This window comes from Hyperolius riggenbachi, chromosome 7 (genome assembly GCF_040937935.1).
Source record: "Hyperolius riggenbachi isolate aHypRig1 chromosome 7, aHypRig1.pri, whole genome shotgun sequence".
Classification (NCBI taxonomy): Eukaryota; Metazoa; Chordata; class Amphibia; order Anura; family Hyperoliidae; genus Hyperolius; species Hyperolius riggenbachi.
Genome location: NC_090652.1, coordinates 80,617,758 through 80,906,115, shown reverse-complemented (window position 1 = coordinate 80,906,115; position 288,358 = coordinate 80,617,758). Strand labels below are relative to the sequence as shown.

The following is a 288,358-nucleotide window of genomic DNA, read 5'->3' as shown; positions in this document are numbered from 1 at the left end:
AAAACTCATGTAAGTATACGTATGGCTAGCTGCATCCATATGCATCAATTTGCATTCAAATTATAGATTAGGACTAGTACATGATTTGCATCTGATTTGCATTCAATGCATGTATTTAGCCCTTTGGGGCTTTGCATGCCTCTGTTGGTCTACAATTCAGTTGCAGCCAATGAGCGCTGTCATTTGTTTGATGTCTGTTTGAGAGAAATGTGTATACCATTTTATGACTAGCAGCACTAGGAATAAATCATGTTTTTATCGTTAGACTAGCGGTAGGTCTTCCCCGAGAGAACCCGTCACCACCGTGGGGAAGTCTAGTAGGGAATAATTTGTGCACATATTATTTATACTGAACCTAACGTTCTCCTTTGCTGTACCTGTTTTGAATGCATGTTGTGTATTTTAGTCCACAATTGTGGAGCTCTGCACATCTATTGCAGGTAGTCAATTCGCGTCCAGCCTCTGTTTGGAAGCGCTGCCAATGTCTTCTGCTGTACAAATCGCCTATAATGGCCTGGTGATAGAGGCGGCCCTACCTGTGCAGCAGTCACCTTGCTCTCTGTGCACGTTTGCATTGTGGCGGGCGGCTATGGACTTGAGCAGCATTGGAGATAGAGGGGAAGAGGAAGCTTCGGCACTAGAGATGAGCTGAGAATTGAGTGATACTGATGGCTGCTGCGGTGGGAAGGCAAGCTGGCTACCTATACTGAAAGGGAGGAAGTGGGAAAAGGAAGAATTAAGGTAGTCATCTGGCTACCTATACTGAATGGGGGCTGCTGGTGACAGCGGCCTAGGGTGGTAAAAAGTGTACAAATCCGGCCCTGAGGATGGCACATCAATATCTGTCACCACCAAAGGGGGAATTATCTTTTTTGTAAAGGTTTTTTTTTCGTTATTTGCGGCACAGTTCCGCCCAGCAGCGCATGATTCGGCAGCCATTTGTGAGGGCGGGAAGGGTTAGGTCAGGAAGGGTGTTTGTGCATGTAGGCTTAGAATCCAAAATGAGTCAGCACTGTCTTCTGTAAAAATAGCTATTTTATTTCTTAAAGGGAAGGTTCAGGGAGGGTGGGTAAAAAATAAAAATCAATTTCCACTTACCTGGGGCTTCCTCCAGCCCGTGGCAGGCAGGAGGTGCCCTCGCCGCCGCTCCGCAGGCTCCCGGCAGAACTACTGCGCCTGCGCAGTACAGCCCGGAGGACGTCCGATGACGTCAGCGCGCCGGCGTGGAACGCAGAAGTTCCGGGCCTTGGAGCGCAGAAGAGCCCGACCTGGCAGCCGGCCTGGCCAGGTCGGGTCGGCCACCGGAGACCACCGGGAGCCTGCGGAGCGGCGGCGAGGACACCTCCTGCCTGCCACGGGCTAGAGGAAGCCCCAGGTAAGTGGAAATTAATTTTTATTTTTTACCCACCCTCCCTGAACCTTCCCTTTAAAGGGAACCAGAGACGCCGGACATAGAAAAAGAAAAAAAGATTTCATACATACCTGGGGCTTCTTCCAGCCCCATAAGCCTGGATCGCTCTCACACCGCCATCCTCCGGTTCCTGGATCCGGTGGACGCGGCCAATTGTCTGCATCACAGGGGCTCCCAGCATACCCTTACGCATGCGGCTGCGCAGTATGCAGCCGCACGCGTAAGGGTATGCTTGGAGCCCCTGTGATGCGGACAATTGGCCGCATGCTGACGCCGACTGGCCGACTGGCCGAAACTACGGGACCCGGAACCGGCTGATACAGGAAGCGTAGGACGGCGGCGTGGGAGCGATCCGTGCGCATGGGGCTGGAGGAAGCCCCAGGTATGTATAAAATCTTTTTTCTGGCGTCTCTGGTTCCCTTTAATGGTTAGAAAGCATGATGTTACAAGCCATGCAGCGACAGCTCCGCTGTTTTGAGCGTCAAGCTCTTGGTCAAGTCAAAAGGCATAACCATCACACTAACCTCAGCTCATATCGCCGTTTAAATAGTGTATCCACACAAGAGCAGCCAATCAGATGACTCCCATTCAGCCAAACAGTACCATGCAACAGCCAGCGGACCTGATGGGACACTAATCCCTCTATATACAAAATTAGCTGTCAACTCCACACCCCCTGGGAATTACCATATGAGCGCCCACCTACCATGCGCATCAACACTTAACGCTAATGAACCGATATGGCGGCGAGTAACCGGGATCTCCCCATTACTCAGCCCCTCCTCACACTGATAATGACAACATTGGCAGTGGGATAAAAAAGTGGGACATACAGAGCCCAATCAACAATTACTAGAAGTAATACACAAACAATTTGATATATATATTTCAAAAAGTGTATCAAAATTTATTAGAAAAAATCACCATCATATAAAAATCACTGTTAAAAAGCACATGGGATGGCCACCCCGTCACAACTCATCCATCCCAACACACACACACAACAGTCCGCAAACATCCGCCGGCATCTACAATTGGCCTGTGATCACAAAGTCCCTGATGGTAGTATGAAAAAATCACCACATTGGCAATATGGAGCATTAGTCCACTCTTATGGATTGGAAGTTTGTACAGGATACAGTTCCATAGCATATAGCTCAAAAAGTAACAACCTGATGCAAAATGGTCAAAGCACAAAGCAATGAGGAAACGTGCATAGGTGGAGTGAGTATGCAGAAAGAGTCGAGCTGGACAAACAAGCGTAGCATCAGCAAAAAAGCCGCATTCATACGTATGGCAGCGCCTCAGCTTCACAGCAAATGGCACAGATTGCATAAACAGCTTGTCTCACCATATCCATAGGGCTCAAGTGCATGTTCAGTACTTCTGCATCTCACCGCATAGTGATGAATGTAGTCTCCATATGTCCTTAGGGATTGTAGGATTAGAAGTAGCCATCCAATGCTAAACCATTGTCCATGTGGATGACGAAAGGATTGCAGGTCCAGGCAAAGACTGCCACGGTCGGCCTGACCGGACAGTGTGCACGGCGGTGGGCCCTCTTACAGACCTGTGGCGTGCGGCAGGGTGGAGGTCGGGACGGCGTGGCGTCCCATGCAGGAATCGTGCGGCTCCCCCAACGTTTCGCCGGCTTCCGGCTTTCTCAAGGGGGCGTGGGGGTGTCCTCACACTGACGTCAAAAGCTGAAGACTAGTGCAGCAATCAGCAACAGCACAATGGAAGTTGACCAAGGAAGCACGCGGGCAACCTTTGCTTACACGGAGGATACCAGGTGACTGGTAGAAAACACTACCTACAGAAACCTGATGAAAAGATATTGAAATGTGACCTGGAAACCTGGCACAAGACAAAGATTAATTTGGAATTGCATGCCTCCACTTTGGCAGAATACCATGAAGAAAAGAAGATACCTTGTGCAGTTAGAGCCCAGGTAGCGCCATTCATGTACCCACGAGACAACGTTTTCTGTGGGGTTTGGGAAAGAATATGGAATTGTGCCTCTTTTGACACACTGCTCCATACTGTGGCTCGTATAGAGGAGGAGATTCCTAAAATCGATGCAAAAATCGAGGTATTAGAGAAAGATCTGAATAAGCTTCTGTCACCAGCAGCAGGACAACAGTACTTTAATGGTCTAAAAACAAAGATGTAGAAATACCGCACAGGAGTGGATGATAATAAGAAATCTAAGTTTCATCGTGATTTGATGGATTACTCAAATGGATATGTTTATACCTGGCAGAAAGAGGGTTATAATGCCAGGAGAAGGGGCCGTAATCCGCCTTATAGGAGAGGCAGGAAGCCAAAACAACAAGGAGATGGAAAAACTGGTTACTCTGATTTTTTAGTGACCTCCAAGGACAACTCCCCACAGTCATCTCAAGACACAGGAGAGGAGGGAGGAGGTATCAGCGGAAAAAAACAAAAACAAATACAGAGATTCGAGGAACAAAGCCCTGTCCAGCAAGATACATCTACGCTAGAGGAATCAAAAGACCAACTAGTTGTTAATTTGTCACATTATAATCTTACTGAAGATGAGATCAGGCTGTTGAATCATGGACTGAGTTTTTGTCCTACATATGGCCCAGATTTTTTTCAACTAGATCTGGACCTATGCCGTTTCTTTAGAACGGTTAAATAGAAAAAAATTTTGCTTGTGTACTGAGGTGGCCTGGATCTCATACTACAGAGGAGATCAGATCACAGAATTATCCATGAAATCTTTGGGACTACGTAACAAAAGAACGTTTAGCCCTCCAAATCATCCAACAATTAAGCTGTTTACTTCCAAGGTCAAACAAGATCTACAACTTTTAGAAGAGGAATGTGTTAAGAATCCCCCTAGGATTACATCCAATCTAACAAAGGGAGAGAGGGAAGCACTTTGATCTCTACAAAATAATGAGCATATTGTAGCTTGCCCTGCAGATAAAGGTGGGGTCGGGTGGTGGTGGTATTACAGAACTATCATTCAGAGATTTTACAACAATTGGCTCAGGAAGGAGTTTATGAAAGACTGGATGTGGATCCACTTTTTAGGATTCGGGGCTTGATTAAGCAAGTTGTTGAGGATGGTTTTCAAAGGGTTATTACTTATTGATGATGAATGTAGCAAATTCCTTATAAAACAACATCCTGTGACTCCGGTACTATATACTTTACCTAAAATCTATAAGAGCCTTGAGACCACCCGGGAGGCTGATTGTTTCTAGTGTGTATTCAGTTTTTGTCCCCTTGGCACAATTTGTTGATAATATCTTACAACCCTTGGGGATGCAGCTCCTGCACCCGCAAGGGGGCGCGGGGCCCCTCTGGGGCTCTCTCAGGGCTGTTTGGGGGGCAGGAGGGGTCGCAGCATGTGGGGAGAGCATTGCACATCGGCAATCACCTCGGATCCCTCACCTCGGGCTCTCCCCCCTGCGCTCCCCTCCAGCATCTCTTACTGGCAGCGGCAGCGATACACACCTCCATCCACCACGGAGGTCTCCAATCTCAAAGTGCTTCACACTACTTCCTGTTTAAACATGTAGTAGCATAAAGCACTTACAGATCGGAACCTCCAGTGGTGGATGGAGGTATGTGTCCTGCCTGCCGCTGCTGTCAGTAATAGATGCTGGAGGGGAGCGCCCAAAGTAAGGGGGGACAGTCCCCCCCCCTCACTTCTGGCGCTCCCCTCCAGCATTTATTATGTACAATGCTCTCCCCTCATGCTACAACCCCTCCTGCCCCCGCCCCCCAAAAAATGGCCCTGAGCGCCCGGTGGGGGCGTCCAGATTCTTGCAGGGGGACGGTGATTTCTAGTCTAGTAAGTACATGATACAAAAATGTTTATTGAGAAATTAAATGCTTTGCCTGTTCTAGATTTTGATTGCTTATTGGTCACTCTTGATGTGGAAAGCCTCTACACCTCCATTCTACATGATGGAGGTGTAGAGGCAGTGGAGTGGTTCTTGGTGATCTATTCCGATTCAACAGTTCCCCAAAGAAAGTTCGTCATTGCATTGTTACGGATCGCTTTGTATGAGGACTATTTCCTGTTTCATGAGCAGTTCTACGCATAGCAAAGGGGGACAGTGATGGGATCGAATGTGGCCCCATCCTATGCTCATTTGTTTATACTGGCAGTACGAAGAAAGCTTTGTTTATACTAATCCCCATTTCCACCAGAATGCTAAATGCTGGTGGCACTATATTGATATTTTTTTGCATATGGGCAGGGCCACATTCATCTCTTGATATGTTTCTTGAGGAGTTGAGGAACAAATGTCCCCCGATTGTTCTAACAGCACACGTGCGTACCACAGATGTCTCTTTTTTTGGATACATGGGTGTACAGTTCCGGTCATCTATTCACGGATCTGTACACCAAACCTACCGATCAGAATTTGATTTTGGAGTTCCAGAGTTTTCACCCTAAGCATGTTAGGAACGATATCCCAATGGGACAATTGACACGGGTTGAGAGACTGGTGGCGGATCCTGAAAGGCGGAGTCTCAGAATAGAGCAGATGCGGGATAAGTTTAGGAAGAGGGGATATCCCAGTGAGCTTTTGACTGATAAGAAAGAGTGTAGAAAGAGAAAGAAGAAAATTGGAGGCCTTAGGGCCCCCTTTATGAGTACATTTAATAGTCAGAGCCAGAAGATTAGTAAGGTTATTCACAAACACTGGAGGATCCTTGGTGAATCTTTTCCTATGGTACAGGAATTCAGGTATCCGCCACTGATGTCATTTCATCATCCGCCTACAATTAGAGACAAAGTGGTACACACATGCCCATCTGAGAGAGTGGCAATTGCAAGAAATGGTACATTTCCTTGTTTGCACTGCCACATGTGTGGGAGTGTAACTAAGGGTGATGTGTTTTGTTCCTCGATCCAGTGGTCGTAAGTTCTTTATAAAAGGGGTTTTTACTTGTGAGTCTACTTATGTAATATACTTATTAAAATGTCCATGTGGCTTAGGCTACGTTGGGAAGACCATACAACCCTTAAGAGATCGTATCTCTTCGCACAAGACAGCTATTAGAGGGCAGAGTCAAGAACAAGAATTTGCTTGTCACTTTAAGATCTATATACATGCAATTTCACAGCTTAGAGTTCAAGTCATTGATCATGTACCACTGGGTGTGCGTAGAGGAGATCGCCATAAATTACTGCTCAGAAAAGAGGCAATGTGAACCAGGAAATTGGGTACTTTTGGTAGAGAAGGGATGAATAAGGAAAATGATCTGTTACCATGTATATAGGAATGTATTGTATAGTTCTATATGTGGGCATTGGTTTAATTTCATCTTGTGCTTTATTTTTCAGGTGACCTTTGCCTCCAATAAAGGTGAATACGGGGTCCAGTACTTCCAAATTGCCCTGGGGTAGTAACTTTGTTGCTCTGTTGGGGAGTGTTTGGGACACTCTCCCGCTCATCCTTTCATCTTTTTCAATTCTTGCAGCGCTGCAAAGCATTGCGGATGCTTAGTTACTACTAACATCCTGGCTGGTCACATGATAGCGGGGGCTGATTTGCCTATTGCAGCTGGTAATGTTGTCCCGTTGCCTGAATACGACGCTGCGCGGCATCGCTTATTGTTAGCCGCATCAGCACTAGTGTTTACAAGACATGTGACTAATATCACGTGTTTAGTGACGCTTTTGACGTCAGTGCGAGGAGGGGCTGAGGGAAGATCCCGGTTACTCGCCGGCATAGCGGTTCATTGGCAGTGAGTGTTGATGCACATAGTAGGTAGGCGCTTATATGATAATTCCCAGGGGGTGTGGAGTTGACAGCTAATTTTGCATATGGAGGGATTAATTCCCCATCAGATCCACTGGCTGCTGCATGCTCCTGATTGGCTGAGCGGGGGTCATCTGATTGGCTGCTCTTGTGTGGATACGATATTTAAGGGGTCAAAGTACCGATTCTACTATCGGCAGTTTTTCTGCACCCGATATTCCTTGGCGCCCCTATTTCACATACATCCAACAAAGAGGCAACAGGCTAGTTCCTTGAATCGCTGTGTTATTGTGCTACAGCACCACCATAGCAGGAACCATACATTGCATTCCATGAATTTGCAAGTGTGGGAAGTCCATGGCTCTATTCATTTAACTTTTCCCTTGTTTTTTCCAGATCCGAAATTTCTTCATCTTATCTTATGTTATTTTATCTGCAAATTACCTTTTCTACAAATAGCAAGGGAAAAATTGCTAAAAGAATTACAAGAAAAGTAATATCGGACTTAAACAGGAACCGTAGTGAAAATAATGAATACAATTGCGTATTGCTTACGATATTCATTTATAGATTACAGTATTCAGTCAGTGTTTTGCCTATTGTAAAATCTCTACTCTCTCTGATTTACTTTCTGAACTTTATCACACAGGTGGTGACATTATTAGTTCTTCCAGCTGATCTGTATGGAATATTCCTTACTGAGAGTTCTATGCACAGTGGGAGATGCTGCTTGCATGTTAATTGGAAACAGTTGTTATTTCCCACAGTGCAATGAGGTTCACAGCAAACTGTCAGGACCTTGGTCATGACATCACACTGTGACAGGGGTTTCATACAATATCAGCTATACAGACCCCTCTCCCAAAGACTAGCTTTAAAAACAGTGAAACAGTGAAAAAGTGTGAAAACAGCCCCTGTAACAAAACAAAGGGGAAAAATTAAGTGAATTATTCTATTATTCTAGTTCTGGGTTAAAATTCCATCCAAAGTGTCTTTAATTGGCTTACTATTGTAGCTCTACACAAGCCTGGTATTTTTTGGACTGAGTGCCTTCTACAAAGCTTAAATAGAAATCAAAGTCTTCGTTAATGTCTCAAAGACATCAACAAACTGAGGAAAAGATAGAATGATATTGTTCAATAAACAATATCAGTCAACTAAAAATTGAACACAAACTTTCAGTTTCCTGGTGCGTAGCTGGTGACGACCTTTGCTAGGTTCTGTTCAGGAAAATCCCTCAGAGCACATACCGGTAAGTAAATAGTTTGAACCTCACGTGTGAACTTCATGCTTACTTACCATTTAAATTTGTCATTTAAATTTGTTATTTGTGCCTCCATGTGTGTGAGTTACAGAAAGAGACTCATGGGTTATGGCCTGGGGCTGAATAGGAGAAGCTGAAGCACAGCAGCAGTAAAGTTATGTGATCACAGCTTTCATGTTAGCAGTCAAAGCATGGTGGAATGTTGCTCCACCAAGGTGAAGCACTGGCCAGACAGGTTTTGGAGGCAGGAATCGGTGACCCTCTGAGACTTGAACAGACTGGGAGAGCATTGACCTGCAGACTGAAATTGAGTTCTGGTGGTGCATTCCCCCACAAGGACAGGAGCTATTTGATTGGTATTTGGCCTGGGGACAAGTCAGTCAAGTCAAGTCCAGATTTTTCAAGTATGTGGACTATCAGGAAGTATTTTTATTATTACATATAGTGCCATCTTCTTCCATGGGGCTGTTTAAATTAATATACAAGCATTGGTGGGTAAAAATGCATATACAGGACAAATACAACTGTGAGTAAGTAAGAAAAGTAAGAAATGAATCCAGCCATGGGAAAAATGTACAAGTACATCCAGAGGCATAGCTAGAATTCCCTAAGCCCCACCTCCCCCCCCCCCCCCCAGCATACTCCATCCCGCACTCATGGAAAAAAGGTGCCTGGAAAAAAGATGCAGGGTTTGCCGGTAGTAGAAAAGCGCTGATAATGGTGATATTCTACTTCTGAATTTCCATAGTAGAATATCGGTAATATTTACTGATATTTCACTATGGCTTAAAGGGGTTCTGTGGGGTGTAAAAATAAACAAAAAGTGTCACTTACTTGGGGTTTCCACCTTCCCCCTGCAGCTATTAAGACCCACAACGTCACTGTAGCCTCCGCCGTTCGCCACCGCTGGTGACCTGCTAATTATTCGTCTAACTAAACGAATAGTACTGCGGCTAAGTAAGCTCCCGCACGCGTCATTGGGAGCTCACTGCGCAGACGCAGTACAAAAAAACTTCATACTGCGCCTTTATTTTTACACCTCACAGAACCCCTTTAACCTAACCCTACTCTCACACAGAAACCTCCCCTGGTGGTGCCTAACCCTAAAACTACCCCGGTTTTGCTCAACACTAAGTCCTCCCTGGTGGTGCCTAACTCTAAGACTCCACTGGTGGAGCATAACCCTAAGATCCCCCTGGTGGAGCCTAACCCTAACCCCCCTGTGGTGCCTACCCTAAAACCCCCTCCCTGGTGGTGCCCATGCCTAAGAACCTAAAAAACCCCAGTGGTTCCTAAACCTAACCCACCCTGGTGGCTCCTAACCCTAAATCCCCCTCCTAGCCCCCCCCCCCCCCCCCCTTGCGGTTATCACAAATGCTTTATGGATAACAAGATTGCGGCATTACATATTGGACGCTCTGTGCCCACTATGTAATGGTGCAATCGTGTTATCCACAAGGCGTTTGTGATAGCAAGCATTTTTGCATTAATAGCCCCCTGTTACCGCTAATTGGGCACCTCCATGTGGCCAATGTTACCTTTATAGCAGCTGCAGTTTGCGGCAAAGGAGGTAAAATTGGGCACACCGAGGCGCCCGCTAGTGGCAGCCGGCATGCACCCATTTTTTCTCCTCTAGTCACAAAATGCGGCTTTTATCATAGGTGCCTATGGCGGCGCCGGTTTTCTGTAAGGGCTCCTGCACCCTTTTTTCCTTCTTTGTTCCCTTCCCCCAAATACCCCCCCCCCCCCCTTCACCCCCCATTCTTTTTGTCTAAAGTTAACACAACCCATCGACTCCATCCTATTAAATATCAGCAAGATTGCTGGAAAAATTTCAAGCCTCCGATTTGCCAAAATCTATTACAAAATGTCACTACTCATAAAGCCTCTTCCTACACTTCCAGCCACCACATGGAGTCAGTAAGCAGCTTGGTGATAGAACTCACTATGCCAGAAGAATGAAAAGACTTTACAACAAGGCACATTGTTTCCAAGCTGTAAAGCCTGCTTGCATGGATTACAGAAACAAAGCAAAGCCCATTGAAAGCCAAGGAAAAATTTGTTTAGACAATGGCAACATCTGAGTCACACTTTCCTGCCCAGTGTATACACCTGAGAATGTGCGACAACGGCAGAAGGCTGACTATGACTGACTAGAGCCCACCTTTGGTAATTTCCATTCTCAGTCATGGGTTATGAATTATGTGATGTTGATTTTACAAACTAGAAAGTTAAGCAAACGTATTAGCGGGAGAGAAATGTTTAGGCATCTCTTCCAGACAGACAACCCTCATTGCCTTCCACGTGTAACAATCATAAAAGTGTTTTAACTAGTCTTAACTGGCCAGCTAGTTTCATTTTCGCCGACAGGCCTGGCCACGTGTATCCTTCTTCTCGTTCGCAATAACATCGTGTGCAGGACGTTGTTGCAGGCGGGAACGCGAAGAAGGATACGCGTGGCCAGGCCTGCGCAGGCGCAGTAAGCCCACCGACTCCCTGCCGGTGAAAACGAAACTAGCTGCCGGCGGGGGACCGGAGGATCCGTGAGTGACTGCGAGGGCACGGGACGGCTGCAAGGGGCTGGTAGAAGCCCCAGGTAAGCAAAACTGATTTTTTTAATCCTGGCTTAAGTATCCTTTTAAGGTAATACTTGAGTCATCAGCAACTATACAGAGAGTCAAAGTGATTCAAAGACAAATCCAAAGACTCAGAACTCAAAAGCTTTAAAGTGGACATGAAATCAGAACTTCCTCTCTGCTCTAAAAGATACGCAACAGCATAATAACCTTTAAAGAAAAACATTTCTTAGATAGAGCTGATATAAATCCTAAAATAAATCTCCAGTGTTTCTACTTCCTGTTTTCATGGAAGCAGACATATTGATAACATCCTGTGCTTTTAAATGAGCTTATCTGCCATGGCAGTCAGCTGACACAGGGGAGAGATCAAATTACAACTTGTGCTTAGTCACAGATGAGGGGGGATTAGACAGGCTAAACTCTCTAAATACATACAGGGTGCATTTCTCTATGTTTTCCTTCTGTCTTTTGCAAAAGTTTAGGTCCATTTAAATATACCATGTATCAGAAAAGAAAAGGAGAGAGTTCATACAGCGTTATACCTATTATATGGTGAGAAAGAGGAGAAACAGTTTATATGGAAGTCATAGCGATATAACCAGGGCTGTAGAGTTGGAGCAATATCTCGGTACCTGGAGTCGGAGTCAGTGGTTTCATAAACTGATGAGTCAGATGATTTTTGTACCAACTCCAAAGCCTTGGTAAGTATTAGACTAAGGAGTTGGGGTCAAGGAGTCAGAGTCAAAGCCATTTTCTGTCCCTGTAGTCGGTGGTTTCATAAACTGAGTCGGATGATTTTTGTACTGATTCCACACCTTTGGCTATAACTATCATGTACATAATATGTCTGTGGCTAACCCACAGAGAATTGTACGGCTTCTCAAGTAGTTTCTTCTCTGCTGGATAGACCCGGTGCCCTGGCAAAAGTTCACTTCAGCAGAATAGAAGGGAGCAGCGTGAAGACACAGGGACAGGGAGATTCTTGCCTTTGCCGATGACCAGAGATAAGCAAAATTCTACTGCTCTCTGCAGTGAAAATACAAGATTTTACACACAGGGAGGGAATACTTAAGTTAGGAATGCTTTCAAATGTTCTTTCATGCACCTAAGAATAGTTACTGAAATGTTAGTTTTGGGAGTATAATCCTACCTTAAGACTGGATGACTCTGGATTAAAAATATCAGGTTTGAAGGTAAACTCAGCAAAATCAAAAACAATAAACATTACCTTAACTGAATTATAGCTTTGAATAGGTTCCCTCCTGGAATTACCGGGGTACCACTTGTTTCTGGTGAGATTCAGACACTACTGCAACCAAATAGACCAGCAGGGCTGTCAGGCAACTGGCTTTGCTTAAAAAATGGACTGTCTCACTTAGTCTCAAAAAACACTTCAATTTTATTAAATATCTGCATACAAAACCCCCCAATCACCCCCATAAAATCGAGCCAAGGAATGTATCCCAGCCTAGCATACACAGCCGGCCGTGTCACTCACGCTGCACAGCCAATCTACACCATTCAATCAAGAGCTAAACTCCCGGGAGTTTCCAGATTGTAATAGTCTCCTGATGTATAAGTTATGGCCTTCAATCCAGCTCCATATCCAGGGCTACGCAATATCTATAGTGAAGAAGTCCCAGATCTGATCCAGATGAAGTCTTCACATATAAACATATATGTTAACCACTGTGCTGACTTGTCATATATTTCATATAGAGTTCATTTAGGGGGAGTGAGGGTTAGCATGCAAACGTGTTAGTCCATACAGCGGGGGGGTCTCAGTTAGCATAAGCGAACACTTAACTTGCAGCCAAGCAAAGGGCAGATGTACAGTTCAGTAACACATAGAGGGCTGGCGCCTTAGCATTGCAGCGTTTTCACTACCCTCATATGCACATAACAAGATGTTCTGCCCTGCGGGCTCTCACCACCTCCTCAGGCTTAAGAGTCCTTCATGTCGAATCTTTGGGATCCCCTCCAACTGTTGCTCGCCTCCTCCTCCTCTCACCCCTTATGCCGACAACAGTAGTTCACGCAGTTCTGAGTCCATGCGCCGGCAACCGCGCAGCGTGTGACGTCACTCCGGCTCGTTCCCGTGACTAGTATCGCCCGCCCCTCGGGCTTCCTCAGACGGTCACATGGGCAGCGCCGTCATGTTGTTTTTAAAAGCCTTCTTCTCCAGCCTACTCAGCATATCTCCGCCTCTGCTCAAAAATCATTGGTCATTCAGTTCGCCCCTTCTTAATACAGCAGCAGATGATCATAGCGTTATATTTAGTTTTAGTTTTTCGAGTTAATTTCAAATGGGATTCTTCACAGTCATGCTGGGGATATTGGGGGAGTATAAGATGTATGTTTTGGAAAATGGAAAGGATCCATATGAGAATTCAATTGGACCTGTCCCAGCCATTCACACACACCAACTTATGTGGGCTCATTTCTTATCTATATACATACACATACCTACAGGGTCCCCTCTCACATATATACACATATGCTAGAGACAGTTTATACCCACAAATCCACCAACCTGCGTAGACCTATATATCATTAAAATGTATCTGACTTTGGGGGATCCATGTAAATATCAACAACATACAAAAAGGGGGGGGGGGGGGGAGGAAAGGAAAAAGACCTTTTCACTCAACCAGACCTCTCACACACAAAGAACACCGGGGAAATATGTATCTACTCAGGTAATAAAGGGGACAATGGTAAATCAGAATTCAAACCCCTCAGAATTACTGTAGCTAATCTAAAAATCCAGCTTGATTCTATCTGGCATAAGCGTCTGTCTAAATTCCCCCCTCTTGGTGGAATAGACATTTTGATAACCCTTTTAAATCTCAGTGAGTCAGGGTCCATTTAATGGAATAATTTAAAGTGCAGGCCTAATGGGCTAGTCTCATCCCCCTCTTTAATATTCCCCACATGTTGTTGTATTCTTTGTTTCAGCATGTGTGTCGTTTTTCCAATATATTTAAGTCCGCACGGACATGTGATCATATAGACCACGAATTTACTCTCCCAATTTATGAAGGAACGGATATCATAGGATTTTCTGGACTGTGAGTCAGAGAAGCTTCCCACACGATCAACTAAATGGCAGACTGTGCATTTTCCACACGGGTACATCCCATTGGGGCGTGTCGAGAGGCCCAACCACATGCGTGACGATTGAACTGTAGTGGATCTAAACTCAGACCTCACTAACATGTCACGCAGGTTAGGGGCCCTTTTAGCCGCCATATGAGGATAATCCCCTACTACCTGTATTATTTTAGGGTCCAGTCTCAACAAATGCCAATGTTTGGCCAAAAGTCTCCGCAGTTGGTTCCAGTGAGTTCCATATTGCGTCACTACGCTTGTCACTTCATCTTTTGGGGTCATCTTTTTCTTATCCTGTATCAAGAGTCTTTCCCTTGGGGTCTCATGACTCCGTAATTTTGCCCTCTCAAGTACCTCTCTACTGTAGCCACGACGCTTAAATCGACCACACATCTCCTAAGCCTCCCTCTCGTAATCCTCCTCTCCACTGCAATTCCTGCGGACCCGCAACAGTTGTCCCACAGGAATACCTTGCAGCAGAGAAGGAGGATGAAAGCTAGAGGCATGCAGGAGAGTGTTTCCTGCAGTGGGTTTACGATAAGTTTCAGTCCTAATTCTATCACCATCTTTTTTAATTCGTAAATCCAATCTGGCGCCTTAGCATTGCAGCGTTTTCACTACCCTCATATGCAGATATTTAATAAAATTGAAGTGTTTTTTGAGACTAAGTGAGACAGTCCATTTGTTCAAGATAACCTTTATCACTCTTAGGCTCCCCCATTAGTGTGGGGTTTCACACTTTCCGCATATTTTGATGGGCGCTGGATACTATACACTTGGCTTTGCTTAAAAGGAAATAAATATGGCAGCCTCCATATTCTTCTCTCTTCAGTTGCCCTTTAAATACTCCTTGGGCCTCATATCTGCTCACTTACCTCTACTCCCAATTACACATAACACATTGTTTCCCCTGATCTGGGAAAGCCTTTTAGCGTTCAAATAGTAATGGTTTCAACAACATCTCTCAAATGTTATGCAGTAGTGATATTTATACTTGTGAGCAATTACGACAGAAGTTTGACAAAGCACTCTCAGAACACTTAAGGTGTATACAAATCTGCCACTCAGTCTTGACTCATTATTAACCAGAAATAAGGAATTCCATCTCAACCTTACCCAGTTGAAGCACCTCTGTGCCAATCCAACCAGAGGCTCAGGGCTAATTTCTGTGTTGTATTTTCACTTTACAAGACCACACTTCATTTCTCAATACAGTTATATCCAGAAATGAGAATAGAATCTAGGAGTCACAAAAACCCAAGAAGATTTGGAGGGAGTCTGGTCCCAGATCTCCAAATGCTCTACAAATATGTACCCACCAGATTCTTCATACAAATGCTCCCCAGATTGTATCTGGTTTCAGCTAGAGGGCAACATCGTTTAACATGATTCTGTTAAACGAGAGGGCAACATCGTTTAACATGATTCTGTTAAACGATGTTCCACGACGTTCCCCAAAATCCAGATATACAACTATAACAAGGCCTATAATTACCTATGGGTGTGAAACACTGATCCTCACTCAAAAACTAGCAAGTAAAATGGATGCTTTTGAAAGGAAGATATTTTTGCAAAGTTTATGGCCCCTCCTGTGAGACTGGTGTATGGAGAATCAAATACAACCATAACTATAACAGTTATATAAAAACCTCCCGCTATCAGGTTATATTAGGGTTCAACGGCTGAGATGGGCAAGAACTGTGGTTAGATTGCATGAACATAGGATCCCACAAAGAGGACGAGGCAGACACAGAAGGGACAGGAGGCAGACATAGAGGATGGCAGGAGGTGGACACAGAGGGGGACAGGAGGCAGACACAGAGGTGACAGGAGGCAGACACAGAGGGGACAGGAGGCAGACACAGAGGATGGCAGGAGGTGGACACAGAGGGGGACAGGAGGAGAACATCAAGGAGCACAGGAATAGGACACCAAGGGGGTCAGGAGTAGGACAAAAAGGAGGATAGGAGGAGGTCACAGAGGGGGGAAGGAATAGGACACAAAGGGGGACAGGAGTAGGACATAAAGGGGGACAGGAGTAGGACACAAAGGGGGATAGGAGGAGGATACAATAACTGGGGGGAGAACATCTACAAGACGCCCTTGGACCAAAGACGCACCAGATTATAAATAGGTTTTTTTTCCATGGTTTTTGCCCTCTAAACCTAGGTGCATCTTATGGTGGCCATACATAGTACAATTTTTCGATTAGATAATTTAGTTCAATTATTCTGTTAGATCGAATATAAAGATTTTTCCAGCATGTCCGATCTGATTTTTCTCGAAAAAACGGGATAATCGTTCGAATTTCTTGATCGAAAAAAAAAAATCCACTTTCATTCGATTCGATCATTTAGATCGAGTAAACGGAATAATCAAACGTTTTTATTGTACCATGTATAGCCACCATTAGTCTGAAAAATACGGTACAATCTCCCGGAATGGAAGCTGTTTGTAAGTAGAGCACCTGTATTTGTCTTTTGTCTAACTCTAAACCCAAGTTTGTAACCAGTGAAATGCTTCCTTTTGTTTCTTAGTAAATACTTTTAATATACAGCAGTTGAAGGAATCACTTGCATTTCTGTATCAGTGGAGAGAGCCACGCAAGGATACTTTCACAACAAAACAATTTTCCATTAATCCATAACAGGACAACTGTCTTAACCACTTGAGGACCGCAGTGTTAAACCCCCCTAAAGACCAGGCCATTTTTTAACAAATAGGCCACTGCAGCTTTAAGGCCTCACTGCAGGTCCGTCCAACTCAGCACACAAGTGATTTTTGGGCACCCCTCTCCCCTCTCACCCCTCCCACAGTGTGATTTGTTAACCATGGTCCTGACAGTTTGCTGTCCGTGCACCTCGTTGCATTGTGGCAAGTAACAGCTTTTTCCAACTGCCAAGCAAGCAATATCTCTCTGTCTGTGCATAGAACTCTCAGTAATTAACCTTCCGCACAGATCACCTAGCAGAACTAACTGTCACCACCAGTGATACATTTCAGAATGTAAATTGGCGAGGGAAGCTTTTACAATGGGCAAACAATGACTAAATAATCAATTAATGAATATTGTAAAACAAAAGCAATTTTATTCATTATGTAATTTTCACTACAGTTCCTCTTTAAAAAATGTTAGCGTTATCACGGGTATCACACCTTCTGTTTTAAAGTAGATCTTCAGTGTTTTTTGGAAAAAAAAAAGTTTCACTTACCTGGGGCTTCTACCGGCCCCCTGCAGAAGTCCTGTCTCACTCCGGTCCTCAAGGATCCTCCAAGCCCCCCCCGCCGTGGCTCACTTTCACTTCTGCTGTCTTACAAGTCGACCGGCATGGGACAGGACATCTGCAGTGGGCCGGTATAAGCCCCAGGTAAGTGTAACTTTAAAAAAAAAAACACTGAAGATCTTATTTTAAGGAAGCAAACTACACAGGTATTTCTGTAACGTATAGTTTGTTGAAGTGCTTAACACAGAGATGCTTTAGTAAATTGGGCCATTTGCCCCCGCAAGCTAGCTCAACCCTTACAGGGACTGTTATGTATGACAGTGTTCACACTCCATCAGTCAGTGATTCAGGGAGGTTTCAGGGACAGAACATGAGGGTAAATCTCCCCAGAAGGGACACAAACAGCAGAACAACCTGACACTTTGTCTGAAGCTAACAAGAAAGGTTTGACTGCAACTAGTTGTGGTTCCTGGGCAGTGAAACACACAGTTGGTGATTATTCTTGAGGGTGATTTGGGCTATTTTAACTGTACTGCTTTCTTGGAATCTGGTTTGATTTTGATTTTCCTTTTTGTTGTTTGTCTGTTTACTTATAGACATCTATTTAAAGTTTGCTACACTGACAAAGAGATCTAAATGGTCTTAAAATATCTGTATTTCCTCTCCAAGGGAAGATGGCGATTCCCAACGGATGGGGGTGCAGCGGAGCAGAGGTGCAGCATGCTATACTGTATGTAAATAATAATGATCACACCAACCTCTGCATCACCCCCAACCGCATACTCTATCATGAAACTCCCTTTTGGGGGGTTCATTTTATATGTTTTCAGTTACAGGTACTCTGTTGCCTTAAAAAGGAACCTCAAGTGTCATGTGACGTGATGAGATAGACGTGTGTTTACAGGGGCAAGCATATACATCAAATACCTATGCTGCGTTATTATTATTCTTTTTCTGTCTTAAAGGAATACTATCAATGCCCAAGTGTTCTAAAATGACAATGTACAAATAATGGCTAAGTAGCTGTGTAAACATTTTCATACTTTTCATGTTAAATATCAGAGGCGAAAGCTTTAATTTATTGAGGGTAGGATTTAGCTATATTGGGACAAATCACTTGCAGAAGGGGTGTCTGCCTCAATGCACAGCCAGTGTTGTATATCAGACTACAGAGTATCTTTCTCAGAAAGCAAAAACAGTATGAAAAGCTGTGACAAAAGCTGTGAGCTTTATCTCTCTCACACAGAGCTACACACAGGGTTAACTGATCAAGTGTGAGAGGAATTTCCCCTCTCCTCATGGCTCATTCTGCCGTCAGTTTTGGCATCAGTAAAGTTTGAAAGTATTTTGATAACAGTAAACAAAGAGGTGGCCAGTGAAATGTATACACCACTACTTAGCAGCACTTCCCAAACAATTCCTATCTCAGTTGAAAAAAATATGTAGATCGATAGTGTTCCTTTAAGAAAAGAATTAATATTCAGCTATGAAAGTGATAGTTTCTCTCCACTTGGACCCAGTTGCACTATAGCATCCCTCACTGGCAAGGAATTACAGCCAGAAAACCCTTTCCTGCCAGAGAACTGAGATTTTAGGAGCAGTGGATACATAAAAAGGTCAATAGTTCATATATTTTAGTTCTCTAAAACACAGGAGATAATGTGTCATTGAGCTGAGACAAAGCAATACAGAAAATTTACTTTTTTTAAGTCTTTAAACATAAGATTAAACTGTGGGCTACCTAAAAGTCATTTTTAGAAATAGGAGGATATATACAATTGCTTATCTCATCAGTTTATTTTCACATAAGGTTCACAAGAAGGCTGAGGACGGCGGCACGGGAGCGATCTGTGCGGATGGGGCTTTTGATGATCGCCAGCTCTGGTACACTTTAAGGAATAATCTTGAATGAAGCATGTACAGTATATTGTCATTTCACTGTTTCGACCGCTGAGTCGTAATACTGAATTTTACAACTATGGAAGTGAGATGGCTGAGTCACAATAACTGGGATGTGCACAGTGGTGACAGAAGCTCAAAAACTATGTTATTCTGGTTTTGCTTAAAGAGACTCTAAAGTCTCTTAAAAATCCTCGTTTTATTACAAAAGCCTGTTTAACATATTAGCCCTACCTAAACCAACGCATCCCCGCGGCTGTAATCTAACTAAATCCCCCCTCCCGGGCAGCACTTCCGTGAGAGGCAGAGCTATGAGCCGCAGCTCTGCCTCTCAGAGCGTCTGTCAGCCCGGATCGCTGCCTCTCCCCCGCCCCTCTCAGTCTTCCTTCACTGAGAGGGGCGGGGGAGAGGCGGAGATCCGCCGCTGATAGACGGGCATGGAGGCAGAGTTGCAGCTCATAGCTCTGCCTCCAACAGCGGCAAAATCCACGACCAAGAAAGTCGTGGATTTTACGGCAGAGAAGGAGGGGGGAGTTGGGGGGATTTAGATAGATTACAGCCGCGGAATGCAGCGGTTTAGGTAGGGCTAACATGTTAAACATGATTTTGTAATAAAAAAAAGGATTTTTAAGAGACTTCAGAGTCTCTTTAACCACTTGCCGACCGCCCACTACCTATGGGCGGCGGCAACGTGGCACCCCCAGGGACGCGTAACGCTGATCGGCGGCGGCTCCTGGGGGACTGAATTGCCGGGGATCGCGCGCATAGATGAGGGACCACCTGGGCAGGAGGCAGCCCCCCTAGTAACAATAGTAATGTTTGGGAGCCTCTATTATAAAGAAAGGCACTTTATTTAAATACATGCAGGCAAACCCCAAAATCCCACCCTTTAAAAACAACTTAAAAAGGCTGTAAACATTGTGAGGTGAAGGACCTAATATAAAGGAGTGCACTCCTAATGTTAGTACGTATTTAATTAATCTTCAGGGCCCCCTTGATAAAGTGACAGATGCAGTAAGTAGTTCCTCATAATTTTTAAAGGAATACTTAAGTCATTTAAAAAAAATGACTTTTACTCACCTGGGGCTCCCCTCAGCCCCCTGCAGCTGAACGGTGCCCTCGCCGTGTCCCTCCGATGCGGCTGGTCTCGCCGGCGGCCACTTCCGGTTTGGCCGTCACCGGCCGACAGGCTGTGAACGCGGCTGATTATCCGCGTCCCCGGACGCAATAGCGCCTTCTACAATGCTATTGCGTCCGGGGACGCGGATAATCAGCCGCGTTCACAGCCTGTCGGCCGGTGACGGCCAAACCGGAAGTGGCCGCCGGCGAGACCAGCCGCATCGGAGGGACACGGCGAGGGCACCGTTCAGCTGTAGGGGGCTGAGGGGAGCCCCAGGTGAGTAAAAGTCATTTTTTTAAAATGACTTAAGTATTCCTTTAAGGTCAGGCGACAGTAGCTAATTCTCCAAGCAGCCAGTTAATGTAAGCAGTAAAGCAAACAGCAATAGTAGCAGTAGCCAGGCTTCAAGTAGCTGGTCGTATGGTTAGTAGTGCGGCTGAGCCTCTAATACACCCCTCATTACATGTGTGGCTATTATGCCACTCGCATACCCGACTGCACAAGTCTCTGGGTCGGCGCTCGTCAGGACTCACGTGCCCATACGGGAGTTGTCGCGCATTCCTGTTGGGGCGGATACTGCCAGCGCTATCAAGCTTGCTGACCGGGTTCCCTGCGTGCCCCCTTGTGAAGCGTCTCCAGGTGACGCGTAGTATAGCGGTCTTCACAGTCGGGAAGTGAGCGGAGGCAATGGAGTTAGCGTGGTCACGTGACGACTGCCCGCATGACGTGTTTCACCTGCTTCCAGGTTTCATCAGCCCCCCTAGTAAGCACACAAACACACTGATCTGCCCCCCCTGCCCCCTGATCGCCCACAGCACCCCTCAGACCCCCCCTGATCACTCCCTCAGACCCATGTTTGCACCCAATCACCCCCCTAATCACCCATCAATCACTCCCTGTCACTATCTGTCAACGCTATTTTTTAGATCAGGTCCTAAACTGCCCCCTGGGGGTTCCTGATCCCTCCCCCCCCCCCACACCCTCAGATCTTCCCCAGTCCCCCCCCCCCCCCGTGTACTGTATACATCTAACCTCCCTTGTAATCACCCACTGATCACCTGTCAATCACCTGTCAATCACCCATTAACCTCCCTGGCGGTAAGCCCGAGCTGAGCTCGGGCTATGCCGCGCAGGGGGAGATCTCAGCCCCTGGTGGGGCGATTTTTATGCTGTAAATTGCTGTGCGCGCAGCCAGCACTTTGCTAGCCGCGCGCACAGCTTGATCGCCGCCGCTCTGCGGCGATCGGCCGCACGCAGCGGCGAAAGAGGGCCCCCGCCAGAGCCCTGCGCTGCCCGGACCAATGAGTTCCGGGCAGCGCTATGGGCTGGATCGGAGGTGTCTGACGTCAGGACGTCGGCTGACGTCCATGACGTCATCCCGATCGTCGCCATGGCGACAGGAGAAGCCAAACAGGGGAACGCGTTATATACGCGTTCCCCTGTTTGCTATAGATGCCGGCGACGATCGCACTAGAGGGACACATGCGCCCTCTAGTGGTGTTTCATGTAGCTACCACTCTGGTAGCTTTACATGAAACAAAAAAAAAAATTTAAAAAAAAAAAGGATTTTTGCCAATTTGGCAAAAAAAATTAACCACCAGGGAGGTTATTCACCCCCTGTCACCACCTGTCACTGCCACCCATCAGATCAGACCCTAACCTGCCCCTTGCAGGCACCTGATCACCCACCCACACCCTCAGATCACCTCCCAAGTGCATTGTTGACATTTGTTCTCCCCTCTAATCACCCACTGATCACCCATCAATCACCCCCTGTCACCACCTGTCACTGCTACCCATCAGATCAGATCAGACCCTAATCTGCCCCTTGCGGGCACCCAATTACCCGCCCACACCCTCAGATCATCCTCAGACCCCCCCTGATCCCCTCGCCAGTGCATTGCTTGCATCTATTCTCCCCTCTAATCACACCCTGATCACCTATCAATCCCCCCGTCACTCCCTGTCACCACCTGTCACTGCTACCCATCAGATCAGACCCTAATCTGCCCCTTGCAGGCACCCAAACACCCGCCCACACCCTCAGATTGCCCTCAGACCCCCCCCCCCCCCTTATCACCTCCCCAGTGCATTATTTACATCTGTTCTCCCCTCTAATCACCCATCAATCACCCCCTGTCACTGCTACCCATTATACCCATCAGATCAGACCCTCATCTGCCCCTTGCGGGCACCCAATCACCCGCCCGCACCCTCAGATTGCCCTCAGCCCTCCCCCCCGATCACTTCCCCAGTGCATTGCTTGCATCTATTCCCCCCTCTAATCACACCCTGATCACCTATCAATCACCCCGTCACCCCCTGTCACCACCTGTCACTGCCCATCAATCACCTCCTGTCACCACCTGTCACCCCCTAGCACACATACCCATCAGATCAGGCCCTAATTTGCCCCGTGTGGGCTCCTGATCACTCGGCCAAACACTCAGATCCCCCTCAGACCCCCTTCCAATCACCTCCCCAGTGCATTGATTGCATCTATTCTCCCCTCTAATCACCCCCTGAGACACCCATCAATCACCTCCTGTCACCACCTGTCACCCCCTAGCACTCCTATCCATCAGATCAGGCCCTAATCTGCCCCCTACAGGCTTCTGATCACCCAGCCAAACCCTCACTCGCCCCGCCGCAGTAACAGAATTTTTTTTCTGATCACTGCGGGTCTCTACGACTTAATTGTGGCTGAGACCAACCGTTATGCCACACAATACACAACTGCCAAACCAAGAAGCTACCAGGCCCAGCCTTTTCGGTGGAAACCACTCCAAGTTTCTGAACGTAACATTTTTTGGGGCCTTCTCCTTAACATAGGTCTAGTCAAAAAGAATGTATTGCGGTCTTATTGGTCTACGCACCCAATACATCACATGCCCATGTTCTCTGCTGCCATGTCCAGGTCACGATTTGAGAACATCCTGCGCTTCCTGCACTTCAGTGCCAATACAACCTGTCATCTAAGAGGCCACCCTGCTTATGACTGGTTCCACAAAATTCGGCCGCTCATAGACCACCTGTCATCAAAATTTGCAGATGCTTATACCCCTGAACAGTCGATTTGAGGCATTTAGTTTCCAGACCACTCTTCACGGTTTTGAGCCCCTAAAATGCCAGAGCAGTATAGGAATCCCACAAGTGACCCCATTTTAGAAAGAAGATACCCCAAGGTATTCAATTAGGTGTATGATGAGTTCATAGAAGATTTTATTTTTTGGCACAAGTTAGTGGAAAATGACACTTTGTGAAAAAAAAACAAAAATCAATTTCCGCTAACTTGTGACAAAAAATAAAATCTTCTATGAACTCACCATACTCCTCACGGAATACCTTAGGGTGTCTACTTTCTAAAATGGGGTCACTTGTGGGGTTCCTAAACTGCCCTGGCATTTTAGGGGCCCTAAACCGTGAGGAGTAGTCTGGAAACCAAATGCCTCAAAATGACCTGTGAAATCCTAAAGGTACTCATAGGACTTTGGGCCCCTTAGCGCACCTAGGCTGCAAAAAAAGTGTCACACATGTGGTATCACCGTACTCAGGAGAAGTAGTATAATGTGTTTTGTGGTGTATTTTTATACACACCCATGCTGGGTGGGGGAAATATCTCTGTAAATGGACAATTGTGTGTAAAAAATAAAAAAATTTTAAAAAATAAAAAAATCACAGCAGCAATCAAATAGCACCAAAAGAAAACTGTATTAGTGACAAGAAAAGGAGTTAAAAGGAGTTAAAATTCATTTAGATAGTAGGTTGTATGACCGAGCAATAAACCGTTAAAGCTGCAGTGTTTTCAATGGAAAAAAAGTATCTGGTCCTTAAGGGGTTTTATGACTGCAGTCCTTAAGTGGTTAAAGAAAATTCTGCTGGTGACATAACTAGCACATGACGTTACAGTATTATGTTATCCCAAAATGTCATGTTTTGTGTTTGTGCAGTGAGTCACAAGTGGTTTCTATATGTATACTGTATATATTGAAAAATGCTAAGTCACAAGGTGGATTCTTACTTGTCAGTTTATGCCATGATGGGGCAAAAAAAGCTGCTTTCTGATGTAGATAGACATCCAACTGGCAGGGGTGCAGCTAAGGTTTTGGTGACCCCAAGCAGTCCAAAACTTGAGGCCCCCATTCATGAAAGAATGCGGAAAAAACATGATGTGAGGAGCCAAATACTAGCAGTTTCTAGGTTAAATTGCACCCAGGGCGAGGGGCGTAAAATGCGCCCCCCCTACGTGGAGACAGGTATAGGTGCCCCCAGTATAGGTTAGATAGGTAGGTGCCCGCAGTACAGGTTAGATAGGTAGGTGCCGGCAGTATAGGTTAGATAGGTAGGTGCCCGCAGTATAGGCTAAATAGGAAAGCTCCCACAGTTTAGGTTAGATAGGTAGATGCCCCCAGTATAGGTTAGATAGGTAGATGCCCCCAGTATAGGTTAGATAGGTAGGTGCCCGCAGTATAGGCTAGATAGGTAAGTGCCCACAGTATAGGTTAGATAGATAGATGCACCAGTATAGGTTAGGTAGGTGAACACAGTATAGGCTAGATAGGTAGATGCGCCAGTCTAGGTTAGATAGCTGGGTGCACGCAGTATAGATTAGATAGGTAGGTACCCCTCAGTATAGGTTAGTTAGGTAGATGCCCCAGTATAGATTAGATAGGTAAGGTGCATGCAGTATAGGTTAGATAGGTTGGTGCACGCAGTATAGGTTAGATAGGTAGGTACCCCTCAGTATAGGTTAGGTAGATGCATGCCCCCAGTATAGGTTAGATAGGTACGTGCACACAGTATAGATTAGATAGGTAGGTGCACGCATTATAGGTTAGATAGGTAGGTACCCTTCAGTATAGGTTAGATAGGTAGATGCCCCCAGTATTGATTAGATAGGTAGGTACACGCAGTATACTTTAGATAGGTAAGTGCACGCAGTATAGGTTAGATAGGTAGGTACCCCTCAGTATAGGTTAGATAGGTAGATTCCCCCAGTATAGATTTGATAGTTAGGTGCACGCAGTACAGGTTAGATAGGTAGGTACCCCTCAGTATAGGTTAGATAGGTAGATGCCCCCAGTATAGGTAGGTGCACGCAGTATAGGTTAGATAGGTAGGTACTCCGAAGTATAGGTTAGATAGGTAGATGCACCCAGTATAGATTAGATAGGTAGGTACCCCTCAGTATAGGTTAGATAGGTAGATGCCCCCAGTACAGATTAGATAGGTAGGTACCCCTCAGTATAGGTTAGATAGGTAGATGCCCCCAGTATAGATTAGATAGGTAGGTACCCCTCAGTATAGGTTAGATAGGTATGTGCCCCCAGTATAGATTAGATAGGTAGGTACCCCTCAGTATAGGTTAGATAAGATAGGTAGATGCCCCAGTATAGATTAGATAGGTAGGTTCCCCTCAATATAGGTTAGGTAGATGCTTTCTCCCAGTATAGGTTAGATAGGTAGGTGTCTCCAGCGTAGGGCAGGGGAGAGCGGGCAGAGTGAAGTCTTAACTCACCTGGCTTCCTCGATCCTGCACAGGGGCGTAACTAGGAATCATTGGGCCCCCCTGCAAAATTTTGGATGGGGCCCCCTACTGCCAGGACAGAGCACTCGGGGATGGGTAGAGAGGTTGGGGGCTGGACATTGTACAGAAGAGCCTGCTGCACACTGAATAGGGACTGTCAACAAATCTTTGTCTGCAAATATTTGTATTATTCCTTATCAGTGGATGAGCAGATGCAGTCATTAGAACAATTGTGCAGAGAGAAGAAAGTTTTTTTTCTCTCCTTGCCCTTAGTTGTCAGTCTCTCAGGACAGGGCCCCCTGTGGCTTTTGGGCCCCCTGCGGCTGCATCCCTTGCAGGGTCTATTGTTACGCCCCTGATCCTGCACACAGCCTCTATCTTCTTCCTGTCCCGGCGTGCGGCGTCTGTCGCATCAGTAAGAGCTCCCCTTGTGATGACATGCAGTTACGTCATCACAGGCAGCGCTGTTACTATAGCGACAGATGCCGCATGACGGGACAGGATGAAGATGGAGGCTGTGTTCAGGATCGAGGCAGGTGAGTTGAAACTTTGCTCTGCCCGCTCCTCCTGGCCCCCGCCGCTGCGCCCACCCTCCTGCCGCTCCGCCTCCACCAGCAGAGCGAGGCCCCCCTTCGTGCGAGGCCTCAAGCGGGGGCATGGCTTGCCAGTATGCTGGCAGCGCCCATGCCAACTGGTATCACTTTATCAAACAGTGGGGTCAAATCATAAAGCCTCTTTAGTGGTGTTATTTTATTTTCCTGATGTAGTTGGGTTTAGTGGCATAGCTAAGGAGCTGTGGGCCCCAATGCAAGTTTTACAATTTGGGCCTCCCCCAAGCACTCTACACATAACAATTGATACGGCGCACCAGAGGCGGACATAGGCCCATGTAGACTGTGCAGCCGCACAGGGACCCCATGCCCTCTAGGGCCCATACAGCTGCACCACAGTTTCAGGGCATGATTATTCTGTAGGCTTTTCTCTGTGTATTTCTCTCTGAAACCCAAGAGGAACAGTGATATTTGCTTGTGGCCCAGTCATACTACACAAGCATGAAATGTGTGCTACACTTAAACAGTGCCAGGTAACCTAGATTCGTGTACTTTTATGTTATTGACATTATTTGGAGCCAACTATAATCTGTTATGATTATGGCCACTCACATTTATTCTGCACAGGGGCCCAGTGTTGGCTTTGTCCGCCACTGTGGTGCACCAAAACCTGCCAAAGACAACCACGGTGTCAGAGGTGCAAGAAGGGGCTGGGGAACCGTTTGTTAATGATTACCACTATTCAAAGTATCTATAGAAGTGATTATTATGAACACAAGACCAATAGAGAGCTAATATTGTAGTTGAGGGATAGCCCTTCGAGGCCCCTCTGGCCCAAGGGCCCCGATGCTGTCGCAAGCTCTGCAACCCCTATTGCTTTAAATGCAATGCACTGCATGCTACGCGCGCTATTAGCCGTGTAGCGTGCGTATACACAGTAGCGCACGCTATGCTGCGGGTAGTGCAGCATAGCAAGTGCTAGTAACTTAAATAAGGAGCGCTCCTCTCCTCCCACCCTTCACCCCTTCACGTCCAATCACTATAAAGGTAGGTTACGGATCCTTATGCTGGTGTATGTGCATGGTGCGCATGGATACATTACGTTAGCTCCCTTGTGCGATTGGTATGATGCGCTATCTGTCCCAGGAGAGGACGTCAGGATGTGTGCTCCTAATCCCTTGATAGGTTTGATGCAATGAATGTTTGCATGTTTGCACTATGCATGTTACAGGGCCAGAGTTAGGACACCTACGTTTACCTGGGTACTTCTGCGCAGTGTAGGTGACTAAGCATAAGAATGCATTCTTCTGTGAACTAAAACCCCGGCTTTTAACTTAGCTGTAGGGATACAATGGTGCCTGGATAAGTGAATCTGTGAATGCAATTGTTTGAACATTTGCTATTTTTGCTATTTTTCTGGCCACACTCCCTTTAGCACCTCCCTTTCCTTAAATTACTTATTTAAATGTCCTAACTAGAGGCGATGTGCCTAGTTTTTTGTGGGTTTTTTTCCAATCGCTATAAAGGACGTGATCCCCGCACTCTGATTGGCCCAATAGACTGCTTGTCAAGTGACAGGTAGCCTATTGGGCCAATCAGAGTGCGGGGATCTAGTCCTTTATAATGATTGAATGCGAAGGGGCGAAGGGCAGGAGGAGAGGAACGCTTCTTATTTCCTGGAAAAATGCTTAAAGGGAACCTTAACTGAGAAGGATATGATGTTTCCTTTTAAACAATACCAATTGCCTGGCAGTCCTGCTGATCTCTTTGGCTGCAGTGGTGGCTGAATCACAAACCTGAAACAAGCATGCAGCTAATCCAGTCTGACTTCAGTCAGAGGCTGATCTGCATGCTTGTTCAGGGGTTGTGGCTAAGAGTATTAGAGACACAGGATCAGCAGGAGAGTCAGGGAACTGGTATTATTTTAAAAGGAAAAATCCATATCCTTCTCACTTTAGATTCCCTTTAAGTTAAAAGTGTTTGCTATGCTGCACTACCTGCAGCATAGTGTGCACTCCTGTATATACGCGACTAATAGTGCGCATAGCGTGCAGCGCATTACATTTAAAGCACGCTGTGGAAATAGCGTGAGTAACAGGAGGTTACTAGCACTATTTCCTTTTGTAAATCAACCCCATTATGTGATAATAAAATCTACATTTGTCCTAACTTAGAAATAGAGTCAATCTCCCCCTATAATCTCAGGGCTAGAGATAGCCTGAACGGTTCGACCGCAAACTTGTTTGCGCGAACTTCGGTGGTTCACGTTCACTATCAAACGCGAACTTTATGGCTGTTCGACCCGCCCCCTATATTACATCATTAGGGTCAACTTTGACCCGCTACATCACAGTCAGCAGGCACAGGGTAGCAAATCAGGCTACACTCCCTCCTGGAGGCCCCCCCCCCCCCCTCCCATTATAGAAAGCAGGCAGCATAAGCCATTTCACTCACTCATGTGGCTGCAGTAATTAGAGAAGCGAGAGGTGCTGCCGAGACATTAGGGAAAGCTTAGTTAGGCTACAGTTAGGCTGCTCTTTCTTGCTGATACTTATTGCTAAAAAGCACTCCTCATCCTCAACAGCTCTTTTGAGAGCTAATGTTGTACTTGTGATCTGTGTTGCATATACAGCCCTGTCAGTCAGTCTTAGCTGCTGGTAATTCCTACTGTGCCACTGCCAGGCCCAGCACATTCAGTGACTACCTGTGTGTGTGACAGGTGCACATTTGTAATACCCATCACTGCATATACCTACCTGTTGTTCAGTGCACCCACCCACCTACCTACGTGAGCGCATGCAGTGTCACTGTACCTGTTCGGTACCTGTGTGTGTGTGACAGCTGCACATTTGTAATACCAGTCATTGCATAATTGTTCACAGTACCTGTGTGATCACACGCTGTAATATACCACACCATGCATACCTGTTAACTGCACCTGTGTGACAGCTGCACATTGTATTGTAATACCAGTCACTGCATACCTTTCACTGCACCTGTGTGACAGCACATTGTATTAGTCAAGTCAGTGATTACCTTACACTTCATCTCCCCGATATGGACAAAACAGGTAGAGGCAGAGGCAGGGGCAGACCCAAAGGCAGGCCACCCAGCAGGTCTGTTCGAGGTCGTGCTGACATGATTTCGTGCGGCCCTGGACCAAAGTACAGTGCTCGGAAGAAGGCACGTCCCATCAACTCCCAAGATTGTCAGGACGTGGTTGACTAACACAGAACACCTCATCTTCTTCCGCAGCCACCAGCGCTACTACAAGAACCACACCACATTTGACACTTTGCAGGAGTTATTTGGTGGGGAATTAACTGATTCACAGACATTATTGTTACAACCAGATGATGGCGCTAAGCAAGTTACACCACCTCATATGTTTGACACTATGGACATAACGTGTGAGGAGGAGGATGATGAAGTACCTGCTGTTGGTGCAGTTTATGAGGTGTCTGAGGCAATGATTATGATGCTTATGATGATACGCATGCCACGCGGGTTCCTAATAGACAAGATGACCAAGGGGACAGTTCAGAGAGGGAGTCAGAGAGGAGTAGGAGGAGACGAGTTGCTGAAAGAAGCAGGGGGCGCTCGTCATCAGAAACAGCTGGTGGCAGTGTCCGGTGCCATGTATCGCCACCTATGGAAAGCCAGCCAACATGCCCTTCAACGTCAGCTGCTGATGCCACTATAGTGCCATCACCCCAGGAGGGCTCAGCGGTTTGGAAATGTTTTAGTGTATCTGCCGTAGATCAGAGTAATGCCATCTGTTCTCTCTGCCTCCAAAAATTGAGCTGTGGAAAGGCCAACACCCACGCAGGGACAACTGCCTTATGAAGGCACATGGAGAAAAGGCAAAAACTGCAATGGAAAGGGCACCAGAGGAAAAGCAGCACACAAAAGAAAAGGCTCCCTCCTTCTCCTCTTCCTCCTTCAGTTGCATCATCTTCAGCCTCTTTCTCCCTTGCACCTTCACAATCACAGCCACCCTCCTCCACTCCACCTCTTACCTTGAGTAGTTCCTGCTCCTCTGCCCACAGCAGCAGTCAGATGAAATCTTTGAGCGGAGAGGCCAATTTCTGCCAGTCACCCCCTTGCCCGCCATCTGACAGCTGGCTTGGCGGAACTGTTAGCTCGCCAGCTGTTACCATACCAGCTGGTGGACTCTGAGGCCTTCCGTAAATTTGTGGCCATTGGGACACCGCAGTGGAAGATGCCAGGCCGCAATTATTTCTTCAAAAAGGCGATACCCAAACTGTACCATGAAGTTGAGAGGCAAGTGGTGTCATCCCTGGCACACAGCGTTGGGTCAAGGGTCCATCTGACCATGGATGCCTGGTCTGCCAAGCACGGTCAGGGCAAGTACATTACTTACACAGCCCATTGGGTCAACCTGGTGACCGATGGCAAGCAGGGAGTACGTGGCTGTGCCTCCTGCCACCTCCTCTCCTCCTGCTACATCCTCTTTTCGCTGTCCTCCTCCTCCTCCTCCTTGGCTGAGTGGCAGTTCCACTCTACTGGTGCTGTGATCTCCTCTCCAGCTACACAGCCCCAGCTCCCCAGGGCCTTTGCAACTGGAGATCGGCAACGTGGTGTGTGACAACGGCAGCAATCTAATTTCAGCTTTGAATTCGGGAAAGTTGACACATGTTCCCTGCATGGCACATGTGCTGAATCTCATAATTCCAAGATTTGTGTCTAAGTACCCAGGCTTACAAAAAGGCCAGGAAGTTGTGTGGGCATTTCAGGCAGTCTTACACGGCCATGGCACGCTTTGCTGATATTCAGCAGAGAAACAACTTGCTGGTGAGACGCGTGATTTGCGATAGCCCGGCTCGCTGGAATTCGACCCTCCTGATGTTCGACTGCCTGCTACAACAGGAGAAAGCCATTATCCAGTATTTCTACAACTACAGTAGAATGACACACTCTGGGGAGATGGGGATGTTCTGGCCGAAGAACTGGACACTCATGCGAAATGCCTGCAGGCTCATGCGGCCGTTTGAGGAGGTGACAAACATGGTGAGTCGCAGTGAAGGCGCCATCAGCGACTTGATCCCGTATGCTTTCTTCCTGGAGAGTGTCGTGCTTAGAGTGGTCGTCGGTCGATCAAGCTGTGGAGAAGCGTGAACAGGAACAGGTAGAAGAGTTGTGGGATCAATTCTCATCAGAACAAGATGTTTCCTCAACACCTGCGGCAGCACAGAGGGGGGAGAAGGAAGAGTCGTGTGGGGAAGAGGAGTTAGACTCAAATGATGAGGAAGTTGTTGTTTTTTTTTGGAGGCGGAGGAGGCAGCAGAAGAACAACCACAGCAGGCATCGCAGGGAGCTTGTGCTGCTCAACATTCCCGTGGTATTGTTCGTGGTTGGGGGGAGGAGGAGAACTTACTTGACGTCACTGAGGAAGAGCAAGAGGAGATAGATAGTACGTCTGCATCCACATTTGTGCAGATGGCGTCTTTCATGCTGTCCAGCCTGTTGAGGTACCCCTGTATAAAAAAAAACTCAAGGGGAATGAGCTGTACTGGGTGGCCACGCTACTAGACCCTCAGTATAGGCACAAAGTGGCGGACATGTTACCAACTCGCCTGAAGGCAGAAAAGATGCTGCATATGCAGAACAAGCTGGCAACTATGCTTTACAGTGCAATGGGTGATGTCACAGCACAACGGAATAAAGGTGCCATTGCCAGTAATCCTCCTCCCATGTCCACGCAGGCAAGGACAGGACTCTCTAGCGATCTCATGGTGATGTCGGACATGCGGACATTCTTTAGTCCAATACCTCGCCTTAGCCCTTCCGGATCCACCCTCCACCAACGCCTCAACCGGCAGGTAGCCGACTACCTGGCCTTAAGTGTGGATGTAGACACTGTGAGCAGCGATAAACCCTTGGACTACTGGGTGCGCAGGCTTGACCTGTGGCCAGAGCTGTCATAATTTGCCATCCAACTTCTGTCTTACCCTGCCTCAACTGTCCTGTCAGAAAGGACCTTCAGCGCAGCTGGAGGCATTGTCACTGAGAAGAGAAGTCGCCTAAGTCACAAAAGTGTTCAGTACCTCACCTTTATCAAAATGAATGAGGCATGGAACCTAGCATGGATGCTAGCAGCGGCTGCTATAATAATTTTTCTGGTGCGTGTACATGCCTGCCTAATGTTTCTGCCTGCACTGCAGCTGCAACAACAAAACAAAAGGCATGTACATGTGTCAATTCCCCTTCGTGACCGTTACCTTGCTGCGGTGAGGGGGCTTGTATATCACAATGAAGCAATGACCGCCGGCTATATGAGTGTCTTGGGGGGGGGGCACACCCAAGATGATAAGGTCACTGCTTCATTGTGGACAGACCAAATTCGATCAGCTGGACAGTCACTGTTGTTCTGTCGTTGAGCTACCTCAGTCCGGCAACCATATGGGCTTGAAAACCGCCATGGTCTGCACTCTCGCCATGGTGCGCACCAGTCCAGCACGGCCGTCACTACACAAACAGCTGTGTGTGGTGCGTTACACAGTGAGTTTGGTCTGTCAGTGTGAAACAGTACTCTAATGACACTCCCTGACTGATGTATACACATGCAAGATGTTTTAAAGCACTTTAGGCCTCCAATTTAGCATGCAATGTGATTTCTGCCCTTAAAACGCTGCTTTGCGTCAAATCCAGATTTTTCCCCGGGACTTTTGGCATGTATCCCACTCCGCCATGCCCCCGTCCAGGTGTTAGATCCCTTGAAACATCTTTTCCATCACTTTTGTGGTGATGATAAATGTTTCTAGTTTTCAAAGTTCGCCTCCCCATTGACGTCTATTGCAGTTCGCGAAAGTTCGTTCAAACCAAACTTTTGCGGAAGTTCGCGTTCAAGGTTCACGAACCTAAAATTGGAGGTTCAAGCCATCTCTAGTCAGGGCATTACTCTTGATTAAAAAAGCCTCGACTTCTATAACTCGCAACAAAAACAAGGTGGTAACCTCAATTTCACACCTGTGGCATCATGAATTTAAACAACCTCAACAAGGTCTACACCTCTTTAAAAAATTCCAAATATAGGGCATTTTGAGATTTTTACTGCCTTACAAACCCAGATGCATTTCATTGGGGTCAGAACAAGGTTATATAACAATTTTTTCTACGAAATTTTCTCCTAGGAGATTATTTTGCACCTTCTGTTTAAAATAACTTTTCAGCACTCTGCAAGTGAAAAGGTACAAATAAGTAGGTAAACAAGTACTGTCAAAATTATTATAAGTATTTTCTTACTTTATGGTGACTTAAAAAGCATTTTATTAACCACTTAAGGACCAGGGGATTTTTGGCTGATCTGTGCTGCATGGGCTCTCCAGCCCACAGCACAGATCAGGTTTGCAGCATTGCGATCAGACTTCCCTCCTTTTTTCCCCACTAGGGGGATGACCTGCTGGGGGGGTCTGAACGCCGCCGCTCTGTGTGGCCGAGCGGGGGGCTCCTCGCCCCCCTCCGCAGCGCTATTCCCCCCTCCCTCTCCTTCCCTCCATCTCCTGCTCAGAATAGGCGGTACAGGACGGCGATCCGTCCTGTACCGCCTCTAATAGGCTTCAGTCTCTCAGACGGCAGCGATCCCCAGCCAATCAGAGGCCGGGGATCGCCGATCTCCTTTACGGCGCTGCTGCGACAGCAGTGGTGTGCGATGTTAACACCGGGGATTTCTTCCCCACGTGATTACATTTCGCCTGCGAGCCGCGATCGGAGGCTCGCAGGCTGTTCACGGAGACACAGGACGGCACACGGAGGCATCACTGTTTGATCCAGGACGCTGGATTCTTTTACTATATGCGATTTTATTACTTGGAATATGTGAGTTTGATACTACTTTTTATCTATCTATTAAAGGATTGTGTTGCGCTATGAGAGCGTCTGTTCAGTCTTTCAGGAGGTTATTGATCTGAATCAAGGATCAGCTGAGCAATATATATGGAAGGCATTTCCTAAGCGTTTCAAGCTGTTTGTCATAGGGCAGCATTTACATTTGGTGAGCTTAATCATTATCACTGGTGCAGGTTTGCACTGTTACTTTTGGTGGAGTGTTGTTATAGATGAGCACCTGGTGGCGTTTGGGCCTGTGAATACACGAGTGTATAAGCACTATAGGAGACGCCGAGTGCTGTGTTCACGGGGACATTGGTATAGGACTCCCAGGTTTTTAAGATACTACACTATATTTCTTCCCTTTTCTTATACAATTTTTCTGAGGTACTACTAACAAGTAAGTAAGTAAGTAAGTAAGTCTGTGCCTCTCGGATTTACAAGCCCTACTCCATAGAGCCAAATTAATCCATGCCATGCACTGATGAGGATCAAACAATCCGAAACAGTCTGTATGCATGTTGGATTATTATGGCTCTGTACAAATTAACAAGCTGACACATCATTGCATTCCAGCGGTTCTGGAGGTGTGTTTACCTTCTAAGGGTACAATGGTTAATTTGCATATATTCAGCAGTGTTGCTCTGGGAGACATCTCAAGCTCACTCCAACCTGAATTATCGCAAATTCTTTCTGTTTTAGGAAAGCAAACTTTTGTTTTTCTTAACATCTTAGTAAGGGGGCTTTTAGGACCATTGTAGTCCCTTACACACTCCAATAAGTTCTGGGTCACCATGAGCTTGCTGGTTAGTCTGTACTAACAAGTAACAAAGAGGATCATCTACAAGGAATCTACAATTGAATATGCGCTATATGCTGTCTGTGATTGAACAGCATATTGATCTGGTGAGCGCTTTGCATTGTATGTGCAGGTGTTTACACGGTGGTCTGTGATATATAAAGTGAGGTGGAGGTGCATGAACTTATAAAGGCTACTACACTATTACGTTTTTTTTCTCTCTCTTTTTTCTGAGGAATAATACTACAGACTGCAGTGGACAACTAGAGCAAAACATACATTTGAAATTGAATCGTCATTGGACTCTGTTATATAGGATTTTGGCATTGGCCTAAGGACACGGTATAGAGCGCTAACACTGTTTTTTATATATATATTTGATTGCATGTTGGTGTTGTGAACCGGTATTGGAAACTTTTAATATATTTCAGCATTTTATCAATATGTCATTAATCTAAAAGAGGAGCGCAACATCTTCTTTGAATTTTACTAGTGAGGATCGTACTCTGCTAATTACGATTACTAAAAATTACGCGTACATTTTCGCAATTATGCATACACGTAATTACGAATTCGTAGTTCAATTGACTTTGTGTAATCATTCGTAATTACGCATCAATTTACGCGTAATTTACGCATAATTACGTGCCGACTTTGGTGGTGAATAGAAAAGCCCCAATACATGCTAGTGCTACCAAAATTGCTACATATGTTAAGGAGAATATTGGGTACAAGTCAAAAAAAATAATCTTTCAAAAAGACCTTTTAGTTTTTGAGAAAAGGGATTTTAAACATGCAAAGAAAAATGGTTTTTAAATCAAAAAAAATTACAGCTTAACCCATTCAGGTTCCGTCGTTTTCACGTGAGAAATGTTCACCTCCCATTCATTAGCCTATAACTTTATCACTACTTATCACAATGCACTGATCTATATCTTGTTTTTTCCGCCACCAATTAGGCTTTCTTTGGGGGGTACATTTTGCTAAGAGCCACTTTACTGTAAATGCATTTTAACAGGAAGAATAAGAAAAAAAATCATTATTTCTCAGTTTTCAGCCATTATAGTTTTAAAATAATACATGCCTCCATAATTAAAACTCGCGTATTGTATTTGTCCATATGTCCCGGTTATTACACCGTTAAAATTATGTCCTTATCACAATGTATGGCGACAATATTTTATTTGGAAATAAAGGTGCATTTTTTCCATTTTGCATCTATCACTATTTACAAAAAAATATAGAAATATTTCATCTTTACATTGATATTTAAAAAGTTTAGACCCTTAGGTAAATATTTACATGTTTTTTTTTTTTTATTGTAATGGTTTTTTTTTTATACTAAACATTTTATTTGGGTACTTTTGGGAGGGTGGGAGGTAAACAATAGATTTATAATGTAAATGTGTGTTAATTCTTTTTTTTTTTTTTTTTCAGGTGTAGTATTACTTTTTGGCCACAAGATGGCGGCCATGAGTTTGTTTACATGACGTCACTCTAAGCGTAGCACGCGCTTAGAATGACGCATCAGGAAGGAGACGGCCAGAAAAAGCTCAGCTTCCGAGAGAAGCTGTCGCTTTTTCAGCGGGGGAGAGGAATCAGTGATCGGGCTCCATAGCCCGATACATTGATTCCTTGGCTACCGAATCCGCGGCCGGGAGTGCGCGTGCACGCGCACGATCGGCCGCGGGGGCGCGCGGTAGCGCGCATGGTTCCTGGACGTAGAAACTACGTCCAGGAACCAAAATAGGTTAAAAAACATTTTTTTTGTATATTTAAAATCGATTTTCTCAAAAACTACAAGGTCTTTTTGAACAATTATTTTTGTAATTTTTACTCACTATTCTTCTTAACATATGTAGCAATTTTGGCAGCAATGGCATGGACGGGGGCTTTGCTATTCACCGCCACAGTCGGCACGAAATTATGCATAAATTATGCGGAAATTCATGCGTAATTACGTATGGGAACAATTAACTATGAAATTGCTTACACTCCCCTGAAATTTCGCAATATGATTATGAAGCGTAATTGCATATTACGATGCGTAATTACGCATGTGCGTAATTTCTGCTCATCACTATTAGGCACCACCAGCGGGGGTTTTAGGATTAGGCACTATCAGGGGGGTCTAAAGGCAGCCATACACTGGTCGATGTGCCATCAGATCGACCAGCTGACAGATCCCTATCTGATCGAATCTGATCAGAGAGGGATCGTATGGCTGCCTTTCCTGCAAACAGATTGTGAATCGATTTCAGCCTGAAACCGATCACAATCTGTTGTGGTGGTGCTACCGCCGCTCCCCCCGCCGGTATACATTACCTGAGGCTGGCTCCCGGGCGTGATGTCCCCGTCATGTGGCACCTCCGGCTCCGGCATCCGCATAGAACTTAAGCTATCACACCAGTGACAGCGGAAGTTCAAATAGAGCGCCCTCTAGTTGTACTTCCGCTGTCACTGGCATGACAGCGGAAGTTATGCGAGGATGCCGGAGGCGCCATGACAGGAGCAGTGACGGACGGGATGCCCGGGAGCCAGCCTCAGGTAATGTATACCTGATCGGATCGGCCGCCGCTAGCGACGCGCTCCCTACCCGCGGGCGATCGAGGGTAATTTCCCGCACGGCGCGATCGACGGACCGATCCGATTTCGGGAGGAAATCGGATCGGCGGGTGCGTGTTGCGCGAACGATTGGCAGCAGATTCGATCCCAGTGATCGAATCTGCTGTCGAAACTGCCGCAAATCGGGCCAGTGTATGGCCACCTTTAGGGTTAGGCATCACTGGGGGGGGGGGGGGGTATTGGGGTTAGGCACCACCCGGGGGGTCTTAGGGTTAGGCATCCCCAAGGGGGTCTTAGGGTTAGCCACCACAAGGTGTGAGAGTAGGGGGAATTTAGGTCATAGTAATAACTTTTCTTGGCTATATCACTTTTCTCGTCTATATCACTTGTCTCAGCCATATCACTTGTGTTGACTATATCCAGTGCCATTATATAACCAAAAAATAAAAATCTCGGCTATATCAGCTGAAAAAAGCCAAAAAAAATCTCTGCTAAATCCAGCACCCTTTTATAGCCAAACAATATCTTGGGTATATTCAGCACCCGTTTATAGCCCCAAAAAATCAAATCTCGGGTATATCCTTTTTTTTTTACTAATTTATGCGGCGCCTGTGTGAAACACACAGCGCTGGCGCTGAAACAAAAATCAGCTGCCTCGTATGGAGGCTGCCATATTTATTTCATTTTGGGCTAGTTCACAGGGAATCAGTTGAAATGTGCACCTGAGCCATCTGTAGAAAAAGGGCGCCTCCATAGACTTCAATGTTATTTATGCAAATATGGGCTACAAGGTGATTTTTTTTTTCAGCTACAAGGTTTTTGGATTCGGCTACAAAAGGGCGCCCCTTTGTAGCCCATATTTTTTATTCGGCTACAAGGTTTTCGGCTACAAGGTTTTTGATTCAGCTACAAAAGGGCCCCCCTTTGCAGCCCATATTTTTGATTCGGCTACAAGATTTTCAATTGTGCTACAAAAAGGCCCCTCTTTGTAGCCCACATTTTTGATTTGGCTACAAGGGTTTTGATTCTGCTACAAAAAGGTGCCCCTTTGTAGCCCATATTTTTGATTCAGCTACAAGGTTTTCGGCTACAAGTTTTTGATTCTGCTTCAAAAGGGCACCCCTTTGTAGCCCATATTTTTGATTCAGCTACAGGGTTTTCGACTACAACATTTTTGATTCTGCTACAAAAGGGCGCCCCTATGTAGCCCATATTTGTGATTTGGCTACAAGGTTTTCGGCTACAACGTTTTTAATTTCTGCTGCAAAAGGGCACCGTTTTATAGCCGAGATTTTTGAATCGGGCATGCGGGGGGGGGGGGGGGGTGGTAGGATTAGGCCTCACAAGCGGGGGGTTTAGGGTTAGGCACCACTAGGCAGGGTCTTAGAGTAAGGCACCACCAGGGGAGGGTTCTGTGTGAGAGTAGGGAGAAGTTAGGTCATAGTAATCTCCAGGGGGTCTTAGGGTTAGGCACCACCAGGGGGGGTCTTAGGGTTAGGCAACACCAGGCCGGGTCTAAGGGTTAGGCACCACCAAGGGGGGTTAAGCATCACCAGAGGAGGGTTCTGTGTGAGAGTAGTGAGAAGTTAGGTCATAGTAATCACCAGGGGGGGGTCCTAGGGTCAGGCACCACCAGTGGGGTATTAGGGTTAGGCACCACCAAGGGGGGTTATGGTTAGACACCACCCCCCCGGTGGTGTATTATGGTTAGGCACCATTAGGGGAGGGTTCTGTGTGAGAGTAGAGAGAAGTTAGGTCATCATAATCACTTTTCTCGGCTATATCCAGAGCCCTTTTATAGCTCAACACATTTTGCCTATAAAAACATCCTTTTTATAAACTAAAAGTAGCTTTTCGGCTACATCAGGCACCCTTTGTAGCTGAATTTGGCATATGGGCTACATCAGGCGCCCTTTGTAGCCAAACTTGGCAAATGGGCTACACCAGGCGCCCTTTGTAGCTGAATTTGGCATCTGGGCTACACCAGCGCCCTTTGGAGGCAAATTTGGCATATGGGCTACACCACGCACCCTTTGTAGCTGAATTTGGCATATGGGCTACACAGGGCACCCTTTGTAGCTGAATCTGACATTTCACATACACCAGGCACCCTTTGTAGCCGAATTTGGAATATGGGCTACACCGGGCACCCTTTGTAACCGAATTTGACATTTTGCCTACACCAGATGCACTTTGTAGCTGAATTTGGCATATGGGCTACACCGGGCACCCTTTGTAGCTGAATGGGGCATATGGGCTACACCAGGCGCCCTTTGTAGCCAAACCTGGCTTTTTTCTTCTATATCAGGCGCTCTTTTTTCCAGGCGCCCTTTTCAAATGTACGCAGTTCACAGTGCTCAGTTGCGTTGCAGAATAATTCTGCTTGTCAATTCATAGCCCATACAAGTCTATGGTTCTGTTCCCAGTACTGCATTGTAATTCTGTGCTATTCACAGGATTCAGCAGGAGGGGGAGCACTTCCCAAATCATGTCTGGTCTACACTGCACGATCTGTAAAAGTGCTATTAAGCACTTATTAATCTATTTAGGAATAGATTCTTACTTTTTTAAATTATAGTGCAGTTCTAGAAATTCACACTAAACTGATGCTATTAAGAAGGATTTAAGAATTTTCTTTTTATCATGCAGAACAGTTCCCCCTGCTAGTTAGAACTGTTTAAAAAGAGTCTGAATCCTATTAAGATACTTATTTTTAGCTGCTATTTATGTTTAGCAATGTTAGCAGTGCTGAAACGCTGCATTCCCGTTGTAGAATGAGGGCTTTATACCCCCCAAATACTGGGGCAAAATTCCACGACTTTCCAGGCCATGGATTTTGCTGCCCGGGGAGGCAGAGCTTTGTGCTGTAGCTCTGCCTCTACTGGAGTCAATCTCCACGGATCTCCGCCTCTCCCCGCCCCTCTTAGTGTAAGAAGAATAAGAGGGGCGGGGAGAGGCGGCCATTGGCGGAGATTGACTCCAGTAGAGGCAGAGCTACAGCGCAAAGCTCTGCCCCTACCAGGAAGCGCTCCCCGATTTTTGCTCCAGGGATTTGAGTGGGTATAAAGCCTTCGTTCTGCCGCGGAAATGCGGCGTTTCAGCATTGATGATATTGCTTAACATAAATAGCAGGTAAAATAAGTATTTTAATAGGCTTCAATCTCTCTTTAAGAAGAAAACATTGTCAGTGATACTTTGATAAATCTGACTTAAGTGAGGAATCCACAAATCATGTCTATCCTGCACTGCACAATCTGTGTAGTAATGCTATTAAAAAGGACAAAAGGACATGAACTTTTGCATTGGACAGAAGGAAAACAGAGAGAAATGCACCCTATATGTATTTAGAGTGTTTGGCCTGTTCAATACCCCCTAATTGATGTCCAATCACAAGTTGTAAATTGATCTTTCCCCTGTGTCACCTGACTGCCATGACAGAGATGGCAGAAAAGCTCATTTGAAAGCACAGGATGTTAACAATATGTCTGCTTCCATGAATCAGTAAGTAGAAACAGCGCAGATTTATTGCAGGATTTGTATCAATTGTAACAAATACATTTTTTTGGGTGTAAAGGTTATTATGCTGTTCTGTAACTTTTAGAGCAGAGAAGACATTCTGAATTCAGGTCCGCTTTATAACTCCTTTTTTTTTTTTTTAAAGTTTTATTGAGTTTTTAATATATAACAGGAGGTAAAAATAAAAAGATACATCTGATATGATGAAGCCTGGTACAAAATGAATATACAAAGCGAGATTCACGAGGACATTTAGGATAAACGTATAGCTTGGATCATAGCTAAATGTATGCCCTGAGTTTAAAGGGATACTGTAGGGGGTGGGGTCGGGGGAAAATTAGTTAAACTTACCCGGGGCTTCTAACGGTCCCCCGCAGACATCCTGTGCCCGCGCAGCCACTCCCCAATGCTCCTGCCCCGCCTCCGGGCACTTCTGGAATTTCAGACTTTAAAGTCTGAAAACCATTGGGCCTGCGTTGCCGTGTCCTCGCTCCCACTGATGTCACCAGGAGTGTATAGAACAAGCCCAGTATGGTCTGTGCCAGCGCAGTATGCTCCTGGTGACATCAGCGGGATCAAGGACATGGCTAGAGTTGAGCCGAAATTTTCGTAATTTCGCATTACTAAAATTACGCATGCGAAATTTGCGATTACGATGCGAAATTACGGTAGCGTAATTGCCATTAAAATCGTAATTGAAAATACCGTAAGCGTAATTTTCAACGCGTAATTTCGCGTTTCGTTCATGCCGTAATTTCGCATTAAACGCTACCGTAATTTCGCGTTAAACCGTAACGCTCCGTATAATATAAAAAAGCCGCCGACTTTAAGGGTTAATAGCAAAGCCCCCTTAAATGCTAAGAGCCTCAAATTTGGAGAATATATTAAGGAGATCAGGAGGAATAAGAGGAAAAAAATTTTTTCAAAAAGACCTTATAGTTTTTGAGAAAATCGATGTTAAAGTTTCAAAGGAAAAATGTAAACATTTAAAAACCCGCCGACTTTAACGGTTAATAGCAAAGCCTGCTTAAAGTTTAGGAACACCAAATTCCCAGGGTATATTAAGGGGATCAGTGGGAATAAGAGGAAAATTTTTTTTTCCAAAAAGACCTTATAGTTTTTGAGAAAATCGATTTTTAAGTTTCAAGGGCGAAAATGTCTTTTAAATGCAGAAAATGTCAGTTTTTTTTGCACAGGTAACAATAGTGTATTATTTTCATAGATTCCCCCAAGTGGAAAGAGTTTTACTTACTTCGTTCTGAGTGTGGGAAATATTAAAAAAAAATGACGTGAGGTCCCCCCTCCCAGACCTCTTTAACCCCTTGTCCCCCATGCAGGCTGGGATAGCCAGAATGCGGAGCACCGGCCGCGTGGGGCTCCGCACCCTGACTATACCAGCCCGCATGGTCCATGGATTGGGGGGTCTCGGAAGGGGAGGGGCAGCCAAGCTTTCCCCTCCCCCTCCGAGCCCTTGTCCAATCCAAGGACAAGGGGCTCTTCTCCACCTCCGATGGGCGGTGGAGGTGGAGGCCGCAAATTTCCTGGGGGGAGGTTAATGGTGGAATCTGGGAGTCCCCTTTAAAAAGGGGTCCCCCAGATGCCCACCCCCCCCTCCCAGGAGAAATGAGTATAGAGGTACTTGTACCCCTTACCCATTTCCTTTAAGAGTTAAAAGTAAATAAACACACAAACACTTAGAAAAAGTATTTTAATTGAACAAAAAACATAACCACGAAAAAAGTCCTTTAATATTCTTAATTAACCATTAATACTTACCTGTCCCTTTAAATAAATTATCCCTCGCAATATCCTCGGAAATGTTCTATCAGTTACAATGTAACAAAGTTATTACAATGTAACAACTTTGTTACATTGTAACTACGCCGCACCCGATGTCACTCACCGCCGCCGCCGCCGCCGCGTCTGTGCTGCAGGACCCGACAGAGCTCTGAGCTATAGCTCAGAGCTCTCTAAGCATCTTTGTTTTTGGGCTCCAAGGAGCCCCATTGGTCCTTAGCAGACCAATGGGGTTCCTTCTGATTTAAAGGAACCCCATTGGTCTGCTAAGGACCAATGGGGCTCCTTGGAGCCCAAATACAAAGATGCTTAGAGAGCTCTGAGCTATAGCTCAGAGCTCTGTCGGGTCCTGCAGCACAGACGCGGCGGCGGCGGCGGCGGTGAGTGACGTCGGGTGCGGCGTAGTTACAATGTAACAAAGTTGTTACATTGTAATAACTTTGTTACATTGTAACTGATAGAACATTTCCGAGGATATTGCGAGGGATCATTTATTTAAAGGGACAGGTAAGTATGAATGGTTAATTAAGAATATTAAAGGACTTTTTTCGTGGTTATGTTTTTTGTTCAATTAAAATACTTTTTCTAAGTGTCTGTGTGTTTATTTACTTTAACTCTTAAAGGAAATGGGTAAGGGGTACAAGTACCTCTATACTCATTTCTCCTGGGAGGGGGGGGTGGGCATCTGGGGGACCCCTTTTTAAAGGGGACTCCCAGATTCCACCATGAACCTCCCCCCCAGGAAATCGCGGCCTCCACCTCCACCGCCCATCGGAGGTGGAGAAGAGCCCCTTGTCCTTGGATTGGACAAGGGCTCGGAGGGGGAGGGGAAAGCTTGGCTGCCCCTCCCCTTCCGAGACCCCCCAATCCATGGACCATGCGGGCTGGTATAGTCAGGGTGCGGAGCCCCACGCGGCCGGTGCTCCGCATTCTGGCTATCCCAGCCTGCATGGGGGACAAGGGGTTAAAGAGGTCTGGGAGGGGGGACCCCACGTCGTTTTTTTTTTATATTTCCCACACTCAGAACGAAGAGAGTAAAACTGTTCCCACTTGGGGGAATCTATGAAAATAATACACTATTGTTACCTGTGCAAAAAAAACTGACATTTTCCGCATTTAAAAGACATTTTCGCCCTTGAAACTTAAAAATCGATTTTCTCAAAAACTATAAGGTCTTTTGGAAAAAAAAAATTTTCCTCTTATTCCCACTGATCCCCTTAATATACCCTGGGAATTTGGTGTTTCTAAACTTTAAGCAGGCTTTGCTATTAACCGTTAAAGTCGGCGGGTTTTTAAATGTTTACATTTTTCCTTTGAAACTTTAACATCGATTTTCTCAAAAACTATAAGGTCTTTTTGGAAAAAAAAATGTTCCTCTTATTTCTCCTGATCTCCTTAATATATTCTCCAAATTTGAGGCTCTTAGCATTTAAGGGGGCTTTGCTATTAACCCTTAAAGTCGGCGGCTTTTTTATATCATACGGAGCGTTACGGTTTAACGCGAAATTACGGTAGCGTTTAATGCGAAATTACAGCATGATACGAATGTAATGCGAAAATTACGCTTACGCGAAATTTCGCGAAATCCTTCTTCATTACGATTATGTACTTACGGCCATAATCGTAATTACACTAATAATCGTAATTAGGTCATTACGCTCATCAACGCAGGCGCAGTGGTTTTCACACTTTAAAGTCTGAAATTCCAGAAGTGAACCGGAGGGGGGCCGGAGCATCGGTGAGTGGCTGCGCGGGCACAGGATGTCTGCGGGGGACTATTGGGAGCCCCGGGTAAGTTTAACTCATTTTCCCCCGACCCCTACAGTATTCCTTTAACTGTGCAGTGAAAGCAGATCCTTTCTAGAAGGAAAAAGAGATGGAGCTCCTAGGAGCTTAACAAATCTAGAATCTACTAAATCCTGAGTAATTGAGGGCCTATAGGCCTTCTCTGGCAGTTGAGAACACATATTTCAAGGGTTACGCTATAGATTGTCCTTGCTTTATACATTTACTATCCTTCCTCCCTTAGATAACTGCCCATAGGGGTCTAAACTCCCCCCTCCCTTTCCCTCCCCCCTCTCTTTGCTCTCCCCCCCAGGTCCCAGGGCATAAATATTGAAGTGCTACATTGACTTTAGATATCTCAGGCTTTCTTTCTTGCAAGGATAAGACATAGTTTTGATCAGGTTTTGGATTCAGGTCTGAGTATATAACTCCTTAATCTACAGCAGTTTAGGGATGGATTTGCACTTTTCTTAACTGTAGTGCAGCTCTAGAAATTCACAATAAACTGCCACTATTAAGTAGAATTTAAGAAGTTTCTAATTATCATGCAGAATAGTTCCTCTGCTGTTTAGAACTGTTTGCGAAGAAAAAAAGTGTTAGTAATGCCTAGATAAATCTGGCCCTAGGTCCAGTGTCCATTGCAGTTCACACTCTTTATAACGCACCTGTTATGCAAATGACCACTGTCAACCTAGCCTAAAAAGAATTCCGATTGCCTGGTAGTCCTGCTGATTTTTTTTTGGCTGCAGCAGTGTCTAAATCACACACCTGAATCAAGCATGCAGCTAATATGGTCAAGCTTTAACCTCCCCAGTGGTAACCCCGACCTGAGCTTAGGGTAGGAAAAAGTAGCTGCGAGCGGTAAGCCTGAGCTCAGGTCGGGGTAGAGAATTCCCTGATTTGCATACTGTTTTGGAGTGATCGGCACTGCGCAGCGGGACTCCAGCCTCCCTCCCCGGCTATCTGCCGCTGTCTGCGGCTTCTCTGGCCGCCGGGATCCCTATATCCACGCTCTTGTTCCGGGGACCTGGCAGCCAATCAGTGCGGTGGCAGCGTGATGTCATGGGGGATGGGAACACTTTTTAAGGGGGAATATATTTTTGCACATGGCAATAGGAAAACAGAGCGAAATGCACCCTATATCTATATATATAAAATCGGATGTATGTGTGTGTGTGTGTGTGTATGTACAGTGGGATGCGAAAGTTTGGGCAACCTTGTTAATTGTCATCTGGACTGGACAACAGAGGAAGGAAAACAGAGAGAAATGCGCCCTGTATGTATATAGAGAGTTCAGCGTGTCTAATTCCTCCTCATTTGTCATCACAAGTTGTAATTTGATCTCTACCCTGTGTCACCTGACTGCTGTAGCAGATAAGCTCATTTGAAAGCACAGGAACTCAACAAAGTAGCCATTTGCTTCCCAACTGCTTCTGAGCTAAGTGCTTCTGCCATTCTGTTACTGAAGTTTGCCTGCATTTTGACTACTCTCAGCCTGCCGCCTGCACTGACCTCTGCCTGGATTTTGCCTACTCTCTGCCTGCCGCCTGCACTGACCTCTGCCTGGATTTTGCCTACTCTCTGCCTGCTGCCTGCACTGACCTCTGCCTGCATTTTGACTACTCTCTGCCTGTCTTATTTGTACAGTTTCACAATTTTTTCAGTTTATTCATAAATTTAATGAATTCAACAAATTTGTGTTCCAGTCTTTTATTTATATGCAGAATGTCTACCAGTCTTTTATTCTGACATATTTTGGTAAGTGATGACTTAAAGCGGAACTGTAAATAGATTACAAATAAACAGTTTCACTTACCTGGGGCTTCTGCAAGCTCCCAGCAGCCATACTGTCCCGTGCCAATTCTCCACAAGCCTCCGTTCTCCCGCCGCCAGCTACTTTCGGTTTCGCCGCTGGGCGCCTGCACCGGCGCGGCCCTGGCCACGCGTATCCTTTCTTTGCGTTCCAGACCCCAATAGCTCAATTGTAGATGGAAACGCGTAGAAAGGATACACTTGGCAGGGCTGCGCTGGCCTCGACTTACAAGTCGAGGAGCGGAACAGTAGCGGGAGAACGGAGGCTCGTGGAGGACCGGCGCGGGACAGGATGGCTGCTGGGGGCTTGCAGAAGCCCCAGGTAAATGAAACTATCTATTTACAGTTTCGCTTTAAGAATTGGAGGCCTAAAACTTTTGAAAAAAATGTACCGCTTTTGACTCATAATTCCAGACAGAAATGCACCACCAGGGAGGGTAATTACAACACCTGATGTTCATACTCATTCTGAGTCAGTGGCTGAAAGTATTACAGACAAAAGATCAGCAGGAGAGTCTAGCAATTGGCACAGTTTAAAATGAAATAAATATGGCAGCCTACAAGGCTACTTTAAGTTTTCTTGTGAAAAATCACTTTGTATTTGTTTGAGACTCTCTTCGGGGCAGAACGGATTGGTAATGTGTCTCGGGTGGTTTCAGTGGGCTGAGAATGAATATGTCACCCTTCCAGTAATGGATCTTGTGACATGATATTCCTGAAATACAGGTGTATTCTTGTTTACAAAACGTTGACCTTCTACATACATCTGTAAGGGCCCTTTTCCAGGAACTGCATTGTGATCCGACTTCTAGACTGCATTCATTCAGCAACAATCCTTTGATCACAAGTGGTTAAAGTCATAGGATCACCATGATGATAATGGTAATTGCGGTGCTACTAATGAGATTTTTCCCCCGTATGCAAACACAGTGTATGGGCTGATGCACACCGGAGCGGTTCTGGAGTGTTTTTTAAAACGCTAGCAGGGGGAAAACCGCTTGGCTAATGAAAGTGAATGGGATGGTGCACACCAGAGCGGTTCGTTTTTTACACAAACGCAAACTCGGGGGGCTGCAGCATTTTTTAGATTTCTGAGGTGTTTCTGCCTCAATGTTAAAGTATAGGAAAGTGGAAAACAGCTCTGAAAAACGCTAGATCAGATCGGTTCTCCAGGCATTTTTGTTACAGTAGCTGTTCAGTAACAGCTTTTACTGTAACAATATATGAAATCTGCTACACAAAAACGCTCCAAAAAAATCTAGGCATGTTTAGAAAACCGCCTAGAATCGCTCTGAAATCTGCTTCAAAAACCTCTAGTCTTTTGCAGATCTGCTAGAGGTTTTTGGTGTGCACTGGGCCTATGTGGCATTCTCTTTCTACAACTCATTGGGAAAACACAATTGTACTTTGAAAACAACTGACTGTCTAAGGCCCCATTCACACTTGAGTGTTTTGCCGACGATTTGAAAGCGCTAGTGTAATAAAACCCTATGGGCCTGTTCTTACTTGGGCGATTTGCGCTAATCGCTGCAAATCGCCCAAAATCGCAAAACACAAACGCCTAACCTGCACCATTTTCAGGCGATTTCCGGGCGATCGCGTTTCAGTGCTATAGAAGTGTGAAACGTGATCGCGGAGAAATCGCTGCACTGTCCAGTGATTTTTCTGCGTGAAATCAGGGAAAAATCACTCCCGCAAAACGCCGGCAAAAATCGACGGCATTTTGTGCTTCTAAGTGTGAATGGGGCCTTAAAATCTCGATGAAAAAAAATTAATGTAAAATAGAAAACTTTTGGTCATACATATACTGTATTCTGACCATAAGACCTACCTAAGCTTAGAGGACAAAAACAGGGGGAAAAAAATAAACCTAGTGCATCCATAGTGCATGCATGAACCTTGCCCTTCCTGTACTGCTTGCTATACCTGCAACCTTATTTGGGGTGATCTTAATTGCTACCCACCACAACACACATCTCTCAGAGGCCTCGTTATTCATCTTCTGTGTCCAGACTAAAAGTGCTTCTGTGTGGCAGCTTGTACCGCTCTGTACCTTAGAAGACATTCAGGCCGGCTTTAGACCATAAACTGGTGATAGCGGTGCGGTGCATCGCGCCCGACACACCGGACCATCACAAACAGGCCTTCAGGGAACACCACTCTATTGCGTGGTGTTCCCTGTCTGGCCACCGGCCAAGCGTGACGCACGCTTGCCATCACTTCCTGCTTTGGGTTATGCGGAAGTGTATTGTTTAAATACGCTTCCTTGCATGCGGGCCACGACGTTGCTTCGGTAAGTTTTCAAAAATCCACGCGTCGCCATAGACTAACATGACTTCCGGTAGGGGATGTGGCAAAAACATCACTTTCGTGAGGCTCACGCTGTAACTTCGCAATATGAATGTCTCCATAGATTTTCATTGCACGGCGGTGGGGTGCTGTAAAAATACCACACACCCATCAGCGGGTTAGCGCTTCTGCGCATGCACGGGTATGCTCAGTACTTGGTACTTGTTGAACACTTTTTCCACTAGTACTATGAACTACTTACCAAATAAATATATATATATATATATATATATATATATATATATATTATATATATTAATATATATATTTATATATATATATATATATATATATATATATATATATATTGTGTTGGGGGGGGGACACTTGTGTTATTCATTAGCCCGTTTGGCTAGGCAAAATTTCAATAAAAGACAATCAACTGTCTATCAATCAGTATACGGATGAGCTGTTGCCTGCAACGACAGAAGTTAAAGAGACTCTGAAGCGAGAATAAATCTCGCTTCAGAGCTCATAGTTAGCAGGGGCACGTGTTCCCCTGCTAAACCGCCGCAATAGCGCCGCTAAACGGGGGTCCCTTCACCCCCAAACCCCCCACTGCGACACTTGCTCGCAGACTTGGTCGCTCCTGGAGGCAGGGCTAACTGCTGCAGCTCTGCCTCCAGTCACGTCTATCAGCGGCGCATTGCCGCCTCTCCCCCGCCCCTCTCAGTGAAGGAAGACTGAGAGTGGCGGGGGAGAGGCGGAGATACGCGCTGACAGACGCGCGTGGGGCAGGGCTGCGGCGGTTAGCCCTGCCCCAACCAGGAAGAGATCCCCCGCTGCACCGAGGGGATTTGTGGGATCAGGGACCCCCGTTAAGCCGCGGGATAGCGGCGGTTTAGCAGCGGCACACATGCCCCTGCTATCTATGAGGTCTGAAGCGAGATTTATTCTCGCTTCAGACTCTCTTTAAATATACTACACAAATGCTCTAATTATATTGTTGGGGGGATTATTTACCCAAATCCTTGGGTGTAATGCGTAACACTGTCCATCAAAGCAAAACTTTAGCACTAATATATTGGTACAACAGTTACGTAAAACTTTTGTCACTCACTGTGGCCTGCAGTGAAAAATATGAAATATGCTTCCCAAATACTCAAAGTATATTTTGGGGGATTTTCTTCCAAATGCTAGTGTGTTATGTACTAACTACACTGTCCGCAAAGCAGGACTTTAGCACCAATAGTAATATATTTTATTAAAGTCAATCAAAATGTCAAATTACAGGAGGATACAGGAGCAAATGTACAATTCCATATACCACCTATCTCTATCTATCTCAGCAATAAAACTGTCACTATCTAATCAGACATCCAAGTAGCTATCTAAAAAAGCAGTGAAACTAACTACAGCAATATCTCAGTTTTAGCACAAGCTCCAGACACTCTGGCAGCAGACACAGAGCTGTGACTCATTAGCAGATCTCTGTCAGGAGTGATGATGCAGAAAAGCCAATCGTTTGCCTGCCACCAGAGCCAGAGCTAGACTTTTTGCTGTCTGAGGAAAACTTGTGAGGATGCGCCACACACACACACACACGTGCGACACACACACACACACACACACACACACACACACACACACCACCACACACACATGCCACACACACATGCCACACACACATGCCACACACACACACACACACGCCACACACACACACACACACACACACGCGCCTTGGACCAGAGGAGCCCTGAGGGGCACTCCCTCAACTACAGTATTAGTTCTCATTTGGTCCTGTACGGGTAATAATCACTTCTACATGTGCTTTGAATAGTAGTAATCGTTAACAAACTTTTCCCCATCCTCTTCTGTGCAAGAAGAGGATGGGGAAAAGTTTGTTAACGATTACTAAAAACCTGCCAAGGACAACTCAGTGTCAGAGGTGCACTCTGACACTGAGTTGTCCTTGGCAGGTTTTTGTGTGCAATATCAATTGTTATGTACACAGTGCTTGGGGAAGGGAGCAGTGTAAAACTTGCACTGGGGCCCATAGCTCCTTAGCTACGCCCCTAATTGCCTGGCTGGCTGTGAGTCTGTGACAAACTGCTCACCCTCAGTCAGTCAGCTATCCTCCATTCCTCCTCGGTCAGGACAGCAGTGCTCCTTCCTTCTGCTGTGCAAGTCACATGAAACACTGCTGCTCTTCTGCCTTCCCCCCTCCCCCTCCTCACTTACTGTCAGACTCCTCACACAGCACAATAAGCTGCTTTTCCCCAATGACAACCTTCTCACCTCACTCGCTCTCATCTCACTTTTCCTCCTACTCTGACTGCATGCTGAAAGTTTAAACACACAGTGCAAACATGCTGTCCCTGTAATCTCTGCGCCTGATGCAAGTGTTTCACCTTGCTTCATGAGAGAACTGGCTCTGCCTGCCACAACAAAGATGGAAGGAGGGTTCCTCTCTTTGATAGGCGTTATGGGGGGGGGTACTGGCACTATGGGAGCACCACATTCGTTCAGTCAAATCACCTTTTTTACATGTTTTCAAGGTTCAAATTGGATCAGCCATTTTCGGGTCGAATATAGGGATAACCTCAATTCAAACACCAACACTAATTGCAATATAATTGCATTGCGGTGTGAATGTGATGTGATCATATTGTACATTGCATTACATCGCAGGAGATGCAGTGTGACAGGTCAACTGAAGGACCATTACAGCGAATAAAGTAAGCAGTTAAAATCTGATAGGTTTCGGACTAGTCCATCACCTCGTGGTGGGGGATTCTCAGGGTTTTCTTTGTTTTCAAAAGCACTCCCTGAATTTCAGTCTAACTCTCAAAATAGTAAGATGCCAGCCCCCCTACTTGCCTGCACACTATTTTAGCAAATAGACTTAGAAACTGCCATTCAGGAAATGCTTTTGAAAACAAAGAAAACCCTGAAAATCCCTCATGAGGAGATGGACTAGTCCAAAACCTGTCAGTTCTGTCATATTTTGACTGCAATTTTTGCTGTAGTGGTCCTTGAATAAACCTTTCACACTGCATCTGCCACCTAAAAACCTATTGCTGTCCATTATCTAATCAGGTGTAGTTCAAGTTCAAGTCTAAGTTGCATAGGCAAATGCAGGGGGGGATTACAGCTGCCCAGAATCCCCCCTCAGACCAGGGCCGGTGCAAGTTGAGACACCAGAATATCTACAGGCATTCTGCAACACCCAGCACTGCCCCCTTTCTTTCCCTGCTACAGCTGACTTTAGGTGTAGCAGCAGCGTGTGTACAGAGCATTGAGCAGCTCTGGGGAACTTAACAGAGTCGGTGTGCCCTGCTGTGTGAATGCTTCTCTTTCCCCTTCATTACCAATGTTGGCTGTCCTCATTATTATCTGTATCCAAACTGCTCTTGATTGATCCCGTTGTCAGTCGGTCAGACAGGAATTATTATTATACTATATTGTGCGTAGCTGAGGGAGTCCTTTCAGGAATCCCCCCAGTTGCAAATCCTGGGTTTGCCCCTGAGTTGCCCATTAACAATCCAATTTACTGAACGATCATTAAGGCACACCAATGGTGGTTAAATGATGAACAATGCTATCAGACTAAAAGAATCGTTCTGAAATTCAGATTGATCAGATCAGCACCATTAATGGTACCCAATCCCATCAATTGTATGGTCGATCGTTCAAGTGATTGCACCATTAGTACTTGAAGGAGACCAAAGAGTAAGACATATACACCATCCAACAGGAAACTACAAGTAATAATTTTTCTTAAAATATCATAATTTTATTTATCCAAAAGAAAAAACGTACACATATTACGACTATATATAAAAAGCAGCAAACGGATGGTGGTTGATCAGGCCACCAATTCCTGATAATCAAAAAATTGGGGGATTTCAAAAACGAAGGTTTTTTAGGAAGATTTCACCATTAGTGGGCACCTTTAAACGTGATTTTAGCTGCAGAAGCCAAACTGTTCATTGGGCTTATGATTAATATACAGTATTATGTAATAATAGATTTGGATCTTCTTCACAAGTTGGGCTTAAATGGTTTTTGTATGCAGTCAACACTACTGTACACCCCCCCTATAAATATTATTAATATGCTTTATTTATAAATCACTACGTTATTACATAGTGTTGTACAAGAGATAGAGGCAGGGACATAACTAAAGAGGAGCAGCACCTGTGCCCTCAGGGGGCCCCAAAGTCTAACCTTCCCTTCAGATCAGGTGTTTTTGTGGCCACACTTGTTATGGGTGTGAAGATCATGATGGCCACACTTGTTATTGCTGACAGGGGCGTAACTAGAAATCACTGGGCCCCCCTGCGAAGCTTTGCATGGGGCCCCCTCCCACCAAGGTGGCTGGGCGCTGTACACAAGAGCCTGATGCACACTGAATGGGGACTGTCTACAAAACTGTCTGCAAACTTTGTATGATTCCTTATCAGTGGCTGAGCAGATGCAGTCATGAGAACAATTGTGCAGAGAGCAGAAAGCTTTTTCTCTCCTTGCCCATGTTTGTCAGTATCAGGATGGGGCCGCCTGTGGCTTTTGGGCCCCCCTGCAGATGCATCCCGTGCAGGGTCTATTGTTACGCCCCTGTATGGGTGTGAAGATCATGGTGGCCACACTTGTTTTATGCCCCTTGCAAGTTGGGCCCCAAAGCCTGACAGGGCACCACGGGGAGGCAGTAAAGGGGTGTGAACATTGGGGGGCACCATCAAAGTATTGCTGGGTGGGCGCATGAACTGTAGTTATGCCAGTGGATAAAGGAGACATTACAGCATCAAACAATGTCACGCAGAGACAGGTTACAGATAAGAAATTATTTTCAGCAGAATGTTATGCCAGAAATGTCACATGATTTATAACAACCTGTCACAGATACTTCTGAAGCTCCCACGGGGCTCAAAACAAATATGTTTGACTTGCAGGGAGAAGTTTTAATACTCTAGTCTCTAGAACTTTCCATCTACCTCCACTGCTATAAAATGCTAAAACATCGCTTCAGCTAAAGGGACCCTGAGCTGTCAAATTGGTACTTACCTGGGGCTTCCTTCAGCCCACCATGGGCCGCAAGGTCCCCCGGTGTCCTCCTGGCTCCTCTCCCGGTCCCACTGGCGGCTCTGTTACCGGCGACTTTCAGGCTGAAGGTCGGCAGTGCATTTCCTGGACGGGCACGTTACGCGTCATCATGCCGCCCGCTACGCATCATCAAGCCGGCCGGCATGACAGTACTGCGCATGTGTGGTTTTTATAACTCTGAACCGCGCATGCGCAGGACTGTCACGCTGGCTGGCGTGATGACGCGTAGTGGCTGGAGTGATGATGCGTAGCGGCTGGAGTGATGATGCGTAGCTGACCTTTAGCCCGAAAGTCAGTGCTGTGGTTTTAAGGCGGCAATCACACTGTCACTAAAATGTTCCATTAATGGAATGAAACAAAATGGAGGTGATCAGATCCTATGCAAACTAATATCAATTCACATCAGTGCTTTCGGAGCAGATCTTTTCTGTCCATTCTGGCATTCAACTTTGGGTCCTGATTAATAATTATGGATCGGCCGAAAGAAAGTGGAGGCTGATGGAATCAATGCGGTGTCTGTTCTAAGCACGCTGCTCCCCTTGTCCGTTTTGCAAAATACTCACCAGCCCCCTTCTATTTGGGTCCTCCTCTGCTGCTGCCGCCGTCCATTTCGATCTTTGCACAGAAAAAAAACCCTACCGGTCCTAACTCCATCAGGCTCCAGTTGATTTTCAATAGACCAATGGGAATCGTCCCTCCCCAGCAGTGGACCAATGAAAATCCTTACTGGTGCTCAGGGAGGATTCCCATTGGTCTTTGCAAACCAATAGGACTGAGCCCGATGCTTCTGCGGGGGTGGGGTCTGGGATTGGTATACAATTCCTAGCATGCAGGGACCACAACAGATGGCAACAGTGAAGATTGAAGGAACACGGCGACATGTATAATGAGCAGGTGCAGGACAGAAACGCAATAAAAAAAACAGATGAAAAACTGATGCCCTAGGTAAGAAACTGATCCATTTTGATGGAAATGGACCAGTTTTTACAGGATCTGTTTTATATCCAGTACAGTGTGAGCCCAGCATAAGAGTTTGGGTGTTTTTGAAAGGGACGGCAAGAAGGCCCCTTTGAAGATATCCTATTAGGCTGTTTTCCCACTTGTTGCTGGACCAGGTGTGGCCAGCAGGAGTGGACAGTGTATTGTCTGCTCCAATGGTCTGCTGTGGTCTGGCTGGAGCCCGGGGCGGATGCGCTCCCTCATAGGCTATATGGGGGAGAACATCCACTTGCCTGGGATTATCGCGGACTTCACAGAAATGCGGTCCACTTACTGCAATGGATCCCGCAGATCAGCGTGACAAGTGTAAATTGTAGCAGTGGTGGCACGAAATTTTGCATAAAAATTTGCAATAACGCATTGTAATCGTAATGCAAAATTTCAGGGAAAATCGTAATTAATTTCATATGCAATAGTAATTTCATAATCTTGCATCATTTTTTTGCGTAATTTCACATAATTTTGTGTCGACTTTTGTGTGGTTAGTGGCAAAGCCCCCATACATGCTATTGCTACCAAAATTGCTACATACAGTATGTTAAGAAGGATAGTGGGTACAAATCAAACCAACATTTTTCAAAAAGACCTTGTAGTTTGGGAGAAAATCGATTTTAAAAAATACAAAAAAAAATGATTTTTAAATTGTCATTTTTCAGAGTTTAAAAAAAAATTCTTTTCATTTTTAAAATCGATTTTCTCAAAAACTACAAGGTCTTTCTGGAAAATTCTTTTTTTGACTTGTACCCACTATTTTCTTTAGTATATTTAGACATTTTTGGTGTCAATAGCATCTATGGCGGCTTTGCTATTCACTGCCAAAGTCGAGATTAAATTACGCGAAAATTTACAAACAACAATGCAAAATCAATGAAATGTACAAATCGTAATTACGTATAGATGAAATTGCAAAAAAAATTACGTGAAAATTTGCGTAATCGTAATTAGCTGATTACGATCATTCCTAAATACAGTAGGAGCCGTTCACTCGATGAGTGGAGAACGGACATCTCTGCTCTAGTGGAAACAGAGCCAAAATGTTACAACTGTTGCTCTGCCCAGTAATATCAGGAACATACAGCTGCCCCCAAACTCACCGTTTAAAGGACCGATATCACGAAAAATATAACATTTGAAAATGTGCACATACTGTATGTAAAATGTACATTTGACCAAGAGAAAAATACAGTATAAATTACCTTTTTCCTATATTGCTGTCTCTTACAGTAGGCTGTACAAATTTGACAGGTTTCAGATTAGTCCATCTCCTCATGGGTAATTTTCCTTTATTTTCAAAAGTACTTACTGAACAGCGGTTGCCTACTAGTTCCACTGCCAAAAAAATTGTGCAAATGAGCAGGATGGCCGACCAACATCTATGTTTAGATCCTTTCCAAGGAGTGATTTTGTAAAGAATAAAGGAGTAGCTGAGAATCCTCCATAAAAAGATGGACTAGTCCAAAATCTGTCAGATGTCATTACCTACTGCAACATAGGAGAAAAGTTATTCATAGTGAATTTTAATGTGGGAGAAATATACAGGTGAAACGCGAAACATTTTGTGCAAAAGTTCATTTATTTCAGTAATTCAACTTAAAAGGTGAAACTAATATATGAAATAGACTCATTACAGGCAAAGCGAGATACTGTATGTGTTCACATGTATTTTAAAAGGTTACAATTTTTCATGATAGTGGTCCTTAAACATTGCTTACAAAATCAAATGGATCAGCATGCAGATATGTTAATAATAGTATTACAAATGCTGGAGGGACAAAGCGTGTGCATGAAATAGTAGCTAGTATAAGTCTAAACAATAAATACTGCTGTGAATTGGACGCTAAATGAAAACAAACAAATATTTACAGTGGTAAAGACGATAGTGAAAGATCGGTTAATGATATTGATATTTTACTACAGCTTAACATACCTCTACTCTCACACAGAACCCGCCCCCCTCCGATACCTAACCCTAAAACCCCCCTTCCTTACATCTAACCCTAAAACCCCCCTTCCTGACACCTAACCCTAAACCCCCCTTCTTGACGCCTAACCCTAAAACCCCCCTTCCTGACACCTAACCCTAAACCCCCCTTCTTGACGCCTAGCCCTAAAACCCCCCTTCCTGACTCCTAACCCTAAACCCCCCTTCCTGACTCCTAACCCTAAACCCCCCCTTCCTGACTCCTAACCCTAAACCCTCCCTTCCTGACTCCTAACCCTAAAACCCCCCTTCCTTACGTCTAACCCTAAAACCCCTCTTCCTGACGCCTAACCCTAAAACCCCCCTTCCTGGCGCCTAACCCTAAAACCCCCCTTCCTGACTCCTGACCCTAAACTCCCCCCTTCCTTACACCTATCCCTAATGTTGGGTACACAAGATGCAATTTTGTGACAGATTTAATGTCAGATCAATTATTTCCAACATGTCTGATCTGATTTCAGAACGATTTCTGGAACGATTTTTCAGAGACGTGAACGGAAAATCGATTGAAAAAAAACGATCGGAAATCTGATCGGATATGTTGGAAATACTCGATCTGACAGTAAATCTGTCACAAAATTGCATCATGTATACCTAGCATAAAACCCCCCTTCCTGATCCCTAACCCTAAAAAAATTCCACTCTCTGATGCCTAGTCTTAAAACCCTCCTGTTTAACTATAAAATTTTCAGAACAATAAATTTCAAAACAATAAATGTTAAAAATAAAAAAATTGTAAAGACAAAAGACAAACATTTTTTTTTAAAAAAACTATAACTTTCCAATTTTCAAAAATACAAATTTTTGGTTAGACGGGCCCAACGTCCGCTATTTATCAGGCCCCCAAATTTCCTTTTTTGGGTGCCCAATCGCCTATATTGGCATTAGCCTAAATTGTCCATTAGCTGCAGCCACCCACATTTCCTGCCAACATTCATACAAAGACCTAAAATAATAATGGTTGTGAAATGTATCTCCATTGATAGAAATAGAACTGTTTATCCCAGATTAAGGCCTGGTTCACATTTGGGTGTGTTCAGAAATGTATATAAGTGCATGATAAAAATAAAAATTCAGAAAAATGTTTTTTTAGCAGTTGCACTGGGCAACTGCTGTTCAGTAAGTACTTTTAAAGTGAATGGGAACCGCATTTTAAAAAAAAATGAAGCAAATACTTATGTAACGGTTGGTGTCATCACACAGAGAGTATCTGATTATTGATGATCTGCAGTATCACCAATAACACAGATGTATACCTGATTATTAGTGATCTGCAGAATCACCAATAATACAAGTATGGCTAACCTCTGGACACCTAATAAAGTGTAAGTGTTTGGGTGCAACCGTAACTTTAATGGTTAATGAGACCTCACCAGAGGGGCTGATGAGGTATAACAATACACTGTGCGTGTACTAACTTATAACCTCCAGCAAGCTGGAGAGACAAAAGGCTCGGCTACAGAGAGGTAAGTATCGGTACAGAATCGTGAGACAAGATAATCAGGCAGAGGTTCAGCAACAGAGAGGTACGTATCGATACAGAATCGTGAAACAAGAGAGTAAACGGTAATCAGGCAGAGGTTCAGCAACAGGTAGGCAGATAGGCGAAGGTACTGGATCAGAAGGCAGGATCAGAGTCAGAGGGAATAGCTAAGCCTAAAGGTGGCCATACACTGGCCCGATTCGCCGCCGTTTCGACAGCAGATTCGATCACTGGGATCGAATCTGCTGCCAATCGTTCGCGCTACACGCCCAATTTCGATCCTTTTTGTCCGATCCCGTCGATCGCTCCGTGCGGAAAATTAGCGTCGATCGCCCGCGGGTAGGGAGCGCATCTCTAGCAGCGTTCGAGTACCCGACGACCGACGCAATAGAGCCGCATACATTACCTGCTCCGCCGGCACGACTACCCCCGGTCACCGCTGCTCCGTGTCCGCGCTGGTCTCCGGCATGCTTCAGTTACTTCCTCCTGTCCGGCAGGAAGTTTAAACAGTAGAGGGCGCTCTACTGTTTAAACTTCCTGCCAGGCAGGAAGAAGTAAAGCATGCCGGGGCCGGAGACCAGAGCGGAGACGGAGCAGTGGTGACCGGGGGACTGGAGTCGCGCCGGCGGAGCAGGTAATGTATGCGGGCGGGGGGAGCGGCGGCAGCACCACCACCACAACAGATTGTGAACGGTTTCAGGCTGAAATCGGTTCACAATCTGTTTGCAGTAAAGGTAGCCATACGATCCCTCTCTAATCAGATTCGATCAGATAGGGATCTGTCAGTTGGTCGAATCTGATGGCAAATCGACCAGTGTATGGCTACCTTTATAGTCATACACGTGAGATCAAACAGTAAGCAGTATCCTAGTCTTGGTGTGAAATCTGTAGCATCAACACCAGGGAACTAGTCTAAACAAATACCAATATACAGAAACAGTCTCCTAGTCTTGGTGTGAAATCCGTAGCATCAACACCAGGGAACTAGCCTAAGGTCTGCGTGCTAACACGCAAGCATTCACGACAACAGACAAAGTAGCAATGCAGCCCGGAGGCTTAAGAAGCAGAGGAGACCCCACTGGCACGCCGACTCCTCTGAGCCAATGAGGAGCGGCTAAGGTCTCCTCTGACGTCAGCCGACCCGCAGGTCAGCTGACAGCCTTCCTCGCTGCATAAAGGTCCCGTCTGTGCGTGCACCCGCGCACTACGGCGTCCCTCTGCACATAAGAATGCTCCGTCCTCGGCGTCCTAGACACCGCACGGACGGATGCGCACATGGGGGCGGCTGCGGTTGGCGGAGCTGCTCGCCGCAGCTACCTCAAATATTACAGTACCCCCCCTCTAGGCGTGGACTCGGGACATACTTCCTGACTTTTCTCCATCACCTTGTCTCCCTCAGCCATCATAGGGTGGGAGGGAGAGGAATATCCCTGCGAGAAAGATCTTAATCTCCTGGACCTGATTGGGAGAGCCCAAAGTCCATCTGTTGGAACAACTTTCCAATCCATCTCCTGCACTTTACCATCCACCCCTGGAACTCCTGCACGGGTACGTTGCTCACCCCGAAGTCCCAAAGTAGCAATGACTATATTATCAGGGAGGATGCTGACAGGGGTAAGAGACTGCATAGATTCTGGCTCAAAGCATCTCGAGAGAGCATCTGCTTTAACATACTTATTGCCCGGTCTATACGTAATAATGAAATTAAACCGGGCAAAAAATAGGGACCACCGGGCCTGTCTTGGTGTGAGCCGCTTGGCACCTTCGATATACTGCAAATTCTTATGATCAGTGAAGACCGTGATAGTGTGCTGAGCCCCCTCAAGCCAGTGGCGCCATTCCTCGAATGCAAGTTTGATGGCCAATAGCTCCCGATTCCCTATATCATAGTTTCTCTCAGCTGGGGAGAACTTCTTAGAAAAGTATGCACACGGGTGCAATTTAGGCCAGAGCGTTGGGACAGCACAGCCCCCACCCCAATCTCGGAGGCATCCACCTCTACTATGAATGGAAGAGACACAACTACATGCTTCAAGATGGGGGCAGAACAAAACAACTGTTTGAGTGAGGCGAATGCAGCCAGTGCATCTGTTGATCAGTTGTGGGTGTCTGCCCCCCTTTTGGTAAGATCTGTAAGAGGTCCGATTACAGAGGAAAACCCCTTTATAAACCGTCTATAGTAATTGGCAAAGCCTAAAAATCGTTGGAGTGCCTTCAACCCCACAGGGCGAGGCCACTCCAAAACAGCAGATAGCTTATCGGGGTCCATCTCTAACCCTTCAGTGGAGATTATGAAGCCAAGAAAAGGAACCCGGGGAAGCTCAGAGGCATTTCTCAATCTTGGCAAAGAGAGAATTTTGCCGTAATTTATTCAGAACGAATTTTACATGATCCCTATGCTCAGCCAAAGTTTGGGAGAAAATGAGGATGTCGTCCAAGTAAACTAAGACGAATTGCCCCAACACTTCTCTGAAAACCTCGTTGATCAGATCTTGGAAGACGGCTGGGGCATTACATAGCCCGAAGGGGTCTGTAATGGAGATTGTTTATTCTGTAGTGGTGAGCTATCTACTGCGGTAATTACCAAATGCTGACCTAAAGGTTGAAGAGGAAGCCCAAGCTGAAGTGCAAAGTCATAATTCATAAAGTTGGCGGCCGAGCCTGAGTCCAAAAATGCCTGTGTGTCCAGGACTCGGTCTCGCCAACAGATCAGACAGGGCAATAGAAGTCTGTCCTCTGCTACAGGAATGGCTGAACCCCCCACCGTGGTGCTACCAACCACCAGAGTGCGGTACAGTGTATCAGTCCGCTGTAGAGAGTCTGAATTCTCAATCTGCTTCTTGTCTTCCTTGACCTCTGAGAACTCGGTATGGCCAATTTGCATTGGCTTGTCAGTGGGGGAAGAGGAAGGTGCAGGAACTGCTAATGCTCTAGGCCGAGTTTGTTCTTGATAACAAATCCGCCTATGAATTTTGATGGCCAGGGAAATGGCCCCATCCAGAGTCTTGGGTTCTGGATGACCCAACATAAGGTTAGCCACCGCGTCGGACAAACCTGTCAAAAAACAGTCCATAAGCTCGAACTGCCCCCACCTGGCTGATTCTGCTCACCTCCTAAACTCGGCAGCATAAGCCTCGAAAGAACTTTGACCCTGTCTGAGGGTCTTTAACTGCCTTTCAGAAGTTCCTGCCAAATCAGGGTCGTCATAAATTACGTCTATGGCTTTAAAGAACTCCTCTACTGAGACCAAGGCCTCATGCCCCGTAGGGAGACTGTAGGCCCAGGATTGGGAGTCACCAGACAATAAAGTTTTAATGAATGTGACCCGTTGGGCTTCAGTACCCGAAGAAATGGGTCGTAATTCAAAATATGACAGGCATCGATGCTTGAAATTCAGGAATCAGGAATAGTTTATTTCACCAAGCATGACTGGGTCATGCCCGGAATTGGGTTTGGCACAGTACATTTGGCTCAGAAGAGACATCAATCGATAACATAGACAGGGCCGGCCCTAGACTTTTTGCCGCCTGAGGCAAACGTTTCACCCCACCTCATGAGCAGGCCGGCCCTGAACATAGATAAGCAACAGGAGCAGAAATTTACAGTTACACATGTCAGTAGCAGACGGCGTCCTAGACGCCGCACGGACGGATGCGCACATGGGGGTGGCTGCGGCGGCAGAGCTGCTCGCCGCAGCTACCTCGAATATTACAACTTACCTAAGGAGAGGGAAGGCTCTGGGTTGTATAGAGCCTTCCGTCTCCTCTCTTGGTGCTCTCTATCCTGTGCTGGCTCCCCCCCCCCCCCCCTGTTTCAATCCCCCACCGGAAGGGTATTTGAAAGTCTTCGGGAGCTGTGTCCTCCCAGAGACATGCGGCTTCATACTGCACAGGCGTGAACGTGCAAGACAGCGTGCTTGCGCAGGCGCAGTACAGGGCCGCCCTTCTTCAGGAGCGCTCGGGCTCCCTGAAGACTTCTGAAGCCTCCTTCGGCCGGGTAAAGCAGTATTTGATTAAATTAGTCAAATACTGCTCCCGGGCGAGCCAGCACTGGAACAAGGGGACCAGGAGAAGAGCCGGGAGGCTCTATAGGACCCAGAGCATTCCCTCTCCTTGGGTATGTATCTGTCTCAGTTTTTTAAATGCGGTTCCCATTCACTTTAACCACTTCAGGACCACAGTCTTTTCGCCCCTTAAGGACCAGAGCCTTTTTCTCCATTCAGACCACTGCAGCTTTCACGGTTTATTGCTCGGTCATACAACCTACCACCTAAATGAATTTTACCTCCTTTTCTTGTCACTAATACAGCTTTCTTTTGCTGCTATTTGATTGCTGCTGCGAGTTTTAGTTTTTATTATATTCATCAAAAAAGACATGAATTTTGGCAAAAAAATGACTTTTTTAACTTGCTGTGCTGACATTTTTCAAATAAAGTAAAATTTCCTATACATTTGAGCGCGAAAGTTATTCTGCTACATGTCTTTGATTAAAAAAAAACCATTCAGTGTATATTTATTGGATTGGGTAAAAGTTATAGCGTTTACAAACTATGGTGCCAAAAGTGAATTTTCCCATTTTCAAGCATCTCTGACTTTTCTGACCTGTCAGGTTTCATGAGGGGCTAAAATTCCAGGATAGTACAAATACCCCCCAAATGACCCCATTTTGGAAAGAAGACATCCCAAAGTATTCAGTGAGAGGCATGGTGAGTTCATAGAAGATTTTATTTTTTGTCACAAGTTAGCGGAAAATGACATTTTCTGACAAAAAAAAGAAAAAAAAAAAGTTTCCATTTCTTCTAACTTGCGACAAAAAAAAATGAAATCTGCCACAGACTCACTATGCTCCTCTCTGAATACCTTGAAGTGTCTACTTTCCAAAATGGGGTCATTTGTGGGGTGTGTTCACTGTCCTGGCATTTTGGGGGGTGCCTAATTGTAAGCACCCCTGTAAAGCCTAAAGATGCTCATTGGACTTTTGGCCCCTTAGCGCAGTTAGGCTGCAAAAAAGTGCCACACATGTGGTATTGCCGTACTCAGGAGAAGTAGTATAATGTGTTTTGGGGTGTATTTTTACACATACCCATGCTGGGTGGGAGAAATATCTCCGTAAATGACAATTGTTTAATTTTTTTTACACACAATTGTCTATTTATAGAGATATTTCTCCCACTCAGCATGGGTATGTGTAAAAATACACCCCAAAACACATTATACTACCTCTCCTGAGTACGGCGATACCACATGTGTGGCACTTTTTTGCACCCTAACTGCGCTAAGGGGCCCAAAGTTCAATGAGTACCTTTAGGATTTCACAGGTCATTTTGAGAAATTTCGTTTCAAGACTACTCCTCACGGTTTAGGGCCCCTAAAATGCCAGGACAGTATAGGAACCCCACAAATTACCCCATTTTAGAAAGAAGACACCCCAAGGTATTCCGTTAGGAGGATGGTGAGTTCATAGAAGATTTTTTTTTTTTGTCACAAGTTAGCGGAAATTGATTTTAATTGTTTTTTTTCACAAAGTGTCATTTTCCGCTAACTTGTGACAAAAAATAAAATCTTCTATGAACTCACCATACTCCTAACGGAATACCTTGGGGTGTCTTCTTTCTAAAATGGGGTCATTTGTGGGGTTCCTATACTGCCCTGGCATTTTAGGGGCCCTAAACCGTGAGGAGTAGTCTTGAAACCAAATGTCGCAAAATGACCTGTGAAATCCTAAAGGTACTCATTGGACTTTGGGCCTCTTAGCGCACTTAGGGTGCAAAAAAGTGCCAAACATGTGGTACCGCCGTACTCAGGAGAAGTAGTATAATGTGTTTTGGGGTGTATTTTTACACATACCCATGCTGGGTGGGAGAAATATCTCTGTAAATGACACATTTTTGATTTTTTTTACACACAATTGTCCATTTACAGAGAGATTTCTCCCACCCAGCATGGGTATGTGTAAAAATACACCACAAAACACATTATACTACTTCTCCTGAGTATGGCGATACCACATGTGTGACACTTTTTTGCAGCCTAGGTGCGCTAAGGGGCCCAACGTCCTATTCACAGGTCATTTTGAGGCATTTGTTTTCTAGACTACTCCTCACGGTTTAGGGCCCCTAAAATGCCAGGGCAGTATAGGAACCCCACAAGTGACCCCATTTTAGAAAGAAGACACCCCAAGGTATTCCGTTAGGGGTATGGTGAGTTCATAGAAGATTTTATTTTTTGTCACAAGTTAGTGAAAAATGACACTTTGTGAAAAAAACAATAAAAATCCAATTTCCGCTAACTTTTGACAAAAAATAAAATCTTCTATGAACTCATCATACACCTAACAGAATACCTTGGGGTGTCTTCTTTCTAAAATGGGGTCACTTGTGGGGTTCCTATACTGCCCTGGCATTTTACGGGCCCAAAACTGTGAGTAGTCTGGAAACCAATTTTCTCAAAATGACTGTTCAGGGGTATAAGCATCTGCAAATTTTGATGACAGGTGGTCTATGAGGGGGCAAATTTTGTGGAACCTTTCATAAGCAGGGTGGCCTCTTAGATGACAGGATGTTTTGGGCCTGATCTGATGGATAGGAGTGCTAGGGGGGTGACAGGAGGTGATTGATGGGTGTCTCAGGGGGCGGTTAGAGGGGAAAATAGATGCAATCAATGCACTGGGGAGGTGATCGGAAGGGGGTCTGAGGGGGATCTGAGGGTTTGGCCGAGTGATCAGGAGCCCACACAGGGCAAATTAGGGCCTGATCTGATGGGTAGGTGTGCTAGGGGGTGACAGGATGTGATTGATGGGTGTCTCAAGGTGTGATTAGAGGGGGGAAATAGATGCAAGCAATGCACTAGCGAGGTGATCAGGGCTGGGGTCTGAGGACGTTCTGAGGTGTGGACGGGTGATTGGGTGCCCGCAAGGGGCAGATTAGGGTCTAATCTGATGGGTAACCGTGACAGGTGGTGATAGGGGGTGATTGATGGGTAATTAGTGGGTGTTTAGAGGAGAGAAGAGATGTAAACACTGCACTTGGGAGGTGATCTGATGTCGGATCTGCGGGCGATCTATTGGTGTGGGTGGGTGATCAGATTGCTCGCAAGGGGCAGGTTAGGGGCTGATTGATGGGTGGCAGTGACAGGGGGTGATTGATGGGTGGCAGTGACAGGGGGTGATTGATAGGTGATTGACAGGTGATCAGTGGGTTATTACAGGGAATAACAGATGTAAATATTGCACTGGCGAATTGATAAGGGGGGGTCTGAGGGCAATCTGAGCGTGTGGGCGGGTGATTGGGTGCCCGCAAGGGGCAGATTAGGGTCTAATCTGATGGGTAACAGTGACAGGTGGTGATAGGGGGTGATTGATGGGTAATTAGTGGGTGTTTAGAGGAGAGAAGAGAGGTAAACACTGCACTTGGGAGGTGATCTGATGTCGGATCTGCGGGCGATCTATTGGTGTGGGTGGGTGATCAGATTGCCCGCAAGGGGCAGGTTAGGGGCTGATTGATGGGTGGCAGTGACAGGGGGTGATTGATGGGTGGCAGTGACAGGGGGTGATTGATAGGTGATTGACAGGTGATCAGTGGGTTATTACAGGGAATAACAGATGTAAATATTGCACTGGCGAATTGATAAGGGGGGGGGGGGGGTCTGAGGGCAATCTGAGCGTGTGGGCGGGTGATTGGGTGCCCGCAAGGGGCAGATTAGGGTCTAATCTGATGGGTAACAGTGACAGGTGGTGATAGGGGGTGATTGATGGGTAATTAGTGGGTGTTTAGAGGAGAGAAGAGATGTATACACTGCACTTGGGAGGTGATCTGATGTCGGATCTGCGGGCGATCTATTGGTGTGGGTGGGTGATCAGATTGCCCGCAAGGGGCAGGTTAGGGGCTGATTGATGGGTGGCAGTGACAGGGGGTGATTGATGGGTGGCAGTGACAGGGGGTGATTGATAGGTGATTGACAGGTGATTGACAGGTGATCAGGGGGGATAGATGCATATAGTACACGGGGGGGGGTCTGGGGGGGGTCTGGGGAGAATCTGAAGGGTGGGGGGTGATCAGGAGGGGGCAGTGGGCAGGGGGGGGATAAAAAAAAAAATAGCGTTGACAGATAGTGACAGGGAGTGATTGATGGGTGATTAGGGGGGTGACTGGGTGCAAACAGTGGTCTGGGGGGTGGGCAGGGGGGGGTCTGAGGGGTGCTGTGGGCGATCAGGGGGCAGGGGGGGGGAAATCAGTGTGCTTGGGTGCAGACTAGGGTGGCTGCAGCCTGCCCTGGTGGTCCCTCGGACACTGGGACCACCAGGGCAGGAGGCAGCCAGTATAATAGGCTTTGTATACATTACAAAGCCTATTATACATATGTGCAGCGGCGATCCGGGTGCTAGTAACCCGCCGGCGCTTCCGAACGGCCGGTGGGTTACTACGAGCGGTGGGCGGAGCCAGTCCCCGGCGGCTGATCGCGTCACGAATGACGCGATCGCCGCATAGCCACTCCCGCAGCCGCCCCCGCCGATGGGCGTATTGCGGTCGTTTGGGCCCGGACTTTGCCGCCGCCCATCGGCTGGGGGCGGTCCTCAAGTGGTTAAAAAGAAAGGAAAAGCTAAGAATCCCCCATGAGGAGATGGATTGGACCAAAAAATGTACATTTTACATATGTGCCTACACATATAGTTAAGCCCTGTTCACAGTGGTCAGTCGCTTTGCAGAATTATTCTGCATGTCGACTCACTACCCATACAATTCTATGGGCCTGTTTACAGTAATGGATCGTGTTATTCTAATGCGCTGCATGCAGGCTTTGTTTTAAAGTCTATGGCCAGTCTCCATTGACAGTCATTATAATGTGTGAGTTATGCAACTGACCACACTGTCAACCTAGCCATAAAAATGTATATTTTTCTTGATGGGGTCCACTAACATTCGAGTCTGATGAGATGAATCCTCAGATACTGTTCATGTAAAACAAACTTGAGGCTTTGCAAAAGGGAGAGAGCTCAGAACACACCCAGCCAAAAGCCACGTACATGAGGTGGTGGGAATCAGGACTCAATCCTCTGGCAACGTTGCAGGGCTGACATTGTACAGACATGTCACTAACCTGCAGGCTAGCGATGTGTTCTGCCTCTATGTAGGGGCCAGAGGCCTGACAAAGCAGCATGGGAGTTAAGTCATACGGGAGCCGGGTGAGTTGGGAGAACAATGCTTTCAGCCAGCAAACAGCCAAATTGAGGTTGATGGACAAACTTCTGTACAATGCCCTTAGCTGAATGACACAATCTCCCGGCTAATCAGATCTCATTGCAATGGTTAACTGGTATTCATTGATTTTGGCCTAGTTGCCTACATTTTCAGCTGGTAGCTTCTAGTGATATATTAGGTATGATTTTATAAATATCTGATTTCACAAATGGAATTGATTCTGATAAATAAATATATATTGAGCAATGCTATATTATTTCGGGTGTGCATGAAAAAAGGGCGCGGGCAAAAAAGGGCTTGGCACGGGTGGATAACGAACTCTGATAACGATAAACATTGTGTCAAACTTGGTTAACAATAAATATCATTGGAGTTACAGACGGGAAATAATAATGAAAAGATATTAACGTTAAACATCGTTACGTAATTCAACAATACAGCTTGACCCAACCCTACTCTCACACAGTACCCTCCCCTGGTGGCGCCTAACCATAATTACCCGCCCCCCCCCCCCCCTCCCGGGTGGTGCCTAACTCTAATTACCCTTCCCCCAGTGGTGCCTAACCCCGCGGTGGTGCCTAACCCTAACCACCCCCCCCCGGTGTTGCCTAAAACTAACCACTGCCCGGGTAGTGCCTAACCACTCTCCCTGGTGTTGCCTAACCCTAACCACTCCCTCTGCAGAAACACCCTTTTACACATAGAAACGATAATATTTTTGATAACGTAAAATCTGTACATATAAACTAAATAATATGACAAAAACTATAACGTTGCAAGCTTCTAAAACGATAACTACTTCAAAAACTATAACATTCTAATGTTGTTAAAGATATTTTTCGCGGCGCCCTTTTTTCTGCTTTTTTCGCCGTATTAATGATAATTGCAATAAAGTCTATGGTGGCGCCATTTTCGGCTACCCTCGTCCTTCGCCCTTTTTTCCTGCTACCTATATCAGACTATTATCTTCCAAATAATACACGTTGAAACAGCCAGGCAGCAGAGATAAACACTGACGTCTCTTGAAAATGTGTTCTTGAATTTCTTGTTTCTCTAAGATATTCCTTTGACTGTACAGTGTAATTCTAATGTCCCTGTCCCCATAATTGTCACAGATTCAACACAGATTAGACCCTACAATGGAACATTCCAATGTGTTTGCTTCACATGTGAAAAAGAGAGAGGGTCAGGTGTTTGCATGACCAGTTTTACATCACAATAACAGAATTTGGAGGCACACCCTTCTGCATTACCTTAAAACACAATTTCTTGTCACATCCCTTCCACACATTGAAACGCTGCCAGCTGTTAGATCCAGGTATGTTCCTACTCTATGTATGAAACTGATGAAACATTATTTAGTGATCATCATCTAAGTTTACATTAAAATGACAAATATTACTGTCTACTGTTATTAAATGTTATATTGTATTCCAAAATGCTCAAATATTTACAGAAGCACTCAGGGACACCTAAAAAAAATCTATGTGATATAAAAGTCAGAAATCTTATATTTTGACTCAGAATTCAGAGACAACAAACAATTGGACTATCAGATTAATAATTAATACGATTCGGAAACAAAATAATTCTAGCATGAAAGTCAACATTACGCAGCTGGGGCTATATAAAAATTATCACCTGTATCTCAGGCAAAGCAAAGTATAATAATATAACTATATAATGTTAAATTAAATACTAATATATTTAGATTACAAAAAAGTATAAATCTAACGCTTTGTTTTTTGTTTTGTTTTTTCACAAATTCAATTGTATTTTTTTTTTCTTTTTTTTGAGTCCTGTTAGTATTCAGTTTTCTATCTTTGGGTAGTATTTCTAAAATGATAAAAACTCCTTCTCATCACTGATTAAGGGCTAGTGTACACCACCAGAGTGGTTCTGGAGCGTTTTTAAAATCGCTAGCTGTTTGAAAACTGCTTGGGTAATGTATTTCAATAGGCTGGTGCACACCATAGCAGTTCGTTTTTTCCACAAACGCAAACTCGGGGGCTGCAGCATTTTTTAGAATTCTGAGGTGTTTCTGCCTCAATGTTAAAATATAGGAAGGTGGAAAACCGCTCTGAAAAGTGCTAGATCAGAGCAGTTTTCCAAGCGTTATTGTTACAGAAGCTGTTCAGTAACAATATATGAAATCTGCTACACAAAAATGCTCCAAAAAACGCTAGGCATGTTTAGAAAACCTCTCTAAACATGCCTAGAATCACTCTGAAAATCTGCTTCAAAAACCTCTAGCGTTTTGCGGATCAGCCAGAGGTTGTTGGTGTGCACTGGCCCTTTCAGTTATGTGCCCTTATTCAATTAACTTTTTCTCCTGAGTTTTTTCATAGGAGATAACTTTTCATCCTCTTTAAGCACTTTGCAATTGAAAAAGTACAAAAATGTAGGTGGAAGAGTAATATTAAAATTAGTATTTTCTAGCTTGCTGGTGGGCTTAAAAGGCATTTTTTTCTTATAAGGTATGAGAATATCACCTAAGAGAAAGCTTAGGGGAAAAGTTAATTGAATAGGGGTCATTAAGTTTAACTTTCCACCTAATGCATAACATTATTATTATTATTATTATTATTATTATTATTATTATTATTATCATCACTCTTTTTTTGACATTTTTTAATTTAAGAAAAAGTCATTTTCAACAGTTCAGTAATTTATGCATTTTTGATAAGGTGCTAAAACAATTAACAAAAAATAGAAAATAGTAATTACTGTTTTTTCCATCCTTAAAGGGGAACTGAAGTAAGAGGTATACGGAGGCTGCCATATTTATTTCCTTTTAATCAATACCAGTTGCCTGGCAGCCCTGCTGGTCTATTTCTCTGCAGTAGTATCTGAATAACACCAGAAACAAGCATGCAGCTAGTCTTGTCAGATCTGACTTCAAAGTTTGAAACACCTGATCTGCTGCATGCTTGTTCAGGGTATATGGCTAATAGTATTAGAGGCATAGGATCATCAGGGCTGCCAGGCAACTTGTATTGCTTAAAAGGAAATAAACATGGCAGCCTCCATATACCTCTCTCTTCAGTTCCCCTTTAATGTGCTTAAAAGATAGTCATGTAATCAATGCCTCTAACCCACTGCTAGGAACCCCAAACTAGTCTCCCAGAAAATTGTTTTTCTTTGAAAAGTTTTTCCAACAGATACCATAAGGATTTATGAATGGAGGCATGGGAGAGACCAAGTTGAGTAGAATTTGCCTCAGTCTTTAGTAACTCTGGTCTTCTAATATGTCTGCTATTCCAAGTAATATCCTGCACCTGCAGCATCGAAGTTATAAATGGCTATGGGGAAGTTCCAGGCTTTCTACTGGAAAAGGGTATTATGTCCCTGACCAAAGAAGATTGTCCTGCACAATTAACTGGAAAGAGCTGAATCTTTGTCTGTATGGATTTTTAAACTGGACCCCTACAAAGTGGGAACCCTCCCTATAGTGGCTGGATAGTGTACTAGTTAAAGGGAAGGTCCAAGCAAAAAAAAAAAAAATGAGATTCACTTACCTGGGGCTTCTACCAGCCCCATGCAGCCATCCTGTGCCCTCGTAGTCACTCACTGCTGCTCCAGTCCCCCGCTGGCAGCTTTCTGACCTCGGAGGTCAGGGCCAAATTGCGTACATTTTTACACATTCCCGCTAGTGCAGGAACATTAACACATACATTTTTACGCGTTAGTGGTGAAACGCGTAAATTTTTGTTCCTGCACTAGCTGGAATGCGTAAAAATGTATGCAATGTGGCCCTGACCTCCGAGGTCAGAAAGCTGCCAGCGGGGGACTGGAGCAGCAGTGAGTGACTACAAGGGCACAGGATGGCTACATGGGGCTGGTAGAAGCCCCAGGTAAGTGAATCTCATTTATTTTTTTTGCTTGAACCTTCCCTTTAAGGGCTCTGCCTCTGACACAGGAGACCTGGATTCCACTCTCGGCTCTTCCTGTTCAGTAAGCCTGAAGTCTTTGGGCAAGACTCTCTAACACTGCTACTGCCTACTGAGCACCCTAGTGGCTGCAGCTCAAATGCTTTGGGTCCATTAGGAGAAAAGCGCGGTCTGGCTGGTTGATCAATGCCTATTGCAAAAACTGGACACCCACTTATGTAAGGCGTACTTTCTTCCAAGAAGGTATCACACCAGATTGGGCTCCCGGTGGCCGGGTGTTTGTCTTTGCTTGTCTTTCGCCAGTTTGGAATCACTTATGTAAGGGGTTTACAATGGTTGGCATGTAACCTTGGGGTGGCACACTTTGTTGTTGGCACCCTTGTTATTGAGACAGATTTCATAAAGTCTCTCCCTGTATGACATCTTTGTGTATATGTACCTGATCCCGTTCCTATGTGCAAGACGTCAGCCAGTTCCACTGGATTTTTCACTGGTTTTATTAGCATAGCACAACATATTACTGAATACACTGGAATCTGATGAATGAGTCTATATAAATCCATCCATTAAAGCGGTTTAACACCCAGCATTACAACTTTGCTTTAAAAGATTGCTTACAGCTTAGAAATTATTATGCCAGATTTTTTTTTAAGCAGAAATTCACTGACTGGGTTAAAAATTACATTTTAGTGTTGGATTTAACTAGGAATCCGCATCCATTCTTATCTTTAGTTACAAATGTATCTTTGTTTGGAATGCAATTAGACCTCTGAAAAGCCTGCCGGGGAAGCCCTCTTTGTTCTCTCAGAGCAGTGTTTGTTTATTACTTTGTAAATAGATACATTTGTAACTAAACCTAAGCACGGAGGAGGATTTCTAGCTAAATGCAGCACTAAAATGTCATGTTTAATCCATTCAGTGAATTTTTGCAAAAAAAAAAAATCTGGCATAATCGTTTCTAAGCTGTAAGCAATCTTTTAAAGCAAAGTTGAAATGCTGGGTGTTAGACCACTTTAATTATAACCCCCCTTATTACATGGATGGATTTGAGAACTATTAGGACTAATGTTGCTAATAATACCAGGACATGCTTATGAACCAGACTGAGGGCCGCACTTATACGTTTGTAAAGACAGCCATGACTAAGGCTAGGTCCACACTTGTCCGGCACAGATCGGATCTGTTTGAAACGGATCCGGTTGGGTAAAAAAAATTCCCCTCCATTTTTATCTTTTTTTTACATTTGGAGCATACGTTTTCAGTCCATGGAAACATATGCCCAGGGGGTGCCACAAAGTGTGGGGGGAAGCAGCCAGGATGGGGGTGACATTGATCAATGGGCAGGGGTTTGTTCGGGGGGACCCTCACCTGGGTCCCCCTTTCCCGCTCCCCTCCAGCTTTTTGTGCAAATTGTTAAAATATAGTGTCGGCAGCGAGCAGGGATGCTTACCTCCTCTCTATGCATTCCACCGCTTGCCGCTAGACTTCCTGCAATGTCGCCCCCTATACTTCTGAGGCTGGCATTGCAGGAAGTGACACGGCAAATTTTGCACAAATAACTGGAGGGGAGCGGGAATGGGGGACCCAGGAGAGGGTCGCTGTCACCCCCGTCCTGGCTGCTACTCCCTCCTGCATGGCAGCCCCCTCCCCAACCACAGGCTGGGACACAGAAACGGATCAGTTTCTGTGTCCAAATCTGTCTGTGTAGAGGGGGATCTGTTTTGCCTTTCATTTTCACTACCCCTCCGTGTATCCGGGGTCCGTGAAAATGTTGTAAATCCGGACCAACCGTTCAGGTTTTGAAAATTGGTCCCCCAGAATCAGGGTTGCTCGTAAACTACGTCAGCGCGAATCTACGCGTCGTAGTCCGCAACTACGCATCGTAGTTCATAGACGAAGTTTAAAAACTTCGCATACGTATTTTCGCGTAGTCGTAGTCCCGCTATGCGAAGCTTCGCCCGCTACGCGTAGTTGACGTATGTATTGCAAAGTCAACTACGCGTGTGGTAACTGCGTCTATACGGATCATTGCACATGCGCAGAAATATTATTGCCCTTCTATACGTATACAATTCTGCATTGGAAGGTGATATGTAAGCATATATTAGTTCACCCATTTGCATAGTTAGCGGATTATTGCAGACATTTTTCCGCATAAGGGCATAAGCGTCCGCATCAACTACTCTTCGCACTACGCGAAGCTTCCGTATTTCAACGCGTAGTCTACGAAATGCAAACGTAGTGAAGTTTATGATTTCGTAGCCGTAGTTTGCGAAGCGTAATCGCGGAAAACTACGCATAGTTCCAGCGTAGAGAAGTTGGCTGACTACGACCATCCCTGCCCAGAATGCAGCCGGATCCTTTTTTTAATGAGTGAAGATGGCTGCTTTTTTTTAACATTGCTATCCGTGGCTCCATTTTTGATCCGGGCCAAAACACTAAGTCACGGATACGTTTTTAATACAAGTGCGAACCTACTGTTAAAGAAAGCCTGTACTGAAAAAAAAATAGATACTTACTTCAGTAGAGGGAAAACTTTAGATAGTCAAAGGCTTCCCGATCCATCCACGTTCAACAGGCCAAGAGATGAAGTCACATTGTTGGACTACCTCTACTGGCGAGCATTGTGGAGGCCAGGAAAGTGAGATACTGCTGCGGGTGCTTGAAGCTTCTGCAGCTGTGGCTGTGGATGGAGAAGATAGCAGAGGGCATAAAGATTGGGGGATAGGGAGCAGCCCATTTTACATTCATTTTATATATTATATAAATTCAGTAGATCCCTTTAAACTTGCATAGCAATTTCATGTGACTTATACCTACGCTTTTTACTATCAATTCGATACAGGGATTGCTGCAGCAAGCTGGGGGCCTTCTAGAGTGTCTGTGCTTTCTCTGTGTATTAGGAATCGCAAATCGCTAATGATTTTCGTATCGCTAGGGTTGTTACTTTATCATGTTTCTATGTACCTCCAAGATTGGGTGTAGTTTGATGCTGCCACCACCATTGACATAGCTATTTGACCCCAATCAAGCATGGGTCCAGGGTGGGTCAAGTCTTGAGAGTCCATAGACGCTGTGTACACAGAGAACCAGGGGTTTTAAAATTGATTAACAAAAGTACCATTATATAGGGGACAACTCCTGTTTCATTGGAACACTGAGCTCAGGCTGGCAGACTTGTCACAGTCCTTCCAACCTGACAGGATCTGAAAATATTTTCTTGGACAGGAAAAGTTGTCCAGTTGAAACTATGCAGCAAGGACTGTGTAGCCAGTATACCGTAACTGTATTTTGCAGCTGGAAAAAAATCAAATCTTTATTTGCTCTAAATACAAAAATATTCTTTATAGAAAAAAAGTTGAGATGCTTCAATCAGTTAGTCTTCATAAAGAGCACATACGTAGTAAAGCATTAGTAGTACAAATCTTCTTAGTGTCAATGATACTGCAAATTTTGGCTTGAAGCAGAAAAAATGCTTTTCTAAGCCTTAGGCCTCTTTCACAGTAGGACGGTGCGGTTTGATGCAACGTTAAAGTCGCAACGCAAATTACAACACATCACCCCAAAAAAGTCGCAATGCAACTTAATGCCCCATTATCATCGCATACAGTAGAGCATACAGGCAATGAAAAGTATGCTTCCAAGTCATTACTGAGCATGTGCAAACAGTCCAACGCAGTTAATAACATGTATAACGCACAGCATGCAGCACTTTCTAATAATGCTACACGTTACACACAAACGCAACGTGTGCACTGGGAATGTCGCACAGACTTAGTATTGCTGTGCGTTAGTCTGCGCTGAAACATTTTCTAACGTGCGACTTTAACGTCGCACTCTGAAAGCGGCCTAAAAGATTGTTTTTTTTTAATAGATATACATATGCACAAAAGGAGATATTGGTTGCTTGGCAGTTGGAAACAGCTGTTATTTTAATGCAAAGAGGTTTCCACAGTATGATGTCAGGACCTAGGTGCTGACATCACGCGGTGGGAGGGGTTTCACCACAATATCAGCCATACTGACTTCCCTGATGATCTATAAAAAAAAAAAGTAAAAATATTTTATGGGAAAAGGGGTATCAGTTACTGACTGGGACAAAGTTCATTCCTTGGTTACAGATCCTCTTTAAAGAGTAACTCCCCTATACACGTCTCCAACCTTCCTCTATTTGTTTCCATGTTGGCCTAGCCAGAGGAGAGCGAGGAATCTGTAGTGGAGATTTTCTATTACATTTGTTTCTCATCAAAACACAGAAAATGTAGACAGCTTAAATAGTTATGGATATCCTGCTAACACATTAACACTATCCCCATTTCACTGTACTACAAGAATTTATCCCTCAACATCTATTGAGAGGGATTGATGCTGCCATATTACCAGCAGAATGGTGGACCCGTAACTACATTTCCCATGAGCCCTAGTGGCGATTGTTAAATTCTATTAAGGAGCATAGCCTAGTTCTAAGTAGAAATGGGACTGGATGTAGGCACGTTTATCTCATCATGTCACATGTCTCTTCAGGTACCCTTTAAATAATAGGACATAGAAGTTGTGGGGGGAGGGGGGGTAGTCATTTTCCTTTTTTTTTTGGTGTAACAAGACACCTCTGTACAGCTTTCCTATTGCTATGCGTGTTATGTGCATTGTTTTATCCTTTTTGTTCTCATGCTTTTCAGTATTGAAACAATCCGATACCCCCCCCCCCTCCCCCCATCCAAATGAGTGGCCTTTGTGTAGCTACATTTCCAGTCTTAATACCCAAATATGTATGACTTTCATAAACAGTCATGCCTCAGAGGAGACACTGTTGTCTCAAAACAAATCATCTGGAAATTGCGCAATTCAGCAAGAATAAACAGCAAGTATTTAGAAAAGGGTAACTTGACTTCATTCAATGCTCCGACATCTGAATATTGGCTGTTTTTCAATGTCTTTTTAATCCCTCTCTTGTTGTGTAGCTGTTAAAATGTAAATAATTAAGTTCCATACCCCTTCCTTCCATATATGACTGTGCAGAAATGTGTGATGGAATCTCTAACATCAACTTTAAAGCGGACCTGAACAACCTCTCTGCTCTAAAATATACGCAACAGCATAACAACCTTTAAACAAAAAACATTTCGTTGTCACAGCTGATACAAATCCTGAAATAAATCTGCAGTGTGTCTACTTCCTAATTCATGGAAGCAGACATACAGTATTGTTAACATTCTGTACTTTCAAATTAGCTTATCTGCCATCTCTGCCATGGCAGTCATGTGACACAGGCAAGGGAGCAAATTACAACTTGTGATTAGACACAAATAAGGGGGAATTAGGCAGGCTAAACTCTCTAAATACATACAAGGTGTATTTCTCTAGGTTTTACTTCTGTCCTGTGTTCAAGTCCACTTTAAAAGTTTAAGTACTACATAACTTTCTGCATAATCGTTGGTCACTGGTGTGAAGTCAACGTCTTGGATTCGCCTTACTAATTTTTGTCTGATCTAGTTTTAACCATCACAGACTAGTAGATATTTTGTATCTTCAATGTTTGTCACACCCTTCAGTATGTGTTCCACCAACACAAAACAGGGTGTGAGGCCTTCAACACCACTTATTATCATCACAGAATGCCATATTTACACCCTTAAAGGGGTTCTGTGGACTGCTCAACTAAAACAAAAAACGACACTTACCTGGGGCTTCTATCGGCTCCCTGCAGCTGTAATGTCCTACGCCGTCCTCCTCCGATGCTCTATTCCCCGCCACAGCTTCCGGTCTAATCACGCGACTAATTACACTGCAGCTGTGCGGCCATCAACAGGAGCTTACTGCGCAGGCAAAGTACAAGAAAACTCCGTACTGCGTCTGCGCCGCAAGCTCCCGATGACGCGCGCGGGACCAAGCATTATTCGTCTTGTTAGACGAATATTAGATGGGGTCCGGCGGCGGGGAACCGAGGATTATAGGAGGATGGGGTGGGACATGACAGCTGCAGGGGGCAGATAGAAGCCCCATTTAAGCGTCGTTTTTTGCTTATTTGAGCAGTCCACAGAACCCCTTAGGTACTCATGCTTTGTTCTATCTGGTAGCAGGTCGACCTTTAGATAGATCCCTCTTTGATTAAATTTGATCAGAGAGGGATCTATGGCTGCCCACGCACTGCACATCGCTTTGCAATAGATTTCAGCAGGATGTTAATGCAGGATTATGTCATTTTTTATGCAAATGCATGCAGCTTAAAAAACGACCAATAAGATAATGGTGCCTCTGTTCAAAACAGAGGAACCAGATAAGGATGAAATAGTTAAAAAACGTTTAAAAAGGGGGAGATAATGGTGGACTCAACTCTCACAAGCAGACACACGATCAGTTATTCACTGAAAAATATCTTTATTCAAATAGACCCCAGAGTAATAGCGCTATTACTCTAGAGTCTATTTGAATAAAGATATTTTTCAGGGAATAACTGATCATTTGTCTACTTGTGGGAGGTGAGGCCACCACTACCTCCCCCTTTGTAAACAGTTTTTAACAATTTCATCCTTATCTGGTGCCTCTGTTTTGAACAATTGTTTATTTTAGGCTGTTTGTTATGCGGATTTCTAAACCCCAGAGCATTCTGGGATACCAGCTATGTTTTTTGTACTGGCTTAATGCCTGGTACACACCAAACAATTTCCCATCAGATAGACAGGTTGAAACGATTATTTCCAACAGGTCCAATCTGATTTTCCATAATTTTCTCTGATCACATTTTTGTATAGAAGTGATCAAAAAATTGATGTCGGAAATAATCAATTCAACTGATTTATCTGACTGGAAATTGCATGGTGTGTACCAGGCATGACATCTATCAGTAGACAAGCATTCCGCAAAGATCACCTGCCAGTACTAAAGATGTTGCCTCCTTTAATACATTTCAGAAAGTGAATCAGAGAAGGGAATGATTTTACAATGGGCAAACTGACTAAATAATCTACAAAAGAATATCCTAAAAATAATACATTGTATTCATTATGTTGTTTTGGTTACAGTTCCTCTTTAACTTTTAGTTTTACTTTAGATTTACTCAATATTGTGTTCACACAGGCAGCAGAGTCCACAGCCAGCATGGGAAGTCTAGCTCCACTGACAACACTTCTTCTCTTCATTGGTATGTATAATCTGATTTTTGCATCAGAGTATGTAAGTCTAATTCTATATCATAGAGCTGTTGTGTTATTTTATATGAGGATAGATGGGCAACCACAATAAAAGAGGGATTCTGCAGGGAAAAATTGTCCAAAAGTCCAACAGAACAGACACGCAGATAAACATACGTGCATTCTTAATACGCATTTCATTAGCAACTTATGCTGGGAATACACGGTTCGTTTTTGCCTTCGTTTAAACCTTCGTTTCGATTGTGCCTTTTGTCCTTTTCGATCCCGAAATAATCGGTCATACGGTTAATATCACCACCCACGGTTTCGTTTTTTTTTTCGATTCTGATGGTTTCGTTTTTCCAATGATCGAAGGCTGCAAAGAAACGAAACGAAAATCCCTTTTTACAGGGACGGACTAGCATAAACGAATATATAATCGATCTGAACAGCCATCAAGCCTACCAATGGCTCGATTAGATGGATAAAGAGAGATAATATCAAACATGTTCGATCACTAGTCGTTCGTTTTTGGGGTCTATTAATCGAAACTATAATGAGATTATGACTATTTTCACATACGTTTTCAACACTCGATTCGTTTACCGAACGAATCGAAGGTTTAAACGAAGGCAAAAACGAACCGTGTATTCCCAGCATTAGGTACCTAGGTAACGTGGATCTCGCTAAGTGCGCAACACACACGAAAGGCATGAGTACCGGTAAAACTGATGAGCACTACCTGCTGGATATTAAATATGCCTCAAGGAGTTAATTGACCAGGTTGGGGTTAATTTGCAGGCAGGAAAAAAAAACTTTATTTTCACATTGTGCCACTATTTGCTACTTTTTTACCTTCTTTTAACTTTACAAACTTTTTTTATTGACTTCTTTTAAATGATTTCTGCTATTTGCCATAGCAGCAATCATTCACTCTCTGAGCGAGTATCCGCACATGAGCATGTGTACGAGCGCTGATAAAGGGAGAGCATGCGTATATGCATGGAAATACGTAGCTGCATTTAACAAGGGATGGGAATTTCACATCCAAGAAGCCACAGCAGGGTTGTTTTTTTGTTGTTTTTTACCTTGCAGCATGTCCAATCAATACATGCAACCAATTTTAACTCGATTTGGTCCCATCATCAATCGGGCATGCTCTTGTCGGCACCAATTTTCATCTGATCCAATTATAATAATTGAATTGGATGATCGATCGATGCCAAGTCGCCTGATTATTGACACCTTAAGAATAACTATAGAGAAGTAATAACGTAACAACCTGAACCTAAACCAAAGAGTTTAATTTACCTAGGGCTTCTACCAGCCCCCCGCAGCCTTCCTGTGCCCGTGCCGGTCCTCAACAATCCTCCAGTCCCCCAACGCGGCTTAGTTTCATTTCTGCCGACTAATTAGTCAGCAGGCCACTGCGCCTGCTCAACCCTGGCTATGTGCAGCCTCATTTGCGCTCCCATTGGCAAGAGCATCCTGCGCAGGAACAGTAGGAGGTTTTTTCTTACTGCACATGCGCAGGGCATACTCACCGACGGGAGCGCAAATGAGGATGTGCGTGGCCAGGGCCGTGCAGGCGCAGTGGCCCGCCGACTATTAGCCGGCAGAAACAAAACTAAGCCGCGGCAAGGGACCAGAGGATCATTGAAAACCGGCACAGGCACAGGGTGGCTGCAGGGGGTTGGTAGAAGTCCCAGATAAGTTAAACTCTTTTTCTTTCCTTTGCTTTATATTCAATTTAAGGGCTGGAGTAATAAGATAATACTCTCACTGTGAAAACATATAACTTCATGTTAATATAACAAGCTTCTTTAGTGAATTAACACTTAAAGGACCACTGTTGAGAAAATCTTAAAATTTTAAATATATGTAAACATTTACAGATAAGTACGTTTATTCCAGAGTAAAATGAGCCATAAATGAATTACTTTTCTCCTATGTTGCTGTCACTTACCGTAAGTAGTAGAAATCTGACAGAACCGACGGGTTTTGGACTAGCCCATCTTCTCATGGAGGTTCCTGGGGTGTTCTTTATTTTCAAAAGCACTTCGTGAATGGCAGTTGCTCCGTCCAACTGCCAAAAAAAGTATAGGGTGAGCAGGGAGGCTGGCCAGCATCTTTGTATAAATCTATTTCAGGGAGTGCCTTTATAAAGAATAAAGGCCATGCTGAGAATCCCCTATGGAGAGATGGACTAGCCCAAAACCTGTTGGTAATGTCAGATGTCTACTACTTACTGTAGGTTACAGCAAAATAGGAGAAAAGTAAAGAAAAGTAAATTACTTCTTATTTGTATGTATTCATATATTTGAAATTTTATGGTTTTCTCAATAGTGGTCCATTAAAATAACAATCGATGTGTGGTGATAAGTTTTCACTTGCCTTATCATCAGCGCGATCTTAGTGAATTGTGGCCATTATTTGTAAGTTGATTTTGTGGAGTCCTGTGTTAAACATGGGGTGAAACATATATAAATGTTTTACTTTTAGACAACTCTAAGTTTGGCCATATACTGTAAACCTATTTGGTTGTTTTCAAGTTCACTGACCTATTCAAATGTTTTGAACAACTTATGGCAGTTTATACACTGCTGTAATATTTAACAACAAAAATGTGTAATAAAAAAAAAACAGAACTGTATATTTTGTACATGAAGACAACTTTGTTTGTATGCCTGAAACGTTGTAACTTGAGTTGTTTGTAAGTATTGGACCAGCTGTATTTTATTTGACAATTGTTTGTGATGGAATTGATGTTGAAAGGCATGAATGAATGATAAAGGTATAATACTAGTGGAAAAGATTTGTCAATGAGATGCCAATATGTCCAATAGGGATGGTCAGAAACGCCCATTTCAGATTCTGTAGAAATTCCAATTTCCCTCAAAGCCAATTTCCGTTTTTACGATTTTCATTTTTCTGTCTTTTCGATTTCCATTTTTCAGTTTCCGATTTTGCGTTTCTTCCAATTTTCTATGTGTATTTTATTTGTCCTTTTTTGCCTCAGAGAATGCTAAAATGAAAAAAAAGATCAGAAAAATGGAAAATCAGAAAGTCTTGTGATTGCTCGACAATCACCGCGATGATCAGATTTTTTGCAGAAAAATTCTGCAAAAATTCTCTGATTGGGCCAATGCTTCCGAGGTCTGTGATTGGGCTAAGAGTTGCGGTAAATTGGATTTCCGCGGAATTACGATTTCCGTTTTCTGAATTCCAATAGGCAATGCGGAAATTTCAATTCCACGGAATCCAAATGAGCGTCCCTAATGTCCAAGTTGAGGCAAACTTCATGCTAATGTTATATAAACTTATGCACCTCAGAAACAGCTGCTGCATTTGATTAATCCATTTCCATTTAATTTGACTAAAATGTATGGCCACCTTATCCTAACATTTGTATAGCGCTTTTCTCCTGTTGAACTCAAAGCGCTCAAGAGCTGCAGCCACTATGGGCCCAAGGACTTCTTACTGAATAGGTACTGACCCTAGCCTGGATTCGAATCCTGGTCTCCCATGTCAAAGACAGAGCCCTTAAAGCGGAATATAACCCTGCATTTCAACTTTGCTCTAAAACATTATTTACAGTATATTATATGCAACCAGCATTTTTTTTTTTACTAGACCAGCATTGGAAGGGTTACACAGGGCTTTAAAGTCCCTGGAGATTTTTGCAGACGCATCCGAACTTCAGTTAGATACTTTTTGTTTACAAATAAGTGCTTATTGTGACTCATCTCTCTCACTGAGAAGGAGCTTGGAGGACAGCCAAAGAGTGTGTAACTGTTTGTCAATAGATACATCTAACTAAATAGAATGTAACTATCTGAACGTCTGCACGGAACTTAAAACCTCTGTGTTTAACCCTTCCAATGCTGGTCTACTAAAAAAAAATGCTTTTTGCATATAATATGCTGTAAATAATGTTTTAGAGCAAAGTTGAAATGCAGGGTTATATTCCGCTTTAAACAGTACACAAAATGTGTATCAATTTGTATCTATCACATTGACCACCCTGAAAGGGATAGGATAGGATGAAAAGTGGGGGAAAAAGTTTGAATTAAATAGGAGATAAGATGAGTGAGAAGGTTGTAGAGAACAGGTAATAAGGAAGGCCATGGAGATTAGAGAGGGCAGCCTTTGTATAAAGATCATCAAGTAAACAGTTGCTCTAAACAAATACACATTTTCATTTCTGCTATTTACTGGTAATATTTTTCTAGCTCATAAAATAACTTTCAAAAATATATTTTTGTAAAAAAAAAATTATGTTTTACCAAATGTAATACATAGAACAAACAAAACATAATCAACATACATTGCTCTAAGGATACTGAAAGGATAACATGTATAAAAAAAATAATTAATACAACTAATACATTAAATACAAAAAAAAATAATAATAAACAGTTAGCTATAGAACAGTGATTAGTTACAAGACATAATGCCCTGTGACAATAAATGTTGTCTCAAAATGGCTTCCTCTAAGCACTCTGCTGCACTAAGATGAAAGCTGTTTCTTCAAACTCATCTTTCTGGTTTTCAAGGTGAAAAATTGATAACCAAAGGCATGTGATAAAACAAAAGGAGTCTGTATTTCCTCCCGCAATGTGTACATTTTTCACAAAATGAATGTTACCTTGCCCAAGGCTTTTGTAAATAGTGTTATTGTTCATTTTCAGGTATGCTGGTGACCTTTTCCTGTGCTGCTAATGGGCCCATGGTAAGTGTGCAGCTGCATTCAGACATGTCTCTTCGTCAATAGATATTGCAGGAAATAGAAGAAAAAAATAAAAGCAAAGTAAGAATACAAAACAACAGTATAGGTTTGAAGACACTATTACAAGCCCAGGGCAGAGTACACCGACAGAAGCAGAACAGTGGTTGCAGCACTTGGTCACCGAATCAAATCTGGGTCTGCTCTGCACACTATCGGCAAATAAATTGTTCTCCTGTGTTTGTGTGGGTTTCCTCTGGGCGCTCTGATTTCCTCCATGTCACCAAAACATAAAAAATGATTGGCTTTGCCAAAAAATTGGCCTTACACTATGATGGACATATGACATCCTGATGGATAGTTAATGACATGACTATGTACTCTGTAAAGTGCTGCAGAAGATTTTTTGCAGTACTATATTAATACATAAAATAATATGGTAGGAGGAACTGTAACCAAGGATTGAACTTCATCCCAATCAGTAGCTGATACCCATTTTCCCATGAGAAATCTTTACCTTTTCTTGAACAGATCATCAGGGGGGTCTATATGGCTGATATTGTGGTGAAACCCCTCCCACAGTGTGATGTCATGACCATGGTTCTTACAGTTTCCTGTCTGTGAGCCTTATAGGATCGTGGGAAATAACAACTATTTCCAACTGCATAACAACCAGTATCTCGCTCTGTGCATATGTATATCTATTAAAAAAAAACAAAAAACAATCTTATAACCTATCGCATTGTTAGGGGGTGTGGTTAGAGATAATGCCAGTTGGTGCTGTCTGTTTTTTTTCATGCCTGCCAGTAGTAAAGATGATTACGTGCAGGCTGATTATGGATCAAACAACAATAGATCTCTCTTCTATTTTTTAACTTCTCACTTTGCATTATATTGATTTTTTTTTTAATCTTTCCCCAAAGTTCCTCTTTGAATATCTTTGGCTCCCCAACTGGCATTTACACATTAGTGTAATCATGGCAAACTATGGTCCTACCTTGCTATTCTGTACCCTAATAAGATTAGATGTGTATGTCCAGGTTCCCACTTGAGCTGGACCTCCCAGTGGGAGCGGACAGTGTAGTGTCCATTCTGATGGTCTGTTGTGGTCGGGTAACCGGGTTGTTGCCCGGAGCAGATGCGTTTCAACCATAGGTATATGGAGAACGCATTCGTTCTCCAGTAAAGGTTGCAGACCACACAACGGATGTCTTGCAGACTAAAGGTGGCCACTAATGATCCAATCTTTTTCATCCAATCTTACTAAATATATGTAGTATAAAGTTAAATTGAATTAATATATTGAATGAATGATTTAGAGTCCCTTATATTACATAGAAATGGTAAGATTGGATGAGAAAGGTTGGATCATTAGTGGCCACCATGAGTGTGAAGATATGCTATTTATAAAAAATAAAGGATCAGTTGGCAGACAAAAAGAAAAGTTCACTTTCCACTATAGTGGGAACACAGCCTTAAAGGAAACATCCAAGCTTAAAAAAACAAACAAACTCCACTTACCTGGGGCTTCCTCCAGCCCCTGCGATCCGTTTGATTTCTTTCTCCTCATCTGTTTTAACTCATGACTTATCTTTCCTTATATGTTTATCTCATGAATTAGTTCCCCTTATCAGTTTAAAGTGTACCTGTTATGGTGACAACAAGATGATTTTTACTTACCTCAGGCTTGTTCCAGCCCCCTGTGTCCTTCCGGGCCCCTCCGTTCTGCTATTGTCAGCCCCGGTAAAGACAGCGACTGGCTCCCATGGTTAGGAGCATTCAGCATCTACACAGTCACATGCCTTAACTAACTGCTGCAGTTACATGTGAGCATGATGGAGGAGATGCGCAGATCAGAACAGGGAATGCGCAGTATCCACGGCTGTAACTAGAGGGGAGCAGAGCTGTAAGAAGGGCTCCAACTACTAACCTTCCCTTCCTCCCATAAAGAGGTCCATCCTTCAGATCAGGTGTTTTGTGGCTACACTTGTTATGGGTGTGATAATCATGATGGCCACACTTGTTTTATGACCCTTGTGAGATGGGGCCCCCAAGGCCATGAAGAGCACCAAGGGAAGGCAAGGGAAGGGGTGTGGACATTGGGGGTGGGTGGGCATCAAAGTTTTATTGGGGGGCCCTATGAATTGTAGTTATGCCACTGGACAGCAGCCCCTGGGTCACGGACTTTCATTTGGCTGCAACAACACATTGGATTGGACCAGGAGGACACCAAGGGAGCTGACAGACTAGGGGGGCTAAAAGAAGCTCCAGTTAAAGGGGCACTATGGCAAAGTCCCATAGGGCTTAATGGACGCTGCGCGCGTGCGTGCGCGGTTGTGCGCGCAAAGTTTTGCACGCGGAAAATTCGCGCGAGTTTCTTCTTATCATGCCTAAACTGAGTTTAGGCGTGATAAAGGGCTTTTCACTCGCGTGCAAACACTTTGCACCGCTTTGTGAATCAGGCCCATTGTATTTTAATCTTTTCCGGGTCAAAATGTTCACTTCCTGACTTGCGTCCGGGAGTGAATGTAAAAACCGCTCTGAAAAAGCATTTAGAAAATCACTTTTAAAAAAACGCATCGCCTACCCAAGCGTCGGGAAAGGAAAAAAAAACTGCCTCAAAAAAAGGCCAACGCGGACGGAACGCAATGTGAACAAGGCCTAAGTGCTTTTGAAAATAAATAAATCCTTGAGAATCCCCCATGAAGAGATGGACTAGTCAAAAACCTGTCGCTTCTGTCAGATTTCTACTACCTACTGTAAGCGACAGCACCATAGGAGAAAAGTATTGTATGGCTCATTTTACTCTGGAAAAAACCTACTTCTTATTTGTATATAATGTTTGCACATATTTTCAATTTTACAGTTTTTCGCCATAGTGCCCCTTTAAGTGAAAATCGTCTTGACCTCCGCCATCCTCTCACCCCCATCTCAGGCTTACTTTAATTAATGAATTAGCTTTCCTTATAGATGAGATGATGAGGTGGAAAGATGAGTTAGCCACTTGCCGACCGCACACTCATACCGTGCGGCGGCAAAGTGGTAGCTGGAGGACCAGCGACGCACATCTGCGTCGCCAGGTACCTCCCTAATTAATCAGGAAAGGCCGCTCGCGCAAGTGGCCATTGTTTCCTGTTAGATCATGGAGCGGGTCTCCGTGAATAGCCTGCGAGCCGCTGATCGCGGCTCGCAGACTAAATGTAGACGCAGGAGACGTTTGTCTCCTTTGTTTACATTGAGCGTCGCTGCTGCTACAACAGCGCCGTAAGGCAGATCGGCGATCCCTGACCAATCAGCGGCCGGGGATCACCGCCTTGTGACAGAGGACAGCCTGTCACAGGCTGCACAGGACGGATAGCGTCCTGTGCAGCCCCGATCACCAGGGGTGAGAGGGAGGAAAGGGAGGGGGGGGATTTTGCCATGGAGGGGGGCTTTGAGGTGCCCCCCCCCCCCGCAACACCCAGGCAGGCAGGAGCGATCAGACCCCCCCTGCACATCATCCCCATAGGGGGAAAAAAAGGGGGGTGATCTGATCGCTCTGCCTGCAACCTGATCTGTGCTGGGGGATGCAGAGCCCACCCAGCACAGATCATAAAAAACCATGCTGGTCCTTAAGGGGGGGTAAAGGCTGAGACCCCAAGTGGTTAATTCAAGAGAAAAGCTTTGTGAACCAACCCCTTTCATAGGCAAACGCAGGGGGGGATTACTGCTGCCCAGAATCCTCCCTCAGACCAGCGCCAGTGCAGTGTCTGGGAACTGGCACAAGTTGAGACACCAGAATATCTACAGGTATCCTGCAGCTCACAGCACTGCCCCTTCTTTCCCTGCTACAGTTGACTTTGGATGTAGCAGCAGTGTGTGTACAGAGCATGGAGCAACTTTGGTGTGTGAATGCTTCACTTTCCCCTTCATTACCAATGTCGGCTGCCCTCTTTTTCTTTTTTTCTATATCTGTATCCAAACTGCTCCTGATCGATCCCATTGTTGGTCGGTGAGGAAATTGCATTATGTGTACCCAGCATGATGTCCTACCATATTATTATACTATACTAGTAGACCCAAGCCCGTTTAAAAATGGGCTCTAGGGTCTGTTTCTCGCCGCCTCCAGCTGCATGTTACTGCGCACTCCCGCCGCACACGTGCACACGCACCTGCCGCGCGCACACCCGGCCGCCCGCTCACACGCCTGCCCGACTCCCTGGCCCCGTCCTCCTATCTCTATGAGGCTGGGTCCAAGCTGCTCACATGCGCAGTAGCAAAAAGCACGGACCAGCTACACAGAGACAGCACACACAGGGACACTGGGGTTTTATTACTGAGGATTGTGGGTGGCTGAGGGAGACCTTTCAGGAATACCCCCCTTGAAAATCCTGGGTTTGCCCCTGGCTTTTACTAGTATATGTTTTACTAACATATTTTTTTCTGTTTTTTCCTATAGTGTCCTGGTCCTATAAATGGTAAGTTTTCAGTTCAGTCGATTTCTTTACACAGTCAAAGCTCTCTAAAACGTTGTGTACTCATCTGAGTTTATTTCTCTCCACAGAGACCGCTCTATGTAGTAATATAACCAGGTAAGCATTACTGTGAATGTTTTCCTTTGTGTACAGGAGAAGGGACAAGGTCCTCCAGCACCCGAGGCTGAGACACCAAAGTGCGCCCCTCCATCCCTCCCACCCCAGCTGTCACACACTGATTGCTATTCAGAGCAGGGACAAGGTCCTCCAGCACCCAAGGCTGAGACAGCAAAGTGTGCCCCTCCATCCCTCCCACCCCAGCTGTCACACACTGATTGCTATTAGACTAAGAGGGCCACAGGCCCCACAACCTCCCCAACACCTTAATATCTAGTTATCTGGCTTGCAGTCACTGCCATGTATCCCCTTTTCTTATTTCTTTCTGCTTCATACACAATTAGGAATGACAGCTGAATGAATTGTGCACCCCCTCCAACACTGCGCCCTGAGGCTGGAGCCTCTCCAGCCTATACCTCGGCCCGGCCCTGGGTCGTGGTATATTCAAGGGGGAGAAAATAGTTTCAAATGAACATCTTTGTCTGGTCTAAAAGACGTCTGTTCACTATTGCCATCAACTTCTTCAGTTTAAATGATGATTGTTATTACGGTATTATCATCAATTTATATAGCGCCATCATCTGCTGTGGCGCTGTACCAGCGTAAACGCAAACGAGGAAACATGAAAATACAGATGATGATGTACATAAAATACAGACATTGGTAGAAAATATAGACAATACAGTATATAAGTTACACTTGTGTAGAGATGGACAACACCTTCCGAGACACAAAAGGGAGAGGACACTGCCCCTGCAAGCTTATAAACGAGGTTGACCTGAACCAGAGGCGTAGCAATAGGGGTTGCAAAGGTTGTGACCGCATCGGGGCTCTTGGGCCAGAGGGGCCCCGAAGGGCCCTCCCTCAACTGCAGTATTAGCTCTTTATTAGTCCTGTGCTCATATTAATTACTTTTATAGATACTTTGAATAGTGGTAATCAAAAATAAACTGTCCCCCATCCCCTTCTTGCACCTCTGACACTGTAGTTGCCATTGGCAGGTTTTGGTGCGCCATATGAATTGCTATGTATAGAGTGCTTGGGGGGCCCCATTGTAAAACTTGCATCGGGGCCCACAGCTCCTTAACTACGCCACTGACCTGAATTCATTGGCATGCTCCAGACAGTATATCAAGGCTAACCCAGGGAACATGTCAATTATTTTTATGCAAATTGTGCAATGTGTGTTAGGTAATATGCAAAATATCTGCACACATACATTTCAAGGTAGTTTAATGAATATACCCGTCTATAGAGTACATTTAGTTTATATGCTAGTGAGTTTGGTAGTCAATTGTATTAAAGTGACACTAAAGCAAAAAAAAACAAAAAAACATATGATATAATTTATTGTATGTGTTGTACAGATAGTTAATAGAACATTAGTAGCGAAGAAAAGAGTCTCATATTTTTATTTTTAGTTATATAGCTTTTTCTTTTTCTTTTTTTTTTATAACATTGCACCATTCTGTCATATTGGCAATTGCAAACCACACTCTGTATTTTAAACTATGGAACAGAGCAGAGCTAATGACCCTTTGACCCCCCCTGCAGTAAACTCTTATCTGAAGCTGTTTTTCCACTGTATCGATGATGTATAAGTGCTTCAGAAAACAGCTTTGTAGCTGACCCAAGTTAGGTCGGAGAGCTCAGAGAAGCTCTTTTGCATAGATAACAAGCAAAGTTTCTTAACTCTCCCTGCGATGGAAACAATATGAGAATCTTTTCTTTGCTACTAATGTTCTATTACTTAGCTATACTACACATACAATTCATTATATCATAAGTTTATTTTCACTTCAAATTCCCTTTAATGTAGGCCATTTTATAGAACTATACTATTTGAAACGTTGCGCACATGTCCAACTCCTCTCCTAATCCAACCTCTCACACTAATAAAGAGCCAGCTGATGCAGCAAATGGATGAGGGACATGGTGCCATTATAACCTCTGCATTCCCTATTGTTACACCACTAGTCTGTACCTTAACAAACTATCGTTTGGATCTCTCTCTGGACTTCATTGATTGTACGATAAGTCTTCACTGTGTTTAGTTAAAACCCTGTGTCCAATTAAAACGAATTATTTCTCTTTACAGCCCACCACCCAGTCTGAATTCCTCCTGCAGTCTAACATTCCAGCAGTATGCCTGTTCAAATGTAAGTATTTTCATCTCTGTACAATATGATAATCTCTAGAGAGATAACCAAGGTGTCAGTTGGGTGGGCCAAAGCTAAGTACACACATGTGATAATTGTCGTCTGCCAGGGATCAGGAAATGATCTCTCAGGCAACCATCCAGGGCCTGCAGGCTAGCGATGTGTTCTGTTGCTATGGAGGGGGAGGAGTCATGACGAGTGGTGCACAATTGAGCAGTTGTCCTTGGGCAGGGGAGGCAACGATGAAGACAATGCGATCGGGCCTGCTCGGGATTAGTTAGGGATCCGACATACTGAAACCTTAAACTCCAGTGAAAATAATGTAATAAAAAAAGTGCTTCATTTTTACAATAATTATGTATAAATGATTTAGTCAGTGTTTGCTCATTGTAACATCTTTCCTCTCCCGATTTACATTCTGATATGTATCACATGGTGACATTTTTACTGTGGGCAGGTTATGTAGCTGCTGCTAGCTGTATTGGCCGTTAGAGACAGCTGTAAACAGCTATTTCCTGTCTCTGAACATTGTTACATTGTTGCAGTTTGCCAGGAGCACTGCGGTCCTCAGAGCTTCTTTTGGGAGGGATTTCACCACAATATCAGTCATGCAGCGCCCCCTGATGGTCTGTTTGTGAAAAGCAATATTTTTCTCATGTAAATGGAGGTATCAGCTACTGATTGGGATAAAGTTAAATTCTTGGTTGGAGTTCCTCTTTAAGTGACGTTGAGTGACTTTAGCTACAATTTAATGGAAAAGAAAACATATATATATATATATATATATATATATATAGAGAGAGAGAGAGAGAGAGAGAGAGAGAGAGAGAGATGGATAAATACTTGTTTTACTTACATAACCATATGTTCTGCACTGTCCACGTTTTGATTTTGTTGAATTTTATATAGTAAATAAATAGAAAACTGTTCCAGGCATTTTCCATCTTTACTGCTCCTGACTGAAGCCAATCCTGATGTAATTTCCTCCCTTACTCTTTTTTTTTTCTCCTAGAAACTGCACTGTCAAATATAGCTTGATTCGTAAACACATGTGAGCACAGCATAGATCATATTTCAGTACCTTCACTCTGCACTACCTTCAGCCAATCAGTGAGGAGCAGGAATGTGGGAGGGGAGATGACAAACTTCCCTCTCGTTGGCAATGTACCAAATAGAGCCAGGCTGACTGAGATAACATTCATTACAGCAGAAATATTTCTTATGATATTGGAATGCTTGCAATGCAGGGTCAAGTTGTAGGCTGCGTAATAAACACAGAGCAGTGAGTAAATAGAATTTGATTAAATGTCCATTATCTTTCTGTGTCTTTCTGTTTAGGCATCATTTCTGGCAGCACTTCCAGATAACATCCTGGTCAACCTCTCTAGCTGTTATAACAGCACCAATGTCTCTAATCTGGATTCTCAGTACGCAACTTTGTATCTCTCTAAACTGGACATCAATAAAACCAATGCTGAAATTGGCCAATTAAACAGTGCGGCGGCGGTGAGTAATAAATGTTGTATATCCCAAATATATATCTCAAGAGAATGGTTATTGCTCTGGATTTTACTTAACCTTCCATCCAAGGATGCAGCAATAGCCAAGGCAGCTACTCTGGGGCCCAGGATGAGCTGGGGCACACATATACCCTGACCTGTTTACTGTATGATGCATCTGTCCTCACCCTCTGATTATTTATTTATTGTATTTATAAAGCACCAACATATTATGCAGCGCTGTACATTAGTTAAGGTTACAGATAATATTTAGGGTTGACATACAGCAATAACACAATACAGGAATACAAGAAAAACCAGATCACGCAGCACAGTATGATACAAGGTAATGCTTAGTCAGTCACTGGATGGGAGCATGGAGATTAGGCAAGTCGAGTTCACTCAAGAGCTCACTCAGATCCATAGGATGGGTGTACAGTAATGGAGGTACGTGAACAGGTAGGAGACATATGGAGGAGGACCCTGCCCTAAGGCTTACAATCTAGAGGGAGAGATGGAGACACAAAAGGTAGGGGACCAGAGTTCAGCTGCAGGTTTAGAGCACGAGGGGGGGTTGGGGTTAGGCCAGAGTGACAAGGTGAGTTTTGATGACCTTCTTGAAGATGTTGAAGGAGGTGGAAACCCTAATGGGGGGAGGTAAGTAGTTCCATAGTGTTGGAGCAGCTCTTGAGAAGTCCTGGAGGCGTGCATGGGATTGGGTGATGTGGGGTGCAGTCAGGCGAAGTTCATTGGAGGAGCGGAGTGAGCGGCTAGGTGTGTACCTCTGGGTAAGATTGGAAATGTAGGTTGGGCAGGTTTTGTGAACATAATTGTAGGTCAGACACAGTATCTTGAATCTGATTTTGGACTGGATAGGAAGCCAGTGGAGGGATTCACAAATGGAGCCAACGTGCTGGAGCGATGGGAGGAGTGGATCATTCTGGCTGCTGCATTCATGACGGACTGCAGCGGGACAATTCCGGTCATAGGGAGACCAGACAGAAGGGCGTTGCAGTAGTCAAGGTGGAAAGTTATGAGGCCATGGATAAGGAGTTTGGTGGTGGCAGAGGTGAGGAAAGGGCGGATCTTGCAGATGTTACGGAGGTGGAAGTTGCAGGACTTTGTGAGGTTTTGGATGTGGGGGGTGAAGGAGAGTGCGGAGTCTAGGGTGACACCCAAACAGTGGGCTTGAGAGGTAGGAAGAATGGTATTGTGGTTAACAGTGGTATATTCACATCTGGGAGGGTCAGGGATGGCTGGGGTGGGAAGATCATAAATTCCGTTTTGTCCAGGTTTATTTTCAGGAACCTAGCGGACATCCAGGAGGAGCTTGCTGATAGGCAAGATGAGACCTTGTCCATGGTAGTGGTGGATAGGTCAGGGGTTTGGTCATAGTAAAATATCGGGATTTAATACCTATATTTTACACTTTTATAGTAAAATATTGGTATTTAATAACAATATTTTACTGTCGACCCTAACTACATGCCCAAATTTCCAGGCACCCTTAATTGATGTATGCCTTGCACACAGTCTGACAGAGTTTAGAGTCACAGCCTATGAACTACTGAACCTTTTTATCTATTCCAAACAGGTTTGTTATCTGATTGAACCAAATTTGGAGTTATCAGACAGCTTTATAAAACCTTATTCCTATGGCTGGGAATCGGCGACGCTTCGCACCGGCATTTTTGCAACAAGTCCCCATGCCCACCAAAGGGTGGAATGATGTTCAAGTGAGGGGAGGACTTTGTCACCTCTCCATTTTGGAGCCATGTAACCTTTTCTGGTGGCCACAGGACTTTAAGGGGGAGGACCACATTCTTTTTTTTTGTTTTATTTTCCACAGAACTGAAAACTTCTTAAAGCAGATCCGAGATGAAAAACTAACTATAACAAGTAACTTGTCTATATATCTTATCTAAAGTTTAGATAGTTTACACACCAAATCTAGCTGCAAACAGCTTTAACAGTTTATGATTATTTATTCCTGTGATACAATGAGGGCAGCCATGTTCTGTTTGTCACATTACACAGGCAAGCTGATAGCATCTCAGCTTTCAGCCTTCCCTCCTCCCTCCTCCCCTCTGCCTCTGAAATCTCTGGCTAGTAACTTCCTCCTCCTCCTGCCCAGACTGAGCTCCCATAAGCCCTTGGTACATGAGTCTGAGAATGCCAAGGCACTCTGAAGCTGTGGGCGAGGCTTGTTTAGTTTATAGGGAATAAGAGTATTAAAACAAAACAAAAAAAGTATTTGGCTTGAAGGATGCCCTATAAACTATATGAAAGGAACACAATTATGCAATGAGTAAAAGTTTATCTCGGATCCACTTTAACCACTTAATGACATGCTGACCTATAAAAACGTCCTGCTAAAGCCTCTTAATGGCTCCAGGACATTTTTATAAGTCAGACAGTGCTGCTGCCTCTGTGCGCGTGCACACGTGCGCGCTCCCGCGTGTGCACGTGCATCCCTATGCACGTGCACATGAAAATTGTGAAAAAAAAAGCCCACCCAAAAAAAAATACACCTTTATTTCCAAACAATATATTGTCACCATACTTTGCACTAGGGACATAATTAAAATCTTTTGATAACCAGAACAAATGGGCAGATAAAATGTGTGGGTTTTATGTACAGTAGCAGTGTTTATATTAAAACCATAGGGGATAAAATTGGAGAAATAGTGTATTTTTTCATTTTTTCCTTGTATTTCCCTTTAAAATGAATAGAAAATAAAGTAATTACTGAAAACAAATATCAACCCCAAAAAGCCCAATTTGTGGTGAAAAAAACAAGATATAGATCATTTCATTGTGATTAGGAGGAGTGATTAAGCTATTGGCAAATGAAAGGGATGAGCACTGAAAGGTGAAAATCGCTCTTGTCTGATAGGGTAAAAACCGCCTTGGGGTAAAGTGGTTAAGCTATGCCCACTGAGCAATTTAGCTCACCCATCCGCAGCAAATAGCGAGTGATGCTTAATCATAATGCACTGCATTGTACTGGAGATTTCTTTGTATACGTTTGCTGAGCAGTAAGCTGTGGTACCCGCTGAGAATACACAGTATGTGTTGATTATTACAATGTTCTGCATGAATTCCATAATCTTTCTGTTATAGGTTCAATGTTTACCAGAGCATAGTACACAAAACTTCAAAGCATAGTCTACATCACATTATTATTATTATTTTACAAAAACTAAGTTTTTGAATCTATTCCACAGCTACAGTTTTTGATGAATGTATGATAAGGATCCCTCCTGTAGCATGTCCTGTCGGTTGCAATGGAGCTGCAACTGAGCAGTTTTGATTTCTCTGCCTGCATTTGGTTGCTTGCAATGAGTCTCATTGCTATCTGCAGTCACTCTGCAGTTCAGAGTAGCTCAGGATGTTGTCATGAATCCACCTATTGCTTGCTGCAGTTGAACTGCAGCCAGACAGCTGTGGATTTCTTACATGCATGTGGTTGCATAATCTGGCATGCATTTGTAATAAGAGTTCTTTCCATTCACAGGCAGCTTGCAGCCTTCAATCATTCTTACACAGGATTGCATGATTACCATTCAGCTGTGTGGGAATTTGCATGTCTGCTCTCATTGGCTGATGTCCATAGAAAAGCCTGCTTCCCCTCTTACATCTCGCCCATCATAGCATTCAGCTTAGCCAAAGTTGATTTCTGGGTTCCTTGTGTGAAGTTTGAATTGTATCTTATTGCATTACCTTGTCTTGCTCCCTTGGACATTCACTGCACCTGCGGGGGTACAGTGAAGTCTTTTCCTATCCTGATAGTTTGGAAACTGCCTTCACCACGTTGGTGACTGGTAGTATTCCTGCTAGTTCTGTTCCTGTGGGCGTGACTGTAGTAGCGGTTGCTATTAGTTACTCTCCTACTTGTTTGTCTTGTCCATGCCAGTGTGGATGTTTGCTATTGCTGGGGCAGCAATTAGATTGGCAAACTATCCTTCTGTCTGTCTGTTCCTGCTAGTCCTGTTCCTGTGGACGTGACTATAGCAGCGGTTGCTATTAGTTACGCTCCTACTTGTTTGTCTTGTCCGGGTTAGTGTGGATGTTTGCTATCGCTGAGGCAGCGATTAGATTGGTAAGCATTCTGTCTGTCTGTCTGTTGTCTGTCCTTGCTACTCAGTGTGGTGGTCATCAGATGCTCAGTGCTGCAGTCGCACTGAGCAACCATTATGTCTTGTTAACTGGCAAGCATTCTGTCTGTCTGTCTGTTGTCTGTCTTTGTTACTCAGTGTGGTGGACATCAGATGCTCAGTGCTGCGGTGTCACTGAGCAACCATTGTGTTTTGCTTATTGTGGCGGTTATCGGAAGCTCAAAGCTGCGGTCGCTATGAGCAATCTTGCTTCCTTTGTTCATAGCTCCTGGTGTGATCTGTGTAACTTCCTCCACTAAAGCATTCCACTCTACTACCTAATATCACCCTGTCACAGGAGCCCTAGTGGTCAGACCGCAAATTGCCTTCCAATCGGTTTCAGCACACCAATCATGCAAGCTGTGGTCGCGATCAGTGGGCAGAAACCAACAGAATTTGGGCAGCAGCCTGACTAGAAGGGAGCCTGTAAGGTACGGTAATTACAACTTACACACTATTTCAGGGTATCTGCCACCACCTCTGTTTTCTGAGACAGAGGAACTCACTAACTGGCTATTTCTCGACCTGCAAATAAAATGGTTAAAACACGCTGTATTCTGTCTAGATATCAACAATAGTAGCGTCTCTTCAGAAGTCTGAGTTCAGTTTGTGCGGCTGAGAAGCAGGGTAGCAGAAGAGTGAATGACTTTGATAAAGTATTTTATTCATGGGCAATATAAATAATTAATATATACAGACAATTATTGAAATCAACAATTATTGAAACAGTAATAGCCAGTAAGAAAAATAAAAGAAAGGGAGAAAAAATACTTAGTTCATGGAAAGATGTCCTTTTGTGGGAAGAATCATAAAGTCCTTGGTAAAATCCTTTGTTTCAGATCAAAGTTCAGAGTTCAGACCAGGTGGATGCCAGCATATCCTCAAGCTGGCACAGATGAGATCAAGATGGTGTTTCAGGGTGGAGGACACTGAGTTTGGCTCCTCTGCCATTCTTATGCCCCTGATCCAGTAGGAGGGAGTGAGGGCGGGAGCCACACACCCCCTTAGAATATGAGATGAGTCCTCCCCTTGTCCTGGGGACCAGAAATCATATCTAACCATATATAGGCTCTATCTCACAGAACCATACAGGTCAGGGCAGATTTACTAACATTTTCAGGTCATTTTCAGTTGCCTCGATTTACCCAGCAGTCTGATACCAAACATGAGGGGTGGGACCCCTGTGGTATCATCAGGGCACTTTCGAACTGCCTAACTGGCAGTCTTTACCTCAGAATGTTCTGAAACGTTCTTAGAACCAGCGCCAGACAGGGCCCATCATGCTCTGTTAGTTTGGAGGGTCTGCCAGCCTGGCAATACAGAAAATATGACACATATAGCAGTTTATGGAATATGATATACATCTGGGATTTAAAGCAGGTCATTCCCAGGCAAAGGCTCTTTTGAAGTTTGGGGGCAGCAAGCTACGTGTCAGCTCCCCTGCTGGGATTGTAGCCATAATGTCTAACTTTTTCCAACTAGATTGTTTCTGCCATCCTGCTTATCAACTATATCTGATGGATGGGCCATCAGCACAGCTTGAAGCCAGGGACACTCTGCAGCAGGCTCATGCCTTTTGGTGGAAGGAGGGAAAGAAAAAAAACCCCAGGAATGTCAGTTCTGATTCCTGTAATAGCTGCACAATTTTAGCCAGAAAGCGATCAGAAATTGGACTGCGCGGATCCTTCCAATTCGCCCACGTTTCTCACGGCTGTTCCGTGACAGCTGGGAGGAAGAGAAACTCCAGGTTGCTACAGGAAGCCCCTACACAACCAATCCAGATTCTATTGATCTGAATCGCAATCGATGCAGAGAATCGACTGCGATCGCATTTTCTTCATGGGCGGTTCTAGGACGCGTCTGCGGCCCCCCAACCGTCCGTGACACACCCATCTGCATAGTCTTGTTTGCTCTGGTGGTACTCTGGCTTTCTCAGCCTCAGCCGCTATACCTTGCACGTTAAGACCTGGGGGTAACCGAAGTCAGAAAGTCCTGTTCAAGCGGGGGCTTGTCTATAGGTAAAGACATGGACCGAGCTGGTTATCCCTCCTACAGTATGTTGGCTCATAACTTTAGATGTCAGGACTCTGTGGTCTACGTATACCTCAAGAAAGGGTCATTCTTTTGAGGATGTTGAAATCATATTTTGAGCAGAGAAGAAAACTGATTCATATGAGACAGTGTTCCCCAACCCTGTCCTCAAGGCCCACCCACAGTGCATGTTTCGTGGAAGTCCACAGAGATAGTTAATCAGCTCTGCTGAGACACTAATTACCTCACCTGTGGATGTTTGTGGTTTTCTGCAAAACAAGTAGTATTGGTGGACCCTGAGGACAGGGTTGGGGAACTCTGATATGAGACATGTAAGGTTCCATCCATCTAAAACTAGAATATCCATCCCTAAACGGGCCCAGGGGCCTTCATCGTCATTTATCTTTAAAATGCAGTGCCTTTTTATCATATTTATCTAGATATTTTAAAGTCAATGTACATGTTCATCTAGGAAATAAAGACAATTGGCCTCAATTCACTAAGCTTCTCTCCTGTCTTTAACAACGTTTCTAGAGTTGTTACCATGGTGATAAGGCATGTAGTATTCAGGAAACATTTTACCTCAGGCAAACCTAAAGTTAACTCTTCTGTCTTTAAGTTAACTCTCCAATCCTTAAAATAACTCCAGAGTTAAAGACAGGCTGTTAATTAACTGCGTGTGAAAATAACTACAGAGGAGGTAACTTAACTACAGAGGAGTTAACGTAACTACTGAGGAGGTAACTTAAGTAATGAAGAGATAAGATAACTCTCTCACTGTGTGGAGGTAAGTTTTCTCTTGCCTTATTATCTCCAGCATGATCTTAGTGAATTGACGCCAATGTATGTATTGAGTATTTATATATTTTCTTCATTTTCACTGGTGAGAAAAGGGTTTTAGAATATCAAAAAGGTGGCTGGTGAAGGTGTGTTATGTTTTTCTGGATAGATCATGACCTGGCTAAATGAGAGCCTTCACAGAAATATGGCTAATGAACTTAGAAAAATCTGACAATGTGCACAGAGGAAGCTGGGTGCTGCACAGGCCATGGTCTATATAACCTTACTTAACTCCATTAACTAATTCCGAGTGGCAGAGATGGGTACCTTGTCACTTCTTCGGTCTTCAATAGATCTAGCAAGTAAAGTAAAATCAGAGAACCCTGAGATGTATCTTAGCTCAGCTCTCTTTGACATTTTTCTGATAGGATTTAGAGGGTGAGGAGTGTGACTCTTTACATATGAACTTACAAAATTTATGATGGCTTCAGGCAATTATTTCCCTTTGTATTGCAACCGCACTCTAAAGAAGGCTGAGCTATTTTAAGACATCACACTATGCCCACTCCCAGTAAGGATGGGCCCTATGTTATCTCTGAAAGAAGAATGAAGACACAGACGCTTTTTGGTAAGAGCATGTAGGAGTTGATGTGGTGTTCTTTATTCAATAAAGTCAGGACTGTTGTTTTACAAAGTCCTACTTTAGTTGCAAACACTTTTGATCACAGGATGGTGCCTCTTACACATATATTGTCAAAGGACGTTATATTGGCCATTAAAGTTCATTAGGCCCTTCTTTACATGGTTGGGCATTAGTGTGACTGTTTTAATTTCCAGTTCCTCTACATTTGAATTATACTCCAGTCTTGTTTGGCCTGAAGAAGTGGCATCTTTCTGGCCACAAAATGTGCATCGGGTACCACCAACAGTCACTTTTATCTAAATTCATGACCTTTTTAGCATCCTAACCTGAATTGCTAACTGGACCCTTGTACAGTGATTTTTAACATATTAGCAGTTTATTATTTGTATAAGGCATTATTGCTTGGGTAATACATCATTGCACTCCATATTTACTGATATATTTTCCTCCTCCCCTCGTTTCCTGATTTGGAAAGGGGTGCTTATTGATTAACGATGTTCTATTTTTTCTCCTACGACTTTGTTGATTTGTTTCAATAAAGTGTGATGAAGGTTATGTTATTCATACACTTATGCATAAGTTATGAATTCTGGTAGAACACTCTAACGACTTGTTTTGTTATATGCCCCCTAAAAACACCATTCCACAAAATCAAGCTTATTGGATGGCTTTTTTCCTTCTTCTTGTAAAAGGTCATATAAGTCATGACCTAGAAGAGTAGGAAGGCAAGCAAACAGAACATTGTGAGAGCCCCACGGTGCTTCTAGCACACATGGTTAGAGTGTCAAACTATCCTGCCAGTCAATGGATCAGTGCTTGTGCTGAAAATGAGTAATAAAGTCCCCTGCCCATTGCAACTGTACTACTCCTGCACCAAGGTGGGGATTTTTAGGACAATTTCAAGTCAGCAGTGCTCCTAATAGTGGACTAGTACTATTCAGGGGTATAACTGAAAGTCATGGGTCCTCTCAGCAAGACATTGATGGGGCAAACCAATGTTCATACGCCGACCCTTGCCTCTCCTTGGTGACCCTTACAGCTCTTACAGCTCAGATACTAATTTTGCAAGGTGTCATAAAACAAGTGTGGCCAATGGTCAACATGATCTTCATGTTTTTAATTTATTTATTTGTGTTAAGTATTTTTTTTTTAGTAGTTTAACTAATTTGATGTTTATTTTGCTTAGTCTGTATGGCTCACTCCAGACTGGGGAAACTTCTTGTTTAATGGAATCTCCAATCGGATCATTCTGATGGTCCAGAACACTACTGTACCCCCGCCGAATTGGATCCCAGTGAACTATCAGCCTTTCCTTAGCTCAATAGTTTTGAATCCCATGGTGAGAACCTGTCTACAGCAACAAAATGTATCCTGTGACATTTCCCAGGAACTGTAAGTACTTTTCTTGCAGGGTTTTTGTTTGTGTGTCTTTTAAAGGGGAATACCTTTAATGAAGCATCAGATAAACTATTCCCGAAGTTGTATCAGTAATTGCAATTAATTTCCAATTATGTTTTGTATTCCTTAATACGCAATTTTTAAACTTGCCAATGTGAAGAGCTGGGGAGTTTTAAAATGAGCTGTTTTCACTTGACAAGGCAGAACAGGGAAGCAACCAGGGCAGTACAAGTATTACTGCTGTACAAGGCCCAGAAAAAGTCTAGGGCACTGCCAGGCAGGCAATGCTGGAGCACTCGCTGTGCACTTCCTGTTCCTCCGGGTCTTCTCCATCTATCTCACCTTTCCACTCCCCCTGCTGTGTGAAAGCATAGGGCAATGTAGTTGGAGGATGAGAGGAGCCAGCTGAGGGAAAAAGCCCCACCCACCACATGTGACAACATCCCCTGCATGTGGCCACCCTTCCTGCATGTCTTCACATCCCCCCCAGGCCAGGTGCTGGAGCAAAGGAGAGAGAAACAAGTATGCACCAATGTGCAGTGCAGGGGCATTTCTAGGTTCCTGTGAGATCCGGGGCACCCCTGGGCACCAAGAGGGAATGAGTGTGCATGGCACGTAGGGGGCTGTGGCGAAAAATGGGCGTGATTATGCTGCATAAAGTGGGAGTGGTCAAAGGTGGGGCCAAATGTGCATGAACATAGCAGTGGCGTAATGTAAACATATTCAATAGGCAGCATTTCCCATATATAAGCCCCTCACCTGGCTTCTGTCTTATCTTTGGCTGGCTGGTATAGGTTAGATAGGTAGCTTCCCACAGCGTAGGTTAGATAGGTAGCTTCCCCCAGCATAGGTTAGATAGGTAGCTTCTTCCAGCATAGATTAGATAGGTAGCTGCCCCAGCATAGATTAAGTAGGTAGCTGTCCCCAGCATAGGTTAGATAGGTAGCTTCCCCCAGCGTAGGTTAGATAGGTAGCTTCCCCCAGTGTAGGTTAGACAGGTAGCTGCCCCCAGCGTAGGTTAGATAGGTAGCTTCCCCCAGCATAGGTTAGAAAGGTAGCTTCCCACAGCGTAGGTAAGATAGGTAGCTTCCCCCAGTGTAGATTAGATAGGTAGCTGCCAGGGACGGATCAAGACCAAGTTGCGCCTGGGGCAAGGTCAGGTTTTGGAGCGTCAAGGTCCGATTTTGGCGCCTAAACTGCCATTAATTTTGCTGCCTTTTTAAGAATTCAACAAATTGCGCCTGGGGCAAGATACCCGCTTGCCCCCCCCCCCCCCCCCTAGATCTGTCCCTGGTAGCTGCGCCCAGCATAGGTTAGATAGGTAGCTGCCCCCAGCATAGGTTAGATAGGTAGCTTCCCCCAGTGTAGATTAGATAGGTAGCTTCCCCCAGTATAGATCAGATCGGCAGCTTCCCCCAGTGTGGGTTAGATAGGCAGCTTCCTACAGTATAGGTTAGATAGGCAGCTTCCCCCAGTATAGTTCAGATAGGCAGCTTCCCCCAGTATAGATCAGATAGGCAGCTTCCCCCAGTGTAGGTTAGATAGGTAGCTTCCCCAAGTGTAGATTAGATAGGTAGCTTCCCCCAGTATAGATTAGATAGGCAGCTTCCCCCAGTATAGATTAGATAGGCAGCTTCCCCCAGTATAGATTAGATAGGCAGCTTCCCCCAGTATGGGTTAGATAGGAAGCTGTCCCCAGTATAGATTAGATAGGCAGCTTCTCCCAGTTTAGATTAGATAGGTAGCTTTCCCCAGTATAGGTTAGATAGGTGGCTGTCCCCAGTATAGATTAGATAGGCAGCTCCCCCCCAGTTTAGGTTAGATAGGCAGTTTCCCCCAGTATAGTTTAGATAGGCATCTTCACCCAGTATAGGTTAGATAGGTAGCTGTCCCCAGAATAGATCAGATAGGCAGCTTCCCCCAGTATAGATTAGAGAGGCAGCTTCCCCCAGTGTAGGTTAGATATGCAGCTTCCCCCAGTATAGATTAGAGAGGCAGCTTCCCCCGGTTTAGGTTAGATAGGTAGCTTCCACCAGGGAGGTGGGAGTAAGGAGGCGGGGAGCTGGGCGGAGCGGCAGGGGGGAACGGGCAGTTACAAACTCACCTCCGATCGCAGCAGACACAGCCTCCAGCTCCTTCCAACTTCCTCCCCTGCCGTAGCTCGCATTGGTAACAGCGCCCCCTGTTCGTCATCACGCCGGAGGAGGAAGTCAGAAGGAGCTGGAGGCTGTGTCTGCGGTGGTCGGAGGTGAGTTTGTAACTTCCCGCTCCCCCCGCCGCTCCGCCCAGTGCCCTCTCCTGCCACTGAATCGATCTGGGGCACCATGGCAACAGGTTCCAGGCCGGTGCCCCGGATCATAGGCCCTAGCAACGCCACTGGTGCACTGCTATGCAGCCGAGCAAATCACTATCAACCATGCAGCCTTTCCATGCATCCCATTAGCATCAGGGAAAAGTAAGTATGTAACTGTCTGTTATGTGCCCACAGCTCTTACCTTCTGATGTCAATGTTTTCTATCCCAAACTGTCACCTTTCCTCAGCCCCCAGCTGTAAGGCAGTCCATAGCCACCAGCTGTGAAGAGTTCCTCACTTGACAAAGGCTTCGTGCCGAATCGTTGTGTTTTTTACTGCTTTGGTATAATAAATCTTTTGCTATAATTGCATAAATCCAGGTCGAGACCCAGTCAACTTTTTTATTTTGTTGGTCTACTTTAGCACCTTTGTTGGATCCAGGTGCAGACTGGTCGACTCCCTGGTAGTCTGCTAATGATCAGCGGTTGAGCTACTGGACTTTTTTCTATTGAAGAGTTCCTCTGCCCCCAGTTGTCACCGTTTGTACACCCCCAGCCATCACCATTTGTTAGCCCCCAGCCATCACCGTTTGTTTACCTACAGCCAGCTGTTGTCATTTGTTGACCCCCAGCCGTCACTGTTCCTCTGCTCCCAGCCGTAAGGCACTCATCCAGTGCCAGTTGTTGTTATTTATCTGCTCCAGCCATTGCCTTTTGTCCTCCCCAGGCCACACACTGTTCCTCCGTCCCCAGTTATCAGCATTCACTTGCCCCCAGTTTTTGCGGTTCACAGTTGCCCACACTTGGATATGACCACATCCACTGTCCTCTGAAGAGCTCACAATCTAATCCTTACGATAGTCATAGTTTAATGTCCTACCATATTATTATGTATTTATATACAGGTGAAACCCGAAAAATTAGAATATCTTCCAAAACTCCATTTATTTCAGCAAGTCAACACTTTGAGCCTAGAATATTCAACATTTTCACAATATTCTAATGGCCTGAGATTTTGATTTTTGGGGTCTTCATAAACTGTGAGCCATAATCATGAACATTCAATTCAATTCAATTCAAGAACTTGAATTGTGTAACACAACTAAATTACTTTTCATGACAATCCCACGGTGCATATAGGGAACATAGTGATAGTAACAAAGATAGAAAGAGAAGACATTATACAAGTATGCCAGGTATTACAGATAATTAAGCAATTTGTACACAGTGTTATTATAACAAATAGAGGCTTGAAATCTCTCACTTTGCAGTTAATGAGTCTATTTCATATATTAGTTTCACCTTTTAAGTTGAATTACTGAAATAAATATTCTAATTTTTTTCAAGTTTCACCTGTATGTTTGGCGATTTATGGGCTCTGCCCAATTATGTTTGGTGTTTTTTGGAGAAGGGGGCAAATCTGTCTGCTTTTATTTGGAGGTTTAGGGTACACATGAGCTTTTCTGTGCACAGTGTGAACCAACCAACCAACTATACCTATCAACCTATTAAGTCTATCTAACCTAACTAACTGTCAAGCTGCAACCATAGCTATTAACTATATACATTTTAAGCCAGTTATGCAATGGCAGCTCCACTAAATGGAATCGGGATTTTCAGAAGCAAGTACATGTTATCACAATGATACGGTATAAATAAGGAGTTATTCTCCCATCTCCTAACTTCTGCTTTTGTCTTTATCAGGGTGCGAAATCTGGATGCTGCATTCCCCTTAATGAATGATGCAGTAAAGAAAGCAACATATCCGGCTCTAAAATCATTCCTGAGCAACCAGCAAACGGTGTCAGGTATATATTATGTCACATGACTGCCAATCTTGCAAACAGTTCCTGCATTCTTCTTGCTTATTCTTATTGCATTTTATGTATGTCCCAGAAAGTTCCCCAGAACCCTGTAGAACAAAGAAGCATCACATAGGGGTGTGGTGTGGTCTGGTCTGATAAGGAAAAAGCACTGGTCTGGCAGGATTGGAATACACGAGAACAAAGAACACCCTTGCGCAGTGATTTTAAGTTGGGGATACTCTTGACAAGGAGTTGCTTGTTTCTATTAAGGAGGGATCACACTTGTAAAAATCTGCAGTGTGTTTTGCCTCATTGGAAAAAACGCATGCAATGATAGTCTACGGGGCCGCTGCTTTTCAGGAGGCATCTGCGATTCTGCATAGCGTTCAAAAACAGATACAACCTGCACTACTTTTCTACACAACAGATGTATTTCCTATTGAAATCACTGAGTACTGTAAAAAAAAAAGTGTAAAAGTTTGTTAAACATACACAAACCCAGCGGCAATGCTATTGCGGGAAAGTGCAGAGGCGTAGCTAGGGTTTTCAGCACCCAGGGACAAAAACAGTTTTTGCGCCCCTCTCTGGACAAATTGGTGTGGCTACACATCAAAATGTGGTTGTGGTCGTGGGTGGAGTCAAATGTTGTTTAGATAGCCATGTGTGTCACCCTTCCCCCCATTCAGATAGCCAGATATACCCCCAAAAATGCGTACATTTGAAAAGGGCTCCTGGAAAAAAGGACTCCTGATACAGACGAAAAAAGCCAGATTAGGCTACAAAGGGTGCCTGGTGTAGCCCATATGCCAAATTCGGCTACAAAGGGTGCCTGGTGTAGCCCATATGCCAAATTCGGCTATAAAGGGTGCCTGGTGTAGCGGAAAAGCTAATTCTAGTTTATAAAAAGGATGCTGTTATAGGCAAAATTTGTTGGGCTATAAAAGGGCTCTGTATATAGCCAAGAGACGTGAAATAGCCAAGAAAAGTGATTACTATGACCTAACTTCTCCCTACTCTCACACAGAACCCTCCTCTGGTGTTGCCTAACCCTAAGACCCTACCCCTTGATGCCTAACCCTAACCCCTCCTTGGTGATACCTAACCCTAAGACCCCCTCTGGTGTTGCCTAACCCTCACCCGCCTGGTGGTGCCTAACCCTAAGACAGCCCCTGGTGATTACAATGACCTAACATCTCCCTACTGTCACACAGAACCTAGGCTAACCCTAACCCCTCCCCAGGTGGTGCTAACACTGGTGCCTAACATTAAGACCCCCCCCCCCCCCCCAGGTGGTGCCTAACCCTTAGGGCTGGTTCAGATGGACGTTTGGAGGCGTTGCGTTCGTTGGCGTCGCGTTTAGCAGCGTTCGTGTGCGTTTGGATGTGGTCGCGTTTTTTCTTCCCCTAGAGGGACATTAGCCGTCGCGGTTAACCTCCCCTGAAAGCTACATGTAGCTTCCAGGGGCTCCTTGAACGCCAGGGAAAATCGGGACCCAAACGCCGCGTTTGTGTAAACGCGCTTGAAAGCTTGGTACAAACGCTCCCATTCACTTGAATGGGAGCGTTTAACACCAAGCCCTGAACGCTGGCTGTAAACGCTTTGCAAACGTCCGTCTGAACCAGCCCTTAAGAACCCCAGGTGGTGCCTAACCCTAGGACTCCCCTGGTGGTGCCTAACCCTAAGGCCCCCTGGTGGTGCCTAACCCTAAGGCCCCTGTGGTGATTACTATGACCTAACTTCTCCCTACTCTCACACAGAACCCTCCCCTGGTGGTGCCTTACCCTAAGACCCCCCCAGTAGTGCCTAACCCTAAGAACACCCCCCCCCCACACACACACACACACACACCTATAAAAGGGGGCCCTTTTGTAGCAGAATCAAAAAAACCTTGTAGCCGAATCAAAAATACGGGCTACAAAGGGGCGTCCATTTGTAGCAGAATTAAAAACCTTGTAGTCAAGAACCTTGTGGCCAAATCAAAAATATGGGCTACAAAGGGGCGTCCATTTGTAGCCCATTCAAAAATATGTGCTACAAAGGGGCATCCATTTGTAGCTGAATCAAATATATGGGCTACAAAGGGGAACCCTTTTGTAGCTGAATCAAAAACTTTGTAGCCGAAAGAAAACACGGGAGCCCTTTTCACCACCTTGTAGCCCATATTTGAAGAAATAACATTGAAGTCTATGGAGGAGCCCTTTTACTACAGATGATTGAGGAACCCTTTTCAACTGATTCCACCAAATATGCACCCCTTTACAGAGCCAGGTGTGCCCCCCTTTAGATAGCCAGTTGTGCCCTACTTTAGATGGCCAGATGTGCTTCCCCCCACCCCATTTAGATAGCCAAATGCGCGCCACTTTTCTGTTGCTGTTAATGCTTCTGCACTCCTCTGCACAGGGAAGGACAGAAGCAGGGGCACTTTGGGCAGCCAGCAAGCGGCCTTTCACGTGGGGGTGCAGAGGCTGTGCCGAGCGCCCTCACAGTGCTGCGCACGGGTATATATGTCCCCCCTTACCCACCTATAGCTACTTCTCTGGGGAAGTGTGTGATCCCTCCCTTTTGGCGAATTTGTGAACTAGTGAGGAGTCCTTCAACCCATCCTTCAAAATCAGCAGCAGCAAAAAAAGATCTGTTTACCAGGATCAGTAGCTGTGTTTGGTTTGATTATCTGGTATTCTTGGCAAGTTAACAACATCTTACCATGCAGTGAGAGGGATATGGAGAATGCCATATTTAGTTTCTTTTAAGCAATACCAATTGCCTGTCTCTCCTGCTGATCCTATGCCTCCAATACTTTTATAACTACATCCATACTCTGTCAGATCCGGTTATGGTTTGGTTATCCTCAGATGACCTCGAACTCGAATTCTTATGTATAACTTCATACACGCTGTTATATTTTGGCCTCCTTGTTACACCGTTTCACTTGCTCATAACTGTAATACCATATTTGCATGATTCTGTATTATAAACACAATAAGATAAGTAGTTCTGTTCCACCCCACAATATAGCTATAAGCAATGTCCACTAAAAAAGAAGCACGGGGGTTTTATATGAACAAATTCTCTGTTTATTCTTTAATCCAAAGTATCTTCAAAATTGCGGACTATACGTATGGACATCAATTCAGGATTCCAAATCACATAAAAGACTGCCTGACACATGTTTCACGGCCAAAAAGCCGCTTCCTCAGAGGCACACAGATTGCGGCTACATATTTATTATGGTCTACAGTTGATGTTTGTATACAGTGTGCCTCTGAGGAAGTGGCTTTTTGGCTGTGAAACACATGATTCTGTATTGCCAATGTTTCAATAAACTCTTGGTCAATGAAAAAAAAAGGATGGTGCCTTTCAGCTGAGACAAAAGAAACCTTAAACTTACACGTTTCATTTTCAAATACAAAATGAAAATGTGGGATTCTCGAAAGGTCCTATTTAGATTTAGGGCTGTGGATACAATTGTTTCTCTCATAAGATTATTTTTAGCTCAAGTTTGCTTTAAAACTGGTAGAGAGTGAAAGGTAAGGGTTAAACTGGCCATAACAGATACAATCCAATTGTTCATCAGAACAATTGATTTGATTCTGTGATCAAACTGAATATGAACAGTTGGCATATTGCAAACAACTGGCATAGCACATATACAATTAACTTTCAATTGTTCTGAAGTTTTTGTATCAATTATTTTAAAGATATCATCCTGTAGGGCCAGCTAAAAGGGCAGTCCCAGCATGTGCCATTGGTAGGGGGTAGCGATGGCAATTCTTAGGAGACCTCGTGGAGATGCATGTGATCAGATTGGTTAGCTGATAGATCTGTAAGGTTCTGATTTGCAGTGATAACTTCCTGGTTTAACACATAAACATGTCCAGCAAATAATCAGCTGATCACATGCTTCTCCATGAGTGCTCCTAAGCATTGCCACCCCCACTACCGAGACGCTGACATCTAGAGGCAAACAGAAAGGAGGCCTGCAGCTGCAGGAAAGCAAAACCTGAATGTATCTGTATTTGTAAAAGACAACCTCTGGATATGGTGCTTAGCATGTGTATGTTTTTTGTTCAAGCATAGTGAGACCTATTCTGAGTGGAGTGCAATTAGTTAATAGCCGTGATTAGTGGCTATAAACAATAATTTAAGCAAGATAAAATAGCTGGTGGCTGTGCCAGACACTATGCAAATTGCAGCTATAAACAGCGGGTGCTTTGCACCTGCTATTTATAGCTAAGATTTTCATAGCGTGTGGCATGGTTTTCTACATGATTCTTGGCAGGTGTGCCTCCTAACCATGGGGGTCACCAGGGGCATTGCTAGCACCAAAGATAAGTAGAACGTGCCCAGGATCTATGGGTGCCATGGATGTCCCTCAGGCAGAGACAGCTGTGGTGCTTTAATGGTGGGCATGCTGGGAGCTGTGGTGCATCAATCTGGGGTATGCTGGGTGCTGTGGTGCCTCTATGTGGGCATACTGGGTGCTGTGGTGCCATGCTGGACACTGTGATGCCTTTATGGGGGCATGTAGGGAGCTGTGGTTCTTTATGGAGACATGCTGGGAGTTGTGGTGCCACAATGGGAGTGAGGCCCTTGGGAGCATGGGAGGGGGTCCACTAGAAGGTCAGAGAATGCCATGGGGGGACTGCCAGAAAACCTGACAGCAGGGCAGCATGCCCAGCAGAAAGCCAGACTAGCCAGAACAGAAGCCAGGTAACTGCATAGTTATGTTTAAGTGACACTGCCTATTTATGAGATATGCTGCATTTTTGGTTTTTTTTTGTATTACTTGAGAGGGGGCTTCATCCAACATTTTGCTGGGCAGGCCCAAAAGTGCCCCGGAGGTCTTAGCATCCTAGCAACACCCCTGGGGGCCACTACGGTTAAGGAAGTGTAAACACTGGGGGGTGGGGGCATCAAAATCTAGGTTTGTAGTTACACCCCTGGATCCACCCCCTGGAAATTGCTCTCGAGCAGTGGCCAAACACTGGGGGTAGTTGGGAGGCATCCATCTCATGAAGGAACATTCAGTTTTTTTTACAAATACTTATTTGTGACTGGATTCCATAAAAGGGCAAACAAACCATGCCTCGTTCCAATCAAAAATGCAAAACTTAATTCATGAATGGAGTTTACCTCTTATTCACACTGCCCAGTGCAGAAGTTCCAACTGTCTGAATCTCAAACTGATCATTTCTCTTACGATTTCTGGTCCATCTCTCTAGGCTCAGCCTGTTCTCAGAATGTCAACAGCAGCTCGTGGCTAAAAAAGAACTTTGGGCAATTTTCACAGATGGCTGACCTGAGTGACTTCACTGCGCTAAACCCAAACTTCAGCCCTGTAAGTACAGAAGCATAGGAATGATAATTGTATGAGCCACTCAAACAATCACATAAGAACTGCTCATGTAACCTGAGATTGTTATCCTTCTCAGCCCAGTTTCCGTGATGCTCACATCATCTTCTGTTGAGAGGTGGAAGGTGAGTCTGCAGCTTAAAGGGAACCTTAAGTCAGAAGAATATGGATGCTGCCATATTTATTTCCTTTTAAACAATACCAGTTGCCTAGCATCCTCCTGATCTGTTTGGCTGCAGTAGTGTCTGAATCACACCTGAAACGAGCATGAAACTAATCTTGTCAGATCTGACAATAATGTCAGAAACACCTGATCTGCTGCATGCTTGTTCAGGGTCTATGGCTGAAAGTATTAGAGGCAGAGGATCAGCAGGATAGCCAGGCAACTGGTATTGCTTAAAAGGAAATAAATGTGGCACCCCCATATCTCACACATTTCAGGCACCCTTTAAAGGACAACTGCACTTACATACATAGGTATGTCTACCTCTTATCCCCATCCTAAAAATTGCATTACATACAGGAATTTACAACTGGTATGACCTAGTCTGCCCAGAGCACTGTCTCTGTAATTTAGTCTTAAAGGAGTACTGTAGGGGGGTCGGGGGAAAATGAGTAGAACTTACCCGGGGCTTCTAATGGTCCCCCGCAGATGTCCTGTGTCCGCACAGCCACTCACCGATGCTCCGGCCCCGCCTCCGGTTCACTTCTGGAATTTCAGACTTTAAAGTCTGAAAACCACTGCGCCTGCATTGCCGTGTCCTTGCTGCCGCTGATGTCACCAGGAGCATACTGCACTGGCACAGACAATACTGGGCCTGCGCAGTATGCTCCAGGTGACATCAGCAGGAGCGAGGACACTGCAACGCAGGCGCAGTGGTTTTCAGACTTTAAAATCTGAAATTCCAGAAGTGAACCGGAGGCAGGGCCCTAACAACAAAATCCCCATACAGAGGCTGGGTCTGCCTATAGAGCCCAGCCTCTGTTGCTAGTCAGATTCCCCCTAAGCCCCCCCCCCCTGCGCTTAGGGAGACCCCATTAATCACAGCCGCTCTGTGCAGGCTATGTTTACCTCTCTAATGTCAGTCTCCGCTCTCCCACGCCTCCTGCATCGCTCCGGTCCCCGCCCGCGTCCCTTCCCTCCAATCAGCGGCGAGGGAAGGGATGTGGGCGGGGACCGGAGCGATGCAGGAGGCGGGGGAGCGGCAAGACTGGCATTAGAGAGGTAAGCACAGCCCGCTGCGACACGCTTAATGGGGTCTCACAGAGCGCAGGGGGGACTTAGGGGGAATCTGACTAGCAACAGAGGCTGGGCTCTGTAGGAAGACCCAGCCTCTGTATGGGGATTACGTTCTCAGAACCCCACCTCGGGTTCTCTTTAAAGAATACCCGAGGTGACATGTGACATGATGAGATAGACATAGGTATGTCAACCTGCGAGCTGAAATGGTTAAAGAAAACTGGAAGTAAGAAAATGTCAGAGCCTTCCACCTGTATTCAGTTCTAAAATTTATGCACGTTACCTGGCTGACTCTGTCTTTACCACCTAATGAACCACTGACCCAAAACAATATTACCATTTTCTGTAAATGTACAGATGTTCTTTTTGCACTTTGAGTATGTCTACAGCGCCACTGCTGAACACAAATATGAAATGTAATATGTGAAATGTCCCTTTTAATATCTTCCCCGTATTTCTCTTTAGCTGGATGTCCTGCCTTCCCTCACAACACCACAACTGGTCAGCTTCTCTCTGAACACAACAATGACTCCATCTGTGGTAAACAGCATTGTGGGTACTCTGCAGAATGCTACCAGTGTATCCAATTTCCTCTCCACCTTCAATGCAGCTCTGTCATCGGTAAGTCGCATCCCTCTTCCTGGATCAATCAGCTATTGTACAACATTAATGGCATACACTGAGATTTCTTTCTAATTTAAAGTTTACCCAGAAGTACCTTTAGGTTTTGTGGTGTTACGGTGGTGTGGTGGATTGCATTGTCCCCTTGCAGCACTTGGTCTCCGGTTCAAATCTAGGCCATAGCACTATTTGCATGAAGTTTGTATGTTCTTCCCGTGTTTGGGTGGGTTTCCTCTGGGTAGTCCACTTACCTTCCACATCCTCAAAACATACAGATATGGTAAAAGACTTCTGTGCATTGTGAGTAACGTAGTGGTGCATTGTGGGTGACCACAAATGTGGTTACCAAATGTTCACTTATAGCTGAATTATTGCAAGTTTCCTTCTGTTATAAGAAGGCACATTTCACCGAGCATTGCTTATTAGTAGGAGGGCTTTTCGGTCTCTTTTATCCCCCTATACATTCCTAGTGGTTTGGGTAGCCCCAAGCTGCTTGGTTACTCTGTTGTACTGGTCCAAGCCCTATCCCATACAGCCATATCAATCCCTGTCATGTACTGATGAGGGCCAAAAGCCTGAAACAGGCTGTCGACATGTGGGGTTGGTGTGGCTGTGTAATATTTAAAGCTATAGGCTTGCTATACACCAGCGGTTCTGGTGCTTGCCTGGCTTACAGGGGTGAAAAGAGATAATTTGCATATTCAGTAGTGGTGCATTGTGGGTAACCACAAATGTTCACTTATAGCTGAATTATTGCAAAATTCCTTCTGTTTTAAGAAGGCAATTACACAAAGCATAGGCTTCTGTGTAAATTAGCTTCACACGGATGGTATATTGGAGTACATATGATTCAGCCTGGTGCTAATTTGGGTGCAGGGAGAAGCCAAAAGGCTGCTCTCTCTGCGCTAGGTAATCTCAGGGTATATAACAAATATATTTCCCTACTGATTACCTACATTTACCCTTGACAGCATAATTCGGGGTCCGACTATTTCCAGTAACCGAATTACGGTGATTTTTTTTTTTTGAATATAATAGTTTTTATTCAAAATTTTGCATAAACAAGGATACAAACATGAACACATGAACATATACAATGGGAACATGAGGATTAGCTAATAGGGCATATATTGAGCATTTGGCAGTTCACATATACAATGCATTGGCTACTACTGGAATCTACGTGTGTGCTGTTGTAATTTAGCCAAGATGGGCCGCTTAACCCTAAAGACTCAATTGTTTGAGCTCCTCACCAAGCAATCGCTCTCCCTTGGGGAGTCGATGCTAAAGGTTGAGGAGGAGTATAGTGTCATGGGTCCCATGAATATACATAGCTTACTACCAACCAAGACGACCTGGACCCAGATGGCTGGACTAATATACTTGAACAGTTTTAGTAAAATGAGTCTATATAGCCGCAGCCTAATAACAGATTGGTATATTTAACAGTATCTATGAACTTAACCCACCTATACATAGCTAATGTTAGGGGGAAGAAGATGGGGGGGGAGGGGGGGGAAACAGTGTAGCAGGATAGAAAGATAGGAAGAGAGAAAGGAAAGATGCAAGAGAGAAATATGAGTGGAATCACAGCCATAGTTCTCTCTGCTAGGTCATGTCTCGCCTCAAGTCACTCCAGAGGGTAATAATTTAATATGGGTCAGTCGACAGCACAGCCTGACCTTCCTCAGACAAAGCGAATATTTCCCATCTTCTCCACAATACATTGAATTTCTCCTCCCTGTCCGAAGCCCAGAAAATAACTTGTTCTGATTGTTTTAGTGCTTCGAGCTCAGCCTTCCAATCTAGAATAGACGGAGATTGGGTAGATTTCCAAAATTTTGGAATTGTGAGGCGTGCGGCGGCGAGGATATGGCGAATCAGTGATTTTTTGTAGGCTTTTATGGGGCAATTTATGTTTAAAAGTAAAATATGAGCTGGGTCATTGTTGACTTTAATGTTACTGATAGCTGCTATAATTTTGCAAATTTTTTCCCAGAATGGAATAATTTTAGAACAGCTATGCCATATGTGTATCATATCGCCTACCTCCCTGCCACATCGCCAGCAAAGATCTGATATATTGGGATTGCATTTATGGAGTTTATCTGGAGTCTTGTACCACATTGTCAGGATTTTGTAGGCGTTCTCCTGTGCCCTGGCTGAGATAGAACATTTGTGGGCAAAGGTACAACACTTTGTCCACTCTGTCTCAGAAATCGGAATTTTCAGTTTATTCTGCCATTGGGTCTTGAATGAGGGGGTATTGTCACAAAGGTGTGCGAGTAAGGGGCTGTAAAGATTAGAGATTCTGTGCTCCACTGGCGGATGGGAGAAGCAAACCTCCTCTAACTCTGTCTCTGGTCTGATAGAGAAATCTTTATCTGTCTCTTTACTAAGGAAATGAGATAGTTGTATATATTCAAAGTATACCTCATCTGGATTGCCGGATGATCCTATTAGGGAGGATAATGGTATTGTTTTACCATTCTGCCATACCTGTTTTAGTTTAAGTGTGGGAGAAGTAAGTTTGCGGAGTCGGTTCGATAGGTATAGACCAGGTGGGAATAAGGGATTGTCCCATATGGGGGTGTCAGGCCCTAGGTATGTAGCTATGCGATGTTGTGACAGTAAGTTGTCCCAGACTTTGTATGTTTCTCGTGTCAGGGAAAATCTACCAGGGAGGAGAGATGGGCGGCGCCAAGGCCAAACCCATATTCCTGCTCCCGGGGTATATCCTAAGATATCTCTTTCCAGTTCTACCCATTGGGTGTTCCTCAGATTGTGGGTCCACTCAATGATCCGATTGAGGTGCACTGCTGAATGATATGCTTTGGGGTGGGGCAATGCTAATCCCCCTTCTGATTTGGGTTGTTGTAGGGTACTCAGAGCTATCCTTGGTTTTCTAGATTTCCACACGTAAAGAGACATCATTTTAGAGAACTTCCTCCAGAATACTGAAGGGATTGTAATTGGGATGGTCTGCAAGAGGTATAATAGACGAGGCATACAATTCATTTTTAAGATATTCACTCTACCCAACCACGAGTGGGCCAAGGATCCCCAGGAATCCACATCTTTTTCAAGAGTCTGGAGCAGGGGGACGAAGTTAAGATCATATAATTTCTCCAAATCTGAGCACAGGCGGACCCCTAGGTAAGTAATGTGTTGTGGTTTCCAGACAAAGGGAAAGGCCTTCTGCAGAGTGGATTGCAGAGAGACCGGTACACTGATGTTTAGAATCTCAGATTTAGAGGTATTGACTTTATAGTTACTCAGGGAGCCGAACTCGGTCAGCACCCTAAGTAAATTGGGCAGAGTGGTCATGGGAGAGGTGATGTATAGCAATAAATCGTCTGCATAGATCGCAGATTTATACTCTTTAGTGCCAACTTTCAAGCCTTTAAGATCCGGATTCATTCTGATTGCATCAGCCAGTACCTCCATGTATAGTATGTACAGGAGAGGGGATAAGGGGCAGCCCTGCCTAGTCCCGTTACGGACTGGGATTTCGTTAGATAAGTGACCATTAATTCTGACCCTTGCCGTAGGGGATTGGTATAGGGCAAAAACCTTTTGATAGAAGTTCATGTCTGGGGCTACGCCTCTAGAGCTGAATACTCTTTGCAGAAAGCGCCAGGAGACCCTATCAAACGCTTTTTCTGCGTCTATAGAAAGCAGCAGGGTAGGGGTCCTGGCGCCTTGTGCGGACTGCATCAGCAATATGGTCTTAATTGTATTGTCAGCAGCTTCTCGTCCAGGTAGGAAGCCTACCTGGTCAGAATGAATAAGCAATGGCATAAACGTTTGGAGTCTATTGGCCAGAATCTTTGACATTATCTTTAGATCGACATTAATGAGCGAAATGGGGCGATAATTAGTACATAATAGGGGGTCTTTGCCCGGTTTTGGAATGACTATGATATGTGTCTGGAGCATATCTCTGGGGGGAGGGGAGGTGACAGATAGGGCGTTAAAAGCTTTGGTAAAGATAGGGGCTAAGGTGGCTTTGAATTTTTTGTAGTATTCAATACAAAACCCGTCAGGGCCAGGAGATTTGCCATTAGGGAGGGACCCCACCGTTGCAAGGAACTCATCTTCTGTGAACGGTTCATTTAGGAATTCGAGTTGTTCTGTGTTCAGAGATGGGAGCCTATGCTTGTCTAAGAATTTGTCAATGATCAGGTCCATAGACTCATCTGACTTGTCATTGAATGCACCTGTAATATTGTATAGGTCCGAATAGTATTTATGGAAGGTCTGCAGAATATCCTCAGTTTTCACTTTTGTGGAGCCTAAATGGTTAAGAATTTTCGGGATAAAGGATGAGTTCTGGCGTATGCGAAGGGACCTGGCCATCAATCTACTGCACTTATTGTTATATTCGTAAAGATGGGCACGATATCTTAGAAGGTTATCAACTCTTTTAAATTCAAACATTTGTAGCAGTTGTTTGCGTTTTTCCGTTAGGAGTTCTAGCGTTTGAGCTGCTAAAGTTTGCTTATGTTGAAGCTCCAGCTGCTTAATCTCGTTCCATACCTCAGCTATCTGTGCGCTTCTCTCCCTCTTATACCCGGCCCCCATCTGAATCATTGCGCCCCGAAGAACACATTTATGTGCTTCCCAAATAGATACCGGGCTAGGGCCGTTTTCTTCATTGCAGTTATGTGCAATATACTCTGAGAGCACCTTTGAATAATGTGAGGCGTATTTTAGATCTTTAAGTAATTTAGTGTTCATACGCCATGAAGAATTACCTTTCTTTCTGAATATATCTTTAAGCTCTAGGTAGACTGGTGAGTGATCGGACCAAGTCTGGGATCCGATTGAGGAACGGGCATGGAACGAGAGGAGCGCATGTGAGATTAAAAACACATCAAGTCTATTATATACGTTATGAGGAACTGAAAAGTGGGTATAATCTCGAGCCGTGGGGTGAAAAACCCTCCACGCGTCCATCAGTTGCATGTCCAGGATCCTCCCCTTGACAGCTTTTAGTGATTTATATGTGACGGAAGAACGGCTCTTTGAACTGTCAAGGAGAGGATCCAGGGTGAAATTCAGGTCCCCTCCCACGATCAGATAGCCCTCCTTAAAACGATCCAGTCTCTCAAGAATACCCGAGAGAGCGGAGGTCTGAGATTTATTTGGGAGATAAATACTTGCGATCGTAAATGGCTTCCCCTCAATGATTAGCTTAATAAAGGTGAATCTGCCCTCTTCATCTCCCATATTATCTATGACCTGAGCATTAAGGTTTTTATGCAGAGCTATCGCCGTGCCTTTGATTTTAGCTGTACTGGGAGCACTAAAAAACCATTGTGGGAAATATTTAGACGTGGTCAGGTCCGGAACCTGACCCTCTTTAAAGTGAGTTTCCTGCAAAAGTAATATATTCACCTTTTCTCTGTGGAATCCGTATAGGATTTGTGACCTCTTATTTGGAACATTAAAGCCATTAACATTAAGGGAAGCCAGTTTCAATCTGTGATCACCCATGTCTTAAATATTTGGCATAGTTGGATATGTTAAATGTGGAGTGAAGCGAGCATGACCTGAGAAGGAGTAGAAAAAGAGAGGAGCATGAGAAAAGGAGAGGGACATAGACAGAACATACACACATATAAACCACCAACTGAGGCAATAACCTCACTGCTGTGCCGTTACCCTGGGGGAGCAATGACCACGACACAGCTAAAGGGGCTCCGCAGCCCAGAGAAGGGAAAAAACCCGACATCGGACTACAGGGGCTCTTTTGGGGAAATGGAAAGCCAGGCGGAGCGCCAGTACAGGCATCAAGCATCCCTCCGCGGTAGGCACTATGTTTTGAGATCTTCAATGTGAAGTTAACCCTTGGGGCTTTGGTGTCATTCTTAACAGTGACTATGCCTATGCAAGGAGCATCAGAAATAAAACAATGAACAAAACGTAAGATAATTATATATATACATTAACAGAGTAGGTGTTTATAGCTACCAGTTGTTGACTAGGCGACCCCTTAGTCTTATAGTTACTCTTATATCCTTCTATCTCCCCCACCTATCGCTCATGGTTAAGTATATGGCCCTTTAACTATAATAAAAAAGTGTATAGCATCTCATAATAAGATATCGCTTTGTGAATGCTAAATCTGATTGACCTGTGGAGAGAAAAGTGGTTAGTTACTGTCCCGATGGTAGAGGAGAATGCAAATCATTCACCCCGGCTCCAATGGGTAACGTTCCTTACGTTAGGCCTGCATACGAATTAACCGTGAGGGGGGGAACATGAGGTCGGAACAAACATGGCCGCCCCATGTGTAGACAAAAAATAAAGTTTGTAAAATGTTAAAAATAGGTAGATAAAGTGATAAGCAGTCTATTGCTCCTGAGTAAAGAAGGGCAACCGATCAAAAATTACAGAGTCACGTATATAGCATGAACAATCCAGGTAGGAGAGTTACTCCAGAATACTTCCAGTGACACACCAGGGCCCAGACCTGCTAGGGCCTATCACAGCAAGATTAGGAGAAGAAAGTACTCACTCTGGTGTAGATTCGGAGTCTGCACCGCTATCGTTTGCAGTTTGGTCGGAGGCTCTGTCACGTCTCTTCTTGGCAGAGGCAGTTTGCCAACGTTCTCTCTGCGGCAGGGGGGTCGGTTTAGCGGGAGTAGGCCAGTCCGGCAAGAGGATCTTGTCCAGATGAAACTTGTCTTCCACCTTCTGTAGGTCGGCCGGAGATTGAAAAAGAAATGATTGACCTTCTTTCTTGATCAGTAGGGAGAAAGGGTAGCCCCATGAGTATTTAGCGCCCGTTGGTTTTAAGGCCTCCAGTAAGGGTTTGACCGCACGCCACAATAGCAGAGTGTGTTTAGAGAGATCTGCGTAGAAATGCAATGTAGCACCGTCAAAGTCCAGTTCCCGTTGTTCCCGGGCCGCCGCCATGATGGCTTCCTTGACGGAGTAATAGTGGATCCTACAGATTACATCCCTCGGTCTGGGGGGGTTCGTGAGTCTGGGGCCAAAGGCTCGGTGAGCTCTGTCAATTTCTATTGGGAAGGTATCAGGCTTACCAAGTAATTTTCTAAAGATCCCCTCCAAGGAGGGTACCAAATCCTCCGTACCTGTAGCTTCTGGCAGGCCTCTTACCCGGACATTATTGCGCCTGCTACGGTTTTCAAGATCGTCCATTTTCATCCAGTGGGCGTCCATACGTTTGTCTTGTGAGTCAAGACGAGCTACCGCCGATCTCAGCAAGTCCTCCGACCGAGCTTGGTTCTTTTCTAGTGCGTCAACTCTATTTCCCACCTCGTTCAGGTCCTTGCGCACTTCAGCTATATCCTGCTTGTATGCGTTCTCAATGCGGGATGCAAGGGCCTCAAAGTCTGCTTTAGTGGGGATTGATCGTAGTAGGGTCTTAATATCAATTCCTGAGTCTGAGTCGTCTCCGGAGGACTCCGAGGCCCTGCCCGTAGTGGAGCCGCAGGAGGCGCGTTGTGCTGTTTGTGAGCTTCTCGGCGTGTCAGCCAAGATGGCGTCAGTGTCGTCTTCCGAGGCCAGGGCTTGGCGTTGAGAGGAGTTGCGGAAATAGGAGTCAATTTCACCTCTATTTCCCTTCGACTTCTTCCCCCTCCTTTTCCTAGCTGTTCCCTTCTTCTTTTCAGTGCTCATGTTGGATTAATTGCGCTTTTGGAGTGCCTAAACACGAAGGGATCCACGGAGCTCTCAGCGTGCACGACCGCTCCCTTCCATAGCCAAGCCACGCCCCCGAATTACGGTGATTTTATTGTAATCCAAAGTGAGCAGATAAGAGCCCATATGCAATTAATTTTTTTTCCTAGGAGATAATTTTTCAAATTCTTTTTAAAATAACTTTTTTCAGCACTCTGCAACTGAAAAAGGACCATAAAGTAGGTGAAGAAGTACTGTCAAAATTATTTTGAGTATTTTCTCTCTTGCTGACGGTTTAAAGGGCATCTTATTGACAAAGTGTGAAAATATCACCTAGCAGAAAACTCAGGAGAAAAGGTTAATTGCATGTGGGCCAAGGAGAGTTAATTCATGAGATAAACAAATAAGGAGAGATAAACCTTGGTCAGATAAGGGCCGTAATTCACCAAACAGTGGTAAAACTGCTGTGCGCAGGCCGGGGAAGCACTGATCATTAACGTAATTACCATGCACTATACCAATAAAGTGTGTGGTCCTAATATGGCACGAATGGGTTAGCACCTCCGATATATTATAGCTCTCTTAGCCCCTAGTATGAGGCTGTCCAGCCTGAGGAAAGGTTATCTGGCCTCAAAGAGCGGGCTGTTGCTGGGTCACAGCCATCCACTTTCTGCTGTAGCCTTTTAAATGGATTTCTAATAAAGAGCTATTTTATACTAAGAGAGCTATAATTTATTGGAGATGCTGACCCATTCGAAGGCTTACTTATCACCGTCTGAGGCAGGGATGTCAAACCGGTCCTATGAGGGCCGAGGTCCTCACACATTTTTGACACAGCTCAAATGAATTGATGGGTCTGAATCAGGAAAGGTGTGGTCCATCAGGTAGAACACATTCCTCTCTTTCTCAGTCCATCCTAAACACTGGCATGGATCCGGCCCTCCAGGCCTGGAGTTCGACACCTGTGGTCTGAGGGGTACGGAAGGAGGGCCAGGTCATAGCACTCCATTTCCTACTGCACATGGGTGCTGATCACACAAGGACACGTGGTCCTAATAGGTTAACAAGCAGTGCTTCCTCAGCGTTAGTAATGGTAAAATTCTGTAGTTGTGCACAGTAACTTCACAGCTTTTTGGTGAATCGGGGCCAACAACTCCCCCCCCCAAAATTATGTTAGCATCCTATCCAGAAAGATGGAGCTAGTGCAGTACTGGATCTCATCACCTGAGAGGTGGCTAAAGCAGTTTGACGGGCAGCAGTGGTGACTGAAAGTGGGATATCCTCCCTCTCTCAATGAGCCTGCTGCATGAAATGTTTGTAAATTTTCAGTACACAGATAGAAAATTGTGCTTTCACTAGCAATGACATGGGGCAGAACCCGTTACACTATTATCACCATGTGGTAATGCATGAAGTGCTAATAGTAATTAGTAATATAACTGGGTAATGGGTGGTGTTTCCTTGGCGTTAGGACTGGTAAACTTGCCGTCAGGGCCTCCATCAGAAATTTTTGGGCCCCATACTGGGCAAACCTACTAGGCCCCCCTCACTCCCCTCTGCCCCCCATTGCAAATTACAATCTTTGAAGGTCGGAACACACTAACATCTGTGTGTCCACTTTGCATGCCCTCCCATGGATGGGAGCGTTCTGCATATGCTCAGCTCATTAAGACTGTAACTGCGCTTGCACAGAATGCTCCCAGTTATGGGAGCAGGATGGAGGAGGCACGCGGCCCAGCAACAGTGCATGTGCAGTGCCCCGCAACCCTGCTGTATTATGCAGACATTACAGGAGCACAATGGATTGGACAGGAAGGGTATTGAGGAAGCTGATGGACTACAGGGAGATGGAACGAGCCGCAGGCAAGTAAAAATCCTTTTCTCCCATGCGTCTCAGGTTTACTTTACTCACCAATTAAGGTAACTCCTGGATGAGCCTCTCAGCATTTCTCATCACATTAACGGGCAGCCCATGTGTGGCACTGTTTGCCGGGCCCCAGATTAACTTGGGCCCCATACAGCAGTCCCCCCTGTGATGCCCTGAAAGCGGCACTGCTTGCTGTGCACTGCCTCCATACTGGAAAATTACTGGCCTTTTGTGTCTCATGGCCCATGATGTGTAAAGTAAGTGTGAAATCCCATTATGTTTCTACTAATTTTCTTTATATTTACAGAACAATCGGACTACTTTGGACCCATCTTTGGCCACGGCTATTCTGCGAAAGACTTTGCAAGTTAACCAGCCCAGCTTTAATACTTTTGACAGTAGCAATTGGACTCAACTACTCCAAGGCAGCCTCAGTAGTTTTCTACCTTATATCAGCACAGACACAGTCAGCCTTCTACCAAATAACTTGTCCTGTGACTCCTACCACGTGGTGTAAGTCTTCCTTTGTCAAATGCGGAGGGTGGGGACCCAACCGGAATACCAATAACAGGAAGCTGTGGGTAGCTTTTTCCTTTGAACCTCAGTAATTGGTTGATCAGTACTGTTTGCTTGCTAATCACAGTTAAGTGGAGTTCCAACTAAATATTTTTTTTCTGGTGAAAAACAGAGCAGGGAGCCGTTTACTATTCCATCTGGTTTTCACTGTTAGGTCATTGTTTAACCATAAATTAGTTACCATTTGATCTCTCAGCTGAGTCAGCTGGCTGTCTTGGCAGAGCAGCAAATTTATAAACACAGGATGTTAACCCTATGGGCTTGATTCACAAAAGAGTGCTAACTGTTAGCACGGCCGTTTCCGCGCGAATTTTCGCATTGCGCGATTGCGAATTTTCACGCGAAACAAAGTTTTCGCGCGAAATCAATATCGTTTTCGTGTGAAAAATCGCATTTGCGTGTGAAATCGTTATCGTTTCGCGCAAAAATTCGCAAGCGTGCGCGATGCGAAAATTCACACGAAAACGGCCATGCTAACAGTTAGCACTCTTTTGTGAATCAAGCCCTATGTCTGCTTCCATGAAAGCAGGAAGTAGACAAACTGCAGATTTATTACAGAATTTGTATCAGCAATTTTTTCTTTAAAGGTTATTATGCTGTTGCATATCTTTTAGAGCAGAGAGGAAGTTCTGAGTTCAGGTGCATTTTAATGCTGTATTTCACTTGAAGGAAACCTGAGGTGTAAATAAACTGATACAATAAACAATTGTATCTATCTTCCTCCTCCTGCAATGACTTTTTATGACCCTGATGGTTTAAATAAGCACTTTTTAAATTGCAGAGAATTAATAAATTAGAAAGTTCATTACAATTTTCCTTTCATTTTTCTTTTGTTACAGCTTGTCTAGTCTGAACCCTATCTTCAACCAAATTCCACCAGGAAATCAGCAAGCTATTTATAAAAAATTCATAAAACCTTATCTGGCCAAAAGAGGTAACTGCAATATAAGTATAAACACAGCAATTACTTTAGCTGCACATAAAATAAATTCATTGCTAACAAATAGAAAAAAAAATAGCTGAAGTTGGAGAGTTCAATTTTTATCATGCATTTTATCTAGGGCTGACCTTTACTCAGCACTTTACAGAGTACATTGAGCAATTTATGTCACTCAGTGTTTGATATTTATCCAGAGAGATGGCTCTGAATACTATAGAGCCTTTCCATTCCTCCGTGCAGGGCCAGTTCTAGCTATAATGGGGCCCTGGGGCAAAAGTAACTTAGGGGGCCCCCCTTACAACCAAATCACCCCCAGGGCCCCTGAGCCGGCAGCTAGGCCCGATCCAATTCCTCCCCCATCACACAATATCATTAGGTGTCCATCATATGTCCCCTAAACATCATTTTTGATTATTCACCTCCTCCTTTTCCTATACTTAGTAAACACACAGTAACCCCGCTCTCATGTGTCAACATAGCTGGAAGAGAGGAGGGGCACCTTGGGGCCCCCACAGACTCTGGAGCCTTGGGACAATTACCCCTTTGCCTCTATGGTAGCACCGGCCCTGCTTCCGTGCTGCCCATCACTCCTGCACCGCCTCCTGTTAAAATTCCTCAATCGGCTAGTGATTCAGAAGTCTTCAGGAAACCATTAGAAGTGGAGTGGGAGTTTCTGAGACACGGGACAGAGGATTGTGGGAGAGATACCCAGGGCCAGATTTGCAGCTCAGGGCGCCATGCACATAAGCTCTGATGCCCTAAGCTCCGCCCCTTAACACAAGCCACACCTTTCACACCCTCCTCATAGACATTCAGATGTGCTTCCCCCCTCCCCCATAGTCAGATGTGCCAGCTATAGGTGCCCCAGTATAAGTTAGCCAGCTATAGGTGTCCCAGGATTGGTTTGCCCAGTATAGGTTTGCCAGGTATAGGTGCCCTAGTATAGGATAGCCAGCTATAGGTGTCCCAGTATTGGTAGCCAGACATAGGTGCCCCAGTATAGGTTAGCCAGCTATAGGTGCCACAGTATAGGTTAACCAGCAATAGGTACCACAGTGTAGGTTAGCCAGTTACAAGTGCCACAGTACAGGTTAGCCAGCCATAGGTACCACAGTATAGGTTAGTCAGTTATAGTGCCCTCTCCCTCCCTCTCCTTCCCTTCCCTCTGCAGAGTGCCAGCGGAGCGGTTACTAGAAGGGACTCACCGGCTCCCAACATTTCAGCGATGACGTCCATTCATCAGCGGCAGACCATCCAGCGCTGGATGCTCTGCCACCGATGAATAGACGTCATCGCTGGAACGTTGGGTCGGCCAAAGAGCCACCTTTTATACATGAAAACAAGGAATACCAAGAGCCCCAATAGTGTAATATGTACTGGTAAATGGTTACTAGAGTAAATATTAATACTCACAAACCAGGGTTTCCATTAGGCAACCACTGTAAAAGCAAGTGGGGAGATTTTCCTGACCCCACTCAGGAATAAGAAGTCGCTCTCTGTAGATGAGAAAAAGGGGGTTCAACCCTCCACCCAGGGTGGACTCAATATTATGCAGGAGAACAGAGGCGTCCAAAAAAAATTCTTGGTAAATAGAGGAGTGGTGGACTTACCTCCTCCAAGTAGACACACAACGACTGTAGTAAAGACAGTCAATATGTTTTAAAGCAGAGAAACCGAGAGCCCAATATTGTGTAGTATGTATTGGATCAGGGAGAATTAGTGTAGAGTAAGTATTATACTTACAAACATGGGTTACCGTTTAGGCAACCACTATATAGGCAGGTGGGGAGATTAGACCTGTCCCCACTCAGGAATAAGATGTCGCTCTCTGAAGAAGGAAAGGAGGGTTTGTCACCCTTCCAACTACCAAGGGTGGATATCTTGACACGTAGATGTACAGAGGCGCCAAAAGGATAAAATATGCTAAAATGTTTAAAATATTCGGGTGGCGGCGGTGGACCGGCCACTCAGAAATAGACTCGATGCTGTCGCTTAAGATAAAGACAATTTATTCACATACTCCATGAACAGAGTCAATATATTTTATTCATGAACTCCAAATAAGCAACGCGTTTCGCAGGTTTGATCCCGCTTCATCAGGCCCTAACAACGGAGCAAAAGCATATGTGGTCAGTAGAAGAGCCAGGCACCTGCGAAACGCCTTTTATACATGGGCCACTTGTGGGCACACGCCTACAGTGCATAAGTAAATCTGACCCTGGAGATACCACTTAAGCAACCTCCCATTTTTCCTTTCTATGGGAAGGAGGTGAGACCTAAAAGAAAAGGGGGAGTGTACGGATCTATCCATAGTATTGTGTAAGAAGTAGATGCACAGTTTATAGAGAGTGGGGTCATGTGACTTCTGAAGTTGAGAACTCCCATAGGTGAGTATTGAGTTTTAAGGAGATTTGGGAATAGTGTTGGTCTTCAAATTCAAAAGTCTTCCAGCTTTGGAAGGATGAAGCATATTTGCATGTCACACGCAGTGACGTGCAAATAAGTGAACTCCCCCTGGCCCTGCTCTTTCAGCAGCTATGCATACTGTCATTTGTAGTCAGAGAACATTTGAGACATCAATAGCAAAGTCTAATTAAAACATTGATAGGTTGGCTATTGGACTTCCAGCAAGCTATACTGAAAGCTCTAAAGCAGGGACCTCAAACTCGCGGCCCGCGGGCCATTTGCGGCCCTCGATACAATATTTTGTGGACCTCGCCGGCAAAAGCTTCCTTATAGTTCGCTTCAGTGCTCCCAAGTAATCCGCCGCATCCCCGCCGCTACATGAGGGCTGCAGAGCCCCCAAATCGCCCGGGGGGCAATCTGCTGGCATTTCCTGGAAGGAGCAGAGCTCTCAGCTCTGCCCCTCCTGACGTCAATCGCCGAACACGGATCGCCGCCTCTCCCCGCCCCTCTCTGTGAAAGAAGAGTGAGAGGGGCGGGCAGAGGCGGCGATGCACCGCGATTGTGAAATTCCTTATGCGGCCCAGCCTCATCCTGACTTTGCCTCCTGCGGCCGCCAGGTAAATTGAGTTTGAGACCCCTGCTCTAAAGGTTGATTTCTGTGACTTGAGTGATATGTATTCATCTGCACAGTAACTATTTTGCAAACAGAAAAAGTTGAAAAGAGTTCAATTAAGGGTTGTTTATTCAGTTTGTAATAGATGTATGACTAGTGAACGTATTTTGGGATAGACTTGAAATTCTGTCATGGCTTTGTCTTTTAACTTTTTCTGCTTGTTATTTTTTTCTGTCCTGTTAGTCAGTGCCGATCCCGCAGTCTGCTACAACCAATCTGCCACCAACTCCAGTTCCTGGTTTGTGACCAATATGGGCTCATTCATGACCTACACAGGCAAGGAAGACATGGTTCTTTTCGCCAATGATACAATGGTAAGCAAGCCCGGATTTACCTCACAGGAGCCTTAGTATTAGGTAGCCAGAAGTACCCTCAATATTAAGTAGCTAGAGGTGCCACCAAGTAGGTAGCTAGTATTAGGTAGCAAAAGGAGCCCCGGACTGAAGGGAGATCTCATCAGTGGCATCCCGAGAGCAGGGTGAGTAAACTCTCATTTACACTTGCATCAGAGCTCTGCATAGGGAAGGAGGGAGGTGCTTGGGGAGGAGAGTGAGCCGCCTTCCCATCATCAGGCACCTGTAGGCATGTGCCTACAGCGCCTTATGATAAATCCGGCCCTGATGGTAAGAGTTCTACCATTCCCAAAGTGTAAGGGCTTCTAGCACTCACATATGAGCCTAAACTTCAGAACATACAGTAACTTATCCAGTAAGCGTAAAGTGGTATGAAACTCAGCATTTCTTCTTTGCTCTAAAATATTATTTACAATATTAAATCTACTACCACAAAAATATTGTAGCAGAACAGCATTCAAACAAATACACTCAGCTCTTTCTTTTTCAATGGAAAACTTGTGCTGCATTCGAAGAGGTGATAACATTATCGTTTGTTTACATTCCTTTGTCTGATACAATTAGTATACATTCCTAGCTGTGCTGAAAAGGAGCACTCCTTGCTGTAGAAGCAGAGAGCTGAGAAGTGATCACTAGATAGATTTTAATATATAAATACAGCAGCTATGCAATAAATGCAATGGCAGTTTTCAGGGCAGATAAACTGTACTTTGGGAACTTTATGTCAGAGTTTATCCCACTTTAAAGTGAAGCCACGGCAGCAAAAAAAAAAAGTTGGATACTTACCTAAGAAGATGGAAGACTCTGAATAGTCTAGAGGCTTCCAATCCCTTCCTTCACCCTGGTGTTCCACATACAACCCTATGAACATATCCAAGAAAAGCTTGTCGATACTGTATGTTCTCATAGCCACTCTCCCTGCCGTGCATGAGAGCAGCCATACTGCGCCTGTGTGAGTACGGCACGCCTTTACAGTAACACAAAGCCACTTGTGTACCAGCTTAAGCTTACTGGGCAGGCGATGCCATACTCACTCAGACACATTACGGCTACGCCTACACATTAAGCCAAGGCCACTCATACACGAGCGGCTCCGTGTTACTGCACAGGTGCGGCTAAATTCACATTGGTGCAGTACGGCCATGGTCATGCACAAAGGGGAATGCGGAGTGAACTAAAACAGGTGGTGGATGAGGTAAAAGAGGACATGGGAACCCTCTGAAGGATCCAGATGAATGTCACCTAAGGCAAGAACCAAGTGTGTGTACGGTAACCCACCAACATGGCCTGGCATGCTGGTGACGTCCAACACCTGACCAAGCCCAAACACATTGTTTTCCCCACTTACCTCGCCCACTCTGTGCTGCACATTGTCGCTCCTCCTCCTCCATAGCAACAGAATGCATCGCTAGCCTATAGTCTAGCAAAAATTCTATACAGCAGATCCAATCCCTGTGGACAAAAGTCATCCTGTCAATAGTTGCCTGGCAGTCCTGCTGACCTCTTTGGCTGTAGTTTTATTTTAATCACACACCTGAAATAAACATGTGGCTGAAACATCTGATCTCTATGCTTGTTCAGGGGCTATGGCTAAACGTATTAGAGGCAGAGGATCAGCAGGACAGCCAGGCAACTGGTATTGTACAAGGAAATAAATATGGCAGCCTCCATATCCCACACATCAGGTTCCCTTTTAAGGACAACTGAAGCGAGAGGGATATAGAGGCTGCCATATTTATTTCCTTTTAAACAATACTAGTTGCCTGGCTATCCTGCTGATCCTCTACCTCTAATACTTTTAGCCATAGACCCTGAACAAGCATGCAGCAGATCAGGTGTTTCTGACATTATTGTCAGATCTGACAAGATTAGCCGCATGCTTGTTTCTGGTGTGATTCAGACACTACTGCAGCCAAATTGATCAGCAGGATGCCAGGCAACTGGTTTTGTTGCCTGGCATGACAGCTCCATCCCTGGACGTGTTTATATCCAGACTGAAAACCCACCTGTTCAGTTTGGCATTTGCAGAAATATAACTTTTGCTGTGTGAATACTTCATCCTACTACCAACTACTGAATCTGAGAGAGCCTAAGTTCTTTGAGTCCTATAGGAGAAAAGCGCTATAGAAATGTTATTGTATTGTATTGTTTAAAAGAAAATAAACATGGCAGCCTCCATATAACTCTCACTTCAATTGTCCTTTAAGTTCACTTTTTTCAGATGGACATGAAATTGAAAGCAAAAAAATGAAATGGATATTGGTTATATTAGTAGAATTTCAACTTATTGTGGACTTCCTCCCCTTTTTAGCTGCAAAATTTTGCCAGCGATCCATCCAGCATTCAGTTGGCGTCCAAGCTCAATTTCTCCCAGGACACCGCAAGCTATTTCACTTCACTTCTGACTACCAGCGGAAATGCCAGTGCAGTACTTAGGTAATATAAAGAACCCTGTAACTCTTTGGCACCAGTTTCCCAGTGCCGGATCTTTCTGGCACAGGAGACTGGGATGAAACTTCAGGCCGGTCACACACTGCAGGTTTGGCGGCAGCGGTGCGGACCGGGGGCCACACAGCTCGCCAAAAACAGGCCTTCGGGGATTACCGTATTTAGTACGCGGTAATCCCCGTCTGACAGCCGGATAAGTAGGAAGTAACGCTCACACTCACACGCACACGCATCGCCATAGACTTACATGACTTCCGGTCCGCCACACGTCACCGCGGGTCACCGCAGAATCGCGCGGTAACATAGATCTGTCCTTGTGTCAGGGATGCGGCGAAAACACATCCGTCGCATCACTCCACACCGCGTCGGTATGAACGGCCCCATAGACTTTTATTGAGCTACGGCGGGGTGTGGTAAAATTGCCGCACCGCCTCAGTCTGAAAGATCCCTCAGAATTTTATATTTTAAAAATTGCTACCACCGAACTAATTATCACACTTACCCTCTACACTAACCTAACCCAACCCTACTGATTGACCTTTCCCTGACACTAACTACCTCCCCCCCACCCAACACACACAGACACACATCACAGAGGCATGACTACTTGGAAACAATTTAACCTAAAATGTTCTACTTTGAAAGATCTCTGAGTAACCGCATTGTTTTGTTTTTTCCTCATGTCTTCCTAGCCTTCCTTCAGTGTTTCTCTGTTATCTGCAACCATCTGCTCTGAACAGTGGATCGGCTGCTGATCTCTCAAACATCATCACAAAGATTAACAGTCAGTGTTTCAACACCACTGCAGGGCAAGCGCCTTCCAACCCCTCCTCTGATCAAGTGCAGGTAAAGTTTTTCTTCAGGTTTTTCAACAGGGTTTCACCTGCATTGTAGTTGCTCACCTGTATTGTAGTTGCTCACCTGTATTGTAGTTGCTCACCTGTATTGTAGTTGATGTTCAACTACCCAGCAGCATTTCATTGCTCTTATGGTCTTTTCATTCTGGTTGTAAAGTTATCCAGGCAATGTATACTTTCCTAAATTTTAACCCATTAGCACTTTCAATATATGAGTTATCTCATTTGAGATAAGTGCACTGCTTTCGACCTCAGTCGGCAGAACTCGTCATGCTGAAAATTCTTGGAATGCTTTGATCTCTCTCTCTGCTAGCAGAGAATATAGAAACGGAAAACAGAAGTCCTCATATAGGGGTGTTCTTTTCTGGCCAAAAACAATCAAAGCTATTGTTCGCGCTAGCTCAAATTATCTTGCTAAAAAGAGGGCAGACAGATGCATAGTGGTAGTGATGTTAAATTTCAGGATGATTAACACACCCACTGGGTCTCCCCATCATGTAAAATGTGGACTCATGGTGAGTGGCACACCACTCTTCTTCGGCACACTCCTCCTGTGTCCATAATTCGAAAAGAGATCCTAGATGCTGCTGGTGAATGGCAGACAGTCTATACCAGATTTGTAACCACAAGAGCGTGCACTTGAAGAAACAGGACTGATGTCACAATGTGCAGAAGAACAGAAAAGGCACTACTACTCATGTTTCGGTTACCTTTAATCAACGGTTATCACAGACAAGTACATGCAGTGGGGGTGACAGCCTGACAGCCGTTTTGCGTAAACAACGCTTCTTCAGAGGCTAGCATAGTACTATTAACCGTTGATTAAAGGTAGCCAGAGCATGAGTAGTGCCTTCTCTGTTCTTCTGCACATTGTGACATCCTCCTGTGTCCATGTTGGAACAAATATTTAATGTTCAGATTCCAAAAATTGTTTTGCATAGATGTTAAGATGTAATGGGGCCCTAGGCAAGCTAGTAGATTTGGGGCCCTCTAGTGGTCTCTTTCTGGCTCCTTTGTGGTACTTTTGGTAAACTGAAGTGGAGAGAAGTCAAAGAAGGTGGCAGATGGGGCCTTTGACACTCACTAGGCCCCAAGCACCTGCCTAGGTTGCCTGGTGGATGATCCTGCACTGATATACTCTGCACAGCGCTGCAGGAGATGTAGTAGCTATATGAAAACTAAATAATATTATTAATTCTGGTTCCATATGAAAATATAATTGGAAAAAATCTGTAAAGATAGCAAGTATCAGATCCTTATTACAGGGTAGAAATCTGATACGTCAAAGATGGACTAGATATTCCCCTCCTGTGGCTAACGATTGGACAGTTGCCCGGGATAATCATCTGAAATCAGAAAAGTTAGTATCAGGGCCGGTTCTAGCTAATATGGGGCCCTGGGGCAAAAGTAACTTGGGGGCCCCCCTGATGCCCCCTTTCCAACCCCCAGGGCCCCTGAGCTAGCAGCCAGGCCCGATCAATTCCCCTCCTTTTCCTATACAGAGTAAGCACACAACATTCCCACTCTCATGGGTCAGGATAGAGGGGGAGGGTCACCTTGAGGGGGCCCCCACAGGCTCTGGGGCAATTGCCCCCTTTGCCTCTATGGAAGCACCGGCCCTGATTATTATATGCCCATAGAGGGACACCAAATAGAGCTTAAAGAGAAACTGTAACCAAGAATTATACTTCTTCGCAATCAGTGACTGATACCCCCTTTTCCCATGAGAAATCTTTTCCTTTTCTCAAACGGATCATCAGGGGGCTCTGTTTGGCTTATATTGTGGTGAAACCCTCCTACAGTGTGATGTCAGGACCGTGGTTCTGAGTCTGACATCACACCATGGAAGCCTTGTTGCATTGTAGGAAATAACAGCTGTTTACAGCTGTTTCCACCTGTCATAAAAGCAAGCAGCATCTCCTTCCCCTGACATCGCCTGCCAGCAGTAAAAATGTCACCATGTGATAAATGTCAGAATGTAAATCAGGGAGAGGAAAGATTTTACAACGGGGAAACACTGACTAAATCATTTATAAATAATTATTGTAAAAATGAAGCACCTTTTTATTACATTATTTTTACTGGAGGTCCACTTTAAAGAATATGTAACAACTTTCTAAATATCCCAGATATAGACTAGATCTCCTTTTGATAAGAGAAAAATTATTTGCAACTTTCCATAACTCCATTGAAGGTAATCATAATGTACTTCTTAGTTCTCTCCTCCCCGACCGCTTTCATCACTGTGCTGCCGTAGTTAGTTACCCCCAGTATAGAACACCAATATAGCTAGCCAAATGTGCCCCCAACCATTATGTAGCCCCCTGATATAGTCAAATGTGCCCCTGGTGATTAGGTAGCCCCTCCCCCACAGTAAAGATAGTCAGGTGTTCCCCCCCAGAATTAGGTAGTCCCCCCCCCCTTCACAAGTATAAATTGACAGCTGTACCCCTAATAATAGTCTCCCCCTAGTATAGATAGCCAGATGCCCCCCATTTAAGTAGCTTGCCCCTTTCCCCCTCATATGCAGAGTGATGCCAGCAGAAGCGACAATAATACTCACCTATCAGCGCTGTCGCGAACATCTGCAGTTCCAGATCTCCTGGCTGACTCCTCTAGTGGTGCAGTAATGAGAGGCGCCACTAGGGGGCAGCAGAGAGGAGACATGGAACTGTGCAACAAGGAGAAGTCTTGCAGAAGTTCCCGACAGTGTTGACAGGTGAGTTTATGCTTCCGCCTGCATCGCTCTGCATATGGACAGGCGAGGTGGTGGGGAGCATTTAGGGGACCTCCCTTCTTCCCCTACCGCCACTGCTTCCCCTACTGCCGTGGTACCGGCAGCCCAGCCCAACAAAGTACATTTTTAACTGTGAATATGGGATAGGTATGGGGCGCCCCCTGGGCTCTGGGGCCCGGGGGCAATTGCCCCCTTGCCTCAATTGTAGCACCGGCCCTGATCTTGCCTAGGGCCCCATTTCATTCTAATCCTTTTCTGCTATAACTCACCTAGCATAATACCACAGCCATAGAAGTCTGCTTGGCTCCTACAAAAGTATGCTTGTGTGGTACATGCAAACACATCTATGTAATGATCTGTGGTTAACTAGGTTCTCCTGTTTCTTAAATTTGAACAGGACTACAGTATGTGCATATGCGCTTTGAGTCCTATGGGAGAAAAGCGCTTTACAAATGTTATTGTATTATTGTTATTGTATTATTTGTATTTCACCATCTTTATTTGCCTCTTCACAGATGGCGATGTCCATGGTCAGCAAATTGAACATCACCTCCTCTGCCGACATTGTTAACCTGGGCCAGTCAGCTGTGGGTCTATCTCAAAGCCAGATAAACCAAATAAGCCCTAGTGACCTACAATCCAGTATCTCAACATTAGCCAATGTCAATGGGTGGAACGCAGGACAAACCAAATCAATTGTGAATAAACTCCTGAGCGCTAGCTACTCGGTAAGAAAAAATAAACAGAAGCGCTATCGGTAAATTTCTTGCACTTACAAAGTTCCCATATATTAAACAATGCTACAAAGAGAATGTATACCATCTACTACATCGATCCCTGCTTACCTGAACATGGTATACCTGCTATGCTGGTACCAGATTAGTGACTAACTAGGCCTTGGCCTTGCTTACTTTTCTCTCCTTAAGATTACAAACTTGTCCAGTCTCGGCAGTTTGGTGAGTGGATTACCATCTCAGACATTGTTGCAGCTGAACCCGAACGTAGTCTTGAATGCCACAAAGGATCCTCAGTTTGTCAGCAAGCTGTCTAGCGCTCCCCCTGTCCTGCAGAATGCGTTCGTTAAGAAGGTAGGTGAATAGCTAACAAAACCCACGGCTAGAAATGGTGTCAGCAAACCACTGGTTTATTACTGTATAAAGGGCACTTTTATGCTGTTTCAAAATGTCATGGGACATCCAGTGTTGGGTGAAATTGTATCTTGGAGTTGCGTGACCTGAATTTGACTTTGAGTGCAATTGCCACATGTTGGGCATGACGTCAATGTGTGCAATCGCAACATAATGACCTCAATTCACAAAGCATTACCGCATATGGTAATGCAGAAACAGCTGACTTTACCAAGCACTTGTCAATTCATAAAGGCTATTACCGCATGAAAAGCTGAAATTACCAAGCAGTGAGGTAAATTACAGATTTTTGCGATAAACACCTCAACAAATGTCATTAAATGTCAATTCATAAAGACTACAAAATGCGGTAGTGTCCAGAAATTTTACCGGCACCTCTGGTGTGGCAAAATCAGAGCGGAGACTGTGCGAAACTGGGAAGCCAGCCGTGACTCACACAAGCAGAGAGGGATAATTTATGACTGACAATCAGGGGCGTAGCAATAGGGGGTGCAGAGGTAGCGACCGCATCGGGGCCCTTGGGCCAGAGGGGCCCCGAAGGGCCCTCCCTTAACTACAGAATTAGCTCTCTATTGGTCCTATGCTGATAATAATGACTTCTGTAGATACTTTGAATAGTGGTAATCATTAACAAACTGTTCCCCATCCCCTTCTTGCACCTCTGACACTGTGGTTGCCATTGGCAGATTTTGGTGCGCCGTATAAATTGTTATGTATAGAGTGCTTGGGGGGCCCCATTGTAAAACTTGCATCGGGGCCCACAGCTCCTTAGCTACGCCACTGCTGACAATGACTGATAAGCCAATAGAAACAGCCACTGTCTCCTGCAAGTCCAGGTTGCACAAGCTTCTCGGGAGGTTCCAGCTTTTCTACCCCCCAGGCAGCGAGCAGAGAGATCAGAACAAAAGAGGCTTCCCCTGCGACCGTTCAGCTATTTAACCCCTTAGGTTACTGTTTGAAGATTCGGAGGAGCTAGTGTGAAAATTACCTAAGCATGGCATGTGGAATGTCTCCTGGAAGTTCTTCTAAGCTGTGGTAATTAAATAAAATGTTAAAGAAAACCCGAGGTGGGATTTAAATATGTTCCAGGACCCCCCTGTGCGCCGCTGAAGCCCCCGCAGTGCTGGCGACACACAGCGTGTCGCTAGCACAATGTTTACCTATGCGCTGTCAGTCAGCGCCGCTCCCCCGCCTCCTCCGCATCGGCGCTACCCGCCCGCGTCACTTCCCTCCTATCAGCGGGAGGGAAGGGACACGGGCGGGTAGCGCCGATGTGGAGGAGGCAGGGGAGCGGCGCTGACAGACAGCGCATAGGTAAACATTATGCTGGTGACACGCTGCGTGTCGCCAGCACTGCGGGGGTATTGCGGCGCGCAGGGGGGTCCTGGAGGCACACCATTGGGCAACAGAGGCTGGTCTTAGTGTGCACAACCAGCCTCTGTGCCCCAGTTACATAATTAAATCCCACCTCGAGTTCTCTTTAAGAAAGACTAATAGACAGATTAAGAGTGAGCAGAGGCAGTATAACAAACATGTACATTTTAAGGGATGTCGGGATGCCTCTTACAAGCTTAACAGCTTGTATCAACAGAGACACTCTTCTGCTGTTACCAAACAGGTTTTTGTCAATGGGCTTCGATAAAACACCAAACTTCTACCGCACCTGTGAACATTTTTATGAATTAGCACATAAAAGTCTAAAACACCAAATGCGGTATTTTAATGTCCATATTTTTTATTGCTCAGCCTTTTATGAATCGAGGCCTTTGGGGGATACTATCTAGTGATGTGTGACACGATGGATGGAGGAACATCAGAGAATATGGCAATGAGGAAGTGGGTCAAAAAAGGGCATGACAGAGATCACAGACCACAAAATTAGTCAAATGACATGTCAAGACCCGTTTGCAATGGCAAGTGATATCAGAAACAGCCTCCCACCACCAATGGTTGCACCTGTGTGCAACCAAACCATCCGTCCCAAACCATGATGTGTGAGCCGAGTGTAACGCTTTGTAATATGGGATGACACGTGGTGCCAGCCAGCCCATATTGCTATGGTAATGTTCGATATGTGATTGGAATAATTACTATAGCAATGCTCATGTTACCCATACCATAGGTTGCGCTTATTGTGCAATGTGCTCTACTCTGCTGTTGTAAGTACCTGTAAAATCGCTGTGCGCTAAATATAGATTCTTGTACTAAAGGAGAATAACACTTTAACAATACTAGCAACAACTGAAGTACATTTCAAATGTCACATTTTGTTCCTGCATGGAGTTGGGATTTAACCTTGACTTAAACACTGTCGCTAAATTCCTTTTTTATATTAATATTATTTTCTATTTCATGTATTTATTTTTGCTTTAGATCATAGCTGCTGATTCCTCCAACATAGTGAAGAATATCCCTGGAAATCTGGTGTCTTTCATTCCCAACTCCATACTGGCCTCTCAAAGCAGCAAACCGTCCTTGCAAGATGTCAATGGCAAATCCTGGACACCAAGTCAGGTAGGGAAACAGTGCATTGAGTCATGTACAGAGATTAACTGTCCTGTCTTACCTAAGGACTTCAATAAACAAATGTATTATTTTTTTAAGGAAATACAGTATATAGTGGCTTTAGCATACCCCTTTTTTATGTACTTGTATTTTTTTTTCATTAAGAACATATGAAATGTTACCAATATAAGGCCTATATTATAACTAGGCCTGTTTTTAACTAGTCATGAACTTAATTCAGATCTCCCCTTTCTCTTTCTTCAAGTGACATAAGTGGTTGATTCACTAAAGAAGTCCCTCGCTGACCTCCCGCGGTCTGCTGTTCAGTCGCCATAATCCCATGTTAACAGGCTCAGTCGGGTCCAGTCTTGGTCTACTGTGCATATGCAGCAGACCCAGACTGATGCGACTGAGAAAATTACCGTGGCTGGTCGCGGCTGAACAGCAGACCGCAGGAGGACGGCGAGGGACTCCGACAAGCTTATGGGGCTGGAGGAAGCCCTGGGTAAGTATCAAATCTTTACATACATGCACCACTTGCGTTGCATGTTACTCAAGCAGTAAGTTCCCCTTTTGTCTACCTCTCATGTCAGTCAACCACGCTGACACAGGCATGATTGTGTAGGCCGGTTTTCAAGCACATCTATTTTGTTCTGATGTAAGCCAGAATTCACCAATAAACACAACGCTATGCAAGCGGACGGTGCCCACTCTTTGCTTCTTGTTTTGGAACTAATTTGCCTTCTTCCGTCACACATTGTTGGCGCACACGTTTCGGAATAGCTGCACTGATGACTGGACTGCTGACATGGTGAGATCTTTCCATTTTCTCACGCATATTTGATGAGTGCCGTACTGTTTCTCTTTTTCCTCTTTGCTTGCAATATTAGTTCTTTCAGTTAGGACTGACTGCAGCTGATATAGTGGAAAAGGGCCTTGAGGCTTTCAGTTCCGAGTAGATCTAGTCGGAACTGGGAGGATTCGTTGTTAGAAGAAAATGGTGAGCTTCTGAGAGGAACTGACGGCGAGGTAAGTGTGTGGTATTAATTTGCAGGTATGTCGTGTTTTTAATTTTACTCCGTTCAGGTTCCCTTTAAGTTTGGCTAGCAGATTAATCTATTTCCAATTCCACCTTTTTTAAATGTCTGCAGCTTTTCAGAGAACTCATGGAATTCAATAATGCTCCTTCCATGCCCATGTAGGAGACAACAATCAATCAATCAAAAATTACTGTAGATGTTGTCTAGCCCTAGTAGAGGGGGCATAAGTAATAAATGGTTAAATTGTAATAGGAAATTACTTCTGAATATGACTTGTGTTTTCTTTCCAGGCTTCCCTGTTTTTTGATGATGTGTTGTCATCTACAACAAATTACACACAGTAAGTAATTTTTCATAATATGTTACCCTAGGTACAGCTTGACACTTTTATGTCAAAGATATGTGGACTTATAGCCAGTGCCAAGTCAACACCAAACTGCCCATTAATCAAAGCATATTGGACTTGATATCTGCCCATCATGTCTGATGAGTAAAACAATTTCGTATTGCCTTCTGATCAGGAATGCACTATCTCTGTGTGAAAGCTTTACTTGCATAACCATAGACTGTAGTCAAGTCTGATCCTTGTTCTGTGCATATTGCTTCCTGTTCCTGCCTGCATCTACACAGTAGGAAAGGCACTCATTGGAACAGGATGTGGCAACAAGTAGATTTGCTCTGTAAGTCCTATGAGTATAGCTTCGACACAGGGATCTGGTAATACATTATAGTCACGATTGATTAGATGGCTGACCAAGGGGAATAATAACAGGGGCATAACTACGGAGGTGCAGCACCTGCAATCACAGGAGGGCCCAGAGGTGTGTGGGGCCCTAACTACCAACCCTTTGTAACGATTGGTGTAGCAACACAGACGTCTGATTATGTGTGATCTGCAGAATCACCGATAATACAGACGCTATACCTGATTATGTGGTGATCTGCAGAATCACCAATAATGCAAGTATAGCTAGCAGAATAGCAAGGTGAATAGTGCTTGGTGCAACAGTAACTGAATAGTTTAACTATACCTCACCAGAGGAGCTGGTGGGCACTATTGGTACAGTAACTGAATAGTTTTGCTAAACCTTACCCGAGGAGCTGGTGGGTACTATAGTACACAGTAATAGATTAATGGACTAGATCGCACCAGAGGAGCTGATGAGTATTAGCAAAGAGCACTTCACCACTTTACTGGTAAGTAGAATGGACAGACAGGCTAGGATCAGCAACAGGCGGGCAGGTACAGTACAAAATCGACAGGCAAGAGAGTAGTGAGATATCAGGCAGAGTTCAGCAACAGAGTCAGATGGGCAGAAGTACAGAATCGATAAGCAAGAGCAGGGTCAGAGGATAGGCAGAGTCATACACAGAATATCAAATATACAATAATACAATGATCCTAGTCTTGTGTAAAATCCCTGGTTTCCACCCAGATCAAAGCACACCGGATACTATCTAAGGTCTGAGCGCTAGCACATAAGTATTCGCAACAGCAGACAGGTTGCGAGTGAAGACTGAAGGCTTTTGAAGCAGAGGAGACCCCACAGCTGCGCCCACCACCAATCAGCCAATCCTGAGCGCCGTGAGTCTCCTCTGACGTCAGCCGACCAGCCGGTCAGCTGACGCACCTCCTCCCCGCATAAAGGTCCTCTCTCTGCGCGCGCCCGCGCGATACAGCAACCCTATGAGCAATGGACAACCCCGTCCTCGGCGTACTTGACGCCAGAGGAATGGGCGAAGTCCCAGAGCAGGGAAGCGAGGCAGCTGCGGAGACACCCTGCGTGCCCGCAGCCACTGCTTCCGTGGATTTTACACCCTTCCTCCAATACAGGGGACTATACTTTAGATCAGGTGTTTTTGTGGCTACTCTTGTTATGGGTGTGAAGATCATGATGGCCACACTTGTTTTATGACTTATGTAAATTAGACCCCAAGGCCATGGAGGGCACCAAGAGGAGACAAGGGAAGGGGTGTGAACATCGAGGGGGGCCCCGTAAAAGTTTTACTGAGAGGGGCCCCATGAATTGTAGTTACGCCACTGCTTAATACATGTATGTTATAAGTGCACTTGCCCTTTAAGTCTACTCCATTTACTCAGGGGTTCCACCTCTTGGCTACAAATGGTAAACCTCTAATCTTTATATGTAATATTTCATATTTACCTGAAAAAAAAAGAATGGCAAATATACAGTACAACAGATAAACAAATACAAAAAGATATAGGGCTTGATTCACAAAGCGGTGCTAACCTACTTAGCACGTCTAAAGTCTTAAGGCGCGCTAACCAGGGTGCTAAGTAGGTTAGCACCAGTTTTCTCAATTGAAAAATCCGGTGCTAACCTACTTAGCACCCTGGTTAGCACGTCTAAAGACTTTAGACGTGCTAAGTAGGTTAGCACCGCTTTGTGAATCAAGCCCATAGTGTGTAACGTATCCCTCTGTAGAGGTTTTGCTTCCTTTGTGATATTATAAGAATCTGCAACCATTGAAAGTATTGGATTGAATATTAAGGTGCGTTTCTGATTTTAGTGATCTCCCAGGAATATATGTGAATGTGCACTGACATTTATGTATTTCTCTACTTGTATTATGAAATTAAAGGGGCGCAATGGCAAAAACTGTAACATTTCAAAATACAGTATGTACACAGAAGTACATTTGCCCCAGAGTAAGTGCTTTGTAATGTTTTTATTTACTTGTATTGTAGCTGTCACTTACAGTAAGTATTAGAATATGATGGCTCTGAACATCTTATCGACAAGTTTTGGATTAGTACATTGGCACAGTCCAGCTGGCAGAATAATGGCAAGAGAAGACCAACAACATTTATACTGCGCTTTTCTCTTGGCAGACTCAAAGCGCCAGAGCTGCAACCACTAGGGTGCGCTCTATAGGCAGTAGCAGTGTTAGGGAGTCTAGCCCAAGGGAGCCTTGCTGAACTGGTGCTGGCTTACTGAACAGGAAGAGCTGAGATTAAAACCCAGGTCTTCCGTGTCAGAGACAGAGCCCTTAAAGGACACCCGAAGCGAAAATAAAATAATGAAATAAACAATGGTGTCTATCTTCTTTCTCCTAAAAATGACTTTTTAGGATACACAGTTTTATTTTATGTTTAAATCTACTTTTTAAGTTTTAACAATTTTATTGTTTTTGCTCAATGACACATTCATTGAAGTATGCCAGAGTTAACCACCTGAGCGGTCTGGACGAGCTCAGCTCGTCCAACACCGCCGGAGGTCGCCGCTCAGGCCCTGCTGGGCCGATTTTCATCAAATAAAAAGCAGCACACGCAGCCGGCACTTTGCCAGCCGCGTGTGCTGCCTGATCGCCGCCGCTCTGCGGCGATCCGCCGCGAGCAGCGGCGAAAGAGGGTCCCCCCAGCCGCCTGAGCCCAGCGTAGCCGGAACAAAAAGTTCCGGCCAGCGCTAAGGGCTGGATCGGAGGCGGCTGACGTCAGGGCGTCGGCTGACGTCGATGACGTCACTCCGCTCGTCGCTATGGCGACGATATAAGCAAAACAAGGAAGGCCGCTCATTGCGGCCTTCCTTGTTTATTCTGGGCGCCGGAGGCGATCGGAAGATCGCCTCCGGAGCGCCCTCTAGTGGGCTTTCATGCAGCCAACTTTCAGTTGGCTGCATGAAATAGTTTTTTTTTAATTTAAAAAAAACCCTCCCGCAGCCACCCTGGCGATTTAATCAGAACGCCAGGGTGGTTAAAATCAACAGATTTTTTACCCTTTTTATCTCTTTCCTGCTCTCAGAAGCCATTTTCTGTTAGGAAAGTGTTTTATAGTTGTAATTTATTATCAGTGAGGGTCACACTGTAGTCACTTCCTGTTCGAGTCAGGACTGAGTCAGCCACTTACATACATGATATTTAACTCTTTCAGGCAGAGAAAGAAAAAAAGGAACACAGCATAGTTATTAGTGTGCTTGGCACTGTACATACACATGTCAACCAACCAACCAACTTTGGCCCAACATCTTGCAGCAAGCACGATCGACCATGCGACCAATTTCCATCCCAAAATTAGTCGCTTTGTCGGTCGGGCTTGGCGGCACCGATTTTCATCCAATTTAATTATAATAATTGAATTGGATGGTCGATCGGCCGCCAAGTCGTCTGACGTATGGCCACCTTAAGGCTTGGGCCAAATTGTTTATGAAGAGTTAACATTTATTGAACAGTCTCAAAGTAAGTGGTTTAACTATAGTGAACATGGAGGGTAGCTCCTCCCCTTTCTGCAGAGTAGCACAGTGGAGCAGTTTAATATTTACCTCCCCATTGCTGCTTCAGCAGAAAAGGATCAAGGTGAAATAAGACCCAAGGCAAGATGCTAGCCTTCCCAAGGTTCCCAAGAGGGGACCCATGCTAATTTTGCTAGGGTGTCCCACGGGTTGTTGCTGCACTGCACCTCAAACTGACCATGTTTCAACCAGAAACACTGTCAACCAGAAACACAGCTCCTCTGGATGGGAAGGCAGTGTGCTGCCACATAAAATGGCAAGGAGGACCTAATTTGGCCCGCGAGCCTTGTGTTTGACACTTGTGATCTAGAGGGCAGTGGGGTGGAGACACTGGGGGAGTAGACAAAGTAGTTAGCACTTAGCAGATGAGGCAGTGATCCTCAAATTCTAGCTGTAACAAATTACCAGCTTGCCTGAAAAGGTGTGTCGTGAGAGTGTGTGTGTGAAAATTTCAAGGCTTGGAACATGACGGACAGGCAGTGGGAGAGAGTTCTGTCTGGTTAACAATACCACCATTTACACTGCATTTGTCTTTGGGCCGAATGTAAATAATATATGTATATATAGATGTTTTTTTTTTTTTTTGTTTTATCATAGTGGCCCTTTAAGGATATAATAAACATATTGTAGAGAAACTTTTAAAATATATCACTATAGATTATATGTAAATGACGGTACTAACCAAACCCCTTCCTTCTTTCTCTAGGCTCTCTCCATCTGTGCTACAAGGCTTTACTTGTGCTTCAGGCAGTAAAGTAGATAATAATGGGGTAAAGAGCCTGGTCAAGGCTATGAAAACACAGGGAGCCGCCCTGACTGAAAGCCAGGTGAGTCATTAAAGCCCCATTTTTAGGCATGATACATATTTTATGCATTAAATACAATCTTAACCACTTTACCACTAAGGGTTTTTTTTGTGTGAGTTCATAGCACACAGGCAGCAGGTATTTTGATTGGCTCAGGGATCAAATGTTCCCGTTCTCCAATTATAGATGTGGCAGGCGTCAGCCTCAGCATGTGCAAACAGCAGGCGCATGCACAGTGGTGGCAGCGGTGAGCAACGCGTTAAAACATCCTGTTGCCGTTAAGAGGGGCAAACAAGTTCTTTAAATGCGTCTGCTTTGCATTAAGTGGATAAAAAGTATTTTTAAAAGTATTTTTATTCTCTAGGATACACAAAATTTGATCAAGCTGCTATATATAGAAAAAAATATAATTTTGTTTATAACATTGTGATTTCAACCAGTTAAGCCTAACTGGACAGATATATCCATCCAGCAGGCGCTGCAAGTAGTGTTGCAGCGGTTGCGTGCACATTTTCAGCGGGTGCACGCTTGGTCCCGGCGGCTATGACAAGGGAGAAATTGGAGAAGGCCAAGTGATCCACTGTGAATGAATCAAAATCCTTCGATTCACGAAGTACAGTATGTTGATTCATAAATCCGCAAGTGACAAAACGTAAAAAAAAAAAAGATTGAGCACTCCCTGGTAACTACCGGGATAGTGCTCAGCACCACCTAGTGTCCAAAAAGTAATATTAACTTCTTGAGGACCAGAGGTTTATACCCCCCTAGTGACCAGGCAATTTTTTATAATTCGGCACTTCACAGCTTTAACGGTTTATTGCTTGGTCATACAACTTAGCACCAAAATGAATTTTACCCCCTTTTCTTCCCACTAATAGCATTCTTTTGGCAGTATCTGATTTCTGCTGCAATTTTATTTTTATTAATAAAAAGATAATTAAAAAAAAAGAACTTATTTTTTTATTGGTGCCATACATTGTTCTAGGGACATAATTTAAACATTGCAATAACTGGGACAAATGGGGAAAGGAAATATGTGGGTTTTAATTACTGTAGCATGTATTATTTTAAAACTATAATGGCCAAAAACTGAGGTGGTATGATTGTTTTTCCAATTTTTTCTTATTATTCCTGATAAAATGCATTTAGAATAAAATAATTCTTAGCATAATGTACCACCCAAAGAGACTAATTGGTGGCAAAAAACAAGATATAGGTCATTTTGTTGTGATTAGTAGTAATAAAGTTATTGGCAAATGCATGTTAGGAGCGATACAGGGGAAACTTGCTTTCATGCTGAAGGTGAAAACACCTGCACCTGAAACACCTGCAGGCTGAACTGGTTAAAAGGTGTATCTTGACAGGCAGCCTATTCAGGAAGGCCAATCAAAGTGGGGAGATCACGTCCTACAAAGCGACTGGACCCGAAGGAACTCAGGGTGGGATTAGTGGAGCGGATGATATTTGGAAGGAGTGTGTGTAAGTTGCCAACGCATGCTACGCAGCACTACCACGCGTAGTGTGTGAACATCTCGCACTGCTCACATTAAGCTGCGCTGCTTTAGCAGCACAGCTTAATGAATCAACCTTTCTGACCCATGAAGATCAGTTGAGTGGATTGATCATACTAATCAATGTCTTTTCTCATCAGTTGACATGTTTGTCCAGGCAAGTCACCAGTAAAGGCTACCCAACAGATCTGGACCAGTATCCCAAGGAAATCTTCTTCTATCTAAAGTAAGTCATAATCTCGCATTACATACAGTATACACACAGCGTGTACAGCATGCTGGGTAAAAGGTTTAGAACTCTGGCCTGACGACTGTAAGTATCTGAGAGTGCGTGTGTGTGGTTCTGGTGCTTGTGCAAATTTTTCAGCTTACAGTGGTGAAAATAATTATTTGATCCCCTGCTTCATTTGTAAGTTTGCCCACTTACAAAGAACAGTTTTTAATTTCATGGTAGTTTCATTTCAGTTAGGAGAGAAAGAATATCAACCAAAAATCCAGAAAAAAAAGCACATTACATAAAAGCTAAGAACTCATGGAGAAGCATCAGCAAAAACTCAGTATACAGAGGCGCCAGAGTAGAGAAAAACGTTTTAAAAAACGTTTAAAAGCAGAGGGGGATGCTAGGGTGGACTTACCTCCCTCTTACAAAAAAGAAAACTCACTTGAGTCTCGATAAAACAGAATTGACAAATAATTTATTCAACTCCACAAATGCAATACGTTTTGCGGGCGTGACCCCGCTTCCTCAGGCAAAAATGGGTGCACAACTCAGTGGGTCAAGCAGTAGGTTTGAACATGTATGCAAACCTGATGACTAAATACAAGAAACATCTTACAGTTAGGCTTGCCAACAAGGGGTTCTCCACCAAGTACTTAGTCATGTTATGCTTGGGAATCAAATACTTGTGGCAAGGCATTCCAAAGGTTAGGGGCAGCATGACACAGGGCTCTGCCTCCCAAGGTTTTGAGGTAGACTCTGGGAGTGACCAAGTTATTAGCTCCTGTTGATCTGAAGTTGTGGAAGGTGTGATGCAGTTGCAATAAATCCTTCAAGTATCCAGGGCCTAAATTGTTTAGAGATTTCAATGTTAGTAGGCCAATCTTGAAGAGGATTCTCCATTTTATGGTTAGCCAGTGGAGTGAGCAAAGATGTTATGTGGCATTGGTGTGGTTGGTTTGCTGTTGTTTGTGGGTGATTTTTTAAACTATTGCCGGTCTTCTTATCCCCATCTCCTGTTTGTTCTTGCAGTGCCAATAACTATTCAGCCACTGTAGCTAACACCAGCTGCAAAGATTTCTACAGCAATGTTGGTGCAGCAAATATCAGTGTCCTCCAAAAAGGATCCAAACTGCGTAATACCCTGCTAACTCAGGCCCTGTCTTGTCTGGTGAGTAAACATGGTACCTCTATAGATGTAGTAAGTGGTCAAGTGTTTTTAACTACTTTCCGCATGCCGTGCAGTATATTCACAGCCTGGAAAAGGTCACCGGGTGCACCAGGGCCATGAATACAAGTCTGCAGCGGCGTGCGCCGCCATTACCACCAGTTAGCTGGGAGATGAATGAATGGGAACGCAGTTCCCATTCATTAATCTATGTCCCAATTCAATTAATGCCGGTGTCTATGCGACGCCAGCATGCATTGTATCTTCCTGTTGTTAAGTGCCACGCATTACTTCTGATTCACGTGCTTACGTAGGTGAATCAGAAATTATGACTTGTGGCCAAATAGTAAATTATACCAAAATTCATTTTTATTTAATAAAAATCCCCGCAGTGAGTTTTATAATTAACTATTTCCCTCCCACACCCTCCCATAGTACCCGATTTTTTTTTTATTTTTTATTTTTTTTTTGTATATTACTATTAATTTCTAATTTACAGGCTTGTAATTAGTGATGGACGCAAAACTGAAAAAATGCACCTTTATTTCCAAATAAAATATTGGCGCCATACATTGTACTAGGGACATTTTTTAAATGTTGCAATAACTGGGATAAATGGGCAAATAAAATGTGTGTCTTTTATCCACAGTAGAACGTTTTATTTTAACACTATAATGGCCAAAAACTGAGAAATAATGCATTTTTCAATTTTTTTCTTATTATTCCAATTAAAATGCATTTAGGATAAAATCATTCTTAGCATACTGTACCTCCCAAAGAAAGCTTAATTGGTGGCAAGAAAAACAAGATATAGATAATTTCGCTGTGACTAGTAGTGATTAAGTTATTGGCGAAAAAAAGGGAGGAGCGCTGACAGGTGAAAATTGCTCTGGTCCACAGGGGAAAAAACCCTCAGTGGTCAAGTAGTTAAACATCCATGAAATTTCACTCTTTCAAGTTATGCAGAAAGCCTAGTGCATAAATTATTAGGTGCCAGTTGGACATTTACAAATTGAGTTGTCTGAAGGTTGCTTCCTAAGAAATAATTGCTGAAGAGACAGTCCATTGTGGTGGGAAGGAAGAGGTGCTGGAGAGTTCTTGAAGCAGGCAAATACAGTTATTACACAGAGAAGTTCTTTATGGTGGGCTGCTATTCCCTGGTAGATACCTCATCCTCCTCCTGGGCACCAGAGGTCGGGATGAGCCTGTTGTCCATAACTTTGCAAAGGGTGCTCTGCGTAACGGGCGTAAGGCATCTCCACCTCCCCTACGCAAAGTACCCCCAATCTTATGGACCATGTGTGCTAGCATCAGTCAGGAGGCGGAGCCCTATGCTGGTATGCTCCAGTGTGACCCTAGCCTGACTCTTGGTGGACCCATGGACCACAGCCTCTCTTCCCTCTACTGCCTCTCGAAGCTTGTCAAGAAAATGTGTACCATCACTTAAAATGTTATGATTTACCTATTTTCATGGCAAAATAGATTTTCTCAAAAAAAGTTTTGATCAACTCAACCAAACCTCCTCCCCCCACCCGGGCATCACTAAGTGATCGGTGAGCCTCAGTATAGCCCGTGTACTGGTAATTCAGGGATCCGGCGATTGCCAGACCCCAAATTACTTCTCCCTCCGAGTTGCTACGACTCAAAGGGGGAATAGTAATTAACGCTGCTGGGGAGTTAAGTGGCAGCAGGGAGAGCCGTCATTCGGCTCACCCTGCGCCAAAGTGACCGGGCAGTGAAACTGAATGTATGCTCGGGGAGAACCATTCCTCGCCAGAATTGATCCAACTGATGGATCATATGGTCAGATGTGGATTTCTTCTGTGAGTTGACTTACAATGGATGGTTGCTTGTTTGTATTTCAGAATGTCTCAGGATTTGCTCTCACGGATGCCCACATCCAGGTGTTGGGGAACCTGACCTGTGACCTAAACTCCTCCTACATTGGCAATTCTTCTAGCAGTCTCCTTTCTTCCATGTCTGCATGCAATTCCCTCTCCGATGCTCAGCAGGTCTCAATCCAAACGGCTCTCAGCAGTGGCAACTCTGTGTTTGGGTATGTATTGAAAGCTTTTAAGGGCATTTCACATAAAGGTTTTTCTGCATGTGCTGTAATATGGCTTTCAGAACACTTGTGATTTGCTGATCTCAAGGACACTTTATCAGGCAAATTATGGTGCTCTCTATCCACTGCTTGCATGCATTGCAATGTGCTGCAATTCTAGGTGAATTTCAATGCACTGCCTGCAGTATTTTTGGTGCGATTGCCATTCAGTGCAATTGAATGGCACTTTACATTTGCACCACAATTGAGCCAGAAAACGCAAAACCCTGGGTGTTTTGAAGCCACCCCCACTATAGGGCAATACTTTTCCACATCAGACAATCCCCCACACTGTAATCCATAATGCCAGACCTTTGATTATGTACTCATGCCATTACCATGCCCACTCTACTGGGAAAAAAACTACGGGGAGGAAAAATGGTTTGAACAGCCATGCACCTCCCCTCCCCCCAAGACACAGCAGGAGGCTGGGCTCCTTTTATGGAAGGATATCCCACTTCCAAAAGACATCTGGGCCCATATGCAATTAACTTTTTCTCCTAGGTTCCCTCTTAGGTGATATTTTTAAACTTGTCAATAAAGTGCCTTTCAAGCCAACAGAAAGCAAAAAAAAATAATACTTAAAATTATTTTAATAGTACCTTTTCACCTACTTTTTGGTACTTTTTTAGTTGAAAAGTCCTGGAAAGTTATTTTAAATCAAAGATAAAAATGCATCTCCTGGGAGAAAACTCAGGTAAAAAAGAGAATTGCATACGGTGCCAGGACTTCAGAAGGAAATGATAGCTGGCGTTTGACCAGGGAATGTGGATCCTGGTCATTTGTTTTAGAGTGGAATTAAAGCCAAAAAATTATGTATCTGATTTTACTGGATAAACTGGGTAAGAATTGGAACTTCTAACACATTCTGCGTTTTAGTTGGGCATATTTCACCTCACTTCCTGTTCCTGTGATAGGGTCACCAAGAACAGGAAGTGACACTGAATCTTAGTAATGAGGAAACACAGAGCATTAAAAAGCAGTTTCTTGGGATGGGCAAGAAGAACCTCTGCACTATAGCTGCCCCGGCGTAGAAGATCTCTCACATCTGTCTGGATAAAAAGGTCACGGCTTATGAGCGTAAAGTCTCGCCACACTATATTTAACGGCCATTAAATATGTGAGACATAAAATAGCAGATGAATGAGCTCACTCGCCTATTATTTTATGCACAATATGTTTAACAGGCGTTACCTTTTGAGCAGTAAACTATATGCACATAAAATGTTGCATGCCAAGTGTGCCAAAAGAGACGTGTGTAAATTCATTTGTTACAGCATAATGATGCTTTGTAAATCAGCCCCCTTTATCTTACTACCTTTATCTTGATGGTTACTTAAAGTGTACCTGAAATGAAAGACATTTCAGGTACCATACTTACATTGGGCTCCCTTAAAGAGAGCCAGAGACGAAAACAAATAATAGATTTATACATACCTGGGGCTTCCTCCAGGCCCATCAGCATGGATCGCTCCCACGCCACCTCTATCGCCGGTACCGGGTCTTATCATTTCCGACGGAAGCGGCCAGTTGTACTCATCCGCAGGGACTCCCTCCATCTTGCCGGCGCCTGCCTTATGCAAGCGCCTGCGCAGTACGGAGGGAGCGCACTGCGATTGCGTCGACTGGCCCTGACTGGCCGAAATGACGGGACCCGGTAGCGGCGATAGAGGCGGCGGAGGATGGCGGCGTGGGAACGATCCATGCTGATGGGGCTGGAGGAAGCCCCAGGTATGTATAAATCTATTATGTGTTTCGTCTCTGGTTCTCTTTAAGCCCCCTTGAGGCCGCTCAGTCCCTCGCCGTCTCCCCGGGTGGCTCCGTCCCCCGCAGTACGGCCCGGTATCCTGGCCCAACCATGCGCGCTATTCCTTCGTGCTCCCGCAGCTGGGAGTAGTCTACACCTGTGCAGTACTACTGTTAGTTGTCACCCGTTATCATGGTACCACCCGCAAGCAGTAATTGGTTGGTGGTGGCGGTTGTGCATGCGTATGCAGCGCACCCGTGCTAACCATCCAAAGCCAACTTACCAATCGTCTGGCAGCAGGGAGGGGCGTGGCATGTTTGGTCAGTCCGTGATCAAGCCCCAGCTGGTGTGAAACAATTGTCAAGGGCGAGGGTCCCTTGTGTGGGTCATCCGGACAGATGATATACTGTGATTTTATATACATGTGCAATGCTGCCATCATTGTTTTTTACACTTTGAGAGCAATAAACCCGAGGATTGCTAGAATAATGGTCCCCACATCTTTGTTGCTACACATGGTTAGACTGTTTAAACTTTACGTGGAGGCACAATTTTAAAAGGCAATTAGCACCGATGGTGTTTACCAATCCCTGGGATCGTAGTGAGTGCGGGAAGACCATCCTGTCTCTTTGAAGTTTGCATTCAACAAAATGCTGTGATGTCACAGAACTAAGAACAATGCCAAGCACATTTTTTATTATGTCATTTTGTTAATGCAAGGTCTAATTATAGAATATGCAGTGAATAAAGCTCTACATAAAGATCTGTCTAGCTTTTCTAATCTTCCAATATCTTGTTTGTGAAGGAATCCAACTACCTGGACATCTGATACCCTAAATTCCCTTGGAAAATTCAGTGGATTTTTACCCAAGACTGTTCTACAGAACATATCTACTGTACGTATTAGTGATCAATTAATATTGCCAATTTCACTTCATCTAAAATGTTCAAAACTTTCACAAGGAAAGAAATGTTTGGGGGTAATTACCAGTGATTTGAGAGAATCCATCTTATAAATGGCTCATAATGTCAGAGGAAATTGAATATACTTGACCTTTTCTTTCTCCTACCCCAATTCTTCAAACTCTATCACTCCTAATCCCAATTCACTTAACCCTAGTTCTCTGAGATATAGGATTAAGAGAAGTAGGTTAGTAAAATCAAGGTAAGAGGATGTAGGGACAGTAAAATTATTGCATAATTACCATTAGGGTGATTAGTGTTATGGGTTAGGGTTAGGAGAATTAAAGTTTAAATAAATAACATTGGGAGAATTAGATTGAGAGAAATTAGGATTGGGAGAATTGGTAATTGATTAGAATTAGAGTTCGTAGAATTGAAATTAGGTTAGAGGAACTAGGTTAAGGAGAATTATGATTTGGAAATTTAGGAAGTTTGGGGCGTTAAGGTTAGGGTTAGAAAAATAAGGGTTAGTAGAAGGGTTAGAATATTTAGGCTAAAGGTTATATAAATTGTGAAGGGTTAGAAAATGTAGAATTTTAGCTTGAAGAATAGGGGGTCAAAGGTATAAGGACAACTGTGGATAGGGGTAAATGTGGGGGTAATTGCTGCATTTTAAATGTAGAGTTGCCTTTAATATATGAGTTGTTTTTTCTTAACTAAAACCATATCCATTAAAAATTGTCATGTTGGCACTCTGTGACAAATAAGTGGATATTTTTGGCTCTCGGCGGCTAAAAGGTTTGCCATAACTGCTCTAGTGTGAATGGGCCCTAAAAGGACCTGTTAAGCCTTTCACAGCTATCTTTTTAAGTGCCTACTTGACTGTCCGTAGTCATTACTCTTTTTCCTGGTTTACAACCAGAGACACTTAAAGTGGATCCGAGATGAACTTTTACTCATTGCATAATTGTGTTCCTTTCCTATTGTTTATAGGGCATTCCTCAAGACAAATACTTTTTTGTTTTTGTTTTAATACTCTAATTCCCTATAAACTAAACAAGCCATGCCCATAGGTTTTCAGAGAGCCAAGTCACTTTCAGACAGTAGCAAGGGCTCATGGGAGCTCAGTCTGGGCAGGAGGAGGGGGAGGTATTACTAGCCAGAGATTTCAGAGGGAGAGGGAAGGAGGGAGGAGGAGGGGGATTAGGTTTTTTTTTTTTTGCTCAAGATGCAGATAAGCCTGCCTCTGTGTAATGTTTACAAACAACATGGCTGCTGTCATTGTATCACAGAAAGATATAATCATATTCTATTTAAGCTGTTTGCAGCTAGATTTGCTGTGTAAACTATCTAAACTTTAGATAAGATGTATAGACAAGTTACTTGTTGTAGTTAGCTTTTCATCTCGGATCCGCTTTAGCCATATAAGGACTGGCCGAGGTTTGATTGATCTGTGCTGCGTGGGCTCTTCAGCCCGCAGCACAGATTGGGTAATAGCCAGGGCGATCAGACTTCCCCCCTTTTTTCCCCACCAGGGGGATGTCCTGCTGGGTGGGGGGGGGGTCTGATCGCCGTCGGCTGCTTTTGGTTAGCGGGGGGAGGGGCTCCTCAAAGCCCCCCTCCACAGCGATATTCCCCCTCCCTCTCCTTCCCTTCCTCTCCGCCTAACTGTGGGCGGCACAGGACGGCGATCCGTCCTGTACCGCCTCTGATAGGCTTCAGCCTATCAGAGGCCGGGGATCGCCGATCTCCTTTACTGCGCTGTTGTGACAACAGCGCCGTGCGACGTAAACACTGGGGATTTCTTCCCCGGGTGTTTACATTTCGCCTGCGAGCCGCGAACGGAGGCTCGCAGGCTGTTCACGGAGACTCCCTCTGTGAACTGACATGGAACGGCCTCTCGAACGAGAGGCCGTTTCCATCGAAATACAACTGCGACTAGCCACCGCCTATCGATGTTGGCTGGTCATTAAGTGGTTAAAGGGACACTTTAAGACACAACCCTGCCACACCCATCATCACGCCCCCCACCACACCCCTAGTCACTGGCACCAGAAAGAATTCAGAAGCAAAAGATGCGGTTTTATCATTCAGACCACACTGGTCCTCTCTATTATCATTAGTTCTTCCCTTTAACATTTGAAAATATAATTTAACAATGTAAATGTTAGAAATAATGTTTAGAGTCTGTTAAACACATTTTTTCAGTAGAAAAATACATACATTTACATGGATCTGTATATGAGTCCTACAAGAGGGACACATTAGGAAGAAGGAGGGACAAGAGGGATTTCATTCCCAAAGAGGGATTGTCCCTCTAAAAAAATAGAAGCTATGCTTACAACTCTAAAATTATGCCTAGCAAAATGTATACATGCCTGCTCAGTGCTCACATCTAAAGCTATCTACACAGCACAACAGTCATCTGATCTGCACATGTTTGGATGGATCAACGGACAATCAGCTAATGTCTGTGACATGTTTATAATAGCTTTAAAACATGTATTTATGACTTTTTATCGATAGGTTTCTCTAACATCCTGGGCAAAGAATGCACTACAAAAGTCCACCTTGACGAGGAGCCAGTTTGCTAACATAGTGAACAATTTGTCCCAAACAAGATCTCGCCGTGATGCAAGTGAGTGGGATGGATATATAAAAATCAGTCACACTCTTTTTCATTGACACTCTAGGCTTATGTACAAAAAATAAATTGACCATCTTAAAATGGGATGAAACTCCATATTAACTGAAAAATATAAAATAAATCATCCATTAAGAAATTATTTATTAAGCTCACCTATCCTATTGTTTTTAGTGTTCACTGTGAGATTTAAGAGAAATGTGATATAAAAAAAGAAAAGTATGTTTCCAGGGATGGGCTTCGTAATTCAGATGAGCCTTAATTGCCGCAGCTGTGTGGCTGGATGATAAGGGGTCATTTACCCATAATTCGTCGGTCCTCCCTGCGCTCCAAACAGCTTGCATGCGTCCTACTGGACGTGTTGCAAGCCTCACTATGCGCACTTCCTCCTTCAATCCCGAAGGAGGAAGTGCACATAGTGAGGCTTGCAACGCCTCCAATAGGACGCGTGCAAGCTGTTTGGAGCGCAAGCATGACGGCAGAATTATGGGTAAATAACCCCTTATCATACAGCTGCGGCAATTAAGGCTCATTTAAATTACGAATTCAAGTCCTTACGGACTTATGATTACTTGTGAGCCCATCCCTGTATATTTCTGCTGGTTTCCTCAATGTGCCAAAAGTGACATCACTTCTAGCCTTTTTTTTTTTAACCCAGCTCAGCGGATCGTTCATAAACAACCTTATCAGTCTGCAGACAGATTGTACACACGCACTACTGTCGGGAGAACGCCCAGCGGGGGGTCTGCCGTTCTCTTTAGTAGTGCTTGTGTACGCACCTATAGTGTCCTTATTTTTATCTGAATTGGGAAGTTTCTGTTATTTGCATTTTGAGATAAGCTTGTTACTGTAGCTTAAAAATAAATATATAAATGAATACTTCCCACAATCCTGTTGTCACTGCACAGTTTGGAAAAAGGGACGCAGACCAGGTAAAAACATTTTAATGGGCATACAGGATTGTAGAAAAAAAAACAGATTTACATAAACATTTGGGACACTAACTATTTTAGGCAATTTATTATTTTTGGATGTTACAACCCCCTTTAAACTCTCAAAGCGTAATCTGACAAACAATGCCACCCTTCAACTCCGAAATGATGCAAAGTTTGTAATTTGAAATTGGATTGGATTGGACTAGTTAGCAGTTGCTGCTGATTTGGTTTGGCCCATTTGCAAGCTGCATACACATTGCAACAAACTATACATCAAATGAAAGACAGAGACGCATTGCCACAATTGGACCTTTTTGAGCTTGCACTCCTTGCCTGATGAAGTGGGTTATACCTGCGAAACGTGTTGCGGAGTGCCAAAATAAATTGTTATTTGCGATTTGAACAATATCGATTGTCCATCATTTCAGGAGGTAAGTCCACCTGTACTCCTCCTTTTTAGTTGTTTTTAGATCATTTTAAAATGCCTGGCGCCTCTGTCCAAATTTGCACAGTATATAGTCCACCTTGGGTGGAGGGGACTTTCCCCTTCTTTCTATCTACAGAGAGCGACTTCTTAAACCTGAGTGGGGTCAGGTTCTAATGCTCCCCACCTGCATTTCAAGTGGTTGCCTATGTGATAACCCATGTTTGTGAGTATATCCACATCTGTTAATTATTTCGCCAACAATTGTTAGACTTACTGCACTATATTGGGCTCTCGGTTTTTCTTTGTGTTTCAAGTGCATCAAATGAAAAAGTAGCATCTCTTTAGTCAGATCTGGCCTACAGCATTCTTCATACAGCAATTCCAGGATGAAATCTAAAGCCCTACTTCAGCCTTTTATTTATTTAAATGAATACTATAGGGAACGTTTTGTGCTTTGTACATTTGCGCTTTTTTGCAATACATATATTAAAAATACCTGGCTGCGGGCTCTTACCTTGGTCCTCTAGTTGCTTCTTGCTAGCAGAGGGGAGTATATTCTCCAGCAGATCACATAACCACTCCTACTTACTACCTCTGCTGAAGAAAGAACAAACTCTGTAATCAGTGGCGTAACTACAACTTATGGGGGCCCCCAACAAAACTTTGATGGGGCCCCAATGTACACACCATTTAAACTCATATTTGTCAGTGTACAAGTGGCTGGATAGTGTACTGGTTAAGGGCTTTGCCTCTGACACGGGAGACCTGGGTTTGAATCCCATCTCTTGCTGTTCAGTAAGCTGCACCTATTTAGTGAGGAGACCTTGGGCTAGACTACCTAACACTGCTACTCCCTGCAGAGTGCGCCCTAGTGGCTGGAGCTCTGGCGTTTTGAGTCCACCAGGAGGAAAGCGCAATATAAATGTTATTTGTCTTGTCCTCCTCCTCCTAACATGTTTTCTCTGATAACAGGCTGTCCAGCTGGCTCTCAGATTACAAGCAGCAACGTTAACAATCCCACCCTCCCATTGTCCTATACACCTACCCTACTGGACAATTGTTTGGACAATACTACTCTGTCAAATTATCTTAACATACTGGGCAATTTAGGATTCACAACTGATCAGCAAGCCATCATAAAGAAAAAGCTTGATGTTGTAAGTACTGTTCAACTTTCTTTAAATTAATGTTTGCACCGTTGTATTATATTGTACTATATCTGTTTGTTGTGGCACTGTCGGCCACTTAAAACTACACAATAAAAATATTCTTTCAAATTAATGTTTGCATAAGGGGCATTTCTGGAGCTATTGCCAACCTCATGGAGATGGCCCTTAACCGGCTTGCTGCCTTGCTACTGCAGCTTTATCCTCAGGAGTGCAGAACAGTCTGCATACACAGAGTCATCCGGCATCCTTGTAATGCATGATCCGCCCAGTGATGTTATACTTATAATGCAGCACGGGAGAAGTGGGACACTATCCTAGCAGGGGCCCAGCCTCTCACTGCGCTTCCTACTAGCGTCCACCTCCATGCGGCCATTTCACTTCTCACCTTAGGCAGTCGCAAGGTTTTCGGGCCTGTTATGCAGGCCCTGACTATGACCACCGTAAATAGAGAGTCCCCTTCTCATTAGCGTTCCAGCATGGCAGTAGGGCTTGTAGATGCAGAACTTTAAATGAGGCCTGGAGATCTCTGGATCAATGTGGCATACAGCTCCACCCACCTGAAGCTAGGCCCCTGCCACAGCATGCTCCTCAACCCTCTTGAATCTGGTCTGAGATATCATCTTAGCGAAGCCCGATCTCTGATGCCTCCTCATCCCAGCCTTACTCCTCTGCTGTGGACTAATACTACTCTGTTTTCATGGTGCCCCTACATTTATCTTCCTGTCTGTGCTGCACCTGCTAATTGATCGGTGGCTATAGCGATGCGACTGGCAGCTTTTGCATGGAAAATTCCTGTACTTCCTATGCCTGGAGAGTACTCCCTATTTCTGCATGCTTGCAGAAAAGCATTTGACTGACACGCCGGCACAAGCTTTTGTATACCATCCTGAATTACTAAAATTCTCCTTTCCTTCTCCATTGTTTGTGGCTTGCTCAGCTACTTTGTACACATAAACAGACACTGAGGATTTATCAGACTCTGGTGATGAGGAGAAATTAAAATGATGTAGACAAGAAATATTCATCTAGGTAGCCACTGGGGTGACTAACTTTAAAAGAGGAAAGAATAACACATGTAGGGAATGGGCAAAAAATCAGGCTATAATAAAAACAATTTCTAAGGGCCCTTTTCCACTAAGAAAGCTGCGCCCGCATTTCTATTACATACTACCGTGATTTTGCCGTGATCCAATTGCGATTCGTGGGGTGTACCGCACGATTGCCGTGTGTTTGTGATTTCTGATGGGAGGGGGAAAAAAACCAGCAGGGGGATTTATGAATTGCGAGGAAAATCACGTGATCCAATAGAATCGGCCCCAATGAGTAACAGGCAAATGAATTACAACCTGGTCGCATGGGAAACCGTTTATTTTGTTGTCATTTGCATCTTCTAACTACGGCTCAAACACAGTGGTGTAGCTATACGGGGTGCAGAGGTAGCGACCGCATCGGGGCTCTTGGGCCATAGGGGCCCCAAAGGGTCCACCCTCTATCAAAGTATTAGCTCTCTATTGGTCCTGTGCTCGTAATAATCACTTCTATAGATGCTTTGAATAGCAGTGATCCTTAACACACTTTTCTCTATCCCCTTCTTGCAACTCTGAATCTGTGGTTGTCCTTGGCAGGTTTTGGTGCGCCATATCAATTATCATGTATGGGGGACCCCATTTAAAACATGCACCGAGGTCCATAGCTCCTTAGCTACGCCACTGCTCAAATATCACATTTTCTTTCAAATTGCAGCTCTATCCTGGAGGCTACCCAGACACTGTGGTATCCAACCTTGGAGCCATCGCTTCCGTGAGTACAGATGCTGACATTAGCAAATGGAACATCACTTCTGAGGATACACTAGCAAGCCTACTCTCAGGAGGACTACCAGACAGTGTGGTGAGTGGAAGCCTGTTGGTTCTTGTTTTGGAAATTAAGTATTTTTACGATTACAGGGACAAATTGGACATTGTGTGAAGCTAATGTACAGGATCAGTGGTTTTCGAAATAACCAATCATCTTGCTCTACTTCACCCATTGTGGTGTGACTGAGTTGCAGTCACTTTAGAAATTGTTTGGAATGAAGTACCAGTTTTGAAGCTAGTTTTTTAAGAAGCAATCTCATAGCAACCATTTTGACATTAGCAGTGAGTGACATAGTGGATGAATTCTAACATCAATGGGAAACTCAAATATTGCTTCCAGTGAGAAACTTGTGAAAGAAGAACCTCAGATGACTGTAAAGAACCCCACCAAATCCTGCACCTTTCCCTAAGACCTGACTATATCTAACTATTGACTGAATCTTGGGGATGATTTTTAGGAAGCTATTTTAACCGCTCCCAGACCAGCGCAGTTGAAATCTACATCCTGCTTGTGGCTGCACGGCTCTGACAGGACATAGATTTCAACAATTGTTGCCGCGCGGTCCCGCCACTCCCGCTGTTCGCTCTGCTCTGCCCCCACCGTAACCCACTCGCTCTGCCATCAGAGCTCTGTTAGCCAGTCAGGATCCCATTGGCTTACAATATGGACTAGGTCAGGAGCCAATGAAAGCAGCTCCTGACCGGCGCACAGAGCTCTGCTGTTATAGAGACAGCAGAGAGAGGGACCTGTGGCGAAGGGAGAGCAGCGTGACAGCCGAGAGCAGCGGATCAGTGCAGCGAATCGTCGGTAAGTGCCGTTTTTGTGGTACCAGCAGTCTCTGGTCCTTAAGGGGCCATAGACTGCTGGTACGGAAGTAGTTAAATATATTTTGATATCAGCAAAAAACCCTGTAGTGGATGGTCTCTTATATCAACAGGTGACTTAAAGGGGAACTGAAGAGAGTTATATGGAGGCTGTCATGTTTATTTCCTTTTAAGCAATACCAGTTGCCAGGGCCGGCCTTAGGTTTCACAGCGCCCTGAGCGTAACCAGATTTTGGTGCCCCCCCCCCCCCCCCCCCCCGCCGTTCATCCTCTCTACACACACCACACACCACGCAGTGCATTGGGAAAAAGATTTCAGTTGAAACGCGTTAAGCGTGAAAGGAGCCATAGGAAAACATGGGTCTTACTTTGAAAATCAGTTTTCTTTCCGTTTTAACTGAGAGCAACTGATTTTGTAAAAGGGCCCCAAGTTTATATAAGCAGCAAGTCTTGTATATGTAGGCAGATCCCCCTTTAGTGTATATATAGGCAGATCCCCCCCTTTAGTGTATATATAGGCAGATCCCCCCCTTTAGTGTATATATAGGCAGATATATACACCAAGGGGGAATCTGCCTATATATACACTAAAGGGGGGATCTGCCTACATATACAAGACTAGTAGCCTATATGCACTAAGGGGGGATCTATCTGTTATAGGCAGATCCCACCCCCCTTCCTTAGTGTATATAGGCTACTAGTCTTGTAGGCAGATCCCACCTTTAGTGTATATATATTAGGCAGATCCCCCCTTAGTGTATGGGTAGCACGGTGGCGTAGTGGTTAGCTCTCTCGCCTTGCAGCGATGGGTCCCTGGTTTGAATCCCGGCCAGGGCACTATCTGAAGGGGTTTGTATGTTCTCCCCGTGTCTGTGTGGGTTTCCTCCGGGCACTCTGGTTTCCTCCCACATCCCAAAAACATACAGATAAGTTAATTGGCTTCCCCCTAAAAAATTGGCCCTAGACTGTGATACATGCACTACATAATACATACATAGACATATGACTATGGTAGGGACTAGATTGTGAGCCCCTCTGAGGGACAGTTAGTGACAAGACAATATATACTCTGCACAGCGCTGTGTAATATGTCAGCGCTATAAATTCTTAAATAAATAGTGTATATATAATATAAACACCAAGGGGGATCTGCCTACTATATATACACTAAAGGGGGGGATCTGCATACATATACAAGACTAGTAGCCTATAAACACTTTAGGGGGGGGTCTAATCTGCCTATTATAAGCAGATCCCCCCATTAGTGTATATAGGCTACTCGTCTTGTAGGCAAGTCCCCTCCTTTAGTGTACATATATTAGGCAGATCCTTAGTGTGTGTATATATAATATATACACTAAGGGGGATCTGCCTATAAATACACTAAAGGGGGGATCTGCCTACATATACAAGACTAGTAGAGCCTATATACACTAAGGGGGGGGGGGGATCGGCCTACTATAGGCAGATCTCCCCCTTAGTGTATATATGCTACTAGTGTAGGCAGATCCCCCCTTTAGTGTGTATGTATATAGGCAGACCCCCACTTAGTGTGTGTGTGTGTGTGTGTGTGTGTGTGTGTGTGTGTGTATGTGTGTGTGTGTGTGTGTGTGTGTGTGTATACTTAGGCTACCAGATCCCCCTTTAGTTGCCTATAATATGCAGCAGCCAGCAGATAAGATTCCCAGCTGAGCTGACCGCTGTATGATCAAAGCTATATACATCCAGCCTCCCTGCCTTGACCTGGCTGTGTGTGGCAGTGGGTGACTGTCCCTCGAGACCCCGGCTGGCCATCGCCCCAAGACCCCAACTGACTGGACAGACCATGTCACCAGCAAAAGTAAGGCTCCGCTCCCCATCCTATATATATATATATATGTATATATATATATATATATATATATATATATATATATATATATATATATATATATATATATGCTGGTGACATGGTCTGTCCAGTCAGTTGGGGTCTTGGGGCGATGGCCAGCCCGGGTCTCGGGGTCTCGAGGGACAGTCACCCACTGCCACACACAGCCAGGTCAAGGCAGGGAGGCTGGCCTGGCACACGGCGGGCTTCCATCCTCCTCCTATCACGCACGGGGCCAGCAGCGCGGGGCGGAGACTATCACAGACACTGCCTCCAAGAGGCTGCAGGCTCCAGCACTTGTTTCTGGTCTTCGCCCCCATCACCCCCAGCGGCACCAGGGGGCGGAGCCAGAGGGAGACAGTCGCAAGTGAGCAGATAAAAATAAACAATATGCGGCCGGGGGGGGGGGGGGCAGGAGAGCGGCGCGGCGCCCCCCCTGGAAGCCGGCGGCCCGGCGCCCTGAGCGATCGCTCCGGTCGCTCAGGTCAAAGGCCGGCCCTGCCAGTTGCCTGGCAGCCCTGCAGATCCTCTGCCTCTAATACTATTAGCCATAGCCCCTGAACAAACATGCAGCAGACGAGGTGTTTCAGACTTTAAAGTCAGATCTGACAAGACTAGCTGCATGCTTGTTTCTGGTGTTATTCAGATACTACTGCAGAGAAATAGACTAGCAGGGCTGCCAGGCAACTGGTATTGATTAAAAGGAAATAAACATGACATATACCTCTCTCTTCAGTTCCCCTTTAAAGAGGATAGTAAAATGTAATAAATTACTCAGGATACTCATCACTCATCTTTACCGTAATTTTCCTTAATTAATCTTGTAACTATATATTGCTGTATATTGGTATGTAAATCCAACCTTTCAGTGATGTGTAGCCTAGGCTATGATGTCACGCAGCCTTCTGCCCCAAAGCACTCTGGGAGATCAGGTGATCTTCCTGCTTGCTCCACAGAGGGGAAAAAATGCACAACCTGTTTGGAAGCATCTGCAGAAACCCCTTTATTTCTGTGAAATGATGATTCTATTGAAAAACAAGTGTCATTACACTAGTGTTGCTTGGATACCCCCGATCACGAATTAGAGTAAATCTGGCCACGGCAGTATCGAAATCCGGCTACGGAATTCCGAATTCGACTCTGATTTTAGCCGCGATTGCATGTAGAATCCGTGATTACAGCCGTGATCATGGATTTGACTTTAGCATTAATAGCAAAACCCCCATACATTCTACAATCACCAAAACTGGATGGACTATAAAGGTGATCAGTTGCTACAACGTTAAAAAAAACATTCAAAAAGTACTTTATGTTTTTGAGAGAATCGATTTTAAAGTTTCAAATGAAAAAAGTATTCGTGATTAAAAACCCACCAAAACCCATTGAATTTAGCGGTTAATAGCAAAGCCCCCTTACATGCTAGAAACACTAAATTTGCCAGATATGTTAAGAAGTACAGTGGGAACAAGAGGAAAAAAGTTTCAAAGGAAGTTTCATTAACTGTCATTTACCGCATTTAAATGTATACTTTTTTTTCCCTTCTAAAACTTTAAAATCATTTTTTCTCAAAAACTATAAGATCTTTTTGAAAAAAAATGTTTTCCCATTGTTACCACTGTTCTTCTTAACATATCTGGCAAATTTGTGGTTTCTAGCTTTTAAGGGGGCTTTGCTGTTAAAGGGGAACTGAAGTAAGGGGCATACGGAGGCTGCCATATTTATTTCCTTTTAATCAATACCAGTTGCCTGGTAGCTCTGCTGATCCTCTGCCTCTAATACTATTAGTGATAGCTCCTGAACAAGCATGCAGCAGATCAGGTGTTTCAGACTTTAAAGGGGCACTATGGTTAATTTCTTTGTTTTTTTGTCAATGCAATATTTATATCAGTATGTGGAGCATAATTAGAAACATGTAATGTGGCAGATGAATTTTTTTTTTACACTGACATCATTCTTGCAGAGGTTTAGAGTCACGTTGGCAGATTTACCTTACTGACGCGACTCAGGTTAATCCACTATGTTGTAGGAGGCATCTTTCCCTGCTGTTTGAGATGCCGTTATTGTCCACCCCTCTGGGCAGCGCTGGGAGGATTGTCCCATCTTCCAACTGCACGTTCGTGCAGTTACAGAGGTCACCCATCAGCCGTAAAGTGCTGCAATTAGACACTGAGCTGAGTGGCACGCAATCTCCATCTGCGGTGGGAAGCAACCGCCGTGTGGTGAGGGACGCAGCCTCACTGATGACGCTGCCTAGGCAAGGACCCCTGTACTGAAGCTGGCAAGGAAACGGACACCTATTGTTGTCCGTTTCTATGGTTACCAGACTTCGGCATTGGAAGTGTGCAGTGTAGCAGCGGAATGAAACAGCAGACACAAGCGCTGTAGCTGTGTAATGCTTTTTATGTTTTAATTTGGGTGAAAAAAAAAATTCACCCAAATTAAAACATAAAAAGCATTACACAGCTACAGCGCTTGTGTCTGCTGTTTCATTCCGCTGCTACACTGCACACTTCCAATGCCGAAGTCTGGTAACCATAGAAACGGACAACAATAGGTGTCCGTTTCCTTGCCAGCTTCAGTACAGGGGTCCTTGCCTAGGCAGCGTCATCAGTGAGGCTGCGTCCCTCACCACACGGCGGTTGCTTCCCACCGCAGATGGAGATTGCGTGCCACTCAGCACAGTGTCTAATTGCAGCACTTTATGGCTGATGGGTGACCTCTGTAACTGCACGAATGTGCATTTGGAAGATGGGACAATCCTCCCAGCGCTGCCCAGAGGGGTGGACAATAACGGCATCTCAAACAGCAGGGCAAGATGCCTCCTACAACATAGTGGATTAGCCTGAGTCGCGTCAGTAAGGTAAATCTGCCGACGTGACTCTAAACCTCTGCAAGGATGATGTCAGTGTAAAAAAAAAATTCATCTCCCACATTACATGTTTCTAATTATGCTCCACATACTGATATAAATATTGCATTGACAAAAAAACAAAGAAATTAGCCATAGTGCCCCTTTAAAGTCAGATCTGACAAGACTAGCTGCATGCTTGTTTCTGGTGTTATTCAGATACTACTGCAGAGAAATAGACCAGCAGGGCTGCCAGGCAACTGGTATTGATTAAAAGGAAATAAATATGGCAGCTTCCGTATACCTCTTACTTCAGTTCCCCTTTAACCACTAAAGTTGGCGGGTTTTAAGGTAATAATCACGGCCCATGATCACAGCTAAATCCGTGATCACGAGACGGATTTGGACCACAATCACGGATGTATTCGCCCATTTCGATCGCTGCCGCGTCATAACATTTATATGTCCTGTCGCCGATCACGGCCCCTCGGTCCCACCTACACCGCCCGGTGGCCGGCATAAGCATGTGAATCTCCATTGGGCTGAAAAAACAAATGGGAATCCTCAGCAACAGGGAGAATTCTCATTGGTTCATGGTAGACCAATGAAAAGTCTCCCTGTTGCTAGGGAGAATTGGCCTAATGCAGCCTATGGAGAGCACCATGTTCCTGCTGGCCTCCGGGCTGACGGCAGCGGCAGGACAAGTGAGCAGCAATGTGTACGGGTGGACGTGATCGACACAGGAGCAGACACGGAGCGGATGGATACTGCTTACCGTCCAACTTGCATCCACTCTAGTGTGAACCAGCCCTAACATTGACCTTTTACTTTCACGACTTCTTGGGCCAGTACATTTAGGTTGTATGAGGGTTGTTTTCAGTGGTTTTAAAGGACAACTGTAGGGAGGCTGACGTGTTTGTTTTTCCTTTTGTGCAATACCAGTTGCCTGGCTGTCCTGCTGATTCTCTGTCTCTAATACTTTTAGCCACAGCCCTTGAACAAGCATGCAGCAGATCAGGTGTTTCCAACATTAATGTTGGAACTGACAAGATTAGCTACATGCTTGTTTCTGGTGTTATTCAGACACTACTTCATACAAATAGATCAGCAGGGCTGCCAGGCAACTGGTATTGCTTAAGGGGGAATTCATATGGCAGCCTCTATATACCACTCGCTACAGTTGTCCTTTAATAATATGCTTTGGTTTATCCTTTTAGCAATGTTTCCCAATTCTATACTGGTGCTGCTTTTTTAATATGAAGATTAACACTGACAATGTTTTGGATATACAAAGTGTTCAGTTTCCATTTACCAAGTGTTCTAGTTCCTCTGGCAACACAGTTGTGGTGGTGCAATCATCTATCCACTTTTAGCAATAGGTACATTTTAACCATTTACCGCCATCCTAACGTATTAAAACGTCATGCTTACCGCTATTAACAGCAACATGACATTTTAATACGTCGCGCATTCCCGCCGCTGCTACCGCCGTGTGTCCGCCGCTACCGCCGCCATTACCGTCGGGATCCCGTGCTGGGTGATTGGGGAAGAGGACCGAACAGTCCTCTACCCAATCGCAGTGCCTGGAGTGAATGGACATGACCGCGAACAGCGGCTACGTCCATTCACATAAACAGGAAATGTAACAGTTTAATAAAGTGTAAAAAAAAAAAAAAAAAAGTTAACACTTCCTATGAGTGTTCACTAGCGCCATCTTGTGGCCAAAAAGTATATTACACCTACAAAATACATACATTTTCAAGTATATACACATCATTAATAAAATTACACTTCCAACCCTCCCCCCCAAAAAAAACACTTGTAAAAAAAAAAAAATCAGCTTAAAAAAAATAAATAAATAGTTGCCTTAGGGACTCAGCTTTTTTATTCTATATTTTATGGGGGAAAATTAATTTTAATTTATTACATAGGGGCTTGTAATTATGGCCAGAACAAACAGAAAAATAACCACTTATATTTCAAAATAATATACTGTCGCCATACATTGTGGTAGGGACATAATCTAAACGGTTTAATTATCGGGACCACTGGGCAAATAAAACGTGTTTGTTTTATCCACAGGAGAATGTTTAATTTTAAAACTATAAAGGCTGAACACTGAGAAATAATGATTTTTTTTCTTTTTTTTCTGTTTTTCTCATTAAAATGCATTTAGAATAAAAAAATTCTTAGCAAAATGTACTATCCACAGAAAGCCTAATTGGTGGCGAAAAAAACGAGGTATAGATCATTTTCTTGTGATAAGTAGTAATAAAGTTATTAGGGAATAAAAGGGAGGAGCGCTGACAACTGAAAATTGCTCTGGTCCGTTAGGATAAAAACCCTTGGGGGTGAACTGGTTAATTATCTCATTAATTTTTTTTTGCTCCACTGATCATTTTCCTTTCTTTGTTCCCTGTGCCATTTTCAGGCCCTGTCAGTCATCAGCAGATACATTAATTTGAATAACTCTTTAAGCGGCACTGCAATCAATGCTATTGGCTCCCAAAGGATTTGTCTCTTGACTTCAGCTCAGTTGGCCAACATCACGTCAAGTGCTCTAAGGTAAGTACACTTTGTGTAATAAAGACAAAATCAAATTCAATTTAAACACTGCACTGTATGATGCTGCCAAGAATCTCACTCTGCAGTACAAGTTCTCTGATCTATTCAGCATTAGGGTATTGTACCGTGTTAGCCATCAACAAAAGCAAGAAGGTATCATCCTGATTCAAAACTTCTTGCTTTCAAAGTATTCAGAAATCTCTCTGCTGTTATTATCTTATCTCAGTATACCAAGCTGTATTCTTTTGCCGTTGTCAAAGACAGAGAGAGAGGGTAGCTTGTCATCTCCCCATCCCACATTCCTGCTTCTCATTGATTGGGCTCTGAGCACACTGCAATGTGAAAGGCTTGGCTGAAATCTGATCCTGTGCTCACACTGTGCCAGATCCTGTGCCAGAATGACACAGCAGATTGGAGAACTCAGGGAAGAAAAGACATCAGTATTTAGCTTCAAACTATGGGAAAAAGACACGGAGGCGGTTAGGAACAGAATTCTCTTCATTTACTATATAAAATTCATTGAAATCAAAATGTGGACAGTACAATACATCCGTTATGTAACTAGATCAAGTATTTACTTATATATGTGTTTCATAGAATTGCTTAAAGGTTTTGTAGAGATACAGATTGTGTGGCAGAAAATGGAAATGCCATTGCATGGCAGGAGGAATCAAAATGTGTGAGGCTGGGTTCACACTTGTAACCAGCATTACAGGAGCGTTGCAGTGCGATGATCACATTGCACCCCAATGGGGACTACCGCAACGGTGCACTGTAATCTCCCTTTTGGCTACAAGCCAAGGAGGAAGTAAGGCCCTCTAGCGCTCACTTCCTGTGGGCGAAAAACAAATTGTGCAGAAGTATATTGAAAAATAAGCTTCCACGCACGCGCACCGTGAACACGAAAAATTTAATATATCTGCGTCCTCACTGACTTACGTGACTTCCAGCCGCCGCGCATGTTACCCAACAACATGCTGTTGCTTTCGCGTTAAATCGGGCACTTCCGGCGGATCGCATCACAGTATGAAATGCCCCACAGACTTTCATTGGTGTAGCCTTACCCTGCAGCTAAACAGGGTAACGCAATGCGCCAGTGTGAAAGGGGCCTGAATGTTCTCTTCCTGGAGTCCAGTCTCTTACTGGAATCCAATCCAAAATGGCAACATCCATGAACACTGTGTAGAGAACGCATTTGTTTAGGAGAAATGTATTAGGCCACAGAAGAAGCAAAAGGCAGAAATGTTTACAGTATTAATAATACAGAATATTTTGTAAGAAAATGGGAATGCCCTCTAAAATTTCTATCTAAGTGAGACTTATTTTTCTTGTTCACCTCTGTCGACAGTGACGCCATGCCTCTCGATGTGTCATCTTGTAACCAGTCGGCGAAGAATGTCCTGTACACCAAAGCTAATGCATCCTATCAGGGAATGGTCAACCAGTCATCGGCCTATTACAAACTCATTCAGCCGTATCTAGGTGAGTGATGAATGAACAGGCGACTGTGTGCATGTAAAATCCTGACTGATGAGCATTCCTTTCAAGACAATCAATAATTGTAATCTTTGTCATAAAGCTGATTTCACAGCTGTGTTTTACTTTCTATCATTCAATATAATTAAATATAAGGCTTGCATATATTTATATGTAATATTATATTAGCATCATTATTGTGGTATATATCAACCCATACTGAGACCAAAAAAATCATCCATAAATAATCCATCCAATTTCCGTAATGCTGTGGATCTGAATGAAAGTCCTTCACCAGAAGGGTGGGAAGGGGTGGCGTGGTCACATAAACACACTCAGCACCACAAGTCAACCTGGGGGTTAGTTTGGGGTCAGGTAAAAGTCTAACTCCAGAAAACCTTTATTTTTTTCTGCTGTATGGTGTGGCAAGTGGTTAGAACACAGGTGTCAAGGACCACTGGCCGAATGCGGCCCTCCTTGCCTTTTTATGTGGCTTCCTAGAGCTTCAAATGTGCATCAATGTAAGCAGTAAAAGAATGACAGCACACTGCCTTCCAAACTAGAGGAGCACGCTGGTGACAGTTTCTGGTTGAGGTGGGGTGCCGCAACAACCCACAGGATCCTCAGCAAAAATACCATGGGCCCCCCTCTTGGGATCCAAACCCCTTGTGTGGCTGGTAACCCTACCCCAAACCTCAGGTTATCTAAATGACTATGGGGTAAATGAAAGCCAGCATCTTGCCTTAGGCAACATATCATCTTGATCCTTTTATGCCAAATCAGCAGTGGGGCAGGTGAATATTAAAGTGCTCCACAGGGCTACTCTGCAGATGGGGGAGGAGTGTCCCCCCCCATGTTTTCTAGTCATGCTACTAAGTTTAACCACTTCGCCGCCCAGGTACAGTATATCTACGCTCCTCGGGACTTCAGTTCCCCGCCCGGAGCGTAGATATACGCACCCCCCGCCGCTGCCGCCGATATCCGCGCTCCCGCTCGCACTCCCGCGATCGTGCACGCCGCCGCCCGCTCGCCCGGAGATCAATGAACGGGAAAATCCATTCCTGTTCGTTGATCTCTGCCCCCGCAATGATCAGCATGCTTCTACGAGAAGCAGCCGATCATTGTGAAAAAACTCAGTTTCCCAGCCTCCCTTCCTGCAAGCGTCCTTCCGACGCTTGCAGGACGCCTGAAAAAAAAATGTGGCCATCTTTTGGCCAAAAATTAATACTACACCCCAAAAATTTTTTCGCATACAAATACATTATTTTCACTAATTAGTTTAACTCATTAACTCCCACACTCCCCAATTGTTACCAATATTTTTTTTGTAATATTAAAATCAATTAAAAAAAATTACAAATTAAAAAAACTTAAATAGTTACCTTAGGGACTGAACTCTTTAAATATTTATATCAAGAGGGTATAACACTGTTACTTTATAAATTATGGGCTTGTAATTAGGGATAGACACAAAACTGAAAAAAATGCACCTTTATTTGCAAATAAAATATTGGCGCCAAACATTGTGATAGGGGTATAATTTAAACGGTGTAATAACTGGGACAAATGGGCATATAAGTTACATGGATTTTAATTATAGTAGCATGCAATATTTAAAAACTATAATGGCGGAAAACTGAAAAATAATGTTTTTTTTTCCAAATGTTTTTCTATTTTCCCATTAAAACACATTTAGAATAAAATAATTCTTGGCATAGTGTCCCACCTAAAAAAAGCCTAATTGGTGGTGAAAAAAACAAGATATAGTTCATTTTATTGTGATAAGTAATGATAAAGTTATAGGCGAATGAATGTAAGGAGCGCTGAAAGGAGAAAATTGCTCGGATGCTGAAGGGGTAAAACCCCTCAGTTGTGAAGTGGTTAAGACTGTTCAATATTAAATCTGAATAAACAATTTGTCCTGCAACTTAGACAAGGTTTTTTATTTTGGCCCCTTACGTAATTGAGTTTGACACCCCTTGATTAGAACATTTACTGGATTGTTATTGCTGTCCTGTGTTCCTGATTGGGGCACATTCTACCACTTGTTTTTATGATTTGTGTCGAGCTATAGAGTTGGAACCACAGCTGGTTTTTATTGTTGTCGCATATTTCCTGCCCCTGAAACTACCAGCTTTTGTATTAAAAGCACACTTGAAGTCTCAAAAACATAAAAAATTAGATACTTCAGTAGTTGGAAGCCTCTGGATGGTCCAGAGGAGCACCACATCTTCGTAAAGCCCGAAGATCCAGTGCAAGTCGGCTTTCTCTTTTGGCCACAGGCCGACCTGTGGACGCATGCATCTGCACTGGGTGTGTGCGAGTAAGGTCTGTGCATGCCCAGTAGAGTGAAGTCGCTCATGCATAGCTTTGTTCCTCCATTAAAGAGTGTTTCATAGACCTCACTTGTACACGGTCAGTCCAAATGCACTCGTCCATGGTCACTCACGACCATAATAAACCTATTTGCATTGAGTCAAATACCTTAGAGTGTGAAGCAGATCATATACTGTAGGTGCCCACACAGTTCCTGTTTTGGGCGCCCCAATTCAATCACTAACTCTGGTGCCAGCAATAGCTGGACTCCAAATTACATGTAGAGGGAGAGATATTTGTTAACTAGTAGGGGAACATATTTTTTATATTCCCTAGATTACCTTGCGCAGGGAGAACCTTCTTCCAGCTTTTTCCTGCAGTCAAAACATATATGATGGGAACATACGTATGCTTAGAGAGAACCTGCATTGGATCAGTGAAATGCAGAATCTAACTTTTAATTTATCCTTTAAAGCAATAATGATCCATGGAGCCATGGCTGTGTCTTAAATACACATAAAAACAAAGTAAACAAGCTAAAATAATATTTGTCTTTATCACTTCGTAACCTATGGGATAGAACCATTTTTTTTTCCACAGCAAAAGTATAATTTCCCTTTACAACAAATTAGACTTTCCAAGGATATTGACCTACCTCTGGAATAAATGTGGTTTCCCAGGGTGACAGATTATACATTGGTTGAAAATTGAATCATGTATCTTTTATCAGTCAAATATTCTGTGTGGGTTGAGCGGCAAGTAGGCGCCAATGGCAATTTTTTAAAACTATTACCTGGAACCAGAAATTTGGGTGCAGGAGTTCGGTAGCGGTGTTGGAGTTTAGCTACTGTCTAGCGGCGGAGACAGCAATGATCCAGATAGCAACGGGAATTTGGCTACTGTGTAGCCAAACTCTAGCTTGCAAAGGGGACACCAGGTAGCAACAATGGAGTTTGGCTGCTGTGTAGCCAAACTCTGGGTAGCAGCAGTGACTGCGGTTAGCGGCGTTTGCTAATGCTGGTGTTAGTGATAGCCATAGCTAAGGGGCACATTAGAGTTAGGTGTAAGTGGGAACATTCACTTAAAAGAACCCCATGTTACTCTGAATGCAAAATATTGCAGATGGTAGAATATCAGTATGTTACCAATATTCTACTTTTACCTGTTATCAATAGTAGAATATCGTAATATTACTTTTATTCTTCTATCCGCCTATCATATTCTATCCTCACACCAATCGATACCCTACCTAAGCCTAACACTAACACCACCATTACCAAACGCCTCTAACTGCAGTCGCTGCCGCTACCTGGAGTTTGGTAACACTGTGGTCGAACCCCACCATTGCTATCTGGTGACCCCAACTCTACCCAGACTTCAGCTACAGAGTAGCTGAGCTCCATCATCGCTATCCATGCTGGCCCACCACTACGGAGTTCAGCTATATAGTAACCGAACTTCATCACCGCTACCAAACTCAGTGGCGTATCTAGGGAAGATAGCGCCTATGGCAAACGCTATAACTGCGCCCCCTGGGGACACCCCACAGCTACTGGGGAGGGGGGGGGGTGTAATGGAAATGAGGGATAAGGAGGATAGAAAGGGCTGGGGGGGAGGGATAAGGAGGAAAGAGAGGAATGGTGAGGGAAAGAGGGATAAGGAGAGAGGGCTGAGGGGAGGGAACAAGGGATAAGGAGGAGAGAGAGGGCTGGCGGAGGGAATGAGGGCTCTTTCACACTAGATCCCGTTTTCTGCGGTTTGATGCAAAGTCGAAACTTTGCGTTAATCAAGGTAAAATGAAAGACCATAGACTTTCATTTTACCTTTCACACCCGACGCTGCATTTTGGTGCGTTGCGGTTCGACGCACCCGGGAGCTTTTAATCGTTGGGATCCGGCGTGAATTAATTACTACTGCCGCTGATTGCGTCGCACTGCTACATCCCGACGATACACCGCAGGGCATATAACACGTGCAGAACGGCTCCCGAGAACGGCAATAAGGATGAGTACGTGAGAAAGAGGCATCCTATACTGAAGGGGGGGGGGGGGGGGGCTGATACTGCTGGGAGGGGGTGGGGTCCGTTTTAGTGGCAACAATTATTCAGCCACCCCAATTAAACAGATTATGCATAACTACCTTGTAGAGATGGGAAGTTCGGATCTTTTCAATGATCCGGATGATTCGAATCGGATCATTGAAAAGATCTGGATCTTTGATCCGAATCTCGGATCATTTTACTACCGAAGCATTCGGGGGTGAAATGAATAGCAGGACAGGTCTTTCCCTGCTGTGGACAGGAGAAGGGGAGGGGGGTGGACACACAGAGAAGGGGAGAAGATGGACAGAGGGCAGGGAGTGGACAGAGAAGGGGAGGGGGGTGGACAGAGGAGGGGAGGGGGGTGGACACACAGAGAAGGGGAGATGGTGGACAGAGAAGGGGAGGGGGGTGGACACACAGAGAAGGGGAGATGGTGGACAGAGAAGGGGAGGGGGGTGGACACACAGAGAAGGGGAGATGGTGGACAGAGGGCAGGGAGTGGACAGAGGAGGGACGAGCAGAGAGCAGAGATGTCTGTTTGCACACAATACCCACATGTTGCAATCATATGCTTTACATATATTTCACCTATATGTGCATCTGTGTACTCTGAATGCAAACGTCGCACAGTGAAAGAAAGCATTCCCCAAATCATTCCCAGAAGATAAGTGCAGCTGTTTAGAGCAGTGCAGGAGGATCATATTGCCTTTCAATCACAGTGCCTGCAACGTTACTGAGCTGTGCTGAGCTGAGCCAAAAGCTTCCAATGTGTTCACTGTGCACAACTACGGAACAGACAGCCTATAATCAGCAGCACGTTATAGCCAGTATGTGTGCTCTACACATATCTGGCAGTGGCACCCATGTCCCCTCTCCCAACTACCTGTCTCCCTGCAAGGCTGGCTCCCATCCAACAGAGCGATCCATCTCAGTTCTGCTTCCAGGACCCCGCTGCCCGCTGAGAGGGGGCGTGTCGCTCCTGGCCCGCCCCTTTTGCGATCCGAATCACTCATTTTGATGATTCGGATGATTCGACTCACAAAAGAGATTTGGATCAAAGATCCAAATCGTTCATGATCCGGACAACACTACTACCTTGGAGGTCATGCTGCATCAAAACACAGATCATGCTGCTAAGGCTCCTCTGCTGTAGAATCCTCTGGCTCCATGTTGCTTAGCTATTCTGCCTCCCTCTTCAACAAGTGTGGCAGATTATCCTGCATTCCAGCTCTCATTTCCCCACCACATCTAACACAGAAGTTCAGTGAAAGGCTGATCTGCATACCTTCTGGGAGCTACTCTGTAATCGTCCGGGTGGGTCTGAGAAGCAGGAAGCAAGCGATAGTAGAGCAGCTGTAGAAGGGGAGAGATGCAGAGCTGCCTGTCACTGTAGTCTGTGTTACTCGTGTGGTGGGGACTGCTAAATGTAATCAGCTGAGGAGAAGGGAGGGAGAGCAGGCAATACGGAGCTGCAGTATTCCACAGTACAGAAGCCCTGAGCAGCCGCTCACTGATCACCTGTGCTAGGCAATGTGATGGCTGCAGGACCTCCGGTATTACCATCACACACACAGATGAAGGGAAGGGGGCGGGAAGCTGCTCCGTCCCCTCACAGACACAAACACTGCAACTCTTCTGTGTTCCTACGCTCTCTGCACAGCATAGAGAGGAGGAGAGACCTGCGCCCCCCCCCCCCCAGTGCCTGGAAGGAGGCGGCGCCCAGGGCATTAGCTACGCCTGCACCTCTGTAGATACGCCTTTGACCAAACTCTAGCACCATAATTACCAACGTGCCATTGGTGCCTATGGCGGTGCCACATTTCTGGGACGCAAAGCGTTCCCAAATTACCTGCTTTGGCTAGTAATCTTTGTGAAATGCGCAAGCACAGAGAGCTCCAGGCCATGGGAGGGCGATCACGAGAGGCGCGTCCGTACATGCGTAGAAGACCTCAACCCAGCCGCGTCTCACGATCTTACGGAGGGGACAGCAGCAGCCTGAAGCACAGTGGAACTTCAGCATGGGATCTGATACACTTCTAGGGGCTGGAAGAAGCCTCAGGTGAAGAAGCCCCTTTTCCTTCCTAGGTTTGCCTCATGTATCCTTTAAGCACGAGTTTATTTTGTCACAGAATTATAAAAATGAAAATGCTGTTGGGAACAAAAGTGTGAAAAGGGAACCACAAGATAAATGTCCATGATTGCATCTAAAGTGTATATATATATATTGTACTGATTACCCATCTGCATTTGTCATGCTGCCAGGTGGTGCAACCCTTCCAGATCTGAAGACGCTGGTAGCCACGAGTCCCAACATGGACATCATGACCTTTGTGAGCTTAAACCCATCTGTAGCAGCGGTAAGTTTAATCAGAAATGCCTTTAAACAGAGGAAGTGATGTCAGGTGTCCCTGGGTTATACCCTCTACTTCATGCATGACAATCCTGATGAATACCACCACATCAGTAATATTTCCTCATCTGTCCAAACAGAGCCTTACCGTCAGTGACGTGAAAACCCTGCTCGGTAATAATACCGCCGATCTGGTGACCCAGAATACCACTACGGTGGTCAGCCAATGGATACAGAACCAGAAACAATCTGATTTAGACACACTTGGTCTGGGCCTCGTTGGAGGAATTCGTGACTCTTCTGCTAGTTCCAGTTCCACATCTTCCCCATCCAATACCACACCTTCCAAAACCAGTAAGTATAACACTCAGCTATGCTAAAAAGAAATGTAAGTAGATGTTGATAAGTTTCCCACCTCAGCCTGTCCGAATTCTTGTTTCCTTTTTGCATAAGAGCTAAAAGCTGATTGCATGTTGGCTGGTTGTTGTAGCAACTCCTTGGTTGTTTTTCACATTGTCTCGGATTGAAGTTAACTTTTCTCTTGCGTTTTCTCCCTGGGGTATTTTTTTTCCATCTTGCCTAGAAAATACCCTTTCAACAACTAGCAAATGAAAAGTACAAAGAGTAGGTTAAAAAAAAAGACAATATCAAACTTAGGTTAATTTGAGGTAACCTATTTTAAGCACTATTTTGTCATAGTGATTTTGTTACAGTATGTTTGTTGATAAGTATGAAAATCTCTTTTGTAAGAAAACTCAGTAGAAAAGTTAACTGGATCAGGGAAAGTCTTTTTCTTTTCTTTACAAGCTTGGTATTTTATGCAGGGAGTTTCCCTCATGAACGCATTTTCCCCATCGTCCATCCCAACAGGTGGCTGGAGAGTTATGCTAGGGTACACAGCATTCAATTTCCTGGCAGATTGACGGATCGACCCAATGACTTCTCACGTATCCGATCAGCTCCGATATCGTTATCCTGGACCAGATCGGACATGTCGGAAATGATCAGTTTGCCCCATCGATCTGACAGGAAATTGAATGCTGTGTACCCTAGCATTAATGTATTGAAGGACCGTGTAAGGTGGTGTTTATAACACAATAGAAAAGGTAAACTTACATTTTTGTACACGGTAGGCGGAAATGGCGGCGTATCCAAAACCAGGCTGTATCTGAATGACTTAAGAGCAAGAGGAGTGCAGAGCCTCTTAGGCATTGTTTACATTGCATTCCGATCGGGTTAGCGTTCACGCTGGGCGTTTTTTCTGACGCAATTTTTTTTCTGATTCCCATCGCTTGGATAGGCGGTGTGTTTTTGTTAAAAGCACTTTTCTAAACGCTTTTCCAGAGTGTTTTTTTCATTCTCTCCCTGACAACAATGTATTTATTCTTAAAAACGCGAACACAATCGATGCACAAAGCGATTTTGTGAGCGTTTTGCGTATTTAATATACCGTCCATTGAGGCGGAATCACCTCAAATAAGGTACAGGCACCGCTTTGCTGAGCGGATCGGAAACAAACCGCTCAGATGTCAACTCTCTCATAGAGAATCATCGCACAAGCCTTTTAGGGTGATTTTGAAAATCGCCTGCGCTTAAAAAAGGGCAAAAACGCCCTTAGTGTGAACGAGCCCTTAAAGGTATGAATGCACACAACTGCATCTGAAACAGGTGCTACAAATTTTCACTAATGGAGGATGTTAGCTTCCAAAACAGTTTGCAGGCAAAAAATGTCATACTAGACCCTTCAACCGCAATGAGGTCATCCTATTGGAAGGGAACCTTAACTCTATTTTAAACAACCAGAAAACGACATGCAAATGTCCGTTTGACCTGGGAGCAGCTAGACATTAAAGTTAAAAAGGGGTGCAGTGTCATGAGCCGTGCACAACCTTTCAGGTATTTATCACAACTTTAAAAAATGAAAAGCACTTTCTATATCTATATTTTGCTATATATAGATATGTAACCCCATTCTCCCAGAGATGTTTAGCCTAGGCTGCATTTTAGTGAGGAGGCTATTTGGTCTCTTTCAGCCCCTTTACACACTCCTAGGAGTTCTGGCTCACCATGAGCTTGCTGGGTAATCTGTAACTCTGGGTGTTTCAAGTCCTACCCTATAGAGCCATATTAATCCATGCCATGCACTGAGAATCAACCACTCTGAAACAGTCTGTATGTGTGTTGGATCATTGTGGCTCTATACAATGTAACAAGCTGACACGTCATAGCATTCCAGTGTTTCTGGAGGTGTGGTTAGCTTTCAGGGACAACAAAGATGATTTGCATATTCAGCAGTGAAGCATTGTGGGAGACATCATATGCTCACTCCAACCGGAATAATCACAAATACCTGCTGTTTTAAGAAGGCAAATTTCTGTTTTGCACTAACCTTATTGTCGGTTTCCTTTGAGCATTTAGTTGAGCTTTAAGACTTTACATTTTGCCTTTATATCTACAGTGAGGCCTGGAACCCACTAGCAGCTCTTTTCTAAGAGTTTGTGATTTGAAAAGCTCTTGCTAATGTAATGCTATGTGTGTGATCCCACTAGAGGGATGTGATTTTATAAAATCCCCCATAGCATTACATCCTCTGCTAGTGAGTCTGAGAGAGAGTTTTTCGGGCCGCTTTCAATGAAAAAAAAAAAAAAATGCTTCCATTGACTTGCAGCAAAATCGGTTACAAAAGCGGTTATAATGTGGCAAGATAGCAGCGATCAAGAATTTTTGAAATATTGTGATCGCCGCAGTTTTGTCACGATTTTACTGCAAGTCAATTGGAGCCTTTTTTTTAACAAAAAAGAAAAAAATGAAAACGACCAGAAAAACGCTCTCCAGTAAGTTGGGGCCCTAAGTTTACATGGCATTGTAATAAAAGCTCAGTTTAACGACACATCTTCCATTTCTTTCTGCAGATTCAGCTCCTCTTACTTCCACATGTTGCCTGTCTTTCACCCTGGCGGTTGTGGCGGCCATCTTCCTTTCTTGGGACATCCATCTTTGATTACTGTCAGTGGAAGGATCCTGATGGAATGTGGAAATTGCAACCCTTCCTTTCCTTCTCTTTTATCTGAAAATCACTGAATCTAGAGGGAAATATGAATACCGTACATGTAATTTGTGGGAACTGTAATTATGCTGCATAGGTTCTGTATGATATAATGATGAAGTGAACTTGTTATTAATAGGACCATCCAGCAGCCATTTTGTGTGCTGAGCCAATACTTGCAAAGTATGCTTCATGCATCAAATAAGATCTACTGGTTTTGTATCCTCGACTCTTGACTGTGTTTAGATAATAGGTAAACCTCATACTTATCAATTAATACTTTACTGCACTTATTATTCTACCTCAGTTATCAACACTCCATAATAGAGCATACTGGGGAGGGGGGGGGGGGGTGGCAGAATATGAAAATGTTACCTCGGACTTTCTAATGGGTTCTAATGGGGGGCTCTTCATAATCTGGCTGAATATTCTGCTTTAGATTTGTAAATTATATATACATATAAGTTTACAGGAAACATTCTTATTTTAGCTTTGGATAGTGTCATTAGGGGTTAGAACTCCTTTTAATTGCACTCGTGTGCCGATTTGTGAGAAAATCCATTACTTCCTGTCCAGACAGGAAGAAGAGAAATATTTCCATGAGTAACAGAGACAGCAACCACTAAATTATTTCTTTGTAGAATGAGGGAGAGTTAAAATACTTGACTCATTTTTATTACTGACCATAATTTGCTGTCCCTGGGACTACTATATTTCATGTTAAAGTCACACCTGCAACAATTCCTCCCTCCAGGGGCGGCGCCAGGGGGGTGCTTGGGGGTGCTCGAGCACCCCCTAGAATTGTCCAAGCACCCCCAAAGCACCCCCTGGAGTGAACTGACTTCAGGCGTCTAAAAGACGCCAAGTCAGTTCACACACCGGCAGCACGGAGCAGCAGGCAGGGCTACGGTAAGATGGCCGCCCGGAGCCCTGTTCTGCAGACTTCGGGCGGCCATTTTCCCGTAGCCCTGCTCTCTGCATGCAGGCAGGAAGTCTCGTGGTGACGTCGGGAAGGAAGAGGATCGTGGGCGCGCGGGCGCTGCGCGCCACAATGAGGTCGGGACTCGGGACAGGAGGTCGGGAAAGAAGGTCTTCTGGCTGTAGGTGAGTAAATGGGTTTTTCTTTTCTTTTTCAGGTGATGCGGATTGTGCATATTGGGGTCATATCTGCTACGGATTGTGCATATTGGGGTCATATCTGCTACGGATTGTGCATATTGGGGTCATATCTGCTACGGATTGTGCATATTGGGGCGATATCTGCTACCGATTGTGCATGTTGGGGTCATTTCTGCTACCGATTGTGCATATTGGGGTCATTTCTGCTACCGATTGTGCATATTGGGGTCATTTCTGCTACCGATTGTGCATATTGGGGTCATATCTGCTACCGATTGTGCATATTGGGGTCATATCTGCTACCGATTGTGCATATTGGGGTCATATCTGCTACCGATTGTGCATATTGGGGTCATATCTGCTACCGATTGTGCATATTGGGGTCATTTCTGCTACGGATTGTGCATATTGGGGCCATATCTGCTACCGATTGTGCATATTGGGACCATATCTGCCACCGATTGTGCATATTGGGACCATATCTGCCACCGATTGTGCATATTGGGACCATATCTGCCACCGATTGTGCATATTGGGACCATATCTGCCACCGATTGTGCATATTGGGACCATATCTGCTACCGATTGTGCATATTGGGACCATATCTGCTACCGATTGTGCATATTGGGACCATATCTGCTACCGATTGTGCATATTGGGACCATATCTGCTACCGATTGTGCATATTGGGGCCATATCTGATAACGATTGTGCATATTGGGGCCATATCTGATAATGATTGTGCATATTGGGGCCATATCTGATAACGATTGTGCATATTGGGGTCATATCTGCTAACGATCGTGCATATTGGGGTCATATCTGCTACCGATTGTGCATATTGGGGCTATATCTGATAACGATTGTGCATATTGGGGCTATATCTGATAACGATTGTGCATATTGGGGCTATATCTGATAACGATTGTGCATATTGGGGCCATATCTGATAACGATTGTGCATATTGGGGCCATATCTGATAACGATTGTGCATATTGGGGCCATATCTGATAACGATTGTGCATATTGGGGCCATATCTGATAACGATTGTGCATATTGGGGCCATATCTGATAACGATTGTGCATATTGGGGCCATATCTGATAACGATTGTGCATATTGGGGCCATATCTGATAACGATTGTGCATATTGGGGCCATATCTGATAACGATTGTGCATATTGGGGCCATATCTGATAACGATTGTGCATATTGGGGCCATATCTGATAACGATTGTGCATATTGGGGCCATATCTGATAACGATTGTGCATATTGGGGTCATTGGACGTGTTTTTTGTTAAAATCTGCTCACATTACGTGTATTTTCTTGAGAAAACCTGCACAATTATGTGAATTTTCTGGGAAAAGGGTCACCAAAACTTGGGCCCTCTGTCTTTGCGTTGCACTTTTAAAGGGAACCCGAGGTGAGAATAATATTGAGGCTGCCATATTTATCTCCCTTTAAGCAATACCAGTTGCCTGGCTGCCGTGCTGGTCCTCTGCCTCTTATTCTTTCAACCATAGACCCTGAACAAGCATGCAGCAGGTCAGGGGTTTCTGACAATATTGTCAGAACTGACAAGATTAGCTGCATGGCTTGTTTCTGGTGTAATTCAGTTCACTACTACAGCCAAAAAGATCAGCAGGGCTGCCAGGCAACTAGTATTGTTTAAAAGGAAATAAATATGGCAGCCACCATATCACTCTCACCCTGGGTTCACTTTAAATTACAGTTAGCCCCGCCCTCATCCGGTCATGACCACGCCCATTTTTTCGCCGCGGCGCGCTTCGCGCGCCGCAGGTTGTAACCTCACCCATTTTTGGCGCGACGCGCTTCGCGCGCCGCAGGTCGTCAGCTCCCCCGGAAATTGGTCCAGCACCTACATAGCACCCCCTAAAAAAATTTCCTGGAGCCGCCACTGCCTCCCTCCCCCCCCAACCCAACATGACACCTTCAATAATAAACAAATATCCATAACCCATTTCCACATTATTCTTGGAGCTTTAGTTAGACAGCTGTTCTACAAGACTTTGGCTTCTTTTTGACCACAAGAGGTGATGCCATGTGACCACCAGTGACTGCAGCCAATAAGAAGCCTACTGCCATAGTACTCATAACTCTATTTTTCTGAGACTCTACCAGGACTGCCACAATGCATAGTAGTGAGCATAATTTCATTCTGGAACACGAGTAAATAGCTTTTAACACACATATAAGCAGTTGTCCTTTTGTACTATGGGATACTTAAAATGGCCAACATGGATGTGAAACAAAGGACAAAGCTTTTGGTCTTAATAAGGATAATTTTGCTTATTATAACACAGAAATTGAACAGTTGCAATGAAGTTTTCATATTCAAGGCGGTGTCCTCATAATGTGTACATACCTCAGCATGTGCACAGGAATATTTTTTTACATGTGAATCTATTAAACTGCCAATAAAATTGACAAAAAAATGCCTCATTTATCTGAGTAAAAATTGTATTTTTAAATAACTCAACATGTAACGTCAGTCACATAAAGATATCAGTTAAACTTGTGCTGTGGATGTGGCAGAAGTGGAATACCCTAGAATGTATACAAATAGGCGTGAGCGAGGATGCCAGGGCCGCACAGGCACAGTGGCTCAACAACAAAACTTAGCCGCAGCAGGAGACCGGAGCATAGTTCCAGGATGTCGCGGGCACAGGGCGGCTGCAGGGGGCTAGCAGAAGCCTGACTAAGTAAAACTCTTTTTTTCACTTTGGTTTAGGTTCCCTTTAAACCAGGGGTGTCAAACTCAAATACAAAGTTGCCCGAAATGGTACACTGGGACCTAGTCGTGGGCCAACCTCTATGTCTACCGGCCACCTTCCTCCCTTATAAAGTTCCAAGGTGTCTTATGGCCCCCTCCAACCCTTATGCAATTCCCTGGGGTCTAGTGGTCCTCCCTCCCCTATACAGTTCCCCGGTGTCTAGGGCACCCCCTTCCCCTATACAGTTTCCTATTGTTTAAAAGCCCCTCCAGAGCAAGGCGGAGCTGGGTGACAAACTGGGCATGACCTGGCAGGGGGCTGGTGACCTCACTGCTGGACAAGATAGGGCAGTGGAGGTCAAGGTGCAAAATTAGGGAGGGCAAGGAACCTGGGGGGGAACAACAAAAGGCAAAGAGAAGAAGCTGTACTTCCTTTTGAGATCCGGCAGGAAAAGAACAACATCGCCCAGGGAGCTGCTACTCTTCAGACCACCTAGTCAGGCCGACTGCACGCACGCACGCATCACTACCGGTAGGCACACGGGGGATAGTGGGGTATCAATTATGCTGGAGGAAGCATTGCTAGCCCTTATGGAAAAGGTCAGGGTGGGGCAGAATCAGGGAGTTTGGAATGGGTGCAGGCCCAAAAGGCTCACCTGGGCGGTAGTCCTCTCCAGGGTCAGCCACAGCTCAGCCCTCGCCGGCGCAGAGCCCCAACAAGATTTTCTCCTGATGGTCCCAGGTCCCTTGCAGCCACGTTGTCCCAGGCGCCCCCCCCTGGCTAAGAAGCCGCGAGCGCTCACACAGAGCGGTGTCTCTCCTTCCCCTCCAGCCGGCTCCTCCCGCGGCGAGGTGCACATTACCTGCCTGCCCTCCGCCACAAAGAAATCATCGGCTGGGAAATCCCGCAGCCAGCGTGGCAAGTCCAGGCCAGCGCATAAGCGCAGAGGGCACAAGCCCCGCCCCCCGCACGGCAGTCATGCACTGGGGCTCCGAGAAGATGGTGGCGACCCGGAGGCGGGAGTGGTTACACCACCCCCGGGCGCCGGACACAGGGAAGATGGCAGCCGCCCGGATAGTTGGGATAGCAGGGCCTTCTACAGCGGGGGCAGATCCGAGGGTGGGGGGGCAACCCGCGGGGGGGGGGGGGGGGGAGCAGTGCGGCAGTCCCAACCATGGCGCCATTATGGCCCGGCAATGGAGGGGGACAGTAGGCCACCGCAAGGCCCAGCCGCTCATAAGGCATGGCCGGCTCCCGGACCCAGGGAGACCAGCGACAGATACTGGGGGATGGCAGGCTGCCTGCAGGGGGCGGGAGGGCGATGATGTAGCACTTGGGGAGGGAGGGCCTTTAGCAACAGGGGCCACTACGATCCTGGGTGGGCATGGAGGGAGGGTACAGGGCCCCAATGGGCCCCGGCGGCCTGGAGGCCGCTACAGCAGCAAGGGCCAGGCCCCTGGGGTCCAAGGGCGGAGGACCAGCAACAGCAGCAGCTAGGGTCCGGGCCTCAGGGGCCTGGGCCCAAGATCAGCAGGGGATGGCAGGGCAAAGTGATGCCCGTGCTAACTGGGTCCCCAATAAATGTGATTCGGCAGGGCCCAGAACCCATGCACCATGGCCGGGGACCCAGCAACAATCACCCCCTCTAACAGTGGCTGCTCACACTTTAGGGCGAGCTGAAGGGGTGGCTTCGTTACTCCTACCTCCTGCATCAACGGTGAACAGCAATGCAGACGGAACACCAGGGACGGCTTATTCAGGACAAGCGGCGCCTTTGGCGGCAGAATCAGGTGAGGCCTCAGTAGCACTGAGTGGCGCATGCGTTACACAAGCACAAACACACACAACTAATACAGAACAGAGGGAGTTAATGACAGCTTTGAGGGAGATGCTAGGCTTAATGCAGAACAAAGCGCAGAAACTTAGCGGTCCAGCGCAGCTGCAGGCATGGCTAGGGACACAGGACGCGCTCCAGGCGAAGCGCCAAACTAGATCGCACAGCACGTCAATATCTAGCAGCGCGAGCACAATAGAAAGCAGCTCCTCAGTAGGATCTCAAAGATCCAAGCGAAAAACGCCCATATCTGACTCAGCAAAAGGCAATGCATATTTGACTTACGAGGGCCAACTGGGAACCCACTTAAAACTGGAGGTAAAAGAGAGGGTATGGAACAAAGAGTATATTGACATCTTTACCCTCTTACCACTAGACCATTTTAACATAGAAAAATGGAAAAAGGGCAAAGAGCATCGTAAGGATGAGGTAAACGAGAGGAGATTATACAGACTTATCCCTCGTTCGTTTCATAATTGGTTGCAGGTCTTCACCATACTAGGGAGCATAATAGGAGAAAAGTCGCCCGAATTATGCACCCCCCTTTTTTGTTACCAGGAAACAATTTTTGAAGCGTATTGCACCTATGGAGGGACGGCCTGGCTGCGGTACGATGAGGAATATCGTCAGCGCATGTCAGTTAGGCCCGAAATAGGTTAAGACCATAAGGACCTCACCTTATGGATGCGCTTGATGACCGCTCCCAAATCTGGGGGAGGCGCCTCTGCATCGGTAACAGCGTCAGCCCATAACCATAACTCTTTTCAGCAGGCGGCCAGCGGAACATCCGACGGACCGCTGGCCCCGCATAAGAAAGGAGTGTGCTGGACCTTTAGCAATGGGGCCTGCAAGTGGGGAGCCAGCTGCAAGTTCAAACACGAATGTGCAGCCTGTGGCGGAACTAACCACTCTTGAGCAAAGTGCTATGAACGAGGAAGGCTGGCAGCGACTCAGCGCGCGGCCGAGCCCGGTGCAAAAGGGGGAAACGCCGGTGAGCATCGACAAGATGCTACCCTGGCTAGATAAGTACCCAAACAGGGAACATGCGGATTTACCGAGGCACGGATTTGCAGAAGGCTTTCGCATACCTTCAAAATCCAGCGTGACACATAAACAGTGCCGGAATCTAAAAATGGCGATCGAATTTTCACACATAGTCAGCAAAAAACTGGACAACGAGGTAAGACTAGGCAGGATGGCGGGGCCCTTCAGAACCCTGCCTCTCCCCCTCCTTTCCATTTCACCATTGGGCGTGGTCCCCAAAAAGGAGCCAGGTAAGTATCGAATGATCCATCATTTATCTCACCCAAAAGGGACGTCAGTGAACGACGTGATTAATCCTGATCTCACGTCGGTGGCTTACACGTCATTGGACGAAGCAGCCAACATGGTGAGAAGCATGGGTAAGGGAGCACTCCTGGGAAAAGTGGACATAGAGGCAGCCTTCAGACTCCTCCCGGTCCACCAGGACAGCTTACACTTACTGGGCTGTAAATGGGAGGGCAACTATTATGTGGATCGTTGCCTCCCGATGGGTTGAGCAATATCCTGCGCATACTTTGAGAAGTTCTGAATCCATTCCTGGAATGGATGGTAAAGAAGGAAGCCAGGCGGCAGCGGGTGGTTCACTATCTGGACGACTTCCTGTGTGCGGGCCCAGCGGGTACGGATGTTTGCCGCACAGTCATGGACACGCTAACCAGCGTCTTCAGACACTTCGGAGTACCACTAGCCACGGAAAAAACTGAGGGACCGCAGGAAATCATTCGATTTCTTGGAATCGAGATTGACACGGTTAAAATGGAATTTCGACTACCGCGGGACAAACTGGACGGCCTGCAGCGGGAGCTAGTGGATGCGGTAGGGTCAAGGAAATTGAGATTGAAGGCGACCCAATCATTGTTAGGTAAGTTGAACTTTGCATGTAGGGTGATGCCCATGGGCAGAATCTTCTGCCGCAGACTAGCGTTCCTGACGGCAGGGATTGCGCAACCACACCACTTCATACGGATAACCGCCGCAACAAAAGATATACAGATGTGGTTAGCCTTCCTTGATGAGTACAATGGGAGGACTGTGTGGTTGGAGCACCCACAGAGCAGCGATGAACTGCAGCTGTTGACGGATGCAGCTGGCAGTTCAGGTTTGGAAGCCTTTTTTCAGGGCCAGTGGTGTCATCACACTTGGCCCGAATCTTGGGCCGCTTCGCCGCTCATCAGGAACCTAGCACTACTGGAATTCTTTCCGCTGGTGGTAGCAGCTGAATTGTGGGGGAGCGAACTGGCTAACAGATCGGTAGTGTTCAACTCGGACAACATGGCTGTCGTCAATATAGTCAACAGCCTAACCACCAGCTCGCCTCCAATAGTCAATCTGGTCAGGCACTTTGTTTTACAATGCTTGTGCCACAATATTAAATTTAGAGCATGCCACATACCAGGTACAGCTAACGGTATAGCGGATGCTTTGTCTCGTTTCCAGCTGGAATGTTTCCGGGAGCTGGCGCCACACGCAAACACGTTGCTAGTACAGATACCGCTGCACTTATGGACACTAGTGTTACCGTGATGGCAGAATGGATTAAGCACTCGCTGGCAAGAGGCACATGGAATGCATACAAGGCAGAGTGGGCCCGATGGTCGGCGTTCAAAGGTAGGGAACGGGCACTCAGGCCCATGCAGGATGTCTTCCTGGCGTTCTTAGGTAAGCTGCTCAGCGAGGGAAACTCACCCAGAAAGGTCAACAAGGCAATCTCGGCCCTGGCCTTTCTATTTAAACTAAAGGGGTGGCTTGACTTCACTAAAGAATTTGTAGTGCGTCAGGTGTTAAAATGGTTCCGGAAGAGACCCAAGCAGACAGACTCGAGGCGCCCCATAACCATCCCGCTCCTGTTGAGGTTAATGCACAGTACCAGCAAGATTTGCAGAAGCAACCATGAGGCACTCCTGTTAAAACTGGCGTTCTCGCTGCATTCTACGGGGCATTGCGGTTAGGCGAATTAGTCAGTGATCGAACGAGCACACCGGGTGGCATACAGGCCTCTGACGTGTATCTCGTGAAGAACGTATTACACATAGTCATACCTAAGTCAAAAACTGATCAAGTAGGAAAGGGAGCTCTAATACAGCTCCAGGAGATACAGGGATGCACCTCATGTCCAGTAGGTTGCTATACGAAATACGTCCAGGAAAATGGGAACAAAGCAAAGGGATTGCTAATACACGAGAAATGGATCATCACTGTCACGGTTCCAGTTCGTGGCAGTGCTGAAGCAGTGCTGAAACGAGGGTAGGCTGCCGAGCCAGTGAGTATGGCTCGCATTCTTTTCGCATAGGGGCGGCAACGGACGCGGACAAGGGAGGCCACAGCAAGGAATCCATAATGAGGAAAGGCAGATGAAAGTCGAGGAGGTTCAAAACATATATCCGCCCACAGCTCACGGAATACTAATACATAACGGGGGGGAAAAGGGGGGGGGGTGCAGAACGACAGGGAGAACACTCAGACATAAAGGCGCGTAATTAGCGACGAAAGAACCTGTCTCCCCCTAAAAATTATAATGCATTATTCTCTATCCCGCAGGAGAGGTCGGGAGAAGGCCGAAAGTATGGGTTATGGGTCATTCCTATGTGGTATGGGCCGAGAGGAGAGCGTCCGAAAGCCACAGGGGGAGGAATCTGGGCCAGAGCAGCGATAGAGTGGAGACACATTGGTATGGGGCCCTGGGGCTCACATTAGACAGATGTATTAAGAAATTTTACAGACTCGTCCGGCTATGGGGCTCCCCGGACATACTGATCCTGCACATTGGGGGAAATGACCTGGGCTGGGAGCCAATGGACGGACTAATCATCGATATTAAAGTCTTTATAAAGAGCATGCGATTTGTTCCCAGGCCTAGTTGTAATCTGGTCATAAATAATCCCGAGGCTGCGGTGGCGCCCCTTAACCACCTTAGCGGTATGGACGAGCTCAGCTCGTCCATTACCGCCAGAGGGTGCCGCTCAGGCCCTGCTGGGCCGATTTTGATCAAATAAAGAGCAGCACACGCAGCCGGCACTTTGCCAGCCGCGTGTGCTGCCCGATCGCCGCCGCTCTGCGGCGATCCGCCGCGAGCAGCGGCGAAAGAGGGTCCCCCCAGCCGCCTGAGCCCTGCGCAGCCGGAACAAATAGTTCCGGCCAGCGCTAAGGGCTAGATCGGAGGCGGCAGACGTCAGGACGTCGGCTGACGTCCATGACGTCACTCCGCTCGTCGCCATGGCGACGAAGTAAACAAAACACGGAAGGCCGCTCATTGCGGCCTTCCGTGTTACTTTTGGCCGCCGGAGGCGATCAGAAGAACGCCTCCGGAGCGCCATCTAGTGGGCTTTCATGCAGCCAACTTTCAGTTGGCTGCATGAAATAGTTTTTTTTTTATTTAAAAAAAACCCTCATGCAGCTGCCCTGGCGATCTTAATAGAACGCCAGGGTGGTTAATCCCCTACACAAAAATAAATAGGGCAAGATGGAAGGTGAACAAAGCGATTGCGAAGGTGGTATGCAGAAGGGGCGGGATTTCCATCCGGCACAAACTGCTCGAAAAAGACTCTTTTTTTCGGGAAGATGGCGTTCACCTCAATGAGGTGGGCAATAACGTCTTCCTGTTTGGCCTAAGGGAAGCCCTGGAGGCGGCTTTGGCCATGTGGCGGGGCATTCGGGGTTGAGGCAACCCCCAAAGTGCTGTGGCGGGGCCCCTGACAAGGCCCATGTGGATGTTTAAGTTGAGCTGGCAGTATTGTGTACCCATCGAGCTGTTATAACTGTGGCTGGTGGCTGGTACGTGTTGCGCTGCGACTCGTTTTATTGGGCGGCCTGTGTCAGGGGACTCCGGTGTTTTTCTTTATTAATGTGTGTGGAAAATTATGTAAAAGAAATTGAATGTGATTTATATTTCAAATAAAAATTGTTGCCTCAGAGGATATTGAGGTTATGGTAATAAAAGCTGTGGCCAATTTTAAAATCCAAATGGTTGTCGCAGTCTTTTATTTACCAAGTCAAAGGAAGGTCACTGATTGCCCCCTATTCAGGTCAAGAAGCCCCTCCAGAGCAAGGCGGAGCTGGGCGACAAAGGGGGCATGACCTGGCTGGGGGCTGGTGACCTCACTGCTGGACAAGATAGGGCAGTGGAGGTCAAGGTGCCAAATTAGGGAGGGCAAGGGACCTGGGGGGAACAACAAAAGGCAAAGAGAGGAAGCTGTACTTCCTTTTGCGATCCGGCAGGAAAAGAACAACCCTCCCACCCTCCCCTGAAGCGGACATCACCAGCAGGAATCATGTCATATGTCGGTTGTCACAGCATGAATGGTGGCGGGGCCCCTGATAAGGCCCATGTGGATGTTTAAGTTGAGCCAGCAGTATTGTGTACCCATCGAGCTGTTATAACTGTGGCTGGTACGGGTTGCGCTGTGGCTCGTTTTATTGGGTGGCCTGTGTCAGGGGACTCCGATGTTTTTCTTTATTAATGTGTGTGGAAAATCATGTAAAAGAAATTGAATGTGATTTATTATATTTCAAATAAAAATTGTTGCCTCAGAGGATATTGAGGTTATAGTAATAAAAGCTGTGGCCAATTTTAAAATCCAAATGGTTGTCGCAGTCTTTTATTTACCAAGTCAAAGGGAGGTCACTGATTGCCCCCCTATCCAGGTCAAGTGCTTTACCCTTACCTCCCCCATATGGCTTCCCTGGTGTTCTAGGGGGGGGGGGGGGGGGGCATCTCTTAAGCAGGGACAGGGAAGCTGGTCAGAGTTGATGGGAAGATGGATGGAGCCACATACAGGGCAATCTTGGAAGAAAACTCTTGGAGTCTGCAAAAGACTTGAGACTGGGGCGGAGGTTCACCTTCCAGCAGGACAACGACCCTAAACATAAAGCTAGGGCAACAATGGAATGGTTTAAAACAAAACATATCCATGTGTTAGAATGGCCCAGTCAAAGTCCAGATCTAAATTTAATCGAAAATCTGGGGCAAGATCTGAAAACTACTGTTCACAAACGCTGTTCATCTAATCTGACTGAGCTGGAGCTATTTTGCAAAGAAGAATGGGCAAGGATTTTAGTCTCTAGATGTGCAAAGGTGGTAGAGAAATACCCTAAAAGACTGGCAGCTGTAATTGCAGCAAAAGGTGGTTATACAAAGTATTGACTCAGGGGGGCTGAATAATTAAGCACACCCCACTTTGCAGTTATTTATTTGTAAAAAAATGTTTGGAATCAGGTATGATTTTTGTTCCACTTCTCACGTGTACACCACTTTGTATTGGTCTTTCATGTGGAATTCCAATAAATTTGATTCATGTTTGTGGCAGTAATGTGACAAAATGTGGAAAACTTCAAGGGGGCCGAATACTTTTGCAACCCACTGTATATAGTCTAGAGCAGTGTTTCTCAACATATTATTGGTATGTACCCCTTTTAAAGCCCTGTACTCACCAAGTACCCCCCAGCATAGTAAACATTATCACAAGTACCCCTTGACAAATATATATTTAATTGTTATACATGATAACTGGTTCTAAACAATTTCCAAGCATTTAATATTGCTTCTAATTAGCTTAAAAAAATAATTTGGTGTTGATTAAATAAGATTTATCATTTTCTAAAACTCAAAATTTGTTATTCTTGGTTAAGTATACCAAGCATGAATACCCCCTGAGACCATCAGAAGTACCCCCTGGGGTATGCGTACCACACGTTGAGAACCTAGACTCTAGAGTATACCTCAAATACTGCAGTCACACACAATCACATATACACTGTATAACTAAAAGAATAACAACTAATAGAAAACATTTTGTCACCACCAACATGACTAGATTTATTTATCTGTTTATAGTTCAGTACAGAAGGTACAAAAATAAAACGTAAGCATATAACACATACGACAATGCACATCACATTATAAAAGTACGACAATAAATAAAAGTACTGTGTAAACATTAAATCCATTGAAAGTACATTTCACACAATTAAAAATATAGGTTTAGCTTAAAAATAAATAAATATTCATTTCATCAAAATAGCTGGCTTTTCAAATCTATTTCCTCAGATCTGTTATGTCTGTTTAGAAGCACACAGCCTGCATGCATAGTGTCCTGTACAGATAGTAGTGCAAACCTGCTTCAGGTGTGAGAATTAGCGTATGGTCTAACATGCCAAGTTAATCTGATAACTCACTGATATATATCGGGTGTATAAATGTATAACTGCAAGAGCCAGAATTATTATTATAGAGACCTGAGCACCTATACTGTATATGAAAAAATATAAAATTGATCTACCCATAAGGGAAGGTCATAATAGAATGGACTGTTGGTGGAGGTGACCGGCATAACTTACCTAGGCTGCTCCCTATCCCCCCGCCCCTCCCAATATGTGATCCAACCACCCTTTTCCAGGGAGAACCGCAGGTGCCGCTGAGTCAAGCTCCCGGCTGTGTTGCGCGCCTCTGACTGCCGCAATGCATGCTGGGTGATATAGCCCTTCAATATGGGTACATCTCTCAGCCTAGAGATGTACTCACCTTGACTACATCTCCTGCCATGCATTACAGCAGTCAAGGGATGTCACACCAATGGGAGCTTTAAAATGCTGCAGCTGTGGGTCTCCCTGGGAAAGATGGTGGAGTCCATACAGAGGAGGGGCAAGGGAGCAGCCCCCTGTAGGTAAGTAATGCCATTCACCCCCACCAACGGCCCACTCTATTATGAACCTCCCTTATGGGGAGGTTAATTTAATATAAAGGTGCTGAGATGCCTTTAACATTCCATTAAAAGAAACAAACCCTAGCTTTGGTAAAATGGCAGTAGGAAAATACTCACTGTTATTATGGTGGTTCTTCATCTCCTCCAGAGACCCCAGAGATGCCTGCTCACTCCCCTCCTCCAAGTCAGTCTCAATTACAGGCTCTTTAATGGGGGATGGACTTCATTGTTTCCTGAAGCCACGTCTCCCTGTTGATTGACAGCCTAATATAGCTGTCATTCTCCTACAAAGTAGTGTGGCTTCAGACCGAGTGGGAGGAAGGAGGGAGTGGTCAACTAGAAATTGCTGAGGAGAAAATTAGGTTCTACGAACTGACCCAGCAGGTATTTTGTAGGGATGATCAATGAGATGCAAATATTTTCGAGTTCCTGCAGAATTATGTGAATTTTTATCCAAATGTATGCAGCTTGAAAATGGACCAATCAATTTAAACTTGCGTGAGACGTGATTGGTCCATTTTCAAGCTGCATATATTTGCATAAAAATTTACATAATTCTGCATGAACTCAGAAATATTTGCATCTCATTGATCATCCCTAGTGTTTGATTTTTTATTTTTTTTTAACAGTAAATAGTCTTGTTTTTTAAATTTGCAACATTTATAATTCATTTAAAATAATGTTGTATGAAAAGCTTATTAAAAACTGTGCCTGAACTTCATCATTAAAACCATTTCAACGTTCATTGAATTAAAAGACAGCAGGCATGCAGCTAAACAGAGTCAGCAATGACGATTTTATTCCCAGAATATATACCATTATAGAACCGGTCAGCCGGTGTCCATTATCCTGCAGATATATCACTCCTGCACACAAGGCTACAGAAGGGACACTTCACAACAAAGCCTGCTGAATGCAACACCTGAGGAAGGACAATGCGAAACATGTTGGTCCTTATTCAGTTCACTTTTTTTTTTCCAGTTTTCTCCACCGAGATAATTTTTCATGTTCTGTTTAAAATATCTTTTCAGCACTCTGCTGTTCAAAAAGTAGATGAAAAAGTACTGTCAATATGATTCTGAGTATTTTCTTGCTTGCTGGTGGTTTAAAAGGCATTTTATGGGATAGTTGGGAAAAAATATTACCTAGGAGAAAACTTAGGAGAAAAAGACGTGAATTGAATTAGGGTTGTTGTGCGTTACCTCCTTATTGCTCCAATACAACTTGTTGCTGCAATAGCCCCTGGTGTGCTGTGTCTTTTCTGTTATCTGAAACAGCTAATTACACAGTGGTACTACATATACCTAAACTCTTTATACCTGATAAAGATTTTGCCATTCTGTTCAATCTCATCTTCCTCATTCCACAAAAAAGAATCAAGTCAATGGCCTATATGCAATTAACTTTTTCTCCTGAGTTATCTCCTAAAATATAATTTTCAACCTTCAGCATGTTACAATTGTAAAAGTACCCAAAAGTTGTTGAAAAAGTATTATTAAAATTATTTTGTGTATTTTCTTGCATGCTGGTGGTTCAAAGGGCATTATATTGCAAGGTGTGAAATTATCACCTAGGAGAAAACTCAGGAGGAAAAGTAAATTGCATATGGGCCGCTATATTTCAATCCAGATTGAAAGTTGATTAGGAATGCCATTAGTCAATCAAGCAGCGCCAAGCAGTACAAGGTTAGAAGCTGCAGCGGATCAGTTGATATCAGATTTTAGCTTAAATTGGAGTAAATTTCAGTGATGCAAAGTAGGTACATTGTGATCGATACCCGATGGGGAGAAATCAACTATTTATCAATTGGGATGCTATCACATAGTGGATGGCCATCTTTACACCAGGGCTGTGGAGTTTTCCGACTCCAACTACAACTCCTCAGTTTATGAAACCACGACTCCGACTCCGGGTACCCAAAATGGCCCCGACTCCTCACTCTAATACTTGACAGGGCTGTGGATTTTGTACAAAAATCATCCGACTCCCGACTCAGACTCCTCAGTTTATGAAATAAACGACTCAGACTCCGGGTGCCCAAAATTGCCCCGACTCCGACTCCACAGCCCTGCTTTACACAACCCAATTGGCAGAGCCAGCATGGTGACATCATTGTTTTCTATCAGGCAAGGATCACACGTGAGTCAGCTTTCCGCCCATGGTTCTTTGCAGTGTGAAAAAAGCAATCACAACGTATTTCCCCCCGCTCAGCGGAAAAATGCACATTGTACCACTTCACTGCTCCGTAAGGAAGCGTTAGGCTTTCAAACTGTGCAGTCAACATTCTGTTTAGAATTCTCTCATAGCATGCCTACTGTTAGAGCTGGGTCAAACGGATGCCTGCCGAGCCTTTGGTCGGCGCTGCGTTTAAACGCTAGATTTTGAAGGCTTTTGGAAAGCCTTCGAGGCTAACAACATGTTGCTTTTGAGAAAAGACGCAGCGCCAGGATCTACATCTAGGCTTTCATTAAATCCTCCAAAAACCGGTTCCGAATGCTCTCATTCACTTGAATGGGACCGCGGTCGGTCCCAAAAAACGTTGCGGCCAAAACGTTGCGTTAAACGCCGGCAAACCGGCCGTCGGAACCGGCCCTTATACTAAATAAATCCCTAATTTCTCCCTGAGGAGCAAAGTGATTATCTCTGCATGACTGAATGAGAGATTAGAGAAACTCCAAGCTGCCTTTTAACATGTGCTTCTCCGTAACAGTCTATGCCTACACATACTTCTAATAATGCTTTAGTGCAGCCTGCTAGTCTGACAATTTTCCTGTACATCACCCCTGGAAAATGCACAATGTTGTCATCCACTGCTGTGTGTAACAGCATTACTTACATACATGTGATCTGTTATCTGTATATGTGGTCTGAAAGTACATGACTGGGAAGAAACAGATTGTAGGGAACAGTAGTCAGACTTAAAGTGAACCTCCAGACTAAAAATCTACTCAGCAGCACTGAAAATGCTTGGTGTTTAAAGTGTAACTGTCGGGCATAAAATAAAAAATCAATTCTTTATTTTTATCTGGTAAACAAGTAATAAGGATGCTAACAAGGCAATCCAAAAGTTAAAATCACTATTACTTTTCTTGTTGATAAATGATCATTCCCCAGTTTACCTGACTCATATTTGGTACACACAAAATTTGGTACACACAAAGAAAGTTGCAGGGCATGCTGGGTTGTCCTTTTTTGCTTCTCTACTTCCCCTCAGACTTAACTCATGCAGCCTGATTGGCTGAAGTCTCTTTCCCTCCTGTTTTCCCCTGCCACACCTCAGTTCCTCTCTGATTGGCCAATATTTCTCATGCTGAGACAATGCACTTTCTATAGTGAAGGGCGAGCAAATCAGGAGGTGGAGAGTAAGGGAGGAAAAGACATCAGGATTGGCTTTAAAATAGCCACAGTTAAAATGAGAAATGCTTCAATGCAACAATTTTCTCTTTTTTTTTACTGTAGAAAAATCACTCAAATCAAAATGTGCACAGTGCAATTCATATGTAAGTAAAGCAAGTATTTATCTACTTATATATGTGTTTTTGTTCTGGGTAAGCTTACAGAGGTGGGGAGGGAAGGGACACAGACGGGGAGCTGCGCCATACAGGAGGCAGGGGAGCGGTGGTGAGTGGCAGCCTGAGGTAAATAACAGGCTATCGACAATCTGCGTGTCTCTAACCTGGCACTTTTTATAATGGGGGACAGCAGAGCCCGGGGAAGGGGGGCTGGAGGAACGCTGGAAGGACACAGAGGCTGGTCATTGTATACAGAACATGCCTCTGTGTCCTAATATGATTTTGCAAACCCACCTCGGGTTCTCTTTAACAGTTTCACAGCATTCAGCATTTTCTTACCCAAGCCTCATTTTTAGCTGCACAGAAGCTGAGCTTCGCCCCATCAAAGAAATTTGCTCGGGCATTTTTCCCCTGATGCTGTGCAAATCATGATGGGATTTCTGATGTTGTTCTCGTTGCCTAGCATTTAATAGTGATTAGGACACAGGACAGTTGGAACTGTGTCTCCTGCTCCCTGTCACCTCCTTTACCCAAAAAGATGGCTGCCCTCATGAAATCACAAACATTTGCCTGTTCTTTTAAAACAGGGTGGGTAAGAGATTATATTACCTATCTATTTTAATTAACACAACTAATGTTACTTAAAGACAGTATGTTTGTTTAGGCTGAAGTTCTTCTTTAAGGAGTGGCTAACATCACAGGTATGTAAGTAATACACTCAGCAAAATGTAGAAGCAGGAGTTTTGGAAAATATCAGGGAGAGGCATGAGAAAAGCTAACAGGTCAACAGGTAACATCACGATAGACTTTGGTGTCATTGTACAGAATCCTGACAAAGGTGAAGCATGTGCAACAACTGGTCTTGATTTTGCATTAGTATATATACACATATACATACATACATATATATATATATATAAGGCCCCATTCACAATATTGTCTATATGTATATATATATGTATATATATATATATATATGCTTCAAAGCAAACATGCGGAAAAATGAATCACAGTAGAAGGCCATATATTATGCAGCTGTGTCACCTCAAAAGAGCAGGGTGCTGGTGCCTATAGGGGTGTTTATCTGGACTTCCACACCTGCCCATGCTACACTATTTCTTAATCCACGCCGTGCCTCTGCCTGCCACACCCATCCCATGTCTGCCATGCTTCTTTCTGGCCCCTTAGTGATGTCACTGTCTGACCTCTGCACCATCACCACAGCCAGATAGCTGTCAGGGGAGGGAGGAGGAAGACAGCAGTTCAGCCCATTGTCGGAATCTCATCTACTGACACTATCTAGCCTTACTACCAGACTGGACCACAGTAACCTGCCACATGGACACTGTAAAGCAAATCTGTAGTGACATCAAAAATAAAAAGTAGATACCCCTGGATCCTATAGAGCCTTCCCTGTCCTTTCTCGGTGTAATCTTTCCAGTGTTGTCTCCCATTCAAATTTGCCTCCTCCAGGAGCCCTTAGAAGCACTCGTGTCCCTGCTGACGGGTGGCTATGTCTGGGAGCCTGTTTGCACCTGCACAGTATGGAGCTGCCAGTCTTCAAAAGCATTCGGGGACACAAGTGCTTCCAAGGCTCCCCAGACATGATGTCCGCTGTATAGCTAGCAACATGCTCTGTTGCTATGCAGGGGAAAGAAGGTTGATGGAGAGGCACGTATGTGATGTCATGGGGCAGGCAGGAGAGTGGTGTGCACAATGAAGTTGGCTATCGCTTGACCAATCAAGAAGCACATCAGTTAGCAAGCCCAACACAGTCAAATGGGAGGGCACTTTCGGAAGTGCATAGGACAATGTGATCTATAGAGAGCGCTATGCATTATACTGGGGAATGAAGCAGAAGGACCTGGCAAAGTGTTTTGCACAACCCCGGCAGACTCACATACAGCCAACAGGGAATTGTGTCACTCTTACCATACAATAAGTTTAACATCCCTCCGGTAGTAAAAGAGAAACCGACTAGTAAACTCAAAGTGGTCGGCAAAAATATGAAACAGCTCTCAAACTTGCAACCTCATTGCGCACCTTAAAGCGCACCCAAAGTGAAATACAGAATGATGAGATAATCATGCGCATCTATAGTACTAATCGTAACTTAGGAATGTCCTAGAATGCCGTATTCTTATTTAACGTAGTTCATTTTTAGGGCCAGTTCCCATGTGATTACTGCGTGACCTAAGTATTGGTGCAGAGGCCACTGCCTCTGGGGGACTAGGAAGTGAGTAACTGGGGTGGGAGGTGTGAAAAGGTTGAGCAGAAGAAAGGGTGGGTAGAGGAGTGACATGGGCAGCAGTGGGTGTGGCTGTTTTTTTAAACATGAAGCTCAACCATACATCGGCACTCAGCAAGGCTTAACTGAGTCTTATTAGTGTAGCAGTGTGTGTAATCACATGCTTGTTGGTGTTTCACATATTGGCCTATTTGCAATTAACTTTTCTCTCAGGTTTTCTCTTCGGTGATATTTTCACAACTTGACATAAAATTAATTTTAAGCCACCAGTAAGCAAGAAAATACTCAAAATAAATGTAATAGTACTTTTTCACCAACTTTTGGGTACTTTTTCAATAGTAAAATTCTGAAAATTTAGTTTAAAGAGAAGATACTATCCAATGATATCCTGCGCCTGAACTTGTGAAAAATTGATGTCTACCCTAATTAGGGGAGCCAGTAGTGATACAATATCTACACGAACAACTCCAATACACTACTGTCTACTTGACATATAAACTTTATTAAATACTGTATAAACAACATACCCTAAACCCATTAAAAAGAGCAGTACTGCGATGATCTGCCTAAGCTATCCACAGCCGGCTGTGTCACATACAACGGTCTCCACTGCATACAAGCACCCATTCACATACATTGGTCATTATACTCCCGGGAGTTTTCAATAAGATGTCTGCCTGCGGCAAGCTTAACTTAAATGACTCCAGGTATGTCCCTTGTTTCTCATGCGGGGGCTGTATGCCGGGTATTAGTGTAGCAGTTTCCCATAAGCAGCAAGTACATGCCTCATGGATATATTCATGCAGCGTTAGTGGTTAATAAACAGCAGACGTATCAAGCACATGTAGCTTTGTATGGGTTGCCACTGAGGGCTCTCACCACCTCCTGCGCATTGTCCCACTTTGCTTGAGTCTGTTATACAGTCCTCTTTAGTGCGCTCTGCGTCCTGTTCTGTCCACTCCGCGTTTATAGGCGTCCGTATGCCGGCATGTCCGCAATGAAGGGATCCCTCACTGCTATCACAAGATGATCATCTGATGAAGGCTGGTGGGCGGCCGATACTAGTGATGCGGAGAGCGGAGCGGTGACGTCACATCCGGGTCTCGAGCGGCAGGTCTTGTGATAGCAGTGAGGGATCCCTTCATTGCGGACATGCCGGCATACGGACGCCTATAAACGCGGAGTGGACAGAACAGGACGCAGAGCGCACTAAAGAGGACTGTATAACAGACTCAAGCAAAGTGGGACAATGCGCAGGAGGTGGTGAGAGCCCTCAGTGGCAACCCATACAAAGCTACATGTGCTTGATACGTCTGCTGTTTATTAACCACTAACGCTGCATGAATATATCCATGAGGCATGTACTTGCTGCTTATGGGAAACTGCTACACTAATACCCGGCATACAGCCCCCGCATGAGAAACAAGGGACATACCTGGAGTCATTTAAGTTAAGCTTGCCGCAGGCAGACATCTTATGGAAAACTCCCGGGAGTATAATGACCAATGTATGTGAATGGGTGCTTGTATGCAGTGGAGACCGTTGTATGTGACACAGCCGGCTGTGGATAGCTTAGGCAGATCATCGCAGTACTGCTCTTTTTAATGGGTTTAGGGTATGTTGTTTATACAGTATTTAATAAAGTTTATATGTCAAGTAGACAGTAGTGTATTGGAGTCGTTTAAAGAGAAGATAAAAACAATCTCCCAGGAGATAACTTAGTTGAAAAAATGAATTGCATATGTGCCATTGTGTGGTTACTGCGCACTAAAAAACATAGCATATATAGTGGCCAGCTGCTGCCAGCTCATATATACATGCTGGGAGCAGGCGCCACCCCATCCCGCAAATGCTTTCAGCTGCCTGCAAGAGTACATTTGAAAACGGCGCCGGTAGACTTGGGCGCAGGATACAGCGGTATATGGCTGATCCTGCTTCTGCACAAGTCCAGGCCGATTTAATTACTATTCCCCCTCCAGGCTGACATGGATAGTGGGGGAATGAAATAATTCAGCTTCCAGCGATTGCTGGAGGCCGAATTATCATTTTTTTAAGCAACTTCGGCTCCGTCTTCTGACGGAGCCGACGTTACTCACTGAGCGCTTAAATAGGAATGATTCCTATTGAAGTCTATGGAGGCGCCGGCTGCGCCCAAATCTAGCAGCGCTGAAAAGCACTGCTCCGGCCTGCAAATGCCTGGCAGATCCATGGGACCAGGTGACAGGAGGCCGAGCACCACTCTCAAATGCCTGCGTTACATCTACTACCAAAACAGGAAAATAGGAAAGAAGCATGAATAGGATAGTTACATTTTTATCCCAGGTCCCCTCAGGGTCACATAAACAGAGAAGCAATGGCTTCAGCACAGCCAGACACTGCAGTGTTTATATTAACACTTTGTTATTGTGTACAGTGCACAGCCTGCTCTGCATGTGTTCCCTGTAGACAATATTGTGAATGGGGCCTTAGCATGTAGGTTGATAGGATTCCTACTCACTGAATAGTAACCTGAAGCATGATAAAATGGGGTAAACCTATCATTCACCTTTTCTTTTTCTAGTGCACTGCGCTTTATCAGGGAGCAAAATAAAGAATATAATTGGCTGTAAAATCTGCAAACTTGGTGCTCCCTTGGAGCAGTCATACTCCTTCTGAGTATTCTGAGTATGACTCACCACATACAGCTTGGAACAGTCAAAATAGGGTGCATTCCAACTCCCTGATCTGGAAATTAAAGTGGATCCGAGATCAAATTTTACTCATTGCATAATTGTGTTCCTTTCATACAGTTTATAGGGAATTCCTCAAGCCAAATACGTTTTTTGTTTTGTTTTAATACTGTAATTCCCTATAAACTAAACAAGCCTCGTCCACAGCTTTTTCACAGTGCCTTGGCACTGTAGCAAGGGCTTATGGGAGCTCAGTCTGGGCAGGAGGAGGAGGAGGTTACTAGCCAGAGATTTCAGAGGCAGAGTGGAGATGGAGAGGGGAGTGAATTTACACACAGGCAAGCTGATAGCATCTCCAGCCCTCAGCCTGTGACAATGTGACACAGAACATGGCTGCCCTCATTGTATCACAGGAATAAATAATCATAAACTTTTGAAGCTGTTTGCAGCTAGATTTGCTGTGTAAAACATCTAAACCTTAGATAAGATAAATAGACAAGTTACTTGTTATTGTTAGTTTTTCATCTCAGATCCGCTTTAAAAGGCTTTCAAGATCTATTCTCAGTAGTGTTAAATGGTGCTGCCACCTGGTGTCCATGATTCAACATGCCCTGCGGATATGGCTTACAGGAAGATGTGAATCATTACATTTCAGAAAAAATAAAACAGAGCTAGAACAATTACTTACACATTTCCATTATAAGGCAGATCACTGAGTGAGAAGTATGGCTATAGTTATCCTCTTATATACACCCAAAGCAGGCAGTTGTTTTGTTAACAACCATTATTACAAGCAGTTCATCAAATCAGTGCATATCAATGGCCTCACGTACAAGCACTGCCTTGCTGGAAGCCAGTGACATCACTGAAGAGGCAGCCAATCATTTCTCTGAAAGCGCACATCATCAGTGAGTCATTTACCACACAGAGAACCTATACTGATGTAACTCTGGGTTGCACTCAGAACTGGCCACTATTTACCCTTAGCACTGGCTATAAGCATGCTCACAAAGCTGCTGTGTTTGGTCACAGGTAGAATCTGCAATAGGATTGTAGCTAGCAGATAAGTTCACGCCACAAGGGCAGTGTCCGATACAAATCCCAGACATAACTTGGTGTTTAATATGTTTAAAATAAGTAGACCTTGGTCGTGTCCTATCCTATCCTTCCTAGGACTTGGTAAAAACATTGATGTATTCTAGCAGCAGGAAATGGATCTTTTGCTGGTGGATATTGGTGACACCAAACGAACAATAGCAAGCAGTGCACTGAGTTTCTACAGCTGTGATTGGCTGAACGGATGCAAAGGAACTACTGCTAAGATGTTACTGCTTCATCTCCAGTACTACAGGGAACGTGAAGACTGGTGAGCCCAGGGCTGATCTGCACCCCTACTGTTCTTCTGTAAAGCTGGCTACTCCCCAGCCCATTCCGACAACCATTGCTGGCACACAGCTCTCTCTGCCTCAGTCTCCTCCTTTTGCTTCGGTGGTATTTGCTCTGTGGTTTTACCTTCTGGTATGCTGTTAATGGCTGCCTTGTTGATAATATTGGCCATGGCTTCACTCAGGCTTTGGACAGTTTCTTTGGGCTCCCAGATGGGATCTTTTTCCGGCTGGAAGGGATCGGGAGCTGTGACTTCGATAAGCTCTTGGTCAGTGGGGATGCATAGGTAGTAGGCATGCAGCATCATACGATATGGGTCAGTGTCGGTTTTAAAGCTATAGGTGAAATCCCCCACGATGGAGAAGCCCAGAGCGCTACAGTGAACTCTGAGCTGATGGGTCCGACCTATATAAAAGAATTTTGTATTCAGTAAGTAGCCTAAAGTCAGACAGTAGTTTTTCTTAGAAGGAGGGGCTATTACTTCTGTCAGCTTTTCTTGTCATCAAGAATAGGAAACATTTGTCACTACCTGTCTTCTCTGACATGAGAGGGACACAAAATGGGCAAAACCTCTATGCAATGGTGCAGCCGTTCTTTGTTTATGTTTCAAAAGCTTTTAAAGATTTTTACATTTTTTATGCAAATAAAACTCTGCTTAATTGTGGAGTTTTAACCACTTGCCGACCAGGGGATTTTTCAGTGATCGGTGCTGCGTGGGCTCTGCAGCCCGCAGCACCGATCAGGAGTGCAGCAGGGCGATCAGACTACCCCCCTTTTTTCCCCACTAGGGGGATGTCCTGCTGGGGGGGTCTGATCGCCGCCGGCTGCATTTGCTTAGTGGGGGGCTCTTCAAAGCCCCCCTCCGCAGCGTTCTCCGCCGTCTTGCCCGCTCCCTCCCTCTCCCTCCCCCTGTGAGCTGCGCATTGAAGGATAGGCTTCAGCCTATTATATGCCGGCGATCCCCGGCCAATCAGAGGCCGGGGATCGCCGATCTGCCTTACGGCTCTGCTGCGCAGCAGCACCGTATGATGTAAACAGCGGGGATTTCTTCCCCGCCTGTTTACATTTTGCCGGCGAGCCGCGATCGGCGGCTCTCCGGCTGTTCACGGAGACACCCTCCGTGAACTGAGCGGCCGTTTTCATGGAAAACCCTCAGACAACCAGTTTACACCAATCGGCGTTAGCTGGTCGTCAAGAGGTCAAACTAAAGTAAAGTAATGAAATAATTTTAAGTCATGACTCAAAGTGAAAGGAGTCGTCAAGAAACTCATGCTACCCATAGTACTACTTACCTGTGGCTTCCTCCAGCCCCTGGCAGCTACTATATCCCTCGCCGCAGCTCCACTGCCCCGTTCCCCGACGGTGTGCAGGATGACTTCCAGGACGTCCTATAGTGCGCCTGCGCGAGCGCCGCTGTCAACCACCTCCACGTGGTCTGAAACGTACTGTGCTGACACAGTAGTTCTGCATCTGCGCAGTATGTTTCAGACTACGTGGAGGTGGTTGGCGGCGTCGGCGCTCGCGCAGGAGCAGTAGAAGATTACCTGGAGGGCGTCCTACGCACCATCGCGGAACGGGGGCCAGTGGAGCTGCGGCAAGGGACATAGTGGCTGCCAGGGGCTGGAGGACGCCCCAGGTAAATAGTACTCTGGGTAGCATGAGTTGCTAGAGGACTCCTTTAAGGTAAATCTGTAGTGACAGAAAAAAAAGAAGTCACATACTCACACATGGAGCCTTCTGAGTCCTCTCACAGTGTCCTGGTTCCAGCGCTGTTCCCTGTTTTATTCCGCCACCTCCCGAAGCCCTTGGTCCCATTGCAGCATTTCCGAATATGCCAATGATCTCGTTATGCCCTTAGAAAGCAAGGCTGCACATCCAGTGCTGCTGGTGTATAGTGAGCCTGTAGCTAATGCATTTACAGAGCCACACCAATCATACATACAGTCTGTTTCGGACTTGCTGATCTTCAGTATTGCAAGGTATAGACTAATACCACAGTTGCTCACTTACAGCTGAATTATCACAAATACCTTCTGTTTTAAGAAGGCAAAATTACATTTAGCACTACTTTTTGATAGAAGGCTTTTTTGATCTCAAGAGTAACTCAAGTGAAAATAATGTAATAAAAAAGTGCTTAATTTTTACAATAATTATGTATAAATGATATAGTCAGTGTTTGCCCATTGTAAAATCTTTCCTCTCCCTGATTTACATTCTGACATTTATCACATGGTGACATCTTTACTGCTGGCAGGTGATGTCAGAGGGAGGAGAAGCTGCTTGCTTTTTTTTTTTTTGGCAGTAGGAAACAGCGTTTTTTTCCCCACAATGCAATGAGGTTCACAGGCAGGAAACTGTCAGGACCATGGTCCTGACAGTTTCCTGTGGGAGGGGTTTCACCACAATATCAGCCATACAGACCCCCCTGATGATCCATTTGTGAAAAGGAATAGAATTCTCATGTGAAAGGGGGTATCAGCTACTGATTGGGATGAAGTTCAGTTCTTGGTTACAGGTTCTCTTTAAGCCTTTTATACCTTCAGGTGGTTCTGGGTCTCCATGAGCTGTCTGGGTAATCCTTAGTACTTATCCCAGAGAAACATATTAATCCCTGCCATGCACTGATGAGGACCAATAAGTCCAAAATAGTCTGTATGCATGTTGGGTTGATGTGGCTCTGTAAAATGTATTAGCCACAGGCTCACTGTGCACCAGCGGGTCTGGATGTGCAGCCTTGCTTTTTAGGGGCATAAAGAGATGATTTGCATATTTGGGAAACCCCAGTTGCTCATTTACAACTAAATTATTGCAAATGCCTTCTGTTTAAAAGTAAATGTAAAGGCAATATAAAAAGTTACATACTTACCTATGGACAGGGATGGCTCTGGATCATATAGAGCCATCCCTGTACTCTCTTGTACCCCTCGTTCAAGCGCCATCACCCCGTTTAATCTGCCCCCTTGGAAGGCTTCGGAAGCACTTATGTACCTCAGTGCTTCCAAAAATGGGTGGCTCCGCTCATGCATGCGCCGTATGGAGCGGCAAGTATTCAGAAGCACTCGGGAACACAAGTGCTTCTAAAGCCTCCTGGGGGCTCAGAGACGTGAATTCGACCATTCGGTCGACCATTAGATTGTAAGCTTTTGGCAGGGCCCTCTCCCCTTGTGTATCATACATAACTGTGTGCACTTTACCCAGAATTTGGAACTTGTTACCACTACCACTCCAGTTTATGATCTGGCATTGTACTACTGTCTGCATTGTGTATCTTTTTGCTATTACCTGTATTTAGTTGTATCTATTGTCTATTACCTGTATTGTTCTGTCACCACTGTTATCATTGTCTGTAACCTTATTTATTGTACAGCGATGCGTAATATGTTGGCGCTATATAAATCTAATAAATAATAATAATAATAATAATAATAATACACACAACGGGGGTGACAATGCTGGAACAAGGGGAGTAAAAAAAGGCAGGGAAGGCTCTATAGGTAAGTATCTGACTTTTTTATATTGCCTTTATATTTATTTTAAGAATGCAAATTTACATTTTAAAATACAGGAAGTCATTCTGACAAAAAGTTCCTGATGTTTTCTGTCCCACAAGCTAAGGCCTTGTTTTTATCTGTGCGCTTCTGTCCACTTTTCATCAACATGTATAAATCTGTAACATTGATGTGCTGATAAAAACCGGACAGAAGTGTACTAAGTGGAAGGAGGCCTTCAAACTAGCCACACACTAGTAGATTTGCCAGCCAATGTGGCAAAACACTCGACACCTCTCTGATCTGAATCTGATCAGCGAGCCATTGATTCCTAACACACACTGCACATCGATTTTCAATAGATTTCAGCATGGAATCTATTGAAAAACGATCAAACCACAGCATTGCATTGGTCGATGCAGTTCAGCGCTATGGGCTGTCAATCAACTGCTGTCCAATTGATAGTTTTGTTTGATTAATGGAAACTTTGATTGATCAGACATGTTGCAGCAAAGGAAATTAACTGCAAAATTGATAAGTGTGTGGCTAGCATAACAAACTCAGGTATTCCTCCCAATTATGCTTACCAGTCAGCGGCTGCAGCAAGACTTTGGTGACAGGCTCTCCTTTATACAGTCCGTATTGTAGGACTGTAAGATCAGTCTGACAAGGCTTTGCGTTCTCACATCCTGAAAAAAGAGAAAAGGAATAAGAATCAATAGAGAGAGGCGAACACAGGCTGTCATTAATGTGGGGGAAAAAGTTTATCTCTGTCATGCAGATAATATCTCTCTCTCTAGTAACAGAATGGGCCGTTACTAATAAAGGCCCATACACACGTCGGATTTTTGCGAACGACCCGTCGTTTGTACGTTCCGTCGGTCGCACGTCAAATCCGGCGTGTGTACAGACTATCGTTCGAGTGATAAGACTGGTTTTCAGAGAAAACCAGTCTTATCACCCGAACGATAGTCTGTACACACGCCGGATTTGACGTGCGAACGACGGAACGTTCAAACGACGGGTCATTCGCAAAAATCCGACGTGTGTATGGGCCTTAATCCTAATCCTAACATTTGTATAGCGCTTTTCTCCGACAAGATAATTTCCAACAGGTCCATTCTGATTTTCCATCGTTTTATCTGGTTGATTCTGTAAAGAAGTGATTGGATCAGAACAGAAAACAATCGGAAATCAGATCAGACCTGTTGGAAATGATCTATTCGACCCATCTATCTGACGGGAAATGGCATAGTGTGCACCAGGCATGACACCTCAGCAGGGCCATAGACTGATTGCCTCCATGCAACGCAGCACTAAAGCAGTGACTCATGCAAAAGGTGCCCTGACCAAGTACTGAGTGCGTACCTGGGCACACGTAAGCCAATATTTCTGTATAAAGAAAATATACGTTTATTGGTCTTCTGTACCATTCTAATTTTCCCAGATTGTGAATTTGGGGTTTCCCTTACCAGTAAGCCATAATGAACAAACTGAAAAGAAATAAACGTAAAATATTTCACTATGTGTGTAATGAATCCATATGATATGAGTTCCACTTTTTGAAATCAACTGCTGAAATAAATTTACTTTTTGATAATTTTTTTATTTATAGAGATGCAGCTGTAGTGCTGTAGCTGGAGAGTGGAGACCAGGAAGGGCCCGTCAGCTAAGGCCTGTATTCATCCGCATAAAACACTGAGAGGCCAGGGCTTTAACCCCCTTGGCGTTATGATTCTTTCCGGATTTTAGGGTCCAAAAGCGGTGCAATTTTTTTGCACCCTTTCAGACCCTAAGACCTGGAAAAAAATCATGCTGCCAGGGAGATCTGCAGCAGTTTTAGCAATCACTCACCTCCCTGCCTCCAGCGCTGCAGTTATGCCTCCATCCTCCGGGTGGCGCTGCAACTCTAAAGTGAGATTGCCATCTGTTGTCATGCCGACAGCCGGCGATCTCACCAGCAGGAAGCAGAGCCCTGGAGGAGAGGAAGAAGAATGCCAGCAGACGTCGGGATCCCCGGGAGGTATGTAGAAACGCTCCCGCTGCGCGCATTGCTCTGCATACAGCCTCCGGCGGCTACCCCGAGCAGAGGTCGGGATTACCGCTCTTAGCTGCGGTTTTCCGCCCCGACCCTAGCTCGGGATAACCGCCAAGGAGGTTAATCAGTTGTGGCTAGAGGAAACATACCCTGGTCACCTCTTTCAAATGTCTGCAAGTCAACAAGGGATAATTGTTAAAGGACAAATGAAGTGAGAGGGATATGCTGGCTGCCATAATCATTGTATTTTAACCACATACGACGCCGATAGGCGGCGGCAGGTCGTATGTGGATTTACATGGAACCAGCCGCTCCTTTCCATGTCAGTTCACGGAGGGTGTCTCCGTGAACAGCCTGCGAGCCTCCGATCGCGGCTCGCAGGCGAAATGTAAACACGTCGGGAAGAAATCCCGTGTTTACATCGCATGGCGCTGCTTTGCAGCAGCACCGTAAAGGAGATCGGTGATCGCCGGCCTCTGATTGGCCGGGGATCGCCGGCATCTGATAGGCTGAAGCTGAAGCCTATCAGAGGCGGTGCAGGACGGATCGACGTCCTGTGCCGCCCATAGGAAGGAGGGGAGGGAGGGAAGGACAGGGAGGCTGGGAATCGCTGCGGAGGGGGGCTTTGAGGAGCCCCCCCCCCCTGCTTGGCCACACAGAGCGGCGGCGATCAGACCCCCCCAGCAGGTCATCCCCCTAGTGGGGAAAAAAAAGGGGAGGGGGGGGGGGGGGGGAGTCTGATCGCCCTGCCTTATTCCTGATCTGTGCTGTGGGCTGGAGAGCCCGCGCAGCACAGATCTTGCAAAACATCCCTGGTCCTTAAGTGGTTAAGCAATACCAGTTATCTGGCTGTCTTGCTGGTCCTCTGCCTCTAAAGCCCCATCTACACGATACAATTCCATGTGCAATCGATCAAATTCAATTGGATCAAATTAATCAGACATTAGTAGTTAGTTATCAATGCAAAATCGACCACACTATCAATCAAGTCCTGATCCGACATGTCGGATTTAATTGATCCAATTGAATTTGATAGATTGCACGTGGAATTGTATCGTGTAGATGGGGCTTTATGCTTTTAGCCATAGACCCTGAACAAGCATGCAGCAGATCAGATGTTTCTGAAATTATTGTCAGATCTGACAAGATTACCAGCATACTGGTTTCAGGTGTGATTCAGACACTTATGCAGCCTTAATAGACAAGCAGGACAGCCAGGCAACTGGTATTGCTTAAAAGTAAACAAATATGGCAGCTTCCACATACCTCCCACTACAGCTGTCCATTAAAGACAACCTAAAAGTTGATTTTAGGTCCTCCGAACACAGGAGTTGCAATACAGAAGTGTTTAATGTGCAGTCTACTATGGGCTCATGTGCATAAAATCCTGTAAACATGTTTCCTTACCTTCAGTCCCCTCCACGCACATCATGTGTGTCAGTCCTTCCTTTGTATTCTTGCCAATAGCCAGTGTGATAGTCATTCGGCATTGTGGAACGAGCCCCCTCACCTGTGTAGTAAAGTTAAAGACCTCAGCACAATCCAATCATAACAAAGGGCAAGAAGCGAGTTCAGCAGTAGACATATGTGGCTATTCTAGAAACACCTGGTCTGTGGTGAAGTTAAAATGTCCACAAGTTTATTACAACAGGCCCTGGCAACAAAAATCACAAGTCTTGTTATGATGTTCATTGACAGGACTGTAGCCTCCTGTCACATGATGCTGTACTGTGTAACTACGGATGGGCAAACTGGAACCAGGATTCATTTACCATATCCAAAATTTTCCAATATGGGGTTTACATGGAGCAAACGTAAAGTCGAATTTAATTTCCAAAATGCATCACATTTTCTCTTGCACAAATTTCTTCTGGCTTCATACAGCATAACAGTAACATGTAGCTCTCTATGCAAAGCTCGTAGATTACCCGACGTATTTACCGGTTATAGGCCGCTTCTTCAGAGGCACAAAAGAAGGTACACACAATCTGATTAAATATGTATAAAGTTACAGCAAAACATACCTCCACTTAGACTAGATGTGAATCAGAAGACACAATTATAAAGATCAATCTAACCAAATCCAGAAGACACAAACAATTACTAGAGGTCACAAGGCAAATCCAACCATAATTATGCCAATCAAAATGTTGAAATCATGGCCATTCACATTTAGCTTCGCTACTAAATGTGAATGGCCATGATCCCACAGGAGCAATTGTCATTTGCCAAAATCTCAATTGCTCTGCATGCAGCGATTTCGGAGCGATTTTATAAGGGTAAGGAGGAGCATTTAACCGCATAACATTTTTTAAAGTGTTTTGCATTTGCCATAGGTAAAGCAGCTGTGTAATTACATGCATAAAAAACAAGTAAGGAAGCTGAAATCATGTGAGCATTGGGAGTTACAAGGTCTATATACCTCAACAAAAGTAGAGTTTTACTATAATTTGATGGGCATATGTCGTACTTACCAGTGCCAGGTATGCCTTGGTTACAGTGCGCTCTTTAAAACATTTATAGGCACGGCCCGCCGCTTCCTTACTGAGGGCGACACAGAGAGCCCCACTAGTCGAGAAGTCCAGCTGATGGCAGAACCTGGAAAAAAAAGTAGAAGTTAAACTGGCACAAGAAAAAGCCTAAAAGACAGGCAAGAATAGTAAACTGGCCAATCTACCTGCAACCTGTCTATGTTCCCAATGCAGAGATTTTCTCTATCCTCCCCCTTACCTCTTAGCAATTGAATGAATTAAATTCAGACAAAAATTAAAACCGATAATGGAAATGGTAATGTGTGATCCAGTAACATAGTGCAGATGGTTAAAGGATACCTTAGTGCTTAATGAAGCGTACTGTGCATGTGTGGAGTTGTACAGATGCTTATGGCACCTCCCATGACCTGGTGTCAACCTCCGTTCTCGGGCAATTGACTCCCTTCTTTAATCCTGGTTGGCGCCCTCTGACCCGGACATACTACACTGCGCATCCTAATATGTCCGTTTGGGGTGGAGGGCGTACCGGGTACATGTTGTGAAAGGAGTGCATGCATACACCACATGGGGTCAACAGGAAGTGCAGTCACAAGATGCCCAAGCAGACATACGCATAATAGTATGTCCAGGTCAGAGGGCATTGACCGCGCCCACCAGGAGTAAAAACCGGGGTTAATTACTGTGTGATGCCAGGGCATGGTAAGCATCTGCACAACTCCCCACACAGAGCAGGCGACAATTTTTAACTATTTTAAAGACGAACTCCAGTGAAAATACCATAATGAACAAAAGTGCTTAATTTTTTACAATAATTATGTATAAATGTTTAAATCAGTGTTTGCCTATTGTAAAATCTTTCCTCTCCCTGATTTACATTCTGACATTTATCATATGGTGACATTTTTACTGCTGGCAGGTGATGTCAGTGGAAGGAGATGCTGCTTGCTTTTTTGGCAGTTGGAAACAGCTGTTATTTCCCACAATGCAACAAGGCTCCCATAGCGTGATATCAGCACCATGGTCCCGACATCACAATGTGGGAGGGGTTTCAACAAAATATCAGCCATACAGAGCCCCTGATGATTTGTTTGTGAAAAGGAGAAGATTTCTCATGGGAAAGGGGGCATCAGCTACTGATTGCGATGAAGTTCAAAATTTGGTCACAGTTTCTCTTTAAGCGCTAAGGTATCTTTTAATGTAAAGTGCCTCTGAGCTGGTGTTAAAAAATAAAAAAAAATGACCAAAGCCCATGATGGGCTAGATCAACATTTAAGATGTATTCTGGCAGTACCTGTTGTTGTCAGGGTTCACATTCCCCTCATTCAGACACTTCTACAAAGGTAATCTAGCCCACCATGGCCTTCATGCGACAGATTTCTCCTCGGTTAAGGGGCACTTTAACAATTTTCTGTAATTTGTTCATGTCCCTTTTGTACCTCCTACACTCACTAAACACTTTTCTAATACTGGGTGAGGCCTTCCTATGTAGTCAAAACAACCTCCATGGATTCCAAGAGATGTTGGAAAAATGTATTTTGCGATTCTAAACCATATTGACCAATGACATTTCTGCACATTTATCAGCTGCACATTCGTGTTACGGATCTCCTCTTCTACCACTTTCCACACCACCGTCAGCCTGGACTGCAGACAAGGCAGGTTGGTTCATGGATTAATGACCCGACACCTAAGGGCCTCAACAGGAACTGCGAGTCATCAAATAGGTTATGTTTTTCAAGTCTCCAACAGCCCAGTTTTGTTGAGCCTGTGCCCGCTGCAGTGTAAACTTTTTGTACTTGGCTAACAGGAATGGCTCACTGCAGTGTAACCTTTCTGTACTTGGCTAATAGGAGTGGAAACATTTTAGACAAGCTGTCCATCCTGAAATGCTTTTCTGCTCACCACAGCTGTAGAGTGGTTGCCTGAGTTACTACCGCCTCACTGTCATATCAAGCTCCAATTCCAGTATCCTATTTTTTTACTTGAAATTATTGCTACTGACCTGCAGGTAGACTATCCTGCCAGCACTATGGGGTTGAGTCACTCTAACAAATAGCATGCCTTATCAGAGTTGGTGTGCCTTATCAGAGTAGCATAGCGAGCGCTACAAACTTATTCCTGCTAATTGGCAATGTTGAGAGCTCCACTCATCCTGCCCTGAGCCCCTGCGGGTCGAATCACTGTAAAGGACATTATCCCCACACTTTGATTGGCCCAATAGGCTGCCTGTCAAGTGACATGCAGCCTATTGGGCCAATCAAAGTGCGGGGATAATGTCCTTTAAAGTAATTGGACCCGCAGGGACTCAGGGCAGGACGAGTGGAGCTCTCGTCATTGCTAATTAGCAGGCATACGTTTGTAGCGCTCGCTATGCTACTCTGATAAGGCATGTTAACTCTGATGAGGCATGCTATTTGTTATAGTGAATCAACCCCTATGAGAGTTACTCACCTGAACCCATAATAAGTATCTGGATCAGCCAGTTCAGGGAAGCGATGCTTCAGCTGGCTCTGTACAGTCACTTTCTCATACCACATCTTGCTGTCTATCCGGATATCCCAGTGCTTGTTCACCACTAAGAAGTCCGGGCTCTGGTATAGAATGCGCAGGTTCTCAATACTGCCTGGCTCCATGGAAACGCAGCTGCCACCTAAAAGACAAAGGAAATAACAAGATGCTACTGATTCAAATATTTAGTTTGGGAGTAGCCAAATGTAGCCTATAAAATCAGTGCATTTATTTCCTCCCATGGAAGGTTAGTTTTAATGTCAAATGCTGCTGTAAACAAAACATACGACAGCTGACAGTGTAGACATGGTACTGTTACTATGAACGTAGGTATAGATTTTCTTTGCAGGTCAATTTCCGAAAGAGCATAAGTAGTAGACCCCCTTTGCTAGTTCCAAACATATCAGCATACTTTGTCAAAATAGCATACAGTTAAGGTGAAATCAATGGAATCCAGTATAATGAATGACTGATCCCAGCTCATCGGCTCGATCCTGGGCAAGGAGAGCTAGTGCCGGTGCACTGCTCCATGCAGGTACACCACCCCTGCTCCACAAAGTGATACTTGTATTCAGGAAGAAGGAGGCACTCCACAGGCTTGAACTTGCGTTCAGTTTATTGCATGTCGTTACACTACATGTTTCGGGCTCCGCCCTTCATCAGGTGTGTCACACCTGATGAAGGGCGGAGCCCGAAACATGTAGTGTAACGACATGCAATAAACTGAACGCAAGTTCAAGCCTGTGGAGTGCCTCCTTCTTCCTGAATACATGAAATCAATGGAATCATTGCCCCTTTGCTGGATCGCTGGGCTAAAGGCTCGGTCCTCACTTCACTCTGACTTTTTATTCTAAGGCTTCTTTCAGATAGGAGTCTGATCTGTGCGCTTGCCGAGCAGTCCAGTCTCCCGTCTGCCACCCGCCGGTGCTATTTGGGTGCAATTTAAATGCAACCTAATTGCAGTGGTTGTAACACCACACGTGTCAGCGCTGAGACACAGTAGTGTTACAGGAAGGCAGACAACTACAATATGTTGAGGCTGAGCGCAGCATCTGACTCCATGGGGAAGGTGGGGGAGCTTGGCCAGTGCAGAAGAGCAGCTGACAGGTGGTGAATTCACCACCACCTGTCAGCTGCTGGTCGTAAAGAAGCCTTACTCTGTCCACTTGGACAGCGCACACCAGGACCTTTGCCCACTTGCTTTTCTTGGGGTGGAAACTCAGTTTGCAACGATAGTGCTGCTGGAGGGTATTATGGGGTTAATTTATGTGCTTCATGGTTTTGCACATGCTCAGTAGCATTTATTGCTATTTTGATGGGGTATGCTGAAATGCTGGATCTCTTAACATTGCCCCTGCAGGAAAGGCACAGCAAAATATCGTTACTACTGCTTGTAACTACACTGACCACATAGGGGGACACAGGAACAGTCATTCATGTAATGATTGACTGTTCCCATGTCACCTGCTTGTGTGCCCCTATGTGGTCAGTGTAACGATTGGTTATTCCTGTGTCCCCCCTATGTGGTCAGTGTATTGTAACACAATGGGTGCCTGCGCACGACAACATTACTCGTAGTTAGTGCATCAACCCCATAGATTCTTTTAGCATGTTGATCTAAAGATAAGACAAATAACATTTATATTGCGCTTTTCTCCAGGAGGACTGAAAGCACTAGATATGCAGCCACTCAAGTTCGTTCAGTAGTAATGTTAAGGAGTCTAGCCCAGGGACTCCTTACTAAATAGGTGAAGGCTAACTGAACATGAAGAGCTGATATTTGAACCCTGTTCTCCTGTATCATACGATCCAGCCTGTATATAACTATTATGTACCATATTAGCAGCGCCCTGCCACCTCTACTGCAACACCGAGGAAGCCACACTCTGCCAGCCTGCGGAGGGCGCTCTATCTGCGCTTCATAAGCGTGCATGATGTAAACAAACCCTGGAGCTGCTGCACCTCCTCTTACCTGTCTGTATGAGCTCTGTACGTCCCGGACCTCTACACTACGCCTGCCGCAGCCAATCACCGCAGCGCCACATCCCGGGCAGCCAATCCAAGCGCAGAGCCGCGCAAGTCATGTGACGCTGCCCGGAAGTGGAAGTGTGGCGGGAATCTTGTCAGAGCAGCAGCCACAGCCATGGAGGAGGAGGAGGAGTATGAGCTGTACGGGGTGGAGGAGGACTATGAGAGCCAGTTCGCTTCCGAGCTGGAGGTGCTGGCCGAGCTGGAAGGTGATGAGGGGGAAGGAACACTGCCGTGCTATGTGCATTGCCTGCATGACTGACAGCAACCTCTGTGTGTTCCCTGCTGGTTACTGGTTACTAGTGACTATATGCACCATATAGGTCCCCTACTCTGCGCCACATAGGTCCCCCTACTCTGCGCCACATAGGTCCCCCTACTCTGCGCCACATAGGTCCCCCTACTCTGCGCCACATAGGTCCCCCTACTCTGCGCCACATAGGTCCCCCTACTCTGCGCCACATAGGTCCCCCTACTCTGCGCCACATAGGTCCCCCTACTCTGCGCCACATAGGTCCCCCTACTCTGCGCCACATAGGTCCCCCTACTCTGCGCCACATAGGTCCCCCTACTCTGCGCCACATAGGTCCCCCTACTCTGCGCCACATAGGTCCCCCTACTCTGCGCCACATAGGTCCCCCTACTCTGCGCCACATAGGTCCCCCTACTCTGCGCCACATAGGTCCCCCTACTCTGCGCCACATAGGTCCCCCTACTCTGCGCCACATAGAGCCCCTGACACTCTGCGCCACATAGAGCCCCAGACACTCTGCGCCACATAGAGCCCCAGACACTCTGCGCCCAATAGAGCCCTTGACACTCTGCGCCACATAGAGCCCCTGACACTCTGCGCCACATAGAGCCCCTGACACTCTGCGCCACATAGAGCCCCAGACACTCTGCGCCACATAGAGCCCCAGACACTCTGCGCCACATAGAGCCCCAGACACTCTGCGCCACATAGAGCCCCTGACCCTCTGCGCCACATAGAGCCCCTGACCCTCTGCGCCACATAGAGCCCCTGACCCTCTGCGCCACATAGAGCCCCTGACCCTCTGCGCCACATAGAGCCCCTGACCCTCTGCGCCACATAGAGCCCCTGACCCTCTGCGCCACATAGAGCCCCTGACCCTCTGCGCCACATAGAGCCCCAAAGCTCTTGACACTGCGCCATATAGTGCCTATATAAGTTATTTAATTACAAATTATGTTCCTATTCAATACCCAATCCAGTGACTCCTTAATCAGTTTATTGTGCAGTGAACACACATCTGTGCAGCCTTTGTCTAACCTTTTGTGTGGGATTCAAGCAATATATGAAAGGGGGGTTAGCAATAAGCCAATTTTTCTTAACTTTCTTTGTAGCACTTTGTCTTATAAATTTTTGTGTCCTATTTCTGATTTTGTTTTTATTGTTAGCTGATGAGCCGTGTCGTCCTGAGCCAAAAGTATCACAGTTTCGCAACAAACTTTCATTTGAGGAGGCACTTACTGCTGCTGATCATGTGACCAGGTCTGAGGCCAGTAAAGAAAATGGTGATGTCACTTCAGGAAAATCGAAGAAGCGAGATGCCACCTTCCTCCACCTCTCAGAAGAGGATGAGCTGTCAGACAGCTTTTTTGAGCCACCTCTCAGTATGTGTTCCTTACAGATTTATCTATCTATATCCATATATAGTGACTAGTATTTAGTGAAACATTCACCTAATGTGCCAGTTAGCTTCACCGGAGGGGGGAAGGTGGGATTAGCAAATCGCTGAACTATTAAAACTGCTAGAAGCTTTCACTTACTAACCTACCATCTGCATCCTGAGTGATGCTAATTGGCATTTTATTTTTGGGTTTGAGGGGGGCAAAATGACTTGCCTAAATGGTGCTGCTCCTCTGGCCTCTCGTCCGTATGAGAGCCACCATCATCTCCGTGGACTGACCGCAGTTGCACCACATTATGAATTTGTGCTCTCACATCCATGGACTACATCTCCCGGCATGCATTGCTTTGGGCACATGTGGGATTTTGCCTGCAAGATGAAAATACAGCAGCAGATGTTTCTGTGGAGAAGATGGAGGTTCCCATGGCCAGAGGCGCAGCACCCTGTAGCTAAATGATTAGCTCACCCCGTCTCCTGCTTACCCAAATGGCACACTATCATGAACCTCTCATGGGAAGGTTTGTTTAAAAAAAAATATAATAATAATAAGCAGAGCACAAATTTTTGGGAGGGGTGTTACTGGTTTGCCACTAAATTTATAAATGAAGTGGACTAGTCCATCTTTCTATCAGTTGAGGCATTGGGTGCAAGAGAGTTTAAAGAGTTCCTCTTCCTGATTTACATTCTGACATTTATCACGTGGTGACATTTTTACTGCTCGCAGGTTATGCCAGAGGAAGGAGATGCTGCTTGCTTTTTTGGCAGTTGTAAACGGCTGTTTCCCACAATGCAATGAGGTTCAGACAGGAAAGTGTCCGGACCATGGTCCTGACATCACACTATGGGAGGGATTTCACCACAGTATCAGCCATACAGAACCCCCTGATGATCCGTTTGAGAAAAGGAAGAGTTCTCATTGGAGTCACATGAAGTTCAATTCTTGGTTACAATTTCTCTTTAAGGCCCGGTTCACAGTAGCACTGGAGGAAAACTCATCCCTGTAAAAACTGTTACGTGTAACCGATCAGTTTTTAAAGGCATCAATGCGACGCAACCGTCTATCCGGAAAAAATTACAGTAAAATGGATCCGTAGGTTAACATCGGATCCGTTCCGTTTGGGTCCATTAAGTGTTTTTTTTTTTTTTTTGTTGTGCCAGTGTGGCCCGGGCCTAAGGGCATAAAATTAGTCTTTAATAGTTGTAGGTATTTCTGGGGACAAGAAATGAGGGAACACAATAGGCTTGACTAAGGTTTGGCTGTGTAATGGTAGAGAGGATACCAAAGCTTTTATTCTCTTGACATTTTTTTTTTCTTTTCAGCTCCTAAACCCAAGCGCCCAAGAATTGATGCTGTTAAGAAGTTGGATTTTGGATCGGAAGACCGATCTTTGGACAACACCGCAGTCAGCGATGATATTACTCCTCCAGCATCCCCAGAGCCCACAGACGAGCAGAAAGAAAGGTATTTCACTCTGGTGTGATAGCATGGCCTCAAACTTACATTAGAACAGCCTGAAGATGGGAGTGGGAGGTGTTGAAATATGGGAGGTACTTAAAGCAAACCTGAACTGAAAATAAACATATGAGAAAATTATTTGATTGTGTAGCAGCAACAGGGCTGTGGAGTCGGTACAAAAATCCACCGATTCCGACTCCTCAGGTTAGGATTCCACCCACTCTAATTTGCATATTACAATCTTGTTGATTGAAAGTATGTAACATGAAATGCATCTCTTAACTGCTGTTATGTCTTCGGACACTGTTGACCCTTCCACCGATGGAGGAGACGTTACCCAGTAATGGGATCTAAGCGCCCACGGGTCTTCACCAACAAACCCCAAGGGGAAAGCTGGACTTAGCTGCCTAGTGTTCACCAGGTCAGTACTGGGATAGTCTCAGCTGGTGGTTGGGAGAACAGTGCCACTAGAGTAATCCAGTAAGGGTAAGTCCGTTGAGGCAATCCGGGTCAGGGCAGGCGGCAGGCAAGAGCAGAGTCCAATAGCAATCCGGGTCAGGGCAGGCGGCAGGCAAGAGCAGAGTCCAATGGCAACCCGAGTCAGGGCAGGCGGCAGGCAAGAGCAGAGTCCAATAGCAATCCGAGTCAGGGCAGGCGGCAGGCAAAAGCAGAGTCCAATAGCAATCCGGGTCAGGGCAGGCAGCAGGCAAGAGCAGAGTCCAATGGCAATCCGAGTCAGGGCAGGCGGCAGGCAAGAGCAGAGTCCAATAGCAATCCGAGTCAGGGCAGGTGGCAGGCAAGAGCAGAGTCCAATAGCAATCCGGGTCAGGGCAGGCGGCAGGCAAGAGCAGAGTCCAATGGCAATCCAAGTCAGGGCAGGCGGCAGGCGAATCAGGATAGTCAAACAGGCAGGGTCACAACAGAAGATCAGACAGGAAATCAGGCTTGGTCAAGAGCGAACCGCTGAACACCACACTAGCTGTCAGAACGAACAGCACTGAACGCTGGGAAGGGACCACCTTTTATAGGGGCAGGGCCGCACTTTGGCGCGCGATCTCGAACGCTGCGCATGCGTACAAATGTCCGCCATAGTCCTGCGCATGCGTATGCATGACCTGACGCCATTCCGCATGGACGTACGCACGCCCCCGACCGTCGTAGCCAAACCACGGGGGCGCGCAGAGACCACCGGACGCCAGTGCGGGACTGAAGCCACACACGGAGGATGCCGTGGACGGAGCAGAGCCACGTGAGTATGACACTGCCCCCCCCTTAAGGGCAGTCTCCGAATGCCCTCAGGACCAGGTTTCCCTGGAAATCTCTTGTGGAAAGCCTTCACCAGCCGAGGAGCATGGACGTTCCGTGCCGGTTCCCAGGAATTCTCCTCAGGACCGAAACCAACCCATTTGATCAAATAGTGTACTGAGTTCCCCCGCCTTTTGCTATCCAGGATTCTCTCTACCTCAAATTCCTCTTGACCCTCAACCAAGGTAGGCTGAGGAGGACCAGTCACTCTACTGCTGTAACGATCATGTACTACCTTCTTCAGGCAAGATACGTGGAATACCGGATGAATCTTAATAGACTCGGGTAAAGCAAGCTCGAACGCTACATCATTGATCTTCTGGATGATGGAAAAAGGACCGATAAACTTGGGTCCTAACTTCCTGAAAGGACAGCGGATATTGAGATTAGTTGTTGACAACCATACTTTATCTCCTATTTTGAAAACCGGATTCCTGCCTCTCTTCTTGTCAGCAAACTTCTTTGCTTTGGTCTGGGCCTGCTGAATTTTCTCCTGCAGTTGAATAAAGTTTTCTGATAGCCACTCTAGTCTCTCTTGAACTTGTGGAACCGATGAATCCGTTTTGATACCCGGAAATTACTGGATGAAATCCATAATTTGAAAAATAAGGAGTTTGTCCTGTGGTTGAATGAACCGAGTTGTTATATGCCACCTCTGCCAAGGGTAGAAGACTAGACCAATCATCCTGGGCTGCTGAAGAGAAGCATCACAAATATTGTTCCAGAGATTGATTGGTCCTCTCCGTCTGGCCATTAGTTTGAGGATGATACCCTGAAGACAAAGAAAGTTTCACATCCAAGTTTTTCCATAATTCCTTCCAAAACTTTGAGGTAAATTGTACCCCTCTATCAGATAGAATATTAGCTGGCAATCCATGCAAGCGAACAACTTCCTTGATAAAAATCTCAGCAGTAGTAGCAGCCGACGGAATTCCTTTTAGGGCTATGAAATGGGCCATCTTAGTAAACCTGTCAACTATCACCAAAATAGCCGTGTTGCCGGAGGATACAGGTAATTCCACAATAAAATCCAATGATATCTCCCAGGGGCGGGAGGGAATGGGAAGTGGTGTTAAAAGTCCCCATGGTTTGGACCTGGAACTCTTAGATCTAGCACATATAGAGCATGCCAGCACATAATCAGCACAATCCTTCCTCATCTCTGGCCACCAAAAATTTCTCTGTAATAGTTCCAAAGTTTTAGCAGTTCCACCATGGCCGGCCAGTTTATGATCATGACATAAAGATAAAACAGATTCTCTATCATCTTTGGGAACAAAGATTTTTATCCTTAAACAAAAATAGACCATCCTGCAACTGAAGTCCAAAGGATGAATCTGGAGGTGAAGACAAGGAACTGAGTCTGATCTGTTGTAGGACATCAGATTGGATGAGGAGAAAGTTCCGGATGGACAGAATAGTATCTGGAGGGGAAGAAGGATCCTTTTCAGTAAACATTCGTGAGAGGGCATCAGGCTTCGTATTTTTTGAACCTGGACGATAAGTCAAATGAAAATTGAACCTAGAAAAGAACAAAGCCCATCTAGCCTGCCTGGGTCTGAGGCGTTTAGCGGTGCGAAGATACTCCAAGTTCCGGTGATCAGTAAAGATAAGAATAGGCTCCTTAGTTCCTTCAAGTAAATACCGCCACTCCTCAAGGGCTAATTTAATGGCCAAGAGCTCTCTATCTCCAATGTCATAATTCTTTTCTGCAGGATTTAATTTCCTAGAAAAATAAGCAACCGGATGTAGTGTAGATTTGGGTTCAAAATACTGGGACAAGACCGCCCCTACTGCGGATTCTGACGCATCCACCTCAAGCACAAAGGGTCTGGTTGGATCAGCATGCTGTAATATTGGAGCAGATGTAAACAGCTTCTTGAGTAAATCAAATGCTACTTGAGCTTCCGGAGTCCAGGAGAAAGTACGTTGAGCCTTGGTAAGCTGTGTAATTGGAGTTACAACAGCTGAGAATCCTTTAATAAATTTCCTATAGAAATTTGCGAACCCTAAAAATCGTTGCACCCCTTTCTTATCAATAGGTGTGGGCCAATCCAAAATGGCTGAGACTTTATTGGGATCCATAGAAATACCGCCAGGGGAGATATGTAAACCCAAAAACTGTATATTTGTCTTCTCAAACTCACATTTGGACGCCTTAGCGTAAAGACCATGCACTCTTAAACGTCCCAGCACCTTCTTTACATGTTCTTGATGATTCTCCAAAGAATCTGAAAAGATCAGGATGTCATCCAAATATACGATCATAAATTGATCCAGGAAATCTCTAAAGATGTCATTCACCAGATGTTGGAAGGTAGCAGGAGCATTGCACAGCCCAAATGGCATAACAAGGTATTCATAATGTCCGAACCGTGATCTGAAGGCGGTCTTCCATTCGTCACCCTTACGGATGCGGACTAAATTGTAAGCTCCACGAAGGTCTAACTTAGAGAAAACTTGGGCAAATCGGAGATGTTGAAACAAATCGGTCATAAGAGGAAGAGGATATCTGTTCTTGACTGTTATTTTATTGAGACCTCTGTAATCTTCACAAGGACGGAGAGATCCATCTTTTTTTCTACAAAAAATATGCCTGCACCTGCTGGGGAAGTAGAGGCCCTGATGAAACCTTTGCGGAGATTCTCCTCAATGTAGTCCTTTAATGTTTGTGTCTCCGGTTCTGATAGTGGGTAGACATGACCAAAGGGAATTTCGTCCCCGGGTAAAAGGTCGATAGGACAATCATAAATCCTATGAGGAGGGAGTTCATCGGCAGATTTTTCATTAAATACATCCAAGAAATCGTGATACTGAGGAGGGACTAGTGCCTTATTTTCAGAATGGATACATAGTAGTTTTCCTGCCCTTGGAAGACAATAGCGAGCGCAGTAGGCAGAAGAAAAGGTGATTCTTTCCGTAGCCCAGTCAATCCGGGGGTTGTGTGCCTGCAGCCAAGGCATTCCGAGAATGATTGGGAATAACGGGGACGGAAGTAAATCAAAACAGAGATATTCTTGGTGTTCCTTATCAATGGTAGTAAGTAAAGGTAGGGTTTCCTGCATAATTGGTCCTGAACCAATATTTGAACCATCAGCTAATTGTATAGGGAGAGGGTATTTTTTGTTCCGGGTACCAAGATTTAGTTGTTGAGCCAAGTTGGAGTCAATGAAGCATGAACATGCGCCTGAGTCAATGATTGCTTTGACCTCGGTCATCCCTCTTGGGCCCTGTAGAGACAAAAATAAAGAAATATGAGCAGAGGATCCAAAGGATGGAATCCCAGAAGTTTTCTCCGAATCTGCCGACTTACTATTAGGTCTTATTTGGCAAGAATTCCGGAAATGACCCATGCCTCCACAATAAAGACATAAGTTGGCCATACGCCGACTTTGGCGTTCTTCTGCAGTAAGAGGAGCTCGGGCAAGGCCTATCTGCATTGGTTCAGGAACATCCTGGGCCGGAGTAGGTGTGGCTGAGGACCCTCCAGGAACAGATGAAGAAATTGTGGAAGGGCCCCATACAGGACGGACAACACCTGCCTTTTCCAATCTCCTTTCCCTGAAGCGACGATCAATCTGGATCGCCAAGGTGGTTAGTTCCTTAAGAGTCTCGGGAACCCCTACCCGAGCAAGTTCATCTTTAAGTTGTTCACTTAGACCCAAGCGAAACTGGTGTTTAAGGGCAGCATCATTCCACAAAGAATCGGAACTCCACCTGCGAAAATCTGACACATATTCCTCCACAGGTCGTCTGCCCTGTTGCAGGGCCGTTAGAGCAGCTTCAGCAGAAGCAACACGACCCGGATCGTCATAGAGTTCCGCTAGTGCAGTAAACAATGCTTCAGAAGAGCCAAGAGCAGGATCTTGGAGGTCTCTAAGTTGTAAAGCCCAAGACTGAGGTTCCCCTTGAAGAAGTGAAATGATTGTGCCTACTTTGATCTCCTCAGAAGAATAGGTACGGGGTTGCAAAGAAAAATATAATTGACAAGCCCCCTTGAAAACCCTGAACTTGCTGCGATCTCCTGAAAATCGATCTGGTAGAGGGATCTTGGGCTCGGGAGCAGGGGTGGTGACAGTGACAGACGGAGTGGGTGGAACTACCGGAGGAGCAGCAGCAGCTATCTGAATCTGTCCTTGCAACTGGTGGTAACTCTGTTGGACCTCCTGAACGGATATCCGAAGTTGAGCTATTTGTTGACATAGTTGCTCAATGGCCGAGGTTTCCGTGGGGTTAGGTCCTCCAGAGGCTTCCATTTTATGTTACGGCTGTTCGTATCTGTTATGTCTTCGGACACTGTTGACCCTTCCACCGATGGAGGAGACGTTACCCAGTAATGGGATCTAAGCGCCCACGGGTCTTCACCAACAAACCCCAAGGGGAAAGCTGGACTTAGCTGCCTAGTGTTCACCAGGTCACTACTGGTTTAGTCTCAGCTGGTGGTTGGGAGAACAGTGCCACTAGAGTAATCCAGTAAGGTTAAGTCCGTTGAGGCAATCCGGGTCAGGGCAGGCGGCAGGCAAGAGCAGGGTCCAATAGCAATCCGGGTCAGGGCAGGCGGCAGGCAAGAGCAGAGTCCAATGGCAATCCGAGTCAGGGCAGGCGGCAGGCAAGAGCAGAGTCCAATGGCAATCCGAGTCAGGGCAGGCAGCAGGCAAGAGCAGAGTCCAATGGCAATCCGAGTCAGGGCAGGCGGCAGGCAAGAGCAGAGTCCAATAGCAATCCGAGTCAGGGCAGGTGGCAGGCAAGAGCAGAGTCCAATAGCAATCCGAGTCAGGGCAGGTGGCAGGCAAGAGCAGAGTCCAATAGCAATCCGGGTCAGGGCAGGCGGCAGGCAAGAGCAGAGTCCAATGGCAATCCAAGTCAGGGCAGGCGGCAGGCGAATCAGGATAGTCAAACAGGCAGGGTCACAACAGAAGATCAGACAGGAAATCAGGCTTGGTCAAGAGCGAACCGCTGAACACCACACTAGCTGTCAGAACGAACAGCACTGAACGCTGGGAAGGGACCGCCTTTTATAGGGGCAGGGCCGCACTTTGGCGCGCGATCTCGAACGCTGCGCATGCGTACAAATGTCCGCCATAGTCCCGCGCATGCGTACGCATGACCTGACGCCATACCGCATGGACGTACGCACGCCCCCGACCGTCGTAGCCAAACCACGGCCAGCAACGCGCGTGCGCAGAGACCACCGGACGCCAGTGCGGGACTGAAGCCACACACGGAGGACGCCGCGGACGGAGCAGAGCCACGTGAGTATGACAACTGCCAACGCTTACAAATTTTAAAAGACAACTGAAGTGAGAGGGATATGGAGGCTGCCATATTTATTCCCTTTTAAACAATACCAGTTACCTGGATATCCGGTGGATCTTCTGCCTCTAATACTTTTAGTCCTAGACTAAAACTAGTCCTTGGTAAGAGCACTTGTAGAAGACAGGAACAAAGAACATGGATCAGGCCCTAGGCAATGTGACTGTGGGTACATGTAGGAGTGATGTGCAGGTACTCTGCAGGGGAATGAGGGCATTCTTCCTTTATTACACATTCTTCATGCACAATCTGAACATGGATCAGGCCCTTGGCAATGTAACTGTGGGTACATGTAAAAGTGATGTGCAGGTACTCAGAGGAAGAATCACCTCATTATCCTGCAATTACACATTCTGCAGGGACAATCTGCACCAAGTTTACGGGTGATAGACAACACCTATATGTTCAATGTGCACAACATTCTCAGTGGATTCCCCGCAGCTCTGTGGGGAGTGCATATGCAGAGTTTAGTACTACTGTGTAACAAAGTAAAGCTGAGACAGATGAAATTAAAGTTTTATACATACATGGGGCTTCCTCCAGCCCCCTTCAGGCTAATCAGTCCCTCGCTGTCCTCCTCCACCACCTGGATCTGGTTGCTGATTAAAGGCTGGGACATTTTGGAGTGGTCATCGCAGTCACCAGACTTAAATCCGATTGAGAACCTCTGGTGGGACTTAAAGAAAGCAGTTGCAGTGCGCAAGCCTAAGAATGTGACTGAACTGGAGGCTTTTGCCCATAAAGAATGGGCTAAGATACCCGTAGATCGCTGCAAGACACTGGTGTCAAGCTATGCTTCACATTTAAAAGCGGTTATAACTGGAAAATGTTGTACTAAGTACTAAGAATGAATGTCACTTGGGGGTTGAATAAAACTGTTAATGATGTGAGCACAGAAAAGACATTTGTGGTTATTTCATTATAAATGTTATGTTATATTTGTCTGACTTACAAGTGCCTCTTTGATTTAATTGTAAACAAGATGACTGAAATGATCAAAATCAATGTCAAACTGGCCAAAGCACTCAATTTCACTGGGGGTTGAATAATTTTGAACACAACTGTATAAAACTTTTCTTTTCATCCGTTCCAGGTACCCTTTAATTTGTAGTCACCAAACCAATTTTTAACATATCAAATTATTTGATTTCATGAGTAAAGGGAGTGCATATATTTGCATAAACCAGCGTTAACGCAGAATTATTTCCATCTTATTAACCATCTCTATCCATGACACAGCTACACATCAGGCTTTTTTTTTACAGCATAATGTTATTTAGATGTTACTTAGTATATATAAATATAAAAGATTCCTGTGTACACATCATATATACTGTAAAGTCACAATCCGATATGTATGTCTGACTTTCAAAATACAGGGACTGCTTTATTGAAGCAGCACAAGTAACTATATTTTGATTGGTTTATTTCATTTTTGTGGACTAAGCACAGCTATTACTGTATATATAAAATATGTGATGACTATTATCTGAGAAATAGAACATTTTATAATATTTTCAGTTTTAATTTCAGGAGTCAGAGTGGGCTGTTCAATGGGCTGTTCACAGTGCCCACGTTGCTTTACAGCTGGACGTTCAATGAAAGTGCAGCATGCAGTGCGTTATAGGTGGTTTTAGCTGCATTAGACTGTTTGCACATGCTCAGTAAGGGGAGAGTCAGCTATTGTTCTTAGCCGCATGGCTAATTAATATTCACTGCACTGTAGTGTTGTCCAGATCATGAACAATTCGGATCTTTGATCTGGATCTTTTTTGTGAAACGAATCATCTGGATCATCACAATGAATGATTTGGTTCTCAGTGGATGTCTGGAAGAAACAGGAACTGCAGCTTCTGTACACAAGCACAATTTTCCTGCTGCATCTCTCCCTTCCCTATTAGCACCCTCAATGTGCCTTCATTCTCCTGCACCTCTCACTCTGCTGCACCCCTGCTTCCCGCTTCCCTAGTAAAATGATTCAAAGATCCGGATCTTTTTAATGATCCGAATCGAATCATCCGAATCATTGAAAAGATCCGGACTTCCCAGGATAGCACCAAGAGCCTCATAACGCAGCTCAATCTGACGTCCAACTTCAACACCACCATGCGTTGAGTTAGGGGCATGTTATGTGACCTTAATGTCCCCTAAAACACAACGTCTTGGTGTGAAAGAGGCCTTAAACAGAAAATGAAACTAACTCCTCTTGCTAATTAACACACGTATGTCATAGCAAATTACATCATCAGAAATAATTTCTGGAATGTAATCTGCTTTCTCTTTCTAACCTTTGAGTCATACTAGGAGACCTCTGCCAAGTATTAGCTAATGTGCTTGCTAAAATATTTCAGCTATTGGTTAGGTCATTCTCAGCGTGGGAATAAATGCGATTAATTTCACATCATTACACTTTAAGCAAGATACAAAAACTGATTATTAATCATTTCAACTGTAATTTTGAGTCTATGGCCTAAAAGAAAATCAAAAGATAAAAATGAATGAAAGCAGAATATAACACTGCATTTCAACTTTGCTCTAAAACATTATTTACAGTATATTATATGCAACCAGCATTTTTTTTTTTTTTTTTTACTAGACCAGCATTGGAAGGGTTACACAGTGCTTTAAAGTTCCTGGAGATTTCTGCAGACTCATCCGAAGCTGACATAGATACATTTTGTTTACATAAATGTATCTAAGTGTTGAATGTGACTCTGACTGAGAAGGAGTTGGAGGACAGCCAAAGAGTGTGTATCATTTCTCAATAGATACATATAACTAAATAGAATGTAACAATCTGAACTTCTGCATATCTCTCCATGGAACTTTAAACCTCTGTGTTTAACCCTTCCAATGCTGGTCTAGTAAAAAAAATGCCTTTTGCATATAATATGCTGTAAATAATGTTTTAGAGCAAAGTTGAAATGCAGGGTTATATTCCGCTTGAAAGAAGGAAAGAATACAATATTATATATTTGACACAGTAAGCTAAAGCTGTTTGTCCCTAAGTAGCTACTGCACAGGCGCGGCCGCGCTCGTTCATGAAGATTAGTGCTGCTGGGAACTTTCATAGACTCCCCGGCAGCAGTGGTGTTCCTGAGGAGGATGTGGTATCTCACTTTATTTTACCACCTCGAGTTTGCTTTAAATCTATCACGTTTATGTAGAGCAAATTAATGTACTGCTTTTGTTGAGTTCTGTGTATTGTTGTCATGCTAGGAATGGAAAGTTTCAGTACTGCCCCGCTCTTGAGATCAGCGATATGGCTCCTCTGCAAGACACACCACGAAAATCCGAACAGAAACGTGTACTGAAGCGACCCCCCATTCTGGAAGATTACATCCATGTGACATCTGGTGATGGCACCAGGGTGTACATGACCTTGAAGGAGGACCAGGATGGGACAGGAACTGTGGTAAGAGGATTGTTGGATGCCTCATCATGCTTGCTGCACTTGAACCTGGTGTTTCTATTTTAAGTCCTCTTGGAGATTCCGATGGGGGTATTTTAATTCAGGCTGTGTTACCACTTGAGCTGAGAACTGACCCTTTTTTCCTCTGTTTGGAGGCGTTTACACTTTTCAGTCTGCAATGGATCCATTGCGTTAAGCGGGTCACACTTCTGTGCAGGCTGCTGTAATACAGTTAGAGCAGATGCAGTCCCCATATAGCCTATGGTGGTGTAACGCATCTGCCCTGGACTCCAGCTGGAATACAGCGGACACTACACTGTCCGCTGCCCACAGATGATCTGGTGCAAATGGGAACTGAGCCTTAGTGCTTCTTATCTCCGTAGCATAATAAAACTTGCATCTTACTTGATCTGTTTATTTTAAAGAACATCCCCAGAGACCCAAATAGGCACCCGAGTTGTATGACTTCATGGCCAGATAAACAGGCCTATTTACACACTCAACCATCCAATAGTGTTGCAGAATTGAACAAGAGGACCTATTAATAATGTACATGAAGTTTATAAAAATGGGGTGGGTTTATTTTTGTAGCCTTTTGTTCATTAAATACGATTTTGTAATATTACATTAAAGTGACACTGCAGCGAAAAAAGTATGATATTATGAATTGTATGTGTAGTACGGATAATTCATAGAACATTAGTAGCAAAGAAAAGTCTTATATTTTTTATTTTCAGATATATAGCGGGTTTTCTATAACATTGCATCATTCTCTTATATTTGCAGTTTACAAACTGGCTTTGCTAAGTTTATTTTCACTTCAGTTTCCCTTTAAAGTTGTATCGTCACCATAAAAATCAAATTTCAACAGCAACTGGTCTGAGTGTATTAAGTGATACTGCTGTTACAGTTTGTAGTTATCACATCCCTTAGGTGTGCTGGCTCTTTAATAGCCATTGCCATTCAGTTGCATGCTGGGGGTTCTTTATATCTATCATATAGTCCTCCTCTTCCCTTTATTTCCCTGCCTAGCTGAAACATGATCCTTTGCTCACTTGTGTTTACAAGCAAGGCTGAGGTGACTGGAGAAGAAAAGAAAAAAAAGTTAAGGGAAGAAATGACATCAGGTTTTAGCCTCAAACTGTGGGCAAAAGACATGGTTCCCACCAGGAACAGAATTCTCTTCATTTACTATATAAAAAACATTGAAATCAAAACGTGGACAGTACAATACATGTGTTATGTAAGTAGATCAAGTATGTGTTTTTTTTTTTTTTTCTTTTCCTGGCATAGTATGGCTATTCCTCCCGTTTTAAAGCTGTGAAACCATTGTATAGGTTTTCAATGGCCGCAATTGGGGAGAGTTCTAGTAGGAGTGTGTCTTGTGACTATTGCTCTTAAATTGGGCATAAACTTGTATTTAATTTCAGGTTGTTTTTGTTATATAAAACACTTACTTTAATTGGCAGTTAAGTAATTGAGAGTGAAAAAAATATGTATATATATTTAGCTGCTGAAAGTTAATTGGTGCAACACTGTCTCTTTGCAAATAAACTTATGTTCGCAAACATTTTAGGACAGCTTAAAGAATGGCTCTCTCAGCTGGAGGGGTGACCAGCAACTACATCTACTTGGAGTCCCTATTTCTTACCTGAAGGAACAGGTGGCTGATGAGGTAATGGTTGTTGCGTCTTATGTACATATTTATTTGTCCCTTGCTTGAAATGTTGGCTTTTTTTTTTTTTTTTTTTTTTTTTTTAAAGAATTTGTGCTTTTTGAATGGCAATTTGTGGAAACGAAGGTAAAACTGCTAACCATAGTTGTTTATTTCCCTATTAAGTCTTTGAAGGAATAAATTTAGCTTTGTAAAATGAATGTCTTACATGCCACTTTGCATAAGAAAATAGTATTGCAAGGGTAACGTACGTTTTGAAGCTTTAAAGGGGCACTACTGCGAAATAATTGTTTTTCAGTTACTATAATGAATTCTACAAGATAAGAAACCGCAGCAAACGGGGGGGGGGGGGGGGGGATTGACATAAATCATTACTGTAACTGAAGAACAATTATTTTGCAGTAGTGCCCATTTAAAGCTTTATTTTATTTTCATCTGCCTTGTGGTCACACTATGCCTACAGGAAGCTGCCAGCTGCATGCAGGAAGATCAATTCACTTGTCTGCTAGTGCTGGAGTTCTCTCTAACCATGCAGCTTGGTCTACAGCTTCCTGTAGGCATAAGGTGCGTACACACGCCGGACTGGAGGCAACGACGGGTCCGTCGTTACCTCCCGCTGGGTGGGCGTGCCAACGACAGTCCGGCGTGTGTACGCACTGTCGGCGGACTGATACGGCTGCTTCTGATCGATCCGCCCGGCGGATCGCTCAGAAGCAGCCGTATCAGTCCGCCGACAGTGCGTACACACGCCGGACTGTCGTTGGCACGCCCACCCAGCGGGAGGTAACGACGGACCCGTCGTTGCCTCCAGTCCGGCGTGTGTACGCACCTATAGTCATGTGGCAACAGCCCAGACAGACATGAAAGTAAAGATTTGTAATTGCATATCAAAATGACTCTTTAATTTTTATGAACAGTTTACCACAGGGAGGGCAGAATACTTGTTGTAGACACTGTATTTGTGTTTGCATTGTTATAGTTAAAGCAATACTGTAGGGGGGTCGGGGGAAAATGAGTTGAACTTACCCGTGGCTTGTAATGGTCCCCCGCAGACATCCTGTGCCCACGCAGCCGTTCACCGATGCTCCGGCCCCGCCTCTGGCTCTCTTCTGGAATTTCCGACTTTAAAGTCAGAAAACCCCTGCGCCTGCGTTGCCGTGTCCTCGTTCCCGCTGATGTCACCAGGAGTGTATAGCACAAGCCCAGTATGGTCTGTGCCTGCACAGTACGCTCCTGGTGACATCCGGGGAAGCGAGGACACGGCAACGCAGGCGCAGGGGTTTTCTGACTTTAAAGTCAGAAATTACAGAAGTGAACCGGAGGTGGGGCTGGAGCATCAGTGAGCGGCTGCGCCAACACAGGATGCCTGCGGGGGACCATTAGAAGCCCCGGGTAAGTTCAACTCATTTTCCCCCGATTTCCCCCAGCCCCCCCCCCCACAGTATCCCTTTAAGGTCTTCTCTGCATGTACTTTACAGGTTTCTGTGTTAAGTTTTTCTTAGTGCTTTGATATGCAAATACTGTGTTTGCGTGGAAACTAGTGCCTGTCAGCTTCCTATTGGTTTAGCTGCCCATTGCTGTGATTGGCTAGTCATTAGGATAAAGCCCTGTACACACGTATGATGAAACCGCCTCAGCCAAAAATCCAGCGTTTGTACAGCGGCTCGACAAGCAACCGCCAGGCAGATCAACTCAACTGAGCGACAGCTAATTGCTTTTTTCTTGTCCCGTCCCCCCACATGGCATCATGTTTGCACCACTCTGTCAGCCCTCTGCCCCCACGCTGAAACAGAGTGCCTAGGCGGCATACAGGCTGACTACACGTCTGTACAACCTCGGCCCAGTGATGTACCCCTGATCCCCGATGGGAGACATCTGTCATCAGTGTGTACGGGCCTTTACAGATTGGGAGAAGTAGAGCCGCTGACAGAAGCTAGTCGACTGCACCCTGCACTGAGATTTCCATGCTCACAGAGAAAAAATGCTACCACCTACTTTAGTAGACGTACTCACTGTTTAAAGGACAACTGAAGTGAGAAGAATATGGAGGCTGCCATATTTCCTTTTTAAACAATGCCAGTTGCCTGACAGGTCTATTTGGCTGCAGTAGTGTCTGAATCATACCAGAAACAAGCATGCAGTTAATCTTGTCAGATCTGACAATAGTGTCAAACACCTAATCTGCTGCATGATTGTTCAGGGTCTACGCTAAAAGTATTAGATACAGAGGATCAGCAGGGCTGCCAGGCAACTGGTATTGCTTAAAGCGGATCAGAGATGAAAAAGTAACTATAACAAGTAACTTGTCTATAAATCTTATCTAAAGTATAGATCTAACATATCTAAACAACATAACATATTTAGCTATAGCATATCTAGCTGCAAACAGCTTCAGAAGTTTGATTGTTTATTCCTGTGATACAGTGAGGGCAGCCATGTTCTGTCATATTGTCACAGGCTGAGGGCTGGAGATGCTATCAGCTTGCCTGTGTGTAAATTCAGTCCCCTATCCTCCTCTCTCCTCCCCTCTGCCTCTGAAATCTCTGGATAGTAACACCTCCCCCTCTTCTTGCCCAGACTGAACTCCCATAAGCCCTTGCTACTGTCTGAAAATGCCAAGGCACTCTGAAAAGCTGTGGGTGAGGCTTGTTTAGTTTATAGGGAAGTAGAACATTAACCACTTGAGGACCTAGCCTTTACCCCCCCTTAAGGACCAGCGCTGTTTTTTCAGATCTGTGCTGGGTGGGCACTACAGCCCCCACCACAGATCAAATGACAGGCAGAGCGACCAGATCGCCCCCCCCCCCTTTTTTTCCCCACTAGGCGGATGATGTGCTGGGGGGGTCTGATCGCTCCTGCATGCTGTGGGTGGCGGGGGGGGGGGGGGGCACCTCAAAGCCCCCTACACCGCAAGATTCCCCCTCTCCCTCTTCTCCCTCCCTGCCCGAGAGATCGGAGGCTGCACAGGAATGGATCTGTCCTGTGCAGCCTCTAACAGGCTCCCTGCTGTCATGTGACAGCGATCCCCGGCCGCTGATTGGCCAGGGATCGCTGATCTACTACAACGCTGCTACTGTAGCAGCGTTGTAAAAATGTAAACAAAGCGGATTATTTCCGCTTGTGTTTACATTTAGCCTGCGAGCTGCGATCGGCAGCCTGCAGGCTATTCACGGAGCCCCCCGCCGTGAAATGACAGGAAACAGCCTAATTCTGATTAATTAGCCTGCAACCGGCGGCGCAGATCTGCGTTGCTGGTCCTGCAGCTACCACTTTGCCGGCGTGCGTTATGAGTGCGCGGTCGGCAAGTGGTTAAAACATAAAAGGATTTGGCTTGAGGAATGCCCTATAAACTATATGAAAGGAACACAATTATGCAATGAGTGAAAGTTTATCTCGGATCCACTTTACAGCGGATCCGAGATGAAAAACTAACTATAACAAGTAACTTGTCTATATATCTTATCTAAAGTTTACATAGTTTACTCAGCAAATCTAGCTGCAAACAGCTTCAACAGTTTATGATTATTTATACCTGTGATGCAATGAGTGGCCATGTTCTGTTTGTCACATTACACACAGGCAAGCTGATCTGAATCTCCCACTCCCCTCTCCTACTCCCTCCTTCTTTCTGCCTCTATCTCTGGCTAGTAAACTCCTCCTCCTGCCCAGACTGAGCTCTTATAAGCCCTTGCTACTAAGGCTGAGAGTGCCAAGGCTCTCTGGAGAAGCTGTGAGCAAGGCTTGTTTAGTTCATAGGGAATTAGAGTATTAAAACCGAACAAAGTATTTGGCTTGAGGAATGCCATATAAACTATATGAATGGAACACAATTATGCAATGAGTAAAAGTTTATCTCGGATCCACTTTAAAAGAAAATAAATATGGCAGCCTCCGTATACCTCTCGCTTCAGTTGTCCTTTAAAGCAAACCTGAAGTGAAAATTAGATAAGTAATTGTATCTGTAGGACTAATCCTAAATGGAGTAGTACTTTAAAAAGACTCTGAAATAAAAAAAAAAAACAGTTTTTATTTCAGGTTGCTGTTAAGTATTAATGTGCCACCTAAACCGTTGCATACCCGCTGCTGATTGCTCACTATAACCTCCCAAAATTCCCCGGGGAAGATTCGTGCGGCGCTTCCGTATAGAGGCAGAGCCTTGGGCTGTTGCTCTGCCTCTACTCACGTCCATCTGCGCTGATCGCTGCCTCTCCCCGCCCCTCTGGCTTCTTTCACTGAGAGGGGAGAGGTGGCAATCACGCAGATGGACGCGAATGGAGGTAGAGCAACAGCCCAAAGCTCTACCTCCCCGGGCAGCAAAATCCACGATCAAGAAAGTCCAGTGATTTTGGGGGGGTTATAGTGAGTATTCAGCCGCGGGTATGCAGCGGTTTAGGTGGCATATTAATACTTAACAGCAACCTGGAATAAAAACTTTTTTTTTTTTTTGAGACATCAGTCTTAAGTCCCATATTCTTACTCTTAAATATATTTACTTGTGTATATACTGTGAACTATGTATATACTGTGTATTATATATTTACTGTTCAGTATTCGACAAGCTCATTTTCATTGCGCAGTAGGGTTGTTTTTTGTTATTTTTTTACACTTGCTCTCCAGGAAAACTGAAATGAACTTCAGACAATTTCTTTGTAGGACTCGTACTATATGCACCTATGTTTCTTATTGGATATATTCAATAAACTGCGGTAATGAGAATAAGGTGTTGCGCACGATTAGAGCATGATGTATTGCATGTAATATATTAATTTAGGCTTTGCTTGAATTTATGGACACTATTCTCATTACCGCAGTTAATGAATATACCCCCATGCCACATGTGAGTTCAGGTGCGCTTTAACTTCTGTTGTTCATTTAGCTCCAACTCAGAGAAATGATCACCTGCTGAATGTTTAATCACTATCATGTTATTATTGGTGTTAGCACAGTCACACAAAAGATTTATGGCTTTTAAAGCAAACCTGAAGTAAACCTAAGTAATTGTATATTTATACAATTTATTCCTACAGTGGTTTGCAAAAGTATTTGGCTCCCTTGAAGTTTTCCACATGTTGTCACATTGCTGCCACAAACATGAATCAATGTTATTGTAATTCCATGTGAAAGACCAACACAAAGTGGTGTACACATGAGAAGTAGAATGAAAATCATACATGATCCCAAACATTTTTTACAAATCAATAACTGCAAAGTGGGGTGTGCGTAATTATTCGGCCCCCTGAGTCAATACTTTGTAGAACCTCCTTTTGCGGCAATTACAGCTGCCAGTCTTTTAGGGTATGTCTCTACCAGCTTTGCACATCTAGAGACTGAAATCCTTGCCCATTCTTCTTTGCAAAACAGCTCCAGCTCAGTCAGATTAGATGGACAGCGTTTGGGAACAGCAGTTTTCAGATCTTGCCACAGATTTTCGATTGGATTTAGATCTGGACTTTGACTGGGCATTCTAACACATGGATATGTTTTGTTTTAAACCATTCCATTGTTGCCCTGGCTTTATGTTTAGGGTCGTTGTCCTGCTGGAAGGTGAACCTCCGTCCCAGTCTCAAGTCTTTTGCAGACTCCAAGAGGTTTTCTTCCAAGATTGCCCTGTATTTGGCTCCATCCATTTTCCCATCAACTCTGACCAGCTTCCCTGTCCCTGCTGAAGAGAAGCACCCCAGAGCATGAGGTTGCCACCGCCATATTTGACAGTGGGGATGGTGTGTTCAGAGTGATGTGCAGTGTTAGTTTTGCGTTTTGGCCAAAAAGTTCCATTTTGGTCTCATCTGACCAGAGCACCTTCTTCCACATGGTTGCTGCGTCACCCCCATGGCTTGTGGCAAACTGCAAACAGGACTTCTTATGCTTTTCTGTTAACAATGGCTTTGTTCTTGCCACTCTTCCATAAAGGCCAACTTTGTGCAGTGCATGATTAATAGTTGTCCTATGGACAGATTCCCCCACCTGAGCTGTAGATCTCTGCAGCTCGTCCAGAGTCACCATGGGCCTCTTGACTGCATTTCTGATCAGCGCTCTCCTTGTTCGGCCTGTGAGTTTAGGTGGACGGCCTTGTCTTGGTAGGTTTACAGTTGTGCCATACTCCTTCCATTTCTGAATGATCACTTGAACAGTGCTCCGTGGGATGTTCAAGGCTTTGGAAATCTTTTGGTATCCTAAGGCTTCAATTCATCAAAGGCTGTTCGATAACAAAATCCCAGTCCTTAAAATACCGCATTCGGTGTTTTACACTTCACTGTACTAATTCATCAATATTTTCACATGTGAGGTAGATGTTCCTTAAGTTGCCGAACTACTACGGCTTCGATAACAGCAGAGCAGCTGGAGCAGCGTGTCTCTGTGTTTTTACAAGCTGCAGAGGCACTTACAATAGAAGGCATCCTGACATCTCTTTAGATGTAAACATTTGTTACATTTACTGTTTTCTATACTGCCTCTGCTGCTCTAAATCTGTCCATCAGTGTTTCTTAACATTTTATTTAATTGCCACAACTTAGATGAACTTCCCGGAGACATTACAAATGCCATGCTTGGTGATTTCACCACTAGCAACTTTGCTTTTTCAAACCGGGTCTGAAAGGGTTACACCACCGAAGTGAACCTGGAAAATATGTTTTGTCCCTTCTCTCTGCTCACTGTCTGGGGGGTCTGAGACCTATCAGCAGCACTTGCAGGAGAACAGGGGCTGTTTCTATTGGCTGCCTGCTCCTGTTAATCATGAGAACATACACAGGAAGGCATTCGAAGCCAGTTAGCGACAGAGAAGAGCTGGAGATGATCACCGAATGTGTTAGCGAATGCTGTAACCTTGATGAATTGACATTTACTGACATTTGCTGACGTGCTGAGCACAAGTTGGTAATTTATCTCATTGCTCTGTAATGTCAGCTTCTCATGCGGTAAAAGCTTTGATGAATTAACATTTTCTTAAGTGCTTCGTAAAGTCAGCTATTTTCAGCATTACCGAATGCGCTAATGCTTGATGAATTGAAGCCTAAGCCTGCTTTAAATTTCTCAATAACTTTATCCCTGACCTGTCTGGTGTGTTTTTTGGACTTCATGGTGTTGTTGCTCCCAATATTCTCTTAGACAACCTCTGAGGCCGTCACAGAGCAGCTGTATTTGTACTGACATTAGATTACACACAGGGGCACTCTATTTAGTCATTAGCACTCATCAGGCAATGTCTATCGGCAACTGACTGTACTCAGACCAAAGGGGGCTGAATAATTGTGCACACCCCACTTTGCAGTTATATATTTGTAAAAAATGTTTGGAATCATGTATGATTTTCGTTCCACTTCTCACGTGTACACCGCTTTGTATTGGTCTTTCATGTGGATTTCCAATAAAATTGATTCATGTTTGTGGCAGTAATATGACAAAATGTGGAAAATTTCTAAAGACTTTTGCAAACCACTGTATATTTACTTTGCAGTGCGCTGACTTCGACATGCTGTTCGACAAGCTCATTTGCATAGATAACAGCACTAGTTTTTTCATCACTTGCTCTCCAGGAAAACATTTGGGCTCCACTTGCCTGCGCCGTCGTCGGGCCCCTCTCCCCCAGCATCACTCTGTGCCATGTAATGGGATATTACATCCTGGCCAGCGTCCACCCCAAAAAGTATAAATCAGCTAAACACTGTTTAAAAATAGGCTTACCTTAAACGAGGGCAATATGTAAACAAAATAGTTTTATTGGACATCGAAAGATGATGCGTTTTGTGGGCATTCTCTGCTTCCTCAGGTCAAGTTTAAACAGTGTCCAGAGGCAGAGCTCCGTAGACTACTAGGGTGCTCCTAGTTTGCTGTGCTCTGCACCAATTTAGGGACAAGAGGGAGCCTTCCAGGACTTTTAACCCCCACAGATACCCCCCAACCATCGCCAGTTATGAGCTTTACTATGTGCAGGCTCATGTTGTTGGCTTATTTTACCATTTGAATGTAAATGTGCTATATTTGATACCTACACGATTCATGTGAACGTTATTTCCATTCATGTGTACCTCTTACCTTCCAGCGCCGGAGGCAGGTATTAGAAGAGTCCCAACGTCTTACTGATATGTTGAACAGGTGAGCTGATTGTAGGCAAGAGCTGTTATATTTCCAGTAATGAGTATTTCCACCCTTTATGGATATACTGATATCCCCTCACCTTTCCTTAGACCCCATTCACAGTGGTGCGTTCTGTTGTGACAAACGCTTTGTAATGCAGCTTACCACACTGCAGTGCACCACCCATGCAGTGTTCCCAGTGCAGCTGGTGTGTTGTGGTATGGTAACACTCTGCTTGCAGTGCATTACTGGTAAATGCGCCCATTAACAGTAAAAATGAAGCAAACGGTTTATTGACTGCCTCACTGTACACAACGCAGTGCGAAGCATAATGTGCAGCGCTGCTGTCCCGATCTGTTGCATTCCTATTGCCACAGGGAATGCAATGACCACTGTGAATGTGGACCTAAAGTGGCGATTTATTCATCTAATATTTCCAGAACATTTGATGAAATCTTCCAGCGATCTACTGACCCCAGCATATCCAAAAATATTAACTTGTGACCCATTTAAGATATTTTTCCAGTTGAAAGGGAGATCGGGCGTGGCAGTTCATCTTCTGTGAACGGGTGGGGACAAGTGTGGGAAGGGATTTTCACAGTCAAAGGAAATCCAAAGGAAAAAACACAAGTGCAGCTTTGCTTACCTGGGGCTTCTTCCAACCCCTAGACGTTTATCAGGTCCAACCGTACAGTACTGCTGTGCTCCAGGCTTCCGCTGTCCCCTCTGAACTGATCTGCTACCTGGGCAGGGCTGGGTTTCTTTTGTGCATGCGTGTTTCTCTGGATCCCATTCCAGGGCCAGGAACGTTCTGCACTTGTGCAGTTTAAACGCTTGCGCAGTTGAAGTCAGACTTGAACTGCTCAATGGCAGAACGCTCCCAGCCCCGGGAGCGTGATCACGATAGGCGCGCATACACAGACGATGCCTACCCAGCCGGGGGCGCAAATTGCACTCACTTCAGATGTCCTTTAAAGGAAACATCAATAATTTTAAGCTACCCCAGATCTACTTACCCAGGGCTTCCTCCAGCCCCTTGCACCAGCTCCGCTCCCAGTCGCAGGCCTGGGATTTCTGCTGGTGCAGAGGCTGACCTTGCGAGGTCATCCTCTACTGCGCCTGTGCGAGCGGCGCTGTCAATCACTTGCATGTTGACTGGAGTGTTCTGCGCAGGCCTGAGCCTGAACAGAACACTCCAGCCCAAGTGCGAGTGATTGACAGCAGCGCAGGCAGTAGAGGACAAGCTCGCGAGGTCGGCCTCTGCACCGGCAGGGACCCCGGGCCTGCGGCTGGGAGCAGAGCTGCTGTAAACATCGGCTGCAAAGGGCTGGAGGAAGCCCCGTGTAAGTAGTAAGTGCAAATCATGGGTAAGAACATGCTCTTTACTGTGATAGTACTAAAAATGTTTCAATTTTGTTATTCAATGCTGATCTCTTGTTTTCTAAGTCAAATGAATGAATTTGAAGAGGCGGAAAGTGAAGCTTTTGAACTTGGTGATGGAGAAACTGAAGAGGGCGATGGGTCCACTCACACCCTCTGGGTTGACAGATACACCCCAAAACGTTACACAGAGCTGCTAAGTGATGATGTAAGCCATTCTTCTAAATTTCCTTCAAATTAGTGTTGGCGCGCTTATACTAAGTATGATGAAAGCACACCTGAACTGTGCTTTAATCTGTAGCCTATTATTGACCTGGGGCTTCTTCCAGCCCCCTGAAGTCTGTGAGGTCCCTCTGCGTCCTCTGGGTTCCCTCTGTTCTCCTGCTGGCGGCTCTGTTAGATGTGCGACCTAGTTGCAAGTACCGCCGTCTGGGCTTGTGTGGCTATACAGTTCCCTGGTATGTAGTGCTTTTCCTTTCCCCATATTAGGATTATTATATGGCTTCCCTGGTGATCTAGGGCTTACCGTCCTATATAGCTTCTCCTATATGGTCAAGAGTGGGACAAACATAATGAAAAGTGGGGAAATTGCCTGAGGCCCAAATCTGATGGCTCTGAGGGACAGATTTGGTCCACAGGCAGGAGTTTAATATGTGTGTTTTAGAAGCAAGTTTTTACACTTGGTCCAGCACACATTTTAACTAGTCTATTATGAATATTGGTACAGAGTAGCATCTTTTACTGTCCATGCTGGAGGTGAAGTGCCAGTATTTTTAAATGGGGCTAAAATCCATTCTCGATAAGCCAGTCTCGATAGTGCTGCACATGTGCAGAAAACTCCCTATGATGGGAGTTAAATTGAGAAGGGTTCGCAGATGGCGCTGTGCATGCGCAGTCGGTGCAACACGTGTTCGGGTCACACATCTTATGGAGCCGCAAGCTAGTGGATGCCAAGGGACCTCACAGACTATGGGGGGTTGGAAGAAGCCCCAGATAAATAAAAGGGTACTTTGTGTTCACTGAAGTGCTTCTAAATATGTGAGGAGTTCATTTACAAGAAGGAAGGGGAAATTTCACAAGCCTTATGAATATTTTAGAATTGGGGTGTCAAACCCACATACAAAGTGGGCCAAAATTGAGCTCTGTGACAGTCGTAGGCCAACCTCAATGTCTAGTGGCCACCTTTCTCCCTTATAAAGTTCCCTGTTGTCTAATAACCCCCCTCCATCCCCTATACAGTTCTCTGATGTCTAGTGGCCCACTTCCCTCTCCTATACAGTTCACTGGTGTCTAGTGGTCCCCTTCCCTCTCCTATACAGTTCCCTGGTATGTAGTGCTTTTCCTTTCCCCATATTAGGATTATTATATGGCTTCCCTGGTGATCTAGGGCTTACCGTCCTATATAGCTTCTCCTATATGGTCAAGAGTGGGACAAACATAATGAAAAGTGGGGAAATTGCCTGAGGCCCAAATCTGATGGCTCTGAGGGACAGATTTGGTCCACAGGCAGGAGTTTAATATGTGTGTTTTAGAAGCATGTTTTTACACTTGGTCCAGCACACATTTTAACTAGTCTATTATGAATATTGGTACAGAGTAGCATCTTTTACTGTCCATGCTGGAGGTGAAGTGCCAGTATTTTTAAATGGGGCTAAAATCCATTAGCACATGTATGATATGAATCAGAGCCTCATTTTAAGAAACGTTAAAGTATAACCACTCTTGTAATATCAAGTTTGCTTATCCGTCCAGTCAGCCTTGCCAGCTAAAGCCCCTGTTGAGGCATCAAGTATTCTTAGCTCTGTTCAGGCATTCTATTGTGGGGCTGGTTTTTGTCAGTATAAAAGCTCCACATTTTAAAGTATACTGTTTGGCTGAAAAGGGATGGCTATTGTAAAATACAGCTTGAATCATTTTACTTGAGGTCAGAATGTTGATCTCCCTCCAAGGTATGTTTGTTTTTTGAGTACTGTTGAGGTGCTGCACTTTATCTTTTCTTCTTCTGGCATAGTACACAAATCGCTGCCTCTTGAAATGGTTGAAGCTGTGGGACACGGTGGTGTTTGGTAAAGAGAAAGTAGCAAAGAAGCCCAAACCAATCGCAGAACAGCAAACGAACTTCAAATCACAGAAGGAACAACAAACCAAGTGGAAGACCAAAGCCCAGATCACAGAGGAGATTCTGGATGCGGAACTAGATCAGCACAACAGACCTAAACACAAGGTAACTGGCTGTTATTGGCGATATACACTGGAATGATACTTTTGATCACACGCTCACTCACTCACTTTGATTCCTCTGGAGGAGGGAGGACGTGGGGCATGATGGAACATAGAGGGTATAGAGGAGAAGAATGCCCTCAGCACTCCCAATCTTGGTGCTGTATTGGAAAGGGGGCTGGGTGGTAAGGAGAACCATTTAGCATGCTTTCAAGGCTTTGCAGGCTTTTCTCAACATTAAGTTTTTTAGGAGAGACTCTACAAACCCTTCCTCCTGACAAACATAAATCATAGTTAGATTCTGGCTTACAGACTCCCTGTACCGGAGCAGTGCTTTTCAGTGCTGCTAGATTTGGGCGCAGCCGGCACCTCCATAGACTACAATAGGAATCATTCCTATAGCAGCGCACAGGGAGTAACTTCGGCGCTGTCAGAAGACGGAGCCGAGGTTGCTTAAAAAACACAATAATTCGGCCTCCAGCAATCGCTGGAAGCCAAATTATTTCATTCCCCCACTATCCATGGCGGCCTGGAGGGGGAATAGTAATTAAAACGGCCCGGACTTGTACAGAAACAGGATCAGCCATATACCGCTGTATCCTGCGCCCAAGTCTACCGGCGCCGATTTCAAATGTACTCCCCTGTACAGCATTGAGTAGTTTTGTGGTAGCAGATAATTCATTGGAAGCTGTTAGGCTCAATTTTATTCTCTACTTGAGTTAGTGAAAATGCATTTTTGTGGATTCTTTTGATCATCCATACTTTTTGGGACATTTCTCTCTGAAGCGCAATTAATTGTATGCACTTACTCAACCACGTGATGTATTCCTAACTACTGCTAAATAGCAGGAGTGACGTCACCCAAGGATAAGCATCAAACAATGAAATTAATGGTGTCGTCAATCAGTAGGTTAAGTGAAAAATAGCCAACTTTATTAGTACAAAAGGTGATTCACTGACACATTAAAACAATTTAAAATAAGCCGAGCGCTCCTTTCCTACACACAAAATACCCATCCAAAACTGAACACCAGTCACCCACACACTGGTGCCAGTACCACACAATCCGGTTTCCTCCAAGTGGGGGGAGAGAGGGATAAGGAAGAAGCAAACAGCCCGCAGGTTGTCTAAACATGTGCAGCCGTTTCTGTGTTAAATAAGGAGACCATTCGGGCAGCAAATAACAAAACGTATCCAGCTTCACCTGTATCAGTGCAGGACTTACGGATATGCATAATCATACGGCCTAGGCTTCAGCGATTTCACCGCGAAAGATCCTCTGTCAGTCTCTACCTTCCATGTGGGGGAGACTCTCTGATCCAGCAAATCGCACTGTCAGCGTGCACGCTGGGTCCACCAATGTTAAATCTCCTTCTGGTAAGGACATGGAGCGCTCCACAGTATGTACAGGATGTAGCGCCGCCCACCTTTCTCTCTGATACAAGAGAGTTGCAGGTAGGGCTGAACGATTTTCGGTTTTAAACCGAAAATCGTGATCAAGGTTAAGACGATTTTGAGATAGTCAGAGCTTCGGTTTTGCTGTGGTTTTCTCTGCCGCTGGTACATCTTCTGCTCTGCCTATTTAAATAAAACAGAGACATTCCCCTGTAGCTGCTGGAGAGGAGACCAGCGAGAGGTTAACAAATCGGACCATGCCCCCTCCCTCTCCGGGTGACAGTCAGGCTGGTCCCGCCCCTACCCCCGCCTGGAAGATGAAAAGACCCAGAGACACGCGCTGCCCGGGAGAGCCATTAACACGGCAATTAACTTCTGTCCACTCTATCTACCTGGCAAGGGACAGTCTGCTACAACTACTTACTGACTGCGGTCCCCTCTCTGCCTGTCCCGTGTGAGCTGCCTAGCTGGGAGGTGATAGTGACTCTGACACTGAAAACATCACCTCGCTGCAGCTGCTGGCTGGACAGCTTCTAGCAATCACACACTTATTTCACTCATCATCTCCCCTGAGTACTGATAAGTTACACAGTACTGAGCAGTGTATAGATAGGAAGTCAGCTAGATATATGTAGAGGTAGGGAAATATGATTATATATTCCCCTACATCTATCTAGCTGACTTCCTATCTATACAATGCTCAGTACTGTGTGACACAGCAGTGACTCCCCATCCCATGTAACTTATCAGTGCTCAGGGGAGATGATGAGTGTAATAGCTGTGCCTGTGTAATTGCTACACCCCCCAGCCAGAAGCGGGACAGGCAGAGAGGGGGCCGCAGTAACAGTAGTTGTTGCAGACTGTCCCCCACCAGGTAGAGAGTGACTGGATGGTCAGACCGATCTCATCCATCGTTGTATAGCAAGAATCGAGTACAGAATCGAAATCGCAATTTTTGTCAAAAATCGTGCAATTCAATCATTACCTAAAATCGTTCAGGCCTAGTTGTAGGTGTCAAACACAGTTGGCCACAACTTCAGATATTGGTACCAGGGAAATCCAAGGTACCGCAAACACAAAGATGCCAGGAGCCAGTAGCGTCGTCTGTGTATATGTTATGGCCAGAACCCGCAGTGTGGCCACTTCGTGTTCTGGCCGGCCAATGTGCGAAGTGGGCGCAGCGCAGCGGCCAATGTTAGAAATGTTATGTTTACGCCGTCTCGCTGCGGCAAATTTATTACAACTTGCTTAAAGGGACACTTAAGTCAAACAAAAAAAATGAGTTTTACTCACCTGGGGCTTCCAATAGCCCCCTGCAGCTCTCTGGTGCCCTCGCCGTCTCCCTCCGATCCTCCTGGCCCCGCCGGCAGCCACTTCCTGTTTCGTTGACAGGAGCTGACAGGCTGGGGACGCGAGTGATTCTTCGCGTTTCTGGCCACAATAGCGCCATCTATGCTGCTATAGCATATATCATATACCATATAGCAGCATAGAGGGTGCTAATGTGTCTGGGAACGCAAAGAATCACTCGCGTCCCCAGCCTGTCAGCTCCTGTCACCGAAACAGGAAGTGGCTGCCAGCGGGGCCAGGAGGATCGGAGGGAGACGGCGAGGGCACCGGAGAGCTGCAGGGTGCTATTGGAAGCCCTAGGTGAGTAAAACTCATTTTTCTTTGTTTGACTTAAGTGTCCCTTTAATTTAATGAAATGTAGCCGGCGGCAATGTAATAGATGAAGCCGCCGGCTTTCGCACTGCCTCCTCCTCTCCATCCCCCCCCCCCCCTCTCCTCTCCCCGCCTCCCATACAATAAGTAGCAGCCGGGGACATGCAGCCGGAGAGTCGTTCGTCGCAGCAGAGCGGGGAGGCTGCAGACATTGCTTCTGCCAGCACCCGCTCTGCAGGAACGGCAGGATTCCCCTGCTGCGACGAACGACCCTCAGGACACGCGTGTCCCCGCTGGCTGCTACTTATTGTATGGGAGGCGGGGGATCGGGGAGAGGAGGAGGCAGTGTGAAAGCCGGTGGCTTCATCTATTACATTGCCGTCGGCTATATTTAATTAAATTAAGCAAGTTGTAATAAATTTGGCCGCAGCGAGACGGCGTAAACATAACATTTCTAACATTGGCCGCTGCGCTGCGGCCACTTCGCACATTGGCCGGCCAGAACGCGAAGTGGCCACACTTCGGGTTCTGGCCGTAACATATACACCAGAATGTATATGTGGCATAAGGTAGTCTCACTTTGTTGGCTGCAAATCCTTGCAACCATCTTTAAGGCTCCCTGCTCGGGGTAGGAAACCCAAGAAAGTCTCATTCCTCATAGATTATAGTGACCGTGTAATACTTGTAGAAGCTACTCTAAAATTACAATCTTCCACGGTGTAAATGGCGATAAACTGGTGAATGGTTCATAAAACCATTAAACCTCTAAAAAGGAGAGGTAGTGGTTGGTTCAGCTCACGTGGAGTTATGGCTAGCCACAGTCAATAGAGTACATAGTCTGATTTCTTAGCCAACTACGGAAAATCCCCAGTGAAGTCCCATTATTGACAGCAACCAATGTTGCTGATGTTGTAAGATTGCATAGTATGCATCCTCACTGCAAAATAGGAGGAAAGCGATCTATCACAGAGTCATGTTATCAGTTTCAAAACCTAGTTCAAATGCAAGAAAATAAAGAAAATAGTGCTGTGTGCACAAGCCTTTGAAGAGCTGTATGAGATTTCCAGTTTCAGCCTGTGCTGATGACCTGCAATAACGTATGGCTGGGAGGTTCCTGGTTATACAGTGATCAAAGTGGACATGAACTCTTGCACAGGACAAAAGGAAAACTGTGAGGAATGCACCCTGTGTTTTTTTTTTTTTTTTTATATAGAGAGGAGAGCCTGTCTAATTTCGCCTCATCTGAGAGTAATCACAAGTGTGATTTGATCTCTCAGCTGTGGCAGCACAGTGTCTGCAGATACAGCTAATATGTAAGCACAGGATGTTAAGCGTTTGTCTGCTTCCGTGAAAGCAGGAAGTAGGAGTTCTGTAAGCTGTAACAAAGAAATGGTTATTCTGTTGAGTATCTTTTAGAGCAGAGAGGAGGTTCTGAGTTCAGGTCCGCTTTAATTTTATTTCTTCTCTTGTCTCAGCCTAAAGGGTACGGTCCAAGGTAATTAAAAAAAAAAAAAAAACTCCTGCCAGGGGCTGGAGGAAGCCCTGGGTAAGTAGATTTTAGTTTTTTTTTAATTACCTTGCATCTCGCCTTTAACCACTTCTGTGCCAGGGTTTTTTTGCTGATCGGTGCTGCGTGGGCTCTCCAGCCCACAGCACCGATCAGATAGCAGCCAGGCTGATCAGACTTCCCCCCCCCCCCTTTTTTCCCCACTAGGGGGATGTCCTGCTGGGGGGGTCTGATCGCCGGCTGCTTGCACTTGCGGGGGGGCTCTTCAAAGCCCCTCTCCGCAGCGCTTCCTGGCCTCCTTCCCTCCCTCCCCCTGTGAGCGGCGCAGGACGGATTTCCGTCCTGCGCCTGATGGGATAGGCTTTAGCCTATCGAATGCCGGCGATCCCCGGCCAATCAGAGGCCGGGGATCGCCGATCTCCTCTACGGCGCTGCTACGCAGCAGCGCCGTATATATGTGATCACCGGGAAAGACACCCTCCGTGAACTGACATGGAACAGCTCCATGGAATCCACTTCAGGATTCAGGGGCATACTTAAGCGTACGCAGAATCCTGATGTGGTTAAAGGGAACCTAAACTGAGAGGGATATGTTTTTTTCCTTTTAAACAATACCAGTTGCTTGGCAGTCCTGCGGATCTCTTTAGCTGCAGTGGTGGCTGAGTCACACACCTGAAACAAGTATGCAGCTAATTTAGTCTGACTTCAGTCAGAGCACCTGATCTGCATGCTTGTTGAGGGGCTGTGGCTGAATGTATTAGAGAGACAGGATCAGCTGGAGAGTCAGGCAACTGGTATTATTTTAAAAGGAAAGATCCATATCCTTCTCAGTTTAGGTTCCCTTTAACTGTACACAAAAAGCAAGGATAAAGCAGCTCCTGGTCTTTGACCTGTATGATTTATGTTTTGTGCCTTAACTATTTGATGTTTTTCCCCAGGTTGCACTTCTGTGTGGTCCTCCTGGTCTTGGGAAAACTACCTTGGCTCATGTCATCGCAAGGCATGCTGGGTACAATGTTGTGGAGATGAACGCCAGGTGAGTTTTCTAGTGGATTGTGAAGTCGGTATGACTGGACAGTCATTACCATAAAAACAGCATGATATTAATTTGCAGGGTACTTATCCGTTAGCCGGGCGCATCCGGCAGGTGGCGCTGTTGTATCGAATTTCAATGCGCTGGGTTGTATCTAATTCCATTCATACTTCAACGTAGTACTGTGTGAATGGAAGCGCCGCAGGTGGCGCTAATTACATTGATACGTTGATAACAATACAGTGTTAATGGCAAGGAATTCATTGTATTTGAAGTGGCTGGCACTTTTACATGGAATTCAAATGAAGGCGGCAGCAATGTAACATATGAAGCCGCCGCCTTCCTCTGTTCTTCTTCTTCTTCTCCTCCCCCTTTGCCCTCCTCTCGCTTTTACAATGCTGGCAGCCTGCGGGGACATGCGTCTCCCCCCCAGAGTCGTTCGTCGCGGCAGGGAATCCTGCTTGTTTCCTTGCGATGAACGACTGTGGGGGGGGGGGGGGACAGGTGTGCCCCCCCCCAGCTGGCAGGGTTGTATAGTTGAGAGAGGGCAAAGGGGGAGAAGAAGAACAGACGAAGGCATTTGAATTCCATTAAGTGCCAGTGCCAGCCACTTCAAATACAATGTATTCCTTGCCATTAACACTGTATTGTTATCAACGTATCAATGTAATTAGCGCCACCTGCGGCGCTTCCATTCACACAGTACTACGTTGAAGTATGAATGGAATTAGATACAACCCAGCGCATTGAAATTCGATACAACAGCGCCACCTGCCGGATGCGCCCGGCTAACGGATAAGTACCATTTGCAGTTTTTTTATTTGGAGTATCAGGGCTTCCACGGTGCTAATCCTATCTCAGTCAATCCGCACTACCAAAATGGGGAAAAAGTCACTTGTCCTGCTTTAAGAATCATCACATTCGTAGCTCTAACTAAACTGATGTTGTCGTCGTCTTTTTTTTTTGGGATGGATGCATTTGGGGCTGAATCGGAGGGCAACATATATACATCAGTGTGACTCTGTGCCCTTGGGTTCTCCATACTCTGGCTGCAAGGAGTGTCTTGTGCCAGAGTTTGCAGCTTCATCTACCTGCTGAGGCTTTAATATCTTCTTGAATTTACAATGTGCTTTAGAGCTCCTCTAATGGTAGCCATGCATACTCCATTTTCAATCGAGTGATTGAGCAATCAACTTTATTGGACGATCAATACAGTGTGGTTGATCGACAAGGCCCACCCCCTGCAAGCAATGTCCTTTACGATTCTCCTTTTACTAGTGATATATAAGCTCCCTGGATGGATTTATGGGTCTAAAAGTGGTACTTTTTTTTTTTTTTCTCCCAAGAATTTTAGTCCTCCAATTCTTAGTCGTAACTCACCAAAATATGTCAGAATAAAGGTCTTGTAGACATCCTGCATATATTAAGACTTGAACATGAAATTAATGATTCAATTCATGAATAAGCTTAAAAAATAGTGAAACTGTACAAATAAGGCACCAGACTACAGTATGTACCAGGGCTATGGAGTCGGTACAAAAATCTTCTGACTCCAACTCCAACTCGTCAGTTTATGAAACCACGAGTCCAACTCAGACTCCGGGTAACCAAAATGGCTCAAACTCCTCGACTCCGACTCCTTAGTCTAATAATTAACAGGGGTGTGGATTTTGTACAAAAATCACCCAACTCTGACTCCCGACTCAGACTCCTCAGTTTATGAAACCACGACTCCAACTCTGACTTCGGGTGCCCAAAATTGCCCCGACTCCAACTCCGACTCCACAGCCCTGGTATGTACATATATACCTAATACACCTCCCGCGTGTGGTATATTTTGAAACAGGGAATGGCACAGAGGGTGACATTACAATCGGTGCAGTAGAAGTGAGATTCCTTTTGTACTTTTTTTCCTTTTGCTATCAGTCTTAGGCCACATACACACATCAGACCATAGTCTTTTAAAAATGAAAGATCACAGACCAATTTTACCCCCTTCTATGTAGTATGAGAGCCATACCTTGACAGTCTTTTTTTATGGAACTGAACTCCCCATCAGATAAAAAATCTTTGTAAGATGCTGCACACACAGATGCTGTACAGACACAAAAGATCAGTATCTGCAAAAGGTCTGTTCCTGCCAAAGATATGTTCCTGCAAATTGCATTCATAGTCTATGAGATCTGCAGATCGTCATACACACCTTGTTTAACTGACATTCATCTGCAGATCAGACAATCATCTGCAGATCTGAAAATCCATCCTGGTGGATCTGATCTGCAGATGAATGTCTGTTAAACAAGGTGTGTATGATGATCTGCAGATATCATAGACTATGAATGAATTTTGCAGGAACGGATCTTTTGCAGGAACGGATCTTTTGCAGATACTGATCTTTTGTGTCTGTACAGCATCTGTGTGTGCAGCATCTTGCAATGATTTTATCTGATGGGGAGTTCAGCTCCATAAAATAGACTGTGTAGGTATGGCTCTCATACTACATGGAAGGGGGTAAAATTGGTCTGTGATCTTTCATTTTCAAAAGACTATGGTCTGATGTGTGTATGAGCCTTTAGGCGGCAGGCAAAGAGTAGTCAAAGTCCAGGCAGATTAGCAGAAGCAATTAGCTCAAAAGCAGTTGGGAACCAACTGGCTATATTGTTAACATCCTTTCCTTTCAAATTAGCTTATCTGCCATGGCTTTCAGGTGACACAGGGGAGAGATCAAATTACAATGTGTGATTAGAGACAAATGAGGAGGAATTAGACAGGCTAAACTCTCTACATACACAAGGTGCATTTCTCTGTTTCCCAGAACGTCTCAGGACAGCAACCCTGAGACATGTCTCCCTCCACATTCACTGGACAGGAACTAGATTAAACAATTTGCATAATTAGGTAGGCAGGGCACACACATGTGTATATATATATCGTTATGTCCTTACCCCCTCAGTTGTTTTCCTGTCCAGCAGGATGCTAGATGTAGGGGGTAAGGCTGGCCACCCATGTGAGTCCACAGGAGCCGCGGCTGGTGTGATCCCCTTTGTCGGCGCTGGCTAGTTGTCTCAGCGCGGGGTCATGCTACACGCACTGGCCTCTCCCCCTGTGCTGTGTTCGGAGGACAAGCGGCGTCTGAATCCGGAAGTTGCCCGCCCCAGGGTCACGTGACAGGCGCCTCACGTGACCGGAAGTCGGAAAGCCGGAAGCAGGAAGTTCCTGACCCGGCGTGCGTTCCAGCGGCCATTGCAGCATGGAAGTCAGCGTCTGCTGACACATCACACTCAGCTGCAGGGGATTGCCTGGAGGAACGCTAAGGGGATTACTACAGCAGGTAGGAATTAACGTTTGCATAATGCAAGAAGGGTTGGGCATTAAGCAATTATTTAAATCAGCTATTAAGCTGATGTCCTAGTCTCACTTTGTGTTTGACTATGGAGGCTGCCGGTGGATCTTCCTCCCAGGGCTCTGTGGAGACAAGTTCCGTACCCTCTCTGGTATGTAACATTGTGGTAATTGTTTACATATCCCTTAGGAGGGTTATTAGGCTTGGCTGAGCTAATGGCTGGTATTTATTTGTTTTATTACAGCCTAAAATGGAAAGATCAGATTCCAAATCTGGGTCAAGACAAGACAAAGCTGATAAGCCTGACAAGCCTGATAAACCTGACAAAAAATCTTCCTTGTTGTTAAAGTCTGTTTTCTCTTTTCAGAGTCTGAAAACAATATCCTTGAGGAAAGCGATGGCCTTATTGGGCACAATAACCTCATCTTTCCCTGCAATACAGTGGGGTCAACTCCACTCCAGAAGTCTCCAGAGTTGGATCCTATCAAAGTGGGACAAGCATCTCTCCTCCCTGGACAAGAGAGTGATGATTCCTTGGAGTGTCAAGCAGTCACTACTGTGGTGGACGGAGCCACAACATCTGTCAACAGGGAATCTTTGGGAGTTTCCAACCCAGTACATCATAACAACGGATGCGAGCTCTTGGGGATGGGGAGCGCATCTGGACTCTCTGACAGCTCAGGGACAATGGTCAAGCCGGATCAGCAACAGGTCTTCGAACAGCAGAGAGCTGCAAGCAGTCTGGGAAGCCATACTAGCATTCAAGATACAGATATGGAAAACCCACGTGACGATACGTACAGACAACAGTACAGTGGTGGCATACATAAATCACCAGGGAGGCACAAGAAGCAAGTCACTGCAACAGCAGGCATCAAGGATTCTGCATTGGGCAGAGCGCAGTCTCAAGTCTATAAAAGCGGTTCACCTGAAGGGGACACTAAATTGCCTAGCAGATTACCTGAGCAGATGCAGTCTGTCCCAGGACGAATGGAGTCTCAACGACCGGGTGTTTCATCAGTTGACAGAACACTGGATTGTTCCTCAAGTGGACTTATTCGCCAGAAAGAGCAATGCGAAATGCCGGATGTTTTGCTCTCTTTGTCCCCAAGACGAACCATGGGTAGTAGATGCCTTCTCGATCAGCTGGAGCCATCACAGAATGTACATTTTTCCGCCTCTACATTTGATTTCCAGAGTACTGAACAAAATCTATCGAGACCAGGCGGAAGCAATCTTGATTGTCCCGTTTTGGCCAAAAAGACCGTGGTTTGCTCTGCTACAACGATTAGCTACGGATCATCTGATCCTTCCAGATCAAGAGGACCTGTTAACTCAGGGACCAGCGGTGCATCCCAATCTGAGCCTTCTTCATCTTTCAGCATGGAGCCTGAATGGCGAATACTGAAAAGTAAGGGATTTTCTAATAGGTTATCGGAAACACTGTTACAAAGCAGGAAGAAGGTGACGCGCCAAATATACTCTAAAGCCTGGAGGGTATACAACAATTGGTGTGAGGCGAATTCTAGAGATACTGGTCATTCCAATTCAGTTTTAGAATTTCTTCAAGATGGATTCCAGAAAGGTCTAAGTAGTAGTACATTGAAGGTACAAGTTTCAGCATTAACAGTCTTTCTTGACAGAAAATTGGCAGAGGAAGAAGATATCATCAGATTCTTCAAAGCACTCAGGAGGATTCGACCTACAATCCATAGTAGAGTGCCATCTTGGGATCTGAACACTGTGCTACAGGGGCTATGTGAGCCACCCTTTGAACCATTAGTGGATAGTTCTGATAAACTTTTAACTATCAAAACTGCTTTTCTTCTAGCAATAACGTCAGCCAGAAGAGTGGGGGAATTGCAGGCATTGTCAATTCTCGAACCATATTGTGTTATAAGTGACGACAGAATTACACTTCGTCTAGATACCTCCTTCCTACCTAAGGTTGTTTCGAAATTCCACAGATCTCAAGAAATTTTTCTGCCTTCCTTTTGTAATAACCCTTCCAATCAGAAGGAACAGAAGTTACATTGCCTAGATGTTAGAAGATGTGTTCTGGAGTATCTTCAGCGCACTAAGTCCTGGAGGACTTCCAATGCATTATTAGTATTATTTGCCGGAAAGTTCAGGGGTAAACAGGCCTCAAAATCAACCATAGCCAGATGGATCAAGCAGGCTATATCTCTATCTTATGCTCAACAAGGCAAACAGCTGACTTCGGCGGTCAGGGCTCATTCTACCAGAGCAGTATCAACTTCCTGGGCAGAGAGGGCAGGAGCATCAGTTGAGCAAATTTGCAAGGCAGCCACCTGGTCAAGTCAGAACACCTTTGTGAGACATTATAGGCTAGATGTATTGTCTAGTGCCGACTTAACGTTCGGCAGAAAAGTGTTGCAGGCTGTAATCCCTCCCTAAATATTATTTCTTGTTTTTCATCTCAGGGTTGCTGTCCTGAGACGTTCTGGGAAAGCCCAAAATTACTTACGGTAATTTCTTTTCCAGAAGTCGGAAGGACAGCACCCTTACTACCCACCGCTATTCTTATTAAAAGTTATTGGAAGCATCATTATGTGCGGAGTCTTTTTTATTAACTGAGGGGGTAAGGACATAACGATATATATATACATGTGTGTGCCCTGCCTACCTAATTATGCAAATTGTTTAATCTAGTTCCTGTCCAGTGAATGTGGAGGGAGACATGTCTCAGGGTTGCTGTCCTTCCGACTTCTGGAAAAGAAATTACCGTAAGTAATTTTGGGCTTTTCTTTCTGTCCTGTGCCATAGATCGCGTCCAGATGAGGGGATCAGACTGGCTGAACTCTCTACATACATACAGCGTGCATTTCTCTTTTTTACTTCTGTCCAATGCAAAAGTTCATTGGCTGCTGGGATCCCCAAAGAATATCTGATTTAAAGGGGATCTCAGGGGCCAAGGAGAGAAGCCTGGAGTCCCACTGGGCAGTGCCAATCACACGCGGGACCCAGGTGGACAGGAAAACCAGGTATATATCTACCCCGAGCTGAGCTCGGGATTTCCGCTCCTATTTTTTTTCCAGGTGGACAGGAAAGCCAGGTATATACCTACCCCGAGCTGAGCTGAGTTACTGCCAGGGAGGTTGACTAATGTACAACAACCCAATGACTCTATTGCCTGTGTTGTCTGATTGTTCTGCCTGTAAATTTGCGATGCCCCGTATGCGCAGTAGGAGCCTGTTGTCAGGAACCGGCCCGCGGCACGCCTGCGCATACGGTTCCCGACTGAGGGTTTGAGCAGATCGAGAGGCAAAGCAGCCTTAGTCAAGCTAAAACAAGGCTGTGACCCCTCAGAACACTTCTCACTGCCACCACTAGCTGTTGCTAGACACTTCAACTCTGCTGTCGAGTGCTCAGCGCGCAATCCGCGTTTTCGTATTCGGGTCAGCTTTGCGTTTTAGGTCGAATACGGGAATGCCACGCACACACACGCACAATTGCAATCTTACACTGTAGTGAAGCAAAACCACTAACAATCATTCCGAACGATACTGTTAGCCACTCTGCTGTCGAGCTACTCGCACTGGCGTTTTCGTACGTTGGGTCAGCTGCGTGCTTTAGGCCAACATATGACAAACGCCCCACACACAATGCAATTACAATCTTATACGGTGGGGTTGCTCAATCATACAATCAGGCATGGACATCTTCTAGGCTATGAGTGTTAGTTTAGTCCAGCAGAAGTCAAACTTATTAAATAACGATTTAATATTCCAGGAAAAAAAAGTGGAACAATGCAGAAAATAATATATACAAAAGATTTACAAAACAAAGTAAAAAGTTACAAAGATAAGTTACAAAGATGAACACAAGACAAGTTGCAAAAAGGGAAAAACATTACCAGCATATCGATCTGGACGTTGTTTGCGGGAGGACGCAACTTCTGGTCAGGAACCAGGTTAGTCCTAGCAATGTGCAATCTCCAAAGACTACAAGTTGTGACTGTCCTAGCTGCTCTTTTATAGTCCCAAGTGTTGCCCCGGGCAAAGAATGTTTCATCCCACAATCTATTGCAATTTCCCAGCTTGTCATATCCTTCCTGTGATACGCGACCTTCAAAGCTTTCCTGTGTTAGTGTCTGATCCTTTTCAGAGATTTCAGAACACCTCCACAACCCCAATTTCCACAGGTAAAAGTCTATACATCAAAAGATTGTATTTTGGGTGAAGCTTCCTGGCTGTTATATGTAAACTCCTGGCTCAGGCTGGTGTGAGCTGTGTCAAAGCATACTGCAGCCAGTCCAGGTGACAAATGCTCCCAAGCACAATACACTTCTGAGACAGTATTCAGACAACAGGGTCAGACCACCTGTATAGGCTTGAAAGCAACTGTCTGATTAAGTGTTTCCTAATTACCTGTTTCTGGCTGTCCAGAGGAACTGTATGCTAATGCCCAAGGCCCCTGCTTCCAGGGGAATTCAATGCAAATGTAGGTCTATTAGCCCACACACACAATCACATTAACAGTCATTAAAAGGTAGCCTGGCATATCTACACCTTTGACATAATACACAGCAGATAGAAAAATGATAGAATATGTTCCTGTATTATCCTAACATCATAACTAGCTGCTATATCATGACACGCCCCCTCTTCCAGATGGCGCTGGCAGATGATTCTAACGAATCGTCCTGCCAAAGCCTACACTGACGGCCTGGCCAGGTGGGGTAACCCCTTAGCATCCTCAGGAGGGTTCGCCACCTGTCAGCTCCAAGCTACACGACTGGAAAGCTAGGTCAGGTTGCTGCAATGTGCCATTGCCCTTGGCAACCTGACGTAACCAACCAGGGGAATGAGGGTCAGTGACGACCGTGAATTCGCGACCGTAGAGACAGTGCTGCAGCTGGGGACGGGTTCCGGCCATCACTACACGCACTTTCTTTGTAGTGGCAGGAGCGATCTCTCGGTCCCTTTGGGGAACGATTATCTGCCGGTCTGCCTCCTCCACTTCGGACAGCTCCGAGGGAATTACTCCCCAGAACCCTCTCAGCCCGCCCCTCCCAGCTGGTGACCTGCTGGCCAGACCCCTGAGCTCTTCCAGGCTGCTGTCAAATCGAACAGCCCCAGAGAGCTCAGTGCTGCCTGTCACACATTCCAGGAAGGCTGCAGACGGAGAGGCTCCTGGGCCCTCAGGGCCAGGTTCCGAAGTGGATGTTGCTGACCCAGCAACATTTGTCCCTTCAGTGGACAGTCCCTCTGCTGTAGACCCGCTAGCGCTGCTGGTTACCACTGCAGTGGAGGGAGTGTCTGCATCACACATATCATTGCTCCTACCTTTGATCTCAACAACATCTGAAGGGGAAAGATCTGGCCTGGTGCCGTCTGCCCCTTCAGTGGGCAGTCCACCTGCTGCAGCCCAGCGACCACTGCTGGTTACTCCTGCAGCCGACAGAGTGTCCACAGGACAAGCATCATTATGTAGCACAACACATATATCAACATTATCCGCCTTACACGTATTGACATTTAGAACATCACATTCCACATCAACATTATCTGCAGCATTATACACAGTGCTACTCAGCACTTCACAAGTAGCATCAACAGTTCTGCATCGATCGCCTCGATAGTCCGTGCGTCATAAATGACATCATCAGTTTCTGCATTTCCTGTATCAACATGTCCCACTCCAGGCCTAGGCACTGGAGAATCACTAGGGCTGGCTCCTAGTATACAGTCCGTAGCCCCTGGGGCCCCACCAGCACCCCCCACTTGCACAGAGTTATCAAACAGTACCTTGCAAGAGTCCAGAACTTCTGCTGGGGAGGCGGGCTCCACGGGGGTTGGATTAGGCTCATACTGGGCTACTAACCGTCCCAGGTCAGTACCCAGCAAAACTTTGGTGGGGATTTTGTCAGTTACCCCAACTTCTTTCATTCCGCTGCCGGCCCCCCAATTCAGGTGGACCAAGGCGGTGGGTATGGCTGGAGTGACACCCCCCAATTCCTCTGACAGCAATCATTTTTCCTAGGTATGTACTGCTCCGGGTTCACAAGCTGGGGATGTATGAGAGTCACTTCTGCTCCAGTGTCTCTCAGCCTAGTGGCAACTGTACCCCCAACCGTGACAAGCTGCAGATTCTCTGCATAGCCAGTGGCATTTCGGGTAGCACACAAAGCAGTTGGGACTTCACTGGGGTTTGAGGCCTCACTGGATTTTGGGGCCTCCCTCTTCCTCTCTGGGCAAGTCATGCTGATATGACCCACCATGTCACATATAAAGCATTTCCGAGTGTCAGTGGTTGATTGCTTGAATCCAAGAGACAGCGGTGCTTGCCTCCTCTGGGTGCTGAGTGTAACAGGTTTAGCAATCTGTTCTCTCCTCCAGCTGGATGGAGTAGTCCTCCGGGACTCGAGTGCTCTATGGGCCGTGTAGGAATCGGCCATTTTCGCAGCCTCATCCACTGTCTTTGGTTCTTGATCCAGCACAAACAGCCGGACATCAACAGGACAAGTGTATAGGAACTGGTCTTTTATCATCAGTTCCTGCAGGGCATCCAAGGTTTCAACTGACAGTCCTTTTAGCCACTGCTGGAAGGCAGTGCGCAGGTTGCACGCATGATCCAGGTAACTGTCATTAGGACCTTGCTGCACTGTCCTGAAATGTTTGCGATACACCTCTGGCGTGAGGTGGTATCGTGCAATGATGGCTTTCTTAATTGCCTCAGTCTGTTTCTTCCTCTTGGGGGAGACTCACAAATGCCTCCAGGGCCTTGCCTCTCAGCCCTGGTGTGAGGTATCTTGCCCACTGCTCACGGGGCACCCCATACTGCCGACAAGTCCTTTCAAACCCCTGTAAGAAAGTGTCTATGTCAGAGTCCTTGTCCATAGCGGGGAACTTATCCAGGGGGATTCTGTGGACTCGCTCACCTTCGCGTTCTACGGGTCCAGCAGACCTGTTCTGCTGCTGAAGTTTAGCCAGCTCCAGCTGGTGTCGCTGTGCAGCTTGTTCCCTCTCAGCCTGGAGTCTGTCCCTCTCGGCCTGGAGTCGCTGTGCAGCTTGTTCCCTCTGGGCTTGTCGTATTTCCCTCTCTGCTTGCCGATGTTCCAGGATCAGCTTTAGGCGCAGTTCGGGCTCAGCCGAACCTAGTAGCTGTAGGTCGGCTTCCAGAGATGTCATCTCCATGTTCGGTGGATCGTCCAAGACATCGTCTCCACTCGCATTCTGTGGCGGGAGCAATTCCTCCTCTGGCGTGTCGTGAGCTGCATCCGCTGGCGTTGGAGCACGGGCTTGCTCTGCCTCATACTCCTCAAGGGCACGAACTAACTGCTCCTTAGTCTGGCCGCTCACCGTCTCGATGCCTTTGTGCTCACACAGGTTGAGTAGTATTTCTTTGCTTTGCCTTGCGTAGCTGGTTGCTTTCTGAGCCATCGTGTTGCAAAATAAAAAGAAAAAAGGGGGGAGGGAAAGCAAAAATGCCTAGTGTGTATCCTTGAACAAAAAAAAAAACAGTATATAGATTCTGTAGACTTCTGTAGGCTAGTCGCTTCTAGCAAGCTTCCAGCCTTTAGTACTCAGAATAGCGAGCTAAACGGCGTACTAATGTACTAAACGATCCCACCACTGCCACCAATTATGTCAGGAACCGTCCCACGGCACGCCTGCGTATACGGTTCCTGACTGCGGGTTTGACCAGATCGAGAGGGGAAGCAGCCTTAGTCAAGCTAAAACAAGGCTGTGACCACTCAGAACACTTCTCACTGCCACCACTAGCTGTTGCTAGACACTTCCACTCTGCTGTCGAGTGCTCAGCGCTCAATCCGCGTTTTCGTATTTGGGTCAACTTTGCGCTTTAGGCCGAATACGGGAACGCCACGCACACACACGCACAATTGCAATCTTACACTGTAGTGAAGCAAAACCACTAAAAGTCGTTCCGAACGATACTGTTATCCACTCTGCTGTCGAGCTACTCGCACTGGCGTTTTCATACGTTGGGTCAGCTGCGCGCTTTAGGCCAACGTATGACAAACGCCCCACACACAATGCAATTACAATCTTATATGGTAGGGTTGCTCAATCATAGAAGTCAAACTTATTAAATAACGATTTATTATTCCAGAAAAAAAAAGTGGAACAATGCAGAAAACAATATATACAAAAGATTTACAAAACAAAGTAAAAAGTTACAAAGATACACACAAGACAAGTTGCAAAAAAGGAAAAACCATTACCAGCATATCGATCTGGGCATTGTTTGCGGGAGGACGCAACTTCTGGTCAGGAACCAGGTTAGTCCTAGCAATGTGCAATCTCCAAAGACTACAAGTTGTGACTGTCCTAGCTGCTCTTTTATAGTCCCAAGTGTTGCCCCGGGCAAAGAATGTTTCATCCCACAATCTAATGCAATTTCCCAGCTTGTCATATCCTTCCTGTGATACGCGACCTCCAAAGCTTTCCTGTGTTAGTGTCTGATCCTTTTCAGAGATTTCAGAACACCTCCACAACCCCAATTTCCACAGGTAAAAGTCTATACATCAAAAGATTGTATTTTGGGTGAAGCTTCCTGGCTGTTATATGTAAACTCCTGGCTCAGGCTGGTGTAAGCTGTGTCAAAGCATACTGCAGCCAGTCCAGGTGACAATTGCTCCCAAGCACAATACACTTCTGAGACAGTATTCAGACAACAGGGTCAGACCACCTGTATAGGCTTGAAAGCAACTGTCTGATTAAGTGTTTCCTAATTACCTGTTTCTGGCTGTCCAGAGGAACTGTATGCTAATGTCCAAGGCCCCTGCTTCCAGAGGAATTCAATGCAAATGTAGGTCTATTGACCCACACACACAATCGCATTAACAGTCCATGAAGCTAGCCTGGCATATCTACGCCTTTGACATAATACACAGCAGATAGAAAAATGATAGAATATGTTCCTGTATTATCCCAACATCATAATTAGCTGTTATATCCATAACGCCCGTGTGGCCACATTTCTTATTTTAATTATGCTGCCTGCAGTAAAACACAAATCTATCCAATTCCACACCACCTACACTCCCCAAATTTTCTGGATGGGGAGGTGATACCCCAAAATACCTTGGTGCGAAATTGCAGCCCCTGAGCCCTGGTGGTTCCTGAGATTAGTTTCTGTAATCTATCTTGGGAACCAGCGGTGCTCAGGGGCTGCAATTTTGCACAGAGGTATTTCTGGGGGTCCCCACCCCATCCTGAAAACTTGGGGAGAGTAGGAGGTGGGGAAGCGGAGATATCTAGGGTTTTACCACCGGCAGCATAATTAACTTGCCCTTGAGCATGCGTGAAAGGGCAATGTGGAAAGGAGCTTCTGGGCAGCAGGATCAGATATTACACCAGATCATCAAATCTTTAAAGAGTAGCTAAAATCATAAATAAATTCCCTATTTTTATCTGGTAAACAAGTAAGCCTAACCAGGCAATCCAAAAGTCCCTCAGATATAACTAATGCAGCCTGATTGGCTGAAGATTCTTTTACTCCCGGTTTCCCGTCCCACACCTCTGTTCCTCTCTGATTGGCCAATATTTTTTGTGCTGAGAAGCAGGGCTGTGGAGTCGGTACAAAAATCTTCCAACTCCGACTCCTCAGTTTCTGAAACCACGACTCCGACTCCGGGTACCCAAAATTGCTCAGACACAGACTCCTCGACTCCGACTCCTTAGTCTAATACTTAACAGGGCTGTGGATTTTGTACAAAAATCATGCGACTCCGACTCCCGACTCCTCAGTTTCTGAAACCACGACTCCAACTCTGACTCCGGGTGCCCAAAATTGCCCTGACTCCGATTCCTCGACTCTGACTCCAACTCCGACTCCACAGCCCTGCTGAGAAGCAGAGAAAGTCAATCGGCTGTAATCCGATCCATACAAATAAACTCAAGTCTGCAAAGGCACACAAGGATTTGTGACCCCACTGCAGAGCTGTGTGGGAGTTTTTGAACACTGAGAGGAAGCCATGCAAGCATACTAAATCAGAAAGATGACCGAAACAGAATTCTTTATTTACTATATAAAACTCACTGAAATCTAAATGTGGACAGTACAATACACATGTAAGTAGAACAAGTAAAGGTATTCCTCTGGTTACGGACGCCCGTTTATGAACGCCCCGCCGATACGAACGGCCCATCGATGACGTCACCGCGAACGCCGGATTGCGGTGATTAAAATGTTTAAGTACTTTTACATTCATATAAAGACGCCATGTGTGTGTGAAGAGGTGAGCAGCTACATACCGCACACCTCCCGTGCCCTGGCGTCACCCTCTGCCTCTACAAAACACCTCTGTATCATTACAGAGAACCGCGTCCTCTGATGCAGGCCGGGTGGCAACCCGGCATACTGCGCAGCGCAGTACAGTATCCGGGTCAGAGGACGCGGATCTCTGTAATGATACGGAGGTGTTTTGTACAGGCAGATAGTGACGCCAGGGCACGGGAGGTGTGCGGTATGTAGCTGCTCACCTCCCCACACACGGCGTCTTTATATGAATGTAAAAGTACTTAAAAACATTTTAATCACCGCAATCCGGACACTGTCTGGAGTTAAGGACGGTTTCAGGTTAAAGAGACTCTGTAACATTAAAAAGATCCCCTGGGGGGTACTCACCTCGGGTGGGGGAAGCCTCCGGATCCTAATGAGGCTTCCCACGCCGTCCTCTGTCCCACGGGGGTCTCACCGCAGCCCTCCGAACAGCCGGCGACTGTGCCGACTGTCAGTTCAATATTTACCTTTGCTGGCTCCAGCGGGGGCGCTGTGGCGGCTTTCCGTTCCGAACTACACGGAAATACCCGATCTCATTCGGGTCCGCTCTACTGCGCAGGCGCAGGAAACTTGCGCCTGCGCAGTAGAGCAGACCCGACGGCGATCGGGTATTTCCGTGTAGTTCGGAGCCGACAGCCGTCAGAGCGCCTGCGCAGGAGCCAGGAAGGTAAATATTGACGTCACCACTGCCCGGACTCCACGGAGGGCTGCAGCGAGACCCCTGACGGATGGAGGACGGCGTGGGAAGCCTCATTAGGATCCGGAGGCTTCCCCCACCCGAGGTGAGTACCCCCCAGGGGGATCTTTTCATGTTACAGTTCCTCTTTAAGCATGAGCCTACAGTCCCTATCTCGTTCGTTAACCGAGGACTACCTGTATTTATCCACTAATATGTGTTTTTTTTTTTTTCTGAGATAGTATGGCTGACAAGCTCCTCTGTAAAGGGCATATGTGGTGACATTTCTAAAAAAAAAAAAAAAAGTTCAGTACCTGTCTTTATTCTGTATGCACGGAGGACGCCATTTGCGCCCTCCATTTACTTTCGCCGGGTCCGCTGCTCTTTGCCAGACGCCCGGTCGGCCTGACCCCTTGGATTTCAAAGAATTTTTATATAGTATTTGCAGACAATGATGCTCCTGACAGCTCATGGCAGGTTCCATGTTTGTCTGTCTTGTATGAAGCCAATTGTGATGTCCTATCCTCCCTTTCCTTGCTTCCTGATGATTCGACTCACAAAAAAGATCAGGATCAAAGATCCTAATGGTTCATGATCCGGAGAACACTACTGTGCAGTGAATATTAATTAGCCATGTGGCTAGGAACAATAGCAACTCATGCAGTATACTGTAATGGAACATGTGCCCTGTGAACAGCACATTGATTTTTCAGTGCTGTGAGTTTAGGCTGCTGTTACTAGCTGCTGTAAAATGAGCCTGTAACTTCCCACTGTGAAAGCAGCCTTAGGGCAGCATAGGTAAATGAAGGGGAGGACCACTGGGGAGAAGCAGCCCCATAATGCTTTGCAGTATCTGTTATGCGTCCTGCCGGCCTCCTTAGGAGCTTGGGAATACAGAGCCTTGCTGTCCAGCAAACATCAAAGTAAGAGAGATTTTTTAACTTCAGTATTGCCTTTTTGGCTTCCTTCTAAACTGTTTAACACAGGAGAATAGAGGTTTAAATTAGCTTTTGCAGCCTGACAGTTACTCTTTAAGTAAACTATTTATTTTAGACACACTATATCTTCTTATTCCTTCTCTATCTTTTTACAATTCCTTTGTTGTAGTAGTAGCATCACACCCTCACCTATGAGTTGGAGGGATTGGGGGAGAGACATCATGTTAATGCAGCTGAACAATTACAAGCGTTCTGCAGTCATGTGACAAGCATGGCAGGGAGAGAAGAGCTTTACTTGGCAGATGCAAGTTAAATTACACAGAATACCTATCATGAAAGATAAAGGCAACTGGTTACTTTCTGCATACCCCTCATATTTTGCTTTGCTAACAATAGCTAATTATTTTTGCCTGCTGTTGATATGATGACCTTGGAAACATTAACTCATTTGCCTATTTTGCATGTGACAGTGATGACCGCAGCCCAGAGGTCTTCAGAACGCGGATAGAAGCTGCTACACAGATGAAATCTGTCCTGGGAGCTGACGAGCGGCCCAACTGCCTCATAATCGATGAGATTGATGGAGCACCTACAGTGAGTAACAATGACCTTGTGTGTACAGTTGGAGACAGGATGTGCTCCAACCAGTTACCATGTTCTGATACTTTTCTGCTCTTCATTAGAACTGCTGACCCTCTGCTCTCTCCAATCAGCATAGGAAGTTTCCCTCCATTCATTTTATTTTTGCTAAGTGTTAGTGCTATTGCTTATGATTTGCAATAGCAATTTTGTGAAGTGATTTTCAGAGCTGAATCGCTCAAAAAAATGCTACATGCAGCAGTTTTGCAATTTTAGAAAAATCACAACGCTGCTGTGGGAACGCCCTCATAGGGTATCAGTAGCCAAGCGCTTTTCTAAACGCTGGTGATCTGAAAAGTGCTCAGAAGCGCTCTTGGTGTGCACCCTTTGTTTGCTTATTCTTAAAGTGACCCTGAATTGAAATTTAGTATAAAAAAGGGGCACAGAGGTACTGAGACAGTATAACTTACCTCTATGCTCTCACCAGACCCCGTGGGTGGGCCGCATTTGTTCTTTTAAAAAAAAAAAAAAAGGCCATCACCTTTTTGGTCTCTCTAAACAGGAAGGGGTGGTTCTGTAGTGGGACACCCAAAGCATGCCCATTGCAGCTTCTGGCACGCCTCTTCCCCGCATAGCTGCAACTTCTGGCATGTCTCTTCCCTGCATAGCTGCAGCTTCTGGCACGCCTCTTCCCTGCATAGCTGCAGCTTCTGGCACGCCTCTTCCCCGCATAGCTGCAACTTCTGGCACGCCTCTTCCCCGCATAGCTGCAACTTCTGGCACGCCTCTTCCCCGCATAGCTGCAGCTTCTGGCACGCCTCTTCCCTGCATAGCTGCAGCTTCTGGCACGCCTCTTCCCCGCATAGCTGCAACTTCTGGCATGTCTCTTCCCTGCATAGCTGCAGCTTCTGGCACGCCTCTTCCCTGCATAGCTGCAGCTTCTGGCATGTCTCTTCCCTGCATAGCTGCAACTTCTGGCACGCCTCTTCCCCGCATAGCTGCAACTTCTGGCATGTCTCTTCCCTGCATAGCTGCAACTTCTGGCACGCCTCTTCCCCGCATAGCTGCGGCTTCTGGCACGCCTCTTCCCTGCATAGCTGCAGCTTCTGGCACGCCTCTTCCCCGCATAGCTGCAACTTCTGGCACGCCTCTTCCCCGCATAGCTGCAACTTCTGGCACGCCTCTTCCCCGCATAGCTGCAGCTTCTGGCACGCCTCTTCCCTGCATAGCTGCAGCTTCTGGCACGCCTCTTTCCCGCATAGCTGCAACTTCTGGCATGTCTCTTCCCTGCATAGCTGCAGCTTCTGGCACGCCTCTTCCCTGCATAGCTGCAGCTTCTGGCACGCCTCTTCCCCGCATAGCTGCAACTTCTGGCACGCCTCTTCCCCGCATAGCTGCAGCTCCAGGCACGCCTCTTCCCTGCATAGCTGCAGCTTCTGACATGTCTCTTCCCTGCATAGCTGCAGCTTCTGACATGCCTCTTCCCCGCATAGCTGCAGCTCCAGGCACGCCTCTTCCCCGCATAGCTGCAGCTCCAGTCCTGCCTCTTCCCCGCATAGCTGCAGCTCCAGTCACGCCTCTTCCCCGCATAGCTGCTGCTTCTGGCACACCTCTTCCCCACATAGCTGCAGCTCCAGGCACGCCTCTTCCCCGCATAGCTGCCGCTTCTGGCACGCCTCTTCCCTGCATAGCTGCGGCTTCTGGCACGCCTCTTCCCTGCATAGCTGCCGCTTCTGGCACGCCTCTTCCCTGCATAGCTGCCACTTCTGGCATGCCTCTTCCCCGCATAGCTGACACTTCTGGCCCACCTCTTCCCCGCTTAGCTACAGCTTCTCGCACACCCCTTCCCTGCATAGCTGCAGCGCTTAGTACTATATTTATTTTTTTTTAAAAAAATTCACTTTCAGGTTTGCTTTAACCTCCCTGGCAGTAAGCCCAACACAGTGTCTGGCTAGCCGCCGCAGGGGATCGCATGGCCTCGGGAGGATTTTTTAAAATAAAATTTGTTGTGTTATCTTCAGCTAGCACTTGGCTAGCTAACTATGCCCCCCAAGTGCCTCCGGTCCCCACCGATCGCCGCCGCAATACATACCCCCCCCCTTAGGGATACTGCGATGGCACAGCCTCCCAATCAGCTCCAGGCTTTATCGGGAAGATCGGGACTGCGCATGACGTCATGTCCGATCATCGCCATAGCGATGACTGAATCTAAATGGTGAAGCTGCGGCTCTCGCGGGATCGCGGCTGGGTAAATATTGCCAGCGGCGATCGGGGGAGGGAATCAGGTGCCGGGGGACTTGGGGGACACAGGTAGCTAGCCTAGTGCTAGCTACAAGCTTCAAAACAAGTTTTTTTCCAAAAATCCCTCCCGCTGATGCAGCTGCGTACCACCAGGGAGGTTAAATGTGGTAAAATATAATAAAACTAAGTCCTGATTAGTGATGCAATATATTTTTTCACAACAGTGTGTGCATCAAGCACCAAGTGAAACCTGATATACCTAGCTTTGCAAACTTGTCTTAATTGGCTCTATCAAGAAGCATTGCTCATGCAAATTTGCATTTGCTTTCGCTTGCCAGAATATGCTGGGTTTTACAACTAATTGGGCCGCAAAATTTTGCTCTGCGGGGATTAGTCAGCGCAACATTTGGCACTTTACCGGGTGCTCTGCGAGGTTGCCCCCATGGGGGCGCTGTCATGAACAGAGCTCAAAGCCCTCTCGCTGCTCAGAGAGCCTGTAGCTGCTCCCCGGGGAGGCTAAGTAGTGCAGTCAACCCCCCAGCGCTGCCACCACCAGGAAGGGCCGTTCACACCCGCCTCCAAAAGGATAGATACCTACCTTGTAAGGCATTGCGTCCATTTGAAATTCCAAAAGAGCGCGACTTGGGAGCACCACGAAAGAGAGGAGTGAAGCATAGGCCACCCCAAGCTGGTTAGGGCTCAGGGGTGGCTCCACACCCTGGGGGAAAGTAGGCACAGACAGCCCCCTTAGAGAGGGCGATCCACCACCCACCTCCAGAAGAACAACACAGCAAGAGTGTGTGCATCAAGCACCAAGTGAAACCTGGTATACCTGGCTTTGCAAACTTGGCCTAATTCGCTCTATCAAGATGCATTGCTAATGCAAATTTGCATTTGCTTTCACTTGCCAGAATATGCAGGGTTTTACAACTAATTGCACTGCAAAATGTAGGCCAATTAGGCCAAGTTTGCAAAGCCAGGTATATCAGGTTTCACTTGGTGCTTGATGCACACACTCTTGTTGTGAAATGCAATATATTTTTTCTCTGTTTTTGGTACTATTTTAAGATCCTGGCAAGTCACCTTCGGTGGCTATAGAAATAAAATGTTCCCTTGTGCTTCTACTGACACTAAAGCGGCTGCAGTGTGTGATGATACCTGCATTTAATTTATACTTCTGAAGTGTCCCTGATTCTTTAATCTCTTGTAAAGCGTCCCTCCGTGTACCTTAAAGGGCACATAAAGGAACTTGTGATTAGATAATCGGGCGTGCACAGTTCTAAGCTTACATAGAACTAGGCTGTTTTTTCCTCTTTTTTTTTTTCTCACTGTAAAGGTGAAGAGTTTCTCTATGCAAATGTCACTTTCTCTTCAGGTTTAGTAGAAGATCTCTTATTATAACTAGTGACAATACAACTCTTGCTTTACAGAAATCAACTTCTTAGTGTAGGGAATAGATTAAAAAAGTAAATCATTCAAGAGTGTAGCTTGAAAGATTAAAGCGGATCTCCATCCTAATCTAGAAATCCTGCAGCCTTGCCTTAAAAACAAGGGTATTGTTACCTGCGGTGTCTTGTCCTGCAAAGCTGTGGGTCTTCCAGATGGCTTCGTGGGACAAGACACCACAGGTAACTACCTTTTTTGTACAGCAAGGCTGCAGGATTTTTAGATTAGGATTGAGATCCGCTTTAAGGCCTGGTTCACACAGCTTCTGACGGCGTCACCTTTAGCTGATTCTAAACGCTTCTCTGCAAATGAGCAGTGAAGCATTAGGCAGCGGTTCGCATTGTTCATTGTTTTGATGCGCTCAGTCGAGGAAATGAGACGACTGGATCAAGTGTGGTCTTTGTGCAAACACTGGGAAAAGCTGGTGCCCACATTTAAAAACCTTTGTCCAATCAATTTTATGAACAGTGCTTGAGTGCTGTGACCGTGGTTTATAGCTAGTTTATTGTCTGTGTCAACTGGCACTAGGCTTATTCAGCTGAGGCAATTAAATCAAATTGATTCTGTTTTTATTCTAGCAAAGTTCTATTTAGGAGTAGGACTATAGAGACAATTGTTTGTCAATTTATTTCCAGTTCAGGGTTCTTTCCTTTAGGTAAAGTGTGAATTGCAACGCCCATATTTTAAAGAAGTTTGAACTTTCTGCTTGAAGTGGATCTGAACGTAGAACGTCCTCTGTGCTCTAAAAGATACGCAACAGCATCATAATAATTTTAACAAGAAACATTTATTTGCTACAGCTGATACAAATCCTAAAATAAATCTGCACTGTTTCTACCGCCTGATTCATGGAAGCAGACCTATTGTTTACAGCCTGTGCTTTCAAATGGGCTTATCTGCCATCTCTGCAGTGGCAGTCATGTGACACGGGAGAGATCAGATTACAGCTTGTGATTAGTGACAGATGAAGGGGAATTAAACAGGCTAAACTTTCTAAATACATACAGGGTGCATTTCTTCAAGTTTTCCTTCTGTCCTGTGCAAGAGTTCAGCTCCACTTTAAATAGGAGTATTGTGTCAGTCTCCCTAATGCTGTTTTTTTTTTTTTTCCGTTTGTTTTTTTTAGATCTCCATAAACATGCTGCTTAGTTTAATAAACAAGAAAGATGGTAAGGAAGGTGAATCTAGTAATGAAGGTCAAACAACAAAGAAGAAAAAGAAAGAAGGGGGCTTACTGCTGCGGCCTATCGTCTGTATATGTAATGACCAGTAAGTAACCTACAGAAACGTGCTCCAGCTTTCTAGATCTTGAGATTTGTCAGCTGAAGTAGTTCACATCAGAGGTTGTCAAACTGAGTGCTGTGATGCCCTGTTGCACCATGGGAACATTTCCGGGCCACCGCGAGTTACAACCAAGCACTTCACAGTTGCTCTGGCAACCGTGGCACTACGGTTGCAAAGTTTCTCTTTTTTTCTGTCTCTCAGAGTGATCTGCGGAGGCATAATTACAGACTATTTACAAGGGGTTTCCTCCCTAAGACTGTCTACCTGCCACCATGACGACTCCCTACAAGTGCTGCCCCTCCATTACAGGGGTGGCCAATAAAACTTTACCACCCTTCCCCTTGAAAACCATACAGTCCTTTATACCTATCCCTAATTACTATACGTAACCACCTCTAACCTTAATAGTCGCACCAAAGTTGCAGCAGCAATGTTTACCCCCGAAAACAATAACCAAAAACAGTCTTGGCACATGGCCTGTCTGTACTGTTACACAAGGTATTTGCCCTCAGAGCTCATGCTTCATATAGAAAGGCTTTGTTTGCTTGTTAACACTACAGGAGCTTTTCTAAGCGCTTGTGATTGTAAAAGCTCTTGCTAATGTTATCCTATGTGAGTGATCACACTGCAGCAATGTCATTTTGTAAACCTCCCCCATAGGATTGCATTAGCAAGAGCTTTTAAAATCTCTGGTGTTTAAAAAGCTCTGGTAGTGTGAATCAGCCTTAAATGTGTTAGCTCTGTGGCCTGCTGGCGTTTGTAGCCCATGTGACTGTTCTTCTCTTGTACAGATATGTCCCTGCCCTGCGTCAGCTGAGACAACAAGCCTTCTTGCTGAATTTTCCTCAGACATTACCTTCTAGGCTGGTACAGAGGCTATATGAGGTCAGTGATACAAATCCACTAAGGAACCTTTGTTTTGTTTTTGTTTGTTTTTTTCAGTTTCACCAAATGGGCAGATTTTGTTTTAGTCAATGGCCTTCACAAGGTCTACATCCCTTGTTGTAATGTGCAGGTTTCTGTTATGTTAGATTAGATAGCACAATGCACTGGAATGCAATCCGATTGCCAAAAAACTCTACTCTTTCTCCTGCGATCCGATTCGATTCCCATGCATTTTTCCAAATAGTGCCTGTGTTTGCATTTTGCGATTTTATCACTCCTGGAATTCTATTGGCTGGAAAAAGCTGCATTTTGTTTCTAAGCGGTTTGTTTGGATTTAAAAAAAAAAGTGCCTGTGAATTCTATTTGTTGTAAAAACAAAACAAAAAATGCATATGAGGTGATTGGATAATGGGATAAAAAAAAATAGAGCTGGAGGGGTATATATAGGCATGGAACAGTGTATGCTGCTTTGCTTGGCCTTCTGTGTTATTTCAGCCCAGCAGCCCCTGAACAGATCTGATGCAATCTTCTCCCAGATCTTGTCTGTCGGCCTCACATCAGAGTACCCAGGCTCATCTTTTGTGTATAGCAGTGTGGGGCTGTATGTGCTCCATGAGATCCTCTGTGGTAAACCACGCCATTGCTGCTATCTTTATGGATGTAAACAGAAAGAGGAATTGGCACAGGTGTCGTCTGTGAACTTTTTGCAAAGTTATCTGAGGGAAAAACGCAGAGAAAATTGCTGGGTCACAATTTGAAAAGCGCAAATCGTTGGACTCCTCTCTTTTCCATTAAAGTACGATTGCGCTTATGTAAAAATCAAAATGTGCTAATGGAAAATGGGCACCGCGATTTACATTCACATGACTGTGCACTAGCGATCGGCATAATGCAGGCGATTCGCTTTTTTAAGCGGATCGCAGCTAGTGGGAAAGGGCCCTTCGAGCCACTGTAGCTTTATTGCTCTTCCTATGACAACGCAGAACTGTAAGATAAGAAATCTTGTGTATAACTGAAGCTTATTTATCCAGAATCCTATACTGTATATCCGGTGATGGCTAGCACCCTCTCAGTCAAGTGAAAACTCTATAGTTCTAACTGAACAACACATAACTGCAAATCGCACATTATTCACTAAGGCCTCTTTCAAAGTGCGACGTTAAAGTCGCACGTTATAAAATACTTTAACGCAGAGTAACACACAGCAATGCAAAGTCTGTGCGACATTCACAGTGCACACGTTGCGTTAGTGTGTAACCTGTAGCGTTATTAAAAAGCAGGGCTGTGGAGTCGGTACAAAAATCTTCCAACTCTGACTCCTCAGTTTATGAAACTCCAACTCTGACTCCAGGTAACCAAAATGGCCTCGACTCCGACTCCTTAGTCTAATATTTAACAGGGGTGTGGATTTTGTACAAAAATTTCAGCAACGCTGCTCAGCATGCCATATGCAGGGTCATCAGACAGATACAAGCAGAAACGGTACTATGCAGTGTTCTCCCCAGAATTTTTTTTCTAGCCGGGTGGCATGAAAAAGTAGCCGGGTGGGGCAATATGAGAGAATGCAGGGCCAGTTTTTCTGTGCGCAAATCTGCTTACAGCATAGGAGGATGTGAGACGGTGACAGCCGGGTGCGCACCAAAACTAGCCTGGTGGAGCACCCGGCTAAAGGAGCCTGGGGAGAACACTGGTGTGATCTGCACATTGATGCTTTGGAAATGTATGCAGCTTGAAGATGGACCTATTGAATTCCACCTCCGTAGCATCTGATTGGTCCGTTTTTAAGCTATCATCCTGCATCAACTTGTAATTTGCATCTCATCGACTATCCTTACTGTTAAGGTTTGACAGTAACCAACAAAGATTTGTTTTGCCTTGAGGCTTCTAAGAAAAGCAGTAGTCTATTAGAAATGTTAAAGTGTACCATAGGCGGTCGGGAAGGGGTTAAAGCGGACCTGAACTCAGAACTTCCTCTCAGCTCTAAAAGATGCACAGCAGCACAATAACCTTTAAAGAAAAACATTTCTTTGTTACAGCTGATATAAATCCTGCTATAAATCTGCAGTGTGTCTGTTCCTTGCTTTCATGGAAGCAGACATAGGGTTAACATCCTGTGCTTACAAATTAGCTGCTCTGCTGTGGCAGAGGAGATTCCTGAGCTGACACAGCTGAGAGGTCAAATGAGGGGGAATTAGACAGGCTAAACTCTCTAAATACATACAGGGTGCATTTCTCTGTTTTCCTTCTGTCCTGTGCAAGAGTTCAAGTCCACTCTAAATGAAAGTGCTTGTTTCAGCTGAGAGCCAATCGGGACTGTCGGGTGGCGTGACACTCACACATAAGTGAGAGGAAGTGGCGGAATTGCCATCTTGAATGTGGTAAAACAAGGCAAAGGACTTGGAGATAGAATTAGTGGCTTTGACGTCCAGTGACCAACCCGTGTAACGGCAAGATTTCTCAGTTGGGAAATAGGGTGCGACTCAGACGATATGCATAAAAGTATTAGAGGCAGATGAACAGCAGGACAGCCAGGCAATCTGCACTGTTTAATAAAGAAGTAAATGTCAGCCCCCATATCACTCTCACTTCAGGTGTGCTTTAAGAAACTACTTTGAGGGCTCATTCACACTAGGGTCGTTTTTGCCCTTTTTTCCAGCGCAGACTATTTTTTAAAATCGGCCACAAAACGCTTGTGCAATGAATCTCTATGAGAAGGTGCTTATCAGCAGGTTTTGTCCGCTTTGTGGTTTGCAAAGCGGTGCCTGTACCATTTTTGGAGCGTTTTTGCTATAATGGAAGGTATAGGAAGAGCACTAAATGCTCACAAAACTGCTTTATGCAGCGATTGCGTTCACGTTTTTTAGAATAAATACATTTTGTTAATTCTTTTCCAGGTCAAAGAGTTCACTTCCTTACATGCGTCAGGGAGCGAATGACAAAACCGCTCTGGAAAAGTGCTTAGAACAGCGCTTTTACCAAAAATGCAGCGTGCAGTGGAGCGCCGGGGGGGGGGGGGGGAGACGCCGCACAAAATCGCAAAATGCTTTCGATTACGATTTTAGATGTTAATGCAGATTAAAAACGTTTCATTTACAGTGCAATGCCTCTTGTTAATGCTACAAGTGTACTGCTGTGGGTGCAGTAATCTTAGTAATGCAGTAAAGCAGACTTCGTGTTATTATTTTCTGCAGGCTATTATTCAGAGTTTAGCAGTAGTAAGGCCTGGAACACACCAGGGGAGTTTTTCTGAGCGTTTTGAGTTTTTAAATCTGCTGCAAATGTTATCCTATGTGTCTGTGCACACTGGAGCAGTGAGGTTTTGTAAAAAACCCCATAGCATTACATTGGGAAGAGCTTTTAGAGGTTTCAAAAGCTCTTCCCAATGTAATGCTATGGGGTTTTTTACAAAACCTCACTGCTCCAGTGTGCACAGACACATAGGATAACATTAGCAGCAGATTTAAAAACTCAAAACGCTCAGAAAAACTCCTCTGGTGTGTTCCAGGCCTAAAAGAAGATTTTACTACTGACTGAAAGCTTTCTCTGACTCTTTCAAAGTTAGCCAATAAATGATGCCACACTGGTTTCTAACTTTCTCCCAATACAGAGTATAGTAGGTTATAATAACTATTGTACAAAGCTGATGATTTCACTTGTATCACGACTAACAGGAGAGTATTGTTGCTTGTGAAAAGAGGCTTTCACGTGCACCTGTCAGTTGTCGTAGGCATGCATGTGCCAGTTACCCTTTTAATGGTTCTGAGGTTTTTATTCAGCCAAACAAGCCTGTCCTCGATCCCAGCTTAGTTATGCATAAAAGCTTGGCTGGTGTCTGGATGAGTTTTGGCAGCAGTCAATGTACACGGCTCAGGCAGGAAGCAGCTGGGATTTGTGTGCCTAAGTGGCGTGTATAGACACAGTCCTAACCAGATGAGATGCTAGTGTATCTAGGCCACACTGAGTCAGGGGAGCCTCTTGCTAATGAACTACTAGGCTGTCTGTTGATCCTATGTGCGGTAAATTATCTGTACCTCCTGCCAAGAAGCAGCAGTCATTTGCATAAACGGGAGGCATTCCCAGGAGAGAAATTACCATGTGTGATATGTGTAGTACCTGTAAGGGTAGAACCCAGTGGACCGCACGTTCATTTACTGTATACGAAATTAAAGCGGGATTAAACGCAAATTAAAAATCCTATGAAAAAGTGCCCTTAAAGATATGTATGTATGTATGTATGTATGTATGTATGAATGAATGCATGTATCTATATGTGTGTGTGTAACTATATAGGGGACTGTAGGTTCGTTCTTAACCTGAATCTGTTCTTAAGTCAGAACAATGTGCTATCTCTGTCCTCTGTGCCTCCAGTGTCCCCCTCTGTGTCACCTCTGCCCTCTGTGTCTGCGTAAACAAGTTTAAAAGCCATTTTTTCTTTGAATTTTTAAAAAATCGTTTTTCTCAAAAACTACAAGTCCAGTTTGAAAAAAAAAATCCATGTCTTTTGTATTGATGGGTCATTCGTAAGTCGGGCGTTCGTAAGTCGGGGACTACCTATAATCCATTTTACACTTTAAATCATGATTCCAGCCTTACTTCTAACTTTTTGATTCTCAGACTCCTTTTTAAACCCTATGGAGAGGATAAGCCGCTGTGCATTCTGGGGCAGTTTTTCTATCTATCTATCTGCAGCCCGAGAGATGCTGAATACTTCCTCTGTGAGTTTTTTATTTGTTCTGCAGCTCTGTCGGTCTCTGGCATCGGTCAAGCTGTTCGAGTGCTACCGGTAGCAGAGACTGAGACCACTGCAGATTATAAATTAAAACTCGTGGAGGAAGTCTCTGGAGTCTATAGGTGGCCATACACTGATGGATTTGCAGCAGATTCGACCATCAGATATATTTCTGTCAGATGCCTGTCAGGTCAAATCTGACAGGAATCTATCTGATGTGTGCCACACACTAGGAACAGATGTACAATAGATTTCAGCATGAAATCTATTGGAAATCTATTGAAAGTTGATCTAAATGCATTACTGCACCATCAGATCCAATGCAATTCTATGGGCCATCAATCTGCTGCCAGAAGCAGATTGACCTCGATTTTTAATCCTGTCAAATAGATGGAATCCATCGAAATCGGCCGCAAATCGGTCGATCATCCGATTCAAAAATCGACCAGTGTATGTGCCCCTTTAGGCATCACTCCAGCCGCAGGGATACAAACTGCCGCCCCAGAATGCATAGCAGCTCGTTCTCTGCATAAGTTCACAAAGGGTTTGAGAATCAAGGCTAGAAACACTATTTATTTTCAGTGTAAAACTGATCTATAATTTATTAGGCATGTTTCCCATCTTCTGCAGCCCGATCACATGCGGCCAGCGGGATAGTGTAGTGTCTGCTCAGATGGGCCGCTGTGGTCTGGCTGGAGCACGGGGGAATATGTTCCCACCAGGGCTGTGGAGTCGGTACAAAAATCAACCAACTCCGATTCCTCAGTTTATGAAACCACGGACTCTGACTCTGGGTACCCAATATTGCTCCACAACCCTTGCAAGGCTATGGAGTGGGTACAAACAAATGACTCCAACCTGTTCTAAAACATGACTGAAGAAGAAACTTAGACTCTGTATTAAAAAAAAAAAAGTGCCCGGGGGGGGGGGGGGGAGGGGGGAAATCCTCTGGATCTTATCGAGGCCTCCTCCACCGACTCACGGTGGTCTCTGTCTGCCCCTCGGAAGGCACGGCTGACCATACCTTCCCTGGATCCAGCAGGGGAGCTGTTGCGGCTCTTCACTCGGAAATAGCTGATCCCAGTCGTGTCCACTCCACTGCGCAGGCACAGGAGACTTGCGCCTGCGCAGTAGAGCGGACACGACTGGGGTTGGCTATTTTTATCCTTCATAAAGGTGTATGAAACCTGCTTGTGAAAAGGGAAGGTGAAATGGTAACAGTGAGTAGAAATAATAAAAACTTCTATCCAGTAGGGAGAGCTTGGCAGGTCCTTCCTACCTCTGTCTGAGCTGAGTCCCTTCAGTAGATGGGTATTGACTACTGTCCTGATTTATTTTACAGATCACACTTAATCAGGGGATGAAATCGGACTCTGGAGCATTGATGGCTTTATGTGAGAAAACTGAGAATGACATCCGGTCTTGTATTAACACTTTACAGGTATGTTCAGCTCCATGTGTCCATAATTGCCTTCTAGCTGCACACCAGGTGAAGGTCTTATTTTGTTAGCGGAATGGGGACGACGTGGCTTTTTGGACTTTGATTGCTGTCGTCACCCAATTAAGGCTTTCTTACTAAACCTAAGAGTAACCAAGCAGCTCACTAGGAATGTATAGGGGGATAAAAGACCAAAAAGCCCTCCTACTAATAAGCAATGCTAGGTACTGATGGGGGCCAAAAGCCCGAAACAGGCTGTCTACATGTGGGGTTGATGTGGCTGTGTAATATTTAAAGCTATAGGCTTGCTATACACCAGCGGTTCTGGATGCTTGCCTTCTTACCAGGGCGAAAAGGGATTATTTGCATATTCAGTAGTGGAGCATTGTGGGTAGCCACCAATGTTCACTTACAGCTGAATTATTGCAAATGTTTTTACTAAACCTTATAACCCTGGGCTCACCAAGGTTTATACTAAAGCAAACCTGTGAGATCCACAGGTCCAAAAGTTTTATATACTTGCAAAGTGAAGGAGTAGGTGATCAGCACTAGATGCTACCAGCAATCTCTGGGGCAGGCATGGGCAAACTTGGCCCTCCAGCTGTTAAGGAACTACAAATCCAACAATGCATTTGCCTTTATGAGTCATGACTGTGGCTGGCAGACTCCTGCAATGCATTGTGGGACTTGTAGTTCCTCAACAGCTATAAGGCCAAGTTTGCCCATGCCTGCTCTAGGGGGTAGGTGGGCTGCTCACTGTGCCTCCAGATAAACAGGCAATCGTAAAGGAAGGTAGAAAAGTGAATATGGGCACCACGTGAGTTGCAAAGGCTTCCCCCAATATATTTCATCCCCATAACATGCAGATGCAAACAAAAAAAACAAGGGCATGACGGCCTTTTCGCAAGCAACTGCTTGCTTCCTCAGAGACCAAAAAATTTAAGAAAATCTATAACAAAATAAACTCCTCTAGGGGGTACTCACCTCGGGTGGGGGGGGAAGTCTCCGGATCCTATTGAGGCTTCTGCTGTCCTCCTCGGTCCCACGGTGGCGGCGAAAATCCTCCCGGAGCAGCGGCGACGTAAATATTAACCTTTTGGCTCCAGCGCAGGCGCAGTATCCACTCCTTCCCACGGAGATAGGCGGAAATAGACGATCTCTGTCGGGCCGCTCTACTGCGCAGGCGCAAGTCGCCTGCGCAGTAGAGCGGACCCGACTGATATTGGCTACCGCCTATCTCCGTCAGGAGAGCCGCAACAGCGCCCCCGCTGGAGCCTGGAAAGGTAAATATTGAACAGGCTTTCGGACCGCTGTTTGGAGGGCTGCAGCGAGACCCCCGTGGGACAGAGGAGGACGGGGGGAGCCTCATTAGGATCCGAAGGCTTCCCACTCCTGAGGTGAGTACCCCCAGGGGACGTTTTTATTCTTACAGTGTCTCTTTAAAGGACCTCTGTCGCGAAAATCTTAACATTTAAAATATATGTAAACATATACAATTAAGAAGTATGTTTCTTCCAGGGTAAAATGAGCCATAAATTACTTTTCTCCTAAGTTGCTGTCACTTACAGTAGATAGTAGAAATCTCACAGAACTCCTTTTGGACTAGCCCATCTCCTGATGGGGGGTTCACAGTGCTTTTTTTATTTTCAAAATACAGTTAGTGAATGGCAGTTGCTCTGTCCAACTGCTAAAAAAGTGTACGGTGAGCAGGGAAGCTGGCCAGCATCATTGTATAAATCTTTTTCAGGAAGTGTCTTTATAAAGAATAAAGGCCATGCTGAGAATCACCCATGAAGAGATGAACTAACCCAAATTCTGTTGGTAATGTCAGATTTCTACTACCTACTTTAAATGTCAGCAACATAGGAGAGAAGTAATTTATGGCACATTTTACTCAGGAAGAAACGTACTTCGTTTGTATGTGTTTTACATTTTAAGATTTTCACGACAGTTCCTCTTTAGGTCTCTGAGGAAGCAAGTGGTTGCTTGCGAAACGGCTGTCAGGCCTTTGTTTTTCTGTTTGTATCTGCATGTTATGGGGATGAAATAAATCTGTGGAAGCCTTTGCAACTCATCTGGTGCCCAGACTCCCTTCTCTACCTTCCTTTAAAAGGTCTATACTTCCCTTTGGTAGAGTGAAGTCTCGGGATCCTCCAGAGACTTTCCTACTTCCTGCTGCCAATCACCAATCCAGGGCTGTAACACTTTCAGAGATTTCCTGTTGTGCTCCTGTTCGCTAAGGATTGTTGCCGTACTGCGTAGGCTGGCTCGCAGTACAAGGAGTCGTCACTCAGGCTTAAAGGGTTACTTAAAGCGGAATATAACCCAGCCTTTCATCTTTGCTCTAAAACATTATTTACAGCATATTATATGCAACCAGCATTTTTTTTTTTACTAGACCAGCATTCGAAGGGTTACACACAGAGCTTGAAAGTTCAGTGCAGTGAAATGTGGACTCATCCAAAGTTGTAGATTATCTTGCGTATCAAGTGAGGAATGTCACACATTCTCTGACTGTCGAGAAGCAGCTCCACACAGACAGTCAAATCATGTCTGCCTTCAATACATAATGAATAAAACCAGTTATTAATAAAATGCAAAGTCAGCTCACAAAGCAAAAAACTATACTTTTGGGAACCTATAACTTCTAAATGAATAATACTTATGCACAAATGCAAATATGATAACTGTATGGCATATAAAAAGTAGGAAAACATGTTTTTAGTGAATATTATGTCAGGGTTTTAAACCGCTTTAAGCCTAAGGCCCCGTTCACACTGCATGCGTTTCCAGCTGCGTTTTGGAAACGCATGCAGGTGGCCGACACGCACGACAGCAGACATTGCATAGAGTGCAATGTCTGATGTTCACACTGCATGCGTTCCGGACCTGTGCGGTCCGGGAACGCATGCTGCACGCATTTTTTGTAAAAACGCGTGGCTGTCCCATTCACTTTTCATTGATGGGATCAGCCACGCAACGCACACAAACGCGCATGGCGTGCGTTCGCATGTGTTGCGTTCCGCATGCGTGGCCATCCGCGTTTGTAATGTGAACGGGGCCTAAGGTAAAAAACCGTTTACCTTACCTGGGGCTTCTTGCAGCCCCCTGCAATCATCAGGTACCTGGAGGGTCCTTCCAGGACCCTCCAGCAAGCAGTGGTGACCCCCTGAAAGCTGACTAATTGTGGGCAGTGAGAGGCTATTGCACATGTGCGGCCCCCAAGTCACGCGCACCGATTGTGCTCCCATTGCCGAGAGCGTTCTGCGCATGTGCAGACCGCTGCCATGCACTGGGACGTGATGAGGAGGTATGTGGCTGGCCAGCTTTCATGCTGGGCCTTGCACAGGATGATTGCAGGGGGCTGTAAGAAGCCCCAGGTAAGCTAATTTTTTTTTTTTTTACTTTTGATTTCCTTTAACGGAAAAAAGCTGAGCACATTCAGCTCCGTTCTACTGACCAGGCGCTAGCAACCTGCGCAGTGCAGCCAAGCTCCTTTCACAAACCCTTGTCAATAGGCTTCAGGGGGTTCCCAGCACTGGAATGCGGAGGGGGATGGAGGAGCCCTCTGGATAATCCATGTACCCATTTGGGCCACTTTTTTTCACTGCAGGTGCACTTTAAATCCATCACAGTCTGGATACAAAAATGAGCGATTGCCTTCCTCTATGTTTAGCACACAAGCAGCAGTAAAAGCTCAAAAGGGGAATTACATGGATGGGTGGCACATTATTATTTTCTTCACGTATTTGTTTGAAGTGTTTGCTTTTTTTGTTTTGTTTTTCCTTAACAAATGGGACAATTTTTTACACATCCTAACATCCTGTGAAAAAAATGAATATAAAACTGATTATGCTGTTTCAATGTAATGTTCTTTCAGTTCCTGCACGGGAGAGGGAGGAAGGAGCTAAACTTGCGTACAGTCCAGACTATGAAGATTGGTCTGAAAGATCAAAATAAAGGGCTTTTCTCTGTGTGGCAGGAGATCTTCCAGCTTCCCAAGGCCCAGAGGTAAACGGGTCCTTTTCAGTGGGTAACTGCTTGGATTTAAAACCTCATAATACATAGATCAGTGGTGCGCAAATCATTTAGTAATCTAATTCTATTGTAAAACCTGATGGCATACCACACACAAGCACATGTAATGTATGAGTGCAAACATGGTTCTGACATGCTATAGCTACTATTTATAGCATACCTGAGAGGGTATGGCATGAAAAAGTGGCATGAAAAAGTAGCCAGGTGGGGCACAATGGGGAACTACAGTGCTGGCACAACTGTGCTTATGGTACAGGAGGAAGATGAGGCGGCGAGCCAATGACAGCCGGGTACTCGCCAAAATTAGCTGAGGTGGAGCACCCGTCTAAAAGAGCCTGGGGAGAACACTGCATATAGCAGCCTCAATATCCCTCTCTGGTCAGTTGCCCTTTAAATCAGATTCTCCCAGCCTTCACAGATAAACCTTCCACAAACTCTTTTTTTGCAGGTTTTTTTGTTCCCAAACATTAAAGTTTTATTACATGCAGCAGATACTTGCATAATAGAGTAGTTGCATAATATTGTTTTAGCCCATAGATGGCAGATGAACATTTTAAAAATGGCAAGGCTCAAGGCTTCAACCACTAAATGGCAGCAGATTTCTGCAGAGCTGTATTACTGTATATACTCGAGTATAAGTCTAGAAATGTAGGTCTGATTCACTTCATAAAAGTATAGGGGTCAACTTATACATGCTTTATAACAAGGAGAAGAAGAAAATGCGTGCACCTTCCGTCCATAAACATCCGTGTTTATTTCAGCAGTGACAATAACATTTCACATGGGATCCTTTTTTCCATAACGGTTAGATCAATAACATACCGACATGTGAGGCGATGGTGGTGAAGGAGGTGGGTGGCGGATAGGAGCGGTAGAGAGCGGCGGCCGTTTCGTGTCACGGAGACACTTGGTCACACTGCGTTCCATTGTATTACACAGGGCGAGTTTTTCTTAAAGTCAGCAGCTCCATTCAGCAGAAAAAGTCTCCCTGTGTAATACAATGTAACTATGGAAAGATGGATATCATTTTAAAGCTCTCTTTCTCCTCTTTCTGGCGACACCTAAATTGCAGCCCTACGCCTTTTAGTTTTCTCTATTTTCGCGATATCTATTTTCGGCCGCGGCAATTTCAATTACGAAAATAGCGAAAACTAAATGGCGTAGGGCGGCGGTTTATATATCATTGGAAAGAGGAGAAAGAGAGCTTTAAAATGATAGTCATCTTTCCAAAGTTTCTGCACTGCTCGGTGTCCCTTTAAAGTGTCACTGAAGCGAAATAAAAAGCTTGTTATAATGAATTGTATTTGTAGTACAGATAATTAATGGAACATTTGTAGCAAATAAGTCTCATGCTTTTATTTTCAGTTATATAGCTTTTTTTCATAGCATTACATCATTCTATCATATTTGCAATTTACAAACCACACTGTATTTTAGCAGGGCTAATGACCCTTTAGACTTCCCTACACAAAATCTTATTTGAAGCTGCCTGCCACTGTTTATTTGAAGTGCCTCAGAAAACGGCACTGTAGCCGACTAAACTGGTTGGAGAGCTCGGAGAAGCTCTTTTGCATAGATAACAAGTGAAGTTTCTTAACTCTTCCTGTACTGGAAACAATAAGAGACTGGTTTCTGTGCTACTAATGTTTTATTTCTTAGATATACTACACATACAATTAATTTTCACACATTTATTTTCACTTCAGATTCCCTTTAAGAGCTCGATTATTAACCTTTTTGCTAGTGTTCCCCACCACCTCCTCATGAAGTGTGCAGGATTTCTACCATGCTTATTTCCGTACATGTGTTGTAGCGATGGAGGCTGCTATATTTTCATCTTTTTAAAGGGAACCCGAGGTGAGTGATATGGAGGCTGCCATATTTATTCACTTTTAAACAATGCACGTTACTTGGCTAGCCTGCTGGATCCTCTGATTTTAATACTTTTAGCCATAGACCCTGAACAAGCATGCAGCATATCGGGTGTTTCTGACATTGTCAGATCTGACAAGATTAACTGCATGCTTGTTTCTGGTGTGAGTCAGACACTGCTGCAGCCAAATACATCAGCAGGGTTGCTAGGCAACTGGTATTGTTTCAAAAGAAATAAATATGGCAGCCTCCATATCACTCTCAACTAGGGTTCGCTTTAAACAATGCCTGACTGTCCCGAGGATTGTTTATTCAGCAGTATCTGAATTGCACTCAGTGGTCAGTGCAGTCAGACTTTAGTCAGAGCATCTGCATGCTTGTTCAGGTTCTTTGGCTAAATGTAGAGCAGAGCAACCAAAGCAGCTCAGGGTGACCCAAACCACTATCAGTAGTGGAGCATTGTGGGTAACCACAAATGTTCACTTATAGCTGAATTATTGCAAATTTCCTTCTGCATTAAGAAGGCAAATTTCACAGAGCATTGCTTATTAGTAGGAGGGCTTTTCGGTCTCTTTTATCCCCCTATACATTCCTAGTGGTTTGGGCCACCCCAAACTGCTTGGTTACTCTGTTGTACTGGTCCAAGCCCTATCCCATACAGCCATATCAATCCCCTCCATGTACTGATGAGGGTCAAAAGCCTGACACAGGCTGTCTACATGTGAAGTTGATATGGGTGTGTAATATTTAAAGCTATAGGCTTGCTATACACCAGCGGTTCTGGATGCTTGTCTGGCTTACAGGGGCGAAAAGAGATAATTTGCATATAGTAGCAGTGCATTGTGAGTAACCACAAATGTTCACTTATAGCTGAATTATTGCAAGTTACCTTCGGTTTTAAGGGGGCAAATTTCACCAAGCTGGGCTAAATGTATTATAGGCAGTAGATCAGCAGGATGCCAGGCAATGTGCCTTGTTTAAAATGAAATAACTGTCGGCCTCCATATTCCTTTTACATCAGATGTGCTACAAAGCTAATAGAATAGTTGTGCCCTGCCTGGTAGAACCTGTTCATCCATTATGCGGCATGCTTGTTCAGGGTATATGACAAAAAAAAATTAGACACACAGGATCAGCCAGGCAGCCAAGCAACTTGTAATGCTTTAAAAGGAAATATATATATAACCATCTCACACTCACCTTGTATTTCCTTTAAAGTGAACCCGAGGTGAGAGAGCGATATGGAGGCTGCCATGTTTATTTCCTTTTCAGCAATACCAGTTCCCTTGGTGTCCTGCTGATCGTCTGCCATTAAAGGTGCGTACACACGTACTACCAGCAGCAACGACGGGTCCGCCGGACCCTCCCACTGGGCGGACTTTTAGCCGACAGTAGCGCGTGTGTACGCGCTGTCGGTGGACTGATAAGGCTGTTTCTGAACGATCCGCCCAGCGGGAGGGTCTGGCGGACCCGTCGTTGCCGCTGGTAGTGCGTGTGTACGCAGCCATAGACCCTGATCAAGCATGCAGCAGATCAGGTGTTTCTGACATTAGATCTGACAAGATTAGCTGCATGCTTGTTTCTGGTGTTATTCAGACACTACTGCAGCCAAATAGATGACCATGACTAGTATTGTTTAAAAGAAAATAAATATGACAACCTTCCACCATATGACAACCTCCATATATCACTCACCCCTCGGGTTCACTTTAATGTATTAGATGTAGAGGGACAGCCAAGCAATGTGCATTTTTAAATGGAAATAAATACAGCATCCACCATGTCTCTTAAAGGGAACCAGAGATACCAGCAAAAAGTTATACATACCTGGAGCTTCCTCAAGCCCCATACGCACGGATCGCTCCCACACCGCCGTCCTCCGCTTCCTGTATCGACCAGTTCCGGGTCCCGTAGTTTCGGCCAGTCGGCGGCAGCACGCGGCCAATTGTCCGCATCACAGAGGCTCCCGACATACCCTTACGCGTGCGGCTGCATACTGCGCAGCCGCACGCGTAAGGATATGGAGGGAGCCCCTGATCATGCGGACAATTGGCCGCATCCGCCAGAAGTGACGGGACCCGGTACCGGCCGATCCAGGAAGCGGAGGATGGCGGCGTAGGAGCGATCCAGGCTTATGGGGCTGGAAAAAGCCCCAGGTATGTATGAAATCTTTTCTTTTTCTATGGCTGGCGTCTCTGGTTCCCTTTAAGGGCTTGTTCACACTTGTCAGTGTTTGTTGATTTATTTTTTTAAGCGCTGGCGATTTTGAAAATCGCCCTAAAAGAGCTTGTGTAATGATTTCCTATGACAGTGCTCACATTTAAGTATTTTGATTTTATTGAAATTGCAAGTGCGCTACATGTACCATTTTCTGAGCGCTTTGGCTCAGTGGAACGTATAGGGAAATCACAAAGTACTTGAAAAAACCCTTTGTATAGCCACTGACGTCAGGAAGTGAAAAAAAAAATGAAAACTGAGCAAAAGCGCTTAGAAAAGCGCTTTTCTAAGCGCAAATCGCAGGAAAAAGCTCATAAAAAAGCCACAGTATAAATCGCTCAGCACTTGCGATTTATAATGTGATTAAGGACCAACGCCACCTTATTCTCCTGTGCATATACGCCTATGAGAACTTTTGGTGGTCTTTTCAGAGGCAGATTTGCGTGTGAATCATGTGGACACATCTCCTCCCCTAGATGTGTGGCTCAGAGGCAAGATTTTGTATCAGTAGGCTGTCTCTGTAAGAAGGTCCGCACACAACTTTAACAGGAACTTTTTATTGGGCCATCACCATATATATTTATGATCGATTGTGTGTATATGGTACAATTACGGTAAACCCAAAAATTCCAATCAACACTGCGCTGCTGTTTAAAGCCCACTATATGCAAGCTAAAAGGGTCCTGAGTCGCTTCTGTACAGACCACCAAATCTTCTGTACCCCCCCCCCCCCAAAAAAAAAAACTTTGCTGGACGTTGGTGTGTGATCTTGGGGATTGTGGCTCTCTCTGTAATTCACCGGTTTGATTTTTCACCCCTTCTAGAAAACGCATTGGTCAAGACATGACTGCGCCTGACCTGCATCTTCTCCTTGGAACTGCCAATGACCCGCTGAACTTGTTGGGTAGAACGCCACTAAGTGCCTTGGCACAAAGGTTCCACCATATCCTTCACCTGACTACCTCGACTGGGGAATATGAGAAGCTGACTATGGTAAGTGAAGTGCCACACAGTGGGTTCTAAACGGGAATAAGCAAGACTGTCCATCTAGTTCGGTATAGTTGCCAACTTGCTAAGGTTCCTACAGTCGGGCGCTGTCCACACTTAACGTGGTGCAGATTGGTGCATGCCATGCTGCACTACTTTACTCACTGGTGCTTCCTGGGCCTGCAAGGTGATTGGCTGGCTGCAATGCACTTGCTAACTAATCAGGAAGTGGAGGGGATGTGATCGCCGGAGCATTTAATGTATAGGGCTTCCGATGCGCTTTCTGCATTATTACATTGGGCACAAGACCGGGCCCTTTAGCTTCTGGCCTCTCCCACAGCCCCTGGTAGGGGGGGCCCACTGACAAATCTCAGCAGGGGAGGGGGCCCAGCCAGCCATAGTTATAGCTATACAGACGCTGCCCCACAGCTTCACTGAAACAGAGGATGTTTTCTGCACTCCTATTATACATTTGCTATGCTGGATTACAAAATAAATCTTGACTACAAATGGACAGCAGTGCCGGGAACTGTCTTTCTTCCTAATTGACATTTATGCTGTTTTAAATCCCAGAGCACATTGCAGCAGTATATACGGCGACTGCCTATTCCAGTAAGACTCCTCCAGAGACACTGACCTGTCTAAATCTGAAGCACAGACATTCCTGTATACAGCAATAGCAACCATAGTGCCTGCCTCTTTCACCTATATCTCTACACACAACAGGACACGGATATGCAGAGCGACTCGGGACTGGATGACCGTGTCAAACTAGAGGAAGCCATGATTCTCCTTAAGAAACTGTTGAAGTGGCAATAGCAGCTAAAAGGATTGATCTCAATAACATATTTTAGAACCTAGCAACCTCAACCAGCACTAATAAGGCTGTGTGTGCAAAAGTACTGGAGATAAAACTTAGGGAGGCTCAGTGAAAAAGGGATTAAATTGTTTTGGACTTTTGGTTTCCTAAATCAATATAAAAAGAAGCAAATTGTTGCAAGGCCTTATCAAGAACCAGCAGTGTATCAGCATGATACCACATTTGTGGACAAGAGCTCACTTCAAACATTCAAAAGTACTGCACAAATTTAGTTCTAGATAGAACCAATCAGGAACATGCAAAAACAAGGAAACACGAGACCTCAAAGAACAGCTTAATGCTTGGTGTACACAATGCACTTTTCTGACAAATTTATTATTTCCAGCATTTCCAGATTTCCAGATTTCCGATCGATTTTTTTTTTTTTTTTTTTTAATGATTTTTCATAGAAGTTACCAGGGTTTGACTGGACCAGATCGCTTCAAACAATGAAAAAGCAGAGAACAAACTGGTCCCAAGAAGATGTCAAACAAAGAAAGTTGCAAAAATACATGAGATCAGATGATTATGCCCAGGTTAAATTGTTTAACAGGGCATCCTCTCCAAAACCAAAAAAAGCAGCAAAAGTAAAAAATCTTTAAAAAGGTTATTGGATGACAGACACAAAGTCCAGGGTAAGAAGTGAAATTAGACGACTGAATGCAGATGGATCTCAAAAAGGCCCCTTGGGCTTTAGACCTGATGTTATTTGGAGTCCAGGAAAACTGGAGGCCATTTAGACCTTGTAATTGTTATTGGGTTAAAGTGCTAAAACATAAATTAAATTGTAGATTGATGTACTACAACAATTACTCTAACCCACTTTAGAGCCTGCAGATCAATTAAGTCTTTCCCCACAGTTCAAGAATCAGCCATGGACCTATTTCGTGCCGTGACAGCAAGAGACATTAAAGCCTTGAAATATTAGAAAACGTTTCCCAATGTTTCAAACGTGGAAAAAGAGGCATTGAACTGGTTCAAGTAAAGAACAGACTTAATTCTGAAAAGAATAGATAAAGGTGGAGCCCTGGTCCTAATGACAGCTGCACAATACCAGTGTGAAGCAATGAGCCAGTTAGAAGACCCCCTCCCCTATAAACCACTTAAAGGAGACCCCACATTGAGAGACCAGAGTGCATTGAAAATGCTCCTGAGGAGTGGGGTTAGACAGGTTTCCTCAGTCAGAAACTAGCAATGTATGTACAGTACTGTCTTCTCATTCGGTACTTCTTGCCGAACATCCACAAGTCCCGGACTGATCCTCTGGGCCACCCGATAATTTTGGGTATTTGTTTTTTTATGGAGTGTTTATCGAAGTACCTGAACCATCTCCTGACACCACTCCCCAGACGCATACCTTCCTACTTAGAAGATAGCTTAGACCTGCTGCAAAGCATAGAGGGGATAACTTGAATCACACATAACTGTTTATTGTCATCCGTGAACTTGTATAATCATGTCCCCCACAAACTAGATTTCAAGAGGGTAAAAGCGTTTAACATGAAACAGTACAAATTGTTCACATGGACTCTGTCTGCGTTTCGTCCTTACACATAATGCCTTTACTTTTGTTTGTAAGTGGTTTTGGCAACAGTCAGGCATGGCTATAAGGGCACCAGACTCTTGTACATACACCAATATCTTTTGGGCTTGGTGGAAGGAGATATATACAATATTGACAACCGCTTTAGATCGTACCTTAGGAGGCGATTCAGGTACATAGATCTGATATTCTTGTCCTGGACTTGTAAGATCTATATGCGGTTCATGATCTTCGTCAATAATGATGCTAATAGGATAAGCATTGGATTGTGTGAATCCGATTTCCTTCCTCAATTTAGAGATTTTGATATTGAACAAAAGTTTTATATTGTCAATAGGATATAACAAACCCATTGTAGGAAATGCCCTACTCCATAAAGAAAGTTATCAACTCCCCCCATGTATCAAAATCCCTGCTGTATGGACAATTACTTCACCTGAGAAGATATAATACCAACTCGGAAGTTGATGAAGAGCAAACAAACAAGTTAAACAACTTCTTGAAAGGGGTACAGCCAAAATGAGCTAGACAGTGCCTTTAATAGAGCAAAGATTAACGTATGAAACATTCCGCCAGGAGGCAGCACAGCAGTTCTTTTTTTTTTTTTATTTTAAATCATGTAGCGAGCCCAGGGCTCGCTACATTATAGCCGCTGCTCAGCGGCATCCCCCCGCCCGCTTCGATCAGGAAATCCCGTTCAAAGAACGGGATTTCCTGGAGGGCTTCCCCCGTCGCCATGGCGACGGGACGAGATGACGTCAGCGACGTCGTGACGTCATTGGGAGTCCCGATCCACCCCTCGGCGCTGCCTGGCACTGTTTGGCCAGGCAGCGCACGGGGCCTGGGGGGGGGGCGCGCCGCAACGGATAGCGGCGATCGGGAGCGGGGCGACGGTGATCGGTGTGCTGGCGCAGCTAGCACAGTGCTAGCTGCGTCCAGCAAAAAAAAATTATGTAAATCGGCCCAGCAGGGCCTGAGCGGCACCCTCCGGCAGCTTACCCCGTGTCACACACGGGGTTACCGCCAAGGAGGTTAAGGACAGTAAGGAGTTGGTCCACAGACTGAGTATAAAGGAAAACAATGAGATAGATGGGAGACAGACCTTCTGTTTTGACTACATTCCCATTGTTGAAGTTCTCAGTAAAAGTATTTAAAGGACAACTGAAGCAAAAGGGAATTGTAGGCTGCCATATGCATTTCCTTTTAAACAATACCAGTTGCTTGGCTATCCTGCTGATCCTCTGCCTCTAATACTTTTAGCCAAGCATGTAGCGAATGAGGTGTTTCTGACATTGTCAGATCTGACAGGATTAGCTGCATGCTTGTTTTTGGTGTTATTCAGACACCACTGCTGCCAAATAAATCAGCAAGGCTTCCAGGTAACTGGTAGTGTTTTAAAAGGATATAAACATGGCAGCCTCCAGGCAACTGGTATTGTTTAAAAGGATATAAACATGGCAGCCTCCATATCGCTTTCACTACAGTTGTCCTTTAAAAACTGGAATGTGCTCAAAGAAGATTCTCTTCTTGGTGATGGTCTGGGTGGCCCACCTATAGTGGCGTTCAGATGATCCTCCAACGATGGGGAATATCCTAACCTCTAAAGAGTTTAGACAACCAAGGGGCCTCCACTGGTTAGAAATAATGAGATCAAAAGGCAGCCACAGATGTGGATTTTGTAAATGTTGCATTTAGTGTGAAATAGCCCATAGGATTTCACCGTCCAAGCGCTTTTAATACACTAGAAAGTGCTGGCGATCAGAAAAGCTCTTCAACAGCACTCTTAGGCCCATTTGCAATTCACTTATTTTCCTGAGTTTTCTACGAGGTGATGATTTCTTACCTTGTCCTAAAATGCCATTTACACCACCAGCAAGCAAGAAAATACTAAAAATAATTTTGATAGTACTTTTTCACCAACTTTTGGGTGCTTTTTCAATTGTAAAAATGCAGAAAAGTTACTTAAAAGAAAAACGATGACAATTATCTGGTGATAACTCGGGAGAAAAAGTTAATTGCATATGGGCCTTGGTGTGAAACCGCTTGAACAGAGAGAGGGGTGGTGTGTGTAATCAGGGGACCTGTAAGTATCAGGATCCCATAATGGACACATTTTCATCTTTATTTTAGGACATTTTGGGTCAATTCAGGTAAGTTGACAAATATAGGTCCGACTTAGGTATTAGATTTTGTAAATACTTATTGATTATGCAAAACATCTAACAAAAATGGAATCCTGTTGACCTGAAGAATTATTGGACTTCAGTAGTTTGGAACGCAGGCCTAGGTAGAGGGATCCACTGTGCTGATCACTGTCGTCTCTAGTCGACTCTGCTGTAGTAAAAGGATTTCCTGGCTGCTGAGGGGTCTGCTGTTTCCTTTTCTCCCTAGGGCTTGTATGACAACTTCTTAAACATGAAGGTGAAAGAGTCCAACTTCAATGTGGTATGCTTGGCTCTGGACTGGCTCGAGTTCACAGACATCGTGAATACAGTGATAATGCATGGACAGAACTTCCAGCTAATGAGATACCTCCCATTCCTCCCCGTTGCCTTCCACCTCTACTTTGCAGCAAACAACATCCCCCGCATTGCTTATCCCAACAGCCACTACGAGGTATGTCCAAATTGTGTGTTTGGTTTTGTTACTTTGCATGTGTTTAATCAGCCTTTGTGCGTTTTAGCATCTTGTGCCGTTTTGGAAATTTTGAGTGCTGTATATGTGGTGCAAAGCAATGATGAAGCCTCCTATGGATGTAAACTTCTTCTGATATATGCTGCACAGTAGGTCTGAGCAGCGGATCTGGGGAGATGCATTACAGTTCTGGAACTAAGCCACTCTTTGTTGGTTACTTTTACTTGCCATACTTACTTTTGATCTCTAGATGGTGGCAAAGGGTTGCTTTGAGAAGCTTTGCCGTTTATGCTGTGACAGTTGTGCAGGGGGAAAAATAGCCTCTATTCTGGTTGGATTTTTTTATACATTATCCTTAGTGGCCACGTGCTGAGGGGAACATGGAGGCTAGCATGCTTGTTTCCTTTTAAACAATGCCAGTCCTGTGGCTGTTTTGCTGATATTATTGGCTTTATTAGTGTTGAATGGTATCTGCAACAGGCATGAGGCGTCTAGTCGGACCATCTGATCAGTATGCTCATTCTGGGGCCATGGCTTCAAGGGAATCCGAAGTGAGAGAGATATGGAGGCTGACCTATTCATGCAAACAATGCACATTGCCCGGCTGTCCTGCTGATCCTCTTCTGCCTCGAATACTTTAACCTATAGACCCTGAACAAGCATTCAGATATTTCTGACTGAAATCTGACTGGATTAGCTTCAGGCTTGTTTCAGGTGTGTGATTCAGACATTACTGCAGCCAGCAGGACTGGCAGGCAACTGGTGTTATTTAAAAGGATATAAATATGGCAGCCTTCATGTGTCTCATATGGCATTCCTTTTTGAGTATTAGATACAGAAGCTTGGCATTACAGCCAGTTAAGATTGATCGCTTAAAAAGAACAGAAATATGCATTCCCCTCTCAGTACAAGGTTGCATTAAAGCCCAACTCTACCCAAAAGTGAACAAGACAGATTCCTAGAGGAATCGGGATATGTGAATATAAACAGTGCACAAAAGGAAAGTGGTGGACATAAGTCTTTCATCGTTCAGATGTACTTGGAATTGCAGTATAGCTTGCGTCCTCTCCTCCCTGGATTCAGTTGCTGGGTGGCTCCGTCAGGCTTGTCCGTGTGATGCCCGAGGGATATGGTAGGGGTTTTTTTTTAATTGGGCCAAAATGTCAAAAGCAAACTGATCTACATGTGGAAGCTCTGTGAAGTTTCCTCTTCTCTACAATCCACACAAAAGAAAATGCTGCGTTTGGTTAATACATTTGTGCTGCTTTCATTTGAAGATGGCAATTGATTTTTTTTATTTTTTTCAGACGATAACATCACCCAGGTACAACAGCAATGGAAATTGGTATGGTTGGGTGGGCCTGCATTTGTGCTGCAAAAATAATTGTTCTATCTTGTATAGTTTTGTTTGGATACGTTTTTGTAAAGGTCAAAAGTTCACCCAACCGAACTCTAAACTATAGAACAATTTTTGCAGCAAAATCCAGCACTAACTAAGCATACCGTTATGTTTGTGTGCTGTTGTGTGTGTGTGTGTGTGTGTGTGTGGAGGTGTCGCCATCTCCTGGAAAAAATGTTTGCTATTATCTTTAAATGAAAGCCACAAAAAATTTTTGTGGTACAAATAGACACAAATGTAGCAGTAACCCAACATAGTTTTTCTCATGCCACTCCCATCTCCTTCTTTTGACTATCGTCATAAGTGGCTCAGGAAAGTTGTAGTGGCAGTCATGTGACCACTGCTAACAAAATCTACATGAAATTGAGATTATACTCCCAAAACTAAAATTTCATTTATTGCTCTTAGGTATATAAAAATAAAAGAACATGTGGAAGTATTCCCTGAATGTAAAAGTTTTACGTTCACTGCAGAGAGCTGTACAGACTTGGTTATCTCTGGTTAATCGGCGAATGTAATCATTGCCAGCCAGAAGACACTCACTGCCTGTGTTTTGATTCTGCTCCCTCCCTCTGCTGAACAGACACATCGGCTTGGCAACAGTCATTTCAGAAAAAAAGGAGGGGGACATAATGAAGACCCAAAACAGGGAGATTCTTGCCAGCAATGATTAATTACATTTGACGATCAGCCAGCGATGAGCAAGCCTGTACTGCTCTCTGCTGTGAAAATAAAGTTTTTACACACAAGGAATGCTATCAAATGTTCCTTATGTGCCTAAGAGTAGTAGTTTTCAGAGTATGCCACTTTAAGGTATTCATTTACTGAAATGTGGCTTGGTATATCGTAGAAGATTTTAAACAGTGCACCAAGTTGTTAACATTTTTGATTATAAAAATAGATA

General features: G+C 45.0%; 4 protein-coding genes and 1 long non-coding RNA gene across 6 annotated transcripts in view; 3 read left to right on the top strand and 2 right to left on the bottom strand.

Annotated features, from left to right (window-relative positions):
- Nucleotides 1-81,324: 81,324 nt before the first annotated feature.
- On the bottom strand, nucleotides 81,325-84,058 carry LOC137524387 (uncharacterized). The gene is made up of 3 exons (XR_011022666.1): nucleotides 83,879-84,058; nucleotides 83,284-83,397; nucleotides 81,325-81,660 (listed from the first exon to the last, which is right to left on the bottom strand). It is a non-coding gene; the product is annotated as an uncharacterized lncRNA (long non-coding RNA).
- Nucleotides 84,059-86,503: 2,445 nt separating this feature from the next.
- Nucleotides 86,504-176,544, top strand: MSLN (mesothelin). Its single transcript, XM_068247290.1, has 30 exons — nucleotides 86,504-86,576; nucleotides 87,800-87,818; nucleotides 90,031-90,091; nucleotides 91,430-91,597; nucleotides 100,388-100,593; nucleotides 104,596-104,699; nucleotides 109,919-110,034; nucleotides 111,755-111,910; nucleotides 121,735-121,940; nucleotides 122,843-122,937; nucleotides 126,206-126,336; nucleotides 128,687-128,811; nucleotides 129,516-129,669; nucleotides 132,933-133,145; nucleotides 133,344-133,505; nucleotides 135,939-136,079; nucleotides 137,401-137,450; nucleotides 142,067-142,187; nucleotides 143,818-143,903; nucleotides 144,927-145,065; nucleotides 146,928-147,118; nucleotides 149,719-149,809; nucleotides 152,343-152,454; nucleotides 154,795-154,979; nucleotides 156,735-156,881; nucleotides 164,822-164,955; nucleotides 166,304-166,437; nucleotides 173,051-173,145; nucleotides 173,279-173,492; nucleotides 176,051-176,544. Exons 1-30 carry the CDS (start codon nucleotides 86,504-86,506, stop codon nucleotides 176,137-176,139), a joined length of 3,918 nt encoding a protein of 1,305 aa, XP_068103391.1. The 3' UTR covers nucleotides 176,140-176,544.
- Nucleotides 176,545-197,061: 20,517 nt separating this feature from the next.
- RPUSD1 (RNA pseudouridine synthase domain containing 1) lies at nucleotides 197,062-212,008 on the bottom strand. Its single transcript, XM_068246705.1, has 6 exons — nucleotides 211,933-212,008; nucleotides 209,904-210,102; nucleotides 207,435-207,558; nucleotides 206,368-206,470; nucleotides 203,510-203,611; nucleotides 197,062-199,839 (listed from the first exon to the last, which is right to left on the bottom strand). Exons 2-6 carry the CDS (start codon nucleotides 210,083-210,085, stop codon nucleotides 199,463-199,465), a joined length of 888 nt encoding a protein of 295 aa, XP_068102806.1. The 5' UTR covers nucleotides 210,086-210,102; nucleotides 211,933-212,008; the 3' UTR covers nucleotides 197,062-199,462.
- A 58-nt stretch (nucleotides 212,009-212,066) lies between these two features.
- Nucleotides 212,067-288,358, top strand: part of CHTF18 (chromosome transmission fidelity factor 18) — a 144,264-nt gene continuing 67,972 nt past the window's right edge. The window contains exons 1-16 of the mRNA XM_068244163.1: nucleotides 212,067-212,197; nucleotides 213,408-213,623; nucleotides 214,961-215,102; nucleotides 224,934-225,129; nucleotides 226,703-226,801; nucleotides 234,843-234,895; nucleotides 236,324-236,465; nucleotides 238,269-238,481; nucleotides 243,980-244,077; nucleotides 259,774-259,897; nucleotides 264,696-264,838; nucleotides 265,645-265,738; nucleotides 271,810-271,908; nucleotides 275,786-275,916; nucleotides 280,857-281,025; nucleotides 285,813-286,037. Coding sequence (XP_068100264.1) covers nucleotides 212,104-212,197; nucleotides 213,408-213,623; nucleotides 214,961-215,102; nucleotides 224,934-225,129; nucleotides 226,703-226,801; nucleotides 234,843-234,895; nucleotides 236,324-236,465; nucleotides 238,269-238,481; nucleotides 243,980-244,077; nucleotides 259,774-259,897; nucleotides 264,696-264,838; nucleotides 265,645-265,738; nucleotides 271,810-271,908; nucleotides 275,786-275,916; nucleotides 280,857-281,025; nucleotides 285,813-286,037 — 2,238 coding nt within the window. The 5' untranslated portion in view covers nucleotides 212,067-212,103. The remainder of the gene's footprint in view (nucleotides 212,198-213,407; nucleotides 213,624-214,960; nucleotides 215,103-224,933; nucleotides 225,130-226,702; nucleotides 226,802-234,842; nucleotides 234,896-236,323; nucleotides 236,466-238,268; nucleotides 238,482-243,979; nucleotides 244,078-259,773; nucleotides 259,898-264,695; nucleotides 264,839-265,644; nucleotides 265,739-271,809; nucleotides 271,909-275,785; nucleotides 275,917-280,856; nucleotides 281,026-285,812; nucleotides 286,038-288,358) is intronic.
- LOC137525566 (uncharacterized) lies at nucleotides 247,049-250,173 on the top strand. 2 transcript variants are annotated; one of them, XM_068246704.1, is made up of 2 exons: nucleotides 247,049-247,568; nucleotides 247,785-250,173. In XM_068246704.1, exons 1-2 carry the CDS (start codon nucleotides 247,506-247,508, stop codon nucleotides 248,823-248,825), a joined length of 1,104 nt encoding a protein of 367 aa, XP_068102805.1. In that variant the 5' UTR covers nucleotides 247,049-247,505; the 3' UTR covers nucleotides 248,826-250,173. The 2 variants fall into 2 exon arrangements, with proteins under 2 accessions (XP_068102805.1, XP_068102804.1); XM_068246703.1 differs by having other exon boundaries at nucleotides 247,662-250,173.

Bases quoted from the DNA above. Each gene is read 5' to 3' on its own strand.
- RPUSD1 (XM_068246705.1), bottom strand. From the start codon at position 210,085: ATGGAGCCAGGCAGTATTGAGAACCTGCGCATTCTATACCAGAGCCCG. The intron at 207,559-209,903 runs GTGAGTAACTCT...TTTTTTTTCCAG, and splicing joins GATACTTATTATGGGTTCAG to GTTCTGCCATCAGCTGGACT. The intron at 203,612-206,367 runs GTAAGGAAACAT...CTCTTTTTTCAG, and splicing joins GTGCGTGGAGGGGACTGAAG to GATGTGAGAACGCAAAGCCT.
- MSLN (XM_068247290.1), top strand. From the start codon at position 86,504: ATGGAGCGGGTCTCCGTGAATAGCCTGCGAGCCGCTGATCGCGGCTCG. The intron at 104,700-109,918 runs GTATATATTATG...CCATCTCTCTAG, and splicing joins CAACCAGCAAACGGTGTCAG to GCTCAGCCTGTTCTCAGAAT. The intron at 152,455-154,794 runs GTGAGTGGGATG...CTCTGATAACAG, and splicing joins AAGATCTCGCCGTGATGCAA to GCTGTCCAGCTGGCTCTCAG.
- LOC137525566 (XM_068246703.1), top strand. From the start codon at position 247,506: ATGGAGGCTGCCGGTGGATCTTCCTCCCAGGGCTCTGTGGAGACAAGT. The intron at 247,569-247,661 runs GTATGTAACATT...GTTTTATTACAG, and splicing joins CAAGTTCCGTACCCTCTCTG to CCTAAAATGGAAAGATCAGA.